Source organism: Hemiscyllium ocellatum, chromosome 12 (genome assembly GCF_020745735.1).
Source record: "Hemiscyllium ocellatum isolate sHemOce1 chromosome 12, sHemOce1.pat.X.cur, whole genome shotgun sequence".
NCBI lineage: Eukaryota > Metazoa > Chordata > Chondrichthyes > Orectolobiformes > Hemiscylliidae > Hemiscyllium > Hemiscyllium ocellatum.
This window is the reverse complement of record NC_083412.1, coordinates 81822501-82077616: the sequence shown is the minus strand read 5'-3', so window position 1 is coordinate 82077616 and position 255116 is coordinate 81822501. Positions and strand designations below refer to the sequence as shown.

Sequence of the window (255116 nt, the reverse complement as noted above, 5' to 3'; positions counted from 1 at the left end):
CTTGTACTCAACAGGTCAAATGAGAGAATAGCAAGTAATTATGACAATTTATATTCCAGGAGGAAGGGATGCTGATTGACTTTGCTTAGGGTAACAATATGGAAAGAGCCACAAGAAAACGTCGCTTCCCAAAGTTTATGGGTAATTCAAAAAGAGATTAATATTCATTTAGCTCCTCCAGTTCTAAGGAGAGGTCACTTGGTTCAAACGTTAACTCTGATTTCTCTCTCCACAGATGCTGCCAAATCTGCCTAGCTTTTCCAGCAATCTCTGTTTTTGTTACAGATTCATTTCTAGAGAATGATTACCTTTTTATATTTCTTTTAGCAAGCACAAACGAGAATGTTATGAATCAGTTGTTGTTGTCCCAGCATGGGCATTACAGGACAAGGTGAATCCAGAGTGGAACCATTCATTCTTGGCATTAAGTTTTAATTTTACAATTTGGCTACCTTGGCAGCTTTAAAAAAGAAAATCTTCTGCTTAGGATATTGAGCAACATGGTTTATGGATTTTGATGCTGGTGCAGTTCCAGGTGCATTGCTTCTACTTCCCAACTACTTGCTAACCAAATCAAATATTATTGTCCTTTTAATTGTTTGTAATAGGCACAATACAGACCAGAGTCTACCAGCCAGCCCTTGCAAACTCCTCTACTGATGAATGCAATTCTGTAATTGGGCAACACTTGCTAAATAATCAAGTGTGGTAATATTTTACACCAACAAGATTTAAAATAGTTAAGTTCATAACATTCATACTTGTGATATCATATATTCATACACAGGCACCCTTTCTCTACTTTCAAACAAATTTTTTTTAGACTTCTTTAAATTTTAAAACTTAACTAGGAGCATGGGAAGAAATAATTCCTGATTGTGTTCTATAAGGTAATACCTCAGCTAATCAGTCAACTTGCCAACCAATTTCTTGTTTTTTTTAAATGATCATTTGAAATTTGGAAATTTTATGTTTGTCCTGATGAGTTCAAGATGAAAAGCTTCAGCAAAGTGTCTCTCTTTTCAGCAACATTCAAGTTTCAGAAGATGCAAACCCATCAGTCTCAATAGACTTTGATTGTGTTGGTGGACGCTGCATACCCTCTTTCAATGGACGTTCATGTGCAAATGTAACCATGGAAGAGGGCAGTCATTTAGGAACTGCATTTCACAATGGCCCACTGCCTGGACCTGTTAATGGACTCATTTTGACCAGGCCCAATCCGCCACCACCAGAGGAGTTGCTCATAAATCAGAAGTGCATCCAAAAATTTAACAGCAGTCCCATTTTAAAAGTAATCTGAACCAAACCCTTTTTTAGACAAACTTGTTAACAAGTTTGGAGAGCCCCAAAGCGCACCTTACTTATATTTTTGTTAACAGTAGTTAGCTGGTGGAATGACATAAGATATTTAATCAGACATGCTTGGCTTCTGATTGCAAAACAAACTTTTGAGCATGGCACATGATTACTATTTAAATTTCACTTTTAAACAGTTAAATAATGGCAACAAACTGATCTCTGTATAAAGTCTTTTGTTGATCTTGAATCATCTTTAACTGGATTAGTATGGGCAATGAGACACACAGAGCTAATAATATAACTTGGGCTTACCAGTTACACAAGGTACTCAACTCAAAGCATACCTGCATTATATCAGCGACACTATTACAAATGGATTTTTGAGTTATCTATTCGCACAGAAAAATGTTAAATGTGTGCAAACAAGTTGTAAAAGGCAAACAGAAACTGACTAAACCAGGATAATGATACATTTTAATCTAAATACTCCTTTCCACTCTTTTAAACTGAAAGTAAAGTTTCCTCTACTAAACTTAAAGGAAAGTTACCTCGATATTGCCTTCATCAAACTCTCCCAGGTCAGGGACAGCATGGAGTTAGATACAGAGTAACGCTCCCTCTGCTCCTTTTAAACTGAAAGTAAAGCTCTCTCTATTTATTTTTAAACAACCCCTGATGAGGCAGTGCAACAACATTCAAATTAACAACTAACAGAGAATTATATAAGTAAATGGAAACTTAGTAAATTAAACTAACATCATGTGGGTCAGCCCATTTCTATACTGAGTCTAAGGGCCTGGTCAGTTACCAGTGATAACTGATTTGGAAGCAGATAAATCAGTCATGAGTCTTACAAGAAGAGCATATATTAATATGATGTAGTTTATTCTGTGCTAGCAATAGATACAAGTTATGTTGGCTCGTTAGACATTATAACAAAGACTATCAGAAGCCAGAGATGATGGTCTGACTCTATTGTGTTCTGGATTTGGACTCACCAGATCTCCACCCTGGAATGTGTGATGTCATCAGATTAGGTGCAGTCTAATGCAGTCTCCAACAGAGCTCTCATTACTGTATGAAATATACTTCACAGTTAATGTAAAAACAGAGGATCATGTTTTCTCATCAATACAAATTGGAAGTAGTTAGGCAAGTAGCATCTCTTAGAATGATATAAGATATTTAATCAGACACTGCTTGGCTTCAGATTGCAAAGCAAACTTTTAAGCATGGCACATGAAAACCACTTAAATTTCACTTTTAAATAATGGCAACAAATTGACTTATATGATCCTTGTTGATCTTGATCATCGTTAACTGGATTAGTATGGGCAATGAAACATGCAGAACTAATAATATAACTTGGGCTTGCTAGTTACACAATGTACACATCTCAAAGCATACCTGCATTATATCAGCAACACTATTACAAATGGATTTTTAAGTTGTCTATTCATATAGAAAAATGTTAAATGTGTGCAAACAAGTTGTAAAATATTCCAACAATTGTTTATTACTTTAGACATCAGGATCAACATCTTTCCCTTGTGCATTCTCATCAGAAAAATATTCAGAATGGCATTTATCTCAATTTCTGAAGAGAAGTGTGCTACAACAACAACAACCTTAAATAATAAAATTTAACAGAAATCTATATTATTTTTATTTTTGTAATGATTGTAAAACCAATTTTTCACTTTCATCTGTGGATGATTCTAAAGCTCTCACAGGCAACAAGTCAGGATCCAGAACATTTAACCTATTTTTGTTAGTAACCTGAATTCGACTTGTCTGTTTATTTCTCTGCAGCTGTTTTAACTTGTCTGTGGCTTCAGCTTCATCGTGTTTGGGGGGTTTATTTTCTAATGTACCACCTGATCTAAATAATTTTTCAATGAGGCTGTTTTTCGTATCATTTTTTGATGTTGACCGAAGACAATTTTCAGACTTTTCACTTGAGCCATCCCCAACTTGGTGCTTCAGTTCATTTGATTGATTGCACAGCTTCGCAAAGGATGGCTCATAACCACTGAATGAAGAGTTTAAATCTGGAAACTCCTTACTTTCTTGCCTGTCTTGTCTTTTCTTGGTGCTGATATGGGTTGCATAAGATATTTTGCAAACAGGAAGTCCTTGGTGGAGATTTTCAATTTGTTCTGTGAATCTGTAGCGCCTTCTGAGTCGAGAAGGAGTTTTATTGGGGTTGTCATTCATTGTAAATGTTTCACCCATGTCCTTGATATTGTCTGGTTGTAATTCATTTGCATCTTTGTTTTCCTCTGTTGTTGCTAGCAGCTCTATTTCATTGGTGTCTTGCTCTTCTCCTTCCGTCTCTTTCCTTTCTGATGCCTCTCTCAAAACTTGAGCAGCTCTTTCCTTCTCTTGTTTTTCTCTCTTTTCTCTTTCAAGGTTTTCTAAGATATTGTTTTCTGCCATTTCCTTCCATCTCTTCTCTGCTTGTTCATATTCTAAAAGGAAACATATTCATGAGGATTTTATAAATGGAAGTGAATGAACTGATCTTAGTATAAGATGTCAACCTAAACAAGAACCCAAAAGAAATAGCCTTTTATTATGTGGAGTTATGTTAGATATATTTTGATATATTTTTTAATATTTGAAAGGACAAAGGACCATGTTTCATCCCCTTGAGTTGCTGCTTTTCATTTTGTTCATAGCTGACCTGTAGTTTCACATCATATACATGTGTTTGCTCCATAATCCTTATTACTCTTACGAAATCCACCAATCTCAGTACTGAAAATTTCAGTTGACCTAAATTCCTCAACCTTTTGGAGAGGGTGTGTATCTGTGCCGTATACTGTTATAGGTGCAGACAGGTGGGTGGTGTAGAGGCAGTGAAGAGAATCTACATATATGCTACATATTCTTTCACAAAATGGACTTTCTTTTCATACTGAAATATTAATTATATTTCCCCCTTTACTGGATCCCCTCGACAGCAGAAACAGAATTTCTACACTACTTGCTCGAATCCTTCTATCATTTTGAAAATCAAAATTACATTACACCTAAAGGGTGTACAAATCAGGTTTATGCAACCTATCCTCATGACAGACTTTGGGTGAAATTCCTCAGAGGAACACATGTCTTCTGCATAGGACTTGAGTGTCCTTTGTGATTATGTCAAACAAATTAATGGAATTGTAGGGTTATAATTTTAAAAATTTAATATTCTTTGAAGCATTTATGTTTTGAAGGTTTAAAATTAGATTCATTTCAAGTTTTATATAGATAGCAGAGGTGGTTTCCTTAAAGAGTCACTGGACACTGATTTCATTTCTAAAAGATTACCTAAATACCTCTGGAATGGTGGTAACTGCAGTTTTGCTGAGGTTGTTTCAACAGTGACTTGGAGAGTTTTTTTTTCAAAATCTAGAATCAGTTGACAAAAAGCTGCTTTAGAACAAGCTATCTATCTCCTGTCGCCTAATGTCTGAAACACCTTTATGGTGAATTTAATGTGAAACCTATTTTTTTTCTGCTTGGGAGTAACTGAAAGAGTTTCCCAACATTGTATTTCCTCAGCAAGCTATGTCTGCCAAAATACCTGAGACAAATGTACATAATTAATGAATTGATACATATGCCAGAACATCAGAACAACCGTTTATTCTGGAGTCATGTCTTAAGCTTTTTGCCTTCAAGAATAACCCTAATAATGATAGTGTTTTTTTTAAAAGAAGTGACAAAGAAGATGCAGGTGTAAAATGTAGGCTAGGGAAAGAGAAGTAATCAACCACATTGACAAAAGGATAGAGGCCTTAACAAAGGTGATTCTGTAAGCAGTGTGTAGCTGATGCAGGAGTTAAGTTAGATATACATGAGGGAAAACTGAAAAAGCTTTATGGAAATAACATAAAGACCAGAAAAGGAAGGCAAGGTAGTTTTAAAAAAGTATTGCTGCCATTGTGAGTAGGCTTTGTGAAGTGAAAAAAGAGCAAAATTAGAGAAATTTTGAAAAAAAAATCTAGCAGAAAAAGAAACTTTACATTTTAAAAGGACCAGGACTTAGTAATTTAACTATGAGAAGTTAAGAACTTTATCTAAAAATTTGAGCAAAATATAGAGTCATAGAATTGTACAGCATGGAAACAGACTCTTTGGTCCAACCCGTCCATGTCGACCGGATATCCCAACCCAATCTAGTCCCATCTGCCAGCACCTGGCCCATATCTCTCTAAACTCTTCCTATTCATGTACCCATCCAAATGCCTTATAAATGTTGCAATTGCAACAGCTTCCACCACTTTCTTTGGTAGCTCATTCCATACACGTACCACCCTCTGCATGAAAAGGTTGCCCCATAGGTCTCTTTCATATCTTTCCCCTCTCACCCTAAACCTATGCCCTCTAGTTTTGGACTCTCTCACCCCAGGGGACACACTTTGTCTCCTTATCCTATCCATGCCCCTCGTAATTTTGTAAACCTCTATAAGGTCACCCCTCAGCCTCCAACGTTCTAGAGAAAAAAGCCTTAGCCTATTCAGCCTCTCCCTATAGCTCAAATCCTCCAACCTTGGCAGCATCCTTGTAATTCTTTTCTGAACCCTTTCGATAGGAAGGAGACCAGAATTGCACGCAATATTCCAAGGAAGTGTGTTGTAATTAAGCTATTAGAGGTGGGACAGCATGTACATCACAATAAGTGGGAAAACTGTGTCTAAACTGCACAAAGTGGAAAACCCTAAAATAGACAAGAAACTATGAGCTTAAGAAGAAAGTTTTCATGTCTGAATAGAGAATTTAAAACTTTAAAGCAGCTTGAAGACAACTTAATTCAAAACAGCATTGCATTAATACAAGAAGACAAGTACAAAGAACAGCAGATTACAAGGAGAATGGATCAGTTACAGGTTTCAAACAGATTTGCCGGAATAAGAATGGATAACTAGATTAAGCAACAGAAGGAGAAGTTATATTTCTAAACAGTTTCAAGGTCAGAGATGGACCAAATAGAAGGCCCCTTCCCTGAGGAAAGATACACGGCATGGGAAGTAGTCCAGAAAAGGTTCATCAGGTTGATATCAGGATAGAGAGATGATCTTATGAAGAGATATTTAATAGGTTTGGTTTGTACTAATTGGAATTTTGAAACAATGAAAGACAGTCCTTACTGAAACATATCACATTCTTAGGGTAGATAATGAGATTAGATTCCTTAGTGTGGAAAAAGGCCCTTCAACCCAACAAGTCCACTACGACCCTCCAAAGAGTAACCCACCTAGACCCATTCCCCTATCCTACATTTACCCCTGACTAGGGCACCTAACACTGTGGGCATTTAGCATGGCCAATTCACCTAATCTGCACATCTTTTGAATTGTGGGAGGACACTGGAGCAAACCCACGCAGACACAGGGAGAATGTGTAAACTCCTCACAGACAATCGCTGAAGGTGGGAATCGAACCCAGGTCCTGGCGCTGTGAGGCAGCAGTGCTAACCATTGAGTCACCATGCCATTCCTCTTGTGGGAGTGTCTGGGACCAGATGCACAATCTGAGTAAAGGATCACACATTTATGATGGAGATGAAGAGGAATTTCTTCTCTCAGATGGAAGTGAGTTTGTGGAAATTTTTACCACAAAAGGCTGTTGATGCTGAGTTGTTAAGTATATTCAAGGCTTAATTAGACACCTTTCCAATCAGTTAAAGAAGCCAGGTTATGGAAAAAAGGTAGGCAAATAGAATTGATGATTATCAGATCAGTTATATTCTTATTGAATGGTGGAGCAGATTCAGTGAGCTGAAAGGCCTACTTCTGTAGCTTTGTCTGTGGTCTTAAAACACGAGATTGTTCTTTTAGGAAAAGAATTGCTTGAAAATAAAACACTAAATGTGTAACTAAGCTAATACACTAATGTATTCAATGGGTCCCATAGCAGAAGAATCAGGAATACTCCCCACTTGCCTGGATGAGTGCAATACTGAGGAATTACTAGTGGAATGGCACCACACCACAAACTGGATGCTATATGCCCTCTCTGGGTTTCATTTTCACTGAGGGGATGACTCAGAATAGGATGGGTGGCCAGCCCACCAGCTTCCCATCCATCCAAGCTCACCTCCACAATGTTGAGAGTGGGCAGACACTGGAATCAGCAGGCCATTCACCAGATGTAAATAAATAATTTAGGGTCAATTGAGCTGGACGAAAGCTAACTTAACTATGATATTATCCTGTCCACATCATCATAAGCGTAGGCAGTTGGGTAGGAGTAGGCAACCCCTTTTTCTGTTATAAAATTTATAAAACATTGGGAAGGACGGTAGTACTTTCTTTGGAGGGTGCTCCTGAAGAGCTGGATTTCATCTTCCTTCTTACCCACCTCCAGTTCAAAAACTCCAGAAAACACCCTCCACCCAATATCCCCTCATTCCCTTCTCTTCAGGATCCATGGCTACCAATTTTGTAGGAAAAAGTGAGGATTGCAGATGCTAGTGATGCTGGAAAAGCACAGCAGGTCAGGCAGCATCCAAGAAGCAGGAGAGTTGACATTTCAGGCATAAGCCCTTCATCAGGAATGGGGGGTGGGGTGGCGTGTAGTGGTGATGGGGGGGGGGGGGGGGAAGGAGACTGAGAAATAAATAGGAGGGGGTGGGGGTGGAGCTGGGAAAGATAGATGGGAAGGCGATAGTTAGATGCAGGTGGGGGTGATAGTGATAGGTCAGAGTGGAGGATAGGTGGGAAGGAGGATGGACAGGACTGTTCAAGAGGGCAGTATTGCGTTGGAAGTTTGGATCTGTGATGAGGTGGTAGGAGAGGTGATGAGAAAACTAGTGAAATTGATGTTGATGGCGTGTGATTGGAAGGTCCCAAGGCGGAAGATGAGACGTCCTTCTTCCAGGCGTCGAGTGGCTTGGATTTGGTGGTGGAGGAGTCCCAGGACTTGCATGCCCTTGGTGGAGTGGGAGGAAGTGTTAAACTGGTCAGCCATAGGGCGGTGGGGTTGATTGGTGCATGTCCCAGAGATGTTCCCTGAAACATCCCATGAGTTAGCGTCCTGTCTCTCCAATGTAGCTAAAACCAAATCGAGAGCAATGGACATAGTAGATGAGGTGTTTGGATGTACCGGAAAATCTCTGCTGGATGTGGAAGGATCGTTTGGAGTCTTGGATGGAGGTAAGTGGCGAGGTGTGGGCACAGGGTTGCATCTCTTGCGGCCACAAAGGAAGATGCCAGGAGTGGAGGGTGGGTTGGCAGGGGGCATGGACCTAAAAAGGAAGACATGGAGGGAATGGTCTCTGCAGAATGCTGATAGGGTTGGGAAGGGAAATATATCTCTGGTGGTGGGGTCTGATTGTAGGAGGCAGAAATGATAGAGAATAATGCACTGGATCTGGAGATTAGTTGGGTGGAAGGTAAGGACAAGGTGTGTTCTATCTTTGCTGTGGTTGGAAGGATGGGGTTCAAGTGTGATGGTGTGGGAAGTAGCAGAGATGTGCTAGAGGGCATGGTTGACCACATGGGAGTGGAAATTGTCCTTGAAATAGGAGGCTGTCTGGGATGTCCTGGAGTGGAATTGCTCCTCCTGGAAGCTGATGTGGTTGAGGCAGAGGAATTGAGAGTAAGGGATAGATTTTTACTGGAGGGAGAGATTGGAAGAAGTGTAGTCCAGGTTGCTGGGGGAGTTGGTGGGTTTGATGTAGATGTCCATGTTGAGCAGTCGCTGAAGATGGAGACAGAAAGGTCCAGGAAGTGGAGGGAGGTGTCCGATATGGTCCAGGTGAACTTGAGGTCAGGATGGAAGGTATTCACGAAGTTGATTAACTCTTTTGTAGCCTGCCTGTAATCCCTGCTACATGCCCACTGCCAAGCTTTGCTGCTGCCAGGACTGTTGGAGGTTCTAGCCAATCAAATTAGCATCAGAGAGTGCGACTTCTTGCATGTGAGCAATGTTAGTCCCACTCTCAACCTATCAATGACATCCACTGTATGTAACTGCAGCAGATTGGGTAATTTCTTTGCTTCTAAATATCTTGGGAGTGAAGGTGGGAAGAAGTCTGTTCTCCATCACCTCCCTACACCCCCATTTCCACCACCCCCAAACCCTTGCAATCCCATAAACCAATAATCAGTCAAACAAAGAAATCAAAACTAAATAGGTTGCTCAACATCAGTGTAAAGTGTTGTTAAGACTGCAAAATTTTGAATAATATGGAGCAGACAGCTGGTTGCATTCCCATTCCATACCAGGAAAGCTGCTCAGGCAGTGGCTGGAGAGAGTGTTTAAGAGAGCTGTCTTGGGATAGCTTACCCCAGAACCCTATACACCTCTAAGGTTACTTGCATGGGGCCAAGAGAATCCAGTCTGGAATAAGAGATGTAAGGGGATATTACAGTAAGTGCTCAAAACAGTCTAGGGTTTTAAGGTATGTTTTAAAGAAAAAATAGGTTGTTCAGTGAAAAAGTTTAGGAAGTGAATTCCATAGTTTAGAGCCTTGGCACCTGGAGGCACAAATGCCATTGCTGGAACAATTTTTTTTCACTGGAGTGTAGAAGATTGAAGGGTAACCTTTTTGGAGGTTTATAAAATATTGAGAGGTGTCAATAAGGTGAATAACAGGTGACCTTTCTCTAGGGTAGGGGGATTTCAAGACTAGGGGGCGTAGTTTTAGGTTTAGAGAAGAAAGAATTAAAAAGATATGGTTTTTTTTTACACAGAGTGGTTCGTGTATGGAATGAACATCTAAAGGAAGTGGTGGATGTACAGTTACAACATTTAAAAGATACTTAGATAGTACGTGAATAAGAAATATTTGGAGGGATATGGGCCAAATGTAGGCAAGTGGAACTAGCTTAGTTTGGGATCATGGTCTGCATAGACTGGTTGGATTGAAGGATCTGTTTCCATCCTGTATGACTCTGGCTCTAAATATAGTAGGGGGTGTAAAAAAAGGAGGTCAAAATTTGAAGAAATGCAGAACTCTTCCAGAATAAAAGGAATATAGGAGGCTAGAGAGGCCTTCTGGGAATTAAACAAAAAGATGTAAATTTTAAATAAGAGGGTTTTCTTCACTCACTGGGGGTAGGTCAACAAGCTCAAAATGATGGGTGGATTAGACTTAGTGCGAATCAGAATACAGACATGAATATATGAATTCAATTCAACTTTGTATGAGTTGAATTTTACAGAGGATTAGTGATTGGAGGCTGGCCAAAAGAGCTTTGAAAAAGTCAACTCTTGAGTTAACAGCTTGAGAAAACCATGGACATGCATTTCAACAGTACCTAAACTGAGGTCATAGTAAATTCAGGTGTTGTTACACCTTTGGATATCGCTGTTGTTCTTGGTGATGGAGCAGGTATGGGATCAGAAACTCAACTCAGGATCAAATATATGCTCCAGTTCTATGGAAAATATGATTGTGAGACACTGACAAGTTTCTGTATCTTGATCAAAATATCAAATATGATTTGTTTTATTACAAATAAGAATATTAATTCATGTCTGCAATCTGCACATGAATTAAATGTTTAGCGTCAATCTATGCATGGAGGTGAAAGCCAATAGTTCAGATGACAACAGATCAGAAACTTATTCAGGATAAAATAGTTTCAACTTTGGACCATTATCAGGACTGGGGATGAAATCAATGGCTGGGGAATGGAGTTTGTGATATTGGTTAAAAAAAAATTCTGTTCAAGCCAGAATAACACCATGATATTAATAACTACCACCTTCTTGTCTTAGTCAGCCAATTACATCAAAGTAATAACAGTAAACTGAATTTAAAGTTTTTTTTGTTGATTTATGGAATTTGGGCATCACTGGCTTGGCCAACAACAATTGCCCACATCTTCTTGTTAAGAGTCAACTGCATTGCTTACTATGGGTCTGATGTCACCTGTAGACCCAGGTTAGGTAAGGGTGGCAGATTTCCTTCTCTAAAGGACATACGTGAATCAAGTGGGATTTATGACAATTGACAATGGTCACAGGGTTAGCATTAGCTAGCATTTTGTAAATTCCAGATTTTTATTGAATGAAAAGTGGGACTTTAACTGATGTCCCCAGAACATTAGTCGAGAGTTCTGAATGACTAAACCAGTGAAGCTACCATTATTCATTGCCTCCCCTCAATTTTGTTTTATTTGTTCATGGGATGTGGGCATCACCAACAAGGCCCAAAATTTATTGCCCATCTCCAGATGGCCTTGATAAGCTGCTCGTCAGCTGTCTTCTCGAACCACTGTTGTCCATGATGTGTAACTACACCCACAGTGTGATTCGGAAGGATGTCGCAAGATTTTGAGTCTGGAGCAGTGGAAGAAAAGTGACATAATTCCAAGTTAAATGGTGTGTAGCTTGGAGGGGAACTGGCCGGTGGTAGTGTTCCCATGAATCTGGTGTTCTTGTTCTTTGAAGTGATGGCTTTGGAATATTCTGTTGAAGGAGTGCATTGTTTCATTGGATTTTTTAGATGGAACACACTGCTGCCATTATGCATTGGTGGTGAAGGGTGCGAAAGTCACACTGCTAACTTGTATCTTGCAGATGGTGGATATGTTTAGAGGACTCAGGAGGTGGTATGTGCACCAGAGAATCCCTCAGATCTGCATTTGTAGCCACAATATTTATATGGCTGGTCCAATTCAGTTTCTGGTCAATGATAACCCCAAAGACATTGATAATATGGGATCCAGCAATGGTAATGCTACTGAATGTAAAGGGAAGATGGTTAGCTTCTCTCTTACTAGAGATGGTCATTGCTTGGCACTTATGTGGCATGTCTATTACTTGCCACATATCAGCCTGAGCCTGGATGTTATCCTGGTCTTTTTGCATATAAAGCACAGGTTGCTGTAGTTTGAGAAAGAGCAAATAATGCTGACCATTGTGCAATCATTAGTGGACATTCCCAGTTCTGACATTAGAATGGAGCAATAGTCATTGAAACAGTGAAGATGGTAGGGTCTGGGACATTACCCTGACTACAGTGATTTTCTGGGATTGAGATGATTGACTTTCAACAACTACAATTACCTTCCTTTGTGCCAGGAATAATGCCAACCAGCAGAGACATTTCCCCCTGCTTCCCAATGACTCCAGATTTGCTCAGGATTCTTGTACCAGACTCGGTTAGATACAGCCTCACTGTTAAGAACAGTCACTCTCATCTCACCTCTGCGGTTCAGCACTATTGTACATGCTTGGACCCAAGCTCTAGTGAGTTATGAGCTGCTGGATCCTAAATTTAGCACATTATTGCTGAGCACTGGTCATCTAAAAATGCTGACATGTATAAGCGTCAATCATCTAACTGTATATCATTATTAGCTCCTGAAAAGCAATGAAATAGTTGCTTCCAAATTACTTTTCCATCCAAGAAAATCTCTTTTGCTCAGAGTTTCATCAAATAGAGAGCCTTTCTGTTGTGGCAAAAATGATGGAAAGTTGGAAATCTTAGGATACCTGCCCCCCACCACAACTGACCCCCCCAACTCGGACCTGGCATTTCTCATTTTTGTGGAGATCAGATTGGCAGTGGTCAGTAGTCATGCACATTTCCCTGAGGCATTTAGCAATTTAAGTGATCAGATATTTCAGTTCATATCAGATTTTGAAATCCCTTGCGTCTGGATCCCAGTGTATGGTCAGTAGACTACATAAGAACAGTTCCTTTCTGAGTGAATTTCTTTGAGACAGCCAGAATATCTTTTTGGACAGCTGAGTTGCCCCTGTGGTGATGATCTCAGACACCTCTGTGTATATCTGTGGTAATGATGTCAGACACCTCCGGGTATATCTGTGGAAATGGTCCCTGACACCTCTGGGTATATCAGTGGTGATGGTCCCTGACACCTCCGGGTACGCCTGTGGACATGGTCCCTGACCCCTCTGGGTATATCTGTGGTGATGCTCCCTGACACTTCCAGGTATATCTGTGGAAATGGTCCCTGACACCTTCGGGTACGCCTGTGGAGATGGTCCCTGACACCTCCGGGTATATCTGTGGAGATGGTCCCTGACAGCTCTGGGTATGCCTGTGGTTATGGTCCCTGACACCTCCGGATAGGTCAGTGGAGATGGTCCCTGACAGCTCCGGATAGGTCAGTGGAGATGGTCCCTTTCTTGTGCTAAAAGGTCATTGACTTGAAACATTAACTCTGGAGCTCTCTCCACAGATGCCTGCCCTGTTGCGTATTTCTAGTATTTTCCATTTTTACTCAAAATCACTTGCATGTTTAATATTAAATTGCTGTTTGTGGAAGCTTTGCATATGTAAATTGGTTGGCATGATTCATAAACAAAAATAGTTAATTCCTATCATGTTCACAATACATGAAGAGAGGTTATAAATTGTTTTGAAAACAATCCTTTCTTGACTATATTTTAAAATTGACTTTGCTAGACTAAAACTTGGCTACCACCAATTACATGTTGCAAGTTGAGTATAGTTTCTGGAAAGTTTCAATCAGCAGTTATAAGAACAAAGCTAAAATCTCTCACTTTTGCTCTGTGAGTACCTTGTAGTCCATAAATACAAAGGCTTAGACACCATATCTTCCCATCAAGGACTGAGAACTAAAAGTAGTCTTCAAACCTCATTATGTCCGAAATGGTACCAACAGTTGAACACCTATCTCATATAATGAACAATGGACTTAGACCGGTGGCCCGGAAGCTTAACCTCACTATACTTGTGGAGGTGTTAACATTCCCATTTGTCTCGTAAACATGATTTCTGAACCTCTGATCAGAATTATCAAAATGATTTTTTAATGAACCTGTACCATGACCAAAACTCCTCAGATGTTTGAAAAAACTTTCATTATTTGTTTCCGACCCTTGCCTCAGTCTGGTAAAAATTAGGTCTATTAACATTACAGTCCATAAAGAATCTAACTAGTGACACTACAACCAGACTCCAGGGTTCTCTATGACTGCTCTCGTCTAAATCTCCAATAAAACTTAGTTCTGGAATCTCACAAACTTGCACTTGTGAGGACATTGTCAACAAACACAAAAGCACAGTAGACACAGTGTCTCCCTAGCAGGGACTGAGAGCAAAAAGGACCTATCAAGACTTATTATGCCAACATCAACCAGAAAAGTAGACAAAGTCTCTACTGCAACCTCAGCTTGATGGACCTTCATCAACTTTTAAAGGAATTCTGCAGCTACAGCTAACTGCATCCACTTGAATCTGAGCTCCCACAGAAAGAACCTTGACTGAACACTGAATTTATGACTCAGGCAAAAGTTCAATAGATTAATATAATTCGTTGATTGCATTTTATGATTTTTCTTAACTGTAAACTCTTTTGTTTCCTTCTTTTTAATTTTCTTTCCGTGTGTGCATGCGTGCATGCGTATATGTTTGACTTAAGCCTGAGGGATTTTGTTGCAGTTTGTTTAAAAATTGGAATTCACAGATAGAGTGCTTGGGGGAGCTCAAAACACAGTCTATAAAAAGATGGGGTGGGGGAGGAAGAGAAGATTAAAGAAAATCTTTGCTTCTGAGCAGAAGAGGAGAAACATAAAATAATTCAGTTTATCCACTCTCCCCTTGCATAATATTGCATTTCAAAAGTTTTCTTTAATTGTGAAGAAATTTGGAATGCTGCAGGTCGTGAAAGGTATGAAATAAATGCAAATATTGCTTTATTTTCTCATTTGGCTCTTGCTACAAGGCATAGTGGAAAAGGCAGAGGTGGGTACTGCAAATGCTGGAGATTAGAGTCAAGATAAGAGTGGTACTGGAAATACACAGTAGGTCAGGCAGCATCCGAGGAGCAGAAAATTGACATTTCGGGCAAATTACTTTCATCAGGATTGAGACTGGGAGCCTCGGGGTGGACCGGTAGATAGAAGGGTGGGTGGGGCTGGAGAGAAGGTAGCTGAAAGTGCAAAAGGTGAATGGAGGTGGGGGTAAAAAAGGTGATAGGTCGGAGAGGAGGGTGGAATGGATAGTGGGAAGGAAGATTGACAGGTGGGACAGGTCATGAGGACGGTGCTGAGCTGTAAGGTTTGAACTGGGGTAAGGTGAGGGGAGGGAAATGAGGAAACTGGTGAAGTCCACATTGATGCCATGGGGTTGAAGGGTCCCAAGGTGGAAGATGAGGCATTCTTCCTGCAGGCGTCTGGTCATGAGGGAGTGGCAATGGAGGAGACCCAGGACCTGCATGTCCTCAGCAGAGTGGGAGGGGGAGTTGAAATATTCAGCCACGGGTGTCCTGAAGATGTTCTCTGAAGTGCTATGAGAGAAGGCGTCCGGTCTCCCCAATGTAGAGGAGACTGCATCTGGAGCAATGGATGCAATAAATGATGTGTGGAAGTGTTGGTGAAACTTCGATGGATGTAGAAGGCTCCTTTAGGGCCTTGGATAGAGGTGAGGGGGGAGGTGTGGATGCAGGTTTTGCAACTCTTGTCGTGGCAGGGGAAGGTGCCAGGAGGGGAAGGTGAATTTTTGGGGGGTGTGGACCTGACCAGGTAGTTGTGGAGGGAACGGTCTTTGCAGAAAGTGCATAAAGGTACGGAGGGAAATATATCCCTGGTGGTGGGGTTCATTTGAAGGTGGCAGAAATGTCGGCGGATGATGCAATTTATGTGGAGGCACTTGTTTTGGGTTACTGGAGGCAGTTCAGGGAGGGTTCACTTGGCTGATACTGGGTGTGGAGGAACTATCTTATAAGGAGAGATTGGGTCTGTAGTCATTGGAATTTGAAAGAATGAGAGGTGACCTTATAGCACCAACAAATTATTTTTAGAGGACTTAATGGGGTAGATGAGGAAAAGTTTCCCTTTGTGGGAAAATTTAGGACCAGAGGGCATATTCTCAGAATAAGGGTTTCTCACTTAAAATAGAGATAACGAGGAATGTCTTTTCTCAGATGGGAGTGAATCTCTGGAACACTTTGCTGTACAGCGTTGTGAAGATTTGGTCATTGAATACATTTAAGGCTGAGATAAGCAGATTTTTAATCAGTAAAGGAATCAAGGATAATGGAGAAAGGTAGGAAAATGGAGTTGAGGCTTATCAGACCAGCCATGATCTCATTGAATGGCAGAACAGACTCAATGGGCTAAATGATCTACTTCTGCTGTCATGTTTTCTGGTCTTGTGGTCTTTGTTTTCATGTGCTAGGTGGCTTAAGGTAAGGGGGTGAAGTTTATGTTTGTCGAAAAATAACTTATTTGAAATATTGATTTGGACACGAGAGACTTGTCTGTTAAGATGTTAGGATTATTTATAACCTCAGTCATGCTTATAGAACTTGATGAGTGAAGTTGATGGGAATATTTAAATTTGGAGTGGGAGTTTGCATTAATTCCATTATCATCTGTTTGAACTTGTACTTAATCAGAAGTCAACCGACACCAGGTTATAGTCCAACAGGTTTATTTGAAATCACAAGCTTTTGGAGTGCTGCACATTCATCAGATGAACTAACTTCATCTGAAAGTGGCAGGATAGGTGGAGACAGCAGTTAACAAAGCATACAGTGTTCTCAGCTTTATTAATATGGACAGAAACAAGAGCAAGGAGGTAATATTGAACTTGTAAGAAAAATATTTTTACACAGCAAGTAGTTAGGATCTGGAATGCACTGTTTGGAAATGTGGCAGAGGCAGTTTCAATTGAGGCATTCAAGAGGGTATTGGATGACTATTTGGAAAGAAATAGTGTGCAAGGCTATGGAGAGAAAGCACCAGGAATGATGCTCATCAGAAGAGCAGTTGCAGACACAGTGAGCCAAATGACCTCCTTCTGCACTGTAACAATTCTGAGATTGTGATTCTTCCTTATCTGTGCTTCACTGAACCGGAATTGTATTATGATATCATGTTATTTTCCAAATTTCTTTTCATATGTAGGTTTTCCACTGCGCTCTTGAAGGTGCTGACATAAGTTTCCAACTGTGTTTCAGCAGGTACTGGAATAAACTGTTATTGAAAAGGGCCACATTTCCAATATAAGTCGAGGTTACTGAAACTTAAACAACATCTGAACTAAACATTCATAGGAACCTTCCAGTCAAGGTTATGAGAGATTTCTGTGATTGGCACTATGACATCAATTGTTTACAGTTTATGCAAATGACTTAGGCATACCTTACATTCTTGCATCTATCAAATTTGCCTACAACACAATGATAGCAGTAAATTAAAAATTTTGAAGAGGACCCAAAGATGTTACAGAAAGTCATTTGATAGATTAAGTGAGTGGCAAAAATGTAACTCCATTTTGCCAGGAAGAATTTAAAAAAGCACATTTTCTAAATGGAGACATTGCAGAGCTCTGAGATGTAGAAGAATCTGGGTAATTTGTTGCATTTATATTGTTCAGGTCTTAAATGCGTTTAGACGTGGACTGTTTCAGTACAAGAATGGTGCTGAACATTGTGCAATCATCAACAAACATCCCCACTTCTGATTTGATGCTTGAGGGAAGGTCATTGATGAAGAGTGGAAGATGGTTGGGGAACTTTTGCGGAGATGTCCAGGAGCTGAGATGACTGACCTCCAATAACCATCTCCATCTCCTCTCCCCACCTCCTGTTATGTATTCACTAGTCCTTCTGACCTTCTGCTCTCTGATGCTGAATGTTCTGTAAAAGTCTTAGTTTTAATCCCTTTTCCCCCCACATCAGAGAATTTCGGGTACGACTTGATGTTGAAATTTTCTCCATCGTGTTTGCCTCCATGCCTATTTCTTTGGACAAGATCCTCTCCCCATACCACGGATCCCTTCACCCTCCTCCATCTGGACCCCTCCCTCTGGCCAATTCCCTGCACTTAACCTGTTCATAGAGAACTGTCAACATGATATTGGTCACCTCAATTTCTCTGCCCAGCCCCCCACTACCTCCCCTTCCCATTTCATCTATATCCCTTTGAACTGACTGCATTGAATGCTCTGCTGACAAGGTGGTTGTTGTCTAACAAACTGAACTCTACATTGTGGGCTGGGCACCAGCTCTCAGGTACCTATCCCTATCTCCCCCTGGTCTGTGACTCGACCGTGGAACACCAGGCCATTGTGTCAACAACGATCATGAATGTCACTTCATCCGGTGATCTCCCCCCACTGCCTCCAAGCTCATTGTCCCTGTTTCTAACACCTTCCCAAAATCTACAGAACAGGACTGACCAAGCAGACCCATTGTTTTTGCCTGCTCCTGCCCCACTGAACTCATCTCTTTCTACTTCAACACAATTATTTTCCTCTCCTTGTCCAGTTCCTTTCCATTTAAATCTGTGATTCCTCTGACATTTTACATTGGTTTCAGAATTTCTAGTTTGCAGGCTCCAGCTGCCTCCTCTTTATCATGGATATGCAATCTCTTTACATGCCCATCCTCCATTAAGATAGTCTCAAGGCTCTCTACTTCTTCCAGGAAAATAGGCCTAAACATCTTCATCAACCACCACCCTCCTCGCCCTGGCCAAGCTCATCCTTACTTTGAATTACTTTTCCTCCAACTCCACTCATCTTCCTCAGGTCAGAGGGGATTACCATGGGTACCATCGTGGGCCCCAATGTGTCTGTCTCTTTGTGAGGTATGTGGAACATTTCTTGTTCCAGTCCTGCTCTGGCCCTTAACCACAACTCTTTCTCCGGAACACTGACATAATTGGTGCTGCTTCCCTCTCTTGTCATGAATTGGAAAAGTTTATCAATTTCACTTCCAATGTCCAGCCGGTTCTCATCTTCACCTGGTCCATCTCCAACTCCTCCCATTCCTTCCTCAAAGCTCAGTTTCCATTTCTGGGAATTGGCTAGCCACTAATACCGACTACAAATCCATTGACTCCTACAGTTACCTTTATGAAAGATCCTCACACCCTGCTTCCTGTAAAGACTCAATTCCATTTTCCCAGTTTCTCTGTCTCTGTCACATCTGTTTCAATGATGCCAACGTCGACAAGGGTGCCTCTGGAAATGTCCACCTTCTTCCTCAACCAAGGATTCCCCACCACCCACAGTTGACAGGGCCCTCAGTTGTGTCCATATATCTCTCACACTTCATCCCTCACCCTTTCTTTTCCCTTCTACAAGTGATAAGGTGTACCTGATCCTTACCTACCATCCCACCAGCATCCACATCCAAAGAATCATTAGCTGCCATTTCCGCCATCAAGATGTCACCATCAGGCACATACTCCCTTCCAGTCCCTTGTCAGCAGGGATTGTTCCTTGGGACACCTTCACCCACTCTTCCTTCACTCTCAACATCTTCCCACACCCCCTTGGCACTTTCCCATGCAATTGCAGAAGGTGCAACACCTGTTTTTTACTTCCTCCCTCCTCACTAGCCAGAAACACTGTCCAGTTGAAGCAGCAATTTACCTGACTTCACTCAATTTAGTCTACTGCATTTGCTGCGCACAATGTAGTCTTGACTACATTGGGGAGTCAAAGGGTAGACTGGGTGACTGCTTCGCAGAACACCTAAGCTCTATCCGCAAAAATTACCCCTAGCTTCCTGTTCCCTATCATGTCAACACAGCACCGTGTTCCCTGGTCAACATCTCTGTCTTGGGCTTGCTACAACGCTTTAGCTAAACTCAGTGCAAGCTGGAAGAACAACACTTCATTTTCTGCTTGGGAACCCTGCAACCTTCTGGACTCAATATCAAATTCAATAATTTTAGGGCCTGAGCACCTTCCTCCATGTCATTATCTCAACTACCACACACCAGGCCTTGTCACTACATGTGCTACTACCACAATATTCTTAATAGTAGCTATTGATTCTCTCAGACTGACTTTTATTCATTCCTTTGTCTGCTCAACTGTTTTTCCCACATCTTGGGCTATGTTTTATCCTCACTCCTCCCCCTACTCTATCCTCAGCATATTTACCAACCTTTTCTTAGCTAAGATCAGTTCTGAATAGCAAACATGCTCCAATACATTCATGACATTAAATTATTTTAGACAGAGTCATTTTCTAGCCTTTGAAGCTTTATCTGGTTTTCACTAATGGATATATAAAATGTAACTAACTATCTTCTTAATTTCATACCATAGGGCAAAGAGTTATAATTTTAATTACCGCATTGTCTAAAATAATTTAGATTACTGTTTATAACTGCTGCAGTGTAGCTTTATTTGCAATTTAGAAAATCCCACACTTATGATGTTCTTTTCTGCTTATCAAGGAAGAATGTTACATTGACAGCAAAGGCATTTGTCTAATGTAGAGTCATAGAAAGATAGAGATGTACAGCATGGAAACAGACCCTTCCGTCCAACCGGTCCATGCCGACCAGATATCCCAACCCAATCTAGTCCCATCTGCCAGCACCCGGCCCATATTCCTATTCATATACCCATCCAAATGCCTCTTAAATGTTGCAATTGTACCAGTCTCCACCACTTCCTCCGGCAGCTCATTCCATATATGTACCACCCTCTGTGTGAAAAAGTTGCCCCTTAGGTCTCTTTTATATCTTTCCTCTCTCACCCAAAACCTATGCCCTCTAGTTCTGGACTCCCCTACCCCAGAGAAAAGACTTTACCTATTTATCCTATCCACGCCCCTCATAATTTTTTAAACCTTGATAAAGTCACCCCTCAACCTCTGACGCTCCAGGGAAAACAGCCAAAGGATTGGTATTTCCCTATATTATGATGGCAATTGTACAATAGAAAATAGTTCAGGAGGTTTAAATACCTTTGGGATGTCAAGAAGAAGTAATGAGGTGGCTAACAAATAAAACTTTCTTCCTGCCTTTCTTTCTGCTGCCTAATGTCCAAATACCAGGCCATATAACATCGCGATGACATCTCCTTTCCCTACAATATCTATTCTTACAATTCCTCAAAGTAAGATATCACTAAATATTGGAAATTAGGAATTTATTTTGTGGTTGTGGCCAAGCCTTGTGGTGACCATGTTCATTCTAGCTAAGTTACAACCATGCTGGAACATAAGGCTCTCACTCCAGTATTCTGAGGCAGCGTTAAGCCCAAATACCAGAGTTGAAGGACTATTGTGCTGAGCCATTATATTGTCCAATCCTCCCCTTCTTTACAATAAGGTGACCAGTAGGATTTGTAACAGTTGAACATGTGGAATATAACAAAAAAAGTGTTCTCTACAGTGATATCATTCTGGTCGTTTATACTGGAATCTGACAGTGGAATCAGCTTTCTGGAAATTGCTGTGATAACCAAACCAAAAATTTTGTTCCTTTTTTAAAAATAAGAGATAATTTTCTTCACATCTTACTGATGTGGAGCCACTGGCTATCAAGGATTTGGATGAATTTAGTAAATGTTAGAACACAAAATACACTCAACTTTCCAACTCTAAGTAAGGGTATGTCAATCCATCTGACTTCTAGATTTAGTCTTGCAAAAATAACGGATCCAGGATCCTGCTCCCCATAGTTATTTAAACCACTACTAACGGACCCTTGGCAAACATGTTGAAAAGGGATTGGTAATGGGTCCATCATTGTTTGTCATTTACTTAAAAGATTTGGAAGAAAATTTAGAAGGCATAGTTAGTAAGTTTGCAAATGATACCAAAATTTATGGTATAATTGACAGTGAAAAAGATTAAGAAAAAGTGAGAACTGCAGATGCTAAAGATCAGAGTCAAAAAGTGTGATACTGGAAAAGAACACCCAGTCAGGCAGCATGTAAGAAGCAGGATAGTTGACATTTTGAGCACTAACCTTTCATCAGGAATATGGGGGGAACTGGTGCCCAATGGGGCTGAGAGATAAATGGGGGAAGGGGGGGTGGGCTGGGGAATAGTAACTAGGAATGAGATAGTTAGATGAATGTGGTGCCTGATGGTGATAGGTCAGAGTGGAAGGGGGGGGGGGGTGGATATGTGGGAAGGACGATGGACAGGTAGGACAGTTCAAGAAGGCGGTACCAAGTTGGAAGGTTGGAAGATTACTTAAGATTACAAACAGATCTTGATCAATTAGGTCAATGGGCTGAGGAGTGGCAAATTAGTTTAATTTGGATAAATGTAAGATGCTGCATTCTGGTAAAACAAACAAGGGCAGAAATTATACAGTTAATTGTAGGGGCATAGATAAGGTGAATAGCAAAGGTCTTTTCCCCAGAGTGGGAGAATTAAAAACTGGGGGCATATTGTTAAGGCGAAAGGAGAAAGATTTAAAAGGGTCCTGAGAGGCAACTTTTTCACACAGAGGGTGGTTCATATATGGAATGAACTGCCAGAGGAAGCGCAAGATACAGGTACAGTTACAACATTTAAAAGATATTTGGATGAGTACATGAATAGGAAAGGTTTAGAGGAATATGGACCAAACGCAGGCAAGGGAGACTAGTTTAAGTTAAAAAACTTAGTCAGAAGGGTCTGTTTCTGTGCTACATGAATCTATGACTCTAAGGCTATCACTCACATGTGTTTTTAATTATTCATATGATCATTATTAGTGAAGAGTAAAACCAGCAAATGTGGTTAATAATTATACAAATGCAAAACCTTAATTGTCACCAACAAAAGCAGATACATATCAATACCACCACCTTCAAGTTCCCCTCCAAGCCACTCACCAACCCAAAGCAGGTGGACTGCAACGGCTCGAGAAGACAACTTATCACCTCCTTTCTCAACTAGAGACAGGCAATAAATGGTGGCCAGCCAGCAATGCCCTCATTCCATAAATGAATTTATTTTCACAAGTGCAGCTTCATAATCTTCATAGAACTTTTACGTTCCAAAGAGAGAGTTGACCTCTCCCTGTTTCTTTTGGATATCTTTCATTCCTGGAAAACTGGTCAGATAGTGGACCTTTCTATTGCAAGAGAGCTCTAATGTTACTCTTTCTCCTTCTCCCATACCCAAACTTCACCGCTCCCACTTTCCTGATCTCTGTCCAGCTTCTCTGAATAGTATAGCAAATGAAGACCATGATGATTTTAGGAAAATGTACTCTCTGTGGTGCAGCACTTTAGTGCTCAAAAATTAAAAACATATTCGATGTAGTTATTGTCCCTCATGCCATCTCTAATAATTGATTACTTTCAGTTCAGGTGCATTACTGCAGAGAATATGAAAGGTTCACCTTTTCTTAGTCTTTCCATCTCAAAATCCAGTTCAGTCTCTTCCTTTCTGAGTTGTATTTTTGATGTTTTGCAATCTTCATTAGCTTCATTTGGTGCTTCCTTCTGTTGTAAAATAGTTATTTTTAAAATAGTTGTATTTTTGTATATTGATTGAGTGTGATCTCAAGGGCAGTGTGATAACAGCAGTGTGGTACCATTTTTATTAAGGCATTATTTTCAACTATCCCGAGTTTCATTACATGACTGGGCATCATACTGCTGCTGTCATTCACTTCAATTAAACAAACACAACAAAAATCAAGGTACGCAGCAGAAAACTCTGTAACACACTTCATTCACTTGAGGCAGAGCAATAATAATAAAGTACGAAGCCATGGTGGCTGCCTGATAATTTAGTGCAGACCCAATTCTCCCAGGTCTATCACTGGTATGTGCTAAGCTAGAAGACCTCAATCAGAATGCATTGTGGGAAATGCTTCAGTTCTCTTCAATCTCACTCAGGTGAAGGATAGCATCAGAATTCCTGTATTTTTTGTCTAATGTTGTATTCTAAAATTAAATTGCATTGAAGACAAGCATAGGCTTGATTGTAATGTTACTTCACATGCCCTGAAAATAATATATATGTTAATATCAGAGTCTGCACTGTCAGCAGGACAGTTGAGAGATGTTTTGTTTCTGCTCAGTAATGTCATGAGTCAGCTGGCTTATTTATTTTTCTTTTCCTTATGTTGGCTAAAAATTCAAATATTGGCTAAATCTAACAATACTACCCCGTTCTTTAAAGTACGTACTAAGATTTGGTAGAGTCCCAGGTCTAGAGTCTCTGTTGGCTTATGTTGGCTTTTTCTCGGTTCTATTTCATGCCGCCAATCTCTGACTTCAAATTTGTATTTTTGTTCCTGCAATCTACTCTGCTCTCACACTCTCTACTCTTTCACTTGTCAAACACTTCTCCCTACATAGATTCTTACTCCCTCACCTTTAAACCTCAGTTAACTGAGATTATCTTTCTCTCTGAATTCCATTCTTTCTTACGGATCTCATGATTTTTGACTTCTGCCAATAAACTCATTATTTATGTCTCTGTTCCTTTTGACCTGCTCAGCATCTCTAGATTTTGCTATTTTATGTTGGTTGACTTTTAGATTTCCTGTGAGCTGGACTGGATATTTGCTTTTTTCTGAGTGTGTATATTTTCAATATCATAGAAGGCAGTTTCTGAGCAAGATTTGGTGAAACAAGGCCAGATTCAAATCAATAAGCTGCTTTTTAAAAGATAATCTATTTTTCTAATCAATCAGTTCGTAGATGTCTTACACACCTCTGGACTAGGTGGGACTTGAACCCAAGCCTCCTCCTTTGGGGTAAGCATGCTATCATTATGCCACAAGAGGGCTCAAACTGCTTTATTTCAAATGTGTTTTTATTTAACCTATTTTTCCTAGTCATCCTGTTTGGAGGTGTTATTACACACCCCTGGAGCAAATAAGACTTAAAGCCAGGCCTCCCAGTCCAGGGATAGGGACTCTACTGCTGTAACATAAAAGAGCTTAAGCTGCTTTATTTCTCAGCAAGGTGAACATACAAAACAGCTGTTTGGACAGGACTTACTTAATTCAATAGCACAATTTACCTTCAAGCAATAATACAGATTTAACACACTGAATGGCCATTGCATCAGTGCGCCATTTAACTTGACATAACTTAGTTCTTTACTTAAAGGCACAGTTTCATGTTAGTAATCTGACAAATTTCAAAACTTCACACTATATAGTCTTTAGTAATAAGCTAAACAGTGAGTGTAAAAGAGCTATTCAACACGTGTACACACGTTTCTGCAGGAATGAAGAATTCTGCAATAATCAGCAAGAATAACCTGATTTAATATCATTCCCTTTCTTCCCTTAACTCAATGTCAGAGCCCAACCATAATCCTCTGTAAGGCTAGTTAACACAAATCAAGGTCCTTCTGGTTGTGTCAGTTGTAACTGAAAAGTGAACTTATCAACTTAATCACCACTATAATAAAATTATCTGTGCCAGTTGGAATTAATAAAGTATTCTTTGGTATTTAGTGCAACTACTATGAAAATCACTTTGTATCAGTTAATTGACAAATGACAGGGTATGTTACATCTGAAGTCTGGTTGAAATAGAAATTCAATAAAAGGTTACCTCACTATGTACAGACTTCTTCTCTAAATTTGGGAGGACATTATGAGGAGAAAAGGAAGTGATAGGAGACAAAGATTCTTCTGTCTGTATTGCTTTGGCCACATTTTCAGCTGTGTGATAAAAAGATACAATAAGTGCAACTGCAGAATTGCTACAGAACCTACCATAGTCCAGATCCAAGTGAAATTTATACATATTTAGCTTTTATTCCATTGCAGCACATTCAATCATCATTACTGTCTTTTTAATTGCAGCGCATGTGAATTTACAAAGCCATATACTGTAAAGTTTTATGAAATACAGAGGATTAAGAAGCAGGATAGAAAAAGTCATTTTGTTATAAAAAAAAACAAAGTCTAATTAAATAGGAATAATAGGTATTCATTCACACTGGGAATGTAAACAAAGCTATTTGAGACAATAGAATTTGATCCTCAACTCTGATGACATACACTTATTAACCCTGGGACACAAGTTTAAATTTCTGAATTTAGAAATGGCTTAGAAGGCTCATATTATTTGCTATTAAGTAAAACAGAATGTATCCATTTAAATAATAAAAACATTGTGGGCTAATTACAAAGGAAGGCACAAAGTGGAAATGGGTTTGTGACAAAATTTGATTGATTGGAACTGATTGAGGACGAGGCAGGTAGGCAAAGTTTACTTATTGCAAAAGAAAGAATTCTATGTCAATTTTTTCCTCTTTCTAAAATCTATTGATCTCGTGCACAAATCCAGCGTTTGAATACCGACTGAATTTTTAGGGGCTAATTTTGTTAACACCATGCTGATACAATAAGTAATATTGTTTGCCTGCATTTAAGTCCCATCTGCTTCAAAGGTGTGTAATAATATCTTGGAACAGGTTGATTAGAAAAATAGGCTAAACTACATTAGTAGTCCAGAGGGACTTCTAAGAAAAAAAGTGTTGCTGTAAGGCTTTATTGGCATGAAACTGAATCCTCGATCTCATTGGATACTATTACACATGATCGCAGGAAAATTACACATAGGGAACATCATTTGACCAATATGTTTTAACTGCATCAATTGCCTTTGACTCTACAATCCTATTTGAAAGCTTATTCCAAGTGTTGGTGTCCCTCTGTGTTGAGGTAGATTTATTAATCACAGCCCTAAAATTAGTTTATACTCATTTATTTCATTCCAATATTCACATTTTAATTTCAGTGTTCCAGATTTGGCTTTCTAATGACATTTACTATCTTAGCCAGGGTATCAGCAGATTCAAATCCCAAACCTCAGCACATAGTCCAGGCTGACATTTTAGCGTCTGGTTGAAGATTTGTAGCTCGGGTGTCCGTTGTTGTGGTTCTGTTCGCTGAGCCGGAAGTTTTTGCTGCAAACGTTTCGTTCCCTGGCTAGGGAACATCATCAGTGCTATTGGAGCCTCCTGTGAAGCGCTGCTTTGATGTTTCTTCCGGTATTTATAGTGGCTTGTTCTTGCCGCTTCCGGGTGTCAGTTTCAGCTGCAGTAGTTTGTATGTGGGGTCCAGGTCCATGTGTCTGTTAATGGAGTTTGTAGATGAATGCCATGCCTCTAAGAATTCCCTGGCTGTTCTGTCTGGCTTGTCCTATGATGGTAGTGTTTTCCCAGTCAAATTCATGTTCCTGGTTGTCCGAGTGTATGGCTACTAGGGATAGCTGGTCGTGTCGTTTTGTGGCTAGCTGATGTTCATGGATGCGGATTGTTAGCTGTCTTCCTGTTTGTCCTATATAGTGTTAGTGCAGTCCTTGCATGGTATTTTGTAAACTACGTTAGTTTGGCTCGTGCTGGCTATTGGGTCCTTTGTTCTAGTGAGTTGTTGTCTGAGTGTGGAAGTTGGCTTGTGTGCTGTTATGAGTCCTAAGGGTCGCAGTAGTCTGGCTGTCAGTTCTGAGACGCTGCTGACGTATGGTAGTGTGGCTAGTCCTTTTGGTTGTGGCATGTCCTCGTTCCGTGGTCTATCTCTTAGGCATCTGGTGATAAAGTTGCGTGGGTATCCGTTTTTGGAATTCTTGGACATCATCAGGAATACACACATAGACAAAGAAGAAACCATGGTATCATTCGACGTGACGGCACTGTTCACATCAATTGACAAAACCCTAGCCAGATAAACAAGAGCCAACCTACTGGACATACATAACAGAACACAGGAGGCCGAACCTATCAACAAGGACGGCATACTTAAACTACTAGACCTGTGCCTAACCACACACTTTACATTCAACAATCAGATATACGAACAAATCAACGGAACACCCATGGGATCACCAATCTCGGGACTCATAGCAGAGGCAGTTATGCAAAGGTTAGAACATACAGCCCTACCACAAATCCAACCCAAACTCTGGATCAGATACGTCGATGACACCTTTGTAATCATCAAAAACACAGAAATAGAAAAAACACACCGAATCATCAACGCCACACTCACAGGAATACAATTCACGAGAGACGAGGAAAAGGATAGCCAACTCCCATTCCTAGACGTGTTAGTAGAGAGAACACCCAACGGAGAATTCACCACAAGGGTACACAGGAAACCAACACACACAGACCAAGTCCTTAACTATGAAAGTAACCACCCCAACACACACAAACAAAGCTGCATCAGGACACTATTCAAAAGAGCCACAACACACTGCAGTACACCAGAACTGCGAAAAGAGGAAGAGGAATACCTATAGAAGGTATTCGCCAAAAACGGATACCCACGCAACTTTATCACCAGATGCCTAAGAGATAGACCACGGAATGAGGACATGCCACAACCAAAAGGACTAGCCACACTACCATACGTCAGGAGCGTCTCAGAACTGACAGCCAGACTACTGCGACCCTTAGGACTCATAACAGCACACAAGCCAACTTCCACACTCAGACAACAACTCACTAGAACAAAGGACCCAATAGCCAGCACGAGCCAAACTAATGTAGTTTACAAAATACCATGCAAGGACTGCACTAAACACTATATAGGACAAACAGGAAGACAGCTAACAATCCGCATCCATGAACATCAGCTAGCCACAAAACGACACGACCAGCTATCCCTAGTAGCCATACACTCAGACAACCAGGAACATGAATTTGACTGGGAAAACACTACCATCATAGGACAAGCCAGACAGAGAACAGCCAGGGAATTCCTAGAGGCATGGCATTCATCCACAAACTCCATTAACAGACACATGGACCTGGACCCCATATACAAACCACTACAGCTGAAACTGACACCCGGAAGCGGCAAGAACATCCATCAACAGACACATCGACCTGGACCCCACATACAAACTACTACAGCTGAAACTGACACCCGGAAGCGGCAAGAACAAACCACTATAAATACCGGAAGAAACATCAAAGCAGCGCTTCACAGGAGGCTCCAATAGCACTGATGATGTTCCCTAGCCAGGGAACGAAACGTTTGCAGCAAAAACTTCCGGCTCGGCGAACAGAACCACAATGACACTTTAGCGCAGTACGGAATGCTGCCTGTGTGTTGTCTTGTGGACCCCTGGAATGGCAGTGAGGCGTCAGCTACAGCAATAGCAGATCACGGACTCCTGACTGCAGTAGGCTCAGTGTGGAGACCTTGTAGAGATGGTAGCTATGTTTGGGACCCTGGTCTATGAAGATAAACTCTATTTAAGTCCTTTCTTTTATTCTTCTTGTACCTCAAAATGGTGCCAGATTGTGGAGATAGAATACTTTTCACTGTACAGTCAGTTCTGTTATAACACGACAATTCTGTGCTTGTGCGATCTCACTTTAAAAGAAAATCACACAATAGTCATGCCATTCAAACTATTGGGGCCAGAATCGCGTTATAGCTAATACAGGTAATGAAAGTCAAGGTGATACAGAGGAAATGAGTATAAGCATGTATGTGCATGCATGGAGTCATTTTTTAAGTCATTCATAGGTTCTAAATATTACAGGCTTAGCCATCATTAATTGTCTAGGCCTAATTGCTCTTGAGAAGGTGTAGTTCATTCTTTTAGTTGAAAACTTCTTCATTTTAAATACATTAGTTAAAAATCACACATCACCAGGTTATAGTCCAACAGGTTTATTTGGAAGTACTAGCTTTCATGGCACTGTTCCATCATCAGGTAGCTGTGTTGATTATCTTAGTTGTGATCACCATATAAGATTCTGAAACAACATGGTGGATATTGCATTGGAGTTCAGCACGTGTCAATGATGGAGTATGAATTTGCCGCTTTAACTCTCCAAATCTCAATAGTGGCATTCCTGGAAAAGGCCAAATGCATACAAAGGTCTAGAAGTTGGGCCATGTTGTTTTATTTCTGGGGCACAACATGGCTAAGGCTTGAAAGTAGCATTAGTTATGGTCCTGACATGCCACTCCAGTTTGAAAGTTCTGGCAGGAATAATGAAACCGTAGTCTACTATTCCCAGAAGTCGACAATTTTTCCTAATGGCTTCTCAACTTGTTTTCTTATGTTTCCTTTCTATCACTTCAATCTCTTACCTATATCCTATTTGACTATAATTCACTCTGATTCATCATTATTATTTGCTTTATTTCTTCATCTATCCTTAATCACTTTCATTAAGGAGATACATCACTGGACCTAATGATCAGATTACAGCTGCTCAAATAACCTGGTTGTGCTATGATCAAGACAAATTTCAAATAATTTATGGTGTAAAAATATTTTTTTTTGTAGAAAAATCTAATTCATGCCTTTCTGAATGAAATTCACCATTTCTGCAATTTCTGAGTTATTATCTACAAACAAAATCCAGAGATATACTAAAACCAGAAGACCTTTAATTCTTAACAGAACCCTAAAATCCACTGTGCTCTTGTGTATTTATTTGACATTCAGCCTCCAGCCTGGATGAGCCTGGAGCCAGTGTTTTTGCCAGAAACTCAACACCATTGCAGTCAAATCCATCATTTTATTCATGTCCTTATTCTCGGAGTTCAATAGTGTGAAAACACAGTTTCACACTGTGAGTTTACAACTGCAGATCCAATGCATTACAGGTCATTCCAGACACCAGACCTTGCAATATATCCTCACAAACTCTTTCTGAGACACAGCCCTAATCCATTTTCCTGTCTTGGTATCCTATCTTCGTGCATATTTATTTCAGTATCCTTCTGTAATATTGTCACTGGTTCTGCAGTTTCAGCCCTCAGCAGCCAACTATCACCGCTATTGCTGAAAAAAAGACACGGGTTTTCTAAACATTTTGTCTTTAAATTGAGGCTGGCAGTTAACTGTTATTCATCATGACAATATCTCTACCAATCAGAGTTCATTTGCTAGCCAATCAGCACTCTCCTCTCATTCAGCAAAACTTTTTTTCCCTTGACACTGGTATTCTTGCAAAATGCCAAACATGCCTTTTAACTCAAGTTTTGACCACCAAACAACTAAGGTACCATCACCAATATTAAAGCTTTGAGTAACCATAGTGCCGTATTCTGGAATTCTCCTCCTAATAAGCTCGCATTTTGCTCTCCTCTCCTTACATTTCCAAAGGCCTTTTTCTTTAATCATGGCTTCAGTAAGATCACCTAATCTTTCAATTCACGTTCGGTGTCCATTTTTGTATTCCACTCCATCTTCCTTCTAGCTTATGTATTTTCCAGAGTAATTGTAGGTAATTTTAATACCAAGCATAGAGATGTCGATAGTAATACCTGCTTGGATTTCCTGTAGGTGGCTGTGTATTTGAGTGACACCAATAATTTTAATCTGCTTGCGCAATTAATTTAGATTCTTAGCCAACCACAACAGCAGAGTGCCTTGCAGAAGGACAAGGTTTCACTCAGATGAAGAACACCGATTCTGTATCATATTGATCAGAAGAAAATAAGTGCTATAAATTATTTAAGTGAACAGCTTGACTTGATAATGTGTGAAAAATTGGGACTATTTATACTCTCATAATTAAGTTAAAATGTATTTCTCCAACCACCCTTTCTACCTATCCCCAGCTTAACTCTATCCCAATGAGCTTTTGCTTTGTGATGGCACTTTAGCACCATCTTGTGCACAGTTTATAGTATATCATTAAAATGATGCTGCAACTCTTCATGATTCTTCAAAATTTATAATAAATCTCATTTATGAGTCTGGCATGACAATCAAAAAGCTCGACAAATTGGTTTTATTACCTGTTCTGTCCTTTCCTGTTTCACGCTTGTTGAATTACTTTCATTAACAATTAGAGAAAGTAGTTTTTAATTTGTTCCCTTTTCAAAATTAAATTTCTTTGAAGAATATTACAAATAAATGATCACACATGTTGCACAGGCTGTGGTAGAGTAAGTTAAAGATAGGCTGGACTCAATTTTCAAATGGCCCAAACCATTTCACTTTCAATTAACTATTTTGAAGTTCAATAACTTTGATTTGGTTTGATTTATTATTGTTACATGTACCTGGATATAGTAAAAGGTTTTGCTTGCAGTACAGGCAGATATATCATACAAAGTGCATTGGAGTAACAGAAGAGCAAAGAATGTAATGTTATGGCTGAAGAGAATGTGCACCCAAGAAGAAAAGTATTAAATTTAAAATTTGAGACGCCTACTCAGAAGTCTAATAGCAGCACAGAAGAAGCTGTTCTTGAATCTGTTGGTATGTGTGTTTAAGAACTTGTATCTTCTACCTGATGGCAGAGATTGGAAGAGATTATAAACAATGTGGGAGGTGTCTTTGATTATGATGGCTGCCTTTCTGAGACAGCGAGAAGTATAAATGGAGTCAACGGATGAAAGGTTGACTTGCGTGATGCACAACTCTCTTGGTTGTAATGGTCCTGGGCACAGCAGTTGCCATACCAAGCCGTGATACACTAGATAGAATACTTTCTATGGTGCAAATATAAAAATTGGTAAGAGTCTTTATGGATATGCCTAACGAATTAGGCAAAGGTAGTAGTCCATTTAAACACAATAAGGGGGTCATCAGACAACCCTTCAGAAACTAGCAGATTTTGTTTTGCATTCTTCATTGTGTCAGAGAATTACAACAGTCATGTAGAGCTAGTTTCACAGACATTTCCAAAGTTAAATATTAAAATGAAGAACGTGACTTAGCGAGTTTTGAGACTGTGACTCTTGACAATGCAATCTGTTATCAACAGATTATGAAGGCAGCTCTAACAGGAACCACTGAAACAGTTAGACAGAAACCCGATTTGATGTCTTAATCAGAAGATGACATCTCAAACATTCCTTCACAGAAGTGTTGCCTAGATTTTGTGGTCAAGTCATAAGCTCAGGTATGTTTAGGGATATGGAAGGGTGTAGAGGAATGAGGCAGCTCATCTAAAATCCTGATATCTGAGGGACCCAGATGCCCTACTAGTGATAAAGCCAGAATTCCATGAACATTTTCTTCTTTTTTCCCAGCCTAACATATACCTAATTTATCAGAGATGGTTTTTAATCACTGGGAGAAATCAAGTTTGGTAATGCAGCAAGTGTGGGGTGGCCACTAGTCACAACAAGAGAGAACAAATAACATTAAGATTCTGATAGAAGGTTACAGAGCTGAAACATTAATCCTGGGAAACATGGCTATTACCTGTTAAACGTAAGTCACGCCCCCAAATGCAGTGTAGAGCATGATTTAAATACAATGGAGAAGCCTCACCTTTCTTCCAAGCTATGGTAAAGATCATTTGAGATGGGTTGGGTTCTGTTCCCTGATCTTTAATATCTAACCTCCTTGACTCTCTCCTGCTCATCATAGAGAGTTAATATTGAGGCCTTAGAGAGAGATTTGAACCATACCTTTCCTGACAGTGCTATGCTAACTCTGCAATATATTCAACAATGGATCTGAAACACATGAGGGTTTGACTTCTGAATCTATTGACAAAATGTTATGGAACAACTTTGTGTGAAAACACATAGATTAATCTACCTTTATGTCTTGTTGATGACCGACTGTTCTTTGAATGATCCAGCAGCATCCGATTAGCATAGATGTTTCTCACTCCTAGCTGCCTTTGTTTTTCCTAAGAAAAAAAGACAATTATTATGAGAAATGTGCACAGTATACTCAACCATATGAAATTTCATCTAAATAGAAGCACCACGCATTGTATTGTAGAATTCTGTATTACATTTTATAAGCAATACAAAGATCAAGTATCTGAACAGCAGCATGTTTATGATTTATTGCAAAGTTCATTATATGAACTTGGCTGCCATGGCAGACAGAAAGGATTAAATGATGCAGGGTTGGCTTGCTCACAAGGGAGCTGTGGGTTTTGACACCAAACCAACCTTGACTGTTTTAGTTCATCTTAAGTGTTATGAACCAGGCCCGATCCCTCAAAACATTTTCAATCAGGTATCCCAGACCGTAACTTTGCTATTTATTTAGGTAAGTGTATAGTCCTGGAGTGTATATTCCTGGAGTGATTTAGCTGATTTGATGACCAAGTTTTAAACAAGTAGAATTTATTTATAAAATTACGGAATGAAACACAAAGAATAGAAAATACCGGATAACATATCCTATCTAAAGTAACCAACAGACTATCCTGACTTAATAATGCCATTCCGAAACTATTTGCAACAGTCCCAATACAGGGTAAACACATCCCTTAGCACAAAGAATGAAAATGAAACAAACCAGGCTTGGCATTACAGAGAGAGAGAGAGAGAGAGAGAGAGTACTTGGCTGGACTTGCCCCATCAGCCTTTCTTAACATACTGCTGTTGAACTGAATCAAAAGCTCTAATCTAAACAAAGGATAGCTACACAGCTAGATGGCTACTCCCCTTTGATTGTACTTTTTGAAAAAAAAATGAAAGCCCTAGGCCAGAGGCATTATTTGTTTGGGGTAAACAAAAAAGGCCACAATAAACCTTTCAAACACAGCCTAGTTGGAGCCGGCCAATTACCCCCTCTCTGGGGGAAAAAAAACTCAAGGGCGTAGTAACCTTTTAAAAAGACCAACACTGATGTAATTATTGCTGCAACTCCGAGAACAGATTGCCAACCTAATATAAGAAGAATCTGTAGATGATGGGAACGGGATCATAAGAGTTTAAAATGAAACAAACTATTGTTTGAATGGAGTGTGGGGTAGAAAACGTGAGCATTTATTATTGCAGTTTGGTTCAAAACCTAAAGACGTGTTAGACTTTTGCACCAAGGTTCTAAGCTTCACCAGTCTCAAAAGTATTTTGTAGTGGGTCTACCGAAAAATGAGATTGTCACACAGATGAAACATGTATCTACCTTTTCTGAAATACATACAACATCATGACCTAACAATCCCATTCACACCATCTGGGTAAAACAGCCTCTGAGTGTTAGTGTGACAGATCATACACAGGTACTTTGGTTTATCCTGTTTGAGAATATCTGGCTCTAAGCCAGCCTATAGAGATTTCAATCTGTTTACTCTTACACATGCTGCACCAGTCCAACGTTAAAATAGCAAGTAGTTACATGGAAGTCTCTAATGATGACAAAAATAATAACATTTATCAGAGCTAAAGTAGGATTAATCAAGAAAAAAATCCAACACAAGAACTGTCTGCTGTAGAATGTTGCAATGCACATTGTTTTAAAAGAAAACAAATTGACGTTTCTTAGTTAAGTGGGGACACAGATAAACATTTGAAGATGAGAATTGAGAAGTTTTGCTGTAAGAAAGTGGTTATCCCAATTATTCAGTATGCCAACATGCAATAACACACAGACCAGGAAAATCCCAAGTTCAGCCCTGAGTTGACTGGCCTTAATCAGGGTCACTCCAGACTTGCAATACTGGCATCAGAATCCTACATCATAAAGGGGAAGAAAATGGACAGAGTTTTTACTGCTGATTATTTGGCAGTGTCTCTTGCTGAAGCTTGCATGTGAACATTGAGTGGTAGGATTGGATTATTGTTCCATGTGTTGACCAAAGCTTACAAAGGAGGGTGCATTTTCTGGGCCACCGCAGTTCCTGCAGACCTACTTTCCTGACAGACTATTCAACAGATGATTATACATGTGAACAACTCAAACATATATTGTTTTCCCCATGCTTAATGGCAGACAAAGCACATGCTTATGTCTATTTTAGTTGAATTTTGTTGGAACAGATCACTAACCTATTGCCAAGGGCTATAACATGAGGGGTCCACTCCACATCAAGGCCTGTCCAGCTCTTACTGCAATGGGGAGGATTCATAGATTTATAATTCACCTGACTGGCCTTGTTACAAACACACCTCTAATGGCCATCAAATCCTGGAGTCATTTTTATCATGTAGCTTCCAGCTCAGAGGTAGGACACTACCCACTATGCCACAGAACATATAAATGAAGATTCAGTACCAGGACTACTGGCAGTTCAACCAGTGCTGGATGGGCCCAAAGCCACTTCATGACAGGTTGAGATAAATATACTGCTGAAATCCAAATTCAGTTTGTTTATTAGACCAGTACATTAACCAGATAAACCACGGTACCAAGTACCTACTGTCATTATCTGCCCAGATGCCAATTATGAAAGGTGTGCAGGAACAACTTCCCCTCAGGAACAAGAATTTCCACCTCAGAAATAAGAATTTCCATTTCAGAGAGCTTGATGCTAATCTGAGGCTGACAACTTTCTAGCACCAGTAGTGTCACCAGGAGCAGTGTCCACTTCAGGTCCTGTGCCAAAGTCAAGACAAGTTATAGCAGCTGAGTCAGGGATCTTCTTGGTGTTAAGTTGGCAAGGCGTGAGGTGAGCTGGTAACTCTGTGGTTGGATAAATCCTGGCTACCACTGCATCAGTTCTTAAGTGGGAATCAATTGTCCATTTAATTGGTCAGTTGGTTCACTAGTAGTTAGGCTGGCTGACACCACCCCTTTGGCTGGTAAAATTGTGGTCGTAGCTATTGGATGAAAACCCACCAGGGAGAGAGATAAAATCATACATTATAACTGTACAGATGCCAGTGATCTGCTGATCCCCATTGGTGTTTACCTCAGCTTGAGATGAGATTACAGGTGGAAAATTATTTTTGAAAACCTGTCGTCACACGTTACACATCTCAAGAGGGGAAAACAGAATTACCTGTTTATAGGCTATGGTTATGAAATCGCACTCATGCCTGCTAGCAATAATACACATCAAAAACTCTGAATGCATTCTCACCATGAATTTCTCTCATTAATTTTAATGGATGGAAAATGGTTTGGTGCACATCTGCAGTTTCCTGACGTGTGTACCAAGTGGGTGAGGCTTCTTAAAGTAGGACCAATGTATGCACCTAAGGACAATTTACAATTCTCGGCTCAAGACTTACTGTCTGTGTAAAAGGGAGATTAAGTAATTTGGGCAAGCCAGCACAGCCTTCTCCTTTCATTGTTCACTTGTAAGACTTACATGCCTTGGCCAGCTGCTTTACTGCACACAACTGACAGAGGAGATCTGGAAGCAAGTTGCTCAGAAGGGATTTATAAAAGTGTTAGGAATCTCAACAACAGAAAAGTGACAATACACAGACTTACATCATTACAGACTGGCAGTTTAGTCTGTGAATCCTCGTTAATTTTTGTTCAAAGCACATCATTGCACAGAATTATTCCAGAGTTACTCTCATTCATTCTGTGTTCATAGACTGTGCCAGGAATGTGGTGGGAATCCAGTTTATTCACATACGTGAGGATGTTGTGCAGTTGCAGGAGCAGAGTAATAAGAGGCAGAAATTCCGGGGTTTTTTCCCCTCTGAGACATTCACGATGATGATATGCAAACCTGTGCCAATATGGAGGATCCCTGGCTTTGATTCTGTCAGAGTGAGGGGTGTAAAGTATGGATACCTCCTGAGTTAGAAGGTGGGATCAAATATCCTAGGAATTCTCTCTGACAAATTCTTAATTAGTGAATAATATTTGGTGAAGAAGGACCTTAGCAACTCAAATGATAGAGTATGTGGAAATAAAGTAGGAGAAAGTGAGGACTGCAGATGCTGGAGATCAGAGCTGAAAAATGTGTTGCTGGAAAAGCGCAGCAGGTCAGGCAGCATCCAAGGAGCATGAGATGCTGGAGGCTTCGGATTTGTTGTAGGTACTGGTTGTTCCTGTTGGGTCCAAATTTGGTTGGTCTGAACATTGCAGGACTCCATGATTCCGAAACGCCGATTCTCCTGCTCCTTGGATGTTGCCTGACCTGCTGCGCTTTTCCAGCAACACACTTTTCAGCTATGTAGAAATAAACCCAATTTTAGAATTGTACCTAATGTTTGAGAGGTCCCTTGGGACCTTGGCAAGTCTACCCTGTGAATTTCAAGGCATTTGAAATCAAGAGGACGCTAATTTCTCCGTGTTGTGTGATAAGTTAGCAGTTAAATTTACAGCGTAAAAACAATGACTGCAGATGCTGGAAACCAGATTCTGGATTAGAGTGGTGCTGGAAAAGCACAGCAGTTCAGACAGCATCCAAGGAGCAGGAAAATCGATGTTTCGGGCAAAGGTCCTTCATCAGGAATACAGGCAGAGTGCCTGAAGGGTGGAGAGATAAATGAGAGGAGGGTGGGGGTGGGGAGAATGTAGCATAGAGTACAACAGGTGAATTGGGGTGGGTATGAAGGTGATAGGTTGAGGAGGAGGGTGGGGGAAGGTTGCAAAGAGTACAACGGGTAGATGGGGTGGGATGAAGGTGATAGGTCAGAGAGGAGGGTGGAATGGATAGGTGGAAAGGAAGATAGGCAGGTAGGACAAGTCGGGGGACAGTGCTGAGCTGGAAGTTTGGAGCTGGGGTGAGGTGGGGGGAGGGGAAATGAGGAAACTGGTGAAGTCCACATTGATGCCCTGGGATTGAAGTGTTCCGAGGCGGAAGATGAGGCGTTCTTCCTCCAGGTGTCGGGTGGTGAGGGAGCGGCGATGAAGGAGGCCCAGGACCTCCATTTCCTCGCCTGAGTGGGAGGGGGAGTTGAAATGTTGGGCCACAGGGCGGTGTGGTTGATTGGTGCGAGTGTCCCAGAGATGTTCCCTAAAGCGCTCTGCTAGGAAGTGTCCAGTCTCCCCAATGTAGAGGAGACCACATCGGGAGCAACGGATACAATACATGATATTGGTGGATGTGCAGGTAAAACTTTGATGGATGTGGAAGGCTCCTTCAGGGCCGTGGAGGAGGTGTGGGTGCAGGTTTTGCAATTCCTGCAGTGGCTGGGGAAGGTGCCAGGACGGGAGGGTGGGTTGTTGGGGTTAAGGTTTACAGTACTATTAGAGATGGTGCTACTACCATCATATTCCAAATTAGGAATGGGAAGCTGGCCAAAATTCCTGCTCCAGGTTGCTAATTAGGAACTCCAGCTTGGTGTGCGTCTGTGTAAACATTGAAGGTGAACAAATGTGGTAATGTCATGGTGAACAGCCTGCTAACATTTTAGAACATTTGAATGACTATTTGGATGAGTTATTAGAAAGGAATTAGCACAGGTGGAACAGTAACCCAGCAAGGATTGCCAATTGTATCTATGCTGATATCGGAAACTTGTTGTTCCTTTTATGACTGTTGTTCATTATTAGACTTTCAATTTGCACGTGCCAGAGTTTGATCTTATTTTTCAGGGGAAAAGGTATAAATTTTAAAACAAATCATGCATCACATCATATTTGCTTTTGCGATTGTGTTTCCTCCTGTAGCTTAGAAATGCACCAAAGCTCACTGGGGAAAAGCAATCTGAGCATAAGCAAGTCAAATTCAGATGGTGAAGTTATGAGTGGGCTGACCGTTGTCAATGCGCCTGATGCTATCAAGTATTAGTCAAGAGTGTGATGCTGGAAAAGCACAGCAGGTCAGGCAGCATCCGAGGAGCAGGAGAATCAATGTTTTGGGCATAAGCCTGGATTCCTGATGAAGGGCTCATGCCCGAAACATCGATTCTCCTGCTCCTTGGATGCTGCCTGACCTGCTGGGTTTTCCAGCACCACACTCTCAACTCTGACCTCCAGCACCTGCAGTCTTCACATTCTAGTAGGTATCAAGATTACCCACAGTGTTTCATTGTCTGATTTCTTGTTTTTCATTCCTGTTTAAGAACACTTGATGCAGGGGTTAACATACAAGCAAGGATAAAGCATTGTTTAGCTAACAAGGGAAAATAGTTCTATTTCAGGCTGATTAACCAGTGGAGTGATACAGGGATCCATGGTGGGGCCTCAACTATTTTACAAAATATATCAATGACTCGGATGAAGGGACTGAGTGCAAATGGAGCTAAATTTGCCAATTAGTGAACTTGCTACAAGATAAATAGGAAACTAAGTTGTGAGAAGGAGGTTAAGAGTCTACAAAGGAATATAGATAGAGTAAGTGAGTGGGCAATCATTTGTCAGATGGAGTATGATTTGGGAAAATATGAACTATTTCCAATAGCAGTTTATTATTTAATGGAGAGAGATCCAAAGACCCAGGGCTAATCCTCTGGGACAAAAGTCAGCAGCTGGCAGAATTTGAATTTAATTAATAAATATGGAACATAGTCTCAATAGTGGTGATCATGTTAACTACCATTGACTATTTTACATCCCATTTGGTTCATTAATGCCCTTTGAGAAGGAAATCTGACATCCTTACCTGGATTGACTTACATGTAACTCCAGGCCCACAGAAGGTTAACTCCTAACTTCCTCCATTCAGTTTAAGGCAATAAAAGGTGGCCATACCGTGAAAAAGTAAAGGACAAAACAAAATATAACAGTGGAGAGAGGTCAGAATCCTGCTGCACAAATTAGAAAAGTTATTTTGCAAGTGTAGCAAGTAATTAGGAAAAGCAAATGGGATGCTGTCATTTATTGCAAGGAGTAGGGAAGATTTACTGAAGCTGCACAGAACCGTGGTAAGACCATATCTAATGCACTCTACAGTTTTGGTCTCATTTGGATAATTAAATCATTTTTATGTTCGAAACAGTTCAGAGAAGGTTCATTTGATATATTCATGGGATAATGGGCTTATGAGAAAGATTGAATAGATTGGGCTTATACCCAGTGAAGTTTATAAGAATAAGAAGTGACCTTATTGAAGTATATCAGATAGTTAGGGGAGCTGAAAGAGTGAATACAGGCACACAGTTTGAGAATAATTGATCTCCCTGTTAGACTGAGGTGACAAGAGTTTTTCCTTTTCTGAGAGGGTCATTAGTTAGTGAAATTCTCTTCATCAGAAAGCAATGATGGCTGTGTCATTGAATTAATTCAAGGTTAAGCTTGGCAAATGTTTGTTAGATGAAGGAGCTAAGAGCTGTGAGTGCGTCGGATTAGCCACAATACTGCTGAGTATTGGACTGGTTTCAAAGTTGCAGGATTAGCAGCCACTTTAAGTTCTACATAGTCTTTTTCTACCTCTTTTTCTCCTCTTTGTTTCAATACAAATTAGTAATTCTTCTGGTATCTCATCCAGTGTGTAATGTTCTAATATAAGATTGAACAGTGTTTTGGGGGTAAATTGGATTAAATCAGTGTTAATTCAGAATTCCAAATTTGAAATTTCCTATGTGATATAATATATAATGTTATAACTGTAGCATAAGTAACCAGCCTTCTGCAAATAAGTATATTTCTATATGAAAACAGAGAAGCCATAAGTCTTGACTCATGCACTACCCTACTCCATTATCAACGCAATGTCTTGAAGTAAGGTTTTGGTCTAAGAAGGAATGAAAACTAACCTTTAAATGGATGCAGGTAAGGGGTCAATGGTCATTTGACTCATTAGTAGCTGTCCCATGGCCATTGATGAAGAGGGTTTAAATTGATCATTGACATAGCACTGATGGCCAATTCCCAATGTAAGTTTTAAATTAACAGGGAAGGTGGGTGGAGAAGGACAAGAAGATCCAGGGAGATGAGCCACACCTAGGATAAGACCAGGAATTCCTCTATGTCAGCCTGAGGGAAAATGAAAAATTATTAGTACCATGACCACTGAAGACTAGCAAAGACCATCATAAAATGGCTTTGGACCACTGGGATGTGGGAATGCGTTGCCCCTAATCCTCCATTTTATGGGAGCTCTGGGACCGGTAAAGTGCTTCCAAAGTCACTGGTAATATGTTTCCTTTCTTCCTTCCTGTGGAGAGACTTGAGTGTTCTGTTGATCCCAAGTGTGATGCTGTCAGGCGTTCTCAATTCTTGGCAAGGTCATCCATGACAGTACGGTCAGAGGGGAGGAGTCAGACACAGTGCAATCCAAAACAAAACAAATCCTCAACAGTGATCCAAGTGGAAGATATTTAAGTGATATCAACAGCTGAGATGGCAGATGAAGGCTGCAGCAGGAGGCCGATCCCTAGTCATCGAGGCTTCCTTGTCAATGGAACTGGATCTACTTTCTGTCAAACACCATGTCTCTGCTGATGTGAAACATCACTCCTCTGTTACAGATGTTCCACACAAGGTGTCTACCTGGAGGAAATAGCAATCTCGAACCACTTCGGCCTCCCAGAAACACCTGCGAAAAGTGTTGTTGGAGATGTGGCTCTATAATCAGGCTCAATCGCCAGGTAAAGACCCACAGACTCCATGGACAGTGACATGGAATTTCCTAGGTGACAATCATTCTCCTTAGTGAGAGATTCCTGATGACAATTTATTTTCTTTATCTAATTACTAATGTAGCTTAGCTAAACTGCTGCTTCTCAAAATCTGTCAGAAAATTGCAATAAATTGTTGGCTGTCTATATTACATAACTGTGATTACCAACGCCCTGAGTCGACAGTAGTAATGTGCCATTTGGCACTGAGGGAGGAATAACATCTGAGCCAGATCGTGGATCTGAACTGACATCCACACTAGAACCTTTCACCTGGCAATCGCTCACACTGAGTGGAATGTGAACCTTAGCAGATTGTTTCCTTTCAGCCTCATGGATGTTGAGGACAATTTTGCAGATTATTGCTGCCTCCCTTAGCATCTTTCAGGAACTACATGCGGAGTCATCCTTGTGTGACTCGGAATCTGATTCGCAAAGAAGCAAAAACGAGAGTAAATTACTAGGAATTCGAATGAAAACAAATTGAGACAATTTGTTAATTTCTCTTTCCCAGCCCCGTACAATGCATGTTTTAGATTCAGAATAATTTTTAATTATATTTGCAGCCTCAAATTCCCATCTCAAAGATCTGTTCTAACTGCGCTTCAGACTCTCCGTTCCAACTTTGAACAGAGCTGACAAAAATGCAATGATTTTAGTGAACAAGTACTTTTTAAATTTTACATCACTAAGAAATAATGCTGCCTTCTTATCAGCGACGTATAAGTAATGGCCTCTTAGATCCCCTGAACCAAATGAAACTTTCATATGTGTTGATAAGTAGCCATGATGTGGAGTTGCTGTTATTGGACTTGGGTGGACAAAGGCAGATGTTACACAACACCAGGTTATTGTCCAACAGGTTTATTTGAAATCACAAGTTTTTCAAGTGAAGTGGAGGAAAGCACATGTGCCTAGGGCAGTGGCCTTATGGAGGGGTACAATTTGACTTTCTTTTTTGATTGCTGCATTGTGGACCTCTCTGTCAACTGTTCTGGTTCACTGTTTGGCCCATTGGGCTCACTCCTGACATTTTGGAGTTTGTGGATGAATTCCAGTGCACTTCTCTCTCACTTCACCTGATGAAGAAGCAGTGCTCTGAAAGCTTGTGATTTCAAATAAACTTGTCAGACTATAACCTGTTCCCGTGTGACTTATTACACTGATAAGGTTTGTTTGTATAAATGTCTTGTGTTAACACTAGTGAAAATACTGCCTCAATATAGTATGGCATGAAGAATGTATACGCTGTAATGCAAACTCACATTCCCTCCTGTTATTTTGGATGCACCTTAAACAAACAGGCTTCGTGAATTGAGCTGGAAAAATTCCAAAGAGCACACCTTCTATTCTCACACCTAGAATTCCATGCTTCAATTCCATCCATGCAATGACAACTTGCTGAATTATGTATAAATTATGCCTTTTTAATCTAAAATCAGAAAGCTGACATGTACATTACTTACACATTGGGTTTAAGTGTAGGGGAATATCCCCAAAACCGCACCAATAAACCAAATGATACAATGTTTGCTACTCTTCCATGTCAAAGGGAATAATCTTTCCTGTCCCTCTTCATTTATGTCAAGGAAAACACATCCAGCAGAGCTGGCCGAGCAAAATTCAGCAGTGAGAATATTGGATCACTTTGTCCAGACGAAGCTGACCATTTAGAGAAGATCCAGAGCTGACCAAAAATAATCAGAGCAAACTGCTCACAGACTGGGAATTAATCACGGAGTCTTTCAGCTCTCCAGGTTATTCAGTTATTCTTACTGAGCCATCAGCGATCCTAGAATTTAAGGTTCAAGAATTTGACCAGTATCTGAGTGCTATTTCCATGCTAAAGCAATCGGAATGCTCATCAACCCTATTCTCTGAGTGTACCTCTATTCAATAAACACAAGTATATTTTGTTACTGATAAGGTTTTGTTTGGTTTAATATGTAAAAACATTGTGAAATAGTGAAGGCACTGGGCAATTTCATTTTAAGTGACTTGAGGCTAAAGTAACAGCTGTATTTTTCCATTGAACAGGATTCAAACAAAAAACAACACATTGATGACAAATTATACTGCAGCAACAAGAAGCGATGTTTAGAAATGAAAAGAGATCAAATAAGTCACCTTCAGTGGGTAAATGCACGGCATGATATGAGAAGACTGAAACTTACAGGTAAGGATGGCCAGGATCTCTCTCTGGTTGAGGCTGAGGTAATTGATATCAGATGCACAATCTCGGGAGTACCAGAACTTGCTTCACTATCTCTAAGATGAGCAACACAGCCACTACCAAAAGCAATGCAGTGACTTTGTCATAAAATACACAGTGTAGTATCTTCCCAATGCCTGAACAACATGGTATTGGTGAGAAAGTTGGGACAATTATGTGAGATTAACAGTAAAGAGATTTATCTCTTTAAAGAGGAAAACGTCTAACCCAGTGTTGAATGTGAGACAAGATTTTTGCCGTAGGCAGCGAGAGGCCTATGTGCAAGCATCAAGACCTCATTGACATGCAGTTTCCCATTTTCTCACCCATAAGATAGAAACTACATTTCCTGGAACGAATCTCAGAATAGTTATTTGGCAACTCCAGTTTGTCACTGCTCCTCCTACCCTCCATCTTGGAAACCAGGCACCAATACGTGAGGACATATTCCATGAGCAGAAACCACACACACACTCAACCCCAGCCACCAGGGTCTCCAGGTGGCTGACACCAAAGTGGGACCAATTTCCCTCTGCCTGACATGTCTGGCAGAGTTGATGGGCATAGACAGCGCTTGACCAGGTGCATATCTGGGCTTTGAAGTTGGAATCAGTGTCAGGAATCCTGGGAGGTTCTGGCAGTGGCCAGTACCTCCACCTGTGGTGAGTGGGAGTATATGATGAGTGGGATGCCAATTTAGCCAATTTCTGGTAGAGTTCAGCCCATATTGTGGATGCCAGCTGAGAACAGGGATATAATTTATCTGTAATTCTTGCAATAGATCAAACAGCCTGATAACGATGCAGTCCAGACAGAAAATTCTAAAAAGTAGTACATCTTAGGACTAATAATGTGAAAATAAATTACATTTTTTACAGCTTTTCTTTTGGACAACTGCATTAAATAAATAAATATCCTGACTATAAGTCTGCCAGATGAGACAAATGCCACCATTCACTCTGGATTGTTGCAAACTAATTCATGTCTGTGAGACTGCATTAAAACAGAAAGGGAGATGGCATAGGCTAATTGCCACTTTTCTCTCTGCACTTGGAGTACGGGAGAGTATGCTACTTCTATGCTCAAGGGAAAACCACCTTCAAGCAACTAATTTACTTTGTCTGAAAGATGTTATTAATTTAAATAATGCTTTTTCTTAACACAATTACTCAAATACTGCACAACGTGATTTATGGGATTTCAACATGATGAGGTTGAATGTTATAGATGAAGGACAGTCATGTATCTCCAATATACATACTGCTTACTGAAAGGTTATTCTGAGATATTCTTTGCTAATGTATTCATTATCATTCATTACAATTTCCAGGATACATCTCTGACATCACTGCTATCATTGGCCTTAAAAAGAGAAAGGTCAGGCAGAGTTCTTCCTCCTGATCATTTTGCAATAACTGTTACTGGAATGTGTTTGGACATTGAATAAGGAAAGGCAAAGGACTAGATATGATACCCAACAAGGAACAAACTAACAACAACTGGACAATTGAACCAAGGGACACATGGTCACTTCGGTGAGACATGGAAGAGTTGTTGGAAATTTCCTGAGTGAGTAGAGTGAAGGGTGGGGGTGGCGAGGGACAGTTTGAGAGGAAGAGGACCTAGGGGATGATGGTGGAGGTGGGCATTGGTTTCTGTTTAGAAAAAATGAAAGACAATAATTAATTAATTTTGCTTTTCACTGAAATGATTAGGCCTTCTTTTCTTGTAAACTTAATTTGTTTGGGATTTTTTTGACATTCTGGATCTTTATTTGCCTAAAATATGTTTATTTTTAAAAAAATTAACATTATGCTTCATTGTTCATTGTTGAAGTTTTAAACAAACCAATGATGATACAATGGGTCAGTTAAAGCAATACCGTCAGCATTTGATTCAGGGTGCGTTGCTCCAGTTCTAGCTTCTTTGCCAGATCAAGGGCCTCCTGTGTCTTTCTGTGTTCTGCAGCCAGCTGATGATTGAAACTTTTACTTTTTAATTCCAGAATTTTCTCCAGGTCCTAAAGACACAGTGAACAAAATGAGCACCTGCAGGAAAATCATGGGATATTTGCCAATGAAGACAACATTTTATGTTCATACATCACTTCCGTTCCTGAAGATGCCGACTCATCAAATGGAATGATTCGACAGGCACCAGCAACCATTTGATGCCATGGCTGATCGAACTATGCATGAACATAGTGTGACATGTGGACTGTTTTATCATGGGGACATGACAACCATTGTGTGTGTCTCTCCCAAATCTGTCTTCACCCAATGTCCATTATCCACATTTTCCAGTAGCAATTAATGCATAGGAATCAGGAGCTAAAAACCTTGTCAAGACTGTGTGATCAGATTAATTTTAGTGCCCTTCTCAACATGTCTTCTTTGATCAACCAACTTAGCACCAACTAGAAATTGATTCCGGATCTTTCCAATCTGTCTGGTTCTGTGGATTGGCAAAGCAATGACTAGGAAGTGCAAAGTATGGCACAACTGATAGAATGTGTTGTTTAACAGCTGCGTATGTATAAGATAACTAAGTCTCTTGGTATCAATTTTACTTGTTTTCAATGTTCCTAGGACACACTCCAAGATTTCTTTTTAACAATCCCTCTATATAACCTGATAATGATGTATTGTAAACAAAAGACTTGGAACCCTGTAGGCTTGTGCATCTTCTGGGCAACACCTGATGGGGAAACAACATAAAGATATTTTAGGTGAGCTCCTTCAAACAAAGGGTTCAGAAACATATCAGATAAATTTTAGTTGTAGTGGTATAGGGGATACAAGATGGGAAGATTACATATTAATCTCACTGAAATTGAATCACACTCATAAATATGGGAGGTGGTTTTTGGCCGTGCAAACTTTCAGTCCCAACTAAAAAGTGATGCCAGCTCCTGATTTCCTTTCTGCATGTCTGAATGAATGCTGCTCCAAGAATGTAAGATCATTCAAGAAGCTCAAAGTCATCCAACATGTATGATTGGTGCCCATACACCACCTGAAACATCATTTCCTCTGCTGTCAGTAAACTGCAGCAACAGTGTGTGCCATCTACAAGATACCCTGCAGGGCCTTTCGACATCACCTTCCAAACATATGTTTTCAACTATCAAGAAGGACAAGAACAGCAAATGCGCTTCAAAGTCCATCTCCAAAACACATTCCCTGCTCCTTCACTGTCACTGGTTCAAAATCCTGAGAATCCCTCCACATGCACTATAGCAGTTCAAGAAAAGAGTTCACCACCACTTTCTCAAAGGCAATTATGGATGGGTAATAAATCCTGGTTCAGTCAGTAATACTCACTTACCACAAACAATTGATAAAATTGCAAATGTTTAAGATCTATTCTCATACCTCACAATCTGGAAGTTATAGAAGGGTTTATATGCTGGAACATGGAGGTACTAGGTAAAGATAATTTGCGATATAAGAATTAAGTCGTAAAGTAAAAAGCATTAAACACTATTCCATTAGAGCATTGTACTTTCACTACAGTGATCAAATCCAGTCCAAATTGATAAAGTGAATGTCTCTATGGGATTGTAAGAGCCCTGAACAAAATACATTTGACAAATCTCAAACCTATTGTGAGCATTCTAGTGCTGCTAGGAAGTCTGCTGTCTCGGCGTCCCTGTGGTTATAGTTGAGTCCCTTGGCCAATATTGTTCCTTCCGTGTCTGTGAGCTGTCTGTGGGAGAAGTTTCTAACCCAGGTATGTGTGTGGTGTCCTCTCTGTTGTGTGTTAGTTTGGCCATTTTTTCTTTTAGTGCCGTTTTTTTGCAGTGTAGCCTCAAACCTATTGTGAGCGCACAACAAATAATATGGTACCTGCTTGGTAACCTTACCATATTTAATTGTGATTGACACAAGCTTCAATAATTGCATTCATTCCCATTATAATCGATGAATAATGGAAAATATAAGTATCAAAAATAACAATTATGTCAGCTACTGTGTAATGAAAAAATTCCCTGGAGCACAATTGAATTGTTCTTTTAGCATTTGGCAGGGTTTGTGTGAGTGGTAGACAGAAGCTATTTAATCATGCATGTAATCTGTGTTATGTAATGGCACAGGAGTGTTTTGTACAATGATTATGGGACAAGATAAAATTGAAAAATATTAGGGGTGGCACAGTAGCTCAATGGTTAGCATTACTGTCTCAAAGCACCAGGGAACTCAGTTCCAGCCTTGGGTGACTGGCTGTATGGAGTTTGCACATTCTCTCCATGTCTGCATGGGTTTTCTCTAGGTGCTGCATTTTCCTCCCAGAGTCCAAAGATTGGCAATGCTAAATTGTCTGTAGTGTCCAGGGATGTGCAGGCTAAGTGGATTAGCCATGACAAGTGAAGGGTTACAGAGGTGAGGTGGGTCTGGGTGGGATGCTCTTTGGAGGATTATTGTGGACTCGATGGGACCAAATGCCTGCTTTCACACTGTCGGGATTCTATGATTTCAATCTAAATGGAAGTATAATTAATGACTAATGAAGCAACAATATCTACCCTGCTTTATATTTTTAAAATTTGTGGATGAAATAAAGATGGAAAAATGCAATTACCTAATTATTATTATAGAACAGGTAATTTTCTATTGCTTCAGCGTGTACAGCAATGTATTATTATTTTGCAATACAGTAAAGTGTGAGATGTTCACATTTATTTGGCATATTTTATCTCTATAGATCCAAATGCAGCTGAGAGAATGGTAATTGAAGAGATCTTTAACTATGCCAAGATGTTAGCATCCAATTTCTCCATTAACCCAACCAGTCACAGAATGTTGGACTGATGACAGCCCTCATATGTCAATGAAAGGTTCATTTTTTAAAAGAATCCTGGCAATGGCTATGCGAGAAACCCTGATTCAAAAGGGAAAAACATCAAAGTTTGTGAGAAGATTTGTAGCTCGGGTGCTCATTGTTATGGTTCTGTTCGCCGAGCTGGGAATTTGTGTTGCAGACGTTTCGTCCCCTGTCTCAGAGCTTGGGAGCCTCCTGTGAAATGCTTCTGTGTTGTTTCCTCTGGCATTTATAGTGGTTTGTCCCTGCCGCTTCCGGTTGTCCGTTCCAGCTGTCCGCTGCAGTGGCCGGTATATTGGGTCCAGGTCGATGTGTTTGTTGATAGAATCTGTGGATGAGTGCCCTGCCTCTAGGAATTCCCTGGCTGTTCTCTGTTTGACTTGTCCTATAATAGTTGTGTTGTTCCAGTCGAAGTCATGTTGCTTGTCATCTGCGTGTGTGGCTACTAAGGCTACTCCGCAAAAAAACGGCACTAAAAGAAAAAATGGCCAAACTAACACACAACAGAGAGGACACCACAACACATGCCTGGGTTAGAAACTTCTCCCACAGACAGCTCACAGACACGGAAGGAACAATACTAGCCAAGGGACTCAACTATAACCACAGGGACGCCGAGACAGCAGACTTCCTAGCAGCACTAGAATGCACACTCAGAAACAATGGACTGACAGAAGAGACACAACAAACAGTGAGACAAAGTATCGTACGCCTGATAACAAGGAAAAGACAAACACACAACCTCAACACCAAGGAGAGGGAAGCATTAAAAACACTAAGAAATGATAAGAATATAATCATACTATCAGCAGACAAAGGCAGAATGATGGTTATCCTGGACAAAGCAGAGTACATCCAGAAAGCGCAAAAACTACTTGCAGATACCAACACCTACCAAAAGAGGGAGTTTGACCCCACCCCACAGCTCACCAATAGGATAAACAACACACTGAGGAACCTGCAAAAAAACGGACAGATAACCAGGTTTGACCTACAGAGAATGAAACCTGAAAGCCAACACTACCCCCAGATTCTACGGACTACCTAAAGTGCACAAACCAGACATCCCACTCAGACCCATCGTATCGCTGCCTGGGACACCATCACACAAACTGGCGAAAGAACTACAACATAAACTGAAACACCTGATCAGTGGATCCAGACACGCTATACAGTCAACACAGGAATTAGAACATAGAACATAGAACAATTCTTGGACATCATCAGAAATATACACATAGACAAGGCAGAAACTATGGTCTCATTTGATGTAACGGCACTCTTCACCTCTATCAACAAAATCCTAGCCAGAGAAACAATAGCCAACTTGCTGGACATACAGAACAGACAACAGGACGGTGAACCTATCAACAAAGACGGCATACTCAAACTAGTGGACCTGTGCCCCACAACACACTTCACATTCAACAACCAAATATATGAACAAATCAACGGCACACCCATGGGCTCACACATATCTGGACTCATAGCAGAAGCTGTAATGCAAAGATTAGAACAAACAGTCTTACTCCAAATTCAACCCAAACTCTGGGTCAGATATGTAGATGACACCTTTGTAATCATTAAAAACACAGAAATAGAAAATACACACCAGATCATCAATGCCATACTCACAAAAATCAGATTCACTAGAGAGGAAGAAAAGGACAACCAACTCCCATTCCTAGACGTGATGGTACAGAGAACACTGAATGGCGAATTCACCACAAAGATATACAGGAAAGCCACACAAACAGACCAAGTCCTGAACTACGAAAGCAACCACCCCAACACACACAAAAGAAGTTGCATCGAGACACTTTTCAAAAGGGCCATAATACACTGCAGCACACCTGAACTGCAAAAAGAGGAAGAACACCTCTACAATGTATTCGCCAAAAACGAATACCCCCGCAATTTCATCAACAGATGCCTAAGGGAAAGACAACAGAATGAGGACATGCCACGACCCAAAGGACTAGCCACGTTACCGTACATCAAGAACATTTCTGAACTGACAGCCAGACTACTATGACCACTAGGACTCATAACAGCACACAAACCAACAGCCACTCTCAGATAACAACTTACCAGGACAAAGGACCCGATACCCAGCATGAGCAAAATCAACGTAGTGTACAAAATCCCATGCAAGGACTGCACAAAACACTACATAGGACAAACAGGAAGACAGCTAATGATCCGTATCCATGAAAACCAACTAGCCAAGAAACGACAAGACCAGCTATCCTTGGTAGCCACACACACAGATGACAAGCAACATGAGTTTGATTGGGACAACACTACTATTATAGGACAAGGAGAAAGTGAGAACTGCAGATGCTGGAGATCAGAGCTGAAAATGTGTTGCTGGAAAAGCGCAGCAGGTCAGGCAGCATCCAAGGAGCAGGAGAATCGCGTTTCGGGCATGAGCCCTTCTTCAGGAATGAGGAAAGTGTGCCAAGCGGGCTAAGATGAAAGGTAGGGAGGAGAGACTTAGGGAAGGGGCGTTGGAAATGCCTTAGGTGGAAGGAGGTTAAGGTGAGGGTGATAGGCCGGAGTGGGGGTGGGGGCGGAGAGGTCAGGAAGAAGATTGCAGGTTAGGAAGGTGGTGCTGAGTTCGAGGGTTGGGACTGAGACAAGGTGGGGGGAGGGGAAATGAGGAAACTGGAGAAATCTGAGTTCATCCCTTGTGGTTGGAGGGTTCCTAGGCGGAAGATGAGGCGCTCTTCCTCCAGCCGCCGTGTTGCTATGGTCTGGCGATGGAGGAGTCCAAGGACTGCATGTCCTTGGTGGAGTGGGAGGGGGAGTTGAGGTGTTGAGCCACGGGGTGGTTGGGTTGGTTGGTCCGGGTGTCCCAGAGGTGTTCTCTGAAACGTTCTGCAAGTAGGCGGCCTGTCTCTCCAATATAGAGGAGGCCACATCGGGTGCAGTGGATGCAGTAAATGATGTGTGTGGAGGTGCAGGTGAATTTGTGGCTTGGTGACAGTGTTAGGCATTACTTTGCAATTGATCACTTAAAAATCACAATGTTGAATTGACACTACCACAAATAGAAATCTCATGCCATGCACCACATCAAGTTTGAATCCTTTCTGCATCTCTGCACTAAATCATGCCTTTGATTTCCCATAACTCCTTCAAATTTTGTCATGGAGTGGCTGCAGGATGAAGCCAAGAATTCTGAGGATACATTGTCACAATTCATATGCACCTCCACCAGTATAGATACCTTGGTGGAGACTACATCAGAGACAGTGGGGTGGAATGTGACACTGCACATCACAGATGAACATGAGTGGTCCCAGCAGCGGTGTCAGAAGTGGAGTGTTTCCAATGGATACTCTAAGCCCAGCTTAGGTAATGCACTAAAGACTTCTAGGACAGCAATGGGAATTATCTATGCTTTCAGAATCAGTGTGCATCCTTACCATGAGTGCTGTGATATCTCACCATCCTCATGAAAAGATTGATCACCTATATGGGAATCAGATACAGATGGCCACCTAAGTGCATGTTGGCATGCACCCTCACACTGCTCTTTACAAAGGATGGAGGAATGTGGTGGGCCAATGCCACACTGTTGGGCAGCCACTTACTTTCTAGCTATTGGTTCACAGGAATGTTCAAATAGGTTATGAGTGAAGATAGAAAGAGAGCACACGGCAGTGAGAAATCTTCTCAAGATGCTCCTATTTCTTATACTTTTCATAGAAGTCTGCCCGCTACCTTCTTTTGTCTGTGCAGTTAGTCTGAAAGTGGATGGTATGATCAACTTTAATGGGAAGGAAGTGGACTTTTATTCGAATGAATTATGCTTTGGTGTTTTGAGGGAGACACAGAGGCTCAGATGATACTCTCAGATGCCTTCATGCACACAGATTAGATGATGCACTTTTCTAGGTGCCTGGCAGCTAAGAGAAAGAGGTTGCTGAAATCAAGGTCATATCCTCTTCCTGCTTCTTGAAAACCATTTTTTTGCACTTTCCTACTGCTCAATTTCTCTCTGCAGTGTGATGTTGTGAAGGGTATAGTAAATCACAGCCATTCTGGCGACCTGAAATGAGGCAAACTCAAAGGATCTACTGAGTGATAGGCCAGGCATATTCAGCCACTCTGTGGCATCCTGCATCAACATCATCATCCTTGTGATTATGTGGCACTTGTTGAATTTCTCCTGTCATTTGTATGTACATGTGTCATCAGCCAGAGGATTCCCCTTGTCTTCACAGAGCTGCTGACACTCAGTGGAGAGGCAAAGGCCTTTGAGAAATGTAATTGCTGGACAAATGATTATATCTCCCAGGATATCATACAGGCATTTCCGCAAACCGTCCAGTTAACACAAACAAACAAACAGACAAACAAACATACAAACAATCTGAACATAGAGAGTGAAATCCTATGAAATTGATGAACACTTGAAGCTGATTTGAGGACATTTTGACTGCTGCATATGGATGTCAATCATGCCCTATACCTGATGGGATCCAATCGCTGCAGTGAAACTGACAGCCCTCTTGGTTAACCTCCTCACCTGCAGCAAAGTGAACATAAGTGTTGTCCATGGAAAATGAGGTGTCAACGACCCATGAGGTGCACTTAACAACATATTTTGAAATGTATCACCAATCAGATCCTGGAAGGAGCTGGAGACAAAGAAACTCAGGGCTGAGATGATCTTGACAGTCACTGGCAATTGGGGTCACCTTATAGAAGCCAGCAACAACCCCGTGCAATTGCCTGAGCCTCCTGAAATACTATTGCTCCATCATTATTAAGGAAGTCTACACTCTGTTGTACATGCAGTGCAGGGCTATTGCAGCCTTCCATCTGGATGTCCATCCCTCTGTCATGTGGAAAACATTAACTACTGATGCTGCACACCATGCGAGAGCTGTATAAATTGTTCCCAAGCTGCAGCGAAGGCTGAGAGCAGTAAGGTTGAAATTAAGTCTAGTAAATCCAGTACAAGTGAAATAATTTCCACAATAAACAATAGACAACTTACAATAGGTGCAGGAGTAGGCCATTCTGCCCTTCGAGCTAGCACCACCATTCATTATGATCATGGCTGATCATCCTCAATCAGTATTCTGTTCCTGGCTTATCTCCATAACCCTTGATTCCACTATCCTTAAGAGCACTATCCAACTTTTTCTTGAAAGTATCCAGAGACTTGGCCTTCACAGCCTTCTGGGGCAGAGCATTCCACACACTCACCACTCTCTGGGTGAAGAAGTTTCTCCTCAACTCTGTTCTAAATGGCCTACCCCTTATTTTTAAACTGTGTCCTCTGGTTCAGGACTCACCCATCAGCGGAAACATACTTCCTGCCTCCAGAGTGTCCAATCCTTTAATAATCTTATATGTCTCAATCAGATCCCCTCTCAGCCTGTATGTACCCTCAAAACTGTATGTCACCATAAAAGTAATAAAATCAGGTTTTCAGAACCAATCTTTCACAGGAGGATGGCCACAGCTTGGCAATTTAACACTTCCTAGTCTGTCAGTTTCATTGCTCAATGACTCCCCTCTGCGTACACTCCCTACTTTGCCCTGGAGTGTTCTACACTGCTCTGGAAATACAGACTGTTGGGTTAAATTCTCAGTTAATTGGAAATTCAAACACTGAAATTCAACTGCATCTGAAACTATCCGGGGTAAAACTTAGAAGTGAAGAGGATGTTATTAGATTCTTGCCCACTGCAACCGAAAGAGTATCCCACTACACTGTAAAAGCCATAGGTAAACCAACATCCAGGGGCAGATCACCATTCAATGCTCCAGTGTCTTTTTATGATACGCTGAATATCTCTCAGATTTCCAGTATCTGCAGTATTTTGCATTTGTTTTTATGTAAAGGCAACTGGAGGGTAAGACACCTATGTAAACATGTTACAAACAACTGACTCATGAGGGAAGAATTCAAGTGTGGCTGAGATTTTCTCTAATAGGAGAACTTAGAGGAGGGATCAACCCAGACCACATTCATACACTTCCTAGCATCTTCTTGCAGTTTTACATGCTGCTGGGACCTGTGAACTGATCAATTGTCCATTCTCCCAATTTGAGGATTGTAAATGCATAATACAGCATAGATTAAAGGGGAAGAGGTAATTCAGTATTCAACAATATTGAAACCTTTACAAAGTACAAAAATGACAAATGGAATTTTGTTCAAAATCTTTTTCAACCTCAGTTTCTGCCTTACTTGTAACTCTGATCACATAATTTTAAGTCTCATAATTTGATTTCATTTATTGTTCCACCTCACAGAAGATGAGCTAATCTTCACAATTATATTGAAAAGTAAACAGGTACTTGATTTCCATCATAATCAGTGATTTAGGACTTTCCTGTCCATCAAAATTAATTGCTTTTTCTAACCCTCAAAACGTTGATGTTGCACCCGTGAACACATCACTACTTCAGGAGATCAATTATTCTTGCATTAATTTCATCAAAATTCCATTAAACTCTTAACCTTATTCTGATCCCACTGGAGGCTACAAGTAGAACAAAGAACAAAGAAAATTTACAGCCCAGGAACAGGCCCTTCGGCCCTCCAAGCCTGAGACGATCCAAATCCACTGTCTAAACCTGCCACCCAATTTCTAAGCATCTGTATCCCTCTGCTCCCCACCTACTCATGCATTTGTCCAGACGCATCTTAAATGAATCTACCGTGCTTGCCTCTACCACCTCTGCTGGCAACGTGTTCTAGACGTCCACCACCCTCTGTGTGAAGTACTTGCCGCGTCTATCACCCTTAAAGTTTCCACCTCTCACCTTGAAAGCGTGACCTCTCGTTATTGAATCCTTCACCCTGGGAAAAAGCCTGTCTCTATTCCACCCTGTCTATACTCTTCATGATTTTGTAAACCTCAATCAGGTCTCCCCTCAACCTCCTTTTTTCTAATGAAAATATACCTAACCTACTCAACCTCTCTTCATAGCTAGCATCTTCGATAACAGGCAACATCCTCTTAAACCTTCTTTGCACCCTCTCTAAAGCGCCCACATTCTTTTGGTAATGTGGCGACCAGAACTGTACACAGTATTCCAAATGCGGCCAAACCAATTTCTTGCACAAATTTAACATGACTTGCCAGCTCTTATACTCAATACCCCGTCCAATGAAGGCAAGCATACTATATACCTTCTTGACCACTTTATCCACCTGTGCAGCCACCTTCAGGGTACAATAGACCTGCACTCCCAGATCTATCCACCCATCAAACGTTCCCCACAGCTCTTCCATTCATTGTATAATTCACCCTAGAATTAGTCTTGCCTAAACGCATCACCTCACATTTGTCTGGATTGAAATCCATCTGTCACTTTTCCACCCAACTCTCCATAGAATCATAGAGATGTACAGCATGGAAACAGACCCTTCGGTCCAAGCCATCCATGCCGACCAGATATCCCAACCCAATCTAGTCCCACCTGCCAGCACCCGGGCCATATCCCTCCAAACCCTTCCTATTCATATACCCATCCAAATGCCTCTTAAAGGTTGCAATTGTACCAGCCTCCACCACTTCCTCTGGCAGCTCATTCCATACACATATCACCCTCTGCGTAAATAAGTTGCCCCTTAGGTCTCTTTTGTATCTTTCCCCTCTCACCTTAAACCTATGCCCTCTAGTTCTGGACTCCCCAACCCCAGGGAAAAGACTTTGTCTATTTATGTTATCCATGCCTCTCATAATTTTGTAAACCTCTATAAGATCACCCCTCAGCCTCCAACACTCCAGGGAAAACAGCACCAGCCTGTTCAACCTCTCCCTGTAGCTCAGATCCTCCAACCCTGGCAAAATCCTTGTAAATCTTTTCTGAACCCTTTCAAGTTTCACAACATCTTTCCGATAGGAAGGAGACCAGAATTGCAGGCAATATTCCAACAGTGGCCTAACCAATGTCCTGTACAGCCGCAACATGACCTCCCAACTCCTGTACTCAATACTCTGACCAATAAAGGAAAGCATACCAAACGCCTTCTTCACTATCCTATCTACCTGCAACTCCACTTTCAAAGAGCTAGAACCTGCACTCTAAGGTCTCTTTGTTCAGCAACACTCCCCAGGATATTACCATTAAGAGTATAACTCCTGCTAAAATTTGCTTTCCCAAAATGCAGCACCTCACATTTATCTGAATTAAACTCCATCTGTCACTTCTCAGCCCATTGGCCCATCTGGTCCAGATCCTGTTATAATCTGAGGTAACCCTCTTCGCTGTCCACTTCACCTCCAATTTTGGTGTCATCTGCAAACTTACTAACTGTACCTCTTATGTTCGCATCCAAATCATTTATGTAAATGACAAAAAGTAGAGGGCCCAGCACCGATCCTTGTGGCACTCCAATGGTCACAGGCCTCCAGTCTGAAAAACAACCCTCCACAACCACCCTCTGTCTTCTACCTTTGAGCCACTTCTGTATCTAAATGGCTAGTTTTCCCTGTTTTCCATGAGATCTAACCTTGCTAATCATCTCCCATGGGGAACCTTGTTGAACGCCTTGCTGAAGTCCATATAGATCACATCTACTGCTCTGCCCTCATCAATCTTCTTTGTAACTTCTTCAAAAAACTCAAGTTTGTGAGACATGATTTCTCACACACAAAGCCATGCTGACTATCCCGAATCAGTCCTTGCCTTTCTAAGTACATGTACATCCTGTCCCTCCGGATTCCCTCCAACAACTTGCCCACCACCGAGGTCAGGCTCACTGGTCTATATTCCCTGGCTTGTCTTTACTATCCTTCTTAAACAGTGACACCACATTTGCCAACCTCCAGTCTTCCAACACCTCACCTGTGATTATTGATGATACAAATATCTCAGCAAGAGGCCCAGCAATCTCTTTTCTAGCTTCCCACAGAGTTCTCGGGTACACCTGATCAGCTCCTGGGGAAGTCTATCTATATCCTCCTGTATTCTTTGACAATCCGTATTGCTTTCTGCTACTCCACCAATCTTCATGCCATTTGCAAACTTGCTGATCATACCAACAGTGCACTCTTCCAGATCATTTATTTAGATCACAAACAACAGTGGCCCCAACACTGATCCCTGTGGAACACCACTGGTCACCTTTCTCCATTTCGAGAAACTCCTTTCAACTACTACTCTCTGTCTCCTGTTGCTCAACCAGTTCTTTATCCATCTAGCTAGAACACCCTGCATACCATGTGACTTCACATATAATCACAAATAGAGAATATTGTTTTTCTTACCTTCAAACATTTTCTCCATCACCTGAATTTTTAAATACATGTGCTGGAATGCAGAATCCAAGAAGCTGCTACAGCACAACAAAAACATAAGAGTTCTACTTCTGCTATTGGTCGTCAAGCAAGGGGTAATGTGAAGTTGAAGTTGCAAAATTTCCGAGCTCAGATTACAACTTGTTACACAGCAAACTGAAAAGCTATTTCTACTATCTGAACTCTGTGTCGATGTTCGAAATCCTATTTGGTTTACTTACGCAACCTATAGTATTTGCTCTGCTATTGATTTTTAAATAGTAAAATGGAGGTGATCTTAAACTCTACTGCCCATATCAATCTGGTTTCAACTATACACCCTCTGTCAACTGACGTACATTGGTTCCCTGTGGGCTCTCTATTAAATAGAACACTGCTCTTTAAATCGATCATCCATTTTCAAATCCTGCCAAGGCCTCACCAGCGTAATCTCACCATCTTTGCAATCTCATTCAGGTCCACAAACCTCTGTGATACCAGCATCTTTACAATGCTGAACTTATAGCAGCTTCTTTTTAAATACTCCACCATCACCCAGTTCTTTCTCAAATTTCCTTCCCAAATCACTCCTTCTCTCTTTTCATCCTCTGAAATACTTGCAAAAACCCACCTCTTTCTGTCTTAATAAATCCTAATGTATCTCAGTGTCACATTTTTGATTGATAATGTTTCTGTAAAGTATCTTGGGATGATTTACAACATCAAGGGCACTATATAAATACAAGTTACAGCTTCTCACAGCAGGTGGAAGGTTAAGACCCTGCCCTTGCTGATGGAAGAAGGGAAAAAGATTGGGAGCAGAAGCATGGACAATGAGGAAGGTATAATCAAGAACCTTCTTGGGAATTAATAGTAATCAGTGATAGGAGGGAATGTTAAGTTGAGACAACAATGAGATCAGTCATAGAGTCATAGAGATGTACAGCATGGAAATAGACCCTTCGGTCCAACCCGTCCATGCTGACCAAATATCCCAACCCAATCTAGTCCCACTGCCAGCACCCGGCCAATATCCCTCCAAACCCTTCCTATTCATATACCCATCCAAGTGCATCTTAAATGTTGCAATTGTACCAGTCTCCACCACATCCTACGGCATGTCATTCCATACACGTACCACCCTCTGCGTGAAAAAGGTGCCCCTTAGGTCTCTTTCATGATCTTATTAAATGCTCAAAGGGCCAAATAGCCTACACCTGTTCCTAATTTATTCATATGAACAGAGATGAAGAAAAAATAATGGCAGAGGTAAAATGAAAGTTCAAAAGCTCTTTGAAACTGGACTTCAGAGCATATGCAATGGTGAGAGAGAAACTAGGGGAAAGAATGGAGTTATTGCAATCTGAAAATAGTTTGTCTAATGTACAGTGATGTGGGGAGAGGACATGGGACATGTGTGGCAGCACAGTGGCTCAGTGGTTAGCACTGCTGCCTCATAGCATCAGGCACCCGGGTTTGACTCCCACCACGGGCGACTATCTGTGTGGAGTTTGCACATTCTCCCTGTGTCTGTGTGGGTTTCCTCCCATAATCCACAGATGTGCAGGCCAGGTGAATTGGTGTGGACTTGTTAGGCTGAAGGGCCTGTTTCTATACTGTAGGTGATCTAATCTAGAAATGTGTAAATTTCTCCTGAGGACCGCTGGTATGGACACAACGGTGTGAATGGTCTTCTTCTGTGCTGTGAAAATTCTATGATTCATAGAGACATGGAAAGCAGGAGCAAAATATTTGTCCCATTGAGATTGCTTCACTATTTTAAATGATCATGGCTGTTCTTCTATCCCAACGCCATACATTTGCTATCTCCCCATACCCCTTGACATGTTTAACCTCCAGAAATCTTGTTACTTCTTTCTTAAGTATATTCAGTGACTTCACCTCTGCGGACTTCTGTGATAGAGAATTCCACAGATTTACTACCCTCTGGATGAAGAGATTTCTCCTCAGCTCAGTCCGAAATGGTGCATATCCTAAGACTGACTCCTTGTTCTGAACAAGAGGCAGGGAAGACATCATCCCTGCATTCATTCTGTCTAGCCCTGTACATTTCAATGAGCTCTCCTTCTCATTTTTTTTTAACCTTCAGTGAACACAGGCTCAAATTCTAATGGATATCTTTGGAAGAAGAGGAACAATTCCAACAAAGGGAATGGAGAGCTTGAGATAGGCTACTCAAAGGTGTGGAATGGATGCAAATGAGAAACAGTGGAGCCATTTTCCTCTCAATACTGCTTCAATTTCATGCAAAAACTGGTTTCCCTCAATTGCTTAGCAGCCTCTTAGAATATATTCAGGCAAATACAGGGTTATAACAAAATTGTATGGTTGCATGCAGTTAAATTCTTAGCTGGTTAGTTGACATGTCACTTCGTAGAATGATAAACTCCCCAGTTCTACCAAAGTGTTCCAGTTACAGTGAACCAGTTGGACTAAGTGGCTTAGGCACACGTCCTTCTTTCCTTGGATAGGGATTTGAATTCGGTCAGATTGGTAGTTTGAATGTCTTCTCTGTTTGATATGCACTGCGTGAAATGAGTGAATTCATAACAACATTCCAGGTGGACTCAGACTCCTGCAGCACAACTGCTCTTGTCTTAACATAAAAGAGGAATTGTACTTTCACGTTAGAATGGAAAACAAACAACAATTATACATGAAAAAGTTTTGGCTGAATCACATCACGAATCCATAGTTGCAGTCAATACCTGATCAAGGAATGCTTGATGCCTCCAATGTGTAATCAAAACGAAAAGTACCTTCTTTCCCAAAAATACTATTCAAATATTCACAGTTGATTCTTCTAAAATATAAAAAAAATCACACTGGGACATGAAATGGTGCCGATGTTATTTGGTTTCTAAAGAGCAATGTTGATATAACTAGGGCTATGCTGACACCCAGTGGCAGGGATTGACATCACATGAAATTATGTGCACTGAACAAGTTACAGCGGGTTGAGGACATTTCAAAGTAGGTCATAGGGATGTACACCATGGAAACAGATCCTTCGGTCCAACCCATCCATGCCGACCAGATATCCCAACCCAATCTAGTCCCACCTGCCAACACCCAGCCCATACCCCTCCAAACCCTTCCTATTCATATACCCATCCAAATGCCTCTTAAATGTTGCAAATGTACCAGCCTCCACCACTTCCTCTGGCAGCTCATTCCATACACGTACCACCCTCTGCGTGAAAAGTTGCCCCTTAGGTCTCTTTTGTATCTTTCCCCTCTCACCCTAAACCTATGCCCTCTAGTTCTGGACTCCCCGACCCCAGGGAAAAGACTGTCTATTTATCCTATCTATGCCCCTCATAATTTTGTAAACCTCTATAAGGTCACCCCTCAGCCTCCAACGCTCCAGGGAAAACAGCACCAGCCTGTTCAGCCTCTCCCTATAGCACAAATCCTTCATCCCTGGCAACATCCTTGTAAATCTTTTCTGAACCCTTTCAAGTTTCACAACATCTTTCCGATTGGAAGGAGACCAGAATTGCAGGCAATATTCCGACAGTGGCCTAACCAATGTCCTGTACAGCCGCAACATGACCTCTCAACTCCTGTACTCAATACTCTGACCAATAAACGCCTTCTTCACTATCCTATCTACCTGTGACTCCACTTTCAAGGAGCTATGAACCTGCACTCTAAGGTCTCTTTGTTCAGCAACACTCCCCAGGATATTACCATTAAGTGTATAACACCTGCTAAGATTTGCTTTCCCAAAATGCAGCACCTCACATTTATCTGAATTAAACCCCATCTGCCACTTCTCAGTCCATTGACCCATCTGGTCCAGATCCTGTTATAATCTGAGGTAACCTGCTTCGCTGTCCACTACACCTCCAATTTTGGTGTCATCTGCAAACTTACTAACTGTACCTCTTATGCTCGCATTCAAATCATTTATGTAAATGACAAAAAGTAGAGAGCCCAGCACCGATCCTTGTGGCACTCCAACGGTCACAGGCCTCCAGTCTGAAAAACAACACTCCACCACCACCTCTCTGTCTTCTACCTTTGAGTCACTTCTGTATCCGAATGGCTAGTTCTCCCTGTATTCCATGATATCTAACCTTGCTAATCAGTCTCCCATGGGGAACCTTATCGAACGCCTTACTGAAGTCTATATAGATCACATCTACTGCTCTACCCTCATCAATCTTCTTTGTTACTTCTTCAAAAAACTCTATCAAGTTTGTCAGACGTGACTTCCCACGTACAAAGCCATGTTGACTATCCCAAATCAGTCCTTGCCTTTCCAAATACATGTACATCCTGTCCCTCAGGATTTCCTCCAACAACCTGCCCACCACCAAGGTCAGGCTCACCAGTCTATAGTTCCCTGGCTTGTCTTTACTGCCCTTCTTGAACAGTGGCACCATGTTTGCCAACCTCCAGTCTTCCGGCACCTCACCTGTTGATGATACAAATATCTCAGCAAGAGGCCCAGCAATCTATTGTCTAGCTTCCCACAGTGTTCTCGGGTACATCTGATCACGTCATGGGGATTTATCCACCTTTAACTATTTCAAGACATCTAGCACTTCCTCTTCTGTCATCTGGACATTTTGCAAGATGTCACCATCTATTTCCCTATAGTCTATATCTTCCATATCCTTTTCTACAGTAAATACTGATGCAAAATGGAGTATCTCCTTCATTTTCTATGGCCCCACACAAAGGCCGCCTTGCTGATCTTTGAGGGGCCCTATTCTCTCCCCAGTTACCCTTTTGTCCTTAATATATTTGTAAAAACACTTTGGATTCTCCTTAATTCTATTTGCCAACGCTATCTCATGTCCCCGTTTTGCCCTCCTGATTTTCCTCTGAAGTATACTCCTACTTTCTTTATAGTCTTCTAAGGATTCACTCGATCTATCCTGTCTATACCTGACATATGCTTCCTTTCTTTTCTTAACCAAATCCTCAATTTCTTTAGTCATCCAGCATTCCCTATACCTACCAGCCTTCCCTTTCACCCTGACAGGAATATACTTTCTCTGGATTCTTGTTATCTCATTTCTGAAGGCTTCCCATTTTCCAGCCTTCCCTTTACCTGCGAACATCTGCCCCCAATCAGCTTTCGAAAGTTCTTGCCTAATACCGTCAAAATTGGCCTTTCTCCAATTTAGAACTTCAATTTTCAGATCTGGTCTCTCCTTTTCCATCACTATTTTAAAACAAATAGAATTATGGTCGCTGGCCCCAAAGTGCTCCCCCACTGACACCTCAGTCACCTGCCCTGCCTTATTTCCCAAGAGTAGGTCAAGTTTTGCACCTTCTCTAGTAGATACATTCACATACTGAATCAGAAAATTGTCTTATACACACTTAACAAATTCCTCTCCATCTAAACCTTTCCACTTTGGCAGTCCCAGTTGATGTTTGGAAAGTTAAAATCCCCTACCATAACCACCCTATATTCTTACAGATAGCTGAGATCTCCTTACAAGTTTGTTTCTCAATTTCCCTCTGATTATTGGGGGGTCTATAATACAATCCCAATAAGGTGATCATCCCTTTCTTAATTCTCAGTTCCACCCAAATAACTTCCCTGGATGTATTTCCAGGAATATCCTCCCTCAGCACAGCTGTAATGCTATCCCTTATCAAAAACGCCACTCCCCCTCCTCTCTTGCCTCCCTTTCTATCCTTCCTGTAGCATTTGTATCCTGAACCATTAAGCTGCCAGTCCTGCCCACCCTGAGCCATGTTTCTGTAATTGCTATGATATCCCAGTCCCATGTTCCAAACCATGCCCTGAGTTCATCTGCCTTCCCTGTTAGGCCCCTTGCATTGAAATAAATGCAGTTTAATTTATTAGTCCTACCTTGTCCCTGCCTGCCCTGACTGTTTGACTCACTTCTGTTCTCAGCTGTACCCGTCTCAGATCGATCTCTTTCCTCACTATCTCCCTGGGTCCCACCCACCTTACTAGTTTAAATCCTCCCAAGCCGTTCTCGCAAATTTCCCTACCAGTATATTAGTCCCCTTCCAATTTAGGTGCAATCCGTCCTTCTTGTACAGGTCACTTCTACCCTAAAAAAGATTCTAATGATCCAAAAATGTGAATCCTTCTCCCATACACCAGCTCCTCAGGCATGTATTCATCTTCTCCAACCTCCTATTCCTGCCCTCACTAGCTCGTAGCACTGGGAGTAATCGAAATATTACTACCCTTAATGACCTTTTTAAATTACTGCCTAACTCTCTGTAATCTCCCTTCAGAGTCTCAACCTTTTCCCTTCCAATGTCGTTGGTTCCAATGTGGACAATGACCTCCTGCTGGCCCCTTTCCCCCGTGAGAACATTCTGCACCCTCTCTGAGACATCCTTGATCCTGGCACCAAGGAAACAACACACCATTCTGCTTTTTCTCTGTTGGCCACAGAAACGTCTGTTTGTACCTCTGACTGCAGAATCCCCTAACACAATTGATCTCTTGGAAGCCGATGTACCTCTCGTTGCATTAGAGCAAGTCTCAACAGCAGAAACTTGGCTGCTCGTGCTACGTTCCCCTGAGAATCCATCACCCCCTACATTTTCCAAAACCTGTTTGAAATGGGTATATCCACAAAAGACTCCTGCACTAACTGCCTACCTCTCTTACCCTTCTTGGAGTTAACCCATCTACGTGACTGTATCTGAGACTTTCCTCCCTTCCTATATCTGCCATCCATCACATACTGTTGCTCCTCAGCTCTTTCTGACCACTCCAGTTCCGAAAAAGTCATATTAGACTCAAAATGTAATTCAGTTTCTCTCTCCAGAGATGCTGCCAAACCTACTGAGCTTCTCCTAAAATTTCACAGATTTCGCAGATCTCCAGCATTTAAAATATTGTGTTATCATTTGATAGTTTTAGAACATCTGAGAATGTGAAAGACATCAAATAAATACAAATCATTTTTTTTAAGCTTATGCAACCTCTCTTACCATGCTAAATCCAATCCTGTCTTCATTTGCCATCTGTACAATCATCTTTTTATATCAGCTATTAAGTAAAAATCAACACTGGGAACTTTATTACCATTGACATTTGTGAGTTCAGAAGGAATCCATGAAATCTTTGAATCTATGTCAGAACCATGAGCACTTTTACCCTCTCAATTCCAGTGAAAAGCATAGGTAACATTTTGGATTTGTGCAAAAGAGGTGCAAACAATATTAGCTCCAGGAATCCTGGTTAAGCTGGTGACAGTGGTTGCAAATACTATTTGCAATTAGATATAATAAAATTATTAGTGAATTTTGGTAACAAAATTGCAGATCCAAAAGGAATAACAAACATTACATGCGAAAATGAGCCAAGCAATATTTAATTGTTGAGTAACTGAAGTAAAAATGATACAATCAATTGCCACAGCAAATTATTACTGTATAATTCAAGATTTTCAAGGCTTTATAGGTGACTTGTATAACTGAGCACTACTAAAACTGCCAATCATAAACCAATGGTATACAGGTATTACTGACTGCCACTCTTGGAATAATCGATCAGCTTAGGATTGCAACTCTTCCTTTTTTCCAACCCTGCTCTGGAAACTTCATTTCTGGCCCAGAACATTGAACTGAGGATCTTGGGAAATGAAGAGTGTGCCTGGTATGATGGTGCAGCGCAGTGCAGACTATCAATCTATTCCCGATCATCAGGAAAGTGATAGAAAGTGTCACCAACAGTGCTATCAACCAATGCCTGTTCAGTAATAACCTGCTCAGTGACATCAACTTTAGGTTCCACTGGGGCCACTCAGCTCCTGAACTCGTTATAGTCTTGGTTCAAGCACGAACAAAAGCACTGAATTCTAGAGATGTGGTGAAATGCACTGCTTTTGTTATCAAGGTTGCATTTGACCTATGTTGCCATTATTTTTCCCTGCTGCTGGACCCCCAAGATCCATGTATGGTAGCCACTTCCAGAACCTGATACCAATGCGTTGGTGTGCATAGAACATCTGAAAGGCTACATGGGCTGTTGCATTTGACTGAATGTGGCATCAAGAATCCCTAACAAAGCTGGAGTCAATGGGAATTGGGGCAAACTCTTGGCTAACTGGAATTAATTCCAACTCAAAGGAGGATAGTTGTGGTTATTGGCGGCCAATCATCTCAGCTCCAGGAAATCTCTGCAGGAGTTCCATCTTCAGCTGCTTCATCAGTTATCTTCCCTCCATCAGAAGGTCAGAAATGGAGATATTCGTTGATAATTGCCCAATGTTCAGTACCATTCATGACTCCTCAGATTCTAAAGCAGTGCATGCCTAAATGCAGCAAAACCTGGACAATATCCAAGTTTGAGCTTCAAGTGGCCTGTATCAGGGCGGCACGGTGGCACAGTGGTTAGCACTGCTGCCTCACAGCGCCTGTCAGACCTGGGTTCAATTCCTGACTCAGGCGACTGACTGTGTGGAGTTTGCACGTTCTCCCCGTGTCTGCGTGGGTTTCCTCCGGGTGCTCCGGTTTCCTCCCACAGTCACAAAGATGTGCGGGTCAGGTGAATTGGCCAAGCTAAATTGCCCGTAGTGTTAGGTAAGGGGTAAATGTAGGGGTATGGGTGGGTTGCACTTCGGCGGGTCGGTGTGGACTTGTTGGGCCGAAGGGCCTGTTTCCACACTGTAAGTCTAATCTAATCTATCATTCACACCACACAAGCGTCAAAATGTGGCTATCTCAGACAAGAGAACCTAACCATCACCCCTTGACATTCAATGATGTTATCATTGAATCAAAGGGATCTGGGAGTGCTAGTCGAGGATTCTCTAAAGGTAAACATGTAGGTTGAGTCCATGATTAAGAAAGTGAATGCAATGTTGTCTCTTATCTCAAGAGGGTTGGAATATAAAAGCAGAGATGTGCTACTGAGACTTTATAAAGCTCTGGTTAGGCCCCATTTGGAGTACGGTGTCCAGTTTTGGTCCCCACACCTCAGGAAGGACATACTAGCACTGGAACGTGTCCAGCAGAGATTCACACGCATGATCCCTGGAATGGTAGGTCTAACATATGAGGAACGGCTGAGGATCCTGGGATTGTATTCATTGGAGTTTAGAAGATTAAGGGGAGACTTAATAGAGACGTACAAGATAATACATGGCTTGGAAAGGGTGGATTCTAGGAAATTGTTTCCGTTAGGCGAGGAGACTAGGACACGTGGACACAGCCTTAGAATTAGAGGGGGTCAATTCAGAACAGAAATGCGGAGACATTTCTTCAGCCAGAGAGTGGTGGGCCTGTGGAATTCATTGCCACGGAGTGCAGTGGAGGCCGGGACGCTAAATGTCTTCAAGGCCGAGATTGATAGATTCTTGTTGTCTTGAGGAATTAAGGGCTACGGGGAGAACGCTGGTAAGTGGAGTTGAAATGCCCATCAGCCATGATTGAATGGCGGAGTGGACTCGATGGGCCGAATGGCCTTACTTCCACTCCTATGTTTTATGGTCTTATGGTCTTATGAATCTCCCACAATCAACATTGTGGAGGTTACTGAACTAGACTAGCCATGTAAATATAATGGGTAGAATCGGAGGCTAGGAATTGTGCAATGAGTAACTCATACCCTGACTCCCTAAATCCTATTCACCATTTATAAGGCACAAGTCAGGATTGGAATGGTATACTCCCCACTTTGCTGGATGTGGGCTGTTCTAACAATGCTCAAGAAACTACAACCGTCCAGACAAAGCAGCCTGCTTAATAGCAGTATGGTGTACTCTCTACAAAATGCCCTGAAGAAATTCACTAAGACACCTTTAATGCACCTTCCAAACCCACAGCCACTTCCATCTCGAATGATAAGAGTGACAGATACATGGGAACAATACTACTTGTATGTTCCCCTCCAAATCGCTCATTATCCTGACTTGGAAACATATGGCTTTCCTTCAGTGTTGCTGGGTTAAAATCCTGGTACTGTCATCCAATGGTATTGTAGGTCTGCATACACTAAGTAGACTACAGCAGTTCAAGTAGGTGACTCACCACCGCCTTCTCAAAGGCAACTAGGGAGTGGCAATAAATGTTGGTTCAGCTAATGATACCCACATCCCATGAGCAAGTTAAACAAAAGGAGTAGTACTGGAGGTCAAACTATATTTCTTTTTAAAGCAGTAGCTGCCATATTCTAGTATTAAAGAGCTAAGGGCATTCTGAAAAACTTTAAAGCAAAGGTCATTGTAAAAGGCAAGTCAGTGAGAGTGCCAGGTGGCTAAGGGAGTAGAGTGGCAGATGAGTAATGGATAAAGTACCAGTTAAATGAAGAGGTAGACTGTGAGTCGTCATGTCCATGGGATCAGGTCAGCTGAGGTCTGACGTTAAGGATGGATGTTAGGTTGGTGGGTATTAGATTGGGGAGGGTGATATTTGGATGAGGCAGGGTGAGGTAGGGAGTCAGGTGTGGTGGGTCAGTGATGAGCTAGTGAAAGGGAATCAGTTTTACAATATACACAGCAGTCAGAGCAAATTTTAATCTCTGTAACTACTCCTGTATAACCATTCAGGCCAATGAGTTGGAAATTCACATGACCTACAAATTTAACTCAAATTTTCAGAGGATTCCAGGCACAGTGTCATTGCCCAATGGAAGTTCAAACTTCCCAGGCAACTCCCATGCATTTGAAGAATCCCTTTGTGGGTACATTACTGCAATAACTACTTTCCAATCAGAATTAAATGTCGGTAAATCTATCCTTTTATTTACAGAGTTTGCTGGAGCTCAATCTGTATCCATTTGCACAGACCACACTATTGAAACTAAATCTTAGAGTACATGCATCAGGTTTGTCTGTGCTTTGCATTTTTTACAACCTCTCTCTCATTCATTTCCCTTGTACAAAAACTTAACTTAAAAAAAAGCAACAAATTGCTTGAAATGCATACACACTTCCAAGATTTCACTACAACGCGGCAAACGTCAGCTAGAACTCTTGCGAATTCAGCAAGGGAGCAAATATATCATCATTCAGGACAGGCTTGATGGTGCACAGAATTGGGATGAAATAGAACTGGGGTTTCTGGATCCTTGGGAGCTCACAGACACTTCCCAGGAAGGGCAGTGACATAGTAAACTACTGCTCAAATGCAAACCAGCTAGCAGAATGGACTTGTTATGTCACTTTGTGTGCAATCACCAGGTAAACCTGCAAGTAGCCAGACGGGTCGTGGACACCTGGTGAGTTCAGCATTATTGCTGAATAAATATATAAGCAGTACTGCTGCTTAAACATAAAGATAGGGTGTCAAAATATAAGTTCAGATAGTTATTGTGCCTAATATATAGCTTGGTTATGTGAGGGGGGAGTGTCAGATTGCTAACGCATTTTAAACCAAATCCATTTCAATTGAGAAAACTTGAAAGCTTCTTGGATAAGGCCTGGGCAGCTGAGGTTTGAATGAATTGATGTTTATGAAGCATACAGGAAGGCCAGGCAGCACATCTAATTTGGTGGTGTCAAAGATTGGAAGAGGGTTTCAACAGCATTAGGCAAGGTAGGCTAGAGATGGGGGTTGTTAGAGGTTAAAAGCATTAAGGTGAAGATATGAACTTGGTTATTCAGATTGCAATCTGGTGGATGCTAAGTTTAAACTACATTTGATGCCAATGACCATTCACCAGGGTCAAGTTATAATGAAAATACAGTGGAGAGGGAGGTGTCATTAGACACTGCTTGGGGAAAAGTTTAAAGTTTAGGTTGCATTTTAACACGCTTTTCATTTTTGCCAATAGATTATTATCAACAGCTCACCTGGATCTTTTTTTGATCAAGCTCAAGTTTTTTTGTGAGATTTGTTAGTTTCCAGGTCAGCTCATTCCGTTCCTGCAAGTTCTTCTTGTCACAGAGATCCTTTAGCTTCTGGAGAGTGTTTTTGGTCTTCCACAGCTCTGACTCTGCCTCTTTCAGTTGCTTTGACACATTCCGATCTTGATCCTTTGACTTTCGCAGCATTTCTTTCAACATCCGTACTTCACTCTCATGCCTGCTCAGGAGCTGGGGTAAGTTATTCTGTTCATTCTCGAACTTGACCAGTGCCCTCATGTGTCTGAACTGAACCTGCCTAAGTAGTCTATTTTCCAGCCTGGCATTTTCCAGTTCCCTCTGAAGGTCACATACCTCATTCTTCAACTCTTTAGTTTTGTGCAGTCTGGCTGATAATATGTGGCGGGTCACCGGATCAACCTCTTGCCCACTAGTGTACAATTTAGAACAGTTCTGTGATTTATTCTTATACGTTGAATGGTTCAGATGTTGCAGCATTCTAAACGTTGGTTTTTTTTGTGCTGTGAAATGAAAGAACAGGAGAAATTAGGCCTTGTAATTAAATTGTTTGCACTGAATATTACAAAATAATGAAATATACATTAAGGGGATATTTTTCACTGGATGCACCTCCATGCAGGTATCAGTGCTGTCTTATTACCCTGCTTAACCCACTATTCTGTTACTTATGGATTTGGCTAATTTTCCAACAGGGAAAAAGATTCAAGGAAAATGAAACTCGCACTCGGTGCCAAGTGTTGTCTCAAGCAAATAAAAGTTGGAAAGGAGCTGAAGTGGTTTTTGCTGCATACCTCTCATACTTTCTGCAGCTGTTTACACCTTGCTGCCATGGCAACCACAGCCCTATCCAGCACTCTGCAAACTAGCTGACATCAGCTGCCACACCTTGTCCAAAATACCTGTTCCCATATAAGGGAGTACAGTACAGCAGCTCTCGGGCATGTACATACTGTTCCCATTAGTCTCTGGGGCAATAGTGTCTGTATGTAGGCACTCATAAAACATCACAGGGATATAAATCATGAGAATAAATATATCTCCTTTCAGGACACAGGTGTATGTTATCCAGAAGAGATCACTAATGATCCACAGCAGGAATTTTACTGTTTACTTTTCTGTCCCTACTCGAGGGGATTGCTGAGATTAACGGTGCTGCCACCACTTTGATTACCACGTTCAGATATGATTTAGAGATGCCGGTGTTGGACCGGGGTGTACAAAGTTAAAAATCACACAACACCAGGTTATAGTCCAACAGGTTTAATTGGAATCACACTAGCTTTCGGAGAGACGCTCCTTCATCAGGTGATAGTGGAGGGCTCGATCGTAACACAGAATAGCAAAAATTTACAGTGTGATGGAACTGAAAATGTACATTGAAAAATTAATTGTCTGTTAAGCCTTTCATCTGTTAGAATACCATCACTGTGTGATTTTTCACTTTCAGATAAATACTGATGTAAATAGCAGAATAAAAGCTAGCCATAGATAAATAGACTGAAACCTCAACATTAAAATATTTTAAATCAGAGAACACAAGTGCCATAATATAAAGCTTCAGAAGAGGCTACAGTCACGAGCAGGCAGCTTTTCTGCCACTTGGTTTCGAGACGACAGTGGGGGTGCTAGTTTGATCCAATCACTGTGGAGAAGGAAGGGGCTATCTGATCATGTGACTTGGACAACATATTTTGCTTGGGTCTGAATGGAGGGGGATGGGGGAAGTAGTGAGGGAGTGCAGTAGCATCAATTCTTATCTTTCAACCAGTAAACCTGACCAGGCAATCTTCCAACTGAAATGAGAGATCACTTCTGAGATAAATAGCCTCAGAAAAGGAACCTGTGTTCCAGGAACACCTCTCTCTATTCAGCCTCAGTTAATAGTGGAAACAAACAGGGTTGGAGCAAGCAGTGTAAGATTCAGATGACAGATCTTTTATATCCTATCCCACACAAGACCACCTGTTCAGAGGGACTAAATTATATCAACTATATACACATTCATTACCTCTAAAGGTGGAGACAGTCTATATCACAGCAGCATTTGATTGACACAAATGTGACATCCCTAAAACAACGATTCACAATTAAGAATTAGGTACCCTAACAACCTACGAACAGCCACTTAAAAAAGCAATTAGCCTCAATTAACCTTAGGATGTATTTACTATGAATTTAACATTAACAGGCTATCCCTATTCATAAAAGTTTGACTTTGTGGCCTTAAATGGACAAACTAGATAAACAGAGATCACCTTAGCAGCAAGTATTAGGTGTATTACCTAATAATACCTTCATTGTCTGTCTAAATAGCCTGTCATCTGACTTACCATATGTAATCTCACGGGAGAACCACCTACGTATTAAATAATACTCATCCATTTCATTTCAAAGTAAACTAGAGCAGATTAAACTACAGTAAATTTGAAGTAATTACATCACAATTTTCATTTTTTTCAATGGTGATGTAACTGAAGATAAACTATATGACCAATGCCTAATGTAAAATCTGTCATTGCAAGACTAAGTGGAAGCAAAACTCCTCACCAGTTCCACTGTGCGTAGCTTATATTAAGTAATAAATTCATACAAGCGATGGACAGGTTTCCCTGGGTTATAAGCTGAGTAAACTTTGTTTCAGATATTTATGCCATTTTATCATTTCATCTCTAAGATGCAATTAATTATCCGCAGAATTCAATATATACAATTTCGTAATGTTTTATTCAACTTTTCCTATTCTTAAAGACGCTAACTCACAATCTATCCAGTCCCACTGCAACTGAAGACTCTTCAGAACCAAAAGAATTGCCATTCTTAGAAAGTAGCCTCTGTTTTAATTTTAAAAATATACTTTATTCATAAAAAATGTCTTCGTATATACAAGTTGTCGCAAATGCACTGGACAGTTGCATATCAAGTAAACAAACAAAACATTGGACTTTGACTCGGTCCAAAAACCCAAAGACTTTTCCTTTATATACAATTCTAATATTTACATTTTTGAGACACTGGGAAGGTCCAATAACTGAACCGACCCCCGTTTACCTTCAGCATTAAGATTTCAGACAGAGGCAGCAGCTGCCCCAAGCTTTCGTGTATTAGAAATCTGCCTTTCTTTCCAGAAGAATCTTACATCTGCTGAAGTAAGAGGCATAGGCAGCAGGGACTATCTGGTGTTTCAATTAAGCATTCTGCCTTTCTATATAGTTGTCAGCACACCATTTGTCAATGCTGCATTTTATACAGTCTGTTCTCATCTGGTGTTCATATCTATATACTTTCCAGGAGGGTCATCACTGTATAATAGTCCTGAGAGGATTAATGTTGGATTCTGCATTAAGTTCTACCCAATCTGATAATGCCACAAAGTGGGAAAACAGGAAGAATAGCTCTCAATCTTGAAAGAGAGAGCTCTGTCTTCTATGTCTCCAAACGATCTAGTCATATAATGTACAAATTGCAATCATGCAACAAACTGCATTTTATTAAAACTATAACCTTTTCTTGTTAAGGCACACTTATGATTGTTCCTTTATCATTATGAACCAAATAGGGCTTCAGATACAATCCTAGGAAACAGGAATGCTGGGAGATCCATCCTTCCACTCACAAGTACCAAATAGTGATCAATAGTTGCCACTGTTGCTTAATAATACGTGGTGCAACAGTGGAAAGATATGTTTTCCAGGAGCCCAATATTAGTTGAAATATTTAAACACTTTCCTGCTTTAAGAACTATTCATTCAGACAGGCAGTTGTTGCAAGGTCTGGGACCAGACAGTCAACAGGAACCTGTGCAAAGACCAACAGAAGAGAAACAGCTCTCCAGGATAAAACCTTTAATTCATGTCAGACCTCATAAGGAAGCACAACAGAAACAATGTGGGCTAGCAAAAGCTCAAAGATGAGCAACAGCAAGCAGTAACAGGTTCCAGCACGAAGCAAGCATTTGTAGGAGCATTCCTGGTTAGAAGTTAGACTAGGAACCAAATGTATTGGAGCTTGATGACTAAAGTTAAAATTGGCCATGATTTACAAGGATGTTGCCAGAGTTGGAGAAATTGAGCTACAGGAGAGGCTGAACAGGCTGGGGCTGTTTTCCCTGGAGTGTCAGAGCCTGATAGACGTTTACAAAATTATGAGGGGCTGGATAGGATAAAGAGACAAAGTATTTTTCCTGGGGTCAGAGAGTCCAGAACTAGAGGGCATAGGTTTAGGGTGAGAGGGGAAAGATATAAAAGAGACCTAAGGGGCAACTTTTTCACGCAGAGGGTGGTACATGTATGGAATGAGCTGCCAGAGGATGTGGTGGAGACTAGTACAATTGCAACATTTAAGAGGCATTTGGATATGCATATGAATAGGATGGGTTTAGAGGGACAAGGGCCGGGTGCTGGCAGGTGGGACTAGATTGGGTTAGGAGATCTGGTCAGAATGGACAGGTTGGACCGAAGGGTCTGTTTCCATGCTGTACATTTCTATGACTCTATGACTCTAACAGCAAGATCAGAGGCCAGAGGAAGACTTTATTCTGAGGTCACAGCACTACAAATGGTTCAAAGGAAATAAGATGTCAAAAGAGACATTGTAAAAGCCGAAGCAGATAGAGTCTAACAGAAGACGGTAATTAGGAGACTCATGAGGTCCCAATAAGAGCAAGAGGTCCATAATGTAAACTGAGGTTTAAACAGGATGCATTTACGAGGGCCACAGACACAATGTTTTGTTTAAGAAGTCCTGGAAAGGAGATGCATTGTGTTTCAGGCTGAGAAACGTGTGAAATAGTCCACTTTGCCCGGTTAAAGGCAGGAGTATTCCATTTACCTGCAAATAGTGGAAATCTCCATCTTAACTGCAAAGGTGCAGGCAATCACCCAGTAGACTGTACAGATATACAGAATTAATATTTTAAAAATCAAAAATGTAAAAGGAGGACAAGAATAGGACGTTGTCATACCGGGTGAAACTGAGGACTGCAGATGCTGGAGATTAGAGTTAAGAATATGGTGCTGGAAAAGCACAGCAGATCAGGCAGCATCCGAGGAGCAGGAGAGTCAATGCCTCATTGTCATACTGTACAGCTTAAAGCTTTAAGTGGTCAAAAGGTGTGGTGCTAGAAAAACACAGCAGGTCAGGCAGCATCCAATGAGCAGGAGAGCTGACATTTTGCTAATAATGTAGCTTGGGGGGAAGGTAGCTTGGAAGGCGATAGGTAGATGCGGGAGGGAGTGATGGTGATAGGTCAAGCGGAGCATGGAGCAGATAGGTGGGAAGGAAAATCTAAGCTAAAAGCTTTAAGATGAGGAAAATAAAATGGTATTGCTTTTACAGAAGTATAAGTCTTCAAGAGAAAGAGATCCCAGCTGTATTGAAATATCACAGGAATTAAAAGTTTTAAAGTATAAGGAACACATAATTACATTGGGAATAATATCACCTGCAACACTTAAGAGCATAAGAAATAGGAGCAAGAGTAGGCCATCCGGCCCATCGAACCGGCTCCACCATTCAATAAGATCATGGCTGATCTTTTCGTGGAGTCAGCTCCAGTTATCCACCTACTTACCTTTAATTCTTCTAGCGTTCCATCTGTCCGTCCATCTGTCATCCATCCATCTATTCTTGCCTTAAAGACATTCAACAGGTTAGCTTACCTGCTTCACTGGGCAGAGATTTCCACAGATTTACTACCCTTTGGATGAATACTAAAGATGGACCAAATAGGATTGGACAACTTGGGGAATACAGTTCTTAAGTTACAGAATTGCTTTAAACTGAAATAAAAAATTGCAAACAGAATGAGTAAATGCACAATGGTATTCAATGGGGTGTGAAGCTGCAGATGTTATAAATCACCAACATATAAAAATAGATAAATACGTTTGAAGAAGTTCAACAAGTTTTTGACAATTACTTTAATCTAAGAATAACTAAATGTCTTGAATTATTAACATTAAACAAAAGAGTTCAGCACCTATGGCATTAATATATAATGTTAGATATTACTTATACAGATTAGTGGAAGACTATGATTATCGAGCTTTGAAATCAGAATTATTAATTAGTTTTTTTTCAGTTTTATTACAGTCCAAAGATTATCTGACTTTGGACAAACTGTTCTGATTGTGGAGGAAGCAGAAATGGGAAGAATCACAGATAAATCCTAAGAGGAGAAGAAGGAGCCTACTACAGGAGAGCAACAGAATCTATCCACATTATAAGATATAAGCACTCTGCAAACAAAAGTGACAAGCCAACACAAAAGGTGGATGAACTGCAGATGCTAAGAGTCAATATCTGCACTGTGAAGCAGAAAAGCCTCACAGGCACAAGCAGTGACCCGCTAAAACATCTATTGGGTTAAGCTGAGAAACAATAAAGGCATTAAGTCACTTATGGGAGTGATGGACAGATCCTCTAACTATCTTTACACAGGTGAGTGTAAGGGAAGAAATCACAGGAGATAGTCAAAAAACAATGATGAAAAATCATGGAAGATTTTTATCTGCACATAGACTGGTAAAATTGCAAGTAGAAAGTTAACTTTGATGAGGAGGAACTACTGTTGACCTAACATTATGTAATGTGATAGGATTAAATAATGACCTCATGGAGACAGCATGTACAAGCATAAAAAAGCTTCAAATACTATCAAAAGGAGGAAAAATTTGAAACAAAGGCTAAGTTAGTGGCCTTTAAATGCACACAGTATTTGAAACAAAATAAATGAATTAATGAAACAAATAAAGATCAATGGATATGATCTTCAAATATTATGGAGACAGGTTTACAAGGAGATCAAAGCTGGGAACTAAATATTCAGAGGTCTGTGAAGCAGTAAAATCGACATTTCGGGCAAAAGCCCTTCATCAGGAATACAGGCAGAGAGCCTGAAGGGTGGAGAGATAAGCTAGAGGAGGGTGGGGGTGGGGAGAAAGTGGCATAGAGTACAATAGGTGAGTGGGAGGGGATGAAGGTGATAGGTCAGGGGGAGGGTGGAGTGGATAGGTGGAAAAGAAGATAGGCAGGTAGGACAAGTCATGGAGACAGTGCTGAGTTGGAAGTTTGGATCGAGGGTGAGGTGGGGGAAGGGGAAATGAGGAAGCTGTTGAAGTCCACATTGATGCCCTGGGGTTGAAGTGTTCCGAGGCAAAAGATGAGGTGTTCTTCCTCCAGGCGTCTGGTGATGAGGGAGCGGCAGTGAAGGAGGCCCAGGACCTCCATGTACTTGGCAGAGTGGGAGGGGGAGTTGAAATGTTGGGCCACGGGGCGGTGTGGTTGATTGGTGCGGGTGTCTCGGAGATGTTCCCTAAAGCGCTCTGCTAGGAGGCGCCCAGTCTCCCCAATGTAGAGGAGACCGCATTGGGAGCAACGGATACAATAAATGATATTAGTGGATGTGCAGGTAAAACTTTGATGGATGTGGAAGGCTCCTTTAGGACCTTGAATAGAGGTGAGGGAGGAGGTGTGGGCTTTAGGACCTTGGATAGAGGTGACTTCATTTTGCAGAGTAGAGGCCACCAATAGCATTCCTGGCCCAAACATAATGATGGTGGAGGTGAGAAGGTAGCAAGGTTTGGGTACACTGCCACCTTGCCTATTTAGATGACCTTCCCAACGCTAAGCTTACCACTTCCAGGAGCAGACATTTTTGTGCAATATTCCAATAAAAGAAATTAATTTCACACATAAATAGGATAGTGAAAAAGGCATTTGGTATGCTTTCCTTTATTGGTCAGAGTATTGAGTGCAGGGGTTGGGAGGTCATTTTGCGGCTGTACAGGACATTGGTTAGGCCACTGTTGGAATATTGCATGCAATTCTGATTTCCTTTCTATCGGAAAGATGCTGTGAAACATGAAAAGGTTCAGAAAAGATTTACAAGGATGTTGCCAGGGTTGGAGGATTTGAGCTATAGGGATGGCTGAACAGACTGGGGCTGTTCTCACTGGAGCATTAGAGGCTGAGGATTGGCCTTATAGAGGTTGACAAAATCATGAGGCGCATGGATAGGATAAATAGGCAGAATCTTTTCCCTGGGGTGGGTGAGTCCAGAGCTAGAGGGCATAGGTTTACGGTGAGAGAGGCAAAACATAAAAGAGACCTAGAGGGCAACTTTTTCAATGCAGAGGGTGGTACATGTATGGAATGAGCTTCCAGATGAAGTGGTGGAGACTAGTGCAATCACAACATTTAAAAGGCGTTTGGATGGGTAAATGAAATGGAAGGGTTTGGAGGCATATGGGCCGGGTGCTGGGAGGGGGGGCTAGATTGGGTTGGGATATCTGGTCGGCATGGTCAGGTTGGACCGAAGGGTCTGTTTCCGTGCTGTACACTCTATGACTCTATGAATACTAGCACGAGACAAATAGAATGATTTGCAAAGACATTGAAAGAAAAAAGGCTCACGTTAGATAATTTCAGACCTGCCTTGGCCAGAGAGGATCCAATTCTTACTTAATAAGAGTAATTAACAGAGAAACTGAGAATGTTACAGGCATAGGGAGGGGTGTAGGTGCTGGAGAATGTTACAAGGCAGCTTGAATTAATCATAGTCATAGAGTCATAGAGATATACAGCAAGGAAACAGACCCTTCGGTCCAACTTGTCCATACTGACCAGATATCCCAACCCAATCTAGTCCCACCTGCCATCACCCGGCCCATATCCCTCCAAACCCTTCCTATTCATATACCTATCCAAATGCCTCTTAAATGTTGCAATTGTACCAACCTCCACCACTTCCTCTGGCAGCTCATTCACATGTACCACCGTCTGTGTGAAAAATGTCTCTTTTATATCTTTCCCCTCTCACCCTAAACCTATGCCCTCTAGTTCTGGACTCCCCAACCCCACGGAAAAGACATTGCCTATTTACCCTATCCATACCCCTCATAATTTTGTAAACCTCTATAAGGTCACCCCTCAGCCTCCAACGCTCCAGGGAAAACAGCACCAGCCTGTTCAGCCTCTCCCTATAGCACAAATCCTTCAACCCTGGCAACATCCTTGTAAATCTTTTCTGAACCCTTTCAAGTTTCACAACATCTTTCCGATTGGAAGGAGACCAGAATTGCAGGCAATATTCCAAAAGTGGCCTAACCAATATCCTGTACAGCCGCAACATGACCTCCCAACTCCTGTACTCAATACTCTGACCAATAAAGGAAAACATACCAAACACCTTCTTCACTATCCTATCTACCTGCGATTCCATTTTCCAGGAGCTATGAACCTGCACTCCAAGATCTCTTTGTTCAGCAACACTCCCTAGGACCTTATCATTAAATGTATAAGTCCTGCTAAGATTTGCTTTCCCAAAATGCAGCACCTCGCATTTATCTGAATTAAACTCCATCTGCCACTTCTCAGCCCATTGGCCCCTCTGGTCAAGATCCTGTTGTAATCTGTTCACTACACCTCCAATTTTGGTGTCATCTGCAAACTTACTAACTGTACCTCTTATGCTCGCATCCAAATCATTTATGTAAATGACAAAAAGTAGAGGGCCCAGCACCAATCCTTGTGGCACTCCACTGGTCACAAGCCTCCAGTCTGAAAAACAACCCTCCTCCACCACCTTTGAGACAGTTCTGTATCCAAATGGTTAGTTCTCCCTGTATTCCATGAGATCTAACCTTGCTAACCAGTCTCCCCATGGGGAATCTTATCGAACACCTTACTGAAGTCCATATAGATCATATCTACTGCTCTGCCCTCATCAATCTTCGTTGTTACTTCTTCAAAAAACTCAATCAAGTTTGCGGGACATGGATTTCCCATGTACAAAGCCATGTTGACTATCCCTAATCAGTCCTTGCCTTTCCAAATACATGTACATCTGGTCCCTCAGGATTCCCTCCAACAATTTGCCCCTCACTGAAGTCAGGCTCACTAGTTTCTAGTTCCCTGGCTTGTCCTTACCACCCTTCTTGAACAGTGACACCATGTTAGCCAACGTCCAGTCTTCTGGCATCTCACCTGTAACTATTGATGATACAAATATCTCAGCAAGGGACCCAGCAGTCACTTCCCTAGTTTCCCACAAAGTTCTAGGGTACACCTGATCATGTCCTGGGGATTTATCCACCTTTACGCATTTCAAGACATCCAGCACTTCCTCCTCATAATATGGACATTTTGCAAGATGTCACCATCTATTTCCCTACAGTCTATGTCTAAATGCACAAATCCCTGCACCTCCTAACAATGCAGAAATGGAAACACATGCAACAAAACACATTATACTCGAGCCAGGAAGGATCCGAAGTCAGATGCGTTATCCATTACACCACTGGCCCAACGCATAAAACGAATGTCACTGCGAGCAGGGTATTAAAGAGATCAGAAGTCAATCTTGAGATGCTTGATATCCAAACACTGAACAGTTTACATGTCTAATGTTGAATATATTAATCATAGTAAGCAAGTGAAGTGATATTAAAACAAGAGGAGACAAAGTCAACATATTATATTTCTAATAAAATATTAAACTTGCTGAAACTAGATGGTCAAGCTTATTAATTCAGAAGATTACACAGAAGCAACTTTTAAATATGAATATATATATTCTTATGTGCCTTCCTCCGGGAGTCTCTTCCTTTCAAGTTTGTGAGCATTAATTAGAATTCTCACAATTTAATTCTTGCATCACAATTGCTTTATTATATAAAATAAGAACAGAAAATGCTAGATTCTCAACATGTCCGGCAGCAACTATGGAGAGAGAAACAGAGTTCATACTTTGAATCCAAAATGACTCTAATCCTAATAAATGCTGCCAAACCTGCTGAATTTCAGATTTCTAGCATTCATGGCATTTTGCTCCTAGATGTTTAATAAGTCCTTTCAGCTAATACCACTTAGACAGTTATCATTAGTATCTCAGGGCTGTGGATATCTACAAATATGCTGTGCCTGACACACACACACACACAAATTGTTTTTTTTCTTCTCATTGGCATAGGTATAATAAATACTGCAACTTGCATTCTCCCATTCACCTTACCTGACCCTCTTAAACATCCTGTAGGAACAACTGGTTCAGTCAACTACCTGCTGATTTTTTATTCCTGCCTCCCTCTCTGTATTGAAGAACTCGCTGACTTTGGCAAGTCCTCCTGCTGATCGAAATCAAAATGAGGAACTCACAATTCACATTTGATAAATATTTAATGTGTTATTCCAATTTGTTAAAATGCCAAATTACTGTTTCCCATCACCAGCAAGATTTTTTTCAAAAACTCCTTGAGATGTCATTTCTAATTTGAATAAACGTACAACATTTAATGTTACTTAATGATTTGGAAAAGTAGCTTACCTCTATTCAGATTGCTTTGATTGCTGTTTCTTTGAATATTCTTTTTCTCTTTTTCTTGCTGTTTGCTTCTAACACACATTGCTTTGAATGACTCTGTGATAGTGCTGTGATCTTCAAAATCCTCTGAGTACTCTGTACACACACTATTTTTTTGACAGTTGTCGCTGTTGATGCTGTTATTTGCCTTATTGCTGGAAGTGCTACTGCTTGTAGGAGATTCTCCCTTGTGTCTTCCTGGGGAATGATCTGAGGAACTGTCTTCTAAACTCTTTTCACTGGCCATGATGAAGAATATAACTGATTTGCATCCTTGTGAGTTCAAATATGTTCACATTGGACCTGGAGGTGGCTGTAAAACCTCCTATAATTTGTATTTTCTTGAAAGGTTTGGTATCATGTGCAGCTTCTGCAGAGATAAAGAGATAGTCTGCAAATGTTGGGGATTCGAAATAAAAGCAGAAAATCCTACAGAAACACAGAGGGACACTCACGATCATAAAAAAAATTCTCAAAATGGTGTCTCTTTCATTCTCTGCTGCATTGTTCAACATTTTTTGGTTTTACTTGTATCACTTATTTTATTTGTTCATTCATGTTTCCCTATAATCAAACAATTGTGTATCATAGAGAATACCATTCAACTCTTGATGCCTGTGTGGTTTTTAAATTCCAAATGTTTGAATTTTGCTAACAGGTCTATGATGGGCTGTATTGAAGTGAGTTATCTGCTTCAGATAAGGTGGTATCTTATTGAGGTCTGAGCGATTTGAGCTCTGGTGAGATTTATAGCAGCATTGGATGAGAAACCCAATTAGGCCAATCATGACGTTGGAAAAGTCTTGCTTCAGGTTTATGCTTTTGATAAGCAGAGTTACGAGTTTTTCAGGAAGCAGCAGCAATTTGCCAATTAAGTGTGATTATTGCTTTTAAATTGCCTTGTTAATGGGCTAATTCATCTCATTAATATTCAGCTTAGCTCACCAAAATCACCAAATAAGCTAGATAAGGGGAAAACTCATCATGGAAATCAAAGCAGGTACTTGGTGAATTCCGCTCATACTTTTGATGCAGTTCGATGGTGTGAATGTTTAGGCAGAGAGCAAGCAGGATGAGTGATGTCAAGATTTTGGGTGGGAAGGGAGTGAGTGTGGAAGATGTTGCAGACAATATTGAGAGGTAGAGCATGAGCCTTTGTTCTGAAAGGCCTCCATGTTGGACACTGAATCCCATAACCTCAGTACATGCCACATGCAGCCCATGCCCATGGACATTGGCATCTGATATGTGCCACCTTTTAGTAACCTTCATTGCAATTTTCTGATTCATTTACAAGGTGTTCATGTATTTCACATTTACTGCAGACGCAAAGGCAAGAAGCCTCTGTCATAAGGCCACAGTCAAGTCAAGGAGATTGCCTTCACTCAAGGTGTGCCATAGCATAGTAAGTCAAGGGCAACCTCAAATTGCAGTCCAGGGGCTTGTGCACAATCAGTCAGCCAAATGGGATGAGATGGAGAGCATCAGACTATAAGGGGTGAGGAGCCAAATGTCAGGCCCCTCACATTTCTTCAGTCTTTCTTCCCCATTGTGGGCTGTATTTCTACTGAGAGAGAGGAAGGTAAAGGAAATGAAAGTGTGCGGCACACCTGTTACTTTTGATGCAGTTCGATGGTGTGAATGTTTAGGCAGAGAGCAAGCAGGATGAGTGATGTCAAGATTTTGGGTGGGAAGGGAGTGAGTGTGGAAGATGTTGCAGACAATATTGAGAGGTAGAGCATGAGCCTTTGTGGGAGATGGTTACAGTAGCAGAGACAGATCGAGTGTAGGGTATTGGAGAAATGATGACGGCACCTAGGCTAGCTGAGTGGAGAAGGGCATTGAACTTCTTCCTACAGTGTACAAAAGATGGCTAAGACTACTTTAACCTGGACCAGGTTGGCATGATCTGGTGCTGTTATCTCCATTGAGGGAAGTGGAATTACCATGTCAGCATCACCCTTGGATGTGGCAGACTCCACATAAACCTCTGCGGTGCATCTTGTAGATAGCACAGGGCGCCTGATGGCTCAATGGTTAGCACGGCTGCCTCACAGTGTCAGGGACACCGGTTCGATTCCAGTCTCAGGAAACTGTCTGCATAGAGTTTGCACATTCTCCCAGTGTCTGCGTGGGTTTCCTCTGGGTGCTCCAGTTTCATCCCACAATCCAAAGATCACGTGAATTGGCCATGCCCATCGTGTTAGGTGGAATAGTCAGGGTAAATATAGGTAGGGGAATGGGTCTGGGTGGGTTACTCTTCAGAAGGTTGGTGTGGATTTGGGCTGAATGGTCTGATTCCATACTGTAGGGAATCTAATCTAATCCATAGAAACAGGACAGTTAATGCAGCAAATGCATGGCTTGAAGGGGAATTTGTGGTGGTGTTCCCATGTATTTGCTGCCCCATCCTTCTCGATGGAATTCTAATTCTAAGTGGTCATGGGTTTAGTAAATGCCGTCTAAGGATCTCAATTCACCTTTGATAAATTTCTGTAGATAGTACACACTGCTGCTACTAAGCATCATTTGTAGTTAACTTCCCCAACTTCTCCAGATCTCATTGACATTCTGTTGTTATGGAAATTGGCTTTTATTTTTCTTTGGTTTGACATTATCCCTCTCTGTTGCCTCAGTAATCTAATTCTCATTTTTGCAAACTTTTAATTCTTGTTCAATGTGAGACCTATATTCTGGAATGCTCGTGGATCTTTACAGACTCTGTGGTCATACTCCTGTTTTTTAAGTGCATTGTATAACTATATCATCCCTATAACAAATTACTGCTTTTCTTCTTCTAGAATGAGCCAATTAAACTTCAAATCCACTCTTGTTTACACTTCTCTTACAATTAAAATATATGCTTTCCCTCCACCCCCATACTGTTCTACTGTTAATAGTCCACTTCTATCTACCCTATCCATCTTTCCTTGTAATCTGCATCCAAAGGAAATAAAAACAAAATGTTCTTGCCTAACTTCATACTCTTTTCTGCCACATTCTATGGTTTGACTTTATAGTCTAGAAGATCATATATGCCTGCTGTTATTATGTACTAGACTATAGAAGATTATGCACAACTGAACATTTTTGACCAGATGCTCATTAAATACAGTGGTGGATTGCGTATTACAGATTATTGTAAAACTAACATTGACAGTCAAATCAAAGCCCTGCAGTAGTTTTTTTGGGGGGAGTGGAAGTGTGTGCAGAAGCACTACAACATTGATGCATGGAATGAAGGTGGTTAGCTTGAATATTTCCACTATACAAGAATGAATGGTCTTGGAGACAATACTTTTAAAAATGTGTTTATTCTCTTCAGTGGACCTTTTTTTAGATATATGGCTGAATAGTTTAGAAACTGTCTAATAACTGTAGCTTTCTTTTTGTCTTGCTGCCATATGATTGGACAGAATATTTTGGTGCAATGTGATATGTGAACAAAATATTACCACCAAACAGAAAAATACTGGAAAATCAAATTGGAAATAAAAACAAGCAAACACAGCATTAGAAATTGGTTATGTCTTGTTTTTGATGACTGTAAGCAATGATGTACAAACAGCTCATACATATTGGAAGCCTGATGCTCACCACGAATTGTGCCTAAAGCCTGATTTCTATAATTGAAAGAGCAGCCTCCTGATGCTATTTTCTTTACTCAAAAGAATGAACATGGTTTTGGTTGAAGTTTTTAGGGCAGTAGTGGAGGGGGAAAGAGTTGGCAATTAATAAGTGACAGTGATATGCCCTGGGGAGTACTGCAAAAACAGGAAATATAAGACTGTTTCTTCATATCAAGCATTTTTTGAACAAAAACTATTGATTGTTTAGGCAGCTGCTTATCAGTTACAATTGTTGCGAAGATTCCTGAATGGTCTGTGTCCACTGACAACTGGCTAACTTAACAGTGGCGTCCTGGAAGAGGTGTTGGGTCCCTCATTTACATATGGAGTCTGCTGTATTTTGCACATTCTGAGGCCGATGTCCTCACGTACTTTGTGTTTTAGTTGTGAAATGTTTCAGTGGAAAATATCATTTTTACCAAACAATTGACAAATATTTGTTGAACAATGTTGTCAACATAAATTCCACCTGCTAGAGTTCTACAGCTCTTACAAGACTAAAGTATTAAATTTTAGTTTCAGATATTTCTTACAATTTAACTAGAACATACCTTTAGAGTAATGTAACTAAATTGACTTTGTCTAAAGCAATTAGCCTCCATGATATCTCTTGCATTTCTTTTATGTTCTTATGTTTAGTCAAGGCCCAATTTTAAATGAGTTTCCTGAAAAAAACTTGGCAAATATATTATGTGGGTCCCACTATTTATCATTAATACATACCTCTTCGCAGTTGAATGAGTAAATTTTACTTCACTGGATTGTCAGAAATCTAAGGCATTGTCTGTGCTCACTTAGTTAATCTGTAGCCAGGTGGTAGAGTGAATGCTGCTTTGGCCTGAAAGTCCTGCGGTGCAGGAGGTGTAATAGTAGGGCTCCCACTTCCTTTCATTTGTGGAACTAGATCGGTTACAACTGATTATTCCTGAAGATCAAATATACCAGACAACAGCTTTTTTAAATTCATACATGCTGAATGCCTGCATTATGGTTCAGGCATTGTGTTAATATGTGCTGGCTCTTGCACACCTTCAGGAATAAAAACCGCAGTGACAAAAATAACAATTATTAATTGTGAACACAGTGAAATTTATGGTCTCCCAACATAAGCTTCATTGAATGATATAACTAAAAAGGACACAACCGGTCAATCACGTTTATGTGTGGGTATTTGAATAGCCAAATGCTAATGGGACAGGTCAGATTGAGATGTCTAGTAGGCTGGACGAGTTGGACTAAATGATCTGTTTCCATGCTGCATGACTGTACAAATGTTGGAAAAAGCTATTTGATTAGTTTTACCATAATTCTATTAGTTTTAAAATAGTAATGGAAAAGGATAAACTGGATCTAAAAGTTCTAAGTTGCAGGGAAATCAGGAGGGCACAAAGGGGACATGAGATAGCTTTGGCAAATAGGGCTAAGGAGAATCCAAAAGGATTCCACAAATATAGTAAGGACAAAAAGGTAATTAAGGAGAGAATAGAGCCCCCTAAAGATCAGCAAAGTCATCTATGTGTGGAACCGCAGGAGATGGGGTAGCCACTAAATGAGTATCTTGCATCAGTTTACTGTAGAGAAGGATATGAAAGATAGAGGATATGGGGAAATAAATAGTGACATCTTGACAAATGTCCAAATTACAGAGAAGGAGATGTTGAACGTCTTAAAAGAATAAAAGTGGATGTTTCCTAGAACTCTGTGCGAAGCACGGGAAGTGATTGCTGGGCCCCTTGCTGAGATATATGTATTAACGACAGCGATAGGTGAGGTGCTGGAAGACTGGAGTGTGCTAATATGGTGCCACTATTTCAGAAAGGTGGTGAGAAAGAGCCAGGGAATTATAGACCAGTGAGCCTGCCATCAGTGGTGGGGAAGTTGTTGAAGGGAATTCCTGAGGGACAGGATTTACATGTGATTGGAAAGGCAAGGACTAATTAGGGATAGTGAATAAGGTTTTGTGCATGAGAAATCATATTTCCTGAGCTTGACTGAGTTTTTTGAAAAAGGAACGAAGAGAATTGATGAGGGCAGAGCAGTGGACTTGATCTACATGGACTACAGTAAGGTGTTTGACAAAGTTCTTCATGGTAGATTGGCTAGGAAGGTTAAATCACATGGAATAAAAGGAGAACTAGTCATTTGGATACAGAACTGGCTGGAAGGTACAAGGCTAGGGAAGTGTTGGAGGGTTGTTTTTCCGACTGGAGACTTGTAACCAGCAGTGCGCCACAAGGATCAACGCTGGATCCACTGCTTTTCACATTTTGGAAAGACAAATCAGGGCAGGACTTATACATTCTAGGAGAATGTGAGGTCTGCAGATGCTGGAGATCAGAGCTGAAAATGTGTTGCTGGAAAAGCACAGCAGGTCAGGCAGCATCCGAGGAGCAGGAGAATCGACGTTTAGGGCATGAGCCCTTCTTCAGGAATGAGGGTTCATTCCTGAAGAAGGGCTCATGCCCAAAACATCGATTCTCCTGCTCATTGGATGCTGCCTGACCAGCTGCGCTTTTCCAGCAACACATTTTCAGGACTTATACATTTAATGGAAAGATCCTGGGGTGCGCTGCTGAACAAAGAGACCTTGGAGTGCAAGTTCATAGTTCCTTGAAAGTGGAGTCACAGGTAGATAAGATAGTGAAGATGGCATTTAATATGCTTGCCTTTATTGTTCAGAGCATTGAGTATAGGAATTGGGACATCATATTGTGACTATACAGGACATTGATTAGGCCACTTTTGGAATACTGTACATGCAATTCTGGTCTCCCTGTTATAGGAAGGATGTTACAAAACTTGAAAGGATTCAGAAAAGATTTACAAGGATGTTGCCAGGATTGGAGGATTTCAGCGATAGGGAGAGATTAAATAGCATGGCGCTATTTTGCCTGCAGTGTCGGAGGCTGAGGGGTGACTTGAAAGAGATTCACAAAATTATGAGGGGCATGGATAGGATAAATAGACAAGGTCTTTTCCCTGGGAATGGGATAGTCCAAAACTAGAGGGCATAGGTTTAAGGTGAGAGGAAAAAGATTGAAACGGGACCTAAGAGGCAACTTTTCATGCAAAGGGTGGTGCATGTCTGGAACGAGCTGCCAAAGGAAGTCGTTGAAGTATAATAACAACATTTAAAAGGCATCTCCTTCCTAGTTATTTTCTAATCAACCTGCTCAGAGTGTTGCTATTGTACACCACTGGAAGAGATGAGACTGAAACCCAGATCTCCTGACTCAGAGGTAGGTACACTACCACTATGCCACAAGATTCCTAATTATTCTGAATTGAGTCACAGGAGCTGCCTTATCATGAATGGTAGAGGATAAACCACTGAGAATTTTAATAAGGCATTAATATGGCTTATTGTATGATATCAATAAGTACAATTAACATTGATTGGTCATGAATAATTAAAACAATCAGCAAAGATGAGGAATGTTTCTTTACCTAAACATTGTGACATCATCAGATTGTGTGGAGCTAATGCAACTTCAACATTAACTCTTTCAGGACCATTACTTTATACACTTCCTTCTCAATTATGTCGTTCCTTTTTGAAAGTTACAAATAAATTAAAGCAATGCAATCCAGATCATATAGTTCAGTCTGTGAGAATAAAACCTCTTCTCCAGCTCCGGCAAATTTTCCTGCATTTCTAAATGTCTACACATCAACAAGAAATCGAGAGGGTTTTATTTTGAAAATAATTGTATGACAAATTGAAAGATTGAAGGCGAAAACATCCACTTGAAAAATGAAATCGCTAAGATGAATCATATGCTTTACTTATTTTGGGGAGGGGGTGGTGGTAACAGTGGATACAGCCTTTTGCTGATTTCTGTTGTTTAAATTTGAATGCTGCTGTCATGAGAGACATGCCAGGTAGTGCAACAGACATCAATAGATGTATAATTTGACCATCCTTATTAATTTCACTATTTGTAACAGTGCCTTACACTACCAATCAAACTTCTCCCTACTGACGTCATCAACACTCACCATTTAAACAAAAACACCAGGACATTCGGATCTACAGAATTTTAACTCAAGGCCATTCTTTTTGAATTTTGACATTGTTTTATTTTCAAATTAAAGAGTTTTCTGAAGGTAAGTTTCCCACTTTGAAAGATGACAACATGTCTGTTTAAAATTTTCATCAAATAACTTACGAAAAATGCTTTTTTTCCATGCAGGAACAAAGCAACACAACCAAAAACAACCCCAGGACAATGCAGCAGGACGCACTGAGGTGGCGGTGGTCATCCTCTCAGGAGAAACTGATGGAATCCATCTCGCACCCGTAAGTAGATAGAAGCTGGTCATAAACATGACTTACCGGTTTATTCTAAGGCGCTGCTGAATGAAACACGAATCGTCCATAAGACCTGTATCTGCAATGAACAGGACTCGAAGGATGAGTTCCATCGACATGTCACAATCTACGCCACGGGAATCGAATGGTTAGAGTATCAAATATTTAGATCCATCGCCTTGGAAACGGTCGAAGGGGGCACTCAGCGCACATGCATCAAATGTTGCCTCCAGGGAATTGTAGCTCATTTCTTCTTCACTTTTCGTTTCAATCCGAGGGACAGAGAGAATGCTCTGTAATTGCACATAGCACTGGGCTTTGCTGTTCAAAATAAGATAATGAAAATATCGGTTGCACTTGCAATCCGACAATGTTCACACGCATTGAAGGAATGGCTCTGGCTCCAAAACAACAGCAACAACAATCTGCGTTTATATGGTGATGTTCGCATTATAAGGCGCCTGAAGGCGCTATGCCAGGATGTAAGCATACATAATTTGGCGACCGGGCGCATAGAATAATAGAATCCCTACCGCGAGGAAGCAGGCCATCTAAATCATGTCCAATGTTGATGTCCTCCTTCAGGAGGGATGTAGTTGCATTGGAAGCAGTTCAGAGGAGTTTCACTAGATTGATTCCACAGAGGAGGGGTTTGTCATATGATGAGAGATTGAGCAGTTTAGGATTATTGTTTCTCAAGTTTAGAAGAATGAAAGGAGACCTAACCGAGGTATATAAGTATTAAGGGAGATTTACAAAGTAGATGTACAGCAGATATTTCCCCCGAGTGGGGTTGTCTAGAATGAGAAGTCATTAGTTTTAGGATAAGAGATAGCAGATTTCAAATAGAGATAAGGAGGAATTACTAGTCTCAAATGATCATGAATCTGGAATTCATTACCCCAGCAGCAGTGCATGCTGAAACATCGAGTAAATTTAAGGAGGAGATAGATTTTTCATTGTAACAGCTTGAAGGGTTATGGAAAACAGGCAGGGAGATAGAGTTGAAGCCAAGCTGAGATTAGCCATGATCGTACTGAATAGTGGAGCAGGCTCGTGCATAATAACTATTGTAATAAATAGAATAGTTTTTAATTTTAGTTTTATTTTATTAGATTTTATTGTCACATGTGCTCGAGTACAGGAGTACAGTGAAAAGTGTACAAGTCACGATTCTTCAAAGCCATCATAGAATACTAAGGGCAGGATTTTAAAAAAGCAAAAATAAAAGAAACAGCCAGAAGAAAAGGAAACATCCAAATCACTCCTCTGCCTTCACCATGAGATGAGTCCTTGCTGCCAGAGAAACAAAGCCACAAAGTCCATCCCATAGTCTGCAAACACTCAGGCGCCTGAGTCCCTGTGTGATGCTACAGCTGGGACGCCATTGCCTTCGCTGTCAGGCACCTAGGCCAAGCTGCTGGAACCGTATCCGCATTCTTCAGCGCGACCTTGCCTCCACAGACATTGTTGCTGCCTCGACACAGCAAGGTGACAATCTTGGAAATGCAGCTCCCACTGATGCTGCTGCGTCCCGAACTGGACTCAAATTCGATGCTGACACTCCCACTGCTGCTGACACTCCGGGAATGAACCATTCCCACTGCTGCCGACACTCCGGGAAGGAACCATTCCCACCACTGCTGACATTCTGGGAAGGAACTGTTCCCATCGCTGCTGACACTCCGGGAAGGAACAGCTCCCACCGCTGCCGACACTCTAGGAAGGAACTGTTCGCGCCACTGCTGACACTCTGGGAAGGAACTGTTCCCACCGCGGCCGACACTCTGGGAAGAAACCTCTCCCACCGCTGCCGACACTCCAGGAAGGAACTGTTCCCGCCACTGCCAACAATCCAGGAAGGAACCATTCCCACCGCTGTCGACATCTGGGAAGGAATCCTTGCCATCATTGCTAACACTCCAGAAGAAACCATTCCCATCAATGCCGACACTCCGGGAAGGAACCATTCCCACCACTGCTGACACTCTGCGAAGGAACTGCTCCCACTGCTGCCGACACTTCGGGAAGGAACCGCTCCCACAGCTGCCGACACTCTGGGAGTGCACCATTCCCACTGCTGCCGATACTCCGGGAAGGAACCGCTCCCACTGCTGCTGATGCTCTGGGAATGAACCGTTCCCACTGCTGCCGATACTCTGGGAAGGAACCGTTCCCACCGCTGCCGACATTCCAGGAAGGAACTGCTCCCACCGCTGCAGATCCTCCAGGAAGGAACCGCTCCCACAACTGCTGACACTCCAGGAAGGAACCGTTCCCACCGCTGCCGACAGTCTGGGATGGAACCATTCCCACCACTGCTGACACTCCGGGAAGGAACAGCTCCCACCGACAGTCCAGGAAGGAACCATTCCCACCAGTGCCAACAGTCTGGGAAGGAATCCTTGCCATCACTGCTAACACTCCAGAAGAAACCATTCCCATCAATGCCGACACTCCGGGAAGGATCCATTCCCACCACTGCTGACACTCTGCGAAGGAACCGCTCCCACTGCTGCTGAGACTCTGGGAAGGAACTGTTCCCATCGCTGCCGACACTCTGGGAGGCGACCATTCCCACCGCTGCTGACACTCTGGGAGTGCACAATTCCCACTGCTGCTGATACTCTGGGAAGGAACCGCTCCCCCTGCTTCCGATGCTCTGGGAATGAACCATTCCCACGGCTGCCGATACTCCAGGAAGGAACTGCTCCCACTGCTGCCGATACTCTGGGAATGAACCATTCCCACTGCTGCCGATATTCCAGGAAGGAATCATTCCCACCGCTGCTGACACTCTGGGAATGAACCATTCCCACCGTTGCCAATACTCTGGGAAGGAACCGCTCCCACCGCTGCTGATCCTCTGGGAAGGAACCGCTCCCACTGCTGCCGATACTCTGGGAAGGAATCATTCCCACCGCTGCTGACACTCTGGGAATGAACCATTCCCACCGTTGCCAATACTCTGGGAAGGAACCGCTCCCACTGCTGCCGATACTCCGGGAAGGAATCATTCCCACAGCTGCTGACACTCTGGGAATGAACCATTCCGACCATTGCCAATACTCTGGGAATGAACCATTCCCACTGCTGCTGATACTCCGAGAAGGAATTGTTCCCACTGCTGCCGACACTCCGGAAAGGAACCATTCCCATCGCTGCTGACATTCTGGAAAGTAACCATTCCCACCACTTCCGACATTCCGGGAAGGAACCGCTCCCACTGCTGCTGACATTCCGAGAAGGAACCGTTCCCACTGCTGTTGACACTCCAGGAAGGAACTGTTCCCGCTGCTGCCAACAGTCCAGGAAGGAACCGTTCCCACTGCTGCCGACAGTCCGGGAAGGAACCCTTTCCATCACTACTGACACTCCAGGAAGGAACTGTTCCCGCCGCTGCTGACACTCTGGGAAGGAATCTTTCCCATCACTGCCAATACTCTGGGATGGAACGTTCCCACCACTGCCAACACTCCAGGAAGAAACCATTCCCACCGGTGCCAACACTCTGGGATGGAGTCCTTGCCATCACTGCTGACACTCCAGAAGGAATCATTCCCATCAATGCCGACACTCTGGGAAAGAATCATTCCCACCGCTGCTGACACTGGGAATGAACCAATCCCACCGTTGCCAATACTCCGAGAAGGAATCGTTCCCACTGCTGCTGACACTCCGGGAAGGAACCATTCCCACTGCTGCCGACACTCCGGGAAGGAACCGTTCCCATCGCTGCTGACATTCTGGAAAGGAACCGCTCCCACCGCTGCTGACATTCCGAGAAGGAACTGTTCCCACCGCTGCTGACACTCCAGAAAGGAACTGTTCCTGCTGCTGCCAACAGTCCAGGAAGGAACCGTTCCCACCGCTGCCAACAGTCTGGGATGGAACCCTTCCCATCACTACTGACACTCCAGGAAGGAACTGTTCCCACCACTGCTGACACTCTGGGAAGGAATCCTTCCCATCACTGCCAATACTCTGGGATGGAACGTCCCCACCATTGCCGACACTCCAGGAAGAAACCATTCCCACCGGTGCCAACACTCTGGGATGGAATCCTTCCCATCACTGCTGACACTCCAGAAGAAACCATTCCTACCACTGCTGACACTCTGGGAAGGAACCGTTCCCCTTGCTGCTGACACTCTGGGAAGGAACCGTTGCCCTTGCTGCTGACACTCTCGGAAGGAGCCGTTCCCATCACTGCCAACATTCCAGGAAGGAACTGTTCCCACTGCTGCCAACATTCCAGAAGGAACCATTTCCACCTCTGCCAACACTCCAGGAAGGAACTGCTCCTACTGCAGCTGACACTCCAGAAAGGAACCATTCCCACTACTGCTGACATTCCAGGAAGGAACTGTTCCCTCCTCTGCAACATTCCGGGAAGGAACTGTTCCTACCTCTGCCGACATTCTGGGAAGGAATTGTTCCCACTGCTGCTGAAACTCTGGGAAGGAACCGCTGTCACCGCTGCCGACATTCCAGGGAGGAACTGTTCCCACTGCTGCCGAAACTCTGGGAAAGAACCGCTCCCATTGCTGCCAATCCTCCTGCTCCCATCGCTGCCGAAACCCCAGGAAGGAACTGCTCCCACCACTGCTGAAACTCTGGGAATTAACCGTTCCCGTCGCTGCCAGCATTCCGGGAAGGAACTCGTTCCACTGTTGCCGAACCTCTGGGAAGGAAGTGTTCCCACCGTTGCCCACATTCTGGGAAGGGAAACAATCCTGCCACTGGCGACGCCCCAGGAAGGAACTGTTCCTGCCACTGCCAAAATTCTGAGAAGTAACAATTCCAGCCGCTGCCAACTCTCAGGGAATGAACCATTCTCGCTGCTACCATCATTCTGAGAAGGAACTGTTCTCACCACTGCTGAAACTCCAGGAAGTAACTGTTCCCGCTGCTGCTGACATTCCAGGAAGGAACTGTTCCACTGGCTACCAACCGTCTGGGAAGGAACCATTCCTGCTGCTGCTGACACTCCGAGAAAAAATTGCGTCTGTCACTGCCAACACCCAATTACAATTGGCCTCACTGAAGTTGAGGTTGTCAACTTCCTGCTTCCAAGTTTCCTGCTTCTTGCTGCTGATGTTCTCTCTGGAGTGTGAGTAAATAGATTTTATTTAAAGTTAGACATCTGTATCAGGCCCATTATTCTTTTAGTACTGAGAAGTTTTGATTAAAACGGAGTAGTGCAATTACCACCAAATATCCCCACTACTCTGTGAGGGAAGGTTACTTTTGAAAGGCTGAAGGTAATTCTGCATAAGACACTACCCCAAAGAATTCCTGCAGTGATGTCCTAGAACTGAAATGATTGCCCTCAAACAAATACAATCATCTTTGTCTATGGTAGGGGTGACTCAGTTGGTTTGGAATGAAGTGTGTGGGGATGGGTAGTATTCAGCACTAATCAAAACTGAAAATTTAACTAACTATTCACATGAAATAGGAGGACACAGACTGAATATTGTTCACTTACTGCTCACAGTGCCTTCCCATGATTTATAAGGCTCAATTTAAGATTGTGATTGTTTGCACATAGTTTACCTGGATTGTTGCAGTCACAAACAGTCCACAATTTCAATGTCACTAAAGACGAGGCAACTTGCCCTCGAGATCACATAGCATGCTGACTTGGACACAGACAACCACTCCTTTTTTGCCACTGAGTTGCTATTCTGAAAATCCTTGCTTAATCATGGTGAAAGCTGCAAATGTGTTGCTGGTCAAAGCACAGCAGGTTAGGCAGCATCTCAGGAATAGAGAATTCGACGTTTCGAGCATGAGCCCTTCATCAGGAATCTTTTTAATCATGGTGAAAACACCATTCCCACAAAGAATGAACTTGTTGAAAGGATAGGTCCCAAGAAAACTCAGGATGGAAAATAAGAGTGGCCTTTCCAGTATCATTGACAAAACAAGACAAAGAGAAATTTTCCACTATGGTCCTTCTACCTCAATAAAGTCCAACCAATCTTCCCACATTTTATCCTGGTTTAAATCAGCAAAAACCTTCGGACTGCACAGAACTATTCTGGAATGTTCCCTCACAGTTGCCAATTGTGTGCTCTCAGACCAGATGTTTTCTCTGTGTAAGACTGATCATCTTCTACTATGGTTGCCGAACCTCTGGGAAGGAAGTGTTCATTGATACTTCAGTTCATTGATCTGAAGCTACGAACACTAGTGCGACAAATATCTCAATATCAACCATGGCATGGTTGGTATGGTGTTTACTTTTCAGAAGGTTGTTCAATCCCCATAGCAGGGTAACAATCGCTATTTCAATGCAGTACTGAAGGAACATGTTGAATTTCTAGAATGCAGTCTTTCGGATGAGAAGTTAAACCTAAGGCCTGCCTGCTCTCTCAGATGGACACAAAAGAGCCCATGACAAGATTTTGAAGAAAAGTACAGGAGTTAGTCTGGGTATTCTGGCCAACGTTTATTTATCTGATTCTGGGTAATCCAAGATGGAGGATGGGAAAAATTTATGGCTGTAACAGATACTCCTTTTTTGAGGTATTTTAGGTGTTGGAGGTGATTTCCTTGAATTCCAGGAGCAGTAATTACTGTTTCATTTGCTGTTACATTGTTTTGGAACTTTGGGGGAAAAAAGTCAAAATAACAGGAGTTTTAAAAAGGAAGAGGTACAGACAAAGGAAGCACATGGTGAAGTCAGTGCAGGAGAGAGAGAGAGAGAGAGAGAGAAAGAAACTGGCACCACAGTGAACCTGCACAGTTATTGCCTTTGCTGTTTGAGTTCATGTATCGCTGTACATTGGAGTGCATCTGGGAAAATTAATAAACAGTGAAATTCACAACTGATCTTGGAGAAACTGTTTGGGTGAAGTCACAGCACAGAAACAGATAAGTGAATAGTTTTAAGTGTGGCCTACAGAATATCTGCAGTAGTGAGTAGAATGGGTTCTTTGTTGATTATATGTTTTTTGAGATATGTCTCTTGATTAAACTTAAAATATAAGCCATAACAATTAATTTAACCTGGGGCAGTGTTTTGTAGAGGAGTAAGATGGTGTTATTTTCTGGGTCTGTAGATTGTGAAGAAGTAAAAATGGCCTTTAGTAGAGTGATATGTGCTTCTTGTCAGATGTGGGAGTTTAAAGAGTATTTACAGATTACTGTGGATTATATCTGCAATAAATGCTGTTGGTTCTGAATCCTATCAGATCGAATGGATTGATTGGAGAGACAGTTAGATGCAATGAGAAATTTACAACAGCAATGGTATGTGATGGATGGTAGTTATAGGAAGGGGGAAAAGTTGCAGAGACAGCCACACAGATGGGTTAACTCCAGGAAAGGTAATAGAGGTAGGTAGTTAGTGCAGGAGTCTTCTGTGCCTATCAAACAAGTATGCTGTTTTGGAAAATGCAGGGGGTGATCGATTCACAGGCATACGTAGCACAAACAGCCAAGTTTCTGGTATTGAGACCGGCTTGAATGCAATGAGGGGCACTTTGGGTTCCAAGACATCAATTGTGTTAGGGGACTCTCTAGTCCAAGGTACAGACAGATAAAAAATCAGAATGGTATGTTGCTACCCTGGTGGCAGGATCAAGAATGTCTCAGAGAGGGTGCAGGATGTTCTCAAGGGGAGGAAGGGCCAGCAAGAGGTCCACATTGGAACCAATGACATAAGAATGGAAATGGTTGAGATTCTGAAGGGAGATTACAGAGAGTTAGACAGGAATTTAAAAAGGAGGTCCTTGAGAGTAGTAATATCTGGATTACCCCTGGTACTATGAGCTAGTGAGGGCAGGAATAGGAAGATAGAGCAGATGAATGCATGGTCGAGGAGCTGGTGTGGAGAAGAATTCACATTTTTGGATCATTGGAATCTATTTTGGGTCACCTGTACAAGAAGGACGGATTATATTATATTATAGACCAATTATATTATAGACCCCCTAACAGTCACAGGGAAATTGAGAAACAAATTTGAAAGAATAATAGGGTGGTTATGGTAGGGGATTTTAATTTTCCAAATATAGACTGGGACTGCCATCGTGTTAAGGGTTTAGAAGGAGATGAATTTGTTAAGTGTGTACAAGAAAATTTTCTCATTCAGTATGTGGCTGTACCTACTAAAGAAGGTGCAAACTTGACCTATCCTTGGGAACACATAATGGTGGATAAATCCCCAGGACCTGATCAGGTGTACCCTAGAACTTTTTGGGAAGTTAGGGAAGTGACTGCTGGGCCTCTTGCTGAGATATTTGTATCATCAATAGTCACAGGTGAGGTGCCAGAAGACTGGAGATTGGCTAATGTGGTGCCACTGTTCAAGAAGAGTGGTAAGGACAAGCCAGGGAACTAGAGACTAGTGAGCCTGACGTCAATGGTGGGGGGGAGCAAGTTGTTGGAGGGAATCCTGAGGGACAGAATGTACATGTATTTGGAAAGACAAGCACTGGTTATGGATAGTCAACATGGCTTTGAGCATGGGAAATCATGTCTCACAAACTTGATTGGGTTTTTTTCAAGAAGTAACAATGAGGATTGATGAGGGCAGAGCATTAGATATGATCTATATGGACTTCAGTAAGGCATTCAATAAGGCTCCCCATGGGAGACTGGTTAGCAAGGTTAGATCTCACGGAATACAGGGAGAACTAGCCATTTGGATGCAGAACTGGCTCAAAGGTAGAAGACAGAGGGTGGTGGTGGAGGGTGTTTTTCAGACTGGAGGCCTGTGACCAGTGAAGTGCCACAAGGATCGGTGCTGGGTCCACTACTTTTTGTCATTTATATCAATGATCTGGATGTGAGAATAAGAGGTACAGTTATTAAGTTTGCAGATTACACCAAATGTGGAGGTGTAGTGGACAGTGAAGAAGGTTACCTCAGAATATAACAGGATCTTGATCAGATGGGCCAATGGGCTGAGAAGTGGCCGATGGAGTTTAATTCAGATAAATGCGAGGTGCTGCATTTTGGGAAAGCAAATCTTAGCAGGGCTTATACACTTAATGGTAATGTCCTAGGGAGGGTTGCTGAACAAAGACACCTTGAGGTGCAGGTTCGTAGCTCCTTGATAGTGGAGTCGCAGGTAGATAGGATAATGAAGAAGGCGTTTGGTATGCTTTCCTTTATTGGTCAAAGTATTGCGTACAGGAGTTGGGAGGTCATGTTGTGGCTGTACAGAACATTGGTTAGACCATTGTTGGAATATTGTGTGCAGTTCTGGTCTCCTTCCTATCAGAAAGATGTTGTGAAATTTAAAAGGGTTCAGAAAAGATTTACAAAAATGTTGCCAGGGTTGGAGGATTTGAGCTATAAGGAGAGGCTGAACAGGCTAAATAGACAAAATCTGGGGTGGGGAACTGCAGAACTAGAGGGATAAGGTTTAGGGTGAGAGGGGAAAGATATAAAAGAGACCTAAGGGACAATGTTTTCACGCAGAGGGTGGTACATGTATGGATTGAGGTGCCAGAGGAAGTGATGAAGGCTGGTACAATTGCAACATTTAAAAGGCATTTGGATGGGTATATGAATAGGAATGGTTTAGAAAGATATGGGCCATGTGCTGGCAGGTGGGACTAGATTGGATTGTGATATTTGCTCGGCATGGACGGGTTGGACCAAAGCGTCTGTTTCCATGCTGTACATCTCTATGACTCTATCAATCAATATCGTCAGAACACATGATCAAATTGCTGTTTGTGGAAATGCTTTGTGCTTGAATTAACTGCTGCATTCCCTCTCTTACAATTGTCAGTACACCTCATAAGTGTGTCATTAATTGTAAAGCACTTTGGGACATCCATAAAATGAAAGTCGTTCTGACGTTAGGTCTTCTGCACAAGCATTTCAACCCATGAACACACAATCTGAAATATTGCTATAATGATTTTGCTATAATGACCTATTCCTCTTCATACTTGTCAATTCTTTTCCCATCTTTTGAGATAGTTGACCACACCATCTTTCTCCAACATCTCTTCTCTGTTGTCTAGATGGACAGGACTACCTTCATCTGGTTCAATTTCTATCTATTCAGTTGCAGATATGAAGTATTCAATGATTTCTGCACTGGCATTGTTACCTTTCGAATCCCCAAAGGAACAATCCTTGGCTCTGCCTATTTTTCCTCCAAAGGTTTCCCCCTCACCTGAAAACATTGACAGGTTCCATCCTGCCCAACCTCTCTTGCCAACTCCACTGCTCCTGAAATGTCACTCAACTTTTCTGATGCTCAAATGAGCAGAAATTTCCTCTATTTAAACTGATATTTCTCCTGACCTTGCCTTAAATTATCTGTTCCTGAAACCCTCAACATGTCTTTCTTATTGTAGTCCTGACTATACCAATGCTGTAATAAACTAGTTTCCCAGTTCCCCATTTGTAAATATCAATTCACACAAAATTCTGCAACTGGTGTCCTAACTTGCACCACGTTCTGTTCATCATCATCCCCTGTTCTCAATTACCTACACTGGCTTCAGTCTGGCAATGCCTCATTCTCAACTGTGTACAAATCACTCCATAGTCAACCCCCTCCCACCAACCACCCCAACAACTCTGTAGGTTGCTCCCGCCTTCAAACCCTGCCCTCTATCAAAATGCTAATTCTCATTGTTACATCATTAAGGGCTTGTATTTAGTTGCCAAGGCCTTGACATGCCAAATTCTCTTTACAAACTCTCTTCTTTTTCTCTAATATGCTACTTTGATGCTATTTTGTTTGATGACGCTGTTGTGTGCTGGACATTTTAATTAATTCAAATGTGCTACCGACATACAGTTGTTATTTTAGAGACTCAAACGCCCATCTTAGTTTGTTTGCTAGTTCTTTAATATCCATAGCGCCGTACAATTTGAAGTCCGTTGCTATACATGTTGCATCTTTACAATCTCGATTTTAAAAAAAAGTTGATGGACAAAAATGCGACTTTTTCCACCATTTCAATTTATTGATAACATTGGACTGTACACCTTCGCCAGTTTTCTGCTGAACTAGCACACCTAGTGTACAGGGAGAAAGTGAGGACTGCAGATGCTGGAGATCAGAGCTGAAAATGTGTTGCTGGAAAAGCGCAGCAGGTCAGGCAGCATCCAAGGAGCAGGAGAATCGCCGTTTCAGGCATGAGCCCTTCTTCAGGAAGGACTAGCGTACCTACGCCGAGTGTACAGTCCTAGTTTGTTTTCTTTCTAATTTGAATATGGTACGAGCAGATGTTTTATCTATCTTGACTTATCAATCAGCTCGTTTCCGCGATAAGCCCCATTTCACGAGCTGGAATGGAAATCGCTTGCTCCTGTTTTTTTTCATCGATAAGCTAAATAAATGCTTGTTCGAGAACCTTTACTCTTGGTGCTTTAACCATCAGGGTCAAAATTTTAGATTATTTAAAAATATATGCAAACTGCTCTAAACTTGCACGAACTACACCTCCGCAGTTGCAGTGCTACGATCTTATTGGTTTGTGCCCTTCACTTGCCATATAGGGAGGGAGGGAGCGCAACTTCACACCCGGCTGTGGAGAGGCAATGCTTGTTGGGAGGGGGTATGATTGACGGAGCGCTTGGCCACTCATGTGCAGGATTGTCATCGGTGCGCTTGGAGCTGTGCTGTTGGCGACCAATCAGGGTGCGCCTAATGGAAAGAGGGTGGGTTTTCGTTCTCCTGTAGCGGGACTCCCCTGGGCTACGCTGAAGCTGCTTGTCTGTGCATGGGTGGGAACCTGCCAGGTTCAATTCGTTGCAGATATTTTCGCCTCCTCTGCCTTTTTTTTTGTTTTTCCCTCTATTTCTTTGGTTGGAGGCGGTGTCGACGTTGAGAAGCCATGGTGATCAAGGTCTTTATTGCAAGCCAGTCCGGTTCTACCGCGGTAAGTGAGGCTTGTTTAAAGTTTTTTTTGTCTCCATTCACTGTGGAGGAGCTGCGTTTATTTTTATATCGAGCACAGCTGATAATACATACCAGACACAGACCAGCAATCAGTCAAACACAGACACTTCCCCACGCAGATAGTGTGCAGAGAATCTTCCAGAACCGAAAGTTGCATATTTACTTTCTCACAATTTGGACGAAATTTTGAACTAAACGATCCTACATTAATTTATGAATTATCTTGCATTTAAACGGTGTGTTATAACAAGGCGACAACTATACATAATCGGTTGCAGAGAATAGATTTTAAGCTTCCACGATGCTTAAGACAATGGTGACTGAGCTGTACAAGATTTCGCAATGTGTCACTGATCTCTGAATTGGTTGACCTCAGCACAGTTGATTCTGCGGCTGTTGCAAAAACTTTCAATACTGTACTCCAGGGCTAGGGAAGAAAAACGCGACTTTTGGAGTCCTGGTCCAGTGATCCTTTTTGGCAATGTGTCTATGTACCCATGCCGAGTTAGTTGATCTCAACGAGTGATGTTTTTGGGGGAGAAGTGATGGCTTGTTTCAGCCGGGTTTCTGTGCCTGATTATTACCTGTTAATGCGCTGAAAATGTGTATTTGAAGAACTACCTGCGCTGATTGCATTAATCAACAATGGTATTGGTGAAGTTGTGTTCCATCATGCATTCAGTGGTTTCAAAAGAGGAGGGAAAACTGAAGTAAAAATGTAATTTTAAATGAACTATTTTTCATCTTTATCATTTGCATTAAGCCTCGTTGGTTAATGGCATAAAACACAAACCTTAAGTAAAGGGCAAAGAATAAAACTGCTTTTGATTTTGCTGCTTGGATTCTACAGCAGATAAGTTTATTTCTAAATTACATGGGAGTGGACTTTTAAAGTCTTAACTATTGAAGTCATCAGAAGGTGCCCAACCTAAAAACTACACAACATTGCTTATTGAGAGTGAGAGCAAGTATGGGAAACTTAAACACAATGCTGGAAAAACTCAGCTGGTCTGGCAGCATCTGTGGGGAGAAGGCAGAGGTTACGTTTGTTTTTGATTGGTGACTCCAGTTCTGAGAAACTGGATTGGATGTTAACTCTGCTTTTTCCTCATGATGTAAAAAATGAGGTCTGCAGATGCTGGAGATCACAGTTGAAAATGTGTTGCTGGTTAAAGCACAGCAGGTCAGGCAGCATCCAAGGAATAGGAAATTCGACGTTTCGGGATAATTCCTGATGAAGGGCTTATGCCCGAAACGTCGAATTTCCTATTCCTTGGATGCTGCCTGACCTGCTGTGCTTTAACCAGCAACACATTTTCAACTTTTTCCTCATGATACCAGGCCAGCTGATTTTTTGCCAGCAGTTTGTTTTTGTTTCAAATCTCCAATTCTGTTTTAGTTTTGAGGTTAAATACAGCCCAGTCCCCTCGTTTTTTTAATATCAGAACTGAGTCACCTGTTGCAAAACATTAACTCAGCTTTGTCCCCAAAGATGCTGCCAGACCAGCTGAGTTTCTCTAGCAATTTCTGTTTGTGTTTCAAATTTCCAGCATCTGCAGTTCTTTGTTTTATATTAAACTTTGGATATCACTGGCTAGGCCAGCATTTATTGTCTATCTCCAATTGCCTGTTTGGCACTGAAGAGTCAGTCACATTGCTGTGGGTCTGCAGTCATTTGTAGTTGAAAAGTGTGGTGATGCAAAAAGCACAGCAGCTCAGGCAGCATCTGAGGAGCAGGAGAGTTGACAGTTTGGGCATAAGCCCTTCATCTGACCTGCTGTGCTTTGTCCAGCACCACATTTTTTGACCATCTGACTCTACAGCATTTGCACTCCTCACTTTCTCCTAGTTGGAATCATTTGTAGTCAAAACCAGGTGAGGATGACAGATTTATTTAAAAATGAAAGCATTTATAAGTCTGCCTTCAAGTTAATAATTTCTCCTTAGTTTGAAAATATAGCGAAATGTGGACTCCAATATGAATTCCTGATCCAAGACTTTGTGACTTCCAGACTTGATCTTGTTTGGCCTGTCACTATACATCATTTAAACAACCGTGACTGCATTTTAAGATAGTTTCATTGGCTGTAAACTACACTGGCACATCCTGAGATCATGAAAGGCTCTATTGGCTGACTACCTCACACAAAGTCCCAATCACTGTGCTCTCTGACCTATTTTGGATCCAAATTCCATCCCCAGTTTTCACTGCTGTTTCACTATAAGCCATGTATTCAATAACTAAGGCCTCAAGCTCTAATTCCCTCCTTAAATACCTCTATTTCTCCTCCACCTTACTTTAAGACACTGCTTCTACCTCTTTAACCATGTCACTGTCCTCATAACATATTTACTGCGGCAGTGTCACAATTTCCTTAGAAGCCATTCCGTTGAAGTGCCATGGAATGTTTCACCATGTTAAAAGGTGCTATATAAGATACAAGTTGTTGCTCTAAGATTACAGTGCTTGTGGTCTTTTACGGCAGATGATGAAATTTGAATTTCAAACCATTCTGGTTTAAAATCCAGCCTAATGCACATCTTGCAACCACTGTTAATTGTTTAAAAACATGTGGAGAGCCATTCATGATCTCAGGATGTACCAACAAAGTTTACAGCCAATGAAACAACCTTAAAATGCAGTCATTGTTGCATGGATGATGTACAGTGACAGGCCAAACAAAATCAAGTCATGAAGTTTTGGATCAATTCAAGTGGAGTCCTCACTTCAGTTTACTTTCAAACTAAGGAAAAATTATTAACTTGAGACTTATTATAAAGGCTTTCATTTTTCTAGCACCCTTCACAACCATTGTCTGGAAAGATGTTTGAGACATCCAATGAGTGACGTTTTGAAGTGTTGGCTGTTGTAACATTGAAATGTGGCAGCAAATTTGCATTTAGAAAATTCCATTAAACCGTAATATGGTGATAACCAGATAAAATGTTTCTCTTAATGAAGTTGATGGGTGGGGTGGGGGAAACACATGAAGGTTACATGACTAGGAAATCGGTTTTACGACGACAAGAGGTTTCAGTAGATTTTCTTCTGAAAGTATTTTTGGGAAGAGAGCAAGAAGCATTGTATTTCTCCATTTTGTACTCCAACTGTCAAACGTTCAAATTTTAGATGTTGCATGTGAATAAAAGATTCATTGTTGCTTTCTGACTACTTATATATTTTAATGCAGTTTATGAGGTGTGTTTGTTAACATTGGTGTTGAAATTATCAAAAAAACACAATGCTAAAATAAGCAGAAGTCCATCTACTTCCCCAAAACAAGCTGCCTGTAATCTCATGATTTCTTGATGGAATTGTGATCATTGTTGGTATTGTAAAAGGGTCCCAATGATCTGTCAAATTTGTAACTATTTTATGATCTACTGATACTGAGGCATGACTACTACAAGTGATGAGCCTGTTTACATTTTAAAAAGTATGTCCTTTGGCTTTCCTATTATGTTAATTTTTCACTCTTGAGACCTATTTTCTCTTGGGTAAAGATAACCTGAATAAAAAGATTTGCAGGATGTTATAGTTCAGGAAGATGGTATACAGCAGTCTATTTAAAGATGACCTGCATTAAGCAATACATGTTTCTGGTGTCCACATGGGGAAAAAAACATTGTTTTTAAAAATGTAATTTGTATGATTTTGGGGGATGGGGTTAGTGAGAAGAATGATGTAATTAACTAATTGTTTTGTTTGTATTTTTAATTTATACTGCAGTCCACAATTAGGCTGTTTGTAATATTACAGAGTGATTGCAACACGACAAAATTATTTCAGCATGGGAGAAGGCCATTTGGCTCACCAAATTCGCATCATCACTCCAAATAAGCATTGCACACAATGCCAATCGCTTGCCTTCTCCCTGTAACCCTACATGTCAAGTTGCAGTCTAACTCCCTTTTCAATACATTAATTGTGCTTGGCTCTTTAATTCCCAGAGGCATAAAGTAAAAGTTGATCTGTTTCCAAAATTCAGTTGTTGTAAGATTTAAAAAAAAAATTCTTCCTTTTTAATGAATTTATGGTTAAACTTATCGTGTTTTTCCTATCACTGTCTCATAGACCAGGAAGTTCCAGGGTTTATTAGCTTTTAAATTAGGTGATTTGGATGGCAGAGGTTTGTTTTACTAGAGTTGATCTTAGTACCCTGAGTCAGGGAACGGGAAATGATCTGCCATTGTTCCTATAGCCACTTCCTGTTCAGAGGCCTCTGTGCAAAGTGCTCACTTAAATGTTGAGAGAAAGCAGAATCTGGTTTATCTTTGTAAGTCTAGTGTATGGAAACTTTATTTGTTTACAGTGTAACTGTGTAATATTGTTTAATGAAATGGAATTGAATTGAATTGAACTGAACCTTGCTGATTTATTGACTGAAAACCTGGCAAGCAGTGAGTCAGGGTCAAAGCATGACTATTTGGACTGGCATGGCTTACCATCAAAGAAGGGTTCAAGGCCTGGTGTGTTTTTTTTCAACAAGGGCAAGACATTTGAAATCATTATTCAGCATCAGGAAATATCAAGGCTAAACATGAGACATTGTGAGTGAATAGTATTTGACTTAAGCTTGGGTTCCAGAGAATTGGATGCATTGAATGTTGCATTAAAACTGATAAAATGAATGCAGTTGGAAGGACATTTTAAGAAATCAACCTTTAAATGCTGAAGGTGCATATTTTGGGTTTCAATAGCAGACGAAGGGATGCAAGAGGCAAACATTGTCAAAGAAGACATATTATTGCAACTACCAGATTAAGATTAGGTCAAAACTATAATAGATGGGAATATTGCGTACCATCTGATTCAGCCTGACAGTGTTACTGAGAAGGCATTTTGAGATGCAAAACAGTCATAGGTGCTGGAAGAAACCAAAAAGTGTGGCTTTGTTTTGTAAAATCCTGAGCTACACAAATTTGTTTGCCAACCAGACTTTAACATAAAACTAGACAGTCTGAGTCAATGGTGAAAGCAAAGAATTTAGTTACAAATCATTAACATGTACATTACATGGATCCAAAACTAGCACACAAATTGCTGGTGAATTTCACTAGGCCTGACAACATATGTGAAGAGAGAAACAGTTAATGTTTTGAACCAAATTTGAGTTTTTGGAATTGGAATTCTTGACCATTGTTTTTTGCATTGGATGTAATGCCAAAGATCTCCCGCTTCAGGTAAATCTTAAAAGTTGTGATGAGAAAATGGTATTCTGGAGTGATGAACTCAAATGAGCCACATTCATTTTAAATGATATTGAGCAAATTTGGTGACTGTTTTGAAAACTGAGGCACCATTGCAGAGCTAAGGAAGAGGTCAGTGAAATGTTGATGTTTGCACTGTGATCCAGTTTCAAATTGAGCTGATGTTTGCACCATGTATATTATGATTTGTGATCTTGCTTGTTTTCATTCCCATCTCATGCCATAGAAAACTCAATGTGAGTCCACATCAGTTAAAGTTTAATGACTTGAATATTTGTCTAGCTTCCCAATCAACCTTAATTCTTTTAAACTTCAGCTCAGAGATGAATATAGCTCAGTAGTAGACCATTTGACTGCAAATCAGGAAGTATTAGGTTCATATCCAAGTGCCTGCTTTGAATTTGTATCTTAACCCAAGGTATGTAGAACTGGAATTGACTGTTCAATCTGTTTAAATTAGGCAAGGCATTTCTGATTAAAGTGTTCTCCTGAGTTTAATGTCCTTATCACTGGGTCAGGAGGCCTGAGTTCCAGTGCCACCTGCCACAGAGGTGTGTCATAGCATCTCTAAACAAGTTTAGAAAATAAACCTCCGTTCATCTGAAACTTTGAAACCTGAATCCAAATGCGCACAGTTGTTACTGTTGATCATGTTAACCTTCGTTAATTCCCTGTTCCTTTAATCTACTGACCTACACAAATGCCACCACAATCTTGATCATTTCTGTTGAAGTTATTAGCGTCTCAGCTTATTTTGATTTACAGGTCTCTTGTCACAAAGCACTTGAGCCTGACTCAGTTGTATAATATTAGAAGGTTATTGGTTTCCAAATAAAGAAAATGCTTGCAGTTTGCAACACAGCATTTATTCCCAGAGTCAGGTTGGAGACATCCCTAAAGAATCAACAGTTTGGCAAGTTAACTGCTTGGGCGCACTGCCACTGACTCGGGCATTATTCCTTGTGTCTGTTGAGTTAAACTACAGCCGCACACCCCCTCAGCCCAAAAAGTCATTTATTACTTAATAACTCATTACTGTATCAAATATTTTCTGTATTTATTTTTACAATGTCTGTGGAGGCACAAATGTACACGCTTAAAACAAATGTCAGTAATGAAGATGAACCAGTTGTTGGCTATGCAATGAGGTCCTTGGATATTTTACCATTATGTAGGGGAAATGCGATTTAATATAACATCAAAACCCTGTGCACATTATCACTTTTCTCTGAAACAATTGTTACTTCAATTTTAAATGAGGTGACAAGGGGGAGATAATTACATACATATAAGTACAGTTTGAATAATGATGTAGAAAGAATGAACTGGATGGTTAATTCTCAGATCTCATTATATTATCTTACTATGGTGTTGGCAGTCTTACTTTTGAGTTAGACGGTTGTGCAGTCAACCAGCAATATAATTGAGCATATAATGTAGGCTGACCTGTCAGTGACACTTTCGGTTATATGAGACTTTGTATTAATTATGATTAAGACCATAAGATATTGGAACAGGGTTAGGCCATTTGGCCCATTGAGTTTGCTCCTGCCATTTGATTATAGCTGATATATTTCTCAACTCCATTCTCCTTGCCGTGTATCCATAAACCCTTGATTCCCTTACTAATCAAGAACCTATCTATCTTTTTCTTAAATACGCTGAATGAGTTGGCCTCCACAGTCTTCTATGGCAATCAGTTCCACAGATACACTGAAGAAATTCCTTCTCATCTCATGGCTAAAGGATTATTCCATCACTCTGTGGGGCTGTGCTCTCAAGTCCTAGTCTCTCCTGTTGGTAGAAATATATTCTCCACATTCACTCTGGTATTCTGTAAGTTTCAGGAGATGTAATGGACAGTGAAGAATATTACCTGAGAGTTCAACAGGATCTTGATCAGATGGGCCAAGAGTGGCAGATGGAGTTTCATTTAGATAAATTTGAGGGGTTGCATTCTAAAAAGGCAAATCATGGGAGGGCTTATACACTTAACGGTAAGGTCCTGGGGAGTATTGCTGAACAAATAGACCTTGTAATGCAGGTTCATAGTTCCTTGGAAGTCTAGTCACAGATAGATAGGATAATGAAGAAGGCGTTTAGTATGCTTGACTTTGTCAGTGCATTGAGTAGCAGAGTTGGAAGTCATGTTGTGGCTGGACAAACATTGGTAAGGCTAGTGAAAAGATTTATAAGGAGGTTTCCGGGGTTGGACGGTTTGAGCTATGGGGAGAGGCTGAACGGACTGGGGCTATTTTCCCTGGTGCATTAGAGGCTGAGGGGTGACCTTATTGCGGTTTATAAAATCATGAGGGCATGGATAGGGTAAATAGACAATATTTATTTGGTAAGACAAGGTAAATAGACAAGGTCTTGCTCCAGAAATGGAGTAGAGACAACCCTGGTAATTAAAGACCCTTACTTTGTTTGTGGGTAAATTGTTATAAAAGGTTATAAGAGATAGGATTTATAATCATCTAGAAAAGAAAAGATTAGGGATAGTCAGCACAGTTTTGTGGAGAGTAGGTCATGCCTCACAAACCTTAGAGTTCTTTGAGATGGTGACCAAACAGGTGGATGAGGATAAAGCAGTTGATACGTATATGGATTTCACTAAGGTGTTTAACAAGGTTCCCCATGGTAGGCTATTGCACAAAATTGGGAGGCATGGGATTGAGGGTGATTTTGTGGTTTGGAACAGAAATTGTCTAACTGAAAGAAGACAGGGTGGTGGTTGATGGGAAATGTTCATTCTGGAGTTCAGTTACTAGTGGTGCACTGCAAGGATTTGTTTTGTGTCCACAGCTATTTGTCATTTTTAAAAACGACCTGGCCAAGGGTGTAGAAGGATGGGTTAGTAAATTTGCAGATGACACTTAAGGTTGGTGAAGTTGTGGATATTGCTGAAGGATCTTGCAGGTTATAGAGGGATGTAGATAAGCTGCAGAACAGGGTTGAGAGGTAGCAAATGGAGTTTAATGTGGAAAAGTGTGAGGTGATTCACTTTGGAAAGAGCAACAGGAATAAAGAGTACTGGCCTAATGGTACAATTCTTGGTAGTGTAGATTCTTGTTGCCCCCCAGGTTGAAAGGGTTGTTAAGCAGGCATACGGTGTATTAGCTTTTTTTGGTGGAGGGATCGAGTTTCGGAGCCATGAGGTCATGCTGCAGCTGTACAGAACTCTGGTTTGGCTGATCTTGGAGTATTGCATACAGTTCTGGTCACCGCATTATTGGAAGTTTATGGAAGCTTTAGAAAGGGTTCAGACTTACTAGGGTGTTGCCTGGTATGGAGGAAAAGTGTTATGAGGAAAGGCTGAGAGACTTGAGCATATTTTTGTTAGAGAGGAAGATGAGAGGTGACTTAATTGAGACATTAGATAAGATAATCAGAGGGTTAGATAGGGTGGACAGTGAGAGCTGTTTTCCTTGGATGATGGCTGGCAAGAGGGGTGATAGATACTGGACAGATCTCAGGTGGCCTCTGACATCAGAGAGTAGAAGGGGCATGGAATGCCCTGCCTGCAACAGTAGTAGACTCATCAACTTTAAGGGCATTTAAACGGTCATTGGATAAACATATGGATGAAAATGGAATACTGTAGGATAGATGGGCTTCAGATTGATCCCACAGGTCGATGCAACATCAAGGGCTGAAGAGCATTACAGTGCAGTACAGGCACTATGTCTTCACCCCAGGTTGGGGGAATCCAGAACTAGAGGGCATAGGTTTAAGGTGTGAGGAGAATGGTCCTTTTTAAATCTAAGGGGCAACATTTTCATGGAGGATGGTGTTTATATGGAATGAGCTGCCAGAGGAAGTGGTAGAAGCTGGTACAATTACAGCATTTGAAAGGATTCTGGATAGGTATATGAATAAGAAGGGGTTCGAGGGATATGGGCTAAATACTGGCAAATGGGATTAGATTAATTTAGGATATCTGGTTGTTGTGGACGAGTTGGACTGAAGTGTCTGTTTCTGTGCTGTATATCCCTCCACTCATCCGTCTAAACTCCATTGGGTGCAGACCCAGAGTCTTCAACCATTCCTCATATAGGAGAAAGTGAGGACTGCAGATGCTTATTCCCGAAGAAGGGCTTATGCCCAAAACATCGATTCTCCTGCTCCTTGGATGCTGCCTGGCCTGCTGTGTTTTTCCAGCACCACATTTTTTAACACCATTCCTCATATGACAGGCCATTTATCCCCCAAATCAAGATTAGCCTATCCTTCATTAGATACAAAACTGCTCACCTGATTCCAAACGCAGTCTGAACACAGCCTTAGCGTCTCAGCAGTACATCTCTATCCTTGTATTCTTGCCCTGTTGAAATATATGCTAACATTGCACTTACCTTCCTCACTGCCTACTGAATCTTAAGACAGTCCTGAACTAGAGCTCCCAAGTCAGACTTCCCAAACTTTTCTGCATTGTATTCCATCTGCCATTTCTTTGCCCATTCTCCTCGCCTATGCACGTTATTCAGCAAATCCCTGCTTCCTCATCACTACCTGTCTTTGTGTAATTTGTAAGCTTAGCAGCCATCCCCTTTTTTTTGTCCAGGTTGTTAATGTGTAATATTGTGGTCCCTAACACAGACCCCTGAGTAACTTGACTAGCCAACAGCTGTTATCCTGAAAAAGACTCCTTTGTCCCCACTCTCTGCCTTCTAAAAGTCAGCTAATCCATGTCGGTACCATGCCGATAACACCATGGGCTGTTATGTTGTTTAACAGCCTTCTGTGCAGCACCTTCTCAAAGGCCTTCCTCAAATTACATCTCCTGGCTCTCCTTTGTCTAACTGAACATTACCTTCTCAAAGAATTCCAGCAGATATGTTGGGCATGAACACCCCTTGATAAAGCCTGCTGACTCAGCCCTGTTTTGCTATGAAGCCTGCAATCTCATTCTTAATAATAGACTTTAAAATCTTATCAATGATTGAGGTCAGGCAAACCAGCCTGTTTCCTGTCTGCTATCTCCCTCTCTCCTTAAACAGGTGCCTTGGGTTAGCCATTTTCTGGTCCTCTGGGACCCTCCCTGATTCCAGCACTTCCTGGACAATCACCACCAATGCCTCTACAATCTCCTCAGCTATGTCTTTCAGAACCCTGAGGTGTCGTCCCTCTGGTCTGAATAACTTATCCACCTTCAGACCTTTCAGCTTCCCCAAACTTTATTCTTAGTAATGGCAAGTACACTCACCTCCTCCTCCTTGCTCTTGGATTGGTCAAATGCTGCTGGTATCTTCCACCGTGAAAAGTGCTTAACACCTGTTAGTGGGAAAATGTTACAGTCTGTAATAAAGGATATAACAGCAGAGAAATATATAATTTGAGTCAAGTCAGCATGACAACATGCATGTGAAATCATGTTTGACAATCTTAAGAGATTTTTTGAGGACAAAACAACAACAACAACCACCAGGATAGATTTTTGTCCCATTCTGTGAGATATATGTTCTTTGCATTTTTTGAGTCCTTTTAATTTTATATTGAGATTAAATACAGTAATTAAATTAACTTAGTACATTGCATGTCCAGTGCAACAGAGTCTACAATGCCTCAAACACTAAAACATGATAGCCAAAGAAGTAGTAAAATTTACTGAAGTTATTGTTCAGACATGTACATAAACAATGACAAAATAAATGAAGTGGCAACAATTGAGTGCAAAAAAGTCAGTACTATTTCAATGATGGCATGGTGGCTCAGTGGTTAGCACCACTGCCTCATAGCTCCAGGGACTCTGATGGCTGTGCAAACTCCACACAGATGTTCTCCCCATGTCTATGTGGATTTCCTCTAAGTGCTCTGGTTTCCTCCCACAGTCCAAATATGTGTAGGCTAGGTGGATTAGCCATGGGAAATGCAAGGTTATAGGGGATAGGGTGGCAGTGTGGTAGGGTGGGATACTCTTTGAGGGTCAGTGTGACTTCATGAGCCAAGTGGCATGCTTCTGCACAGCAGAGGTTCTGTGATCTATGAATTACAATTAAGTTAAAGTATAGTGATTGTTTTGTACAATATGCTGCTTTAGCTCATATGGAGGAGCTAGTGATATTGCAAGAGTGTCTGTATACAGTAGCCTCTAATTTGTTGGAGGATCAGGAACACTTTTCTTGAGTCTTTCTTGGCAGTTGCTGCAACTCTGTTTAATTGTTTGGAACCATTCCATTTTAATGCGTGAAAGTTAACAGCTTTGACTTTGTTTTTGAATAGTTTTGTTTATACTGATTAAAACCAGAACAAAATAGCTTGACATTAGGTTCTCAATCCTGTCTTTGGAACAGCACTGAAATACTAGAATGTTTATACTTATAACACTAATGCACTTACCCACAGGTTAAGTAGCTATATGACAAGCTCTCTTTATATGTTCATTAATTCTGTGCTAATGGTGTCTGAGGACTTCTGAGGACTTGAAACTAGTTGCTCTGAACATTTACATTGCCTCTTGTGACTTTAGGCATTCATGCTCACCATCTTCATGGCAATGATTGGATGCATTGGATGTAGTCCATGCCCAGCTGGGAAGAAATGAAACATCTCTCTCAAATTTTTCAAACCACATCCTTGCGAATGTTTTTTAAAAGCGCATTTTGTTCAACCTTTTTGTAAAAGAAATCTTTGAATATTGCAAATTACATTTGCAAACAGGAGATTCAAAAATGTTTAGCTCTCTCTCTCTCTCTCAATTATAAATAACTATTGACTTAGTGGGTGGGTAGGATGTAGAATTTAATAACCTTTTGGAGTGCCTAAGGGACAAATATATGAAGAAGAAAGGACCCACAGATAAGGTTACGTGAGGTAAGGTATAATAAGGCTAATGTCAAACATAAACACTGTTATGAATCTTTTGGGCTGAAGTACATCCTTCTGTGTTATAAATTCTAAATTGTTGTCTTAGATAAGTATTCCAGCTTTTTATGGACTCACATTTGCTTGTATTTGGCCCATATTCCTCTAAACCCTTGCTATTTTTCCAAATGTCTTTTAAGTGTTGTCATGGCACCTGCTTCTACTACTTTGTCTGGCAATTCGTTCCATATGATTACCTTCTAGTACAATCCCATCAAAAATGATCATCCCCATCTGATTTCTCAGTTCCATCTATATAACTTCACTTGATGATCCCCTAGGAATGTCTTCTCCAGGTACAGCAGTGATGTTTTCCCTAAGCAAAAACACCAGTCCCCCATCCACTTACCTACCTTTCTATCTTTCCTATTGTATCTATATCCTAGAACATTGAGCTGCCAGTCCTGTACCTCCCATGTTTCTGTTCTCTCTCTGATATCCCAGTCCCATGTTCCCAACCATGCCCTGAGGTATTTTAAAGAGTTTTGCAAAAGAAGCAAATGTGAGGTGAGAAAAATTTTCTCTCAGTGAATAATTCAGATTTGGCAATACATTGCCCGGGAGTGTGGAGGAGGAAGGGTGTAATTGAGGCATTCAAAAGGGTGTTGTATTTAATTTAAATAATCATCAAATGTGTAGTGTTGCTGGAAAAGGCCGGAGCTTGACATGAAGTTCAAGTACTCCGAGCCAACGCAATCATGATGGACCGAATGGTGTCTTCCTGCACTGTAACAATTGTTCAACATTTAATATAGTACTTTTCCCTTTGTTCCACAAATGACCCTGAGGCACAAATTGCAAATCTGGATGATGTTCTTCATCTTGGGCGGAACAGACATCATTAATCCAAATTACTTAGAGGGAAAATATGGGTCTGGGAAACAAGCAGGTGATTGACACTGGAAAAGAGAACTTGTAGAGAAAAATGATCTTCAGTGCTGTAACATTCAATGGATAACCAAGATAGCTTCATTCTGCAAGAATAGTCACGAAATATTTTCAAGAGTAACTTCTTAAATAGATTTTGCTGAGCTTTTGCTTCTGTAAGATTAAAAGGGTTGTCATCTTGGTAGTTCAACTCCAAATGATTGTGTGTCTGGTATTTACATACTGCAGAGAACAGCATGCAAATATTAGCACACAAGGAAATATTGTGACCTATCAATGCAGACAGTGCGGTCTGAGCAGAAAGATCTCCAGCTGCTTTGTATGGGTATTTCGCAGTTGAAATTGCATGGTAGTCAGTGAGCGATTTAGATATCTAATGACATGAGGAATCCATTGCAGATTCCTAATGTCCAAAGAATCAAGTTCAAATGCCTATATGCTTCTTAGAGTCATAGTGATGTACAGTTTCAGTACAGCTTGTCCATGCCGACCAGATATCCCAACCCAATCTAGTCACATCTGCCAGCGCCCCAGCCCATATCCCTCCAAACCCTCCCTATTCATATACCCATCCAGATGCCTCTTAAATGTTGTAATTGTACCAGCCTCCACCACTTCCTCCGCCAGCTCATTCCATACACGTACCACCTTCTGTATGAAAGACTTGCCCCTTCGGTCTCTTCTATATCTTTCCCCTCTCACCCTAATACTTCTAGTTCTGGACTCCCCCCCACCCTAGGGAAAAGACTTTGTCTATTTATCCTATCCAAGCCCCTCATAATTTTGTAAACCTCTATAAGGTTACCCCTCAGCCTCCAACACTCCAGGGAAAATAGCCCTAGCCTGTGCAACCTCTCCCTATAGCTCAAATCCTCCAACCCTGGCAACATCCTTGTAAATCTTTTTCTGAACCCTTTCAAGTTGCACAACGTCTTTTCCGATAGGAAGGAGACCAGAATTGCACGGAATATTCCAACAGTGGCCTAACCAATGTCCTGTACAGCAGTTCCATTCAGTATCATTCTGGTCTCTGATCAGGAAAATTTTTTTTTACTCCCTAACTTGAAGAGGGATGTGTGTTTATGTGGTAGCTTTAACAATCTCAGAACATTGCAAAGTACTTTGAGCCAGTGAAGTACTTTTGAAGTAAATATTTCAAAATCAGTGTGTTCAGAGATGTCATTACGCTCCTCTGGATCAGGTGGGACCTGAACCTGGGCCTCCAGGTTCAAAAGTAGCAACACTATTGCTGCTTAGCATCTTTTGAAGTGTGACTGCACAGGGGTTTGTTTAAATAAAAAAAAATTGATACACGTCTGGCACAGGTGGGACTTGAACCCAGGCCTTTTGGCCCAGAAGTAGGGAAACGACCACAACAGCCCTATCACCTTTTTGAAGTTGGTTGTTTAAAAATCAAACTGTCACAGATATGCTGTATTGCACACTTCTGGAACAGGTGGGACTTGAACTCATCATGCCTTCTGATCCAGAGGTAGGGACACTACCACTGTGGCATATGAATCTTGAAGTATCATCACTATTGTAATGTAGGAAGCCCTGTAACTAATTCGGGAAACTTATTACTTGAGACAATTATCTCTGCAGGCCTGCTGTTCAATTTTGGCAGTGTTGTGTGAGGCAATATTTATAGTGGTCTGTATTTAATGAGGCTTTCTAGTCACAGAACCTTTGCATGTCTGTTTTCCAATTTACTCTTGCAGCTTCATTATCAAAGCACTTTGTAAAGTAAAATTATAAATGATAAACAGACTTAAAATCAGGCCATTTGATCCAATCACTGTATTTATGTCCACCTTCCCTCATTTAAATCTATTAATGTTCTGCTCTATTCAATTCTTCCCCCAAATGCTGATCCGGCTCCCATTTTTTAATACCTCTGTGGTACTGTAACCATTCCCTCTGGTGAAAAGCAAAAACATCTATTTTGTTTCAGCTTTGCAAATGTTTTTATAAATTTGAATTTGGCATAATCTCCTAGACTACTTTGAACCCTTTGTGCTTCAAATGTGGAGTTAGGAAACATGGCCCCAGATTAATATAACGTAAAAGGTTACTTATGCGTTTACTCTAAGAATAGCTACTGAGTATGTGCTTAAGGAGCTATGTTATAGTGGTGTCAGATCAAATGGAACTGCAGCCTGAGCATGGAGTTCCAGAACAATTTCTTTTATTGCTATGCCTTCTAAACAGTTGTGTATAATAAAGCTTGTCAGTGTTCATTCTCACGAGTGTAGACCTCATTTTTCCACAAATAGTGGTGAAGTGGTCTGTATTACAGAAGAGACAAGATTGGCATTCTTTCGGTGGCAATCCGAACAAATGACTTTGGTATTTTCTTGCAGTATCCTTTTGACCAGTCGGTTTATGCTGCAGCACTAGTTCAAACATAGGCAGACTGATTTGCAAGTAACAACTCGTTCTTTGCAAAGTTGTGTTCTATTTTCTCTTCTTGTTCTAGCCATTTCCTGATACTGTGACTTTTGTATCGGATAAAAACCAAGGCAATTTAAAGGTACGCAATTATGAGATAAATGTTCTTTTCAGTCTCCTTAACACTGGGGTACATTCATCATCACATATATACTGTGTTCCTTCCTATATTCACATTAACAGCACTGAAAGCATCCCATTTATAATTTGTAAAATAACAATGCTAAATTCAGTAAATACCTTTTCTGCCACTAAACAGCTTTTTTATTTTGTTTTAATTAATGTGCCAATTCCTTTCTTTTGGAAAGCAACAACTGACACTTTGTTATTCTCTGCTTTTCTTTCAGCAGTACAGGTATTGCTTGAAGAGGATTGACAGGATCTTTGTGCATTATGCTGACCTAATGGCGCTGTCTACAACAATGCAACCCTGTCTCAGTATAATGTGGAAGTGTCAACTTTGTTTATGAACTTGTGTTCTAATGTAGGGCTTGAAGTCACAATTTGCTATTTTGGAGGTGAACGAACAGGTTGAACTGATACACTGCATGAAAGTACTATGGAATTACTCGTGAATTAAGAGTAACTAGTTATCCAGTCTAATCTTAAATTGGTGTTCATTCCATCTGTAGGTTTAATTCTTGAAATATTTGTAACTATAGACTTGGTCATTCACTACTCCAAAATGTGATGGACACTGGGATATTAAATAAATTTGAAAAGGTAGATAGACAGACAGATTTTTAATTAGTAATGGGTTGTGGGGAGTAGGCAGGAAAGTGTTGAGGCCAGGATGAGATCAGCCATAATTGTATTTAATGGTGGAGCACACTCCAGGGGCTGAATTGCCTGTTCTTGCTTCTTGTTCTTAGATCGTCTCTTTTCCTATGTATCATTGATAATTCCTTCAGATGAGCAATTTTATGTATGATAATTTAAGTCCATCAAGGTTTGAAATGGTAAATGTATATAATAACTAAATATTACATGAATTACATGAATAGTTACCTCAACTGGTTTGGTGTTGAAAAGCAATAATGCTTTATTTTTGTAAGCCAAGTATGATGTTGGGTTACCCGACTGGTCAATATCCCTCACAATACGCTGCCTTTCTATTGTGATCAGATCTATGCTAGTAGTACTGATTCCAGAAGGTATGGCCTTGTGTCTGCCTCTATTATGGAAATAGCTAATTTGTTTTAGTTATGGTAGCTCAATCTTTATTAAACCCCACCAAATTCTTCATCTTTCATTCAACAGGTTTCAAAGTCACTGCAGTGTGACAACTGTGCTAAGAATCCCATTGCTCCCCCATATTAGAATGTGATGTGATGCGTGGATAGCAACCACTAGTGTGGTTGGGGTAGAGTGCTGCTGCCAGTTCTCCTCCCCATGTTCCACAGTCTCTGATGGAGGAAGGATTTGAATAGGTATCAGCACAAGAAACTCTTTGATAACAATGTACTTTATTTTTCCATGTATAGTTGTAGTAATTCTTCGGCATGTTAACTACCACAAAGAATTAGTGAAGACACATCTACATTAGGTAGAGTCTAACTGCTGTCAGCCTGACCTGACACATGTTTCAACCAGCGACATTGTTATCTATCAGAATGAGCTCAGTTTCACTTTTGCTGAATATTCACCCTTTCCTATCCATTACCTTATAACTTGTCTTACAACATCCACCAAATTCCCCAGTCAACATTGTTGTTTAGTTGCTGTGGTAAAATGTAAACATTATTTTAATCTTACAAGGTGTTCCACCTGAACCAAAGCTGTAGACTGTAACATCTTTCTGTGCTCAGTATTTGGTTAGATAGGACAGTGACAGTCTCCACCATATGAAGCTTAAATTGAGTATATTTCTTATTGACATACATTCTGTCACGTCAGTTGTGATAAATCTTCTACTTATCTAGATTTACCATGAATATAGAAGAGAAATCTTTGAATGTGGATCACTCTTCTCACAGATGGGGACAATCTACTGTGTAGAGTTATTTATCCATGTATCGGCTGGTACGTCTACTGTCCTGGAACGTTTCTTGCCTCTGCGTGTCCATTGTTTTATTTTACAAAAGTAAAACACTTCTGACATGACTGAACATTATTGGTTTGAGAGACTTCTTTGTTTCACAGTGCTGATGCTAATGCTAAACCTGTGATATTTTGCCTTTTTTTTGTTGTATTGGGTTTGTATGTCAGCTTAGTGTGAGTTTGTACCTTTTTCAAACCAATAGATTTTGTTGATAAAATGTTTCTTTCAGGATTTGTTTGTGATTTTCCCATGTCCCTGCCTTCAAGATGATCTGGATAGCTTTTTCCAAGGATAAGTCTCTCCTGGATGAAAAAGATAGTTTGATTTAAAGCAAAAAATTACAACACAGCAGAAATTTGTCAAGGCTCTTTAGACAGCTCTTTCCAAATGCAAAACCACTCCCCATCTAGAAGGACAAGGGCAGCAGATACAAGGGAACACAACCACCTGCAAGTTCTCTTCCAAACCACTTCCCATCTTGACTTTGAAATATATCACCATTCCTTCAATGTCACTGGGTCAAAACCCTGGAACTCCCTTCCTCTTGGTATTGTGGGTCGATTGCAGCAGGTCAGGAAGGCAACTCGCCACCACTTCTCCAAAGCAACTAGGGATGGCAATAATTGCTGCATAACCAGCAGTGCACATAATTCTATAAGTGAATGTACTCTGAGTAGGGTTATCACTGCCTACAACCATGCGCGGCACAGCAGCTACACTACTGATCAAGCTAGCTGGGTCCGAAAGGACATGGATGGCAAGACTGGATTGGTGTCTGGTGGTAAGGGAGCCAACAGGAGGGAAAAACATTTTGGACGTCAACCTGCCATGTATTCACTAATATTAGTAGAGTGACCTCTGCAGTCCTTGTGGAGATAAAATCCTGCTTTCACATTGAGTATGTCTTCCATTATGTTGTGTGCTAGAATAACCATGCTAACTTGAATATACTTTGAACGATTGGGCATCCATGAGGTACTGTGGGCCTTCAGCAGAAGACATATTGTCGTCCCAAAGCAACCTCCAACCTTCTGGTTTGGCACCTCCCACACTCTATCATTACTTTCAAGCTAGGGGATCAAGCCTGACTCAGTGAAGAATGTAGGAGGTCATGCTTAGAGCAGTGCCACTTAAAACTGTCAATCTAACTACCAAACGGGACTACTTGCATGTCATAAAGCATAAGAACAAGTGATTGTCAGAGCTAACTGAAGCCATAACCAAAGGATTGGATCTAAAGTCTGCGGTCCTCTCCCATCCAGTCATGAATGGTGGTGGACAATTAAACAACTCACTGGAGGAGGATGAGGCTCCACATATGTCCCATCCCCAATAATGGAGGTGTCCATCAGATCAGTGCAAAAGATAAGGCTGAAGCATTTGAAACAATCTTCAGCCAGAAGTACTAAAGAAAACTGGAGTAATTGGAAATTAGAGAAGTTCTCTACTGATCAAAGTCATATCTGGCTCAAAGGAAGATGGTGTGTTTATTGGAGGTCAGTTGTCCTGGTTGTAAGTCAGCTCTGCAAATGTTACTTGGGGTAATATCCTTGGCCCTACTATCTTCCATCATATTGTCAGAAATGGCGATGTTTACTGATGATCACACACTACTTAGTACTTTTCACCACTTGTCAGGTATTGAAGCACATGTTCAAATGCAGCAAGACCTGGGCAATGCCCACGTTTGGACTGACAGATGGCAAGTTATGTTCACACTACACATGTGTTTGGCAATGACCATCTTTAATGAGAGACAATTTAATTATTGCTCCATGACATCCATCACTGGATTCCCCACTATCAACATCCTGCGTGTAACTGATGAGAAACTGAGCTGCAGCATTTATGTGGCCAGTCCAGTTAAGAAAAGGTCAGAGGATAGGAATTCCACAGCGAGTAACATTCCTCCAGAATTCCCAAAACACATTCATGATCTACAAAGCAAGTCAGAAGTGTGATAGAATTCTGCTACTTGCTACTTGCCTGCAGTTGCTACAAGACCAAGCGAGTGGCTAAGAATTCTGCGGCGTATAACTTCGATCCTGACTCCCTAAAGTCTGTCCACCATCTACACGACACAAGTCAGGACTGTGAAGGAATACTCCCCACTTGCCTGGATGAGTGCAGCTCCAACAACATGCAAGAAGCTTGACACCATCCAGAACAAAGCAGCCTGTTTGATTGGCACAACACCTAGAAGCATCCACTCCCTCCACCACCAACAGTGGCATCAGTGTGTACTTTCTACAAGATACACAACAGGAATTCGCCACATATCCTCAGATAGCACCTTCCAAATCCATGACCACTTCCATCTCGAAGGATCAAGGCAGCAGATATATGGGAATACCACCACCTTCAAGTTGCCCTCCAAGCCACTCACTGTCCTAATTTGGAAATAGATTGCTGCTCCTTCACTGTCACTGGGTCGGAATCCTGGAATTCCCTCCCTAATGGCATTATGGGTTACCCACAAAAAGTTACTTGCAGTGGTTCAAGAAGGCAGCTGACCACCACCTTCTCAAGGACTACTTGGGACAGGCAATAAATGCAGCCAGTGATGCCTGCCTCCTACAACTAAATAGATTTTTAAAAGATTCCAGTAGTCACAACACGCCAAGCTTAAAAAGATCCAGTATCTCTGCTCTCTGCCACCTGTTAGTTCTTTGTGCATGTTAACATTTTACCCTGTGCATCATAAACTGATAAGACATCTTATCAAAAATATTTTGGAAGTCCACACACCCTCTCTACGTCTGCAATTCCCTTTATCCACTTTGCTTCCAGACCCCTTCCAAACCAATGACCACTTCGAAGGTTTAAGTTGTAAAGAAAGGTTGGATAGGATGGGACTTTATCCACTGAAGTGTAGAAGATTGAAAGATGACCATAGAGATTTATAAAGTCATGTGATGTCAACAGTGTTAATGATAAATGTCGTTTCCCTAGAATGGGGGATTTCAAGACTGGTGGGTGTACTTTTAAAGTGAGAGAGGAGAGATTTACAAAAGATACGAGGGCGAATGTTTTACTCAAAAGATAGTTCACCTGTGGGTATGAGTATTTTTACAGTGTTCAAAACACATTTGGATAAGTACATGAATAGGAAAAATTTTGGAGGGATATGAGCCAGGAGTAGGCAGGTGGGACTAGTTTAGTTGGGGATTATGTTTGGCATAGACTGGTTGGACTGGAGGGTCTGTTTCCATGCTGTGTGATTGTGTTCCAGCTTCAATAGCACTTGAAGCTTTACGCTATCCAGGTCAAAGCAGCCCCATTGATTGGTATCATATCCTCTAACATTCACTCCATGCCCCACTGTTCGTTAGCAGCAGTGTGTACCATTTACAAGACGTACTGCAGAAATTCACCTTTTTAGACCGCACCTTCCAAACACATGACTGCTAATATCGCAAAGGGAAAGGGTAACAGATATATAGGAACACCACTACCTGCAAGGTCCTCCTCTGAGGCATCCACCTTCTTTACATAGAAATTGATCAGTGTGTCTTTGCTGCTTGGCCAAACAGTGAGACTTTCTCCTTTTAATGGCATTATGTATCCACCAACACCAGATTGTCTGCCACAGTTCAAGAACACAGCTTATACTACCTTCTCAAGGGCAACTTAAAAATGGACAATAAATTGTGGCTTGTCTGGTGCCATCCCATGAATGACGTTTTTTTTAAAATGTCCAGTACTCTCTTCTTTCCTTCCAAAGTGCATAACCTCACATTTTTCCACATAGTATTCCATCTTCAAGCTTTTCCCATTCATCAGTTGAAATATCATCCCCAGCACTTGCTTTTGCATCAATCCCAAAACTTGGTGATAGATTGTGGTTATGAATGTACAAAGTCATCAATACAGATTGTGAATGATTGATTGTGGCACCAGCACTGATTCTTGTGGCACTCCCCTATTTACAGATTGCTATTCTTAAAATTTTGTCCCCCCACTTATTTTAACTGTCTTCTATTTGTTTGCCAATCCTCTATCATGCTGATATCCTGCCCCCAACATCTTAGACTCAAAGTTATTAAGTAGCCTTATACGCAGTAACTTTATCACGTGCCTTTTAGAAATTTAAATATGTTACACTTATTGCTTCCCCTTAATGTACCCTGCATGTTGTCAGTTCAAAGTATTCTAATAAATATGTCGATCACTATTTGTCCTTCATGGAGCTTTGCTGATTCTGCTTGATTAAATTATGCATTTCTAAGTGCTCTCTTTAATGTATCCTTTATAATCGATTTTAACATTTTCCCAGTGACAGATGGCTGGCCTATAGTTGCTTGTTTTTTACGTCCCTCCATTTTTGAGTAAAGGTGTTTTATTGGCAATTTTCCAAACTGCCTTTCCAAATAATAGTTTTTTTTATTTCTCATCATTGATCCCAGTAATTTGTCTAACATTGAAAACTATCCTTTCCACTATTTTTTGAATAATAGAACAATTTTTGCTTACTTCAATACTCAGGAACTTCACCTGTATCTAGTAAGGGTTGCAAAATGATCTACAGAGATCTGCTTTTTCTAATATGGCTTCTATTAACAGCCAGAGATGTAACTCCTTCGGTCTTAATGGTTTATCCACCTTGATAGTTTGAATGCTCCTCCACGTAACACTCATTTTATTTAATATTTCATGCTCCTTTTTAAAAATACCCTTCCAGTATCTTCTGAATCCGTGCACAAATTATCACATTATCATTTGACTGAATCAAAGTTGCACAGCACAGAAACAGACCCTTTGGTCCAACTCATCCATGCTTCCCAGATATCCCAAAATAATCTTATCCCATTTGCCAGCATTTGACCCATATCCCTCAAAACCCTTCTAATTCATGTACCCTTCCAGATGACTTTTTAAAATGTTGTACTCCTACCAGCCTCCATCATTCCCTTTGGCAGCTCATTCCAAACATACACTACTCTCTGCGTATAACAGTTCTCCTTTAGTTCCCTTTTTAAATCTCCCCCTCTCACATTTAAATGTATGCCCCCTAATTTTGGACTCCCCTCATCTCCAGGAAAAGATCTTGCCCTTTTACCCTATCCATGCTCTTCATGATTATATAAACTTCTATAAGCTCACCCCCCAGCCCCCGATACTCCAGGGAAAACAGCTGCAGCCTACTCAGCCTTTCCCTACAGATCAAACCTTCCAACATCCTTGTAAATCTTTTTTGAGCCTTTTCAAATTTCACATCAACCTTCCTATAGGAGGGAGACAGAATTGCACACAGTATTCCGATAGTGGCCTAACCAATGTCCTGTACAAGCTGTAACATGACCTCCCAACTCCTATACTCAATGCACTGACCAATAAAGGCAAGCATGCCTTAACTATCCTATCTACCTGTGACTCAATTTTTCAGGGAACTGTGAAATTGCACTCTTTGTTCAGCAACCCCCCATCTTGTGGGATCAAGAGCTCTACTGAAACTGGAGTCGGTGGAAATGGATTGGAGAACTATCTGTGGGTTGAAGTCGTAGCTAGTACAGAGGAAGGTGGCTGTGGTGACTGGCGATCTTGGTCACAGGATGGTTCAGCAGGTGTTGCCCAGAGTAGTGTCCTAGGCTTGGCCACCTTCAGCTGCTTCATTATTTTTTTCCATTCATTGCAAGGTCAGAAATGGAGAGATTCCTTTTTTTTAGTAAAACCTTTCTCTGGAATGATTGATCTTGATCTTCTTCTGCAGTGGACTTGGTGTTTAAATTTATTTCCTATATTCCCAACTTCGATAAGAGTTAAGGCCCTGCTTTCAATGTTTTAGCTGTACCTATGGTGCCCATTCACACCTGTAACAATGACTGATAAGCACTTCCGTTTAGTTTTTCCAGGATGTCAACCTAGGATTTACACCAATTAAGGCAATTTTTCTAACCTTTTTCCTTGTTGGGGTTGGGGATTCAATTTAATACTGGAGCTCCAGCATCCAATTACACTGCAGCCAAATCTTGACTCTGATCCAACCCTTATTGCTCATGTGTGACTCTCTATAGCCCATGCTGATTTTTTTTCTTGTGCCTTTCCCTTTTTGCCTTGAAGTGCAGCTGCTAGCTGTCATAGCTTGCAGAAGTCTCTGCTTGCAGACTGTTTAAACTCTCTCCGATGCTGATTGGTTGCATACCTAAAAGTAGTAATGCACACTTACACATTTTTGCAGACTTTTCTGTTCCTTTCTCTTCGAGATTCTTATGAATTCTTTTCACTGTTGGTTTCCTTAGGACCTCTGTTCACTGCTATCAGCATGCCACAGCAGTGATGAAAAATTCATTGTTGCATCATACTATAAAAATGTCTGGGTAACAACCACTGGTGGCTTGTGGTTGAGGTAGAGTTCTATTACCAATCCTCCTCCTAATGTTAGTTCACTGAGCTATTCTAAAGTTGTGGCAAGGATGGATCACAAATGCAGCTAAGTAATTTATCTCAGCAACTGTATACATATTGCATTAACTTGTTGGCATAAATACTGCTTCTAGCAAAAAGCTAAGTGTCTCCCTGGTGTGAGACCATGCCAGAGTCCATACTGTCAGCACAAACTTCTCAATTGTCCGAAGTTACACCAAGTGGTGCCTTTATGCATCAGAATGGGTAGAGCTTTAACTGAAGTGCAATTAGTCTGTTCGTATCATTACCGTATGCAGCATCCATTAGGAGCTGATACCACTGGAATAGATTTTGTGCAGAGTAAAAATGTGCTGCCATTGTGTGACTGAAAAGTAGAGTCTCATTTCAATCCAGGTCAATTTAGAGTGAAGAAATAACACTTACCCTTTTTAAATGTTGCTTCTTTATGCATTCTTAAGGCTTAGTATCTTACAAGATTAGTTCTTACGTGAAGTAAAACTTCCAAAACTACATGGACTTTTGTTACAATATAAACGCAAACTATACCTTGATAATGTGAGCAGTGCATATGGGGCTAACAATATAGTTTTTTTTAAAAAGGTTATTCATGGGATATAGACGTCATTCACTTGAGTGTGTTATGAACTGCCTTTATAACTGTTGCAGTCTATGTGATGTGGATATACCAACATTGACTCTATCATGAGTTTGATACAACAGGCAATTTCAGAGGGCACTTAAGAGTCAAACATACTGCTATTGGTCTGGAGTCACATGTAGGTTAGCTCAGGTACAGAAAACCTATTTCCTTTCCTAAAGGGCAGAAGTGAACTACGTAGGTCTTAGCAGAATCATCATTGGTTACTTGGTCATTTACCAATTCATCTCAAATTCCACTAGCTACTGTGATGGGATTTGTGTCCCCAAAACATAAGATTATATTCCCTACAGTGTGGAAACAGGCCCTTTGGCCCAACAAGTACACTGACCCTTCGAAGACTAACCCACCCAGACCCATTTCCCTCTACCTAATACACCTAACACTATGGGCAATTTAACATGCCCAATTCACCTGACTGGCACATCTTTGGACTGTGGGAGGAAACTGGAGCACCCGGAGGAAACCCATGCAGACACAGCGAGAATGTGCAAACTCCACACAGTCAGTTGCCCGAGGCTGGAATTGAATCTGGGTCCCTGGTGCTATGAGGCAGCAGTGCTAGCCACTCAGCCACCATACCGCCCCGGTGTTAGGCTTCTGATTACTAGTCCAGTGAGATTAATGCTGCTACTCCATCTTTGTTAAGATAGTATATGATCGATTATATAAGTACTCCATTAAAAAGTCCAGGCAAGAATGCCATATCTCTTCATATGGTATCTCATGTTTCAGTCAGTGTTCAGGGGGAGGGGGAGGAGGTGTATCAGTGATGACTGTAGACCTATGCCATCTTTGCCAATCAGCTTCTCTCCCTGTATTCTTGCATCACAGATGCAGCTTGTGTGTTGGTCTTTCTGAACTGAATTAAGATGATGTAGGATTCCATTTGCCGATTTTGATTCTTTTTAATAGCTATAATATGCAAATCAATTTCATTTTCTTGGAGCTAAAATCATGGGGAAAATCTATTAATAGTGAAGAGTAATGTAGTGAAGATGGCAAATGTAGAGCAGTCTACTGTGACCAAGTGTGATTGGATTTATTCCAGCATCATGTAATTTGATTTTATTTTTGCTTGACCTTATTAAATCTATTAAATCCAAAATACCAGTGTGCAAAGTTAAATTGCCCTGCCCCTCCCATTTTGGGAACTGAGTTTAGAGCACTTCAATTTATAATGTATATAGAATTAGTGAATCATACAGTAGTTAGATCTTTAAGACAGTTTTTCAACTGACCTCCATACATTTTTTAAAAACAGTGTAATAAACTTAAAATGCCAAGACTGTACTGGGAATGTTAAGATGAAGATGTGAATTGGTTAGTTTTTGCATTAATTGCATAAAAGCTCTGTGATATTACAGAAACTCCAATTCAGTAACAGTCATGTTTTGAAGTTTGATCCTAAAATTGCATTATTAGTCATTTTTTAATTCTAGTGAGTGCTGAGTGTAAATTTATTGCAGTTGGCTTACCAGCAAAGTTCTTAATAAGTTGGAACATTGAACATTTTGCAGTGCCTTATCCCACATGTTAGTAACCTTTCATGGATTGCTTATAATTTTAATTTTTAAATCCTGAATGTTGTTGTCTTGGTAAATGCAGCCATTTTGTACGCAGTAAGATTATACGTATAGCACGGCGATGAATGATCAGCTTTTCTGTGGTATTGATTAAGGGAAGTATATCAAATAGGACATAATGAAAGCTCTCTGCTTCTCCTTTGAACTGTGTGGGATCTTTAGTCACCTCACCTTGAGCAAAATAGATAACAACCCTCCGTATCACATTCGAAAACTGCAGTAAAGTTGCACATTTTTCTCATCATTAGTTGATACCTTGATTCACAAATGAGAATGTGATCAACACTGACTTTTACTTAGATATCTTAATTGTTATGTTGATGATAAAGTGATCAAAACTGCCTGTTGCATTTTTTTCTTTAAAAGTACGTATTTGAGTAAGGTGGTCATCAAACAGGAAATTCATGTCTTCAGTCAATGGAAACAAGTTGGCCAAGTTATAAATATCAGAATTTAATCCAAAAAACACTTTTTAAAAAAATTATAAATCATTATATTTGGAATTGAATTTGCTCATTCAGTTGGAGTAAAACAGTGGCCTTACACATACAGTAAGATAATGAAGGCTCCATTCAAGATTCAAATGTCCTTCTAAACTAAGATGTTTTGAGAAGATGCTAATAGCTGCATTAAAAAGGACAATTTAGTTTTCACATGAGGTTATCATGAAAGATAGTCTGTCTGTGCCGTGATTTATTTTTATTCATTCATGGGCCATGGGAGTCCCTGGCTGGCCAGCATTTATTGCCTGTCCCCCAGTTACCCTTGAGAAGGTAGTGGTGAGCTGCCCTCTTGAACCATTGCAGTCCATTTACTGCAGGTAAACCCACAGTGCCATTGCGGAGGCAATTTCAGGATTTCGGGACCCAATGAGACTGATGAAATAATGATATATTTCCAAGACAGGATGGTGGGTGATTTGGAGGGAAATTGCATGGTGTTCCCATGTATCTGCTGCCTTTGTCTTTCTTTGATCAAAGTTGCAATGCATCAGGAAGGAACTGTCTGAGGACCTTTGGTGAATTTCTGCAGTTCTTGTAAACGGTACACACTGCTGCTACTGAGCACCAGTGGTGGAGGGAGTGTTTTCTTTTTGTAGATTTGCCAATCTATGGACTCCTTTGTCCTGGTTGGTGTCAGGTTTACGTATTGTTGGAGTTGCATCCATCCAGGCAAGTGGAGACTATTTCACAACACTCTTGACCTGTACCTTGTAGATGATTGACAGACTTTGGAGAGTCAGGAAGTGAGTTAGTTGCAGTACTCCTAACCTCTAACCTGTTCTTGTAGCCACTGTTTATGGCAAGTCCAGTTGAATTTCTGGTCAATGCTAACCCCAAGTCTAATGTTATTGGAGGGATTCAGTGATATTAACACTATATTGAATGTCGGAGGGTGATGATTAGATTGTCTTGGAGTCTTAGAGATACTCTGCATGGAAACAGACCTTTTGATCCAACTCGTCAATGCCGATCAGATATCCTATCTAAATATAGTCTCTTTTTCCACTATATGGCCCATATTCCTCTTAAACCCTTCCTATTCTCATATACCCAACCAGATGCCTTTCAAATGTTGTAATCTTACCAGCCTCTGCCACTTCCTGTGGAAGCTCATTCCATACCCACACCACCCTATGTGAAAACGTGGCCCCTTAGATCCCTTTTATATCTTTGCCCCACTCACCTTAACCTATGCTATGTAGTTTTGTGCTGCCTTGCCACGGGGAAAAGACCTCATCTGTTTACCCTATCCATGGCCCTCATGATTTTATAAACCTCCAAAAGGTCACCCCTCCGCCTCTGACCCGCCAGGGAAAACAACCCCAGTGTATTCAGCCTCTCCCTATAGCTCAATCCTGCCAACCCTGGCAACATCCTTGTAAATCTTTTCTGAACCCTTGCAAGTTATATAACATCCTTCCTATTAGAGGGATATTGTCCAGATCTTGTTGTATTTGAACATGTACTGCTTCGATATCTGAAGTCATGAATGGTTCTGAACATTGTGTAATCATTGGTGAATACCCCCATTTCTGACCTTATGATGGAGGGAAGGTCATTGATGAATCAGCTGGATGTTTGGGCCGACAACATATCCTTTGCAGAATTCCTCAGATGTCCTGGAGTTGAGATGATTGACTTCCAACAACCACAACCATCTTCCTATGTGCCAGTTATGACTCCACCCAGTGGAGAGTTCATCCCCTGTTTCTCACTGATTCCAATTTTACTAAGGGTCCGTGATCCACACTCAGTCGAATGTGGCTTGATGCCAAGGGCTGTCACTATCCAATCCCCTCTGGAATTCAGTTGCTTTATCCATGTTAAAAGCAAGGCCAGGAGCTGAGTAGCTGGCAGAACTTAAACCGGGTGTCACCTGAGCAGGTTATTCCTATCTGCATTGTGAATTCTCACTTCTGTAACTCAGATGGACAGTAAACAACTCCTGTCTTGTCTGGTTCTTCAGTCTGTAAAGTTTCTGTATAATTGTGACCATTTGTGTTTCAATAAGCAACTTTGGCAATCTTACTTATGACCATTTCTTATCTGTATTATTTTTAACTATGTTCTTCATTTTATATATTTTCTTAGTCTCTGATACAATTAAAATACAACTTTCATCTTTTCTTTACTACCCAACTTCCTTCAACGCTAAATTTTTGGTAATGTTTTCTTTGATCTTCAAAGAATGTGGTCATTGCAGGAATGTAAAGTGATGTATAATTCCTAGCATCTGAGCTTGATTCCACTGGCAATTGTTTCTGTTCAGGTTATCTCAACAGAGCTTAACACTTGTTTGGATCAGCATAATTTGGACATAGATATGATCCTGAAATTGTTTGAGGTTTGACCCAGATTTGTGGAATTTAAGTAGAATACTGTAAATAAAAGGAATTGAGAGAAAATTTCCATTCGAACATTTTGGGGCTCCTTAGTTTCTCATTTGCTTAACTCAGTTGGACAATATTCTCTCTTCCCTGGTCCTTAGCCTTGTAAAGGCTCTTTAGCTTGGAACACTTAATAGGTTTGCCTTCCAGTCAGATGTAAATGGATTTTTCCTGCAGGTAAACCTCATATCCCGTCCCCTTGGCAACCACTGTCCTTCACCAAACCTACCATTCCTACTGGGCCTTTGTGTACGGTTAGGTATTTGACAACTCATTACTTGATTGTATTCAACATGTACATTGACTGTCATTGCTTCAATTGACCTGGTGTTTTGGTAACATTGAAATATGCATTGGTGCCAACTTAATGCCATAAATTCATGTCCTATTAATGCTGTCTCATTCACCATCCACATGCACATTTATAAATTCATAAATGTGCTAGGGGAAAGGAGTGCTGGTCCAGTCATAAATTGTTCATAGAACCCATGTGTTTATGTTAGAAATCCTTGCAGCGATTACTATGCGAAATTACAAAAGGACTGTCTGATCTGTTCTTCCTCTGCTTTATTTATTATCTCACTTGGCTTATGTGCACAACTCAACAGTGATCCTGTTCACAGATCAAGAAGAAACAACAGGATGTGCTGGGTTTCCTAGAAGCCAACAAAATTGATTTTAAAGAACTGGATATAGCAGCAAATGAAGACAACAGAAAATGGATGCGGGAAAATGTTCCAGGAGAAAAACGTCCACAAAATGGCATTCCCCTCCCTCCACAAATTTTCAACGATGAACTGTATTGTGGGGTAAGTATTTTTATTATTTAATATTTTCTTTACGTCTTCTGTTTTAAATTATGTTTTATGCTTTTCCGCCCTCATCCCTTAAATGTGATGCCTTTTTGTTTACAGTTACCCCTGGGACTAAGTTATTAAACTATCTTCACTTGCATCTTTATTGGACCTCATTGTACAAATTAAGTACACAATGTCTGACTGCTTGAGAGGGGCAAATTGATGCCATCAAGCACAGTGTTCCTGAACTCCTGCTTGTGGCTTCTCCTTTTCTTCAGCGACCTTTTATAACTAACTGAGAACACAGTTGTCAACTGATGTCTGTCTGTTAATTTTTAATGCCTTCACTGCAAATAAGAGTATTGTGGTCTATTCTCTTTTATAATTATAAAATCTCAGTGGACGTCAGTGAGTTTAGCTGGCTGGCTGGATGGTTTGCAATGCAATACCATGACACTGAGAGTTCTGGTTTACGTCCTGAACTGGCTGAAGTCACCATGCCTTCTCAATTTGTGTTATGATGTCATCATTATTGCATACCTCTTATTGGTAAGAAGCAGAATTGTAATGCTGTATTATTGCTATATTTTGCTACACAACTATATCCATTTTATACATTTAGTGTTGAAGTCTGATGGCTAATACGAGGTGAAAATTTCCTGAAAAGAAACACCTGAGAATGGAAACTGCAGTCCCCTGTCCTCTTGACATTACGAAAGGCTTTGCAGGTTACTAAGTTGGGTAAAGGAACAGTCATTTCATGTATTAGCTATCTCCTATGGCAAGTCTAACATGAAAACTTACTCCATAGATCACCTCTGAAACATCTAAGTCTAGGCCAGCCCTTCAAACATATGAGATTTTATACCAAATGCTGTATTGGGGATTTTCATCTGGTTCCATGAAATTGGTCAATATTTTGTAGAAAAAAAATTAAACAAAAGATTAAGATTCAACAACTAAAACCATATGATTTTCTGGTTTTCCAAATTTTAAAGTCATTCATGAGAGTTGGGATTGCTGGCTAGGCCAGCATTTATTGCCCATCCTTTAAGAGTCATTGCTGTGGGTCTGGAGTCGCGTGTAGGCCAGACCAGGTGATAATGGAAGATTTCTTTCCCTAAAAGACATTTGTGTTTTTATGACAATCAACAGTAGTTACATGGGCACTGCTAGGCTAGCTTGCTTTTGAAATGAATTCAAATTCATCTGCTATGTTGGAATTTAAACCCATGTCCCTATATTAAAACCAAAAATTGCTGGAAAATCTCAGCAGGTCAGGCAGCAGCTTTGGAGACAAATCAAAGTTAACGTTTTGGGTCCAATGACCCTTCCTCCTTCAGAACTGCTGGTGCCTAGGAAAAGGATGGTTTTGCTAAAAAGATCAGGTGGATGGGGAGTAAACAATAGTTGGAGATAAAGCCCAGAGAGTGAGAGACAGTTACACAGACAAAGGAGTAATTAAAGGTCAGTTTGGGGGAATCCAAAGCTGCTAATGGGGACAGTTGGTGACTAACAATGGGTGGTGTATGGTTGCAAGCCTGTGTAATAATAAACCCTGTGGGGGTGGGGGGAAGCCGGGGGAAAGGTGCTCAAGCCCTAAAACTGTTGAACTTGATATTAAATACAGAAGACTGCAAAGTTCCCAAATCGAAAATGAGATGCTGTTGTTCCAGCTCTCACTGAACTTTGCTGGAGCACTGCAACAAGCCTGAGACAGAGATGTTGGCCTGTGATCATGGTGGTCTGTTGAAGTGGCAGGCAATTAGAAGCTCAATTTTTTTTTGTGGACAGAACATAGGTGTTCTGCAAAGTGGTCACCCAGACTAGATTAGATTTCTGCGCTTCATTTTCCCGATGTAGAGAAGACCACATTGTGAGCACTGAATACTGTCGATTAGATTTGAATGAAGGCATTGCTTCACCTGGAAGGTGTGTTTGGATCTTTGGATAGTGAGAAGGGAGGACACATGGGCAGCACTGTTGCTTAGTGATTACCACTGCTGCCTAACAGCACCAAGGAGGTTGGGTTCGATTAGGGTGGCATGGTGGCTCAGTGGTTAGCACTGCTACCTCACAGCATCAGGGACCCAGGTTCACTTCCACCCTCTGGCAACTGTTTTTGTGGAATTTGCACATTTTCCCTGTGTCTGCATGGGTTTCCTCCGGGTGCTCCGGTTTCTTCCCACAGTCCAAAGATGTGCAGGTTAAATGGATTGGCCATGCTAAATTGCCCATAGTATCCAGAGATGTGTAGATAGGTGGGTTAGCCTTGGGAAGTACAGGGTTATAGGTTGGGGGGGTGTCTGGGAGGACTTGACGGGCTGAATACCTGCTTCCACACTGTAAGGATTCTATTTTTATAAAAAAAGAAAAACAGACAGGTAGTATTGTCTAGTGATTGCCTGGGAGAGTGCCACGGGGCTGTGGGCCATGATCGGAATGAAGGAGGAATGGACCAGGGTGTCCCGGAGGGAATGGTCCTTTCAGAAGGCTGACAAGGGAATCCCTATGTATAACTCATTCTACCACTTACACCTCAGGTCTTACTCTCATGTTCTTGTTGATATTTCCAATATTATTTTAAAGGAACATTTGATGCATTGCAAACACATCACAAACTTCTAAGCCATTGATCATTTTGATATTGTAGGACTTTGAAGCTTTCTTCAATGCCAAGGAAGACAATGGAGTTTATGCATTTCTTGGTCTGGATCCTCCTCCTGGTTCAAAGGTAAACCTTGATAGTGTACACTGAACTGCACTCAACTTTCCAAAAAAAACCTACTTAATGTCGTAAAGCTATGTAGAAATGAATGCACAACTTACTGTTAATAACATTTCCTTTAACAATTCAAACAGTACTAAGGGGATTAAGGAGAAAAGGGATTAGGACCGGTCCTTGAACCTTGAGACTTCTCAATAGAAATAAACTGACTTGTGAAGAAATCCCTTTGCAAGCCCTTCCTGGGCTATTATGAATCTGAATACTGTATTCTGCCAAATATTTCATATGTCGAACTCTGCTAGATGTAAAAAGTAAGCACGTCATGCTAATCAGAAGTGTCTTCAGGAACAGGGCTGGCTTTCCTTTCATTTTGTTCACTCTCCAGATGTAGAAAATGCCAGCAAGGTTATATTTGTTGATAATCTTTATTTGCCTTGCTGGTGTTGTGTCTTTTTCCTACTTGTGCACTATTTCAATCATTTAGTTTGTCTGACGTCAGAAAGGAGTTGAGAAATTAAGAATTTGTGCAATGTGGCCTTCGCTGCCTAAGCCAGCATTTATACATTTGTCCTGAATGCTCTTGAGATAATAGTGGTAGTGAGCTTTTTTCCTGATCTGCCGTAGTCCATGTGGTGTTGGGGAGGGAATTTATGGATTTTGTCCTAGCGATGGTGAAGAAACAGCAATGTAGCTCTAAGTCAAGATTGTGTGTGACTTGAGGGGAATGTGTCCGCGATTTATTTATTCACTTGCAGGATGTGGGCATCACTTGTTGGCCAGCATTCATGCCTGTCCCTAGATGACCTTGAGAATGTGGAGGTGAGCTGCCTTCTTGCACCGCTGCAGGTTGACCCACAATGCTCTTAGGGAGAGAATTTCAAGATTTGATCCAGTGACGATCTATATCCAGGTCAGGATGGTGAGTGGTTTGGAGGGGATCTTGCAGGTAGTAGTATTCCCATGTATCCGCTGACCTTGTTCTTTTTAATAGAAGTGGTAAACACAGTCTGCCCAATTCCTAAACAACAAACCCAAACAAGCAGACATAATGTGCCCAGAAACTCTAGCCACCTTACCATACATAAGACACCTCTGAAATGACCACCAGACTACTCCAACCCCTTGGCATCATGGTAGCCCACAAACCTACCAATACAATTAAACAGTGGCTGATAAACCTAAAGGAATCTATACCAACAACCAGCAAAACAAATGCCATTTACAAAATATAATGCAAATACTGTAAAACACTATGTCAGACAAACAGGCAGAAAACTAGCCACCAGGATACACTAACATCAACTAGCCACCAAGAGACACGACCCACTATCACGAGTATCCTTAAATATAGACGAAGAAGGACACCACTTCAACTGGGATAATACATCCATCCTAGGACAGGCTAAACAGAAACATGCATGGGAAATCCCAGAGGCCTGGAATTCAAACCGAAACTCCATCAATAAACACATCGATTTGGACCACATTTGAGAAAAAGAGCTGGAAATTATATCACCCACTTAAAAGACCAAACACATCGATAGAAAGCAGGACATAACGTCAGCACTTCACTGGAAGCTTACTGATGATGTTACCTAACATGTGACAAAGCATCGGAAAAAAGCCTTCCAGGTCAATGAGCAAACTTAAAACCTGAGCTACAAATCTTCTCAAAAATCGCAAATTTAAAAGACATTTGGATCGATACATGAATAGGAAAGTTAAGAGGGATACGGGCCAAACAGAGAAATTGGATTAGTTTTAGTTAAGGAAACCTGGTCGGCATTAATAAGTTTGACCAAAGCTGTGTGACTCTCTGACTATGGTGAAGCCTTCCAGGGTCAGGATGCAAAATAGTTAATCTTTGCAAGGGTAGACGCAAGCCAAAAATAACTAGATTTCAGGAATGAAACTGGCTCTTGACTATATCATCGGGCAGCATGGTGGCTCAGTGGTTAGCACTACTGCCTCATAGTGCCAGGAACCTGGGTTTGATTCCAGCCTCAAGTGACTGTCTGTGTGGAGTTTGCATATTTTCCCCATGTTTGTGTGGGTTTTCTCCGGGTGCTCTGGTTTCCTCCCACAATCCAAAGACGTGCAGATTAGGTGAATGCTAAATTGCCCATTGTGCTTAGGGACATGTAGGTTAGGTGCATTATTCAGGGGTGATATAGGATAATAAGGTAGGGGAATGGGTCGGTGTGGACTTGTTGTGCTAAAGGGCCTGTTTCCACACTGTAGGGATTCTATTCTATACTCCTGGAGCAAGAGATCTAGTACAGCAAGTTGTACAGCAATTTATTTAACTTTAAAATTAAAGACCAAAGTCTTATTTATCACTCTGTCCTTAGTGTCATGAGATTTGAGCGCTAGGATGTAATGTATTTTTATTTATTGATGCGGGGGTGGCATTGCTGGCTGGCCAATTAGTATTTTGTGTCTGTCCTGAGGTGCCTTTGAGAAGACTGGTGAGCTCCCTTTTTGAACTGTTGCATATGCTGTAAATTGACCCACAGTGTTCTTGGGGAGGGAATTCCAGGATTTTGACCCAGCGACTGTAAAGAAATAAAGATATGTATCAAAATGAGGATGGTGAGTGGCTTGGAGATTTTGTAGGTCATGATGTTTCCATGTATCTGTTGGCTTTGTCCTTCTAGGAGAAAATTGTCCTGGGTTTGGATAATGCCTTCTAAGAATCTTTTTGGTAAATTTCTGCAGTGCGTTTTACAGATGGTACATTCAGTTGCCACTGAGTGTTTGGGGTGGAGGGAATGGATATTTGTGGATGTGGTGCCAATCATGCAGGCTGCTTTGTCCTGGATGGCGTCTAGCTTTTTGAATGTTGCTGGAGCTGTACTCCTCCAGGCAAGTGCAGAATATTCCATCTCTCACCTGACTTCCAGCTTGTGGATAGTGGACAGGCATTTGGGAGTCAGGAGCTGAGTTATTTGCTGCAGTGTTACTAGCCTCTGACCTGCTGATTAGCCACTATGTTTATGTGGTGTGTTCATTTGAGTTTCTGATCAACGGTAACTCCAGGGATGTTGATAGTGGGCAATTTAGTGATGGTGACACCATTGAATGTCTAGGGATAGTGGTTGGATAATCTCTTATTGGTCATTGTCTGGCATTTGTGTGACGTGAATGTTATTTGCTACTTGTATGCCCAAGACTGGATATTGTCCAGATCTTGTTGCATTTGAACATAAATTGACCATATCTGAGGAGTTGTGAATGGTGCTGAGTATCCCCGCTTCTGATCTTATGTTGGAGGGAAGGTCATTGAAATAACTGAAGGTGGTTTGGCCTGAGACTCTACCCTGAGGATCTCCTGCAGAGATGCCCTGGAGCTTAGGTGACTGACTTGCAACAACCAGAGCCATTTTCCTATGTGCCAGATAAGACTACAACTAGCAGAGAGCTTGCCTCTTGATATCCATTGCTTCCAGCCTTGCTAAGGTCACTTGTTGCCCCGTTCAGTCAACTTTGCCTTGATGTCAAGGACTTTCACTCTCATCTCTTGTCTGGAATTCACCTCTTTTGTTCATTTTTGGGTTAAAGCTGTGAATAGATCAGGACCCGAGTGGCCATAGCAGGACCCAACCTGAGCATTAGTCAGCAGGTTGTTGCTGATCAGGTGCTCAGTCATTTCTCATTTCAGTCTTAATCAGCCCCATATCTGTGTTCCCATGTTTGAGATTGGAAACAATCCCTTCATTTTTCTGTATTTTGAGCTTGATATATTCCTGTTAATTTGTAGATGTAAAAATGCTTTATTTTTGGAATATGTTAGCTGGATAAATAACTTCCATATTGTAGATTATTTTTGCTTTCCTATTTGTCTTGCATGTTACAATATTTCAGATTCTGTACAGTGTATTGGAAGCGTTGTGATAGGCTTAGGCATACCAATTTAAAACTTCCAGTAAAAATTTAAAATCTGGTTTCTGAACTACATGAAGATTTACTTTTTTAATAGACGATGACCAATACTCAAACACACTGAACATCATTTTCCTCATTTTTATTGCATTGAATCTGAAATAGTGAATTTGTTGAAATCATATTTCCTCATGTTTATAATTAATGCAGTTTATATACAATTCTGTGTTTCCTGTTTTTGGTTTTGCTCTGCTACAGGAAGCACATCAAGCTGCAATCATCCAGAATGGTGAAGTTCCAGAAAATGATAAAGCAGATGTAATTAAACTTGAAGTTTTTTTTTCTCTTTTTTTTTTGTCCTGCTCTACCTCATCATCTGAACTAACCTGTTCAACTATTAATGTTTTTGCTTGGTGCTTTTGAAGCATGCACTGTAGACCATTGGTTAGATCATTGCTGAGGAGCTTCATAATCACTACTTTGTTGATTGGACAGAATCTAAGTTTAGGGTGTGTTTCACAATTTAACTGCATTAACTTAGTTGTTTGAATCTGAGCTCATCCAACTGCAAGTGTGCATTGAGAGTTTCCCAGTTTTTACAAGTTTTGGTTTTCTCACAATGATCATGTTTGTAGCCATGTTGATATCAGCAGTACAGAGGTGACATGTTACTTTTTCGTTTAGTCAGTTTAGGTTCAGTAATGGTGCAAGAGGTTAAAGAATTGTGAATGCAATTGTGCAAAGAACTATAAAAAGATAAGATCAGAGTATACATAGCAACCAGTTTAACCACAGTGATGAGAACATTTCTTTGCTAATCTGGGACAAAATTAAGTCACTGACAAGGAACGGCACAATTAATCTTAAGGGCAAATTGTGTTTAAACTGAATTTTTATCAGCAACAGAGAATAAATGTGGAAATAATCTTTTGAGGAGGATAGTGATAAACTTAAAGATAATATTGGGCCGCTTTTGGAATACTGCATTCAATTCAGGCCTCCCTGCTATAGGAAGGATGTTGTGAAACTAGAAAGGGTTCAGAAAAAATTTCGAAGATGTTGCCAGGGTTGGATGGTTTGAGCTATATGGAGAGGTGGAATATGCTGGGACTATTTTCCCTAGAACATCAGAAGCTGAGGGGCGACCTTCTAGAAGTTTGTAGAAGTGACCTTATATAAAATTATGCTGACATAGGATGAGTAGCCAAGGACTTTTCCATGGGGTAGCGGAGTCCCAAACAAGAGAAAAGGGATGTAAGGAGCAACTTTTTCACACAGAGGTTGGTGCTTGCGTAGAATGAGCTGCCGGAGGAAGTGGTGGAGGCTGGTACAATTACAACATTTTGAAAGGCACCTGGATGGGTATACAAACAGAAGGTTTAGAGGGGTATGGTCCAAATGCTGGCAAATGGAACTAAATTAATTTGGGATATCTGATTTGAAAGATCTGTTTCCAAGCTGTACTTCTCTATGATTCTAAGACATGACTGCTGAAATGGGTGGATGTATGGAAGATGACATATGCAGAAAAGTTTTATTCATTTTGTTAGGAGGAAAGTGGAAAGATAATAGTACAGTTCTAATAGGGTTGCAGGAGCAGTGGTATCTGTGCAAATCATTAATTAAAGATGGCAGGATAGGTCAGTAAAATGGTTGATAAAGGCCAGGAGGTTATATGCTTTATAAGTAGGGACATGGAGTACAAAGGTAATGAAGTTATGATAGCATTACTTAAGCCTTAACTGGAATATTTTGTCATGTTCTGGGCATCAAGCTTTAGGAAGAATATGAAGGCATTGGAGATGATGTGGGAGGAAAGAAAGATGAGTTGTTATAGGAATATAGAACCTGTCACATGGATAGCTTGGAGCAGTTTGGCAGTTCTTACCAGAGAAGAGAAAATTTAAGTGGATATTTTAGAGAGCTGCTCAAAATTGTGGGGTCGAGACAGAGTAGATGGAGATAAACTGTGCTCTTTAGCCTAAGGATTAAGAACCAAAGGGAACAGAATTAAAGTGATTGGCAAAATATACAATATCTACACGAGAGAAAATAAATTGCAGCAAGTGGTCAGGATCTGGAATGCTTTGCCTGAGAGAATATTGGATGTGGATTCAATTGAGGCTTTCAAAAGATAATTGGATAATTTTCCAAGGGCTGAACAATTTTCAGGGCAGTTGTGAGGATTACACTAAATGAGTTGCTCTTGCAAAATTCTAGCACAAACATGATGGACCAAATGGCCTCCTTCTGTGACAGTGAAATTAGGTTGCAAAAGTATTTAAAGTAAATTAGTGACTCATTTTACATTAGAACTGATCAAGTCTGCTGAGGTCTGCAGTAGTTCAGGACTACTGAATAAAATACTAATGCAATTGGGTTGTGTGAAAGCAAACAAATATTCTAAGATGATTTTCACCACAAGAAAGTTTCTTTAATTCCCATTCCAAATATGGTAAAAAGTGAAGAACACAGTAACCAACTCAGGAGGACATAGACTGGAGATGGACAGAGATGGCAATGAAATTTAATGCTGAGGAATGGAAGGGATTGTTGGAGGTATCTGGAGAGGATATTAATTAAGTGCATAAGTTAAAGGGTTTATAGGAACATTGAGACCAATACACCAATCTTTGAGGGTGACTGAGCAAGTTGATATAGCAACATTAAAAATGTATGAGATATTTGAGTTAAGAGCTGGTCACTGATCTTGTATTATAAAAAGAGGGTACAAAAGAAAGGAAATTATGTCCACCCTTGTTATAAATCATTGGGTCTAAGCTGGCATGTCCAATAATTTTCAGAAACCTGTCAAAAACTTGCAGAGACTGCAGTGAAGTTATGCCAGGATATGGGACTCCAGTTACGTGGAGAGAATGGAAAAGCTGAGGTTATACTTGGAACATAGAAGCTGAATGGATAATCTAATGGAGCTGTTCAAACTCCTGAACGAGAAATTGTTTCCAGTGTCAGTGGGTGCTAACGAGAGGATAAGATAGTTGGCAAATTATAAACCATTGGAGAAATGGGAATTTTATTTTCATAGCAATTTATAATCTGGAATGTGCATAAAAACATATTGGAAGCAAGTTTAGTCATAACATTCAGAAGAGCATTGGGTGTAAACTTAAATTGGAAATCATGCAAATCTATGGGGGAAGAATGAGTGAGTGAGTAATTGGATGGTCCTGTCAAAAGAATGACAGATACACAATATACTAAGTGCTTCTGAGCTCGAAGATTCCATATTTCTATCAACAAGTAAGTTGATGCAGGAGTAGAATAGATAGAAATCTACTGCTTCAACTCGTGAATTAATGGGAATGTGCATGTGAGCTAAGAGATTAAGTGTAGAAGATATGGGAAAGAGCATTAAAACTGTTTTTTTTAACATACTAGTTTGAAGCTGTGGACAAATAGGTGGGCAAAGGAACGGGTTCAGTGGATAGGTGTGGAGATGGGTAATGGGGGTATTTGGAAACAGTACCATAAAGAATTAGTGTTGCGCCAGGGCTTTAGGCCCCTGGAACAACTTTGCAATAGTAAAGATCTGGTCACTGGACACAGTATTACAGCTGAAGAAGTGAGAGACACTGAAAAACACAGAGGACTAGATAGGAGCCTGAAGTCTTGCCATGTGGATGTCAGAAATCAGTTTCAAGTAGCATCAAGGATGGACCAATTAGCATGAGGTGGTAGCTTCATGGAATTGTCTTTCTATAATGTAAACAGTAAGATTAGAGCTGCGTATCTGTGAATACCATGTATTGTAGTGTTGAGTCTTAATGTTTTAATGAAGTCCAAGACTGGTAACAGTTCTTGACTTTGCCATCTACCGGACTGTCTTGAACCCAAACTTATGGATATGGCTGTGAAGCCACACCAGAAGAATTAAGGCTATTACTCTGAAGATGAGTATGAACACCAGCAAATTGAGCCATTGGGCTCCTTCCATGTTGTAATTTCAATGCAATCTCCAAATCTAATTTTGGATAACAAAATGCTAGAGAAATAAGGACGTATATGCATTTCAAGTTGGGAAGAAAAATAGCTTTAACCAAATCATTATGCCACAAAAGAAATGTGAAATAAGTTGTGATAATCATAATCTTTAACATTATTACCACCAACATTTTGAACACAGTTTTAATAACTCCAATCGCATGTATTGATTAAAAACTAGAATGCTGGATTCAATTTTATGTCTCTAACCTTTAAGCTTAGTTAACTGAAAAGAATATTGCTTGTCAACAATGTTCTTTCTGTATCTAAAACTTGCCTTGTACGCAACATCTTTGCATGATCCTTTCCTTCAACTTGATTTTTCACTTTTGGTAGGGTAATGAGCAGCATTTGCTTATAGCTGCAGAAGATCAGCCTGAAGAAAATATTGAAATGTTGCATAATCATTTTGAGCAATCACCAGATATAAATGTAATTATGCATTTGCTTATGTTGCTTTTATCATGTGTGGCGTATGTTTTGTGTGCTTTCTTGTTTAAGTTTTTCCACCTCTTTTCGGTAATGGTGTGTGGAGATGCAGTGGTTGTTTTGTGCAAGCACAGTAATGGTTCAATGTGAAGTTAACCTAAAAATTCAAATTTGCTATTTTGATGTGAAGAGGTTTAAAGCATATGTTTTGTCAAAATAATAGTACATCTTAACATTTAATTGATAGTGACAGAGATGAAACTCCTTGGGAGATGGAGCAAATGATTGAAGGATTATCAAATTTTACTTAAATACTTAGATGCTTCATAACTGCCTTTTTAGTTTGACTTTGTTTTGCAGACCTTTGATATAACATGCTAAATGTGGACCATAACATTTACTGAAGCCTTGATTTTTGATGTTATATTATACCATTTCTATCACTTACATTTGACTTTCAATTGATATTAAAAATAAATAAATACACACACACACACACACACACACACACACACACACACACACACACACACACACACACACACGCGCACACACACACCTCATTCTGTTAAATTTAACTTCCTGTGTAATCATTTGATAAAATTGACTAATAACCATTCTTAACTATTAATTCTTTTTGCATTTAATATCTTGTCAACTTGCTTTCTAAAAATAAAAAATTAAAATGGTGGAGCACTGAAGTGCATCAGCAAAAATGAACATATGTGTTGACTTCTTGTGCTCACATCTCACACGACCCATATCATACACAGAGCAAATGTAGACTACTTAGCTCCTGTAGCCTGTTTGGGTATTTGGTAAGCTCTGGGCTGATTTGCAAACTAACTCTACTTGCATGATTTTTATTGTCTTTTTGAGGGAAAGAAGTAACAGACTGAGAGGATAGAGTAATAGGTTGAGATTTTCTTGTACGTTATATCAAGGAAAGACATAATGCTAATATCTGCCATTTAGTCATCACTATTTCTCACTTAACTACTTTATGTGCACTTATATTCTGAGTATTTTTTTATCCTTTTTTGTTTTGTCTCTTTGTTTTTGAAATTGGGAATTCCTAACTTTTCAAGTATCAGCATGTTTGTTCTTTCCACAGAGATTGCTTGCTTAAACCACTTTGTTTTAAAATTGCAGTTTCTACAGTGTTTGTGTTCCATTTGAACTTTTGGAATCTGGTAGATTTTATATTGTGTACATTGCTTTCCTTTTGAATATTGATATTGGCATGTGCAGGAAAACATTGGTGAGAATGAAGCTGACAAACATGAGGAATCTGTTCATCAAACAATTGAATCAGAAGAGACAGTAAGATAATCTTTCAAACTTGTAAATGGTCCATTTTTTTTCCCATTTTAGTGGCTTAACCATTTCATTCTCAATGCTAATTCCTACCTTAAATCAATTCAATTCACAAGGCAAACTAATAATGCAAATGTCATTTAATAACCATCTAATGTTCAATTCAGCAATCTTTTTAATTCTAGATAGCTTGATCAATTTGGGCATTTCACAAAGGATTGGGAAAGAAGCATGAAAATTGCTCTTTAATTTTAAAGTTGAGGTAGAGTATATAAGAGGGGACATTGGCGATTGTTTTATAATATTGTCCTATGTCTAATTATGAACTTGGTCACCTGAAAATAGTAGTTAAGGTACGTTGTACCTGTGGATAATTATTTTGACGTTGCATTGCATCGAGAATTTCAAACCTGATTTATTGGTAACTATTGATCTTGCCAAGCTCCCCAAGAAGATTCCTTGCATACTAAAAAGGCTTCCCATAATACCCTGTTTTGGGTAGTGAAAAAATTCTTAGGTCATTGCATTGACATTGTCAGTTTGATGGTTTTGATAAACTCAGTTTGCAGTTAGTATTTTTTGGGCAGCATGGTGGCACTGTGGTTAGCACTGCTGCCTCACAGCGCCAGAGACACGGGTTCAATTCCTGCCTCAGGCGACTGTCTGTGTGGAGTTTGCACATTCTTCCCGTGTCTGCGTGGGTTTCCTCCGGGTGCTCCGGTTTTCTCCCACAGTCCAAAAATGTGCAGGTTAGGTGAATTGGCCATGCTAAATTGCCCGTAGTGTTAGGTGAAGGGGTAAATGGAGGGGAATGGGTCTGGGTGGATTGCGCTTCGGCAAATCGGTGTGGACTTGTTGGGCCGAAGGGCCTGTTTCCACACTGTAAGTAATCTAATCTAAAAGAATGATCCTAATTACCCCAAATGCCTGGATAACTTGTGAATATTCCCAGTTTTATTGTACAGTGATAATTATTATAATGCAACCGATCTACTTCCTTGCTTCATAGATAAATGAAGTGTTAACAATTAGTCATTTTTGTGGCTTTCCTCTTTCAGACCCAGATTTAACATAGTGAAGCACCATTCATTATAGTGAATTATTGCTCCCTGTTTTGCTTCTTGTAATCCTCCAGAAACAACCTGGTTGGAACATAGCATGTCCATGTGAAAATATGAAGGAATATCTCTATCCAGTAAAAATACCTGAGTGCTCATTCATAACCAAATTCATGTTTAATGCAAGATTATAGCTTGAGTATTTCCAATCACAGTGCTATAGTGGTGGACTGTGTGTAGGATTTCATTGTAGCTAAGGCTTGCTCTGTCTGTCATCTTGCATTTATTCACAGAGTACTTCTATTAACTCTTTACCTTTTTCAGGTGTTGTGGATTGAATTTCATTTGGACATACAGATAGTGCCTTATCCATTATCTAACATGTTAATCTTTTGAGTGTTCATCTCATTTCCATCTTTCTATTTAACAAATACTATTCTTCTCAATGCCTAGGATGTGTTGAAGTGTCTTTTCATTGAATTTGTAATTAAATATGCATGTTTTCCTTTTTAGTTTCATGCTTTTGTCCATTTCAGTTTCTATAAAGGAGACTAGTCCTGAAGATAAATGTGGGGGAGAAAAGTGGTACTTAATGCAGTACAAGCAGTTCACACTATTTGTGAAACAAAACTTTTATATAGCAAAAGATTTACAAGTGCTCTACAGACAGACAAGTTTGAAAAAATTTATGAACATTAGGCTTTAGTTGAATAGGTAAAAATAATGACTGCAGATGCTGGAAACCAGATTCTGGATCAGTGGTGCTGGAAGAGCACAGCAGTTCAGGCAGCATCCGAGAAGCAGTAAAATCGACGTTTCGGGCAAAAGCCCTTCATCAGGAATACAGGCAGAGAGCCTGAAGGGTGGAGAGATAAGCTAGAGGAGGGTGGGGGTGGGAAGAAAGTAGCATAGAATACAATAGGTGAGTGGGGGAGGGGATGAAGGTGATAGGTGGAAAAGAAGATAGGTAGGTAGGACAAGTCATGGGGACAGTGCTGAGCTGGAGATTTGGAACGAGGGTGAGGTGGGGGAAGGGGAAATGAGGAAACTGTTGAAATCCACATTGATGCCCTGGGGTTGAAGTGTTCCGAGGCGTTCTTCCTCCAGGCGTCTGGTGATGAGGGAGCGGCGGTGCAGGAGGCCCAGGACCTCCATGTCCTTGGCTGAGTGGGAGGGGGAGTTGAAATATTGGGCCACGGGGCGGTGTGGTTAATTGGTGCAGGTGTCCCGGAGATGTTCCCTAAAGCGCTGTGCTAGGAGGCGTCCAGTCTCCCCAATGTAGAGGAGACCGCATCGGGAGCAACGGATACAATAAATGATATTAGTGGATGTGCAGGTAAAACTTTGGTGGATGTGGAAGGCTCCTTTAGGGCCTTGGATGGAGGTGAGGGAGGAGGTGTGGGCGCAGGTTTTGCAATTCCTGCGGTGGCAGGGGAAGGTGCCAGGATGGGAGGGTGGGTTGTTGGGGAGCGTAGACCTGACCAGGTAGTCACGGAGGGAGCGATCTTTGCGGAAGGCAGAGAGAGGTGGGGAGGGAAATATATCCCTGGTGGTGGGGTCTTTTTGGAGGTGGCGGAAATGTCGGCGGATGATTTGGTTTATGCGAAGGTTGGTAGGGTAGAAAGTGAGCACTGGGGCATCCTGTCCTTGTTACGGTTGGAGGGGTGGGGTCTGAGGGCAGGGGTGCGGGATGTGGACGAGATGCATTGGACGGCATCTTTAACCATGTGGGAAGGGAAATTGTCTCTAAAGAAGGGGGTGGAACTGGTCCTCCTAGGAGCAGATACGGCGGAGGCGGAGGAATTGGGAATACGGGATGGCATTTTTGCAAGAGGTAGGGTGGGAAGAGGTGTAATCCAGGTAACTGTGGGAGTCGGTGGGTTTGTAAAAAAAAAATGTCGGTGTCAAGTCGGTCGTCATTAATGGAGATGGAGAGGTCCAGGAAGGGGAGGGAGGTGTCAGAGATGGTCCAGGTAAATTTAAGCTGAAAATGTGTTGCTGGAAAAGCGCAGCAGGTCAGGCAGCATCGAAGGAACAGGAGGTTCAACGTTTCGGGCATAAGCCCTTCTTCAGGAATGCCCGAAATGTCGAATCTCCTGTTCCTTCGATGCTGCCTGACCTGCTGCGCTTTTCCAGCAACACATTTTCAGCTCTGATCTCCAGCATCTGCAGTCCTCACTTTCTCCAGGTAAATTTAAGGTCAGGGTGGAATGTGTTGGTGAAGTTGATGAATTGCTCAACCTCCTTGTGGGAGCACGAGGTTGCGTCAATGCAGTCATCAATGTAGTGGAGGAAGAGGTGGGGTGTGGTGCCGGTGTAATTACGGAAGATCGACTGTTCTACGTAGACAACCGAGAGACAGGCATAGCTGGGGCCTAAACGTGTTCCCATGGCTACCCCTTTGGTTTGGAGGAAGTGGGAGGATTCAAAGGAAAAAATGTTAAGGGTGAGGACCATTTCGGCCAAACGGATGAGAGTGTCGGTGGAAGGGTGCTGTTGGGGACCTTGGGAGAGGAACAAACGGAGGGCTTGGAGGCCCTGGTCAAGGCGGATGGAAGTGTTGAGGGATTGGATATCCATGGTGAAGATGAGGCGTTGGGGGCCAGAGAAACGAAAGTCTTGGAGGGGGTGGAGGGCGTGGGTGGTGTCTCAAACATGTGTGGGGAGTTCCTGGACTAGAGGGGATAGGGCAGTGTCGAGGTAGATAGAAATGAGTTCAGTGGGGTGAGGAGCATGCTGAGACAATGGGTCGGCTAGGGTGGCCAGGCTTGTGGATCTTGGGAAGGAGGTAGAACCGGGCAGTGCGGGGATCCCGGACTATGAGGTTAGAAGCTGTGGGTGGGAGATCTCCTGAGGTGATGAGGTTCCGTATGGTCTGGGAGATGGTTTGGTGATGGGGGGGTGGGGTCATGGTCAAGGGGGTGGTAGGAAGAGTGTCCTCGAGTTGGCGTTTGGCTTCGGTGGTATAGAGGGATTGGAGAATAGTAAGGAGACTGACCACAAAGATTTTTTGAAAAGGTCGGCTTTAAGAAAGCATTTTAACTGTCAAGAGGGAATATCAGGTAATAGGTCCAATGCTTCAACAGTATCTCCACAGAGAATACATGAGAAAGAGCTTTGCAGAAATAGGTCAGGTTAGCATCTAGTTATTGTTGGCATGTTAAAGACCATTAAGTTACAGGAGCAGAAGTGGGCCATCCAGACCATTTGAGTCTGTTCCACCATTTGATCATGACTAGAGTTAGAAAACACATTTTCATACCTCATTGCCATAACTATTGATCCTCTTACTAATCAAGAACCTATCTATCTCTGTCTTAAATAAACTCGATGATGTGTACTTCTATGGCAGTGAATTCCACAGATTAACCACACTCTGGCTGAAAGAATTCCTCCGTGTCAGTTCTGAAGGGTCTTCCCATCACCCTGAGGCTGTGCCCTTGGGCCCTGTCCCCTCTTACTATTTGAAGTATCTCCACATGTACTCTATCCCGGCCTCTCAATATTCTGTAAGTTTCACTCAGATCCTTCTAAACTCATCCTTCTAAACTCCATTGAATACAAACCCAGAATTCTCAGCTGCTCCTCGTATGACAAGCCCTTCATCCCCAGAACCATTCTTGTAAACCCGTTCTGGGGGTGCATCCTTCCTTAGATACGGGGCTCAAAATTGCGCTCAATATTCCAAATGCAGTCTGTCCAGAGCTTTTCACAGCCTCAGTGGTATATCTGTTCTTGTATTCTAGGCCTCTTGAAATGAATGGTAACATTGCATTTGCTTTCCTGATTCCTAACTAAACCTGTAACTTAACCTTAAGAGAATCCTAACCCAGGACTCCTATGTTCCTCTGTGTTTCAGACTTTTGTTTAGAAAATACATATTACTTCCTACCAGATTGCATAACCTCATACTTCATGGCATTGTGTTCTGTCTGCCCCTTCTTTATCCACACTTCTAGCATGTCCAAATACTTTTGCAGCCTCCCCACTTGCCTCCAACTATCCTTGTGCCATCTGCAAACTTAGCAACAAGTCCTTCTTCATGCAGATTATTAATGTATAACATGAATAGTTGTCACAACATTGACCCCTGCAGAACTCCTAGTTACCAGCAGCCATCCTGAAAAAGATCCCTTTATCCCTACTCTCTGCCTTCTGCCAGTCAATTACTCTTCTGTGTCAGTACCTTACCCCTAACTCCCCCATGGGCCCTTATTTTATTTAGCAGCCTCTTGTGTGGCACCATGTCAAAGGCCATCTTAAAATCCAAATTGACCTTGTTCACTGGCTCTCCTTTGTCTCTTGACTCCAAAATAGCTGTGAGCAGTGTCACAAGAAATGAGTTGTTTTTCATTCAGTAGAAAAACCCTAACTGTTTAGAATAAAAATTGAGTTTTTGAAGTAATGATTTTAACTGTATATGTATGCAGATGTTTGTTGATCCTTACTCTTTTCCGATCTCATCTTTTGTTTTCATGACTCTGCCAGGCAAAGGAAGAGAAAGAGCCAGAAACAGAGGTTGGACCAGTCATGTTTTGTTTTCCTCAAGATTTTGTGAAAGGAATGAAGAATGTGTCTACATGTGCATGTGATTATACATGTTATGAAAGGAAAATATAAGAGGGGGGTGATTTTCACTTTCTAAACATAGGATAGATTGAGTGAATCCTTAGAGTATAAAGACAGAAGTATACTTAGAATGAGGAGGGCAAAAAGGAGACATGAGATAGCTTTGGCAAATAGGGTTAAGGAGAATCCAAAAGGTTTTTATAAACAGATTAAGGACAAAAGGGTAACTAGGGAGAGAATAGGGCTCCTCAAAGATCAGAAAGGCAGCCTTTGTGTGAAGCCGCAGGAGATGGGGAAAAATAATAAACAAGTATTTTGCGTCTGTGTTTACTGTGGAGAAGGACATGGAAGATATAGAATATGGGGAAATAAATGGTGACATCTTGCAAAATGTCATATTACAGAGGAGGATGTCTTGAAATGCAGAAAAGTGGATAAATCCCCAGGACCTGATCGTGTGTACCCAAGACAGTCTGGGAAGCTAGGGAAGTGATTACTGGGCCTCTTGCTGAGATATTTGTATCATTGATAGTCATAGGTGAGGTGCCAGAAGACTGGAGGTAGGTTAACATAGTACCACTGTTTAAGAAAGCTGGTAAGGAAAAGCCAGGGAACTATAAACCGGTGAGCCTGACATCGATGGTGGTCAAGTTGTTGGAGGGAATCCTGAGGGACAAAATTTACATGTATGAGGAATAGTAAACATGGCTTTGTGTGTGGGAAATCATGTCTCACTAACTTGACTGAATTTTTTGAAGGAGTAACAAAGAGGATTGACGGAGGGCAGAGCTGTGGATCTGATCTATGTGGATTTCAATAGGGCTTTTGACAAGGTTCCCCGTGGGAGACTGGTGAGCAAGGTTAGATCTTATGGAATATAGGGAGAACTATCCATTTGGATACAGAACTAGCTTGAAGGTAGAAGACAGAGGAGGGTGGTGGAGGGTTGTTTCTCAGACTGGAGGCCTGTGACCAGTGGAGTGCCACAAGGATTGGTGCTGGGTCCACTACTACTTGTCATTTATACAAATGATTTGGATGTGAACTTAGAAGGGATAGTTAGTAAGTTTGCAGATGACACCAAAATTGGAGGTGTAATGAACAGCGGGATCTTGATCAGCTGGGCCAGTGAGCTGAGGAGTGGCAGATGGAGTTTAATTCTGATAAATGCGAGGTGCTACATTTTGGAAAAGCAAATCAGAGCAGGACTTTACACTTAATGGTAAGGTGCTGAGAAGTGTTAATGAACAAAGAGACCTTGGAGTGCAGGTTGATAATTCCTTGAAAGTAGAGTCAAAGGTAAATAGAATAGTGAAGGTGTTTGGTATGCTTTCCTTTATTGGTCAGAGTATTGAGTACAGGAGTAGGTAGGTCATGTTGTGGCTGTACAGGACATTGGTTAGGCCACTGTTGGAATATTGCACACAATTCTGGTCTCCTTCCTATTGGAAGGATGTTGTGAAACTTGAAAGAGTTCAGAAAAGAATTACATGGATGTTACCGGGGTTGTAGAATTTGAGCCATAGGGAGAGGCTGAATAGGCTGGGGCTGTTTTCCCTGGAATGTCAGAGGCTGAGGGTGACGTTCTAGAGGTTTGTAAAATCATGAGGGGCATGGATAGGGTAAATAGAGAAGGTCTTTTTCCTGTGGTGGGGGGAGTCCAGAACTAGAGGGCATAGGCATAGGGTGAGAGGGGTACGATTAAAAGGGACACAAAGAGCAATGTTTTCTCACAGAAGGTGCTGCGTGTATGGAATGAGCTGCCGAAGGAAGTGGTGGAAGCTGGTCCAATTACAGCCTTTAAAAGGCATCTGGATGGGTATATGAATAGGAAGGATTAAGAGGGATATGTGTCAAGTGCTGACAAATGGAACTAGATTATGTTCGGATATCTGGTCAGAGTGGACGAGTTGGACCAAAGGCTATGTTTTCATGCTGTACATCTCTATGACTGTATGACACTTCAACTTCCTCTCTGGTTTCATATTTTAGAATCAAAGTGACATATTGTTCTCTCATTCTCCACTTCTGCTGCATGAATTCCTCTCCAAAGCCAACTTGTCTCTTTTTAAGTACAAAATTTTGTCTTGAGCTTCTTTTCTGAACACATGTGGTTAACATAGAAATGGCTTCATGACTAAGGGGGGAAAAAAATACTAAAATGGAGCCAATGCAAAGTCATGACGTGTGTTGGAATGACTTTTGAGTGGCTGTGTCCTTTTACACATACCTACCATGTGTTCTTATTTATAATTTTACTCGGGCAAGGAGGAAGCGGAGCCAGTTACAGAGGTTCGAACAATAGATTCTATGGGCATCTAAAAATTATTGGTGGTTTAGAAACTAAATCATAGAATTTTTTTTTACAATAATTCCAGTTTTCCTGCATGCCCTGGTTTTGACGTTTTATAAAAATCACCTTTCAGATGCAAATTTATTGAAGGTGCATCATTGGTTTAGATTCATTACACGTCTTTGTCTTTATCTCACTCTGACTGATCAAAATCTTTCACTTTTTGTTAACTACAATTACTTAGCCCCTTGTCTATAATTTCCTTGTTTAGGATGAAGAAGAGCAACCTGTTACTGAGGTAGATAATCTGTTACATGGGTCATCAGTTTTCATCACCTCATACTAAACATCATCTTTTGTTGTGTTTCCATCTCATCGTCATGGCAGATATGTTATTGAACAATTATTAATTCTTTTGAATCAGAATATACTGTTGCCAGATAACAACATCTAGAATTATGAGCAATTTGTTGCTTTTATGGGGTAATATCACGTACACACATGTTTCTTCTACTTATTTGAGGGAAAAAGCGTTTTGAATCAATAATCTGACAATGGCATTGTTCCATGGATTCTCTTTGAAATATACTTTTGATAATACTCATGTAAGCCGTTACCTTAATGATTAGCATTAATGCTTGTGATGAGTTTTACTTGAGAATTCTGTTTGAAGAACTGGGCCTCATGGCATTGGCTGTTGCTACATTTGATAGAAATCGGTTATAATTCGAGTTAAATCAGGAATCAGATAGTAGGTGATGAACCCTGGGTTTTTGATTGCATCAAGAAAACATTGAGTCATTCTAAAAGACTAAGTTGGAATATTCACTGCAGGAGTCTTCATTTCAACACTCTGAAAATGCATGAAGGAGAAGAGCATACTTTATTTTTGGCTTGGAAGTGTTACCCTCTGCTAATTAAACTAATACTCCAGAAAAGCTCTCTACGCCTTGTAATCTGCTACAATTGTGAGTGAAAGAAAACTCCCAATTTCCACTGTCTAAATAAAAAAAACAACTTAATGCTAACAGTGAAGACTAAACAAAAACTATTAACAAACCCAAGCCTCCTTTTTCTTAACTAATCACTATCTGACCCCAACTCTATTAAAATGCTGCTCCAATATCTCAGTTATTAAACATAAAGTTAACTTAATCTGTCAAACTTAGTCTGTTATACTGTCTTCCTTCTGGTCTTCTGAGTCTGTTGCTTCCTTCTGTCCTTCCAATTCTGCTGTTTTCTCCTTGGACCATTGTCTTAATTTTTTTACTGCTTTTATTGGAAAAGGTACCTTTTGGTGCCTTCTGAGAGATTTCTTTGAGAGGCCTTTAGTGTTCGATGGCTGTTGCTCTGACTAATTTTCAAAAAGCCCTGTTTTCACCCTGTCATTGTATTGACAATGTTGGACCAATCAAAATCAAATTCAAATTTAATTGACTTTTGGTATCCTGAGCATTATTTAAATCAATTGGTTAAATTCAAAAACGGTTGCCTTAACATCAAAACACAATTCCAAGCTGATTGTTACATATTATCAATTCTCAGCATGCTCTCTACCTGTCAGCTAGTCACAGACACATGTGCTGTCACAACTTCTCAGCTTAGAAAAGGCACTTCTCTCTTAAAATAACCATACACTCTTTTGACTTCGTAGTGGTTGGAAAAATGTTATTGCTGGATTTTTTTTCCTTATCAATAATGAACATCTGGATTGATATGCTCAGTGACTACATGCATAATGTGTAAAGTCATGTCATTGTTTACCAAAGGAACATTCCTTGAAAATGTTAGAGTCTAGTATGTATAATTATCCTTCAGAGGAGAATGAATGGGATTAAAATTAAACTTTAAGCTTCCCTGATGATTGCTTAACAACATAGATTTAAATCCTACTTCACAAAGACTAGCAAGGATTAAGGTTTTATATCCAGTTGATCTTAATCATTTGGCAGCTGTGGTGCTAGACTTGGCATCCAGTAATCTTCATCTGTCTAGAGAAAAATCATAAATTTCCATGTCCTGATTGCTCAGTCTAGAGAAAACTGAAAACGAAAAGGTATTAAAACTGAAGAATACAAGTAATGCTTCTAGAATTATTCTATTGCAATAATGAAGCTTGCACACCTGCCCTAGCCACCAGCCTATCACGAAAAGTGTTTTAAATATACTACGATACTTTGACTTTACAGTTCTGGAATAACTAGGAGTTGTCTGCCCTTGAGTATGTTATTTTTTTTCATATAATCAGCTTGCAAACTTAATGAGTTAATTGCATGTCTAAACTTTTAAGTATTCCTGAATAATACTCTTCAAAGTGTGAGTCATAGTCAACAAACCATTCAGTTTGTGAAAGAAGAAATTTGAACAGTCAAACACTTGAATGTTCACCTGTGCCCTACCTTTCCTTGTTTGCAACATGAAAGATTGAATGTGTTTTTGGGGGAGTAAAATTAGAACTAGATGTTTGTGGCATCAGTCTGTTCCGAAAGAGAATACTGGACTATTCTATCCCTATCCATATCCATTATTTCCTTTTGCTGCAGTTTTATCCATTGATTCCTTGCCTCCTTTATTTTCTGAAGTCTTCTTTGATTCTGTTATGCACTTTTGTTTTTTTTTAAAATTAAGTCATGTGTCCCTCTTTCTTTCTTCCTCTTCCATTTTCTTTCTCGCTCTTCACAACTATCACTGAAATGTGTTTAGGAGGAGGATGAAGAACAGCCAGTGACTGAGGTACTTGTATAAACTCCTCCAATTATAACAAATAGAAATTTCAAAAAGGTTATCTAACTATTTTCATAATCTTGGTTGTTTGTGTTTTAAGATGCTTAGTTTAAATGGTGACTATGTGCTCGTTGCTATTGCTTTACATTCCACTAATTTCATGATGGCACTTAAATGGATGGCGAGGTAAATAGCTAGGAGGCAAGCCTTGAGACTACAGGATGATATAGATGGTCTGATCCAGATGGACTGAACAATGGCAGATGGAATTTAATCCTGAAAAGTGTGAGGTGGTGCATTTTTTTGAGGCAAGAAAATACATTAAGAATGGTGGGACCCTAGGAATTGGAGAGAATCAGAGGGACTTTGGTGTGCATATCTATACGTCCTTGAAAGCATAAGGACAGGTAGGAAAGGTGCTTAACAGGCATATTGGGTAACCTTTGTTTGTCAGCACATTGAATACAAGAGCAAGGAGGTTATAATTAATTGGCTGTGGCTGGAATACTGTGTGTCATTGTGATCACCATACTATCTGTGCTGGAGTGATCTGGAGGGGCACCGCTCGGAAGCTAGTGCTTCAAAATAAACCTGTTGGACTATAATCTGGTGTTGTGTGATTTTTAACTTTGCGATGGAGTGATTTAACTATGAAGAGAGATTAGATAGACTGGGATTGTTTTCCTCCGAGCTGAGGACACTTGGGGGGGGGGGGGGGGGGGATTGATGTGTACAAAATTGAGGGGCATAGATAGGGAGGAACTTTCCTCCATAGTAGACAAATCAATACTTGGGAGGGTGCAGTTTTAAGGAGCAGGAGCTGTGAGGGGAATTTGAGGGGAAAAAAAAAAGTTTTCATGCAGTGGGTGGTGGTATCTGGAACTCACTAAATGAGTGGGCAGAAACAGGGATCCTCAAGACATTTTAAGACTTATTTTGATGATTGCGTGAAGCACCATAAGATACAGGCCAAATGCTGGAAAATGGGATGAGGATAGACCGATAGCTTGATAACCATTGCAAGCACGTTGGGCTGAAGGATCTTTATTCAGGATGTATAGTCTCTGACACTGCAATCATTAGCCTTGTGTTTATTTTTCCTTTTTCTTTATTTGTTGAATAGGAAGAGGATGAAGTTGATGAATCTTAAAAAATGTTAATGCTTCTATATGATTTCATCTGTAAGGGGTTAAGGTAACAAGAATATATACTTAATTCAAGCATTCAGACCAAGCATGAAAAATAATTGATTTGCCTGTTGACATTGCTTTTTGGATCTGAGATAACAATTTGCCTCAGTGGGTGGTATATCAATTTATCTGTAAAACAACTAACAACCTGAGTATATATTTTACATAATATTGACTAATCTCACCAAGAATCCTCCATTTGAAGAGTTTTGGTTGTTTCTGAATTTGTATTGTAGATGAGTTATTTACATAGAGTTTCATCATTATTAGCAGGGCTAGTCTGCTGGAATGGAGTTTTTGGAGTTAATTGATGTTCATAGCTATTTGGCTATCAGCTTGTCCATTTCCCTTCATTCATAATCGCTTGACATTTGAAGAACTTTTGTGTGAAATTAGATTGAGCCTTGCATAGCATGTTAGCACCTGTATTGCATATTGAGCCTGCACTCTACTCACCCAAGGTTTATGCATTTGCTTTCTCTGTTTTGTTTCCAAGGTTCCTAGCGTCATAGACTCCAGATGTGTTGTACTGAATAATGTAACCTTTGTTCTTCAGCTACCTATCTGCTTAATGGCTGTATTTTAATAATCTGTTGTGAGGGCTATCACTGTTGGACTAATGACAACACAAGCTCTTATGATTCCCCTGTACTGTGCAAAGTTAGTGTTTTGACTGGATCTTCACAAAAGGGTTAAAATGGATAGCATGTGAAAGAAGTTTTTAATTTTTAAGTTCATTTGTCAATGTTATTTCTAATGGGAGCAGTTTCTATATTAATTGATCTATTGAAGACTGTAGAATTGTGTCTGTATAAAACTGAGGAACCTTTTTTACTGGGATTGAAAGATCTGGTTGAAAGATGTCCTCCTTTCTATTGTGCCCAGACCCAAACATTGCGCTGATCAGACTGGATGTTTGGATCTAATTAAATATGAAACTTTTAAATGTTTACTGTTGTTGTTTTCACACAGCAAATAATCAGAATACGTTATTCACGTATTAAGAACTGCTGTCCATTACAATAAGTTTGAATTCCTGTTTTGTTGGGAGAATATACTTGTTATGGAGTAAGCCCTTCAATATATTTAACAAGTGGCATCACTGGAAACTACATTGAAATAAAAGGTATCAATACTAGTGTTTAATTAACCATTTTTTTTTCTCCTCCTCCTCCACCTCTTCTTTTAGGAAGCTGAAGCTCTTGCGAAGAAATCATAAGTGGAAGAATTTGAACATTGCACCACCTGTGGTAACCTCACTAAAAAATGCTGGCATTGCCCAAGAAGATCTGCAATTCAGAAATAGACATGGATTTCTATAAAGGAGTAGCTTTGATACATCTACTCTTTTTCTTGCAAATATTGATTCACAATCAACCTTTTTCCTTCTGTTCGTAGATGATTAGCTGATTATATGCTTGAACAAATGGACTTTGTAGAAGCAAAATTGGGTTTTTGTAAGCTGATCTAAGCACTCCCCACAATATGGCTTGGTTAAACGCTCCTTTAACATCTGAAACTTTCCTCCCTGAAGCTGCCAGTTGAAGCCTTAAATCGAAGCTTATCTTCAGCATAAGAACTGCCAATGTTTGCAAAGTTTAGCCTCCTTTTTGCAAATATGCCAAGTTGCCTGTTTCCTTTTTTTGCCAATGTTCCCTTCACTGAAAATCAGTTACTGTGAATGTTGGAGAGAGAGTAATTACTGGTAAATGATGCAATGAATTTTTGTAAAAAAAATCTCCTTGTATTCTTTTCTTGCCTCACCTGATTTATTTCATTTTAGTAGAGCATTTTGGTGTTATACCAGTATTTAAGCAGTTAGGTTAAACTACAACTTCCCTGGAAAGACTTGATTGACTCTCATTTTTGCTGGTGTTCAAATGTCCATCCCAAGATCCAGGGCTAGTCATCAGATACTTTCATGTTAAAACAGGGATCTGGGTTGCTCCTTGTCTCATGTGTTTTGTGTGTGTACTAATCAGTCTCATGTAGCAGTTGTGAATGGAAGTCTGCTTAGGGAGAGAAAGATTCCTGAAAAACAGTTGTTCTGTCCTTTCTCAGGATATCAGGTAAATATCTCACCCAGTATTCTACCAGACAGTTCTTATCTTTTTTAGTTTATATTAAAGGAAGGGTGGAGTGCACAAATTTGCTACACCACTTGCCCCTTGTCTAATTTTAAAGATGGTATTGGTGGGTAGTGATTAAATTTGATTTCTTTGACTCGCACTGGTGGGCAGTAACCACAGTATTATGAACAGTTTGCTGATTGTGCCTCTTGCAAGTTCACTGCATTGAAGTTAGTTAGGAAAATGAATCAGATCTTCACTTCAACTGAATGGTGCTCCTTTAGGGAGGTTTTTGCCTGGAACACTCGCTAATTTGAACTACTGGAACTACCTTCACAGCAAAATGATACTGCTCTATTAGCTACTTCTGAAATGTAGCCATAATGTTCTTTATTCCCATGTCTAAAAGCTATAATAACCCTCCTCCTTCGCTGTGCTCTGTTCCGAACAACAAACATTTGATCATTCAAAGCTTTACAAACATGTTTTGCGAATATTTGTAGTTTGGAATGTGGATGCAATTGTTGGTTTGCCCGCCGAGTTGGTTGGTTTTTATGCATACATTTCGACACCCTGCCAGGTAATGTCCTCAGAGGGACTTGCGATGAAGTGTTGTATTACTCTGCCCTTTATCTCACCCAGTCTTTAAATACATTTCAGTCGTCATTGGACAAGTATATGGACGTACATGGAATAGTGTAGGTTAGATGGGCTTCAGATTGGTATGACAGGTTAGTGCAACATCGAGGGCCAAAGGGTCTGTACTGCGCTGTAATGTTCTATGTTCAGCCTGTTATGGTGGATTATGTCATTTCTGGTCCTGCTCCACTCCTATATAGGATCCATTTCTACATGTCTGTTGATAGTGTTCCGGGTTGAGAACTAGGCCTCTAGGAATTCACATGCGTGTCTTTGATTAGCTTATGGTTACGTTATGCCAGTCTGATGGCCCTCCTTGTCTGAGCGTATAGAGATGCGTGAGAGTTGGTCGTGTCACTTTACTGCCAGTTGGTATAAGGGAATTCTGGTATCCAGTCTCCTTCTGCTCTGTCTAATGTTGTTTGTGGCAGTCACTGCATGGAATTTTTTGGAAATGACAAGGTTCCTATGACCACCCGGGATCATGGTAGAACATAAACCTACAGCCACACTATGCCAATTACTGTAAAGGACAAAAGACCCTATACCTGTAACATGAAGAACAAAATTCTATGCAGTGACTGCAACAAACTCTATATTGGACAGTCCAGAAGGAGACTAGATACCAGAATACACTAACACCAACTGGAAGTAAATTGACATGATCAACTCTCACTCATCTCCATACACTCTGTCAAGGAGGGCCATCAATTCGATTGGAATAATGTAACCACCTTGAGACAAGCTAACCAAAAACACGCAAGGGAATTTCTAGAGGGTGGTTCTCAAACTGGCACACGCTCAACAGACATGTTGAAATGGATCCTGTATAGGAGCCACTGTGGTGCAGGACTGGAAATGACACAACCCACCATAACAGACCAGGTGGGATAAAGGACGGAGTACAACACCTCATCGGAAGTCTCTCTGATGATGTTACTTAGCAGGATGACGAAAAGTATGCATTCAAACCAAACAGTTCTGCAGACAAACTTACAACTATTTTACATATACCCTTCCGCTCAGCAGTATTTCTTAATGGTGTAGGCATTAGTGTATTTCCTTTCTGTATCCACGATGTGGAGGTGCTGGTGTTGGGTTGAGGTGGACAAAGTTTAAAAATCTCAACACCAGGTTATAATCCAACAGGTTTATTTGGAAGTACAACTTGCGGAGCGCTGTTCCTTCATCGCGTTCCTGTGCTGATGAAGGAGCAGGGTTCCGAAAGCTTGTACTTCCTAACTAATCCTGTTGGACCATAACCTGGTGTTGTGTGATTTTTAGCTTTGTCCTTTGTGTTTAAAAGTATTTGGATAACAAAAAAATTACAAATGTCAGTATTTTTTAATAACTTTTAATTCTGAGCTCTGAAGAGATCCTGATCTACAGCAGCATGTTTGCAGATGAGCCTCTAGTTTGATGTGAAAGACTTGTTCCCTGAATTCAGATAAATATTCTCATTACATCAATATGCAAATTATAACAAAATGAAGATTGAAGACATCGAACATTTTGATCATTTAGATTCACGTTCAGTTAGCCCCCCCATTCACTATTTCTTACAGCAATTCCAGTTTAATGTTGTGTTCCATTGAAAGCATCTTAAATGTTCATTTATAATATTATGTGCTAAGTGATAATTGTTTTAACATCAGCTAAAGCCATGTTCTCTGTGATCTTTGAGTATGGTAAGTTTTAACAAATTCTCTCCTCTCCCGAGGCTTATTAAATGCAGTTCCTAATGTACAAGTCTTGTCAGTGTATTTTACACTGAGATTATTACAGCTGTGCCCCTTCAGGTCTTCAACCAATATGAAACAAATAAATAAGTCTGTGAATGGCACTTGGAACCAAGAACGCTGTAGATCTTTCTATTCCTTGACCTAAGATGTTGAGACTAAAAGCAGCAGCCCAGTACTGCTGTGTTAGAGCTCCTCTACCTCCATGTATAGAGGGAATGAAACCTGAGAACTTCCCTGATTTTTAATTTTGCATGAGGAAGTACCTTCACCTACTGAGCCATAAAGTGAGCTTTAACAGCTTTGAAATTAAACAAACTAAAAAATCTGACCTTTTTCTGATATAAATGAAATGACTATAAGACAAAGAGCTAACTGATCTAATGATGGAGCAGTTGTGATTGTTTAGCCTGCTGCCTTCCCTGGTGCAGACACAATCTCTGACATGGTAAAATCCCCTATTGTTTGATCTTCATTTTAAGGATTTATGCCAGTAAACCCGCACTGTAATTTTAGTGAATCAAGCGTTTCTTGATATGGATGATAAACTTGGAATTTTATAACCAGTTGTAAGAACTAGATGCATTTTTCTCATTCATATGGTGTTTTCAGAGGTCTGATGATCATAAGTAATAATTTGTCCAAAGATGTAACATATAGATCTAGTTCTTAAAGTGGTATCATCTGTGTTCAAAAAATCTGTGTTGAGAGGGCCTTTGTCAGTGTCTGCCATTAATTGGGTGCACTCTTTCACATTTTTGACTATTAAATTGCTGGACGTGAGAGTTCAGAATGACTGTGAGGATAAGAGGATGTCTTTGAACCTGAGTGACCAGAGCAAGCAACTGTTTCTCTTTGAAGGAATCAGATTGGCATCAAATGAACAGCATAAGAACTGGAAAGAAATTGTACATTAATTAGAAAATGTAATGCCAAATCAGGTATGGAAACAGAAATCAAGGGGGAAGGAAACCATTTAATTCGGTGTGGGGGGGGGGGGGATGGAGAAAGAAAATAGAAAAGTGAAACATTAAGTTTAAATTTCACAATATTTCAACACCCAAACAGAACTGAAACTTGAACAAAGGCTCCATAGTTGTAGCAATTAATTTTCAGCACCATTGTGGCTTATTTGCAGTAATTAACATCCGTCACATTATTAAATGGTTACTTAGACTAAAAAAGGACAAGGTTTTAACTCCATGTTTAGTTTATATCGACTGTGCAATTCAGAAACTGTTGAATAGAGAGGCAGGCAACACCGTCTTTTTTAAAAGCTAGCAACAGAATGACATGACTTGGACATCAATTTTTGACCTTGCTCATCTATCTGACCCTTACCCAAAGTTGCTGTTGTATTAATGCATAAATGTAGTGAGCACTGATATTTTTTCCCTTTTTTGACAGCAATCCTAGTGACTGCTTTTTCTAAATTGTTCAGTTGTCTTAATGAGCAAGTTTTCCATTTCTCTTTAATAAAACAAAGAATAGTGGGTGCGTAACATGCAAAACAAATTGCAGGAGAATCTCAGGACATCATCCTTTGTCAGCATTTTAGAGAGGCTGTTCTCTCCCAAGCACTCTGATCCACTGCTCCTCCACTCCCAACACCTCCCCAAATTCCCACACAATAAGAAGGTGTAAAACTTGCTTGTTTACCTCCTCCCTCCTTTTTATCCAAGTCTCCAGACACACATTCCAGGTGAAGCTGTGTTTACCTGTACTTTACTCAATCTAGCCTATTGTAATCATGTCCTCTCTACATTTGGGTAGAAGAAACACAGATTGCTTAAGTGAATTTTCTGTTCACAAAAATGATCCTGAGCTTTCAGTTGCCTGCCACTTCAACGCAACACTGTTCCCTGGCCAATATCTCCGTCTTGGTCTTGCTGCAGTGCTCTGGCAAGGCTCAGCAGAAGAAGAACTGCACCATACTTTCCTCTTGGGAATCCTGTAGTGTTTAGGACTCAATATTGAGTTCAATTATTTTAGCCTTGTCCTTAACCCACCCCTTAACCCAAGTCCTGTTATGACTGGGCTGATTTCAGCACAGCCAACCCATTTCAAGTACTCATTGTCCTATTATCAACTGTTCTCCTTCTCTGGTTTACTGTCAGCTATCTCTTTGCCTAACACACACACACACACACACACACACACACACGCACACACACTCTCTCACGCTCTCTCTCTCTCTGTCTCTCTCTCTCTCTCTGCTCACACTGTCCACCCCCACATCTTCATAAATATTGCCTTTTCCTATATTATACTATCCATTCTGAACAATGCTGTGTATGTATATGTTACTTAACAGGGATATAGCAGAAACAGCAAAGGTTAAAGCCATTGCCAATTAGCACTCTAGAACCATAGCCCAATGACTGCAGTTACTAGTGATGCACAAAATCCCTTGTGTGTGATTCTTAATAAAACCCTGCTCAAACTTGTTCCTTGGGGTTCTGCCAGTGCTACAACTCTTCAAGAGATCTTTTCCTTCAGCTCTGGCATCCAGTTTCATTTATGGCACAAACGGGGGTCATTTAAGCCATTACTGTTTGCCGGCTTGTTATGCAACAATCTAATTAAAGCAATTTCAGCTCCATAACTTTGCAAGTTTATTTACTTCAAGTGCCTATTTCCACCTTCATTTGTTGAAAGAAAACAATAATTACGGCAGTTGTAGTTGTCCTGACTGGTCATCAATACAGTTTAGAGACAACATTTTTGTGATTCAAATTGTATTGTTTTATCATAACTGACTAAATATTTACCAGAAAATGAACACAGCTGTGCAATGCACCATCTGTAGTATCAGCTTTCCGCAGTATAATTTTCATTGCAGACAGTTGAAACTTTACAGTCAAACTTCTCTTTCTCTTTCAGTTTTAAAAAGTGATCAATCTCTTCGTTCTCCACAGCATCATAAAACTGCCAGTAATCCTACATTGTTTTAAAAGACAAGTTAAGTTGCTCATTTTACTTATGCATCTGCTTCTGTAATTATTCAAACACAGTAAACAATTTCACTGTTTATTTGCTGATTTGATGGGTGGGGTGCGGTCAAATGGTTGTGGATGCCAGAAACTTAAATATATCCATTACGTAGATTCTGGATTCTTGATGAAGGAATGAGGATTTGTGAAGATTTCCATTGTGGCTAGTGACTTTACCCCATGTGACCTGAAGTACATCCATTCCATTGCTCCTGCCCACATAGTCTCCACTCCAATTGGTGATCTGTAACCTGCCACAAACTAGTTGTGAAATGTGAGTAAACCCCTAACAAATGAGGACAGGAAAAATTTCTGACTGTGACAGGCTGCTCCTTTTTATTTGAGGTATTTGTATTGTTGGAGGTGATTTCCTCGAATTCCAGGAGTATCAATTACTGTTTTATATGTTGTTGCATTGTTTTGGAACTTTGGAGAAAAAAAAGGCAAAAAAAACAGCATTTTTAAAAGGGAGAGAAATAGACAAAGGCAGCACATGGTCAGGTCTGTGCAGGAGAGAGAGAAACGCACGCTGCTAACTGATACAGCCGTGAACCTGCGCAGTTACTGCCTTTGCTGTTTGAAATTGTGTATCAGAGTGCGTCTGGGGAAATTTGAAAAAGTGATATTCACAACTAATCTTGGAGGTACCTGTTTGGGAGAGGTCACAGCACAGTAACATAAGTAAATAGTTTTAAGTGTGGCCTTGGGCCCTTGCTGTAAGTCTGCAGTAGTGAATAGAGTGGGTTCTTTCTTGTTATGTTTTACTGAGATATGTTTCTTGATTAAACTTCAAAATATAAGCCATAAGTATTAAGTTAGCATGGAACAGTGTTCTGTGGAGGAATAAGAGAGTGCTATTTTCTGGGTGTCTAGACTGAAAGAAACAAAAATGGCCTTTACTAGACTGATATGCTCCTCTTGTCGGATGTGGGAGTTTAGGGAGAGTTTGTGTTACTGAGGATTATATCTGCAATAAATGCCATTGGTTGTGAATCCTATCAGAGCAAATGGATTGGTTGGAGAGACAGAGGCAATGAGGAATTTACAAGAGCAAGGGGGTGTGATGGATGGCAGTTATAGGAAGGGAGAAAAGTTGCAGATACAGTCATAGATGGGTTAAGTCTAGGAAAGCGAAGAGAGGTAGGCAGGAAGTCTTCTGTGGTTATCGCCATTTCAAACAAATATGCTGTTTTGGAAAATGTAGGGGGTGATGGATTCTCTGGAATGGAGCATGAACAGCCAGGTTTCTGGTATCTAGTATGGTTCTAGTGCAATAAGGGGTACATCTGGTTCCAAGAGATCAATTGCGTTAGGGGACACTCTAGTCAGAGGCACAGATGGATGTTCCTGATGCCAGCAGCGAAAAATCAGAATGGTGTGTTACCTCCCTGGTGCCAGGATCAAGGGTGTCTGAGGGTGCTGAATGTTCTCGAGGGGGGAGAGGGGCCAGCAGGGGGGTCACTGTACACATTGGAACCAATGACATAGGAGCTCCCAGCCTCATTGTTGGATGAAGGGCTTTTGCCCGAAACATCGAGTTTTTCCTGCTCCTCGGATGCTGCCTGATCTGTTGTGCTTTTCCAGCCCTATTCTAATCTAGAACTCTGTGGGAAGCTAGGGAAGTCATTGCCGGGCCCCTAGAGATATTTGTATCATCGATAGTCACTGGTTAGGTGCTGGAATACTGGAGGTTAGCTAATGTGGTGCCACTATTTAAGAAAGGTGGTAAGGACAAGCCAGAGAACTATAGACCAGTGAGCTTGACATCTGTGGTAGGCAAGTTTGTTGGAGGGAATCCTGAGGAATAGGATGTACATGTATTTGTAAAGGCAAGGACTGATCAGGAATAGTCAACATGGCTTTGTGCGTGGGAAATCCTGTCTCACAAACTTGATTGAGTTTTTTTTTGAAGAAGTAACAAAGTGAATTGATGAGGGCACAGTGGTAGATGTGATCTATATGAACTTCAGTAAGGCGTTTGGCAGATGGAGTTTAATTCAGATAAATGTGAGGTGCTGCATTTTGGGAAAGCAAACCTTAGCAGGATTTGTACACTTAATGGTAAGGTCCTAGGGAGTGTTGCTGAACAAAGAGACCTTGGAGTGCAGCTTCATAATTCTTTGAAAGTCGAGTTGCAGGTAGATAGGATAGTGAAGAAGGCATTTGGTATACTTTCCTTTATTGGTCAAGAGTATTGAGTACAGGAGTTGGGAGGTCATGTTGCGGGTGTACAGGACATCGGTTAGGCCATATTTGGAATATTGTGTGCAATTCTGGTCTCCTTCCTATCGGAAGGATGTTGTGAAACTTGAAAGGGTTCAGAAAAGATTTGCAAGGATGTTGCTGGGGTTGGAGGATTTGATTTATAGGGAGAGGTTGAATAGGCTGGGGCTGTTTTCCCTGGAGCGTCGGAGGCTGAGGGGTGACCTTTATAGAGGTTTATAAAGTCATGAGGAGCATGGATAGGATAAATAGACAAAGTGTTTTCCCTGGGGTGGGGGAGTCCAGAACTAGAAGGCATAAGTTTAGGATGAAAGGGGCAAGATATAAAAGAGACCTAAGGGCAATCTTTTCATGCAGTGGGTGGTATGTGCATGGAATGAGCTGCCAGAGGAAGTGGTGGAGGCTAGTACAGTTGCAACATTTAAAAGACATCTGGATGGATATATGAATAGGAAGGGTTTGGAGGAATATGGGCCGGGTGTTGGCAGGTGGGACTAGATTTGGATTGGGATATCTGGTAGGCATGGATGAGTTGGACAAAAGGATCTGTTTCCATGCTGTACATCTCTATGACTCTAAATCTACCAATGGAGGATCAATTACAGAATGTTTCTTAATTGGTCGGACAATGCCCATGTGTTGGTTCTATGTTGTTTCAAGGCGTATTGTTTATTCTGTTGGAACAGCTTTAAAGCACATTAATTCAAAAACATGCTAAGTGAAACACAGCCATAATTTTGTTTCATCCCACAATTTATATCATATTGCCCTGTTTTCTCAGTTCCTTTCACTGAGAACAGTTCAATATTTCCAGAACATGAATTTGATAATGAGGGCCTGATTTCAAATTTGTCATTGCACATTGTTACTGTACCCATATGTGAAAGGAAAGGGCAATTTCAGGGCATTCACATACTGTGAACATCAGAGCTAAATTTAATTATGCGTAGACTGACATCAAAACTTTAACCAGGAGACAGGTGGGGACTGAGACATGCTTGATTTTCTTTTTGTCTCACCCTTAATTGGCCTGAAGTTAGTTGTGGAAATTGGACAACAGTAGAGACCAGTATTTGAACTTGAAATATGTGGTTACATTAAGATTTAGCAAGTGAGTGATCTTGGGCAGAGCTACATCTAATGACCAGATAAAGAGTTAAACATTAGGTTACCAGACAATCATATTCCTATCCTGCTCTAGTCTCATCCCGTCCTCACCATTTGCTGTAGTTGAGTTTTGCAAACTTCCACCTTGTACACTTAAGTACATGTGATGCACTGCCACTGACATTAGATTAACTGATCAGATTTATCGCTGTTTTTCAATGGGGGCTGTAACACCTGCAATCCTTCAATCTTCTGTCAACATTTCCAAAACTCAGAAGGATTAATATATTGTGATTACAATCTCCACAATTTCAAAACCTACATTTTTTTCAGTAACTTATGGATTCCGTCTAGATTTGGTAATTTTTCTACTTCTGAGTGGTGTCAATCTCCTAATGTATTTTTGTCCCATTAATGTTACCACCTATATTCTGCTGTATGACAGGAGAACTTTAAGCTGAGATCTGATGATTTGATCCTCCATTGAAAATAAGTTTTTGGTAAAATCAGTCTTCTATTTCATTGGTTGTAGCAACAAATTAAAGCTCTCTTACCCCGCAGTAGCAATCATCATTGAATATTTGTGGTGGAAGAGCGGTGGAATTGCCTGTCCTATTCCTCATCTCTTCCAGGATTTCTTCACTGACTGAAACATCGATCAGTTTGTAGCTTATTTGTTTTATTTCCAACACTCTTTCCACTTCTGACTGTTGAGATCTGACCTAGGACCAGTGAAGAATATACTAAGAATTAAAATAGAAAATCATCTTTGGCGCACATTATCCAGAGACAGCTCATGTATACAGTTTCTCAGCAGTAGTGTTATACTATTGAAGTTCTCTGAAGAATCATTAGCCCTTTAATTTTAATTCAAGGCAGGTTTGTTTTATAACACTTCCTGGAATATTTGTCATGGTGTCACTAGTGCAAAATGCATTTGTTGTAATATTACAACCTTTTTGCCTTAATGTGTAATATTGCATTATTGAAATCTGTTAGTGTCCAAACCTATAGGAGCATTAAATGTGGTATCAGCCTGTTGTGAATGACTCTGCACAACCCTGTGAGGTGCAGTTATCCTCTTTGCCTTTCGGGACTTTTTTTCTCTTTTCAGTGAAAGCTAATTTGCTTTGTCGATCAGGCTCTAAGGGACTAGTTCACAGCAGGTGTGGCTAAAAATATGGAAATAAACTTTCAGCTTGAGTTGAAAGTTCATCATAATTTAAATTTGAAGTCAAATGCAATACCTCTGGTAAATTTGTGGCTGACATCTAAGTTATTATCATCTAAGGCTACTGGATTATCTTAATGGATATGCTTTTAAGAATAAGGAAGTTGCCTCTACTCAATCTAATCCGTTTATTGCACTTATTGGTCTTCCAGCTAAATCCAGAGACAAATGGAAAGATAGATTTGATTTCTGTACCTCCAATCCCTGCATTTACTAGCTGTGATAAGCTGGAGTCCACTCACTTAAATCCTTAACTTTTGAGGCAGGAGCCCAGGTTCAAGTCTCAGCTGCTGCAGGGTTGTGTAATAACATCTCAGAACAGGATAATTAGAAAATTGTTCCCTCAAAAGCATAATGTTATCAATGATTTTGCTGTCATATTTCTCATGATCACTCTCAATTATGAGGCAGTCAACAAAAATTGCCCCATTAAAATGGTAATTTATTTAAAATATTCCTAAGAGAATGTCCCCCTCCCCCAGTCCACAAAAGCAAGGAAATAGTTATGACAAACTGAAGTACAAAGGCAATGTTAGTAAATGACTCCTGTTTAAGTTTTACCAAGGTGCACATGAAATTATATCTCAATTTTCAAAATTATGGATGTATGAAGGTGATCTGATTGGCAATGAGTGTTTTCAAGACTGAGGAAAAAGATTAACACAAGTTCTGTTTTACTATTCCACAGCCACTGACTCCGAACACCCCATCATCATACCTGTATGTGTGTATAAACACACTTGCTCTAGTAAAAAGCCACTTGAAAGTCTACCTTTTGTAGCAGCTACTAATGGCAGGTGAATGGCATGGGAAGAAACCAGGGTTTGAGATGAAATGATATTGAAATTGTTGGCAGGGTGTGTCTAGCTGAGTAAATGAACCACATTCAACACTGCATTGCAAGATGAAAACTTGTTGAGAGGTGATTGCATGGAAGAGGATATAGAGGAGATTTACCAGTATGTTGCTTTGGCTAGAGAGTTTATTAGGAAGAGAGATTGGATAGACTTGAGTTGTTTTCCATGGAGGAGAAAGTGAGGACTGCGGATGCTGGAGATAAGAGCTGAAAATGTGTTGCTGGAAAAGCACAGCAGGTCAGGCAGCATCCAAAGAGCAGGAAAATCAACGTTTCGAGCATGAGCCTGAAGAAGAAGAGCTCATGCACGAAACGTTGATTCTCCTGCTCTTTGGATGCTGCCTGACCTGCTTTGTTTTCCATGGAGCTAAAGAGATGACGGGATGGGGGCATAATTAAAATGTGTAAATTTATGACCGGCACAGACAGGAAAAAAGCTTTCTCTGCAATGGAGGGATCAACTGGGTGCAGAGTTTTACAGTAAGGAGTAAAAGTTTTTTCAGGGGATGAAAGGAAACATTTTCACCAAGGGTTGGTAGGAATCTGAAATTCACTACCTGAAAGGGGTAATAGAGGCAGAAACCCCCATAATGTTTCAGAAGTATTCAGATATACACTTACAATGCCAAAGTGTACAAAGCTATGGGCCAAAGGCTGGAACATAGGTGGTTGCTTTTAACTGGCATAGACTCAATGTGCTGAAAGCCCTTTTTCTGTGCTGTAGAACTCTTGCCTCATTAGCTATCAAGTCATAGTAAGACAGAAAATTGCAGAGGCTATGGTAAAAATCTTTCTGACAATTAACCTTTGATACAGAAGTGATGCACTTTGTTCCACTCCAAGCTGGGCACCATCCTGATTTAGAATTCTATCACCATTCATCATTGTTGGGTCAAAATCCTGGAACTGCCTCCTGTACGGCAGTGTGGATGTAGTTACATAACGAGGACTGCAGAGATTGAAGAAGGCAGATCACCACTGATGCCTCCTAGGTAATTAGCAGCGGGGGAAGTGACGAGGACCAGAGGGGCAGCCAGGAAGGAAAGCAGTGACCATATATATTAGCAAGGCGGCTAAACCTGAGACTCTACAACTGTAGAGTCTCCCATCCGCCCTCCTCCTCTAACCTAGTTAATTAAGTAAGGTTCATTCTAAACTTCCTCTATTGAATATAAGTTTGTTATTGATTTTATAGCAACTTGAACTAAGCTTTCTACTTTAGTTCTGAGTGGGTGTTCAGATAAGTCGGGTATGGATGCTAGGGCAGTTGCTTGCTGCTCCTGCTGATTGTGGCAGGTGGAAGACATGGCACACATCTCCACTGGCTATATCTGTGGGAAGTGCACCCAACTCCATCTCCTTGAAAACTGTGTTAGGGAATTGGAGCTGGAGCTGGATGAACTACGGATCATTCGGGAGGCTGAGGGGGTAATTGAGAGGAGTTACCTAAGGCTTAGGACAAGGATAAATGGGTTACGGTTAGGGGGAGGAAAGGGGACAATCAGATAGTGCAGAGATCCCCTGTGGTTGTTCCCCTCAGCAATAAGTATACCGTTTTGGATACTGCTGGGGGGATGACCTACCAGAGGAAAGCCATAGCAGTCAGTTCTCTGGCACTGAGCCTGACACTGTGGCAAAGAAGGGAAGGGGGCAGAATAAGAAAGTACTTGTGGTAGGGGACTCGATAGGGGAATCGACGGGAGATTTTGTGGTCAGGATCGGGATTCCCGGAAGGTATGTTGTCTCCCTGGTGCCAGGGTCCGGGACGTCTCTGATCGGGTGTATAAGGTTCTAAAAGGGGAGGATGAACAGCCAGAAATCTTGTTACATATTGGCACTAATGATATAGCCAGGAAAAGGATCGAAGATATAAAAAGTGATTTCAGGAGTTAGGATGGAAGTTGCAAAGCAGAACGAACAGAGTAGTGTTCTCTAGTTTACTACCGGTGCCACGAGATAGCGAGGTAAGGAACAGGGAGCAGGCGCAGCTTAATACGTGGCTGCACAGCTGGTGTAGGAGGGAGGGCTTCAGATATGTAGATAATTGGGATGCCTTCTGGGGAAGGTGGGACCTGTACAAGAAGGACGGGTTGCATCTGAACTGGAAGGGGACCAATGTCCTGGGTGGAAGGTTTGCTCGAGTAGTTCGAGAGGGTTTAAACTAGTATGGCAGGGGGGTGGAAACCTGAGCTGTATACTGGAGGTGAGAGTTGATGAAAATGAGGCAATAGCAAGAGGTAGACCAGCTAGTGGGAAGGATTTTCCTGGCAAGGAACCAAGGTATCAGTTAAAGTGTGTTTGCTTTAACGCAAGGAGAATCGGGAATAAAAGTGACGAACTTAGAGCATGGATCAGTACCTGGTGCTATGATGTTGTGGCCATAACGGAGACATGGGCTTCTCAGGGGCAGGAATGGTTGCTGGATTTTCCAGGATTTAGAGCACTTAAAAAGAATAGGGAGGGGGTGAAGCACTACCAATCAGAGAGGGTATCACAGCTACAGAAGCTTCCATTGTTGAGGAAGATCTGCCTACTGAGTCAGTATGGGTGGAAATCAGGAACAGCAAGGGAGCGCTCACCTCTTTAGGGGTTTACTACAGGCCCCCCAATAGCAGCAGGGAGATGGAAGAAAGCATAGGTTGGCAGATTTTGGAAAAGTGTGGACGTAGTAGGGTTGTTGTAATGGGTTACTTTAACTTTCCCAATATTGATTGGAACCTTTTTCGAGCAGAAGATTTGAATGGAGCTGTTTTTGTAAGGTGTGTTCAGGAGGGTTTCCTAATTCAGTACGTTGACAGACCAACGAGGGGAGAGGCCATTCTAGACTTAGTGCTTGGAAATGAGCTGGGGCAGGTATCAGATCTTGTGGTGGGAGAGCATTTTGGTGATAGTGACCACAACTGCCTCACATTCTACATAGCTATGGAGAAGGAGAGGGTTAGGCAAAATGGGAGGATATTTAATTGGGGAAGAGGAAACTATGACGCGATTAGACATGAGTTAGGAAGCATGGATTGGGAACAATTGTTCCATGGTAAAGGCACTATAGACATGTGGAGACTGTTTAAGGAACAGTTGTTGCAAGTGATGAATAAATAAGTCCCTCTGAGACAGGCAAGAAGTGGTAAGATAAAGGAACCTTGGATGACGAGAGCGGTGGAGCTTCTCGTCAAAAGGAAGAAGGTAGCTTACATAAGGTGGAGGAAGCTAGGGTCAAGCTCAGCTTTACAGGATTACAGGCAGGCAAGGAAGGAGCTTAAAAATGGTCTGAGGAGAGCCAGGAGGGAGCACAAGAAAGGCTTGACAGAACGGATTATGGAGAACACAAAGGCATTTTACACTTAAGTGAGGACTAAGAGAATGGTCAAAGAAAGAGTAGGGCTGATCAGGGATAGCATAGGGAATTTGTGTGTGGAGTCTGGGGATGTAGGGGAAGCCCTAAATGAGTTTTTTGCTTCTCTTTAAAAAAGAAACTAACTTTGTAGTGAATGAAACCTTTGAAGAGCAGGTGTGTATGCTGAAATGGATAGAGATAGAGGAAGCTGATGTGCTGAAAATTTTGTCAAACATTAAGATTGACAAGTTGCCAGGCCCGGACCAGATTTGTCTTCGGCTGCTTTGGGAAACGAGAAATGTAATTGCTTCGCCACTTGTGAAGATCTTTTCACCCTCGCTCTCCACTGGAGTCGTACCTGAGGACTGGAGAGAGGCAAATGTAATTCCTCTCTTCAAGAAAGGAAATAGGGAAATCCCCGGCAATTACAGACCAGTCAGTCTCACGTCTGTCGTCTGCAAGGTGTTGGAAAGGATCCTGAGCGATAGGATTTATGACCATCTGGAAGAGCATGGCTTGATTAAATGCAGTCAGCACGGCTTTGTGAGGGGCAGGTCATGCCTCACAAACTTTATCGAGTTCTTTGAGGATGTGACTAGAAAAGTTGATGAGGGTCAAGCTGTGGATGTGGTGTATATGGACTTCAGCAAGGCATTTGATAAGATTCCCCATGGTAGGCTCATACAGAAGGTCAGGAGGAATGGGATTCAGGGGAACATAGCTGTCTGGATACAGAATTGGCTGGCCAACAGAAGATAGTGAGTGGTAGTAGAAGAAAAATATTCTGCCTGCAAGTCTGTGATGAGTGGTATTCCACAGGGCTCTGTTCTTGGGCCTCTATTGTTTGTAATTTTTATTAATGACTTGGATGAGGGGATTGAAGGATGAGTCGGCAAGTTTGCAGATAACACAAAGTTTGGAGGTGTCGTTGACAGTATAGAGGGCTGTTGTAGGCTGCAACGGGACATTGACCGGATGCAGAGATGGGCTGAGAGGTGGCAGATGGAGTTCAACCTGGATAAATGCGAGGTGATGCATTTTGGAAGGTCGAATTTGAAAGCTGAGTACAGGATTAAGGATAGGATTCTTGGCAGTGTGGAGGAACAGAGGGATCTTGGGGTGCAGATACATAAATCCCTTAAAATGGCCACCCAAGTGGACAGGGTTGTTAAGAAAGCATATGGTGTTTTGGCTTTCATTAGCAGGGGGATTGAGTTTAAGAGTTGTGAGATCTTGTTGCAGCTCTATAAAACTTTGGTTAGACCGCACTTGGAATATGTGTCCAGTTCTGGTCACCCTATTATAAGAAAGATGTGGATGCTTTGGAGAGGGTTCAGAGGAGGTTTACCAGGATGCTGCCTGGATTAGAGGGCTTATCTTATGAAGAGAGGTTGACTGAGCTAGGACTTTTTTCATTGGAGAAGAGGGGACCTAATTGAGGTATACAAGATAATGAGAGGCATTGATAGAGTTGATAGCCAGAGACTATTTCCCAGGGCAGAAATGACCAACATAAGGGGTCATAGTTTTAAGCTGGTTGGAGGAAAGTATAGAGGGGATATCAGAGGTGGGTTCTTTACACCGAGAATTGTGAGAGCATGGAATGCGTTGCCAGCAGCAGTTGTGGAGGCAGGGTCATTGGGGACATTTAAGAGACTCCTGGACATGCATGTGATCACAGAAATTTGAAGGTGCATACATGAGGATCAGTGGTCGGCACAACATCGTGGGCTGAAGGGCCTGCTCTGTGCTGTACCGTTCTATGTTCTAGTGATGGGCAATAAATGCTAGCCCAGCCAGTGCTACCAATATCCCATGAATGAACTGAAATAATTAGAAAAGAACTTCAATGTGTTGCATATAATATTTGGCTTCTCAAATACTGCCTCCTCTGTGCAACTAAGAGAATAATTTCTCACCAAAAGAGCACAAAAGCAAAGATGTCACTGCAAATCTATATAAAGTAAGTTAGGTGATAGCTAATTGGAGCCACTTCTGTGCACCAGACCTTAGGGAGGATGTTGTGTCTAGGAAGATGCAGTGAGGATTTACTAGAATAGTGTTAGGGTCGACAGGTTGGTTATGCAAAACACCAAAGAAACTGGAGTTATTCTTACAGCAGATTATTTAATAGTAGGAAAAGTTTAGAAATTGCAAAGAATAGCCAGGTAACTGATTAATAAGTGACAAAAGAACTAAAGGTAATATGTAGATGGGATGGGAGAGGAAATCATGCAGCAAAGTTGTTGCCATCTGGATTTTCATTGTCATAATGGTCATTTGACCCATTGTGTCCATACCAGTGTCCATATCATTGTCCCATTTTCAAGCATTTGGTTTGTAGCCATCTATTCTACAGCGTTTCAAGTGCTTCTTTTGGTACTTTTTAATGTTCCTAAGTCTATCACCTTTTTTAGGCAGTTAGTTACAAACAAGCACAATCCTCTGGGTGTATGTTTTCCTCATCTCCTCGAAATACTCTGCATGTTACCTACTTAACAAAACAAGAGCCCATGGTGTTGGAGGTGGTAGATTAGCATGGATAGAAGATTGAATAACTAATAGAATACAGAGTTGGGATAAGGAGGACATTTTCAGAATGGCAACCTGTAACTAATGGAGTACCACAGGAATCAGTGCTGGGGTTCCAAGCTGTGAGAATGATGCACAGAATTCAGAGAGGAATGTAGACATGTGAAGCAAATGGTGTCAGAAGCAATGCAGAGGAGATTCGTTAGGTTGATTCCAGAAATAAGTGACTGTGTTTTGGGGACAGGTTGAGTTGGTTGGGCGAGTATGCATTGCAAATCGTAGAATGAGCAGAGACCTTATTGAAATATACAGTATTCTTAGGGGACTTTACAGGTTAGAGGTGAAAAGGTTGTTTCCCCTTTTGGGAGAGTCTAGGACCAGAGCGCATAGAAGAGTCACCCTTTTTAAATCAGATGAGGAGGAAGTTCTTCTGAGGGTAATGAACTTGTGGAATTCTTTACCACAGACAACTGCAGAGGTTGGGTCATTGATTATATTTAAGGTTAAGATAAAACTTGATTCCTTTATTGATTAAAAACCTGAGGAAAAGCAGGAATGTTGAGTTGACGATTAGATTAGATTACTTACAGTGCGGAAACAGGCCCTTCGGCCCAACAAGTCCACACCGACCCGCCGAAGCGCAACCCACCCATACCCCTACATTTACCCCTTACCTAACACTACGGGCAATTTAGCATGGCCAATTCACCTGACCCGCACATCTTTGGACTGTGGGAGGAAACCAGAGCACCTGGAGGAAACCCATGCAGACACGGGGAGAACGTGCAAACTCCACACAGTCAGTCGCCTGAGTCGGGAATTGAACCCAGGTCTCAGGCGCTGTGAGACAGCAGTGCTAACCACTGTGCCACCGTGCCGCCCACTAATCAGATCAGGTGTGATCTCAGAGACTGGCTCTTTGTCCCAAACTGGTTCATGCCGACCAAAATGTCATCAACGCTAACCCCCTTTCCCTGCACTTGGCCCATATCCTTGTAAACATTTCCTATCTGTGTATTTGTCCAAATACCTTTTAAATGTTGCTAATGTACTCACCTCAGCCACTTCCACTGGCAGCTTATTCCATATGTTTACCACACCTTTTTTTTTAAAAAAACGTTGCCTCTCCAGTTCATTTTATTCTTTCCCCTCTAACCTTAAACTGATGCCCTCTACTGCTCAATTCCCCAACCCTGGGAAAAAAAACTGAGTGCATCTTGTTGAATGGTGGTGTAGACTTGGTCAGCTGACTGGTCTCCATCTGTCTCTGACCTATGGTCTTCACGCTGTGGCCCTTAGTTAAGGATCCTTGATTAACGGGACAAGTTTCTCTCCATCTATCCAATTTATACTTCTCAACACTTTTACACCTGAATCTGGTTTCCTCTCAGTTTTCTTCACTCGAAGGAAAATAACACCAAGCTCTCCAATCTATCTTTGTAGATGAAATGCTCCAGTTCAGGTAGTATCTTGGTGCATTTTTTAACCCCTTCCACTGCATGTCATTTCTATACTATAGTGACCAGAACTACATACATTACTGCCGTTGTGGCCTCACTGGCCTGATATAGAACTCCATCATTGTTCTTTGCTCTTGTTTTCAATGTCTCAACTAATAAAGTATCCCATATGTCGTCTTAACCACCTTACCTACCCTGCTGTCTTCAAGGATCTTTGGACAATGTCCGCCTGATCCTCTCTCCATGGGCTCTTAATTTCTTAAACCATCTGTCATACCAAATTGCATTGGCTGCTGATTCAGAGAAGACCTTTTTAAAGGAGAATTACAGCTGAAATTGAAGTTGAAACTGCAATGATTTGCTGCACTATGTTACAAGAGAAGGGTGTGGGGAAAAAATGGATAGCTCTTTCAAAAAGGGAGAGGAAGACGATCCTCACCGCTACCTTTTTGTGTTGTACAGCAGCATTTTCTGAATCACTGGACAGAATATAGAATTCCCTACTGACTGACCGTTCAGTTGGATGAAATGGATTTGTCTCCGAGATCAGCGGTCAAACTGGGGATTTCTATGTTTGATGGAATGGTGCTACGGTTTCACTTACATATTAAAGGTCTGTGCAGTGCGCCAGTGTTTGAAGTGATCGTGTTTGTATGCTGGACTGAGAGAATGTGAATGTTAAAGGACCCCCTTTCGACTGGGAGAGATCTGTGTTTTCGTTTAATTTTAAACTCGAGAAGGTTCTACTGGATTTGGGCAACTCCTGCCAAATGATTTGAGAGCTGACCAGTGTAATTGATGCTTTTCTTTAATGTCTTTTTGAAGCCTGGCGAAAGTTTTATCAGATTTAATACAATTATGATTAGTCACGGATTAGAGAGAATGGAGAAACCAGATTTTATGTACCTTTTAAATAGGGAACTGAACTCATCGACTAATTATAAGATTAATTCTAGCAGAAATCATTTTCAAAATACTTGGAATAAACTAATAATTTATATGATTTAGTTTGTTTCGTTATTTATTTAGTTTTGTTAATTAATGGCAACAGTGCTTAAAAGGCATGTCTCTAACAATATGAAATTAATAATCGGGTGATATCTTGGTGAATGTGTCAGTGAGATACACGGCCTCCTGCCTCCTGTGTTCACTGAGCTGCATTTACCTCTCTGGATGATGACACACTGGAGACGTACAGTTGGACTCCGGACATGTCTGTTCTCCGCTTTAAACAATCCGACTGCTCCTTAATAAATCCCGACCCAACTAACTTCACCTCTGGCCGTTACACACACAGCGTCACCGTCAGAATTACCTGAGATTCTGGAGACGGGAATGTGGTTTAAACACCGACGGGATCGCCCTTGTGTAAGACTCTCGTTCACAAAAAGAAAACCCCTCACTTTTAGAAAACGGCCACTAATGTCACGGATTTTTGAATTGAGCACAACTTTATTTTTAAATCATATGAAAGATACCTAAAAGTCAAATAAGTATGAATCGGAATAATATGGCAGTTGATAATTCTAATAACTGTGACAGATGTAATTTGGATATCAAAGTTGGGAAGAAGGAACAAAACAAGGGAGTATTCAATGAATGGTACAACACTAGAAAGCTCATGGAAAAAAGGGGAATGTTAGGATACTTGCCCACACATCCCTGAAGGTGGCACGAGAAGTGTTTTTTCTTTATTTGTAATGGTGTTGCTGGGCAAGCCAGCATTTATTGTCCATCCCTAATTGTCCAGAGGGCAGTTAAGAGTCAACCACATTACTCTTGTTTGGCCTATATGTGAGTCCAGACCCAGATAAAAATAGAAGTTTCCTTCCCTAAAGGATATTAGTGAACCAGATGGGTTTGCCAACAGTTGATAATGAATTCATGGTCATCATTAGACTCTCAATTCAGATTTTTAAAAATTGCATTAAAATTCCACCATCTGCCATGATGGGATTTGAATGCAGGTCCCCAGAATATTATGTGGGTGTCTGAATAAACAGTCCAACAATAATATCACTCGGCCGTCACTTTGACTTAATAGGGTGGTTAAGAAGGCATATGGGTCACTTGCATTTATTAGTGGAGGCAACTATAATAAGAGCAAGGAGGTCATGTCAGAACTGTACAAAATTATTGGTTAGGTCACAGGCTGGAGTAATGTGTGCACTTCTAAACAGCACACTACAGGAAGGTTGTGACTGCGCTGGAGAGGGTGCAGAGGAGATTCACTAGGATGCTCATGGGATGGAGCATTTTAGCTTCGAAGAGAGAATATGTTTTGAAGAGGAAAAAACTGCTTTAAAGTGAAAGGCAGGAGATTTAGTGGGGACTTGAGGAAAATATTTTTAACCCAGAGGATGGTAGGCCTCTGGAATGCACTGCCTGGAAGGGTAGTTGAAGCAGGAAATCTCACAACCTTTAGTAAGTGCTTGGGTAAGCAATTCTAGTGTCATAACATAGAAGGCTATGGGCCTAATGCAGGAAAGTGGGATTAGGGTAGATAGTAATGTTTTTCTGATGGTACAGACTCGATGGGCGGAGAGGCCTCTTCTGTACAGTATGATTCTACAGCATTATGAGTAGAAGATGACCTTTTTGGCTCCTTGCCTTTCTGTCACAGTTATATTCCAGTTTTTAAAGGTGAAGTTTGTAATTTTGCTCTGGCTTTTGTGTATGTGACATTTTAGTACCTCACTGAGGGAGTGTGACATGGTCAGAGGGTGTCATTCTTCAACAGCAATATTTGTGGGCGGCACGGTGGCACAGTGGTTAGCACTGCTGCCTCACAGCGCCAGAGAGCCGGGTTCAATTCCCGACTCAGGTGACTGACTGTGTGGAGTTTGCACGTTCTCCCCGTGCCTGCGTGGGTTTCCTCCGGGTGCTCCGGTTTCCTCCCACAGTCCAAAGATGTGCAGGTCAGGTGAATTGGCCATGCTAAAATTGCCCGTAGTGTTAGGTAAGGGGTAAATGTAGGGGTATGGGTGGGTTGCGCTTCAGCGGGTCGGTGTGGACTTGTTGGGCCGAAGGGCCTGTTTGCACACTGTAAATAATCTAATCTACGTTGAAGTTCCAGCTGTCTGTTGTGTGCGTGCAGAAGGATCCCATCCACCATGCTCACCCCCCCCAAACAAAAAACAATACCTGAAGAAAAAGATTCTTTGAGTCCTGACGAGCATTGTTTCTTTAACAACATCTATTAAAACAGATTAAGCAATCTTTCATCTCATCGTTCTTCAAGTCAGGAGCAAAATGAGTCTTTACAAATGGGAATGAGTATCATTTTCTGTGAATACTTGGGCTGTTTCTCTGCCAAATACCATGCTATGTACAAGTGCGTTTCATCTCTTACACGGTCTTTATTTTCTTTAATGAATTCTAGCACCAATAATAAAACTGTTAGAGTCCTATTGATTATCTCTTGCATGGGGGCTGATTGCTATCTGTCCAGAATTTTGAAAGTCAATCATATATGGTAGCTTTATTTCACTTCTGTTCATTCTAGCATGGAATTTGATATTGCTCTTGAAATGCCATGTCAAACAACAAATCAAGACAGTGGTACATTGTAAGCAAGAGAGTAAGGGCTTAAACTTGTCTGAAGTATTTAGTAGCAATATGTGAAATTGCAGAAGTGTCATGCACTTAAAAGAGCAACAAAACACTGTGGCTTTATAACAATAGCTCAAAGGATAACAGTAGTAACTATTTCTGATCATCCAAGACACCAACTAAGTATCTGTTATTCTTGATACAATTTGCTGAAATCAAAACGACCATCAGAAATAGGAACATTCAATAAGATCGCATCTGATCTGACGTTCCTTTGATCCACTTTCTTACTTTTCACCCACAAGTCTTGATTCCCCTGCTGATCAAGGATCTATTTATTTCAGTCCTAGCTATATACAAGGACACAGCCCCCACACCTCTCTGTGGCAAGGAGTTCCAAAGACACTCAACGCTTTGAGAGAAGAAATTCCTCCACATCTCCAGGGAAGTTCCTTGGGTGGAACTGAGAAATAAGAAAGGATGGTCACCTTATTGGGATTGTATTATAGACCCCTAATAGTCAGAGGGAAATTGAGAAACAAACTTGTAAGGAGATCTCAGCTATCTGTAAGAATAATGGAGTGGTTATGATAGGGGGTTTTAACTTTCCAAACATAGACTAGAACTGCCATAGTGTTAAGGATTTAGATGGAGAGAAATTTGTTGCGTGTACACGAAAATTTTCTGGTTTAGTATGTGGATGTATCGGCAAAAGAAGGTGCAAAACTTGACCTACTCTTGGGGAAATAAGGCAGGGCAGGTAACTGAGGTGTCAGTGGGGGAGCACTTTGGGTCCAGTGACCATAATTCTATTAGATTTAAAATAGTGATGGAAAAGGATAGACCAGATCTAAAAGTTGAAGTTCTAAGCTGGGAAAGGCCAATTTTGACGGTATTAAGCAAGAACATTCAAAAGCTGATTGGGGGCAGATGTTCGCAGGTAAAGGGACAGCTGGAAAATGGGAAGCCTTCAGAAATGAGATAACAAGAATCCAGAGAAAATGTATTCCTGTTAGGATGAAAGGAAAGGCTGGTAGGTATAGGGAATGCTGGATGACTAAAGAAATTGAGGATTTGGTTAAGAAAAAAGTAGGAAGCATATGTCAGGTATAGACAGGATAGATCGAGTGAATCCTTAGAAGAGAATAAAGGTATTAGGAGTATACTTAAGAGGGAAATCAGGAGGGCAAAAAGGGGACTTGAAATAGCTTTGACAAATAGAATTAAGGAGAATCCAAAGAGTTTTTACAAATACATAAAGGACAAAAGGGTAGCAAAAAAGATGGTGACACCTTACAAAATGTCCATATTACAGAGGAGGAAGTGCTGGATGTCTTGAAATGCATAAAGGTGGATAAATCCCCGCGACCTGATCAGGTGTATCCTAGAACTCTGTGGGAAGCTAGAGAAGTGATTGCTAGGTCTCTTGCTGAGATATTTATATCATTGATAGTCACTGGTGAGGTGCCGGAAGACTGGAGGTTGGGTAACGTGGTGCAACTGATTAAGAAGGGTAGGAAGGACAAGCCAGGGAACTATAGACCGGTGAGCCTGACGTCGGTGATGGGCAAGTTGTTGGAGGGAATCCTGAGGGACAGGATGTACATGTATTTGGAAAGGCAAGGACTGATTAGGGATAGTCAACATGGCTTTCCCAACATGCGTGGGAAATCATGTCTCACAAACTTGATTGAGTTTTTTGAAGAAGTAGCAACGAGGATTGATGAGGGCAGAGTGGTAGATGTGATCTATATGGACTTCAGTAAGGCATTTAACAAGGTTCCCCTTGTGAGACTGGTTAGCAAGGTTAGATCTCTCGGAATACAAGGAAAACTCGCCATGTGGATACAGAACTGGCTCAAAGGTAGAAGACAGAAGGAGGTGGTGGAGGGTTGTTTTACAGACTGGAGGCCTGTGACCAGTGGATTGCCACAAGGATCGGTGCTGGGTCCTCTACATTTTGTCATTTACATAAATGATTTAGATGTGAGCATAAGAGGTACACCTAGTAAGGTTGTAGATGACACCAAAATTGGAGGTGTAGTGGACAGTGAAGAAGTTTATCCCAGATTATAACAGGATCTTGATCAGGTGGGCCAATCGGCCGAGAAGTGGGAGATGGAGTTTAATTCAGATATATGCAAGGTGCTGCATTTTGGGAAAACAAATCTTAGCAGGACTTATACACTTAATGGTAAGGTCCTAGAGAGTGTTGCTGAACAAAGAGACCTTGAAGTGCAGGTTCACAGCTCCTTGAAAGTGGAGTCGCAGGTAGATAGGATAGTGAAGAAGGTGTTTGGTATGCTTTCCTTTATTGGTCAGAGTATTGAATACAGGAGTTGGGACATCATGTTGCGGCTGTACAGGACATTGGTTAGGCTACTGTTGGAATATTCCATGCAATTCTGGTCTCCTTCCTATCGGAAAGATGTTGTGGAACTTGAAAGGGTTCAGAAAAGATTTACAAGGATGTTGCCAGGGTTGGAGGATTTGAGATATAGGGAGAGGCTGTGAGATATAGGGAAAGGCTGTTTTCCCTGGAGCGTTGGAGGCTGATGGGTGACCTTATGGAGATTTACAAAATTATGAGGGGCGTGGATAGGATTAATAGAGAAGGTTTTTTTTTCCCTGGGGTGGGAGAGTCCAGAACTAGAGGGCATAGGTTTAGGGTGAGAGGGTAAAGATATAAAAGGGACCTAAGGGGCAACGTTTTCACACAAAGGGTGGTACGTACATGGAATGAGCTGCCAGAGGAAGTGGTGGAGGCTAGTACAATTACAACATTTAAGAGGCATTTGGATGGGTATATGAATAGGAAGGGTTTGGAGGGATATGGGCTGGGTGCTGTCAGGTGGGACTAGATTGGGTTCGGATATCTGGTCAGCATGGACGGGTTGGACCGAAGGGTTTGTTTCCATGCTGTACATTTCTATGACTCGATGATTCTATCTCAGTCTTCACTATGTCTCTATGACTGAATTGGAGCTCCTTTATTACCCTCTGGTACTAAACTTTTCATTTGAGTCAAAAGATCCTCTCAGTGTTTACCCTGTCAAGCCCCTTAAGAATCCTCCATGTGTCAATGAGATCGGCTCTCATTCTTCCAAACTCTGAGTAGAAACCCAATCTGTTTAGTCTTTGCTCGTAAGACAATCCCTTCATACCAGGGATCATCCTCATGAACCTTCTCTTAACTGCCTGTAATGAAATGATATTTTCCCTTAAAAAGGCATATGCAGAAAGACTTACCTACTCTAATTCTTCAACTCCCTTGAAATAAGAACCGACATTCCATTAGCCTTCCTAATTACCTGCAGCACCTCTGAGCTAGCTTTCTGTGCTTTGTGCACAAGAATCCCAAAGTCCTATTTTCTGCAGCTTTTCTTCATTTGAATAATAATCTGCACTTTTGTTCTTCCTTCCAAAATGAACAACTTCATATTTTCCCATATTATATTCCAATTGCCAACTTTTTGTCCAATTAACTTATCAATATCTCTGTAAACTGGTGTATCCCGTTCATGATCTGTCTCTCCACCTATTTTTGTGTTATCTGGGAATGTGACAACAATACATTCACTTCCTTCCTCCAGATCATGAGTATGTAATATAAACAATTGCAGTCTCAGCACAGATTCCTGTGGATTGCCAACCTGAAAAAAACCCTTATCCCACTCGCTATTTCCTGCCCATAAACCAAGTATCTAATGAGAGATATTAATTTGAAAGTAAGATCAGCCATTTCAGTTGATCTGTTCAGAAAGATCTTCTCTTCCCTCTCAACTTTTCTACTGTCTCTGATTAGACATACTGCTTGTTCAATATCAGGTCTTGGATGATTGCGAATTTCCACTAGCTAAATATTTCCATCCTTGTCACAAACACTGTTCCTTAGTTACCATTCTATCCTTATTGCTAATTACTCTCTTGAGGGGTAACCAAACCATTTGCAACCTTCACAACTTACTTGACGTTGAGATGAGTTTCCAACTGTATGTTCAATCCATCACCAAGATTACTTGCTGTCAGTAACTTTGCCAATCTCCATCCACCCTTCGTTCACCAGCTGTTGAAAGAGCTGCATTTCTGTTATATCTAAATCTAGTCTCTTCCAATGTCTCCTGGCTGACCTCCCACTTCCCATCTTACATAAACACATTCAAAAACTCTAATGCACATTTTGCATATCAGATCCTGTTCCACCATCCCCCACCCCCACTTCTGTGCTTGCTGACCTGCATTTGCTTTTCATTTGTTAGTGGGATGTAGGCCGTTTCTTAACCCTAATTGCCCAGAGGAAAGTTAAGAGACAACCACATTGCTATTGACTATGTAGTGACACATAGGTCCATATGAATACAGATAGCAGATTTCCTTCTTTGATGGACATTAATAAACCAGATGTGTTTTTATGCCAATTGACAGTCGTTACACAATTGCCATTTAAGCAGCTTTTTATTACCAGATTTCTTAATTGCATTCAAATTTCTCCATCTGCTATGTTCCCTGGAATATTAGCCTGGGGTTCTGGATTAATAATGCTTGCCTCACCTCTCCAGTCTGTCAATGCTTTAATTTTTAAAATTCTCACAGCTCAAAGTCTGTGAGAAGATTTGTAGCTCGGGTGCTCATTGCTGTGGTTCTGTTCGCTGAGCTGGGAATTTGTGTTGCAGACGTTTCGTCCCCTGTCTAGGTGACATCCTCAGTGCTTGGGAGCCTCCTGTGAAGCGCTTCTGTGATCTTTCCTCCGGCATTTGTAGTGGTTTGCATCTGCCACTTCCAGCTGTCAGTTTCAGTTGTCTGCTGCAGTGGTTGGTATATTGGGTCCAGGTCGATGTGCTTATTGATTGAATCTGTGGATGAGTGCCATGCCTCTAGGAATTCCCTGGCTGTTCTCTGTTTGGCATGTCCTATGATAGTAGTGTTGTCCCAGTCGAATTCATGTTGCTTGTCATCTGCGTGTGTGGCTACTAAGGATAGCTGGTCGTGTCGTTTCGTGGCTAGTTGGTGTTCATGGATGCGGATCGTTAGCTGTCTTCCTGTTTGTCCTATGTAGTGTTTTGTGCAGTCCTTGCATGGGATTTTGTACACTACATTGGTTTTGCTCATGCTGGGTATCGGGTCCTTCGTTCTGGTGAGTTGTTGTCTGAGAGTGTCTGTTGGTTTGTGTGCTGTTATGAGTCCTAGTGGTCACAGTAGTCTGGCTGTCAGTTCGGAAATGGTCTTGATGTATGATAGTGTGGCTAGTCCTTTGGGTTGCGGTATGTCCTCGTTCCATTGTCTTTCCCTCAGGCATCTGTTGATGAAATTGCACGGGTATCCGTTTTTGGCGAATACATTGTATAGGTGTTCTTCCTGTTTTTGCAGTCCTGGTTACTACAGTGTGTTGTGGCCCTTTTGAATAGCGTCTTGATGCAACTTCTTTTGTGTGTGTTGGGGTGGTTGCTTCCATAGTTTAGGACTTGGTCTCTGTGTGTGGCTTTCCTGTATACCTTTGTAGTGAATTCTCCGTTTGGTGTTCTCTGTACCATCACGTCTAAGAATGGGAGTTGGTTGTCCTTTTCTTCCTCTCTAGTGGATCATCAACGCCACACCCACAGAAATCTGATTCACTAGAGAGGAAGAAAAGGACAATCAACTCCCATTCCTAGACGTGATGGTACAGAGAACACCGAATGGAGAATTCACCACAAAAGTATACAGGAAAGCCACACACAGAGACCAAGTCCTGAACTATGAAAGCAACAGCCACTCTCAGACAACAACTCACCAGAATGAAGGACCCGATACCCAGCATGAGCAAAATCAATGTAGTGTACAAAATCCCACGCAAGGACTGCACCAAACACTACATAGGACAAACAGGAAGACAGCTAACGATTCGCATCCATGAACACCAACTAGCCATGAAATGACACGAACAGCTATCCTTAGTAGCCACAAACGCAGATGACAAGCAACATGAATTCGACTGGGACTGGGACTACTATTATAGGACAAGCCAAACAGAGAACAGCCAGGGAATTCCTAGAGGCATGGCACTCATCCACAGATTTAATCAATAAGCACATCGACCTGGACCCAAATACCGGCCACTGCAGCGGACAACTGAAACTGACAACCGGAAGCGGCAGATTCAAACCATTACAAATGCCGGAGGAAAGATCACAGAAGCGCTTCACAAGAGGCTCCCAAGCACTGAGGATGTCACCTAGACAGGGGACGAAACGTCTGCAACACAAATTCCTAGCTCAGCGAACAGAACCGCAACAATTCTCACAGCTATTCAAACCAAAAAAATGTCATAGACTCTGCTTAAAGGGGAATAGTGATGAATACAAAGGAAGGTAAAAGAATAAATAAAGATCTTAGAATGGCCTGAGGAATATGGTTTTAACCTGAAACCATGTTCATTTAGTTGGTGTCTTTGATCATTAACAACAATGAATATTCCTTTGAGTTTTCTGTGTTATGATGTTATTCTTTAATCAGTATGCTCACTGCGTTTTTTTCTTCTTGAGAGACACAGCAACATTTTTCAGCTTGTATTCAGGTGCTTCATTCTGAATGTTGTCTCTGTCTGCTCTGGCAAAAATAGCCCCTTGAAGAACAAACCTGTTTGTACATACTATCTGTGGAAGGTTAGTTAATTGTAGACAAGGTCTATCTCCAAAATGTGCACCTTCTCATAGAAATGTAAATCAATATCAGAAATGACGGTCTTTTTGTACCTCCCCAGACAGGCTTGCTAGCTGGTTTTGTCATCTTTAGATGAAATATTAATTTCAGTTTGGCTGTTTATTGTCTAATCCATGATGTAACTTGGTCACTTTTTTAATCAGGTAACACCTGTAGCTATTTGAAGTCTGTGCTTTTGATCCTTTTTAAAAGAAATCCGTCCATCAAAGTATGAAATTGGATGATAGAATTAACAAATCAATAGTCTTTTTGTAAATTAATGTGACAAATGTACACTTGAATTGATCTGTGATGACCCCATAACCAAATAGCACATTAATGCTCAATATCGAAGGTCATGAATTGGTTGAAATTTTGGAGTGTTGCCAATTCCCAAGTGCCAAAGGATAGGACAAAACCGCAGGCAATGTAAGGTTAGTTCAGTGTGGTAATCCTCTAGCTCAAAGGTTTATTATTTTGAAGTACACAACAACAGCTGTATTTGTATAGCATAAATAATCTAATAAAAAAGTGACTTTAGCTCCCAGTCTGGGTTAAAATTTCAGTAGTTAATGAACACTGAACTTTAAGACCATAAGACATAGGAGTGGAAGTAAGGACATTTGGCCCATCGAGTCCACTCTGCCATTCAATCATGGCTGATGGGCATTTCAACTCCACTTACCAGCATTCTCCCTGTAGCCCTTAATTCTTTGTGACATCAAGAATTTATCAATATCTGCCTTGAAGACATTTAGCGTCCCGGCCTCCACTGCATTTTGTGGCAATGAATTCCACAGGCCCACCACTCACTGGCTGAAGAAATGTCTCCACATTTCTGTTCTGAATTTACCCCCTCTAATTCTAAGGCTGTGTCCACGGGTCCTAGTCTCCTCGCCTAACGGAAACCATTTCCTAGCTTCCACCCTTTCCAAGCCATGTATTATCTTGTAAGTTTCTATTAAATCTCCCTTTAATCTTCTAAACTCCAATGAATACAATCCCAGGATCCTCAGCCGTTCCTCGTATATTAGACCAACCATTCCAGGGATCATCCGTGTGAATCTCCACTGGACACATTCCAGTGCCAGTATGTCCTTCCTGAGGTGTGGGGACCAAAACTGGACACCGTACTCCAAATGGGGCCTAACCAAAGCTTTATAAAGTCTCAGTAGCACAACGGTGCTTTTATATTCCAACCCTCTTGAGATAAATGACAACATTGCATTCGCTTTCTTAATCACAGACTCGACCTGCATGTTTACCTTTAGAGAAGTGGCACTCCCAGATCCCTTTGTACTTTGGCTTTACGAATTTTCTCACCGTTTAGAAAATAGTCTATGCTTTTATTCTTTTTTCCAAAGTGCAAGACCTCGCATTTGCTCACGTTGAATTCCATCAGCCATTTCCTGGACCACTCTCCCAAACTGTCTCGATCCTTCTGCAGTCTCAGTACTACCTGCCTGTCCACCTAACTTCGTATCATCGGCAAACTTTGCTAGAATGCCCTCAGTCCCTTCATCCAGATCATTAATATATAATGTGAACAGCTGCGGCCCCAACACTGAACCCTGCGGGACACTGCTTGTCTCCAGCTGCCATTCCGAAAAAGAATCTTTTATCCCAACTCTCTGCCTTCTGTCAGACAGCCAATCCTCAATCCATACCAGTAGCTTACCTTGAACACCATGGGCTCTCACCTTGCTCAGCAGCCTCCCATGTGGCACCTTATCAAAGGCCTTTTGGAAGTCTAGATAGACCACATCCACTGGGTTTCCCTGGTCTAACCTACTTGTCACCTCTTCAAAGAATTCCAACAGATTTGTCAGATCTGACTTCCCCTTACTAAATCCATGTTGACTTGTTCTAATCAGACTCTGCTCTTCCAAGAATTTAGAAACCTCATCCTTAATGATGAGGTGCTATGCAAAGCACATCAATTATTCAAGAGATAACGTGGAGAAGCAGAATGAGGCCATTCGGCCTGTTGAATCTACTGTGCCATTCAATGAGATCATGATTGACTTAATAATTCTCAACTCCACTTTTCTGCCTTGTCCTCATTCTTGATTCCCTTACAGATTAAAAATCTGTCTATTTCAACCTTAAACGGACTTAATAATTCAGCCTTGACACACCTCTTCATCTCTATCATAAATGAGTGACCTTTTACTCTGAAATTATACCCTCTGGTCCTAAATGCTCCCACAAGGGGAAACAACCACTCCACATCTACACTGTCAAATCCTCTAAGAATCTTACATGTTTCAATAAGATTGCCTCTCATTCTTCTACATATCAATGAATACAGGCTCAACTTCTCCTCAGATTAAAATCTGTCCACACCTGGAATCAACCTAGTGAACCTTAAATAGCAAAGTATCTTTCCTAAGTTATGGGGCCCCAAACTGTTCGCAGCATTCCCAGCTGTGATCTGACAAGTGCCTTATATAGCTTTAGCAATATTTCCATCTTTTTATACTCCATTCCATTAACATAAAAGCCAAAAAAACAAAAAGCAGGGAACTATGCAATTGCATGAGGCAATGGGGGTTGGTTAACTCAGTTGGATGGGCAGCTAATTTGCAATGCCAAGTGACACCAATAGCACAGGTTCAATTCCCACTGCTGAGGTTATTATGAAGGCCCCATCTTCTCAACCTCAACCCTTGCCTGAGGTGTGGTGACCTTTGGGTAAATCTCACTACTAGTCATTTCTTTCTAATGAGACAGCATTAGAATAATGAGAGTCTTCTGGGACTCTGCTGACTTTGCTTACTTTCACTGACAAGGTAATATTTCTTTCATGACCTGTCACCAATGCCCCATTAAATTGGCTGCTGTTTGTGGAATAGAATAGAATTGTTCCTGTTTTTCTCAAAGTAATCGCATTCTCTAAATGATTAATTGATAAAGGACTTTCTAATAGTGTGAAAGGTGCTATTATAGTGCCAATAACATTTGGAAAGTGAAAATAAAATACACAGGGAATCAAAAGGTTCGGATAGTCCCATGAATCATAAAACCAGAATTTCTTTACGGAACAAATGACTAACTTTTGCCATATTTAATGCTCTGGCAGTTTCGGGCAACACCACCTGATGGACAAAATTAAAAATCACACAACACCTGGTTATAGTCCAGCAGGTTTGTTTGGTAGCACTAGCTTTCGGAGCACTGCTCCTTCATCAGGTAATTATGAAGCAGGAGCATAAGAAACAGAATTTATAACAAAAGATTAGTGCCATGCAACTGAAATGATATATTGAAGAAAACTAGATTGTTGTTAAGTTTTCATTGTTAGAATGGGTTGCGGCTCTTGGTTCATTAATATGTAAATCCCAGAACTTCTTTTAAGTCACATTCTCAAGCTAACTTAAAGTTTTATATTAAAAAAAGTAACTTCAATGCATTGCTTGAGCTGAAATGTCATGAGGTGAGAGTCTGTCTGTATCCCAATCTTGAGTCTGACTGGTTCTAATTCCAAAGTGGAATTTACAAAATATTACATGGATTGACTGCCTGCAGATTGTGTGCTTTTTGAGCAAATATAATTCTGCAAATACAAATTCATCCCAGAGACGTATGTATGTGTGCGTGTGCATGTGAGTGTGATTGCACATGAGAGTGTTTGCATGTCTGTAAGCTTGGTAAAGTTTGAGAGTGTGATGGGTATATGGGTACAGCCTGTGAGATGATATATGCGTGAGTGTGTGGGGGAAGGAGGATTTATATATATGTGTGTGTGTATGTGTATGAGAGAGAGCATGTATATGAGAGAGGGGCTGCATGTGTGTGTGTGTGTGTGTGTGTGACTTAACAACAATCTAGGTTTGTTCAATATATCATTTCAGTTGCATGACACTGTCATCTTTGCTATAAATTCTGTGTCTTATGGTCCTGTTCCACAACTACCTGATGAAGGAGCAGTGCTTTGAAAGCTGGTGCTTCCAAATAAACCTGTTGGACTATAGTCTGGTGTTGTGATTTTTATCTTTGTACACTCCAGTCCAATATTGTGTCCACATCATGACCACTAGGTGGAGCATTGCAGTCCATGAGCACAAAAGGTGAGAGTTGCACCTCAGTGAGTGTGACGAAAATGATCATGCCAAGCAGGAAACAAGTAACCAGTCTACAATGACTAATTATTCTTATTGCTGTGTTTTGTTGCATCTTACAGCTGGTTTAAAATTTATTGTTTAAAATCACAGGCACAACTGTATGCATGCAGATGATTCATGGTCGCATTTTTTGCACTGGAGAAATATATGACAACGGTAGTTAGGTCACTGTCTAAGCAATTCAGAGGGTTGTGTTTGATAAATTTGATGGCTTGTTGACTGGTACAAGAAAGTATGATCACTATTGTAAAAATCCAACTGAAGACTGTTGTTTTAACCCACCTGAATCTCCTGCTTTCACCACCTATTTGACACTCAGTATACTTTCTGACTTAGCAAGCCTCCCAGTTGTAGTAGGAATTTTACTACGTTTGCAAAACTACTATTGAATAATATTAAATGCAAATTGCAGTATTATCCATAGCCTGAAAATATAAAAACAAAGTTGTTGTAATCAGAATACTCAGGTTAATTCAGATTTGAATTTGATGAGATTGGAAGGGAACTTCTTTGCAATTCTTTAATGGAATAAGTTTGTCACTGGCTGGGCTAACATTTATTGTTTGTCTCTAGTTATCCTTGAGAAGGTGGTTGTGAGCTGCCTTCTTGAGTCGCTGCAGTCTGTGAGGTGTTGGTATGCTGCCAGCAGTGCTGTTAGGCAGAGAGTTCCAGGATTTTGATTCAGTGACTCTGAAGGAAAGGTGATACTTCCGCACTTGTAAAAGAATCAAGAACCAGAGCCCACAGATTAAAGTGATTTTCAAAAGAGGGAAATATGATGTGAGGAAAAAAATTTTTAAAATTATTATATATGTAAAGTACTGCCTGGAAAGTATGGTGAACGTAGGTTCAGCTGAGGCATTGTTTGATCATCTGGATAGAAATAATGTGCAAAGGAATGGGGAAAATGCAGGAGATTGCAGTAAGTAATGATGCTCATTTGAACGGCCTCCTTCTGCACTTCTCTGTAGAAGTGACATTTCCGTGATTCGTTGAAGTGAGGATGGTGAGTGACTGGGAGGAGAACTTCCAGTTGGTTGTGTTCTCATGCATCTGCTGCCCTTGTCCTTTTAGATGATAGTGTTCAAGAGTTTGGCAGGTGCTGTCGAAGGAACCATCTAGTAGATGGTACACAATGCCACTACTGAGAATCAATGCAAATGAGGTTAACTGTTTGAGGAATGTGGTAACAAACAAGCAAGCTATTATGTCCTGGATGGTACCAAGCATCTTGAGTGTTGTTGGAACTGTACACATTCAGGAGAAAGTGAGGTCTGCAGATGCTGGAGATCAGAGCTGAAAATGTGTTGCTGGAAAAGCGCAGCAGGTCAGGCAGTATCCAAGGAGCAGGAGAATCTACGTTTCGGGCATGAGCCCTTCTTCAGAAATGTCCCTTCCTGAAGAAGGGCTCATGCCCGAAATGTCGATTCTCCTGCTCCTTGGATGCTGCCTGACCTGCTGCGCTTTTCCAGCAACACATTTTCAACACTGTACTCATCCAGCCAAGTATGGAGTATTCCATCACACACCTGATTTGTGCCTTGTAGATGGTGGGCAGGTGAGTTACTTGCTGCAAGATTCCCAGTCTCTGACCTGCTCAGTATTTGCATAGCTAATCCAGTTCAGTTTCTCATTAATGTTGATAATGTAGGTTCCAGTGATGGTAATGCCATTGAGTGTCAAGCAGCAATAATTAAGTTCTCTTTTATCAGAGATGGTCACTGCCTGGTACTTGTTTGACACAAATGATACTTACCACATTATCAGACAACCTGGATTTTATCCATGTCTTGCTGCATTTGGGTGTAGACTGCTTCAGTATCTGAGGAAATGCAAATGGTGATGAACATGTGTATTGATCGGTGAACATCCCCACTTCTGATCGTATGATGGTGGGAAAGTCGTTGATGAAGCAGCTGAAGATTCTTGGGCCTAGGACTCTTGCAGAGATGTCCTGAAGCTCAGTGACCTCCAACAATGCCATTACTATCTTCCTGTTTCTTAGAAATGACTCCAAGTAGCAGAGCTTCCCCCGATTCCCATTGATTCCAGTTTTGTGAAGGTCCTTGATTCCACACTTGGATAATTGAAGCTTTGCTGTCACTGTTACCTGTGCACCTCAGCTCTTTGGTCCATATTTGAACGAAGGCTGTAATGACAGCAGGAGTTGAGTGGCCCTAATCGAACCCAATCAATGATCAGGGTACTGCATAATAGCACTGTTGAAGACACCTTCCATCACTTTGCTGATGATCATGAGTGGAATAGAACATATTGCAGTGATTGGCCCTCTGGGATTTATTCTAATTTTTGTGTACATGTCATATTGAACAGTTTTCTACATTGTTGGGTGAATGCTAGTGTTGTCATTGTATTGGAACAGCTTGGTTCAGGGCCATGGAATCATAGAGTCCTATAATACTGAGACAGGCCCTTTGGCCCAAACTGGTCCATGTCAACCAAGATGTCCATCAACCCTAACTCTATTTCCCTGCCTTAGCCCAAATCCTTTTAAAACTTTCCTTTCCATGAATTTGTCCAAATGCCTTTTAACTGTTGTTAATGTACCCTCCTCAACCACTTACACTGGCAGTTTATTCCATAAGCCTACCACCCTCTGTTTTTAAAAAAAAAATGTTGCCCCTCAGGTTCTCTTTTATTCTTTCCTCTCTAACCATAAACTGATGCCCTCTTGTCCTTGATTCTCCAATCCTGGGAAAAAGACTGAGTGACCTAGCCATACCTCTCATGATTTTATGCACTTCTATAAGATCCCCCCCTTAGCTTCCTATGCTCGAAAGAAAAAAGTTCTAGCTTGTCCAATTTCTCCCTATAATGCAGATCGTTGAGTCCTGGCAACATCCTTGTAAATTTCTTTTGCACTCTTTGCAGTTTAATAACATCCTTCCTATGACAAGGTGACCAAAACTGAACACAATACTCCAACTGCAATCTCACCAACATCCTGTACAGCTGCAACATAACTTCCCAACTTCTATACTCAATGTCCTGACTGAAGAAGGTCAGTGTGCCAAAACTTTTCTTCATTCTCCTGTCTGCCTGTGATTCCACTTTCAAAGAACTGTGCACCTGAACTCCAAGGTCCCTCTGTTCTACTATGCTCCTTAAGGCCTGATCATTCACCATGAAATTCCTACCTTGATTTGACTTCCAAAATACAAAACCTCACACTTATCTATGTTAAGCTCCATTTGCCATTTCTCGGCCCATTTCCCCTGCTGATGAAGGTCTTGCTGTAATTTCCGATAATCATCTTCGCTATTCATGATACCTCATATTTAGTGTCATGGGCAAATTTACTAATCACGCCCTGTATATTTTCATCCAAATCATTGATATAGGTAACAACAGCAATGGGCCCAGCACTGACCCCTGAGGCACTCCACCGGTCACAGTACTCCAGTCCAACAAGCATCATTCCATTATTACCCTCTGTTTCCTACTATTGTGTATCCAATTTCCCAGCTTCCCCCTGGATTCCATACGATCTAACCTTCCAGAGCAGCCTATCATGTGGAACCTTATCAAAGTCCTTACTGAAATCCATATAGGCTACATCTATTGCCCTGTCCTCAACAACCTTCCTGGTCACTTCATCAAGGAACTCTAATAAATTTTCTTACCCCCACCCCTACCCTCCTATTTATCTTTCAGCCCCTTCCCCATCCCTACTTTCCTGATGAAGTGCTTATGCCTGAAATGTTGACTCTCGCTCCTTGCATGCTGCCTGACCTGCTGTGCTTTTCCAGAACCTCACATTTTGACTCTGATCACCCACACACAAAACTGTGCTGACTGCTCCTAATCAAACCCTGTCTTTCCAAATGTATGTATGTCTTATCTCTCAGAATCTTCTCAAGTAACACCTACCACAGATATTAGGCTTACTGGTCTATTTTTCCCAGGTTTTTCTTTGTAGTTCTTGAATAATAGCACAACATTTGCTACCTTCCACTCTTCCGGGACCTTGCCTGTGGTTAACAGGTGATGCAAAAATATTATCCAGACCCCCCAGAATTTCTTCTCTAATCCCCTGCAATGTTCTTGGATAAATCTGGTCAGGACCAGGGAGTTTATCCATCTTCATACAGGTGTGGCATGTCAGTACTACAAGTCAGTATAGCCAGCATGGTGTTAGGCCCCATAGCTTTTTGAAGTATCCAGTTCTTCAGCCATTTTTTGATATCAAGTAGTGGGAATCTAATTGGTTGGAGATTGGCATCCGTGACAGTGTCACAGAGTCATACAGTACAGAACAGGCCCTTTGAGCCTTCAAGTGTGCACCGCTAAATAAAAATCCTTGGAACTCTATAGAAGATCTCTGCAACTTGTCCCCGTACACCTGCATACCGCATAGGTCTTCTCTCTGTCTAGTTGTTTAGTGCAGCTCTGTTTTGTGCTGTTCTGAGTTTCACCCAAGCTGAGCTTTCAATCTGCAACTACTAACTTGGATCAGTCACGCAGAAAGAAACTCCAGTATCTTAAGTATTGTACTGACCTCACTCAATATATGGCCACTTCTGTTATGTGGGATTAGTCAGAATTTTCACTGTACAGTTTAGTGGAACCAATTGTTTATTATGGCTTGGAGTGGTAGAATGCTTCTTAATTTCCACCACTGCAATCATAATAGCTGAATATTTCACTGAAAATGCCTCCAAATATGTGAAATTTCTTCTTATGTGTACAGTAGCACATATATTGTTGCCATGTCTAATCTGGTTTCAATGGTAATTAGAACGAAAACATAATCTCAACCTCCAACGTGTTGAAAGGGTGGAATTTGAACTTGTTTGTATGAGAGCATGATTTACTGTTAAACTAGCAGATCAGCTGCTGTTTCAGTCCTCCATTCACCATTGCAGCTTAACATAGTCATTATTAAAGTTGAAGAATCCTCAGTGTCTTTTCCGGGCTGAGACCTCTGCTATCTCTGTTGCACTGACCAGTCAGTGACCTTCTGACATTCCATTGACCAGGACGGTCCACAGGGCATACAAAGGTCAACTGCAATGATGAACTTTTGCTGACTTCAGTTTTCCTGTTGGTCTCAGACCCCCTGCTTTTCACAGATCAGTGCAATATGTGTCATCACGTTTTGTGCCTCAGTAATGGAGCACTGCAGGGGAACCAGATATGCTATTAAGTTCTTGTATACTTAGACGAGGGTGACTATTGGACAGATCTTCACTGGCTGGGTTGAAAGTATTTAACACTTTCTGTTTACACAGCACAGACTCCATTATTGATTACTTCTGCTGTAATGGACCAAAATTCCATTAAAAGGTAAGTGCTGAGTAATTGCAGCAATAACAGATATTCACTTGCAGTAGTAAGTGTAGAAATTTGAATAACGATGTTCGTGATAGTTGGGGAAAGTGGGAACGTTCATATTTAAGGTCTTCTCTAAGTTGAAATACACACATATTTTGCCAAATCAAATTCCGCTTCCTGAAGCTTCCTTCTCTAATTAAGCAATTCTTCCTTTGGATTCGTTAATTGCTTAAACCACACAGTTGCGAATTTTATTTCTGTGCAAGTGCAGGCAGTAAATGTTAGCAGATTATTCAACCATCGTATGCATCACCCATAAATATGAACAGATCTTTGTGGTGTTTATGCCTGCCAGGATCACTGGAGTGGGAAATCTGTTTGATTTGTTACCCTGGTTTGTGAGCACCGAAGACAAAACTACAATACTGGGATCAGCAAGCACCACAGGTCTGGGATTGAAGCAAGGAACCTGATAACAGGAGAGCAAAGTACAGATTTTAGGCATTTACTGTTCTTCTAGTCACAACAAAATGATGAGCACAAATGCAGTTTCAGAAAAAATATAAAAAGATTGAGAATGTTCATTGTGGCATCTCCATTGGTTACTGACAGTGTGTTGTGGAATGGTGAAATGTACTTGTACCTAATCCTCTGTGGCATGTGCCTCTTTTCTTAGCTGGAGAATAGAAACATTGAAATGTAGTAAGTCAGAGCAGGAGTAAGTCATTGGGCCCTTTAAGCCTGCTCCACCATTCACTATGATCATAGCTGAAAGTCTAAATCCATACCTGGTTCCCACTTTTTCCCCATATCCTTGATCCTTTTAGCTCCAAGAACTATATCTATTTCCTCTTGAAAACATTCAATATTTTGGTTTCAACTGCTTTTTCTTTGGCAGGGAATGCCACAAGCTCAACACTCTCTGGGTGAAGAAATTTCTCCTCACCTCAGTGCTAAATGGCTGGCCCTGTATTCTTGGACAGTGACCCCCTGGTTGTGGACTCCGTGGTCATTGGGATCACCCTTGTTGCGTTTATCCTGTCAAGTCCTGTTGGAATTATTAAGTTTCTATGAAGTGTCCCCTTATTTTTATAAGTGAGTACAGTCCTACTAGATCCAGTCACTCCTCAAATATCAATCCTGCCATCCCAGGAATCAGTCTGGTGTTGTAGAAAATGCCAGTGTCATAGATATTGTGAATTAATTAAAGCTCAACAAGGTAATCAATGTTGGTCTAATAAACAACATTAGTTTCCCATGGATAAATGAAAAGAAACTACGCATTGGCTTATATGCAGTGTTACACAGCTGCTGCGCAAGATAACTTCTATGGTCCTGAGTTCACTATCTGCAATGTTTATCTGCAATTTATAGCTCTGTGGTCAGCGTGTCTGATTTGCATTCTGCAGTATCAGCAGTCTTTGTCGATTGCTTTGTATTGTGCAGTGTGTTGAAGATACTCAGTGGTGTATATTATTGCATGATGCCTTGTGGAATATATGCAGTGTTTGTATATTACTGCATAATGTCCAGCACAATTTCTGCATTGTTTTATATAACGGAATGATGTCCAGTGCAATATCTGCAGTGTTTTTTATCTGACTGCATGACAGCCAGTATAATATCTGCAATCCTTTTATATGTCGCTCAGTGCAATATCTGTAGACCATATATATCACTGCATGATGCCCAGAACATCTGCACTGTTTTCAAATATTTCATATTGCCCTGTGTCTGATTAAACAACATGAACAGAACCTGACGCATGCGCCATGTACAGGAAGTGCCGCCATGTTGGTGCGGGGCGGATGCTGATGGCAGAGGTTTTATTAAAAAAAATTTGAGATTTCTTCCAATTACAAACTCGCGGCCTGGCCTTTTACGGCACTGAACAGGAGTGTTTGTAGGTAAGAGAAAAGAATGGGAGATATGGGAATCGGCCGCGCTCCCTCTGGGACTCTCGTCGGTACAGGATTCAGTTGAAACTGAAAGATTAGAGTGAGGGAGGTTTATAATTGGTATTTTGTTAAGTGCTTGGGTAAAGGCCAGGGGTGGAGTATAGTCAGTGGCAGTTTGGATCTTTACAGATAAAGATTACCGAGAGCTGAGCAATCTAGTTGTCAGTGCACTTGTCCAGCCAGCCTGCTGTTGACATGATTTATTAACATTTCCCCTTGACCATGGGCTCAGCTTCAGTGAAATGTCCACTTACTAATTGGACTGAACCCTGAACTAAGTTTGTTGTTCTTTCGGGGTGAGTATGCTTCAGCCTTTGCCTCAGAATAGTACAGAGTAAAAACGCATTTTTCTTTTTTTTGTTAAAAAAAATTGACTGGCTTTACACATTTAAATAAAATTTTAAAATGCCATGGAAATTAAAGTATATTTGCACCTCAGTGATTTTAGTTTGATTTGAACCCAGTCTGATAGTTAAATAAAACTGTCAGTTTCTGATCTTTAAGTAAATGGATCACAGTATAAGATTGGGGTAAGCCATTCAGGACTTAGATGAGGAAGAATTTCTTCACTCAGAGTTGTGAACCTGTGAAATTCTCTCCCACATGAAGCTGTTGGGGCCAGTTCGTTAAATATATTCAGGAGGGAGTTGGATGTGGGCCTTGCAATTCAAGGCATCAAAGAAAATGGAGAAAAATTGGAAATGGAAAACTGAAATTGCATGATTAGCCATGATCATATTGAATGATGATGCAGGCTTAAAGAGCAGAATAGCCTACTCTTCCAGCTATTTTCCAAGTTTCAATGTTTTTAAATTGGTCTTTAGGATGTTCAGTCTGAAACATGAAACGCATTAGTGTGGAAGGGGATAATCATGTACAGTTTGGGGCTGAGGCTCATGGGAAAGGGAGTTTCAATTGTAGCTCTATTTTATTTGACTCCTAAAAGGAAAATAATTATGCAATATATATATGTGGATTATAACAATGAGAGTTAAAATCTGAGATTGAATATAAATGTCAACTACAAATGGAAGCAATAAACTTTAAAACCTGGCAGTGAGCTTTTGAGGGGTAGTTATAGAGAGACTTCAGTGAGTTTGTAAGATGGTATAATGTGTTGTTTTCTCTGGCAGCAATAAGTTAGTTCACAAATCATGAGTATTTAATGTAACAAAAACAAAGTGCTGGAAAAACTCAGCAGGTCTAGCAGTATCTATGGAAAGAAAAACAGAGTTAACATTTTGAGTTCTGTAACTGTTCATCATTGGACTTCACTGTGACAAAGGGTCACTGGACTTGAAATATTAACCCTTTTCCTCTCCATTGATGCTGCTAGGTCTGCTGAGTTTCTCCAGCACTTTTTCTTTGCTCCAGATTTCCACCATCTCCAGTTCTTTGTTTTATAAATGGGTTGTAATTATGATTCCATAATTAGATTGTGGCTGTATTTCTGTATTATTACACATATGTCAGCAATAAATACTTGGTAATGTGTCAAATTATCCAAAAGAATCTAATTCCAGTTTCTACATTAATTTTTATGGGAAAATTTGCTTTGTGTAATGTTTCATTGTAAGTCTTACTTCTCAGGAATAAAGCTACCATGTTAAGTGAAGAATTTCTCTGTAATGTATGAATTCATTTGGACTGTAGCTGTTCAGTTATGTGATGTTACAAGGTCTCTCCCAAGGATATTTTTCAGTGAAAACAAACTCTTCTTTCTCAGAAATGAACAATGGTGGTAAACTCCCCTTCACCATTACCTGAAAGGGCAATTTATGGATTTGTCTTGTTCCTCGCCTCAAAGTTTGCATTCAGTAAGTAACATTAAGTGATTTAGTGCCACAAATGTGGTTGGCTGTGAATAGTCTTTATTTTTGCCCCTATTGTAAAAGATCAGCTTGTTGTTGACTATACAATCCTGAGAGATGGTCCTATCTAAATAAACTTGAAAAAACAATTTGAAGCTTGCAGAAAAGTTATAATTCGAGAATGCTTGGGAATTGAAATCACAGAGACTTAGTTGAAGAAAGGGCATGATTGGCAACTAAATGTTCCAGGATATAGACACTTCAGACAGGACACGGAGGGAAGTAAAAGGGGGGGAGGAGTTGCATTGCTGGTCAGGGATGATATCACTGCTGTGCTAAAGGCAGACACTATGGAGGGCTTGAGTAGTGAGGAATTATGGATGGAGCTGAGAAATAAGAAGGGTGCAGTTACATTGTTGGGGCTATACTACAGGCCTCCCAAAATGAGCATGAGGTAGAAGAACAAATAGGTAACCAGATTATGGAAAGGTGTAGAGGCGACAGGGTAGTGGTGATGGGAGATTTTAATTTTCCTAACATTGACTGGGATGCACTTAGTGTCAGAATGGGGCAGAATTTGTAAGAAGCATCCAGGGGAGTTTTCTAGAGCAGTATGTCAATAGTCCAACGAGGGAAGGGGCCATATTGGACCTGGTGTTAGGGAATAAGCCAGGTCAGGTGGTAGAAGTTACGGTGGGGGATTTCTTTGGGAACAGTGACCACAATTCTGTAAGTTTTAGAATACTCATAGATAAAGATGAGAGTGGTCCTAAGGGAGTAGTACTAAACTGGGCCAAGGCCAATTACATCAAAATTAGGCAGGAGCTGGGAAATGTGGATTGGACACAGGCATTTGAAAGGAAGTCTACGTTTGATATGTGGGAGGCTTTCAAATATAGCTTAAAGATAGTGAAGGCTAGGCATGTCCGACTGAAAGCAAATGATAGGAAAGGCAAGATTTGTGAACTGTGGATGACAGGAGAAATCGTACGACTAGCCAAGAGGAAAAGGGAAGTATACATAAGGTCCAGGCAGCTAAGAACAGAATGGCTCTGGAGGAATATCGGGAGAGTAGGGCCGGTCTTAAACAAGGAATCAAGCAGGCTAAAAGGGGTCATGAAATAGCTTTAGTGAGCAGAATTAAGGAGAATCCCAAAGCCTTTTATTCTTATATAAGACGCAAGCAGGTAACTAGAGAAAGGGTTGATCCACTAGAGGATAAGGAAGGAAGGCTGTGTGTCGAACCAGAGAAAATGGGTGAGATTCTGAATGATCACTTTGCATCAGTATTCATTGAGGAGAGGGGAATGTTGAGATTAGAGATAGAAGTTTGATTACTCTGGATCACATTGACATAAGTAGGGAAGATATGTTGGGTAGGCTAAAGGTTATTAAGGTGGTCAAATCCCCAGGACCGGATGGGATCTATCCCAGGTTGCTGAGGGAGGCGAGAGAGGAAATAGCTGGGGCCCTGACAGATATCTTTGTAGCATTCTTAAATACAGGTGAAGTGCCAGAGGATTGGAGGGTTGCTCACGTTGTCCCCCTGTACAAGAAGGGTAGTAGGGACAGACCAGTGAGCCTGACATCAGTGGTAGAGAAGTTGCTGGAGAAGGTACCGAGGTAAAAAAATCTATTTATATTTGGACAAGGATGGGCTTATCAGTGATAGGCAACATGGTTTTGTACGGGAGAGATCGTGCTTTACCAACTGAATAGAGTTCTTTTGAGGAAGTGACCAAGTTGACAGATGAAGGAAGGGCTATAGATGTTATATACATAGACTTTAGTAAAACATTTGATAAGGTTCCCTGTAGTAAACTAATGGAGAAAGTGAAGTCGCATGGTGTGCAGTGTGTTCTAGCTCGGTAGATGAAGAACTGGTTGAGCAACAGGAGACAGAGTAGTAGTTGAAGGGAGTTTCACGAAATGGAGAAAGGTGACCAGTGGAGTTCCACAGGGATCAGTGCTGGGGTCACTGTTGTTCGTGATATACATAAATGATCTGGAAGAGGGCATTGTTGCAAGTTTGCAGATGACACGAAGATTGTGGAGTAGCAGAAAGCAGTGGGGCCTGTCAAAAGAATACAGGAAAATATAGATAGACTGGAGAGTTGGGCGGAAAGGTGGCAGATGGAGTTCAATCCAGCCAAATGTGAGGTGCTGCATTTTGAGAAGTGTAATTCTAGAGTGAATTTTACTGTTATCGGAAGAGCCTTGGGAAAAGTTGATGAGCAGAGAGATCTGGGAGTGCAGGTCCATTGTACCCTGAAAGTTGCTGCACAGGTGGAGAGGGTGCAGAGAAAATTTACGAGGATGTTGCCTGGTATGGAAGGTGCTAGTTATGAAGAGAGGTTGAGTTGGTTAGGATTGTTTTCATTAGAAAAATGGAGGCTGAGGGGTCCCTGATTGAGGTCTACAAAATCATGAAGGGTATGGACAGGGTAGATAGAGATGAGCGTTTTCCCATGGTGAAGGATTCAATAATGAGACATCACGCTTTCGAGGTGAGAGGTGAAAAGCTGAAGAGGGATACACCCGGCAAGTACTTTACACAGAGAGTGGTGGGCATTTGGAACGTGTTGCCAGCAGAGGTTATAAAGGCAGGCACAGTAGATTCATTTAAGATGTGTCTGGACAGATGCATGTGTGGGTGGGGAGCAGAGGGATGCAGATGCTTTGGAGTTGGGCGACAGGTTTAGACAGTGGATTTGAATCGGCTCAGGCTCGGAGGGCTGAAGGGCCTGTTCCTGGGCTATAAATTTTCTTTGTTCTAATTATTTGTTCTGCAAGATACTTGATCTGGCATGAACTGGTTCCATAATACAAGACAAACCTATGACTTCTATGACTAATGTCAATGGGGTCTTAGGGAGAGGAGAGAGTTGATATCATTCTTATCCTCATCAATTTCTCTGCTAGTTTTCTCCCCCTTTCCCAAGCACTTGACTCCTTGTTGGTTACATTTTGTTGCTTTAGATTTGCCTACTATTCTCCCTGCAAAAATAAACGTTCATAACAGTAATAGGCCATTTGATATTAGGAACTTCACAGCTGAGGTTACAACTGGCTGATCCACATCATTAATCTTCCAAAGCAATCTTTTACTGCATGCCTTTTGTTTTGTTGCTGAAGACCAACATTTCATTGCACATTGCAATATCCAGCATGGTAAGGATGAGATAAGCCATCGCTATGCAGTGACAGGGGGAAGTTATGAGTAAGCAGTGTTCGTGATAACAGGAATCATATTGGTTAAGTCTAGTTTAGTAGTCAGTTATAGTTATACTGAAAACATTTAACAAGGCAGAATGAAATGTACTTAAACCTGTGTGTTAGTGGAAGTTGATGAAATGGGTTATTATCATGATACTTATTCTCTTTATTGCAATTTTTTTTTCTGTTTAACAGTTCTGTATTTAGTATGGGCTTACGTTCCAGAACCTTGGCTACATTCAGTGGGTCTCACTTACTGGCCGCAGAAGTAAGTATCAGTGAAATTTATATTTTAAAGACAACTGAGGCTCCACATTAGTGTATCTCACTTAATACTATGGTTGTCTTAGTTCCCAGAAAGATCCCAGGTTCAAATAGTACTAAAGACATGTTTTCATAAGGGTTTCCTTACTTTTTAAAAAAAATTCCCAGTATACCGATTTTAACATTGCCACAGAAATATCTTGCATCAAAATATGTTGTCTCCATTTAGCATTGTTCCATTGACCAACATTTTTACACAGAATTAACTGGTGTGTGTGGGAAGACTTAACGCATTTCTGTTTGGGACATTGCTCTAAACAAACAAAACTAATACTTCAATGGTAATTAATTGGCTAATGTTACATGTTGCGACATCATGAGGACTAAAAAAAATTGTATAAGTGCAAGTTATTTACTTTAGTTATGGTAATGTACCAACGTTTTCACTCTCTGACGTGACTCAGTAATTTTATAATGCCTTAGCTTCTGTCATTATTTTGCCTGAAGTATGTTTTCTGAAAATATGTCAAGAAGTGTAAATGTAGAAATGAAAAAAAAATCAGTAAAAGAGTTAACTGTTCTCGTTATCTTCCTGACATTTACAGTTTTATTTTTAAAGGAAAGATAGAAGAAATTTAGGGTGACACGGTGGCTCAGTGGTTAGCACTGCTTCCTCACGGCATGAGGGACCCAGGTTCATTTCCCGCCTCGGGCTACTGTCTGTGTGGAGTTTGCACATTTTCCACGTGTCTGCGTGGGTTTCCTGCAGGTGCTCCAGCGTCCTCACACAGTCCAAAAATGTGTAGGTCAGGTGAATTGGCCATGCTAAATTGCCCATAGTTTAGGTGCATTAATCAGGGGTAAATGTAGAGGAGTGGGTCAGTGTGGACTTGATGGGCTGAAGGGCCTGTTTCCACACTGTAGAGAATCTAATCTAATGTAAATTTTCTGTGTATTTAGCTGGTTATAACACCACCACAAATATTTGATACATTACTATCATTTTTCACAGGTACTGGGCTGTGGCCCTACCCATTTATGTCCTGGTTGTGATAGTGATTGCATACATTCTACTCTGTGGAATTAACGTGATGAGCACGGCTCCACTGGATTCAGTAGATACTGTGACAGGTGAGTCTGAACATCACAACAGGGGGAATAACTATTTAAATCAAACCAGTATTAGAAATGGTCCTGGAATGATATGATCATTGAACAACTTGTTAATTTGTTTCTTCTATTGGGAATGATTCATTTTAATTTTAAATCAACTGTCTTTTCTAAAATGAAAATTTATGCTGAATGTCTGATTTTCTGACAAGATTCAGGTAATTCGAAGTTTGAAAGTACTCTTTTTGGTTTTGTGTGCCCAGTCCTTGATTGCAGTGACCTACTTTGCCAAAAGAATATAACATAGAAAGTAAAGTTCAATGTACAATGTCTTTAGTGCAGTCCTCCACCCTGGTCCCATGGTATCCCCCTTTTTACAGATACGATATTTTCACTTTTGTACTCATTGTGCAGAATTAGGACAGTTGAGACTTTAACTCATTTGAAATAAGCATCTCCGTTACATCTACAAATGAAATAAATGAAGTCATTATACCATGACTTCACAGAACCTTATAGCACAGAAGGAGGCCATTTGGTCCAATGTATGTCATGGCTGTTTGAAATTAATCTATCTGATTAATTATATTTCCTCATACTAAAGAACTATATTTTATCTTTATCAAGTATTTATTCAAAATTCTTTAAAAGTTTACTGTTGAATTGAAATATTCTGAAGGGGCTTGACAGGGTAGATGCAGAGAGGAAGTTTGCCATTGTGAGGCAGTCTCCTGGAGAGACTATTTAAAAACAAAGGATCTGTCATTTAAGATGGAGATGAGGAATTTCTTCTTTGAGATTGGCCTTTGGAATTATTTTCCAAAGTGAGCAGTGGACATTGAATCTATAATGAATTGGACAGATTTTCGATCAACCATGGAGTCAGGCGTTATTGTGAGCAGGCAGCTAAGTTGCATTAAGGTCACAATCTAACCACCCATGATCTTATTGAACTGCAGAGCAGCTCAGTGGAATAAGTTGCCTACCCCTCCTATTTCTTATGTTTTTATGAATTGATCTCCACCATGCAGTATATTCTGTATTTTAACTTGCTGTACAATTTTTTTTATTGTTGACTCCCCATTCATTCTTGTGCAAATGATTTCATAGCTATGACTAGTTATTGACTCTCCTACCAGTAGAAGCAGTTTGCCCCTATCTACAGTTGATATTTTTCAATGATCCTGTTCAGAAGTGTTATTGAACACCTCTGGAGTAGATGGGATTTGAACCGAGAAGGGTAATAGATGGAATGGATATGATGCAAGTTAAGGCTGAAAATGGAAAACCAGGCAGAAGTATGTTGGATTAGTCAAATCCAGAGGTACTGAAAGCATAAATAAGGGTTTTGGCAGCTATTAAATTGAAAATGATGATTTCAGTCTTTTCAACATTTAATCAAATAAAGTTTTTGCTCATCCATTACTACATGTGAGATAAGTTTGATGATTTAGTAACAGGAGTAAAGACTAGTGAGATAGAATTGGTTCTGCATTTGAAAGCTCATGCTGTCCTTCCTGATGATGATGCTGAGGAGCAGCATGTAGAAGAGAAACAGGAGGAGGCCAAGGATAAATTCTTTGATACCACTAGAAATAGTGGTGCAGAAGTAGGAAGAAAATCCATTGCGATTCATACTCTGGCAGACGTTATATGGGACCAGATTAGAGCAGTTCCATCTACCTGGACAACAGAGAGAGGGATTTGAGGAAGAAGGCATTGTCAAGGATGCTGACAGTTTCAGAATGATGAGGAGGATAGGTCTACCTTTGTTATAGGATATTGTTTGTGACTTTGGTATGACAGGGATAGAAACAATGAAGGGATTCACACATGGATTTGCAGAAAACTATAAATGGCCTTGGGAAGCAATAACACATTCAAGGATGTTGGAAAGGAAGAGGAGATTAGAAACAGGCCAGTACTTTGCTGGGATAGTGGAGCTGAGATTTGGTTATTGACTGGTAGGGATGATTCATATTTAAAGGGAGGGATAACACAAGAGAACCATTGACATATCAACTAACACAGGGACCAAGTGCAAAGTTGGGTGCTCAGCAGTGTAGTGGGAATAAGGTTGAGGAACAGGAAGAGGGTCTTGTAGATAAGATGAGCTCAGAAGAACAAATGGAAATAGAGACACTAGAAAAACAAAGATGCGATAAGAATAAATTGTCTGATTTCTGCTAGCTTTGGTGTATCTGAAACTACATTAATTTCAGTACTCATATATGGGACAGTGATAAATTTGTAAAGTGTAAAGCACTTAATGTCACTGTCCAATACATCTATTACTTAACACAATATGTTAATTAGTTTTGCAGTTCTTATTTTGATTTTTTTTTCCAGACAGTTATGCAAAAAGTCAACAGAGCAAACCGTACGTTGAAGGAGCAATCCCAGGCCTTCAAGATGTTTCCATCAGTGAAGTGAATCGAATGTTCTTCCTTTCCTCATCTCACGAGTCAGCGGGTGACCATCCACATGTATGGCGTACATGTGCTGCTAGGAATATAGATTCATTTACTGAGAACTGTAGTGACACTTCTGACCACTAATTAATGTGTATTTATAATGCTTCGGCTTATCCAAAAATACGGTTCAAGATATGTTCTGATTCTTTGCTCATTTATAGTTCTGTGAATTAAAATTTTCATAATTCTAGAACATCATACTTTTGCTTCCAAACACATTTTATACTATACTATATGAAATTGGACCATACAAATCACGAAGACCTAAGGCTAAGTCCATATTTGTGTTGAATTAACTGGGAGTAAGGAGTCTCCAATTGGCAACAACGTCATTTGAGCTAGGATAGAAGGAAGATTGAGATTTATGAAGCTCGAAAAATAAACTCATCATCTCATTTGGATCATCCAGACACAAAATTTCACATTCTACATGCTTGGGTGCAATCTGGCGGTGTGAAGGCTTGTGGATATCGTGTGTGCGTGGGTATTTCTGGATTTTAACTAAAACCCGGGCAGTTGATGCGTTTTCCACAGTGGTTCATTTGACACATCTTGTCCGGCAAGAACTTTCTGAACATTAGAAGATTGGCTTCTGGTTTATTTCGAATTGAATGGGAAGGATCCTGAGTTCTAGTGACTGGTTTCTCTCTACAGATTTTGTTGGTGAACTAGACTGTTTGATCAGACATTGGTCAAGTAATGCAGACCTGCCTCTTTTAGGTAATTCATTTCCAAGTTTGCTACTTCGTTCTGAACTTCCATTGCCAGGCACATCATGATTGAGACCCTGCTCATTGATTTATGATTAGACAAATGAGGAGCATGGGTTTTAGCCTATGCAGATACCAGAAGGCCCTGACAAGTAATATGGTGAACAGTACAAATCACTTGAAAATTCATGAGCATTGCCTGGTTACACCATAGTCTCACCACACCCCATCGAGTAATGGTTCTAATAATTGAAGGGACAGAATGTCAGCAATTTTTTTGCTTGTCTGTAACCCAATAATTAGCAAAATCTAGGCAAGCATATATCGGTATGTATGCATTTTTTTGTTCTTGTGAGATACAATTGTTCCAAATTTGAGTTTATGTAGTAGCTGTATTAGAGAAATCTCCATTTTGCATGCTGCCAGGATAAAAAGCAGAGCAGTTGCTTTGTCCAAGGCCTATTCATTTATAGCACAACCCAGGTTTTTGTGAGGGCTTTTTTTAAAAAGAAAATGCCATGTTTGTCCTTAGGTGTTCTCTCTCCTTCCAGGATAATTTTGATGTATAAGGGGACCTGGAACCCACATTCTTCTCCTTTCTTGTTTAAGGTTTATCTTTAGCTTAATCCTGCATCTTGAACTCGGGATTACTTGAATTGGATGCCTGGACGTTCAGTTATGAAAGACGGCTACTCCTAAAAATGCTATGTCACAAGGTTAATCCATTGGAGATTTGGTGTCATTGGAAAAAGATCAAAGCATCCTTATTTCTCCAAATTAAGCCCTGGTTGAAGTTGGATTCACCACTTTCCAAGCATTGATATGAACCATATGAACTGGTCTGCTTATTGTACATGGATTAGTGGTGCTGGAAGAGCACAGCAGTTCAGGCAGCATCCAAAGACCAGCGAAATTGAGTTTCAGGCAAAAGCCCTTCATCAACCACACCGCCCCGTGGCCTAACATTTCAACTCCCCTTTCCACTCTGCCGAGGATATGGAGGTCCTGGGACTCTTTCACCGCCGCTCGCTCACCACCAGACGCCTGGAGGAAGAACGCCTCATCTTCCGCCTTGGAACACTTCAACCCCAGGGCATCAATGTGGACTTCAACAGTTTCCTCATTTCCCCTTCCCCCACCTCACCCTAGTTCCAAACTTCCAGCTCAGCACTGTCCCCATGACTTGTCTAGACTTGTCCTACCTGCCTATCTCCTTTTCCACCTATCCACTCCACCCTCTCCTCCCTGACCTATCACCTTCATCCCCTCCCCCACTCACCCATTGTACTTTATGCTACTTTCTCCACCCTCCTCGAGCTTATATCTCCACGCTTCAGGCTCACTGCCTTTATTCCTAATGAAGGGCTTTTGCCCAAAACGTTGATTTCGCTGCTTGTTGGATGCTGCCTGAACTGCTGTGCTCTTCCAGCACCACTGATCCAGAATCTGGTTTCCAGCATCTGCAGTCATTGTTTTTACCTGCTTATTGTACAGTCAGCAATTTTGACATTTTCCCATGAGCCATATAAATGGTACGTTTGTGGAAACCCATTGCAATATACCATGTTTAACGTAGTTAATATGTAATGGAAAAGCACCGTCTGAATTGTTCAGCAATGCCTGCTGTGAATACTTTGACCTATTACTTTCATGCAGTTTATTCGCTCAACAAAGTTCATAATATGGACAATAGTGGACAACCTTGTCACAATGATTAGATTAGAATCCCTACAGTATGGAAACAGGCCCCTTAGCCCAACAAGTTCACACCGATCCTCCAAAGATTTACCCACCCAGACCCATTCCCCTATGCAATATTTACCCCTGACAAATACACCTAACCTAGCAATTTAGCATAGCCAATTCACCGAGCCTGCACATCCTTTGGATTGTGGGAGGAAACAGGATGAGACCCACGCAGAGAAAAGGAGAACGTGCAAACTCCACGCAGACAGTCACTCAAGGCCGGAACCAAACCGGGGTCCCTGGTTCTGTGAGGAAGCAGTGCTAACCACTGAGTCACCGCGCCACCCTTAAATCTTTTTCAGTCTCTGGACCTATAAAATTCTAGCAGGAAAATCAAAGAAATAGATAAATTCAAATAAGATTGATTTGTTTAGGCTTGAGGGAAGGATAGCCAGAGCTGGTGGCTATCCCTAACCTCGTGACTAATTCTCGGCAAAGAATCACAGACTACAGAGTGTTATATTGCAAAAGGCAGGTATTTGGCCAGGTTTCCAAATGAGCATTTTGACTTAGTGTTATTGTCCTACCTTTTATCTGTGACCTTGCATATTGCATGACTATTTGACTAGAGAAATAATTCCCTTTGCTTCCATCACAGATCCAGGTTATGTATTCCAGACCTGAACCATTTGTGTGAAAAGTGTTTCTCATCACGTTTACTACTTTTGAGAAACATTTTAACTCTGAGCCCTGTCATACTTGAAGCTCATTTGCACAGGAGCAGTTTGTCCTTATCTGCTCTATCTACACCACTCCTTTTTGAAAACTTCTATCAGCTATCTTCTTTACTGACTTCTTTCCAAGGACAACACATTCAACTTCTCCAATCTACCTTTGTAACTGAAATTTCTCATACCTGGAGCCTTTTATTGGACATCTGTGTTCTCTCCAAGACGTTTATAACCTTCCAAAGTGTGGTGTCCCAAACTGCACACAATACTGCAGCTGAAGTCTAACATGTGCCTCAGTAACAGCACTTATGTAATCACAGTTATCGGGATGGGAGATGGTGGCAAAGAAGTGGTGAGAGCAGTTCACGTTATATGATAAATTTTGGGATTTGGTTGGCACATTTGGAAGGAATTGTAGCCTCAAGGTGCCCATTCATATAACCAGGGAATCAATGCCTTTACAGAATCCTTTTTAATTTAGGCATTTGACCTGAAGTTGCAGTGAAGTGGTCAATTTCATGTTTTTACTAAAAATAGAGAATTGTACAACAGGTATACAAACATTCCCATGCCACAAATAATTGACTGTCGAGTATTTCTTAAAATAATTTCTTAGGAGTAAACAACAATTCATTTGGAAACAATTTGGCTGTAAGTCCCTGGCCAGACAATTCCAGACTTGTGTGGTTTCATTGGGCAGTTGATTGTTCAAGGCCTGACTGTCTGAATACCATCTCTTCCAGGTCTGCGGTTTGCAAATTGCAAAGTCCAGCAAGGTTTATACTTGGCATGCACATTTGGAGTTTTTAATCCAAGTTTATGAAATAAATATCAATATTTCTGTAATAATCCTGGAGATTATGGGTTGCCTGACCACACAGGCCTCCTGGGCCATGGGAGGGTCACTACCCCTGCACCACAAGAAGCCCATTGAAAGCTTCTATATTTTTATATTGAATTCAAATTTCCCCATCTGCCATGCTGTGATTCAAATTTATCCCTGGAATGTAAACCTAAGATACTGGATTACTAGGCTACTGACATTATCACTGGGCCTCTGCTTCTCCTTGAGATATTTCTATAGATTTCAGTTTATATCCTAAAACCTGCAGCCTCACCAAGAAATTTTAATGTTGATGGACATCAGCTTATGTCCTGATATCAGTTTTCTGGCTGGGCAGTCAACAGTTCATGTTTGAGTTTCCATCATTTTGTTGATCTCCATAAACTTTAAATGCAGACCTTAAGCTTTGTCACAGGAATTGATGAGTGAAATTTGTAATAGATCGTAAAAGCTGCAGACTTAAAGTTAGTTTGTGTTTAGGGATAATGTGTGTAGAAACAGATAAAACACTGCCTACCTTGGAGTCGAGAGATTGGAAAAAAAAATGGCAATTTGTGTTTCAAATCAAAAAGAAAACTCATGAACAATTAAAAAAAACCATGACTGCATATTCTTCAGCTTTACCTCAAACCCATAGTCCAGAAGGGGCTGGTGATATGATGTTACCTGAGGTTTTGGGAGAGAGACAACGGAGAACTGTAAATACCATTTCAAGATTTTATCATTGTTTCTGTAGGCAGACTCTGTCATTTTGTTTGTGAAATGTTACAATGATGGGAAAAGCTAATATAGTTGGTTTGGAAGAGACAAGCTGGAGCCATATGTCCAGGGAGATTATTTACTTGTTCACATTGCCAACCTTTTCATTAACAGTCAGAATGACAGTTACATTGTGAGCATCATTCTGCAATCAAAACAAAGGTACACTTTTCTGTCCTGATTTTAAAGGGGAGCTGATGGAATTCTTTAAAATAATGCACGAATTGACCAGAATGAATATGCAAGAATCTAAATCTGGGGGTCTTAATACAACAGAGCTGAAAATGTGTTGCTGGAAAAGCGCAGCAGGTCAGGCAGCATCCAAGGAGCAGGAGAATTGACTTTTCGGGCATGAGCCCTTCTTCAGGAATCATGTACAGCATATGAGTGTACAAAAGTTAGAATTCCCATTCAGCTTCGGAGTTCTGAGGAAGGGATACTGGACCCAAAACGTTAGCTCTGATTTCTTTTTGCAGATGCTGTCAGACCTGCTGAGCATGTCTAGCAATTTTTGTTTCTGTTTCAGCTTCTCCAGCCTGACTTACCATTCAATAATACCATTCAGATCTCAGCTAATCTGACCATGACCTCAACTCCCAAGTTCTCATATAACCACAGTAGCCATTTCCTCCTTTATCTACCTCCTAATTTAAATGTGATCCCACCCCCATTGCTCTCTGGGGAAGAACATTCCAAGAACTTATGAACATCTGAGAGAAAAAAAATCTGATTTCTTCCTTAAATGGGAGACACCATATTTTTAAATTATGTCCCCTCTCTCAAGAGCTAGCATTCTTTCAATATCCACCTTGTCAAATCCCCTCAAAATCTTATTTATTTCAATAAGACTCCCCTATAATTTTTCTCAGCTCCAATGGTTGCAAGGCTGGTCCTTTGCAATATTTCCTCTTAATTAAAAAACATCAACTTAGGAATTAGTCAAGTGAAACATGTTTGAATGGATTACTGAGTATTATATTTACATCCTTTCTGAAATGAGCAGATCAAAACTGTACTTAGTAATCAAGATGTGATCTCACTGATGTTCTAAACAACTGTGACTGAATTTTCCTACTTTATTTTCCATTCCTGTTGCAATAAATCACAACATTCTATTTGCTTTCCTAATTGCTTAGTGGACCTACATACGAACATTTTGTGATTCATGTACCATTGATTTCCTAATGATTGTAATTGTTTTATGTTTCTCTCTCTAATGTTCTGGTTCATAATTATTTCTGGGATGTTAGTTTTACCCACTAATGGAGATAGACACAAAATATCTTTACAATTTATTTACCATTTTTCTAGTTTCTCTTTCTAGAGGACCAACACTCTTTATAAGAATCAATAGACAACATTCCTTTTTAGCTTGGCTACATGGCTGTGCTCACAAATACTACAAGGTTCCATGCAGAGCACTTGGCATTGGCACACTGATCATGGCATTAACTTGTGGTCCGGAAGTCATTGCTCAACACAGACCTAAGAGGCCTAGGCTGCTGGAAAGGAAATTAGAGGGAACTCGGTCTGTAGAAACTCTTACAATTATGTTTTTTTTGTTGCTAGTTTTCACTTGTAGTTTAATTGCTCTGTCTTTATTAATCTTTTAGTCATTCTTTAGTTTTTTTCATATTCTGTCCAAACTTCTGAGCTGCCACTCTTTGCAGAATTATATGGCTTTTATTTCAGTTTGATATTAACTTTAACTTCCTTCTATATCCTTTCCATAGAATAAAGTATAATTTTTACGAAGGTGGATAATACAACTATCGATTCAAATGTAATTCTTTTAAACAGTTATACTTGTATATTTTCAAAACTACAAAATTCAAAACAAAAAGCCACAGGATAGTTGATACAGTGATTAGTAGGAGGCACAATGAAATAGTTAACAAAAAGTTTTGATATCGTATTGTGGGGTACTTCACTCTCCCCTTATCTCATCTTGGTAAATAAAAACGTGATTCTGTCATGGGATTTGGGAGTTCCTAGTGAGGCCAGTATTTATTCATCCTTAATGACCCTTGAGAAGACGTAGGGAACTGCTTTTTGAGCAGCTGTGTCCATATTGTATAGGTACATCTACAGTGCTGTTGGAAAAGGAGTTCCAGGATTTTCACACCATGCCATTGAAACAATAGTATATAGGTTCAAATCAGGTTGGTCATTGGCGCAAATAATGTTACTTGCCACTTAGCCCATGCCTGAATATTGTCCAGCTCATGCTGCATATGGACTTGGACTACTTCAGTATCTGAGGATTCACTTCAAATCTGTAAGTTCCTATTTGCCTGTTTAGTTCTAAAACTTGACCTCTAGTTGAGAGGATGGTTGGCTGGCATAGCTTCTACACCATTACTAGTATGAAGCTGGCTTTTTGAAGATTAAAAATGTTAATCGCATTATATTATTTCTTTACTAATATCCCATCGCACTTTCCAGATAATCTTTAGAAATGGAGAAAGCGAGCACTGCAAATGCTGGATGGTCAGAGTCAAAACGTGTGGTGCTAGAAAAGCGCAGCAGGTCAGGCAGTCTCCAAGGATCATCACATTCCTGATGAAGGACTCTGGCCTGGAACATTGACTCTCCTGCTCCTCGGATGCTGCCTGGCCTGCTGTGCTGTTCCAGTGCCACACTTTTTGAATCTTTAGAAATGGTTAGGGTTGTAATCTAGGGAAGTGTGACAACTAATCTGAAAGCAATAACATCACACAAATAAACAATGGGATAAATTATTGGAGTATTTAAGTTCCGTGCTTAAAAAGTAAAATATCATGGATGCTGGAAATCTGCAATGAAAGTAAAAACAGTGTTGAAATACTCAGCAGGTCAGGCAGCATATGTGTTGAGAGAAATAGAATTAATGCATCAAATAGATGTTATTCATCAGAAGTTAAGCGTCTATTGGAATACTGTGTGTGATTCTGGTCCCTCTCTTATCGGAAGGATGTTGTGAAACTTGAAAGGGTTTAGAAAAGATTTACAAGTGTGTTGCCAAGGTTAGAGGGTGTGATCTATAGGGAGAGGCTGAATAGGCTGTGTCTGTTTTCCCTGGAGCATTGGAGGCTGAGAGGGTGACCTTATAGATGATTAGGGTAAATAGATAAGGCATTTTCCCTGGGGTGGGGGAGTCTAGAACTAGAGGGCATAAGATTAGGGTGAGAGGAGAAAGATTTTAAAAAGACCTAAGGGGTAACTTTTTCCTGCAGAGGGTGGTGTGTGTATGGAATGAGCTGCTGAGGGAAGTGGTGGAGAATGGTATAATTGCAACATTTAAAAGGCATCTGGATGGCTATAGGAATAGGAAGGTTTATGAGGGATATGGGCCAAGTGCTGGCAAATGGGATTAGATTAATTTAGGATATTTGGTTGCCATGGACGAGTTGGACTGGAAGGTCTGTTTCCATACTGTACATCTCTACGATTCTAAGTGGAAAAAGGGATGCAGCTTGTTTTAAATAAATAGTCAGAAAGAAAAGGTAGTTGGGTGGACTCAAAAGAACGAAAGACAAATTATGTGATGGTTAGGAAGATGCGAGAAATTAAAAGACAAAAAGGGTTTATAGTGCAGGGTGGATTGAAATGGCAATGGGATAAATGAAGAAACAAAATATTAAGACGCTGTGAAAATGAAAAAAAAAAGCAGATCCCCAACAAACAACTGCCATCAAAAAAGCAAGAAATAGGAAATAAGTATGCATTTGAAATTATTGAATTTAATATGTATGGGAAATACTGTCCATGCTGGAAATCTGAAATATTCAGCAAGTCTATAAGCATCAATGGAGAAAGAAACACAGTTAACATTTCAGGTATTCCACAAAAAAAATATGTATTTCCAGCATTTTCTTGTTATCATTGAATTTGTGATATTGAGACCTTAGGATTGTGAAGTGACTAATAGACAGATGAGTTGCTGTTCATTGAGCTTGTATTGAAATTCAGTGGAATGATGTAGGAGTCTGAAGGTTAAGAGGTCAGAGCGAACATGGGAGGACAAATGGACTTACAAGCGACTGAAGGCTCCGAAGGCACTTATGGACTAAATGGAGGCATTCCATAAAGCAGAATTTTTAGTCTGTTAATTGAGGGTTAACTGTTGGCCAGAACACCCAGTGAACTCCACTAGCCTTGCTTGAAAAATGTCATGGAAGAGCTTAGGTGCACCTGACAGAACAGTTTTAAATTACGTCCACAGGCAGTGGGAAATGAACTTCTTGAGGAAGTGATGGATGTGGGCACAGATAGTGTTTAAAAGACTTTTGGATAAGTACATGAATATGACATTTTTGGAGAGATTATAGGCCGGGAGCAGGCAGGTGGGACTAGTTTAGTTTGGGATTATATTCAACATGGACTGGTTGTACCAAAAGGTCTATTTCTGCTGTACTACACTCTGACAGCATTAAGTCAACCGGAGAATTAGGATTTTACCTTTGGGGCTGTTCCCTGAATAAATCTCCACTCATTGGATACCTGTGAATGGAGCCGCATTCAGTGCCACCTTTGAAAGGTTGTTGTGCATCTGGGCAGCATTGGCAATCCTGTATTGCCCTCACTGGCAACATAATGGCACAGCAGTCACAAAGCCTAGTTGAAACCTGGCAGATATTCTTTCGTACATACAGCCCCATTCCCTCACCCAAGTCACTGTTTAACCAGGCCCAACAGTTTGACTACATCTTGCCTGAATGTCCTCTCTAAATCGTCACTACTCTGCCCAAAGAACCACATCTTGTCAGAGTCCATCACATACAGGCAAGCTTTCAGATTGTAAGATCAGCTTTTATTTAACAGACTGCAAAATTGAACACAAACAAAATGAATAGAGGCTGCACATCAAATGTTGCTCTAAGTACCAGTAAACATTTTATGTTGCATGGTTGTCTGGTGTACCTGGCTTTCCCTTTTTAGAATCAGGTATCAGGTCCTGTCTGGTTGTATTGTCTGAGAGTTATGAACTCTGTCATGATAAAGAAAGAAAGCCTCTTCTTTACTAATGTTCTCGTCCTCCTTAATGTCTAGTTTGCTTGTGGTCTAGAATTTAACTGAAAAAATGCAGTGAGTTGCCTTGATGTTGGTATATGCATCACAGGGCTTTTCAAGACTCTGTCATATTTCTCCCCATGTCATTCAGGCTCCTATAAGGCTTGGCCCACCTTTTTAAGAGCATCAACACTATTCAGATATTCCCCCATCTAAACCAATTGCACTACCCTGAGTGTTAAATAAATATTTGGAATCTGTATCACTTGTCAAGTAAACTCTGAGTGACATTTATGAGTGGACTTTGTCAGTTCTATTGTATGTGGACATTGAACTTTCAGAGCTTGGTATAGCAACATAGAAAACAGGAACAGGAGTCGGCCATTGACCCCATTTGGCCCAATCTGCCATTTAGCACAGTTAAGGCTTGTCCTCAATCTAAATGCCATGCTTTCACTTTCTCCACATCCCCCTTGACATGTTTAGATTCCAGAAGTCTAACCATTTCTTTCTTAAATGTAATCAGAGACTTAGCCTCCACAACCTTCTGTGCTAGAGAATTCCACAATTTCACCAACTTGAGTGAAAAAGTTTTGTTTGCACAGACACACCAACAGGCTGTGCATCATGCTTTCTTCCTTCTCTCAGTCTGAAATGACATAGCTCTGTCAGAATTTTATACATTTCAATGAGATACTCTCTTACTCTTCAACGCTCCAGTGAATACAGACCTAATCAACCCAGTCTCTCCTTAGACAACAATCCTGCCATACTAGAAATCAGTCTGGAAGACTTTTCAATTATATAATATGGTATAACATAAATATTGCTGAATAATTTCTGCTTGTAAACTGTTTGAGAGGATAATTTAAAAGCCATTAGTTTGTAATTTTCCAAATTAGATCTTGGATATTGTTGTGGTTTTGCACACCAGAGTATGGTACCTTGTGATCACTCACTGCACAGAAGCAGCCAAACTGTAAATTGATGGCTTACAGTCCATGACCCCTAATCTTAGGGGTGCAAGTGAAATAGGTGGCAGATCTTTATCAACGTGTTTTTCACCATGGCTTTTCAATCAGTGTACTCGGACAGAGCAGCAGAATTTCACCTAAGCCCAGGCCTATCGTAGTTTACACAGAGCTCAGACAATTGTGGCTTTGAACTGTCATCGCTATCTTTAGATAAAGCAGTCAAACAAACAAGACTTCCATCACTGGGCAGTGTCCCCAGTGTAATGATTTACTCAGCAGCTTAAAGTAAATGGAATCAGATCATATATCCAAAGTTTTTAAGCATTGGTCTGGTGGGAGCAGGAGGTTTTATGGACCTAAACTTGCCCTCAATCTCACCCCTTTGCAATCTTTGTACATAGGTAGGTTATCACCAATACGTGTTTGCACTGCACAATCTTTTTTTTTACAAACTGTCTAATGCCTCATGAAGCAATGTTAGAATGTAAGTGGTATAACTATCTTGGCACAGGTCCCTTTCTCAACAATTCCTAGCATGAGATTTTTATGGTGCAGTATTAAGCAGATAATAAGAATGTGCAGGTCAATAGTTTCACACGTCAATCTGTTAATTACCTTGTACACTCACATGCCAAAAGTCACCATCAGTATAAAACTGCACTTTGGCATATCAATATAGTGTGAGGACCTGAATATAATTCAGGGAGATTTACTCCACTTTCTACCATATCAAGCCAGATTTTGATACTAGGTTCACACGACTTACATTATAGTTGTAGTATTGGTGCAAACCAAACTCTCTTCACATCAACACTACAATTCATGTTTAAATTTATCCTCAGATACTTTGATCAAGTGATGATTTCTTCCAAATGTTTATTCAGGTAAACATGTACATGTTCCTGAATAGTCATTAATTCTATAGAATTAATGTCTGTGACATGAAATATAGAAATCTATCAGGTCTAAAGGACTCAAAAACAAATGAATCCCATAAGATGAATTGCACTTGTAGTACTCACACAGATAAAGTTGAGATTTGTAAACCATTGGTAATCATTAGTAATGAGAATAATGATTTGTTAATAGAACTTTAGACAACATCTATTGTGTCCATTTCTCAAAAACATTTCCAGGTGGTGGAAGATACACTAATCTTGCATAATATTAGATAAAATAGTGGGATTGATTAACAATGATATGCTTGGGATTTTAAAAAGGAAATGATTGAGAAACTCAGACCTAGCACTGTCTGTGGACAGAAAAACCGGAGAGACTTGAGGAACAAAAGTTCGAGAATGACGAGTCTGATAATCACCTCTGGCACTAAACCATCAAAATGAATTCAGAATAGTTCAATCCACCTTGATGCTTTGGGGAGCATAAAATCTAAATTGGACTATCCATCTTTGTATATGTACATGCATCTCTGTAAATCTTCCAAAAAACATGACTTTAACTGTAATAATCCATCACTGGGAGCATAATAATTATTGAATGCTAAAATAGGCAAGATCAATCTTGCAAAAGTAGATGTGAATAGTCTGTGGCTTTTTATAATACCTGTTTAAACAGTACAAGATTCAGAAAACAATTCCAGTATCACATTTTAGCGATTCACCTTCTTTGATTGAGAAAGCTATACATTGAAGTTCCATATTGAATACAAAACACTGATATTTCAGTGTGGTACTGCAAGAATGCTATATTGCTGGAGGTGCCTTTTCTTTGTGAGACATTAAACTGAGGTACAATCTATCCTCACAGGTGAACATAAAAGAAGAGCGGTCCCTGATGGCATGGCCAGTATTGGTCCCTGAAATGACTCAGTAGAGTTCAGTATCCTGTTGCAAAGTCACCCTTATTTATGCATGAACAGTCCTTGACTTCAGTACTGCCTCATAGAGAGTCGGGCACCAGGGTGCCAGTACCACTGACGCACAACCTTTTCATGTCAGACAGTGATCCCTGAAGGGCTTATGCTCGAAACGTCGAATTCTCTATTCCTGAGATGCTGCCTAACCTGCTGTGCTTTGACCAGCAACACATTTGCAGCAGTGATCCCTGATTGGACCAGATTAACAGCCCCAATCAGGGAACTCCCCTATTCAATGAAGTCCAGTTGGCTGACCTCAATACAATCACTACGGGCCCTACATCCAAAATACAGGTCTTTAACCGATTTCTATTTGAGGGATTTTGCTGTGCCCAAATTGGTGTTGTGTTTTTTTCCATTGCAGCAATGACAACAGTTTTAAAAAGTATTGACTTAACTGTTGTGTATTTTGCAATATGCTGAGGCCCTGAAAAAGTGTGACCAATGCTAAACTTATCTTCCTCATGTGCTGCTAAGATAAATTATAATAACAAAATTGTTTATTCACATATTCATAAAATTTCGGATGTATATTTTGCCAAGAATCATGCTTGAGTTAATAACTTGACCGTTTTCTTATGCCTGAGTTCCAATAAGTATCAAGATTAGATTACCTACAGTGCGGAAACAGGTCCTTTGGCCCAACCAGTTCACAACGACCCTCTAAAGAGTAACCCACCCGGACCCATTTCCCTCTGACAAATACACTGAGCACAATGGACAATTTAGCATAGCCAATTCACCTGACCTGCACATCTTTGGATTATGGGAGGAAACCAGAGTACACAGAAGAAACCCACACAAACACTGGGAGAATGTGCAAACACCACACAGGCAGTCACCCAAGGTTGGAATCGAACCTGGGTCCCTGGCGCTGTGAGGCAGCAGTGCTAGCCAGCAAAATAATGCTGATGCTGGCAATTTGAATTAAAAACAGAAGATTCTAGAGAAACTCAGCAGGTCCAGCAGCATCTGTGGAGAGAGAAGGTTAATGTTTTCAGATATAACAAAGATCAAACAGCTTTGATAATTTTGACATGGCTGAGTCACTAGAGCACAAAATATACTTTAAAGAAGGAATTAAATAGAACAAATGGTAAATAGATAATGGGCAAATGCTGGTATAGATGTGTGGATATCAGGTGAGCATTAGTCTGTCTCAAAACATATGATGAGGAGGTGCCGGTGTTGGACTGGGGTGGACAAGGTCAGAAATCCGAAGACTATAACCTGGTATCTAACAGGTTTCTTTGAAATCACAAGCTTTTGGAGCATTGTTTCTTCATCAAGTGAAGTGATGGAACACAAAAGCTTGCGATTTCAAATAAACTTGTTGGACTATAACCTGGTGTTGTTCACTTCTGACCTTGTCAAAACATAATAAAGCAACTTGCTTGTCCTAGGTTTAGATGGTTCATTGAGAAATGTACTTGAACATTTGCATCAAAAAGCATGGCAATAAATTTGCCCCTTGTTATTAGTTGAGTGCTGCAACAGTTACAGGCTACATTTCTTTGTTAATCAGACTACGAATTCAACAGTCTAATGATCTGTGACAGTGTTTTGGTAGAAATAAATGTGAAAAATACAAGTTTACATTGGTGCTGTGTGAAGACAGTTTTGTCAATTTGTTTGAAACCAATCAATATGAGCACGTAAAAGCAAAATAATGCTGATGCTGGCAATCTGAATTAAAAATAGAAGGTTCGAGAGAAACTGAGCAGGTCCAGCAGCATCTGTGGAGAGTGAAAGAGTTAATGTTTTCAGTCTGATATGACAAAGATGAATCATATCAGACTCAAAACGTAACTCTGTTTCTCTCTCTACAGATGCTGCCAGATCTGTTGAGTTTCTCCAGCATTTTGTTTTTATTACTATTAGCATGTGTTATTTTCTGTTTTTTCCTCTAAAAATATACTTTATATATAAATATTTAAAAGTATGCAATACATGACCATTCAACGTTGTTATTAGATAAAGCACAGACTAAATCAATTTTTGCTATACAGTAAGTTACTCAGTGCATTGGAGGTGGGGATCGGGGGAGCAGTCCAGAGAAAATTTACAAGAATGATTATGGGAATGAAGGACTTGTCATATATGAAGTGATTGAGGAGTCAGGGTCTGTACTTGATGGAGTTCATAAGGATGAAGAGGAATCTCATTGAGACTTACAGAGTACTGGGAGGCCTGGATAAAGTGGACATGGAGAAGATGTTTCCTCTAGTAGGAGAGACTACAATCCAGGGCTAAAGCATCAGAGTGAAGGAAAATCCCTTCAGAACTGAGATGAGGATTCCATTAGCCAGAAGGTGGTGAATCTGTGGAACCCATTGTCACATAAGACTGTGGAGGCCAAATTATTGAGTGTTTTATTTAAGACAGAGATGGACAGGTTCTTGATTAGTAAGTGAATCAAAGGTTACAGAAGAAGTGTCCAAAAATGGATGGCATAGGTTTAAGATGAGAGAAAGGAAGGATTTAAAAGGGACCTGAGGGGCAACTTTTTCACACACACGGTATGCATATCTTGAATGAGCTGCCAGAGGTAGTAGTAGAGTATAATTACAGTATTTAAAAGACTTTTGGATTGGTATTTGAATAAGAAAGATTTAGAGGGATATGGGCCAAATGGAGGCAAATGAGACTAGTTCAGTTTAGGAAACCTTATCCGCATGACAAGTTGGGCTGAAGGGGCTGTTTCCATGCTGTATGCCTCTGTGACTCTGTAAGGCAGGAGAACGAGGGTAAGAAGCACATCAGCCATGACGGGATGGTGGAGTAGCTTCATTGAACAGAATGGTATAATTCTGCTCTATTTCTCATGTTCTTAATGTCATTTAAAATGACCTTTAACATAATTTGTTAGATGCTGAACATAAACATCAAAGCATTTTTCAGTTTTCTACCCCTGGGTGTACAATTGCTGAAGGGCTATACATTGTGACCTTTCTTCACCGTACCTTTGCAGCAGCTGTATTTAATTTAATTTAATTTGAGGCCTATCATATAATGTTCAATGGAATCATGCAACTTAAACAGGAAATTAATCCTTCTCAAATTTGTTAATTGGGGTAGGTTAGCTTCTGCTGTCTGTAAATATTGAAAAGCAGTCTATAAGACCAAATATGATAGAGCCCACATTGGACAGCAGCGACTTTATGTTGTAGTTAAACTATTAATTAATATAAAGCAGGAAATGATTGAGTCCAAAAATAAATTAATCTGCATCTGCAGACTGAGGATGATGAAATGTCAGGGATAATATAAGACCAAATGATAAACAAAGCATCCAATATTAAAAAGTGGATTCAGCAAACAGACATGTATACAAGCAACTCATAACAAAAACACAAAGCAGGAAAGAATTAAGATATATGACAACAGTGACCTCACTTTCAAAATAACTCATTAGCTCTCAAACACTTTGAAGGTGCAATGTAAATACTTTTTTTTAATGTGGCATAAAAAGAAGCTGCCTGTTGCTGAAAGTATGAACTGACCAACTTTTCCATTTATTGGAAAACAGAATTCATACAGGTTGAGTTTTCCAATGCTATTTTATTGCTTTAAATTAGATGACCAGCTGATTTTGATTGAACTACTGTGATTCACGTCAGAGTTTGTGCCCCACCTGCTCTAGAAGAGTGTAATAACATGGCTGAACAGGTTCCTTCAAAAATATCCAGATCTGAGTTGGAAAGAAAGGTTCAGGCTGTGAAAGAAACCGGCTGGCTTCTTTTCGTTCAATTTGTGTTATATTTTTAACTGGTCGACTGCATAAATCTAACAATTAAAGGTAACAATGTGTATTCATAATTTGTTATCAAAAATATTTTATCTTGGGATTCACATGTCTCCGGTAAGACCAGCATTTGCTGCCCAGCCCCAGTCACCTTTGAACTGAATAGTTTTACTAGACTACTTTGGTGGGGGGGGGTCATGAAGTGTCAATTAATACTGTGTCACATGTAGGCCAGAGCAGGTTAAGATAGATGAAGGTTTGGGAACCAATAGTTTTCTTTCTTGAAGGGTATTAGTGAAGGAGATGGGTTTTTAAGACAATGCATGGTCATTGTTACTGAGACTAGTGTTTGCTTTCAGATTTTGTTAAGTGCAATTACATTCCACTTTGGAGCTGGAGTGTCTAGATTACTAGTGCAGTAATATTACCACTTTGTGATAATCTGCATCCCCCGCCACCAGATGCCACCTCCGCCCCCCCCATCCCCCCCATTATGCTGTGTAACCAACCGTATATTGTATATTATGTAGAATTTCCACTTGTACTGATATCATAGAAGCTTGGTTTTTCAAAGATACTCCCTAATATATCCAATACTTTCAATTTGAAAAAAGGTTATTTTAGGTTATGCACTGTCTGAAGTTATGAAACCTTGCATTCTTATCATTGCACATCTGAATATTTTGTTGAAAGGGTCATCATTACATGTCAGGAGAATAGGAAGACAATGGTGAGGAGGCATAGGTTTGCCTAGCATCAGAGTCTTGGAAGCAAATGGTATAAATTGTCCAACAAAGAAAAGGGAAGGACATAATATCATGTGTAGGATCTAAAATACTACTTCTCATATTGAATCCCTCTTCAGGAAGCCCTACATTAAACAAAAAGTTTAAATTTGGCAAGGATGTGCAGATGAAAAGGTGAAGAATAAAGTCCAAAACCATACATCTGCATTGCGTGAAGAAGTGGAATTTGATTGAAGCAGCATGTGATGGAAGGTCAAAGTGATCTCTAAAACAATGAATCAAATCAGAGTTCTGCAGTGCTTTAATGTTCAGTCATGACCAGCAGTGGACAATTAATCAACTAAGCAGGTAAGGAGACTCCAGAAACATTCCTATCTCCAATGGTTGGATAATCTAGCACATAAATACAAAAGACAAGGATGAAACATTTGTAACTACCTTCAGCCTAAAACATTGAGAGGATAATTCATCTTGACCTCCCTCAGAGGTCCGTGACCTCACAATATTCAGCCAGTTTGATTCAATCCATGTGATACTCTAATTATCTTCTGCCCTTTTATGTTTTTACCAGTCTCTTTACATCATCTTGGTGACCATCCAATTAGGCCCTATACCCTGGATTTTTGTCTCCAATCCTCTTCCTGCCAAGACTATCTTTAAAATCTACATCTTTCATCAAAAGAAAAGAAAGACTTGTATTTTTATAGCATGTGTGTTTATCAGCTTATAAAGTAGTTACTGTTGTGTTGTAGGAAAACCCATTGGCAAATCAAAGAGAACCACCAATCAACCTTCTTCTTAAAAAGATATTTATTGAGGGATATATCATTAGAGAAGTTTTTTTCTTCAATATCAGGCCTTTTACAAACATCCATATGGGCAGATAGAGGCCGTGGTTTAATGTCTCTTCTCACCATGTAGCACTTGCTCGATAATGCACTGAAGTATTAGTCTGAATTTTGTGTTCCAATGTTTGGAGTGAGACTTAAATGCATAACTTTATGATTCACAAGCAGGAGTGTTGCTGACCAACACCGCTATTTAACAAAGCTGTCACTCATCTGAACTATAAGTTAACGTTGCTAATATCCTCTTCTTTGGCTCTTTGTCTATTTATTGATTCATCTACAGCCAAGTGCCTCAAGGTGTTGTTTTATGTTGTTGATAGTTGGGAAGAATATGTCACAATGCCACTAAAGGCTGCACTGCACAGATAACTATATCTCTCTCATCTTGCATCTATATAATTTTGATCTTTCCAACTTGTATAAAAAATTTTCATGTCATGTAGGTGGGAGATTTCACATATTGTCATAGCATTTCATTTAGTGGAACATAACAGTAAACTCTTGCTATAGTGTACTGACTCATTTACGTTAAGAATATGTCTTTGTTTATTTAGACAAAGGATTGTGAATGCTCACTGATAACGTGACTTAGACCTCTGGCCAGATTCCTTTAGCATACATCAATAGTTAGATGTCAGTGGCATTTCATGAACCTTGAAGTCGTTTATCATACTCAGAAAGGCAGCTATACCCATTGCACCATAACTTCCTCATGTCTGTAACTTGAGGACAGGAAGAAAATCTACACCAAAAGATACACTGCACCTTCTGCGATGCTCTTACAATTATATGTAGGGAGTGTCCATCAGCCCTGGGTAAAATTCTGTATCAATACTAGTAAGGATCTCTCAAGATTAATAAACATAGGTTCTGAAAGCAAATAAAAGTAATCTGAAATATGTGTGAAAGTTGGTTGATTCAAACAGTTGTGACATCAAAATGTAAAAACACAAATTAAGTCTAAAGTTAAAGTCCTACTCCCAAAGGACCACAGGGCTGCTCGCCTATTAGAGAGAGGTGACTGATAGTGGTTTAACCTAAGGGTCACTATACCTCAGGCAAGGAGGAAGGTTGAGAAGGTGAGACCTTCATGGTAACCCAGTATAAGTATGCTTGAAATAAGTAATATTGCATGTGATAGCAATAATAGAGCAGACAATGGAATAAAGCTCAAAACAGAAGCTAAATGTCTTTTTAACCATTTCCTAGTACCTGTAATGACTTTTGTGCATATAGACCAAGGTTCCTCTGCACTGGCAATCCCTTACATTGTCTCTCTTCATTATTCCTAACAAAATATATCATTTCACATTTCATCCATAATATAGATACCCCTCTACCCGATTACATGCCTATATCCTCTTGCAATTTATCACTATCTCCTCAAATTTCACAATAATTATATGTGATATATAGCTTGACATTTTCAAAAGAAGTTTTTATGAAATACATGACTTCACTCCTTTACTCAACCCCCCCCAAAAAAATTAAAAATCAACTTCTGAGAAACTTTTAAATTAAGCCTAAATGCCCACAATCCATTACAGCCAGCAGTCATGTAAGAACCAAAGCAGTAGGAGTGGAAGTAGGTATTTGGCCCCTTTAACTGCTCTTCCATTCAAAGCAAGTGGACTTACGACTCTGCAACATGTTCTTGTGCTATATCAATATCCTTTGATACTGTTAGTACACAAAAAAAAGTCAGTCTCTAATTTGAATGTGTTCAACTGTTCTCATTAGAGATTTCCAAAGACAACCCTTTGAATGTAAAACTTCCTAAATGGCCAACTCCTTATCCTAAAACTCTAACTCCTGGTTTTAGATTCCTCTGATAGAAACATAAAAGATTGAAGCAGCAGGCCACTTAGTCCATTGAGCCTGCTCTCCTGAGAAATAAGATCATGGTTGACCTGGTATGGCCTTAATTTCACTTTTATGTGGGGGTTTATATATGTATACTCCCCGGTTTCTCTCCTCCTGCACTCCATTCAGAATTGAACCTTATGGTTTATATTGTACCTCCTCATTATTCCTAACTAAATCCTTGACTGCCCTGTCAATCTAACTCTGGGGAAACACTCTCCTAGAGTCCACTTTGCCAAGCATTTTAAGAATTTTGTTTGTTTCAATTAGATCACATTCTCATTCTTCTGAAATCTAGGGAAGACAGCCAAATCTACTCAGTTTCTCTTCATTCCAAAAATCAGTCTAATCAATATTTGTTGCACTCCTTCAATGAAAGTAGATAGATTTTGAAGCCAAACTATGCACATGATGTAAGTGTGGTCTCAGCAACAAAAAAATCATTTGCAATAAATCTTCATTCTTCTTATACTCCCTTTGCAATTTAGATGAGCATATTATTTATTATAGCACATTATTTAGCATTTTATGCATAAACATATGGAGAAGAATGGAATAGTATAGGATAGATGGGCTTCAGATTGGTGCAACATCAAGGGCCAAAGGGCCTGTACTGCACTGTAATGTTCTATGATCTATTTGTTTTCTTAACTGCTTGCTACACTTCCTGTGCTAATTTTATTTGTTACTGTATACAACATCATCTTGATCCCCCCAACTACTAATATTTCCTAGTCTGCCACCATCTTAAAAACTATTGTTCTCCTAATTCATATTTCCCAAAATTATATTCCATCCACCATGACAGCCCGGTGGCTCAGTCTTTATCGTGCTGCTTCGGGGGCTCGGATTTCATTCCTCCTGCAGGTGACTGTACACACTCCACACAGACATTCTCCCTGCAAGGTTTGTAGCTCAGGTCGAGGTTTAGGGTGTAGGTTTACTCACTGAGCTGTAGGTTTGATATCCAGACATTTCATTACCTGGCTAGGTAACATCATCAGTGACGACCTCAAGTGAAGCGAAGCTGTTGTTTCCTGCTTTCTATTTGTATGTTTGTCCTGATGTCATTTCCTGTTCAGGAACTAACAAACAGGAAATGACATCAGGACAAACATACATAGAAAGCAGGAGACAACAGCTTCGCTTCACTTGGAGGTCACCACTGATGACGTTACCGAGCCAGGTAATGAAATGTCTGGATATCAAACCTACAGCTCAGCGAACAAACCTACACATTCTCCCTGTATAGATATGGATTTCCTCCCACAGTCCAAAGCTGTGCGAGTTAGGTGGATTTGGCCATGGTAATTTGCCCATAGTGTCCAGAGATGTGCAGGTTAGGTGAATTAGCCATGGGGAATGCAGGTTACAGGGATAGGGAGGGGGTGTGGGGTGGGGGAGGGTAGGTCTGGGTGAGATGCTCTTTAGAGGGTTGATGTGGAATTGGTGGGTCCACATTTGAGGTATTCTATGATTATATTAAAATTTATATCAATATTTAAGGCATTTTGACTCCAAGTAAAGTCATGAGGTTTCAATCATTATTATTTGCTTTTGCTTTCAGTTAACATTCTTACCTCAGCACTGATAATCTGGACCATACGATGCTCAGAACTCTTCAGAAAGTAGGGGTCAGTTTAAATGCATCTAAAGTAGAATGTTCCTGAAAGAATAATGGATCTGTCTCCTTTTTCCCAACAAGTACTCTTTCTGGAAAGTTTGTGTGTGGAGTGGCAGTATGGAGGTGGGTGCATTGAGGATAGCAAAGGCCCGATTGAGATTCTCTGCATAGTCACATAGTCAGGTGCCTTACTTTTGTTACTGTATAAACCAATGCTTGCAAAACTACCATATTCAATAGATGAAGTATTTAGGTGCTAAATGCACCTGTGGAATTGACACCTTCAGGAGAGCAGACAGAAAATAAATCATTAACTTAGATGTTTGTATAGTTGCACAATCTTTTTGGTTTAAGTTTAGTTCTCTGTGAAGGGAGAGGTAGATGCATTGTGATAATGTCACTGAACTGGTAATAATGTTGTACAGACATGGGTTTGAATCCAGCTATAATGAATGGTAAAATTTGAAACCAGCAAAAATATCTGACAACCATGTAACCACATTTGATTGTTGTAAAACTCCATCTGGTTCACTGATGTCCTTTAGAGAAGGAAATCTGCCATCTTATCCTGGTTTGGCCTCCATGTGGCTTCACACCCATAGCAGTTCACTATAAATCACCTGATGAAAAATTAGGGATGGGAAATAGCCAGTAATTCCCACATCCCATGAAGGATTTTTAAAAAAAGTCCATAATTACTTACTATAAGTATTTAAACTGAGTTTGGCACAAAGCTTCAGGGACTGGTGCCATGGCTAGTCAGCACACTGTTTTCATCTCTGGTAACTCAGTGGGAAGCTAGGAAAGTGATTGCTGGGCCTCTCACTGAAATATTTATATCATTGATAGTGCCGGAAGACTGGAGGCTGGCTAACATGGTGCCACTTTTTGAGAAAGGTGGTAAGGACAAGCCAGGGAAAAATAGACCAGTGAGCCGGACATCGGTTGTGGGCAGGTTGTTGGAGGGAATCCTGAGGGACAGGATGTACATGTATTTGGAAAGGCAAAACCTGATTAGGGATAGTCAACGTGGCTTTGTGCGTGGGAAATCCTGATTCACAAACTTGATTGAGTTTTTTGAAGAAGTAACAAAGAAGATTGATGAGGGCAGAGTGGTAGATGTGACCTCTATGGACTTCAGTAAGGGGTTTGACAGATTTCCCACGAGCCACTGGTTAGCAAGGTTAGATCTCATGGAATACAGGGAGAACTAGCCATTTGGATACAGAACTGGCTCAAAGGTAGAAGAGAGAGGGTGGTGGTGGTGGAGGGTTGTTTTTCAGATTGGAGGCCTGTGACCAGTGGAGTGCCACAAGGATTGGTGCTAGGTCCACTACTCTTCATCATTTATATAAATGATTTGGATGTGAGCATGAGAGGTGTAGTTAGTAAGTTTATAGCTGTAACCAAAATTGGAGGTGCAGTGGACAGTGAAGAAGTTTATCACAGATTACAAAATGGGATCTTGATTATATGGGCCAATGGGCTAGGAAGTGACAGATGGAGTTTAATTCGGGTAAATGCAAGGTGCTGCATTTTGGGAAAGCAAATTTTAGCAGGGCTTGTACACTTAATAGTAAGTGACAGAGACCTTGGAGTGTAGGTTCATAGCTTCTTGAAAGTGGAGTCACAGATAGATAGGATAGAGAAGAAGGCATTTGGCATGCTTTCCTTTATTGATCAGACTATTGAGTAGAGGACATTGGTTAGGCTACTGTTGGAATATTGCATGCAATTCTGGTCTCCTTCCTATTGGAAAGATGTTGTGAAACTTGAAAGGGTTCAGAAAAGATTGACAAGGATGTTGCCAGGGTTGGAGGATTTGAGCCATCGGGAGAGGATAAACAGGCTGGGGCTGTTTTCCCTGGAGCGTCGGGGGCTGAGGGGTGACCTTAGAGGCTTACAAAATCAGAAAGGGCATGGATGGGATAAATAGACAAAGTCTTTTCCCTGAGGTGGGTGAATCCAGAACTAGAGAGAAAAGATATAAAAGAGACCTAAGGGACAACTTTTTCACGCAGAGGGTGGTATGTGTATGGAATGAGCTTCCAGAGGAAGTGGTGGAGGCTGGTATAATTGCAACATTTAAAAGGCATCTAGATGGGTATATGAATAGGAAGGGTTTTGAGGGATATGGGCAGCTGCTGGCGGATGGGAATAGATTTGGTTGGGATATCTGGTTGGCATGGGTGGGTTGGACTGAAGGGTCTGTTTCCGTGCTGTACATCTCTATCATTCTCTGACTCTATCTAGATTTGAATTCTAGGGACAAATCAGTTGTATTTTGTCTGGCTTTAAAGTATGCTTTGAAAGGTCTACAAAGTTGCTTTGCAAATTTAATAATCTCCACATAAGTACCTTGTATCATGTGAGATGTCACACTGGCAGATCCTATAAATTATAGAAATATCACAGAGGTCACTAGAATAATGAAGACAGAGCTGCTTTGCATTTGATTCATGTTACTTAGCAACTTTGGATACATACTGGGTGCAGAGGAATTTGATTTCATTTCCTAACAATATTGGATTGCACGGAACTGGTTGATAATGCTAATAGCAGTTCTTAAAAATTCATATCAGATGTAAAACATTAATTCTGTTTCCTTTTCCACAATGTTACCAGAACTATTGAGTTTCTCCAGCAAGTTCTGTATTTTTTTTCTCTAATATCAACGGATGCCACCTTTATAGTCATATTTCCAACTGTTTTTAAAATCTGTTTTCTCTTCCTTTCTGGTGTGCTATCATAAGAAAAAGGGGTAGAACTCTCCAGAAGAACTTTTACTTTGGACTTAGGTTGTGTCTTATTTCTGAATTCAGGGTGCACATAGAACTGGAGATGCTGTAGAAACAATATCTGTGAAGTGAAAACACTTTGTACCAATGCTATAATTTTATTGAAAATTTCCAGAGATTCTGTTGTGTGTGCAAGATTCAAACCCAGACCCTTGCTGTGTGAGTCATTGCACCACCTACAGGCACTGACATACACGTATAATGTTATACAGTACCAGCTAACAAGTTATTTTAAGACTGGTGTCATATAATACTTTGATTTAGAAAGTCCCTGCTTGCGAGGTACTCTGGATTAAATTCTATCCCCATGTGAAAAGTTCATATGTTAAAGTTCTTAAAGTAATAAAATAAATCGTACAAAATATATTCACATACACACACACACACACCACAGTGCAAACGTGTCATTGGATTGCTGTGGTATACAAATACCTAACTGAGTTACAGTTACAAATGAAAGCAGGGAGCGGAAAGTTGAGTTGGCCTTTAGTTTTGTGGTGGTCGTATCACTTTCTGAAGGCAAGATTTTTCCGCTTTGAAGCTGATTCATCTCCTCCTCTGTCTCTTTTCACTGTTTCCAAAACAACCGCGCTGTTTCCGGGGTATTTTCTGATTCTGAGCCACAGGACATGAGCTCGTCCTCCTCCTCCTCTTCTTCCTCTGTATCAGAATCGTCGTTGTAGAAATGAATTGTTGCCTGCACAGGGAAGCTGGCTAGAACCTTCTCTCCCATGTGGTGTAGATAATGTTCTGCTTTGGATCTGGGTAGGTATAGTCTAGAAAGAAATCCACGTGTTAACAATACGGCCAGGACTTTCAGTTAAAGCGACTTTAACAAGCTTCACTGTTTTACATCGAACTGGTAAAATACAGCTATATGCCTTGAACTGCAGTAAGGGATTTAAAAAAAATAATGAAGATTACAGGCAGAGTTTGACAGTAGAAACAAGAATGATCTAGTCCTTCTAGTCCTTACCCACCTGACTGGGTGCTGAAATCCCAAGGGTCGCCTGGTTTCAGAGGGACTCTCACAACCACGCTGTACAGAGTAAAAAAAAATCAAATTATGAGCTTTGGAACTCATCGGTATTCGCGAACTTCCGTCTGAGTGCACGTTATCATAAGCAGCCACTCCGCAAAACCAGACCCAGCCCGTGGGTAAATCTGGAAGTGGCTGAAATGCATGCCTAATTGATGTATTGTATAATGTACCGTGATTCCAAACAATCGAAATCCCAGCTCTGCGGTTTAAGACAGTGATCGTGCTAATGTGGATTGACTAAATAACGAATAACAACTGTTTCAAATTGATCAGTGTTTTGTTTCTCTCTCTATGACCTTATGCCTCCTTTTTGGTTCAAAGTGCATCACGTCACTACAGTGCTATGTGCAGTACTTCATACTGTGGAACCTTACCTCTAAACCGTTATGACTCATTTGATCAAGCTGCTTTTACCTTCAAAATAATTCTCATTTCGCATCTCAGTCCAAACCAACTCAGGCACATTGCCCTCGTTCATCCTTATTAATGGTCTCGGTCTTTCACCCATTGTTTTTTATGAAGAATCACGAAACCTTTTAGCCGGTTAGTGGTGTAATATAGTTGTTTCATTGAGCTGGTCTTTGAAATAAGGCAAATCCATTTATGTGTTTAAAACAGCAGACAGCATCCCTGACTGCACAGGTTATGGTCATTTTTGTACCGACGTTTTTTCCTTATAACTGTCTGCTCAAACTTTAAACTGAATCGGAATCTGAAACAATGTAATTGATATTTAACAACTTAAATGTAAATATTGGAGGAAATACGAGGGGACAGCTTGTTTTCTCCATTGACTGTGAATGTGAGTGGGAGGGAACTCAAATACATCCAGCGTCTATTGTAACTGGTTGAGTTATTCCTAACCTATTAATGGATAGAAATACATAGATCTAAGTTACAAGTGGTCTCCGTGTAGGAATCTATCCATGGAGGTGCTGTACGAATCAAAGGCGGTTATTTTGATTGACAAGGACGTGAAAATAACTAAATGCTGGATCTGCACAATAAAAATACAGATCTAATTAGTGGCTACCTCCAGTCTGTAAATATGCGAAGGGGCAGGAGTAAAACCGCTCTCCCATTTGGACATGATGCCATCTACACACACCATACTCTATATACCACATTGTCTAAAAAAATGAAACTATGTACTCTCCTGGGAAATGAAAAAAAAGACAAGAAACATCCGTGGCTAAATCAGAGGGAAAAAATGTTGTGAAATTCCTCCCTAGCCTGCGAAGGTAATCAGACAAATTCCTGAAGACCACACTGATTTAGTACTCAGTCAACCCATTTCCTCCTAAAGCCTGAAGTTTTGACCAGCCTTTTCCGAATAGCTGCGGTCAGTCCACATCTACTGAGGAGCCATTGCAGCGATCAATGACTTTTAAATAATCTTTTGCACGTATCTAGTCTAACTCTACGCTTTAATACCAAATACACGGGACACTCCTCCAATATCCGCATAGCTTAAAAAATGACTCCTCACACCACAGAATCGAATCCCTGGACCAAATTGAGATTTCAATTTGATCCGTCCCTCCCAAGTTTATATTTGTTTAAAAGTAAAAGAAACCTCAGTCCCCTGGCTTGAGAATTTAGAAGATACAGTCTCAGGAGCTGAGGTGATTATTTAAGGCTGAAATCTATTAAACGCTGGCCTTTCAAGTTATCGAGTCATAATGGTGGTGTTGGGGCGGGGCGGGAAGCGGGGATATTTTCACAAGTGGGTGAATTGAATTGAAACTGAAGATCAGAGATAATCCTATTGAATAGCAGAGCAGGCTCTAATGGTCCTACGGTCTATTCCTGCGCCTATTTCGTATTTGCTTATGTCTTGCCTCTGAACATTTTCTGGTGTCATCCACAAGGGCCAGAACTGGATACCGTTCGTTTGATGGACCTGGATCGAGGACTCGAGAGGGGAGGTTGTTACTCCTACTTTGAACCTAATGGTCCTGGCAGTACATCCCAGCGCTCGATTTGCATCTTTGGCAACAGTTTCCCGACAGTGGTCATGGATCTGCGATCATTCATGAGCCATAACCTCAGTTTCTTCTGTTGCTCAGCCAGCTTCAGTATGTTACCCTGCATGGTCTAAATCTGCTTGGGATATCCTTTGCTCACTTACATAATGTTATGCCTGTCTGTTTGAAAAGACATATACTACCAGCCGGTCAATTCCCTCACTATGTCTCGGTCCTAATCCCTCCCCCCCAGTATATTATTCCAAACTTGTGAATCATTCCCCTAGTACCTTTCTGAATAATGGTGACAAATGGCAAAGTTAGAAAGAATCCATCCTATTACCCATTCTCTCTCATTGATTGTAACCCCCAATGCCATTACCCTCTGCATATGCGGATGCAGCTAATTATTTATCTATTCTCAGATCTACGGCTAAACTTCAACATTACTTAGCATCCTTTCGTGAGACATTTTATCTGGGGTTATTTGACCATCTATCTACAACTGCATAGCCTGCCCAAAACATTCAATCACTTTGAAACATAGAAAAGTTTAGATACGTTTAGAAATACAAACGATTACTAATTGATATGCAGACTGGAGATACAGAGAATACTGGATTTAGATTGTAGAAATACTAACCGAAAACGCTGAAAGGTCGCAGTGTAAACAGAAAGTGTTGCTTATACATAAAATGGAAATGCAGGCAGAAAATGGTCTATATAAGTAGCCCACAGGCAAACGGAAAGTTGTGGGTGTATATAACGCAATAAGATATAAAACGTGTTTAAGCATGTTGGATATGCACAACGGATTAATGGGTATTTGAAAATGCAAAAATATATTTTGCAGTTATGATGAAACGCTCTTTTCTCTGATAATGACAGACGTGGTGTGTTTTGCAGCAACATTTTTTTCATTTTGTTCTAGACTTTATCTCAGTATGAGCTGTGGGAACCTCCTGTGAAATCTGATTTCATCCGAAATCCCAGCTCGGTTTCAGGTGCAATTATCACAGCGATTACAGGTGCGGAAGGAGAACCTCTTTCTTACCGAGCTCGGCCTCTGCTTTTCCGCGTCTCGAGCTGTCATCACCCAGGGTCTCCACCACCCCGAGGAACTGCACACACAGGAGCAAAGCGACAACATTACCGGGGCGGCGCTGATTTAACAAAAATGCAACCCGGGAAAGGAAGAAAACACAATTTCATGCAACTTCTATGTGGCAACATTGAACAGGGACAATTCTGTAAAAACAGATTCCTAGGCGACTTAAAATTGCAATACTCGACCACATGGTACTCGAAATTAAAAGCTCCTAAAATATTCTTAAATTGTTTTCGTCTTTCGGAACTGACCAGTTTATTTAAACTAGTAAACGTTACATTTTGACGCCGGAATTCAAACGCTTCGCTTTAATCTAACAGGTTTAAACTCTTGTTTAAATGGGAATGTTTCAGTAGAAGTTACAACTCGCCCGCTTACTTGTGAGCTTGCTCTGGATTCCGTGTTTCTGCTTGGCGTCCCCTGCAGCACTGACAGGCCAACCTCACTTTGGCCCGGACACAGTAAAGTGCACTGTCCATCCTAGAGTGACTTCAGCCAGCCAGCCACAGAGTCCCGGCGACAAGTGACATCTCCTCCTCCAGCCAACAGGCCTTTATCTGAGCTCCTTCTACAGGACAAATACTCACCCGCCCCGAGGGGTCGAGGGGGAGGAGGGCGTGTGCTTCCGTTTGGCTCACGGCTGTATCTCTGAAGGAACGCTGACAATTTGGCCGGGAACTGTTCATATCAGAGGCTCTTTGCTGAAGCCGGCGATTCTAAGGCAAATTTGTTTTCTACATTTTCAACTTTACAGACAAATCCACACATTAATCGGAAGCACCTTCTTGCAACAAATTGGTCTTCAAAAATCATGTTCACTCCTGACATATTCATAACCAGAATCTCATTCAAAATATAATAGTTTTGCTTTTGGACTCCTCCCCCCCCCCCCAACCTCCAGTCTTCACCTTGGATTTGTAGATTTCTGCTCATCCCCCCCGCAGCAAGGTACACCAGCCCACTAAATATATCTGTCTAGCATCAATAATCAGATGTAGTGCACCAGTCCCTGTCCTCAGGCACATCTCATTAACAAAATACTTGTTTTCATTTTGAACCGATATAACGATAAGATGTTATAGTTCAATGTTGGACCCGAACTGTCCACTTGATAGTGCTCAGATACGTGATCAAATGCATGACCATTTTCACTGCACTCGAGTTACAAGAATTTAGGGCAGCACAGTGGCTCAGTGATTAACACTGCTGCCTCACAGCGCCAGCTTGGGCGACTGTCTGCGTGGAGTTTGCATATTCTCCCTGTGTCTGCGTGGGTTTCCTCCCACAATCCAAAGATGTGCAGGCCAGATGAATTGGCTATGCTAAATTGCCCATAGCGTTACATGCATTAGTCAGGGCAAATAGAGGGTCTGGCTGGGTTACTCTTCAGAGGGTTGGTGTGGACTTGTTCGGCTGGAGGGCCTGTTTCCACACTGTAGGGAATCTGATCTAATTCAGAAAGACTGAGCTAGAATAGCTAACACATTTACAGAGACAGCGCTGAACACATTCTGGATGAAGGGCTTATGCCCGAGAGTCTATTCTTCTGCTTCTAGGATGCTGCCTGACCTGCTGTACTTTTCCAGCACCACACTCTCAACTCTGAACACAGAAGCAGACAATCCTTAAGATCAAGATGAGGGAGCCTCACTTAGGGTCATAGACTCATAGAGATGTACAGCATGGAAACAGACCCTTCAGTCCAACCCGTCTGTGCCGACCAGATATCCCAACCAATCTAGTCTCACCTGCCAGCACCCGGCCCACATCCCTCCAAACCATCCAAATGCTTCCTAAATGTTGCAATTGTACCAGCCTCCACCACTTCCTCTGGCAGCTCATTCCATACACGCACCACCCTCTGTGAAAAAATTGCCCCTTAGGTCTCTTTTATATCTTTCCCCTCTTACCCTAAACCCTCGAGTTCTGGAATCCCCGACCCCAGGGAAAAGACTTTGTCTATTTATCCTATCCATTCCCCTCATAATTTTGTAAACCTCTATAAGGTCACCCCTCAGCCTCCGACGCTCCAGGGAAAACAGCTCCGGCCTGTTAAGCCTCTCCCTACAGCTCAAATCCTCCAACTCTGACAATATCCTTGTAAATCTTTCCTGAACCCTTTCAAGTTTCACAAATCTTTCCGATAGGAAGGAGACCAGAATTGCATGCAATATTTCAACAATGGCCTAACCAATGTCCTGTACAGCTGCAACACGACCTCCCAACTCCTGTACTCAATATTCTGACCAATAAAGGAAAGCATACCAAAACGCCCTCTTCATTATCCTATCTACCTGCGACTCCACTTTCAAGGAGCTATGAACCTGCATTCCAAGGTCTCTTTGTTCAGCAGCACTCCCTAGGACCTTACCAGTAAGTGTATAAGTCCTGCTAAGATTTCCTTTCCCAAAATGCAGCACCTCGCATTTATCTGAATTAAACTTCATCTGCCACTTCTTAGCCCAATGGCCCATCTGGTCAAGATCCTGTTGTAATCTGAGGTAACTTCTTTGGGATAAAACTTGATGTGATAGTTACTCACAACTGGAGGGAAATCATCAGCCTCTCAAAAATCTTGCTATCCTTGGCATCCCAGCAGGTTAACTTCTGTGGATCTCTTTGGGCTCACATCTGAAGGTGATGTCTGCAGTAAGCCGAAAAATTTCTCTCGCCTCATTTATGCACATCACCACTTAAAGGCAAATTGTACAAATCTACAATGTATTCCAAATAGTTTTGACTTAAAATAAGGTACCACAAGGCTGCAGTGAGTTGCACAAGTTCCAAGATGCACTTAACGTGTTCCAACAGTAGACGATGTTGCAGTGAGCAGCAGTAATGTAGATATAGGTATTCCTGATGAAGGGCTCTGGCCCGAAATGTCGAATTTCCTGTTCCTTGGATGCTGCCTGACCTGCTGTGCTTTAACCAGCAACACATTTTCAGCTCTGATCTCCAGCATCTGCAGACTTCACTTTTTACTCGAAGTCACAGGGGTAGCAAGGGATTGGTGTTAGTGGGGGTGGGGTTAGAGTTACAGAGGGGTGAGTCAGAGCTTCACTGAGGGCTAGGGTTAGTACAGGGTTAGGAGGAGCATAGGCAAGAAAGTAGCTTATAATTAGCAGGTATAAGACCATAAGATTTGGAGTAGAATTAGGTTATTCTGCCCATTGAGTCTGCTCTGCCATTTGATAATGGCTGATACATTTCTCAACCCATCGCCAGCCATGGATAAGGTGCTGAAAGACTGGAGGTTGGCTAATGTACTGGCATTCCTTAAGGAAGGCTGTAAGGAAAAGCCAGGGAATATAAACTAGTGAGCCAGATATCAGTGGTGCATAAGTTGTTGGTGGGGGTTCTAAGATTAACACACATTTGGAAAGGCAAGGAATGATTAGAGATTGTCAACATGACTTTGTGTGAAATCATGTCTCACTAACTTGAATGAATTTTTTGAAGAAATGATAAAGAAGATTAATGAAAGCAAAGTAGTAGACATTGTGTGTATGGACTTTGGCAAAGCGTTTGACAAGGTTCTGCATGGTAGACTGGTTAGTAAGGTTAGATCACTTAAGTTCCCGAGAAGCTATCCAATTAGATACAAAATTGGCTTGAAGGTAGGAGCCAGAGGGTGATGGTAGATGGTTGCTTTTTGGAGTGGAAGCCTATGACCAGCAATGTACCACAAGGATGGGTTCACTGTCACAGAGTCATAGCGATGTACAGCATGGAGACAGATCCTTCGTCCAACCCGTCCATGCCGACCAGATATCCCAACCCAATCTAGTCCCACCTGCCAGTATCCGGCCTATATCCCTCCAAACCCTTCCTACTCATATACCCATCCAAATGCCTTTTAATTATGCAATTGCACTAATTGCACTAGCCTCCATCGCTTTCTCTGGCAGCTCATTCCATACACGTACCACCCTCTGTGTGAAAAAGTTGTCCCTTAGGTCTCTTTTATATCTTTCTCCTCTCACCCTAAACCTATGCCCTCCCCGACCCCAGGGAAAAGACTTTGTCTATTTATCCTATCCATACCCCTCATGATTTTGTAATCCTCTATAAGGTCACCCCTCAGCCTCCAACACTCCAGGGAAAACAGCCCCAGCCTGTTCTGCCTCTTCCAACAACTCAAATCCTCCAACCCTGGCAACATTCTTGTCAATCTTTTCTGAACCCTTTCAAGATTCACAACATTCTTCTGATAGGAAGGAGATCAGAATTGCACGCGATTTTCTAACAGTGACCTAACCAATGTCCTGTACAGCCGCAACATGACCTCCCAACTCCTGTACTCAATACTCTGACCAATAAAGGAAAGCATACCAAACTCCTTCTTCACTATCCTATCCACCTGCGACTCCACTTTCAAGGAGCTAAGAACCTGTACTCCAAGATCTCTTTGTTCAGCAACACTCCCTAGGACGTTACCATTAAGTGTATAAATCCTGATAAGATTTGCTTTCCCAAAATGCAGCACCTTGTATTTATCTGAATTCAACTCCATCTGTCACTTCTCAGCCCATTGGCTGATCTGGTCAAGATCCTGTTGTAATCTGAGGTAACCTTCTTCGCTGTCCACTACACCTCCAATTTTGGTGTCATCTGCAAACTTACTAACTATACCTCTTCTGCTCGCATCCAAATCATTTATATAAATGACGAAAAGTAGTGGACCTAGCACCGATCCTTGTGCCACTCCACTAGTCACAGGCCCCCAGTCTGAAAAACACCATCCTCCACCACCATCTGTCTTCTACCTTTGAGCCAGTTCTGTATCCAAATGGCTAGTTCTCCCTGTATTCCGTGAGATCTAACCTTGTTAACCAATCTCCCGTGGGGAACCTTGTCGAACGGCTTACAGAAGTCTATATGGATCACATCTACTGCTCTACCCTCCATCAATCCTCTTTGTTACCTCTTCAGGATTTCCCACGCACAAAGCCATGTTGACTATCCCTAATCAGGTTTTGCCTTTCCAAATACATGTACATCCTGTCCCTCAGGATTCCCTCCAACAACTTGACCACCAGCGATATCAAGCTCACTGGTCTGCAGTTCCCTGGCTTGTCCTTACTACCTTTCTTAATTAGTGGCACCATGTTAGCCAACCTCCAGTCTTCTGGCACCTCACCTGCAGCTATCAATGATACAACTATTTCAGTAAGAGGCCCAGCAATCACTTCCTTAGCTTCCCATAGAGTTCTAGGGTACACCTGATCAAGTCTTGGGGATTTATCCACTTTTATGCATTTCAAGACATCCTGCACTTCCTCCTCTGTAATATGGATATTTTCAAGATGTCACCATCTATTTCCCTACATTTTGTACCTTTCATGTCCTTTTCCACAGTAAATACTGATGCCAAATACTCATTTAGTATCTCCCCCATTTTCTGCAGCTCCACACAAAGGCCACCTTGCTGCTCTTTGAGGGACCCTATTCTCTCCCTAGTTACCCTTTTATCCTTAATGTATTTGTAAAAACCCTTTGGATTCTCTTTAACTCTATTTGCCAAAGCTACCTCATGTCCCCTTTTTGCCCTCCTGATTTCCCTCTTAAATATATTGCTTTTCATTATTTATATAAATAATTTAAATATTCATATAGGAAGCATAATTAGTAAGTTTGCAGATGATATTAAAAATAGCTGTGCACTGGCCAGTGAAGAAGACTATTTCAGAGTACAATGCAACCTTGATCAGATGAGTCAATGGGCTGAGCAACAGATAGACATTTAATTTAGATAAATTTGAAGTGTTGCAGTTTGGTGATGCAAACCAGGACAGGACTTATACAACTAATTAGATTAGATTACTTACAGTATGGAAACAGGCCCTTCGGCCCAACAAGTCCACACCGACCCACCGAAGCGCAACCCACCCAGACCCATTCCCCTACATTTACCCCTTCACCTAACACTATGGGCAATTTAGCATGGCCAATTCACCTAACCTGCACATTTTTGGACTGTGGGAGGAAACTGGAACACCCAGAGGAAACCCACGCAGACACAGGGAGAATGTGCAAACTCCACACAGATAGTTGCCTAAGGTGGGAATTGAACCAGGGTCTCTGGCGCTGTGAGGCAGCAGTGCTAACCACTGTGGCACCATGCCGTCCATGTGCCACCGTGGCCTTACAGTGTGTTTCTGAACAAAGAGACCTAGAGGTGCAGGTGAATAGTTCCTTGAAAGTGGAGTTCTAGGTGGACAGGCTGGTGAAGAAGGCGTTTCGCATGCTTGCCTTCATTGGTCAGAAGATTGAGTTTAGAAGTTGGGACGTCATTTCCGGACATTGGTGAGGCCACTTTTGGAATACTGTGTACAATTCTGGTTGCCTTTCTACATGAAGGATGTTGTTAAACTTGAGAGTGTGTGAAAAAGATTTACAAGGATGTTGTCAGGACTGGAGGGTTTGAATTACAAAGATAGGCTGAAAATGTTTGGACGTTTTTCCCTGGAGTGTCAGAGTCTGAGTGGTGACCTTATGGAAATTGATAAAATCATGAGATGCATGTATAAGGTGAATAGCCAATGTCTTTTTCCTAGGGTGGGGGAATTCAAAAGTAGGGGCTTAGGTTTAAAGTGAAAGAGGATCTGCTGGGTAACGTTTTCATGCACAGAGTGGTGCATGTATGGAACAGAAGAAGTGTTGGAGTCAAGTGTAATTATAACATTTAAAAGGCATCTAGATGGGTGTGTGAATAGGTGGGGTTTAGAGGGATATGGGCCACAGGCTGGCAAATAGGGCTAGTTCAGATTGGGATGTCTGGTCAGCATTGATGAGTTGGACAGAAGGGTCTGTTTCCACGTTGTATGACTCTATAACCTCATTATCCTGCCTTCTCCCCATAATGCTTGATTTTCTTACTAATCAAGGATATCAGGGTATTAATGGTTGCAGAAGGTTACGATTAGTAAAGAGTTTGTTAGCGGTTGCATGTCTTAGCGGTAGCTTGGAGGTGCAACACTGGGTTAGAGGTTGACTAGGAGTTTTGGGTGATACCAAAGGATTGGGGAGTGGGGGAGTAGTGGTACATCTGGCAAAGCAGTTCAATGTGATTGCACTGGCTTGCAAGGATCATACTCAAAGGCACAAGGTCCCCTTCTGCAATGATGGCTTTGGCTAATGTATATTTTGTATCTGTCACAAAAAGGGCTGTCAAGTGCATAGATCATTCAGTACTTTCTTTGGATCTCAAAGCTATAGACTCTGCCATTGTCCTGAACTGGACCAGGCTCCAGTCACTGTCTTCTTGAAAAACTCCCAGAGGGACCTGCCATAGACACATTTGGATTCCCAGTCAAAGCTCAGGTTGGTGTTGGCATTGTGTCCTGGAACTAAAATTCAGGCTGAAGTTTCATATCTTACTATTCCCCACTTCGATTACCTTTCCAATATATTAATAGAATCAGAGAATTTAACAGTACAGAAGGAGGCCATTTAACCCATTGTGTCTATACCACCTCCCAAAAGAGCTATCCAGCTAATTCCAGTTCTTCTCCAGGCCCACTTCCATAACCCTCTAAATTAATCACTTTCAAATACATATCCAGCTCTCTTTTGAATCCTCCAATGGAGCCTCCATCACTCCACCACTCTCCCAGGCAATTCCTTGTGAATTGACCAGAACCTACTTTCATTGAAATTCCCCTTCATTGTACTTTTCCTAATCTCTCTTTAATTACTCTGTTTCCCCTATTTCACTGGTTTCTTGCATCTCCGTGACTTCCTCCGAATTGTCCTCTCTGGAGGTGGCATGGTTGGGGAGGAATAGGTGAAAATTCGATATACTTTGAATAATACATCAATCTCCAATGTCAATAATGACCTACTTAGACTTAGATCGTCTGGTTGTGTACGGTAGTATTGTCCCTACTTCTCAGCCAGAAAGTCCAGTGATTACCCTGCTCCAGAGATGTGTAATAACATATTGGGACAGGTTGATTAGAAAATATCTTGGCCAATCTTCGCAATGTCACTGTCAAGACAGGTAACCATGTCTTGGAGCACATGATTCTTTGGTCAGTATTATTATCAATAATGAGCTGCTGATATAACTGCATAAGGAATTTTAAATCAAATTTTTAATGAGGAATTATGTCACTCTTTGTGGTATAATTCTTCCACGAAGCACATTTTGACATTTCACTACTTTATAGGAGTTATATAAATGCAAGTTATTGATATTATATGCTGAGATCAATGTCTTCTAAACCTTTCACAAATTAGAATACCAGAACCTTTGATGGTTTATGAGCTTAATACATATTCCCTTTCAACTTTGGGACTTGAGTGTAAGCTCAATTCTGTCTGACAGGATGAATGTCCTCTCTCTCTACTACCTGTAACCTTTGTGAAATTCTTTCAAACAATCAAAACCTGATGTAAAATCAACACAGATGATGGAAATCTGAACAAAAAGAGAGAGAAATGCTGGAAACAATCAGCAGGTCAGAAAGTATCCATGGAGAGAGAAACAGAGTTAGGTTGGTGACCTTTCATTAGAGGAACATCTGACATTTTGTGCTTTTAAATCAAAACCTCATGCCTCATTTCAAGGGACCCTGGGCGCAAAATTGGTGATGACACTTACAAAGCCTGTAGGCTAGGAGAAGTATCCTACTGGTGCAATATAGAAATTTTGTCTGAGACTTGGTCTGCAATCAAACTAGATGCTTTGTGAGGACAGAGTAAAGGTATATTTACTCTTTAGCTACCTGCTGTGTAGGACCTGACCTAAAACTGCTAGATGCTGACACTGCATCCCTGAAATGGGAAAATACCCATTTCCTTATGCAAACATGTCTTGCCCTGAAGAGTATAAAAACTACTCATAAATTACCCATCTTTTTAAAGAATAGGTCTGTATTTCATAATTATAATAGCACTTTACATTCTTAATTTGTAAACTCAGAGATATTAGATGTCACCAATAAGAACCTACCTGTCCAGTAGCTGCTTAATCTTGTATAATAGGATTGCAATGTTTATTTGTAGATTAAAATCCATTGTAATGTCATGTCTAAACTTGCACCTGCTATTCTCAAAGAAAATCTTTTTTTTGTAAAATATTTATTAGCAAATTTTAAAAACTTTACAAACATGTAAAATATTGAAAAATACAATCAAAAACAAATATCAGTATAATAAAAAGAAAAAAAACACACAAGTTACAGTACAACTACTATCTAACTACTAACCTACCCTATAATACAAAACCAACCCTAACACTGTGCAAAGCAACACCAAAAAAAGAAAGAAAAGCAAAAAAAACACAAAATACAGAACAGCTATGCTCAGCGCAATGCTCCCAAACAAAGGAACGGGAACATTGTAAACATACCCATATTAACTCAGGAGACCCCCTCCAGGGCCCAGGGCTTAACAAATCTAACCATCCTGGTTAAGCAAATGCCCTAGTTAAGATAACTGACAAATCTATATCCAAATAACTCAAGTAGGGCTGTCATGTCTTATAAAAATGATCTGTTGTGTGGTGTACCATGTTTGTAAAAAGGTCCAAGGGAATGTGCTCCATAACTAATTTCTGCCATCCCAGGCGGGTTCTCAGACACCCAATTCATCAGAATATTCTTCCGTGCACAGTATGCAAGAATATTAAATAGTTTCTTCCCATGCCTGTCTAAAAATGGTAAATTCGGTAGGCCTAAGAGGACAGATATCAGTTCTACTTTGACTTCAGTCCTCAATACCCTCCTAATTCTCCTGTCACGGTGCTCCAATAAACATGGAGCCTGTGGCATGTCCAGCAGCAATGGGTAAGAGTACCTACACTTACTTTACACTTGGGACACACTGAAGATGCCCCTTTTTTAAACTTTGCCAGATGGTCTGGTGCCTGATGAGCCCTGTGCAGAACTTTTAACTACACAGCGTATGTCCTATTACAGATTGAGATCTTTCGAGTATTCTCACATATGTTCTCCCATGTTTCAGAAGAGATCTCCACTCCTAGCTCTTGCTTCCAGATCTCACATAACCGGTTAATAACCTGCCAGGCCCTGCTACCCAGCAGGCGATAGAGGGCACTAACTGAAAGGCTGCTTGTGGAACGTAGCAACAACCTCTCTGTGTCGGGGTTTATAGGGTTTAGTGAGAAGCGTAGTCTTCTTCTGGATGAAATCCCTAACCTGAAAAAAATGGAAAAGGTCTCTGCTGGGCAACACGTATTTTTTTTAGATTAGATTCCCTACAGTATGGAAACAGGCCCTTCGGCCCAACAAGTCCACACCAACCCTCTGAAGAGTAACTCACCCAGACCCAATCCCCTAGCCTAAATTTACCCCTGACTAATGCACCTATCACTATGGGCAATTTAGCATGGCCAAGTCGCCTGACCTCACATCTTTGGATTGTGGGAGGAAACCAGAGCACCTGGAAGAAACGCACACAGACACGGAGAATGTGCACACTCCACACAGACAGTCGCCCGATACAGGAATCAAACCCAGGTCCTTGGCGTTGTGAGGCAGCATGCTAACCACTGAGCCCCCGTACCATCCTGTCTGGCCACAACTCCAACCTCCGGATTCCTGACATGCTAATGTCTTTGCTGAACAAAAAATTACCAGTTCCCTTTCTGAAATTTTCAATTGACTTTGCCCCAAAGCAGCTTTTGTTGAGGTAGATGATAGTGGTGTGGGAGGAGGGGGAGGGATGGTGAGGGAGAGGGATGGGAGAGGGGGGAGAGTTCCAGGTTTGCCCAACCCTTTGAGTGAAGAAAAGGCATTGCCATTGAATGATCCAGCTCTCATTTTAAAGTTATCCTATTTATTGTAGCCTGACTCACCCAGGGAAAAAGTTTTGCCTATTTTAAAATCATCTTAATTTCAGATCACCCCTTAATGTTTTATATTCTAAAGAATATAAAGCTAGTCTATTTAACCTGTTAGAGAGTCATAGAGTTGTACATTACAGAAACAGACCTTTCGGTCCAACTTGTCATGCCAACAAGATATCCTAAATTAATCTAATCCAATTTGCCAGCATTTAGCCCATATCCCTCTAAATCCTTTCTGTTTGTATACACATCCATGCCTTTCAAATGCTGTTTTTTGTGGCTCAGTTGCTCAAAAGACATCATAACCTCCCCCTCAAAAAAGTCTCCCAAACTAGAAACTCCTCTCGCTGCCCATAGTTTGAACCCTGAGTCCATCACCCCTGGTCAGAACCCTCGCATGCCAACTATAGACGTAAGTGGCGAAGTCTTGGATAAATAACCCTTACTCTGACGCATCGCCCTCCAGGCCTTGACTGTACTAATGACATTGGGGTTCCGGCAGTGGTCCATAACTGTCCTCATCTTATCCATGAACAAGAGATTACTAAGAAAGCACTTTGCTTGGGAGGCCGCAATATCCAGCCATACTGAGTTTGGATCGTTACCTACCCAATCACAGACAAAGGACAGTAGGGAACTCAATTAATACCTTCTGATGTCTGGGAAATTAACTCCTCCCCCTTCTTGAGGGAACTGCAATTTAGTAAGTTTGATGAGGGGCTGCCCATGATGCCAGACAAAGGAACCAAACCACCCCATAAGCTTCCGCAGCGTTGACCTGGGAAATATTATAGGGAGCATACGCATGGGATAAAGCTAATGAGGAAGAACATTAATCTTAATGAGGGATATTCTGTCCAGGCACGAAATTGGAAGAGCATCCCATCTCTGGAGATCTCACCTAATATTGTTGAGCAAGTGAGCAAAGTTAGTCCGAAAGAACAGATCAAACTTGGGGATAATAAAAATGCCTAGGTACCGGAACCCAGCCCGTGACCACTTAGGGGAACTTAGGGCATTCTTAAGGTTCCCCAAAGGCATAGCCTCTGATTTTGTGAAGTTAATCTGATATCCTGAAATAGCCCCAAATAAATTGATACATTGTATCAAATGGGATACTGAGGTTCGATAAAAACAGAAGGACATCATTGCATTACAATGTAATCTTGTTTGCCCTTGATCCCACTTCTGGAGCGGTTATGTGGACGTTCTGACAAATGGCCTCTGCCAGCGGTTCTATCACCAACTAAACAACAACGGTGAGAGGGGGCAGCCTTGCTGACAACCCCTACCAATCCTAAAATTGCCAGACTTCATCCCATTGGTGATGACCGCGGCCAGAGGGTGGTGATATAAAACCTCCACCCACCTAGCAAAGACCCCACCCAATCCAAACTGTTCTCAGACATAAAAAAGATATCGCCATTCCACCTGGTCAAATGCTTTCTCTGCATCCACAGAACCCACCAACCCCTGAATCGATCATTACTGACAAACTTGGACGACATTCAGCAACCTTCTAATATTATTAGAGGACCTACGGCCCCTTATAAAGCCTGTCTGGTCCTCTTTAATAATATGGGGCAACACCCTTTCCAATCTCAACGCCAGGATCTTGGACAGAATCTTGAAATCTGAATTTAATAGAGAGATGGGCCTGAATGAGGCACAATCCACAGGAACCTTCCCCTTCTTAAGAATTAAGGAAATATTAGCTTCTCTCAAAGATGGTGGTAGGCGTTCATGCATATAGGAGTGATTGTACATCTCCAACATTGGCCCTGTCAGAATCCCTATAAACTCCTTATAAAACTTACCCAGGAAAGAGAAAATAATGTATGTAGGCAAGAAGCAAAATATAGGAGGCACTGGAAATTGGAATTTGGAAATAGAAAAAACTAGAATTACTGAAACAATTTGAGGAAAGACCCTAGATTTTCACACCTCCTATTGTTTTAGAGCATAGGTGGGTGAAATAACCCCACAGAGGCCAGTATCTCATCACCAAGTCACCCTGTATTTACATGTGCATCGTATTTGACACTGGTTCAGCTTCTCAGAGAAACCAGAGCCTCTGATATCCTGTTTACATTTGACAGCCAGGGTTTCCTGATTGGACATTTTAACAGCTCCACTGAGGGAATTCATATTCTATGAGATCCATCTGGCTGACATCATTACAATCACTACAGTGGGAGGGGTTACAAATACTGGGCAGGACACAGGGTGCACCCCTTCTCTGGTCAGTTCCATTGGGGAGGGACAGCATCTCCTCGACTGCCCCAGTTTTCATGGAGTTGGACCATTCCTCATTGTTCAAAGATCTCAGAGAAGTTGAGAAGAAAAGTCTGGATTTGGGAATCATTGCCTAACATAGTGAGCGATTTGTGCTTGTTTAAAGACCTGACATAACTGGGATTAAAAGCAAAATTTATGCCAGCACATTGATGAGCTGCGTTAGTGTTAACTTATTGTTTTATAGAAGGGTAGATTGCAACCTTAGGCCTGGGATTCTTCACAAAGTAGATGACCAATATCAAGAATGTAATTATTGGCTGGGAATTGGAGAATAAAAAAATGTGGAAACCAATAAACTTGTCTACAGAAATGCTTTCAGAGAATTTGTGACAGGATTCTAAAGAATCTTGCATACTTCTGAACATGAGCTTATTACAAATATCACTATAAGTGGGTGAATTGTCACAGCTGTAGTTTGGGTAGGGAATCACTTTGAAAATAGTAGTCTTGTTCAGTTTGGAGCGGCAGGGAGTCTCGCTAAGAGAGTCTCTGGTTTAATTTGTGGTCGATCAGAGTTAGGTAATGATAACAATTGGATTAGAGAGGAAACATCAGCTTGGGAATCATACCCAATAGCTCCTCTGGAATGCTGGCATATTTGGACATTCTGTCAAGGCTGGATCAACATGTAGGCTTACTAGTGAAGAAACATTGCTCCAACAACATGTAAGAGGACTGGGCACTGAGGAATTTGGACCCCAATCATTAAAGAAGGAATAAAGAAAAGAAAATATACAGCAATAAAAAATAGGAGCCTTCATTGGATTAATCAAACCTATAGCTCCAGGACATTTTCATTTTAATTCTTAATTTGCCATGGATGAATTGTCTTTCAAACTTTTTTAAAAAATCATAATTATGGTGAATATGACTCTGGTTTAAATCTCTGCTTTCCCCCCAAGGTGGCCTCTCACGGATGCTGGAATTTTTCTTCCACTGGTTCTGTCAGCTCTCTGGGATATTTATCAGCCCTCATTTATGAGTCCCACGCCCTGTAGTTGCAAGTTATTATGTAATCAGATACTTCTGGAGATATTTACTGAGCATAGATGACTGGACCTGTCAGTAATAAATAATTGCATTTTGACAGGGGTATTTTAAATTAGTACTTACCTGGGGATGTTTAGATGACCTTCCTTTAGGAGTTCAAAATAATTCTGTTCCCTGACCCCTCGAGGTTGGTTCATAGAGGGCAGGTTTAAAAGTTAGACATTTTTCATCTCTAACAGTGGAGGTCCTTTCTACAGACTTTTCCATGGAAATTACATAAACACCAAATTAGAAACAGTAGGCCATTTGGCCCCTCTAACCTGCTCAGCCATTCAACAGGGTCGTGACTAATCTGATTGAATTTTCACCCCCACAATCCTGTCTACCCCTGATAATCTTTGACTCCCTTATTACCATGAATGTATATTACCAAAAATGTATCTACCTGTGGGTTAAAATTATTCAATGATCCTGCTTCCACCACTTTCCAGATGATTTATGAATGTCTGATCTACAAATGTTCATACTTATGAACGTGATTCCATTCAGGGTCTAATTTTAAAGATTCTGCATACGAGTATTTCCTGAATTTATGAATGTCTACCTTATATAACACCCTTTATCATGAATATAAATTGACTTGTGAATTCACAGTGGTATATAAAATTACAAGGAATTTGGACAGAGCCATAGGGAGGAAAGCTGTTCCTATTGGATTGATAAGTAGACTGCACAAATCTAAGATATGGTGAAAAAGGAAATGGTGACTTGAAAAAAACCTTTAAAACAGAGTGCATTGCTGAAGACAGTGGTGAGAGACAAAAAAAACTGCAGATGCTGGGTTCCAAGGTAGACAATGGTGAAGCAGGTTCAATTGAGGCAAATGAGACTGAGTTAGATTATTATTCTGAGAGTGAAGAATGTGCAGGGCCAGAGGAAGAATGCAAGAAGTGAATTGCACCTTTGTCAAGCCACCACAGCAATGATGAGCCAAATAGTCTTCTTCTGTACTATAACAACTGTGGGAAAAAAATTGCATAATCTTCCTGTGATCCAGTTAAAGCTGATAGTGTTGCTCTGAAAGTTTCTGCTTTTGATAAGTATTCAGAGATATTTTCCCTTCCAGTCACACTGGAGGACTTACTGCAAACTAAGCTATTGTTATGGATTTTTCTTGTCAAAACGTTATGTCCTGAGGCATGGTCTATCTAACAAGGTAAATCACCTGAGTTTCTAACATCTCCCCTTACCTTCCCATTGATTAAATTGTTTCAAGGGATAATTGGCAAAGCCAACATTTGTTACCCATTCCTATTTGTTCTTGAGAAGATGATTTGAACCACTTTTTTGATTACTGAAATCCATACAACTGAATGGCTTACTAGGTTAGTTAAGAAACAACCACAATGCTGTTGGTCTGGAATCACAAGAAGGCCACAATAGCAGATTCCTTTCTGTCGAGGACATTTTAATGAACCTGATGAGTTTGTTTTTCCAACAATCAATGGTAGTTTCACAGATAATTCCAAACTTATAACTGAATTTAAGTTCCCCAGCTGCAGCAGTAAATTCAAGCCCATGTCCCCATTAGCCTGGAGTTGCTAGATTTTTAGCCCGTTAATGCTTCCAGAACATCACTGTCTTCTCTTAGAAAATAAATATCAACCACTTGCAATGCATGTGCAATGCAAGCTTCAGGTAAAGACTGAATGAACTGCTGCTCCTTACTGTGGAAAAGGTAAAGTTGAAGGTAATTAAGCTAATAAAAGTCTTTAAAATTCAAAAAGAATTTGATAAGGCAAATGTAAAAATGATGTTTCTACTTCTGCAGGAATCCAAAACCATGGACCATGTGTGTAAGATAGTCACTTCAAAAACCAATAAGGAATTCAGGAGAAACGTTTGTTTACTGAAATAATAGTATAAACGTGGAATGCACAATCATAATGAGTAATTGAGGTGTAGCACAGATGTCTTTAAGGAAAAGCTAGATATGCACGAGGGAAAAAGGACCAGAAATCATGTTGATTGGTCAACATTTACCTTTTGCAAGTTGTAGGAGTCAGGTCTGTAGAGGAGCTGTTTTGGGGCTGTTTAGTTGAGTTTGAGAAGAAATCTTGCTGCTGTCGGGGACTGTTTTTCAACTCTCGTATGTTTGAAACACTTACATTTCTAAAGTAGCACAGGGAAAGTAATAATTTTTAGGCACAGGAGAGGGTGTCTGTTTTAGAGTAAGGTCAAGGAATTTCTACTTTCTACTGATTTTCAGTTTATAATGGTACCAGAATAAGTTTAAAGTAAGATAAAGTAAGTAAAAGTAGTTAATGTTGAAGGAAAGTAACTTAAAAAATTATGGTTAAGGAATGCAGGACAACTCAGCTAAGCAGAATGCCAATTTTGTGGCATGTGGGGAATCATGGACTCTTCTTATGACCCAGAGGTAGCCCATGTGTAGGAAGTGCCTCCATTTGCGCAAACTGGAGCCCTGGATTTCAGAACTCAAGCTCACTGAAGATCATCCATGAGGCAAAGGTCTATATGGATAGCAAGTTCAGAGAGCTGGTCACATTTCTTAGGGCAAGAAAGCAGATGGGAATGAGAACTACTAAGTAGTCCAAGGGAAACAAGTAGGTAGTGCGGCAGTCCCTAAAAACCCTGGTCACTAACTGGTTTGCTGTTCTTGATATCAGTGGGAGTGATGGATCCTTGAATGAGTGCAGAAAGAATTGACCCTATAGCGCCATGGGTGCTCAGGCTTTTAAGAGGGGAAAAAGAAGAATGGAAGTACAGTACTGATAGGAATTATTTTGTTAGGGGAACAGAGAAGAATTTTCTGTGATCAGGAGAATATTAGAAAGTAATTCCAGGATTCATGAAATGCTGGGAGAGGCAGACAGCACTAAAATAAACAATAGCCACCTAATAGATCAAGTTGGAGCAAAAGCGAAAGTAATGAAATGTAAATGAGGGTTACACTGCATGGATATGAATAGCTAATATGAGTATAGTTAATATGATTGGGGAATTACAATATAGATTACCATGTGTGATTATGATGTCAACAGTGGAGTACTGGATTAAGGAAGGGTAGATTTGAGATGTTAAATATTCTTGGTTGCAACATGATCAGAAAAGACAGGAATGGGAAGGAAAGGAGAACGGATGGCGTTTTTAGTTAAGGACAGCATTGAAGCATTGGAGAAAAAGAATATATTAGAGGATCAAGGACAGAATTGATTTGGCTGGAGATAAAGAATAAAAAGAGTTCAATTACATTACTAATCGAAAGACCACTGGAGAGTAGGGTGGATATAAGAACCAAATGTGCAAAGAAATTTTACAGGAGTAAATATCTTAAGGAAGTTACATTGGGGAACTTTAATTTCCTGTACATTGGCAGTGTAAGAGCAGCAGTGGGTGTTCAGTCCAACAAAAAAGAAAGAGGCATTGCCAGGTCTGATTCTTGGGAATGAGATGGGTCTCATTTGTGGGCGACACGGTGGCACAGTGGTTAGCACTGCTGCCTCACAGCGCCTGAGACCCGGGTTCAATTCCCGACTCAGGCGACTGACTGTGTGGAGTTTGCACGTTCTCCCCGTGTCAGCGTGGGTTTCCTCCGGGTGCTCCGGTTTCCTCCCACAGTCCAAAGATGTGCGGGTCAGGTGAATTGGCCATGCTAAATTGCCCGTAGTGTTAGGTAAGGGGTAAATGTATGGGTGGGTTTCGCTTCGGCGGGTCGGTGTGGACTTGTTGGGCCGAAGGGCCTGTTTCCACACTGTAAGTCTAATCTAAAAAAAAAGTAGATTAAGTGACAGTGGGTGAACACTGAGGAAACAGTGATCATTGTATCATAAGCTTAGGATGACAGTGAAAATAACTGGTGGAGAGCAGATTTCAGTGGGGCAGGAACAAGTCTGGGCTGGATGGACTGGAATCCAATATTGGCAGGAAAATCAATTGCAATGTGAAAGACTACCTTCAAAGAGGAGATTGTTTGGGCTCAGTCAAAGTTTATTCCCTCAAAAGAAAAGTTCAAGCAAACACATCCAGAACAACCTGGATTATAAAGGAGATAGAAATTCTACTAAAGAAGAAAATGTATGAATGAGATGTCAGAAAGTAAATACATTTGAGAACCAAGATGGATACAGGAAGTTCAGAAGTAAGCTGAAATTAAATATGAGAAACAAAAAGGGATTTTGAAACAATATTGGCAGGTAACATAAGGCACCAAGACTGAATGAGACTCTCCTTAGATGCATTTATGCTATTTATGGAACTATTCCATGGAGTTGCAAATTCCACTTTCTAAACATTGTCTAAATAATGAACAAAAATCAATCTCTGACCGTCTCCTGTGTGAAGTGCACACTAAATAATTCACATAATTGAGTTTCTTTATGATTTAATAACATCCAGTGAATCTTGCTTTTAATGTTCATCTCAGGCCTGGTGGTGACACCAATGGTTCATTTTCAACAGCAAATTAACAAACATTGTCCTTTTTATCTGCTCTAGTTATCATTGTTGAGCACATTTCAAATGATTTTTAGCCAAAGCAAAGGCTCTGACCAATTTTTCTCTGAAACTCAAAATATGAATTGGAAGCATAGATTCTCAACTTTGGCTTATCAATTTCTCTAATTTTTCCTGAAGGCACTACAAGAAATCTTGTGGAAACATCGATAAAAGGTACTGAGTCCCATTCCTAGTCTTAGGTAGGAATTCTACACAATATATTAACACTCTATTAAAGAGTTTATCAAAAGCTGATAACGGAGTTAAAAGTGTAAATTTAATTGAAGGTTGGTGTTTTGGCAAAACAACTTTATCTAATCCTGGCCAATAAAAGTTAAGAAATAAAGATAAAATAGAATAGACAAACTATTTACTTTTAATACCAGTTAAAGACTTTGAAACACACAGTAAAATACAATCTGATTAATGCTAACAACACTTCTTTACTGTATTCTTCCACAGAGTTCCCTTCTCTGTTCTATCCATAGAGCTAAGTTTTATGGCTTCTGTATTGAAAATAGGATAGCCTCTTCCTTGAACTTCATACAACTGAACTTAGACCAAAACCTCACCTCTCATCCCCAGACCATCCACAACTTCATCACCTCTGGGGATCTACCATCCACAGTCTCCAACCTCATTGTCCGTGAACCCTGCACCACCCGATTCTATGTCATACTGAAGATTCACAAATCTGACTCCCCTGGTCGACCCATTGTCTCAGTATGTTCCTGTCTCACTGAACTCATCTCTGCATACCTTGACACTGGCCTGCCTCCCTTAGTCCAGGAACTCTCCATCTATGTTCGGGATACCACCCATGCCCTTTACCTTCTCCAAAACATTTGTTTGCCCGACCCCTGGGGTTAGCATTGTTAGTGTGGATCGAGGCATAGTTAGCTAACAGGGAGCAGGGATTGGGATGAGTACGTTGTTTTGAGTTGGCTGGCTGTAATGCGTACAGTGCCACAGGGATCAGAGCTTGGGCCTCAACTATTTACAATCCATATCAATAGCTTGGATAAAGGGACCAAATGTATGGTTACTAGATTAGGTGATGACACAAAGCTTGTAAATTGTGCAGCGGTTCTTAAGGAATCTTCAAAAATTGATGGATTGAAAATGTGGGGAAATGTGAATGATGGGTGGCACAGTGGCTCAGTGGAACCCGGATTTGACCAACATTCTCCCCGTGCCTGCTTGGATTTCCCCTGAGTGCTCCAGTTTCCTCCCACAGTCTAAAGGTGTGCAGGTTAGGTGGATTGGCCATGGGAAATGCAGCGTTACAGAGATAGGGTAGGGAGTGGTGTGTCTGGGTTGGATGCTCTTTGGAGGATCCGTGTGGACTCAATAAGCTGAATGAAGAGCTTTTGCCCGAAATGTCGATTTTGCTGCTCCTTGGATGCTACCTGAACTGCTGTGCTCTTCCAGCACCACTAATCCAGAATCAATTAGCTGAATGGCCTGCTTCCACATATCGGGATTCTATGAATCCATGAGTCTACATTGACAGGACAAATAGAAAACAGTACATTTTTTAAATTGTGGAAAGTTGCAGTACATCTGGACTACAGGGGGTCCTGGGTATTATTACAACAACGTCTGGAGGGCTGAATAAATTTCCCTGTACTCACTCCTGAGGTCATTGAACAGATTTTGAATTTTTAAAATTACGTGATTTTTCAATTTATTATACACTTGACAATGTGTAAAACTATGTCAAAACAAGGCAGCCAGGTCTCTTGAGGTAGGAAGTAAAACATTTAAATATGAAATAAAACTCTTCCATCTAAAAATGTAAACATTTTAAAAGATAAAACACATCCTGACTCTCATGACATATGCGGACTGGCATGTAAGGAAACAGAACAAGCTGTCAGGTTGGAGGGAAGGGAGTTAAGTTTGGATTAAGTTAAAGCCCGTAGTAAGGTTCTGAGATTCCTTTAAGTGACCTTGAAGTTCTTGTGGCTTTGTGGCTAACACAAACTGATAGATCTTCTAGTAACAATCTCTTCTAACTGTAATCAGTAATTTTCACAGAGAGTACTGTAGCATTTAAAGCTTCTACTATTTTTAAATTCGCTGCCTCTGTGATTTTGTTAACAGAAATATGGTCCAAGATTGATAAAAATTGTTGAGAGAAATATTATTGCATCATTTAGATCTTCTTGATGTTACAGAGAAGTATATAATGTTAGTTCTTCCTAGGTTGGGTTTCAGTCATGTGAACAGCTGGCTAT

The 255116-nt window shown here is 40.9% G+C and overlaps 5 protein-coding genes across 8 annotated transcripts; 2 read left to right on the top strand and 3 right to left on the bottom strand.

Annotated features, from left to right (window-relative positions):
- Positions 1 to 2226: 2226 nt before the first annotated feature.
- Positions 2227 to 70642, bottom strand: LOC132820861 (lebercilin-like protein). 2 transcript variants are annotated; one of them, XM_060833211.1, is made up of 7 exons: positions 70116 to 70642; positions 46152 to 46289; positions 33446 to 33539; positions 25517 to 25626; positions 23338 to 23440; positions 3369 to 3773; positions 2227 to 2376 (listed from the first exon to the last, which is right to left on the bottom strand). In XM_060833211.1, the coding sequence occupies exons 1-7, from the start codon at positions 70623 to 70625 to the stop codon at positions 2336 to 2338; spliced, it is 1401 nt and encodes a 466-aa protein (XP_060689194.1). In that variant the 5' UTR covers positions 70626 to 70642; the 3' UTR covers positions 2227 to 2335. The 2 variants fall into 2 exon arrangements, with proteins under 2 accessions (XP_060689194.1, XP_060689195.1); XM_060833212.1 differs by lacking the exons at positions 2227 to 2376; positions 3369 to 3773; positions 25517 to 25626 and having other exon boundaries at positions 23344 to 23440.
- A 30461-nt stretch (positions 70643 to 101103) lies between these two features.
- Positions 101104 to 157032, top strand: sh3bgr (SH3 domain binding glutamate-rich protein). Of its 2 annotated transcripts, XM_060833779.1 has the most exons (11): positions 101104 to 101315; positions 130914 to 131099; positions 133741 to 133821; positions 137956 to 138015; positions 142036 to 142131; positions 143380 to 143451; positions 148992 to 149021; positions 151637 to 151663; positions 154069 to 154098; positions 155213 to 155283; positions 156469 to 157032. In XM_060833779.1, exons 1-10 carry the CDS (start codon positions 101271 to 101273, stop codon positions 155237 to 155239), a joined length of 654 nt encoding a protein of 217 aa, XP_060689762.1. In that variant the 5' UTR covers positions 101104 to 101270; the 3' UTR covers positions 155240 to 155283; positions 156469 to 157032. The 2 variants fall into 2 exon arrangements, with proteins under 2 accessions (XP_060689762.1, XP_060689763.1); XM_060833780.1 differs by lacking the exon at positions 142036 to 142131.
- Positions 157033 to 162537: 5505 nt separating this feature from the next.
- LOC132820619 (SH3 domain-binding glutamic acid-rich-like protein 3) lies at positions 162538 to 226752 on the bottom strand. Its single transcript, XM_060832821.1, has 3 exons — positions 226702 to 226752; positions 166604 to 166771; positions 162538 to 162666 (listed from the first exon to the last, which is right to left on the bottom strand). Exons 1-3 carry the CDS (start codon positions 226717 to 226719, stop codon positions 162538 to 162540), a joined length of 315 nt encoding a protein of 104 aa, XP_060688804.1. The 5' UTR covers positions 226720 to 226752.
- On the top strand, positions 196919 to 208201 carry pigp (phosphatidylinositol glycan anchor biosynthesis, class P). The gene is made up of 5 exons (XM_060833208.1): positions 196919 to 197018; positions 198796 to 198886; positions 202292 to 202364; positions 203373 to 203491; positions 205820 to 208201. Exons 2-5 carry the CDS (start codon positions 198805 to 198807, stop codon positions 206026 to 206028), a joined length of 483 nt encoding a protein of 160 aa, XP_060689191.1. The 5' UTR covers positions 196919 to 197018; positions 198796 to 198804; the 3' UTR covers positions 206029 to 208201.
- A 3463-nt stretch (positions 226753 to 230215) lies between the features above and the next one.
- ripply3 (ripply transcriptional repressor 3) lies at positions 230216 to 234856 on the bottom strand. Of its 2 annotated transcripts, none has more exons than XM_060833209.1 (4): positions 234636 to 234856; positions 234204 to 234312; positions 231121 to 231179; positions 230216 to 230916 (listed from the first exon to the last, which is right to left on the bottom strand). In XM_060833209.1, exons 1-4 carry the CDS (start codon positions 234734 to 234736, stop codon positions 230709 to 230711), a joined length of 477 nt encoding a protein of 158 aa, XP_060689192.1. In that variant the 5' UTR covers positions 234737 to 234856; the 3' UTR covers positions 230216 to 230708. The 2 variants fall into 2 exon arrangements, with proteins under 2 accessions (XP_060689192.1, XP_060689193.1); XM_060833210.1 differs by having other exon boundaries at positions 234204 to 234270.
- Between the last annotated feature and the right edge of the window lie 20260 nt (positions 234857 to 255116).

Excerpts from the sequence above, each read along its gene's own strand:
- ripply3 (XM_060833209.1), bottom strand. The coding sequence starts at position 234,736 with ATGGACAGTGCACTTTACTGTGTCCGGGCCAAAGTGAGGTTGGCCTGT. Across the intron at positions 231,180-234,203 it reads AAAAGCAGAGGCCGAGCTCG|CGTGGTTGTGAGAGTCCCTC; the intron begins GTAAGAAAGAGG and ends TACTCTGTACAG. Across the intron at positions 230,917-231,120 it reads GGATTTCAGCACCCAGTCAG|ACTATACCTACCCAGATCCA; the intron begins GTGGGTAAGGAC and ends ATTTCTTTCTAG.
- LOC132820619 (XM_060832821.1), bottom strand. Across the intron at positions 162,667-166,603 it reads ATGATGATTGCTACTGCGGG|GATTACTGGCAGTTTTATGA; the intron begins GTAAGAGAGCTT and ends AAAACAATGTAG.
- LOC132820861 (XM_060833211.1), bottom strand. The coding sequence starts at position 70,625 with ATGCTGCAACATCTGAACCATTCAACGTATAAGAATAAATCACAGAAC. Across the intron at positions 46,290-70,115 it reads TTGATCAAAAAAAGATCCAG|GACCTGGAGAAAATTCTGGA; the intron begins GTGAGCTGTTGA and ends CTGTGTCTTTAG. Across the intron at positions 2,377-3,368 it reads AAGACAAGACAGGCAAGAAA|TAATGAGAGCTCTGTTGGAG; the intron begins GTAAGGAGTTTC and ends TATTTCATACAG.
- pigp (XM_060833208.1), top strand. The coding sequence starts at position 198,805 with ATGGTGGTAAACTCCCCTTCACCATTACCTGAAAGGGCAATTTATGGA. Across the intron at positions 198,887-202,291 it reads CGCCTCAAAGTTTGCATTCA|TTCTGTATTTAGTATGGGCT; the intron begins GTAAGTAACATT and ends TCTGTTTAACAG. Across the intron at positions 202,365-203,372 it reads CTCACTTACTGGCCGCAGAA|GTACTGGGCTGTGGCCCTAC; the intron begins GTAAGTATCAGT and ends CATTTTTCACAG.
- sh3bgr (XM_060833779.1), top strand. The coding sequence starts at position 101,271 with ATGGTGATCAAGGTCTTTATTGCAAGCCAGTCCGGTTCTACCGCG. Across the intron at positions 101,316-130,913 it reads GCCAGTCCGGTTCTACCGCG|ATCAAGAAGAAACAACAGGA; the intron begins GTAAGTGAGGCT and ends TCCTGTTCACAG. Across the intron at positions 149,022-151,636 it reads AGAAAGAGCCAGAAACAGAG|GATGAAGAAGAGCAACCTGT; the intron begins GTTGGACCAGTC and ends TTCCTTGTTTAG.